The following is a 221,997-nucleotide window of genomic DNA, read 5'->3' as shown; positions in this document are numbered from 1 at the left end:
CTAAATGACCTCCTATAAAAAAGTTAATATTCTGTTCTCAGCAGAGAAATATAAGAAATCCCTGTTTCTCCCTTTTCCTTAACCCTTCTGAGTCTGAGAGGTAAATACTGACATTCATAATTATATCAATTTGTATATCACTGTCAGTAATGTTAAACATTTTTCCCATTTTTACCAGCCATCTGTATTCTCTCACCAACCCAGTCTATTGCTTGTCTCTCTCTAGGAATATCAAGAAAAAAAAATGGAGAAGAAGGAGTCTTAACGGAATGTGTCCCCCTTAATTATCATTATATCAGTCTCTTTTCCCTATAGGTAAGTAGTTTACTACAAATGTGAGCACTTAAAAGTGATAAAATAATTATGTCTCATGAGTCAAGAGACCAGGTCTGGTGGGGAAGGGAAGGGGAGGGGAGGAGAGGGGAGGGGAGAAAAGGGGAGGGGAGGGGAGGAAAGGAAAGTAAAGGGGAGAAGCAGAGAGAGAAGAAAGGGGAAAAAAGATATGTGCTCAAGAGAAGGTACACAGAGGTGAAGAAAAAAAAGTTAGAATTAATTTAATGAACAGAGATGGATCAGAGAGGTTTAGAAAATCAATATTGGCTGGATGTCAGTGTAGAACTAAATGAGGAGAACATGGGGTATAAGAACCAGGGAGATTGGGCAACCCATTACTGCATTTGGGATATGCCAGGGTTGACCCTTTTCCACCAAAACTCAGTGGTTATCCTTAAAAAATTAACAAAAGATCCTGAACCCTCACGACATATTTCAACAGCATGTTATATTTCAATAGCCCAAGAGACTCTAGTTTGGTCCTCAACTTGAAGTGAAATAGAACCACATAAAAAGGTAGAATAAATTTGTAGGCCAACATTCATCCATTCATTTATTCAACCAGCCAACAAACAACCATTAACATCTGCCATGTGCCAGATACTGTTTGGGCACCGAAGATATAGAGAAGCATTAAGTAATGATTCTTGCTCCCAAGCAACTTAAAATCTAGTAAGGCATCAAATGTTAGGGAAGAGAAACAACTTGGAAGGGAAGAGACACCTAATGATATTTAATTATTTAGACTATGAACTTATGATGTATCCACAGTGAGAGCCTTACACTTTAACATTTGTGTCATTAAGCTTGTCTCACCACTAAGAATAAGCCAGAAAACATGGCTTTTTTCTCAAAGCTAAAGGATTGCTTAAGTCCTGAAATCTCATTCTAAACACAAGACTCTAAGGAGTTTGAACTTCAAAGTCAGTGTGTTGGAGTCTCAATACTTTCAGGAGCCTCTTTGTCCCCTTTATAAATTTCCTTTCCTTCTCCCAGTGACGAGTTCAAATTCCAGAAATCTCAAAAGTAGAGTGGATCAGTAAATAACCAGATGTTTCCCAATCCCATGTTCAATTCCTGGGTACAGGAAGATGATTTACCAGTCAGACTTAATTTAGAGATTATGATAGGAATTAGACAGAGCCTGGTATCAGGAAATGCTCTCAATATAGACATTTATTATAGGTGGCCAAATGAATAGAATGCAAAAACCAGAAACCTGGTAAGGCTCTGGAAAGCCATATTTATTGTGTATGTCATGTCTGTCAGCTGCTTACCATATATCACCAATTACCATGCAGCACAACCATAATCATGTCATTAAAATATATGTAAATCTATTTTTAATAAGATTTTATCTGTCTATCTACATACACATGTATATAGAGAGAGACATGCTCAGGCTTCTCAGTTTGTCCTGGATCAGCTCAGCGACCCTCTTACAACTTTAAAAAATTAAAGAGTACATGGTTCCTAAACTTCAGGAGTTATGGTGGATCTTGCCTCACCCTACACGCCATTTCACCAACAGACAATCTGAGGTTCTTTCACAAAAGCATTGATTGGAGAGTCAAATGGCTGAGCATGTACTCTTAGAATTATAGCAGGAGTGATACTACCAAGAGATCTTTCTTTTTTAAAAAAATTTTTAAATTTTATTTATTTATTTATTTTGAGAGAGAGAGAGAGAGAGAGAGCAGGGAAGAGACAGAGAGAGAATCCCAAGCAGGCTCCACACTGTCAGCACAGAGTCGCTGATGCAAGGCTTGAACTCACCAACTAGGAGATCATGACCTGAGCAGAAAACAAGAGTCAGATGCTTAACCAACTGAGCCACCCAGGCACCCCACCAAAAGACTTTTCAATAGCCCTCTACCTTTTACTGCCTCCTCTTGGGTGGTTGGCAGTTTCTACAGGTCTCTTTTCTTTTACAGGGGCTCCTGTCAGTCTCCCCCTGGACCCACCCCCTTCCTGAATCAAAACGCTGGAATCTTCTATTGCTTCTCTTTAGCTAGCATGCAGAGACAGAGAAATAAAATAACAAGTGGAGAAGAGAGCAAACTAGGATAGCCTCCATGACAGGTGATCCCAGGGTGAATCTAATAATGCAGACTTGACCTTGACCTATGTCACCTTTAAACAACTTCACCAAAACTCTGTCTACTTCCAGGTCTGTGCCTCCTCTAATTTCCACCATGCTTACCTTCTTTCTTTTCATTACCTCTTCTCTATTCTCTCCTCCAGATCCTCTTCTTTTATTATCTCCTCCCCAGTGTCCCTTTCTGCAGTCATCTCCACCTCGTGTTTCTCACCTCTGCTGTTGTCCATACCCAACAGTTAAGTCCGTTAGCCTAGCATTACCGCAAATAACTTAACAACAAATGCCAACAACATGCTATTGTCTATTAGACATTTCCAGCATCCAAAGGACCTGGATGGCCCAATTATTGGTCCTTTGGACAAATAAATTCAGTAAGCCACTCTGGGATACTCTTTTTGGACACTGGAATGCAAATTTTTTTCTTATTACTGACTTGAACCTGATTAGAACCTTGATTAGTGAAGAGACTTTATGCTTTCACAGCTAATTGAAAGAATTAAATCATCAAGTTTTATAGAACCAGTTTTTTTCTCTGATTGATGGTGCAGAACTCTACAGTCTAATCAGGTACCTATGTAACATGTGAGCAGATTCCGAAGATAATTTTTGAGGGATGTATTGCCCTATCTCCAAGCAAACCCATCACTAATCTCTATTCAGGGTGGGTCAGCCTCTCAATTTTTTAAAGTTTTTATTTAAACTCCAGTTACTTAACATACAGTCAAATATTAGTTTCAAGTGTACAATTTAGTGATTCAACACATACAATATCCGGTGCTCATCACAACCAATGCACTCTTTAATCTCTATCGCCTATTTAACCCATCCCCCCAACAACCTCGCCTCTGGTGACCATCAGTTTGTTCTCTATAGTTAAGAGTCTGTTTCTTGTTTTGCCTCTCATTTTTCCCTACGCTCATTTGTTTTGTTTCTTAAATTCCACATATAAGTGAAATCATATGGTATTTGTCTTTCTCTGATTGATTTATTTCACTTAGTATTATGCTCTCCAGCTCCATCCATGTTGTTGCAAATGGCAAGATTTCATTTTTTTTTTATGGCTGGATAATATATATTCTTTATCTATTCATCTGTCTATGGATGCTTGGGTGGACTCTGTAATTTGGCTATTGTGGATAATGCTGCTATAAATATTGGGGTGCATATATCCCTCTGAATTAGTGTATTTGTATTCTTGGGGTGAATATCTAGTAATGCAATTGCTGGATCATAGGGTAGTTCTATTTCTAACTTTTTGAGGAACCTCCATACTGTTTTCCAGAGTCAGCCTCTCGATTTTTATCCACATTTCAGTTTTTACATCTAAAATCAACCTGAATGGTTTTTCATGTACTGTCTAAAGTATATGAATCCATAAGATGAAATAGCAACACTTCCATGCCTCATCAGAGAACCAACTCTAGCCAAAAATAGAGCTAGAAACTTGTGTTTGAGAGACCTGCAGACTTCCTGTGGTTATTGGTTTTTCTGGTCTCCTACTATTTTATTCAGATGCACCGTGAGTTTTTAAAAGTTAAACATACATTCAAATGCAATTTATAAACTGTAAACGTGTCCAAGTAAGTTTATTATAAATCACTAAAAACAGAAAATGTTAAAGAATGAGAAAAACTTAAAAAGAGAAGCTCTATTATTTATTTCTTATTAATTTATTCTCCTCTTTCATTTCTAATTATATTTATTTAGGTCTTCTCTCTCTCTCTCTCTCTCTCTCTCTCTCTCTCTCTGATGTGTCAAGCTTATCAGTATTGTTTATTTTTTCAAAAAATCAGCTCTTAATTTCATCAATCATTTTTTTAAATTTTTTTTGTCTCTATTTCATTTATTTCTATTCTTATCTTTGTTCTTCCTTCTACTAACCTAGGGGTTTGTTATATGTCTTCATTTCAATTTTTAAAATAAGTTCATAACACTTCAGAAACATTCAAATTTGCCTTTGTATTTAAAACTCCTATCTTGCTCTGTATTCCTGCAGTTAAACAGTATAATTTAAGTAAGCAATGATAGCCCAGTGATTGTAAAGAAAAATTAGCAGATTTATGGGGCGCCTGGGTGGCTCAGTCGGTTAAGTGTCCGACTTCTGCTCAGGTCATGATCTCGCGGTCCGTGAGTTTGAGCCCCGCGTCGGGCTATGTGCTGACAGCTCAGAGCCTGGAGCCTGTTTCAGATTCTGTGTCTCCCTCTCTCTGACCCTCCCCCGTTCATGCTCTGTCTCTCTCTGTCTCAAAAATAAATAAACGTTAAAAAAAATTAAAAAAAAAAAGAAAAAGAAAAATTAGCAGATTTAAATTACATCTATTTGGTCACTCTATATGATTATATGGGGTTTAATTGCATTTAAAATTTTAAATTCAGGGCACCTGGGTGGCTTAGTCAGCTGAGTGTCCAACAGGTCCTGATCTCATGATTTGTGAGTTTGAGGGCATGCATTAAGGCTCTTTCTGCCCCTTCCCTGCTCATTCCCTTTCCCTCTCTCTGTCTCTCTCTCTCAAAAATAATAAACATTAAAATTTTTTTAAATTTAAAAAGTGAATACAAACTGAGTGGTATAATATTTTTTGTCTGATAGTGCACAAAAATACTATGCTGAATATAAACAGTAGCTTTAAAATTGACATTTGGTCTTTTTCATAGTTTTTGTTGGTTTTAAAACCAAAGAATGAATCAAGAAATAATGATTATTACTGATCATTACATAGTTGTTACTAGAAATAATTTTGTTATGTAGAGAAGAGGAGTGTTAGAGTGATCCCCTCCAGGTGTCAAATATGCTAGGCTTGCCACTAACTACAAGTGTTGCCCAAAGGGCACGGTCACTGTCTCTGTTGCCCAGGCTCACTGTAAACCAATCACATTCTCTTGTGATCCTGTTCTCTTTTCTTTCCTTGCCATTCTTAACAAACCCAGTAGTCAATGCAGTTCAACTCATCTTTAATCCATGTTCTTCTGGTCATCTACTTCCCAGTCTATCACTTTCTTTACCTGGCTCCTTTAAAAAAGTTTTCACTTCTCTTCTTAAATTGTCTATGCTGTTATTTTCATCTGTGGATTGATAAGTCTCAAATTTATATCTTCAACTCTTACCTTTCCCCCAGACCCCAGAAGTATATACCCAACTCCCATGCCACCGCTCCACCTGGATGTCTAATAGGCATATTAAATTGACCATGATCAAATATGATTTAATGTTCTTGCCATTATCCATGCTTTCCCCAGGGGTCCCCATTTTAGTAAATGGCATCACTCTTCAACAAGTCATTCAGAATATAACCTTGACCTTTCACTACTCTATTCCTCCTTTGCCCCACACCCAGTGCATCAGTAAACCCTAAGAGGCTCCACCTGCTATATATAACCAAAGTCTACCCAGCTCTCACTCCTTCCTTTACTGCCATCTGAGATCTGGAACTCTACAAGAGCTTGCTATTTGGTTTCCTTGCTTACTTATTTTCTTCCACAGCAGTGGCCTTAGTAAGATTTATAAAATATAAGTGATCTTATATAAATAAGTCATATCATCCCTAAGCAAAATGCTCCAGTAATTTCTCATCAAATTTGCAATAAACCCAGAGCCCTTATGTTGGTTGATAAGTGCTCTATAACCAGCCTGGCGCCAGTTGTGTTTTTGACCACTTTTCTCACTTCTCTTGCCTTTACTCACTTTGCTCTCTTCAGCACACTGCTTTTGTTGTATTCCTTCAACACACCAACCACCCACGCCCCTGCCTTAGGCTCTTTATACTTGCTGGCCCTTAGCCCAAAACATTTGTCCCAGCTTTTTCTATGGCTTACCCCACACGTCTGCAGCTCATTGCTTATAAGTCATCTTTTCTGAGGTGTCTTTCCTGAACACATTGCATTATATACAACACAGAAGCACATCCAATTGCCTTGCCTTCATTTCTTTCCTTCAGGGAATTTTTCAATATCTGACATATTGTATAGTTATCTTACACCTTAGAGTGTAGTCTCAAGAGGGCAAAAACCTTGCCTGCATTGCCCACTGCTGAGTCACCAGAACTAGAATTAGTATAGAGAAGCTCTATAGTTGTTGAATTAACAAATGAACTAATCTACCCAACTTTTATACCAAATCCAAGCCTGTGCTCTTTTGTGTTCTGTATTATTCCTTTATTTCCTCAACTCTTATCAGTTAATTAAGGAAGCATCCTTGCCTTTTTGCTGGCACCATTGAGCCCCATCCTCAAAGTTTTCTGAGAGAGATATGTAGAAGTAGCTGTTCCTCAGGGGGCATCTTTAGGAAAAGGGACAGTGAGGCTGGTCACAGTAGAAGTAGATCCAGGCTTTCCCACCTGACAGCCTCCAATAGTGGTCATCCAACAGCCATTCTCTGCTACTTCATCTAGCTTTTGAATCATGGGATTCAATCCTGGTGACCATGTGCTCCACTGTGGAGACTGTATCATATATAGGTCCAATGGTCTAAAATAAGGGATTGTAGACATCTACTTAATTTCTCAGCCACTAATGATGTAAAAGGAAGTCATATGACCCAGAACTGAACAATGAAATACAAGGGGAAATCTGCTTGAGTTTCTAGGGGAAAATTTGCTTCTAAAACAGAAAGGCAAAGCCTCCCAAAGAGAATGGTTTTACCCCGACCTCCCTTCCTGTGGGGAATAAGCTTAGGAATTCCCTGAGCTTGCACCAATGGGTTAACAAGGCATAAAGAAATAGAAAGCCACAGGATGAATGCGTCCAAGATTAGGTAAACAAGATTAGGTAAACAGGGCAAAGGCCCTCAGTATAGGACAAAGGTATAGGAATAGGAAATCTCAGGATGAAAACATCCAAGATTAGGTAAACAAGATTAGGTTTTCAGGGCAGAAGTGCCACCCAATTTAGTACAATAGCAGAAAGTTGCTTTCACAGGAAGGAAGGAAGGAAGGAAGGAAGGAAGGAAGGAAGGAAGGACAAAAACAGGTAAACAGGACTCCCCTTGGCAGAGAACCAGAACAAAGGCAGCTGTTGCTTATCATGGATGCACTGAAGTTTATCACAGTTGTGTGTCACACTCAAGCAAGCAGTTCTTTGAAAGTGTACTGGGGAGTGTGTTTGTTTGTCTGTGCTTTCTTATGTGTTGAGGGGTGCCTAAGTCAGTTACCATAAGGTATAAAACATCCTTTCCTGGCCAGTCTTTGTAGACCTCTTCTGAACTCATCTGTGAGTTAATTTGCTCTGCAGCCACCCTCCCTGGTTCTTCAAACAGCTTGGAGAGATCCAGAGTCTTCCATACTGGCACTGATTTTCTCCTATCTGTTCTCTCTTGAGACTGTTCACGTGTTCCCTTCCTTCTCGACCATACTGGAGCTCAGAGATCTCAGCTTTCTATCTTTCCTCCCAGCCCCAGGACATTGCTGTTCTACAGGATGAAGCTTACGTCTTACTTCCTTCTCATTCTCATCCTCCTTCTCCAGCTGATGATCCCAAGGTATGCTCAGTGTTCCTTGGACTCCATCATGGATACAAAGATAAAGGAAGCTCTCACTGGCTTAGGTAACTGACTGAGGGCAGAGAGTGGGAGAGAACCCCTGATCATGCCACCTATTCCTAAACCTAACTTCTTCTTGGTCCCATCCCTAGATCCCAGCTTCTATTAAGTCCACTCAAGCTTAATCTTCCTGCCCATGGCTTTTTCTACTCCCATATCATTTTTGGACTGCTAGCTAAAATTTGAGGTTTCTCTGATGATAATGAGCTTGATGATGATGGTAATGAGGAGGAATATAATTATAATTTATGGACACTCATTACAAACGAGGTATAGTGCAAAAATTTACATAGATAACCTCAATTTTCACTTTATGAAATAAGTACAACTATTACTTTCATTTTATAAATGAGAAAACTGAACTTTAAAACCTAGTGAGTAGCATGATTATGGACACAGTGACACTTCTGAGGTAAAAGGAGATTTGGAAGGGGACTATTGGAGACAGCTATCATGGGCAGTACCCCTTCTTCTCTCCTGTTCAGAATTAAATCCTACCCCAGTAGGGGCGCCTGGGTGGCTCAGTCGGTTAAGTGTCCGACTTAGGCTCAGGTCATGATCTCGGGGTCCATGAGTTCGAGCCCCGCGTCGGGCTGTGTGCTGACCACTCAGAGCCTGGAGCCTGTTTCAGATTCTGTGTCTCCCTCTCTCTGACCCTCTCCCGTTCATGCTCTGTCTCTCTCTGTCTCAAAAATAAATAAACATTAAAAAAATTTAAAAAAATAAATAAATCCTGCCCCAGCAAAGAAGATTTCATGTACCAGTATCTTTAACTCAGGCAGACTGTCTTCCTGCCCTGCAGGTAAGTAACTTCATGAGAAGGAATGGTGAGTAAGATGCCCTGTGCCCACCCCATCCATCCCCCAGCACCTATACCTTTCCTTGCCTCATGATTGTATTAACCTGGAGGTGAGTTGTAACCTCTGGTTCCCAGTGATCTCTTACCCATTCTTATTTCCCTTAATGATGCTACTGAGGGCTCTTGGGTTTATGTCTCTCCCCTTCCCACCTCCCTTTCGTGAGCTCACATATCAGCGCTCCCTCCCCTCCTTGTCCTGTTATGATCTGTTACCTACCATTCCCCCTGTCCTTCATCTCCCTTTCCCAATCTATTCCCTTGTCTTGTGAGTAGGGCCAGCATAGAGGTAAATATATCATGAATCTAAGGAAAGAAATGCCCAGGCCCCTCATTTTCACAGGCCTCTTCCATGGCCATATACCTAAGTTTGTTTTAGTGATTTTTTAATTTTTTTCCTTAAAGAGGGCTCTCAAAATCAAATTAGTTTGCAGTCCCACAAAACTTAGATCTACCCCTGGGCTGCACAGATATGAAAAATGGTAGGTGTCCACCTCCTTCCTCTCAAAATCCAAGGGTTCTGACATCTGTGTCTCATGTGTCCATATAGGAATGGTTGTCACCAGCTGTGCTTGTGGCTATGGCTGTGGTTCCTGGGATATCCAGGGAGAAACCACATGCCAATGCCAGTGCAGCACTATAGACTGGACCACTTCCCGCTGCTGCCACCTGACCTGAGGGGGAGGAGGATGAGAACCCAACTGTGTGACCATCACAGTAATGAAACTACACATCAAACAGGAAACCTGACTCAAACTGTCCCTTTCATTTGTTACAGCCTGCTTCTTGGGTAGTAAAGACAACTCTTTGCATCTCTCTGTGTTTGTATTTTTGATATTACTGCCCTGGGCTTAGAATTCCTCTAGCCAGAAAATTTCTCCAGCGTCCCAATTACTCCATCTCAGCAAGGATTAGTAAAAATATGGGGAGACTGGGGAAATTTGAGATTAATATTCCAGCCTCCTAGTTCCCTCATTGTTTAACAAAAGGACAATGATTATGCCAGACATTTTGCTTGGCACAGAGAAAGTAAATAACATGCATGCTCCTATGAGGCTCACTGAATAAAAGAGTGTGGGTTCCAAACTAAGTGCAGGCAGATTTTCCAAGGTGGAGGCAGGTAAGAATGGTTTTAAAAGAATAAATTTCTAGATTTCTGGCTTGTGTATATACTGTTTCCTAAACTTATGTGTCAGAGATCTATTTTGATCAAAGTGATGAATTTGCCATTATCTTTCTCCCCCATAACAAAACAAAAATACAGCATTTATCTGCCATTGAACCTTACCATAATTCATCATCCTGGGATATAAATATCTGCAGAATGGAATGGTCCAAAATACTGGCACCAATGTTGAGTGATCCAGTGACTGGGTAACAAGTCCTTTCACAAGTTGCAGGACTTTCAGTGTTTGACACAATATTGAACGAGGGTATCATCCAGTTATCGATTGGTAGACCACCGAAAATAATTTTAATAATAAACTTCAGTATGACTTTTAACAAGTAACTCAAAAGAATTCAAAAAAATTGAATGATATTACTACAATAAAAATTTTCCCTTCCTACATACTTAATTATGAAGAAATTATCTCAAAGCTTATAAATATGAAAAGAAAAAGAAATATATTGGCTCTAAATTTCATCTCTCTAGGATTATTTATTCATGGATAAATAAATTACTGAAAGAAAAATCAGCTCCATTTCTCTCATTTAAGAAATACATTTCTAAAATATACCATTGGTGTTTATTACTTTTCAAAATTTGTTATAAATGTTTGTTCAATTGTGTGCTATTAATCAGTGTAATAATAACTTAATGCCCCTACTTATGGCAAGTAGAATGAGTCTTTTAAAATATAAATGAAAATTATGTCAAATTTTTGCCCAAATTACACATTCTAGTGACTTCTCATTACACAGAAAATAAAATCCCAAATGTTTATCATGGCCAACATTATCTGCATCTAGCCATTGGCTATATTTCCAACTTCATTTTGGATCCTTCACCCTGGCCACATCTGAGTTCTTGGTGTTCCTATAAGCAATGGTCACCCTCCCTCCTTAGGCCTTTCCACTTCATGTCCCTCCTTTGCCATAGTTACATGGTTCTTCACACACAAGGTCAATCTATTTCAGAGAAGCTTTCCAGAATGCTCTATATCTTGTCCTTTATTTTTTGTTGTTGTTTTTTAAATATTTTTTAATGTTTATTTATTTTTGAGACAGAGAGACAGAGCATGAATGGGGGAGGGTCAGAGAGAGAGGGAGATACAGAATCCAAAGCAGGCTCCAGGCTCCGAGCTGTCAGCACAGAGCCTGACATGGGGCTTGAACTCACATCCCGTGAGATCATGACCTGAGCCGAAGTCAGAAGCTTAACCAACTGAGCCACCCAGGCACCCCTGTCCTTTATTTTTTTTTAATGCTTTCTAGTCCTGGCTTAAAAATATGTATTCATCTGTTAGTATATTATCTTCCCCCTTGAAACATGTAATCCATGAAAGATGACATTTTGTCTAACTTGGATATCATTGAATCCACATTGCTTAGAACAGAACCTGGCCCATGGAGGAGTTGCAATGGACAAACAAATTAGCCTACTATCAAGTTTGAGTCAGCTCCCTTTCTTGCTTTCTATCCAGCTTCCTGTACCTCAGCATTGGTCACTGAGGGACAGACATTGTTTCATTGGCCCCTGGGTCTCATGCTCAAGGTGCCTGTAGAAGAAATATCAGAGGGTATGTCTTCTAAAGAAAAAGTCAGAGAATGAAGGTGGAAGTCAGAGAGGTTAGCAACAGTAGAAGCAGAAGTGGATTTTGTTGTACTGGCTGATATGGTTGCCCACTGAGTGGCCAATTTCCCCTTCATCTGTGTGAACATCATCCTGGTTTCATTCAGAATGGTAATGTTCCCAGTCCTGAAGGATAAATTATTATTTAAGTCAATAATGAAACTTCTCCTCTTGGCCAAGTATTCTCTTTCCTAGACACCTTTGCATGGGGTGGAGTTGGGGAATGTGACCCATATCCGTCCAAGAAGACAGAAAAGAACTCTTCTTGGGTCTTTTGAAAAAGAGTTTGCTTCCTAGATGAAAAACAGAGACTCAAAAGTGTCCATGACAATTTTGTTGCTTTGGATTTGGGTGTGAGGTGAGATCTGGAGCTGTGACCATGAAGTTAGTCAACCATCTTGTGATCTTTGAGGAGAAACCACAAGGATGGTAAAGAAGAAAGAGGGAAATAATCTGAAGCTGCCAGAACAGAGAATCTGAACAAAGTGTAGAATCTCACTTCTTCATAAGTAAATAATCAACGTTTGTATTCATTCATTTTTATGAGAATTTATTGAGTTCTGCTGTGTGATTGGCAGTGGGATTCAGTGGTGGCTAAAATAGGCAAAAATTACTGCATTCATGGAGGTTCCATTCCAATTCTAAGCTTCTACCAGTTGGGATTTTTGTTAGTGTCCCACGGATGGAATTAGTCAAGGATAATGTAATAGTGTCTGAGTAGATGACAACTAGAGTCCTAAGATCACATCTTTCTGTCTCTTCCTGTTGAAGGAATGAACAAAAGGTCTATAATGAGAGATGTCAACAAACTTGGCAATTCCTGACAAGCCAGTGGCCAGGCTTGTGGGACTGCCAAAAAGAGTGGGGTAGGGAAAAGAGAAAGATGGAAAGACTTCCCCAGCAGAGAATCAGAGAAAAGGCAGCTGGTTGTTCTCCGGACACAATGGAGATTTTTTCAGCTTCTTCCTGAAAGCTTGACCCTTTCCAGCTGCCTTTACTGCCTCTGTTTGTTGGTGGAGGGGAGGGAATACCCTCATCACATGCTGCCATGTTGAAAAACATTCTTGCCCTCCCAACCTTGGCAGCCCTTCCTTAAACCTGGCTGTGTGGGCCTGATGTATAGCTCTCTTCCCTGACATCTCTGCCTCTCCCTAGTCCAGCTGCTTCCCTACAGTACTTTCCCACCTCTCCCCTCTAGACCCCCAAATTTTTTTCATCTTCTCTCCAATTTTTTCTCATGGCAGGATGCTGTCTTCCGTCAGGATGAAGCCTTCTGCTCACCTGCTCCTCATTCCGCCTTCCAACTCATGAGCTCAGGTGTTCTCAGTGCTGCTGATGCTTCAGCATATGAAAAGGTAAGAGCAGCTCTGGGCGAGCTGGCTGACTTATAATGGAGGTAGCAATGGGGGTGGGGGCAGTTATATCCCAAATTCTCAATCCTGCTATTTGACTCTACTCCATTTCCTAGCCCATCTCCAGATGGCAACTTCTAACTGGAAGATTCATCCCCAAACTCCCTACCTTCTCCATGCCTAATGGGTTCTTAGAGCTGCTAGTGAATCAGTGATGAAGCCTACATCTAACATTCTTTAGCACTTAGCATGTGCTAGGCACTGTTAGGCATTCTGTTATTATTTTATTAACTGCTCACTACAACTTTATGAGGTAATAGTGCTATTTCCATTATACAGAAGAGAAAACGGAGGCTTAGACAAGCTCTGTAATTTATCCAGCAGTACACAACTATTAAGTGGCTCAATCCTGGATACACTGACTCTTTTGCATAAACAGAAGGGTGATGTGGGATTGGGGGCAGGGGGCTAGCCAGTGTGCATCCTGTCCTAGCTCTTTGTCTCTCCTACATAATGTAAACCCCCAGACTGCATGAAATAGCTCTTTTGTAGCAGCATCACTAATGAAAAAACCTGTCCTCCTGCCTCTCATGTAAGTAATTATATGAAGATGGGAGTGCTTGCTCATCCCATGCCCTTTCTCATACCTGCACTCAGGCTGCCAACACATTACTGTACCAGCAGATTATCTCCAAACTCAGGATTATAATGTCACTGGGTTGGATCATAACGCCTATATCCATCATTTTCATCCATCCCTCCCAAGGGATGATTTCTTTCCACTTCTTTCCGTCTTCTTTAACTGCCCCACTCCAATCTTTTCTTTCATCCAGTACCCTGCCATATCACCTCCTTCCTCTTCTGTGTCTTCCATTTCCCCCTTCCAATCTAACCCCATGATGTTTCTGCCCCACCCAAAGGGAGGAGGCAAAAGATAATTGGGGAAGGCTTGCTCCTGTGCCCAAGCCTGTGGCTCCTGGGATGTCTGCTCCAGCAGTGCAATCCTGTAGGGTGTACACTGCCCATTGCTGCCTCCTCATCTAAGTGAAGGAGGTGAGATCTGAGTCTGGGGACCATGAAGACAATAAAACCATGACCCCCACCAGGAAACCTCCACCTCCTTTCCTTCAAGCCATGACTTCTCAAGTCCCCTTTACCTGTAACATCCCTGCTTTACCAATAGTAAAGATAGTCCCTTCCTCTCTCTGTGTTTGTGTCTTTGGCGTTATTAGCCCCTGCTGAGGTTCTGTGAGAGGGCAGAGACCATGGAATGGGTAGTGGAGGAAAGACGCTGTAGCTGTCAACCACAGCCTGTGACCTAGCTACAGAGGCAGAGAAATTAGAAGTTATGTTTTACATTAGTTAATTGTTTCTTGTCTTCCTTTTTTCTCCTCGTTAAGTTTTATGGAGAGCCCTGGATGGTAGCTAATGTTTTTGGTTTTAGTTTCCATTGGGGAAAAGAATGTATAGCTAGGTTCCTTCCACACTGGGTCATTGTGTTTTACCAAAGCCAGAGTTACTGTCAGGGGGTTAATTTCTATGTTGTTCTCTCTCCTGGTTTCATGATCTGTTCCTTCTCCTGACATTTCATTGGATTCTCCTCAGTTACTCAGCTTGGGTGTGCATCTATCTCCTGTTACAATTCTGACAGATATAATTACCAGTAGTAAATCTGTCCCTCCTCCACCCTTTTATACCTAAGGGAGTACAAGGCATTTAGAACCTTCATAGAACTTACATATTCTAGATAATCATATATTTTAGCCCTGACTGCTCTCTCTGTTGATGAAAGCTCATGCTGATGGCTTCATTTATATTGCATTGCCACAAACTAAGCCCAGGCCCTTAGATTTTTGAGGAGAGTTAGCACATACTGACATGCCACTATTTACAAAGCACTATGACAGGAGTTTTACACACAGTATATCGTTTAAATGTCACAAGAATGGCAGATGCACTGTACTCATTACTCAGGCCAAATATGTTGGGATGATCCCTGATACCTCTCTATTCCTTATCTGACACATGGGGGTCTCAGCAAATGTTTTGAGTGGGTCAATAAACATTTCTGTGGTAAAAGTATTATCTACATTTTTCAGTAGCAACTGAGGCTGAGGGCACTGAGAAATCTGCCCAAAGTAACACAGCTGGGAAGTCAGAGTTGAGAGACTCTAATCCTGTTCTGTGTGATTCTGAAGCTGCCTCTCCCCTACGCCAGGATGTGTCCCAACATGGACCTCCATATTAGCCTCTGCTCTTTCTAATCCTGCCCTACCTGCTGCAACCCACTGTGCCCATCTGCACAATGTTCTCTCCTGAAATCATCTCTTTTCAAATCACTCAAAAAAATTTCACTGCCCCCCACCCATTCCATTGCCTGTGTACCAAGCTTACCATCCTCAGCTTTGCTCCAGTGTCCCCCACAAGCAACTCCTGTCTACTCTTCCAACCTTATTTGCTGCTGCTGATCCTCTGAGGACCTTCATTCTACTCAAATGTGTCTATTCCTGGTAGCCCTAATCCACTCTCTGTACTTCTTTTTCCTCTATACCTTTGTATAATCCATTTCCTCTACCCCAACTACCACCCCACTGCCACAGCCCACTTTTCCATCCCCCCAAACCCAACCCCAGTCTATAGAAAGCCTACCTGCCCTTGAAGGCCAGGAGCAAAAACCTCATCCCTACTGAAGCTGTTTATGACCAACCTCAGCCCACAATGACCACGACTTCCTCTTGTTTCCAATATCTGTCTACACCTTCATTTTGCACTTGTGGATTGCCTCCTATAATTGTTGACTATCTCTTTGTGTATTATATCTCATTTCTCCTACTATATTTTGAGTTTTATGCACAGCAAATACCATGTCATATCCATCTTTCCGAGTGCTTAGGATAGAATTTTACACAGTATAGGAGTTTCATATCTGTCCTTATATATCATTGCATGCTCTTGAATTTGAATGAAGTACAAACAAGATCCTAGACTGACTACTCTATTTTAGTGTTTTATTTCAGAGATAGGAAGCACATACTGTGTACAGAGCATTGGCTTTAATTAGACAGATGGACCTTCACATCTCGTCTTTTTTTCAAAACCTACTCTAGGAATCTGAGTTCCCTTTTCTATAAAATGGAGAAAATATTACCTTCCTCATAGGGTTGTCTTAATGATTAAATGAGGTTCCTGTGCTAAATACCTAGCACAGTGATTGGCACGTAGAAAACACTCATTAAGTGGTACTACCTTGGAGCTATCAGAAGCACGTGAGCTATTATCATGGAAAACTGTGTACCCAGGAAGCCTCCCAGCCACCATCCAGTCCATCCTGTATCTTTTTTTCAGGTGATAATTGAAGGGTGAGGGGTTTGATCAAGGTCAAAGAGAATGTTAGTGGGACAGCAAACACCAGCAGTCAGATCTTTGATTTCCCAATCCAGTACTCTTTCCACTTTACACCGTTTCTCATGATAAAAGCATATAGCAGTCAGAAAGTATTTAAATCTCTTTTACTTTTTTTCTAAATAAGAAATGGCTCTCCTAAACTCTTGTATAAGTTGAAAATTACACCCTAGAGGCTAATCTTTTTCTTATAAAAAGAAGAAAGGATATAGCATTCTGGTTTTGACTTATACAGAACTAGAATGAACATCACTCTCACACCTACAATAAGACAAAAAGTGGACAAATGGCAAGTTCATGACTTTTTTTGGAACCCACTGGAGGGCAGAACAGAAAAACTAGCCCAAATCCAAGGAGCAACATCTTCTGAGGGAGAAATGGAATTTAAGCTGTTGTTTACCTGAGGCAGGTACAGCCATAAGAAGAAGCTGGACTGTTTCTGTAGTCTCAAAGTATTTCCCCTCAAATACTATTAGTTACCAAGGGAAAAATCATGACTGTACAGCAGATAAACCTGGAAGACATCACCTTAACTCAGTGATTAAAGTGAACATCACCAGTACACCCTGACAAGATATAGTGACGTGTACATTACTTCTGTGGTATTCTTGCCAAAAATGCATAACCTCCGTCTAATCATGAGAAAGCATCAGAAAACCCCAAATTGAGGGATGGTGATCAAAAGAATTGGCCTGTAGTCTTAGCAATGTCAAAGTAAAAAAGGGCTGAGGAATTGTCACAAACTGAAGGATACTAAGGTGGCATGACAAATATAGTATGGGATTCTAGACTGGATCCTGAGAAAAACAGGATATTAACAACAACAACAAATAAACAAACAAACAAAACTGGAAAAATCTGAGGAAAAATAATCTGTAGTTTATTTAATAGTATTATATCAATGTTTATTTCTTAGTTTTCATAATTCTGATTATACAAGATGTTAACATTTGAGGAACCTGAGTGAAGGGTGTAGGAGAACTTTATTATTTTTGTAACTTTTCTGTAAGTCCAAACTGTTTCAAAATAGAAGTTTTTTAATGTTTATTTATTTATTTTGAGAGAGAGAGGGAGAGGGCACATGCCCACCAGTCTGCAAATGGGGGAGGGGCAGAAAGAGAAGGAGAAAGAATCCCAAGGAGGCTCCATGCTGTCAGCGCAGAGCCCAAGGTGGGGTTCAATCCCACAACCCTGGGATCATGACCTGAGCCAAAATCAAGAGTTGGATGTTCAACTGACTGGGCTACCCAGGTCCCCCTACATCTGCTAACATCTATAGGCAGTCTGTTTTCAATTTGTCTGCTTCAGAAGGAAGCAAAGTATCTGTGAAATATCAGGCATCAAAATTTCATTTTAGGTGGACAGAGGGAGAAGTCCAGAATGGACACTTAAGTCAGGTAGCCATCTTCTTTCTTTCTCATGCTGGGAGGGATATCAGTCAGACTACTTAAGAATAAGCTACTTCCTTATCTGGACAGAGTATAAATATATTCAACTATATTAATGTCATAGTTAGACAAACTAAAGAATAAAACACCAAATTTTCAAGATGCTTATACAAACATGTATCTTGGCCCTGAACATCCTACTAGAGCTAATCTATGTAACTAAATTTAAAAAAAAGGTATATAAAGAGTTGATTGTCTTTGCTTTTTCGTCCCCAGTGAGAGGGGGTGGTCTTATACGGTAGGAACACAGTCCCTATAAAATTTTAAATGTAAGGAGTGGTCAGGAGGACGGTGGAACAGGAAGTTTCAGCCCTCATTTCTCCACAGAGACACCAGTTTGAGAATGATATACACACCACAATATCTTTGTGAGAAGTCTAAAATCCAGTTAAGAAGTTGCAGTACTCCAGATGAGCATGGAACCTTTAATACCTGCATTGAAACACATAAGAGCAACTTCACTTTTTGCACATCAGCCCCTCTCCCAAGCCAGCACAGCCTCAGCATCAAGAGAGATGGCCTTAGCCTGCAATTTCTCCCTGCAGGCCAGGGAGAGAAGTGTGCATCCAATGTCTTGGACTTTCAGCATGCCGCCCAAAGGGCTGGTTTCTGTCTCACCTCACCCAGAGCACTGATGAAACCAGCAGCTAAGAACAAAGGAAAAGAGAAGGATGGCTTGCTGTGCCCAGCACAGTGCCACAAGCTTGAGGAAAAAAAATAAACCACAAGAACTTGAGATTTCTCTATAGGAAAAAAGAAAGAGGAATGGACACCAGAAGGAGCAAGAAATTATGGGCTCCTGAAAAGAAACCAATAAATCCCTAAAATTAGGAATTTACATGCATAAGTCCAGAGAAGACATATCCATAGAAAAGGTTTGAGAAACACGCAGAATCTCTATCAGCGCTGATTGGTGAAGGTCTTCTGAACCTGTCAAAACCAGTCCATAAAAACTGGGAGAGGTGGCTGTTTCTTCCAATGCACAGGCACCAACACAAAACTACAAAGAACATGAAGACTCAGAAACATCACCTCAAAGGAACAAAATAAATCTGCAGCAACTGATCCTAAATAAATGGAGATCTGTGAATAGCCTGACAAATAATTCAAAGTGATCCTCTTAAAGAATATCAGTGAATCAAAGGCTTGAAATTTCCCCATTGTTACGAATAATGCAAGCAACTGTGAGTCAGGCTATGCCTGGATATTTCTGCCAAATATCTCCCAAATAATTCTTCCTGATCAAGGCTGGAGTCTTGCTGGTAGCAGCAAGGCATGTACTTACACAAATTCCCAGGATGGAGGAAGAAATAAACTGCACCTTAAAAGATAATGAGTTGAATAGGAACCTCATGGGGGAATCCAGCTCTTCAGCTCTTCAGCTGAATAGCAAATAGCACAGCTCTTTAGCCATGAGTTAGGTAATATGTGGGGGGCAAAAGTCTGACCAAATCCTCTCCCTTTTTATAATCTAAAACACCATAGGCATTAGAGCACATTTAAGGTGGATGGGATCTTTTCACAAGGATCTTGCCCTTACCTTTACAGGAATTCGGAGAGACCTCCTATACCCCAGCCTCCAGTAAGTCTGGTTCTTTGGTAGGGTAGATCTCTGTGATCACTTAAAAACCCATCAACTTATGTTTAAAGGGAACAACTGGAAGATGGCCATATGATGACAGAACAGTCTGTAACCAACAGAGTTGGAAAGTTTCACCCTGCGTTGTTTCTCTTCATTGACCCCCAAAAGTAGGCTGATGAGCACCAAGGGCTGGACTATGGTTTCGAGTGCCTTCTAAATAAATTTATGATTTGAGTCCCCCAAAATGCCAAGTATTCTTGACTCAGATAAATGCAGACTGTCAGAGTGTATGGTGGATTGGGCCTGATTAGAATGACAATGAACCATTACCCAGACCTAAAAATGTTTATCAGGGCCCAATGTATATTGCACCTAGCATATCCACTGACATATCCTATATCACTCTTCACCATACCCATTAGCCCTCTTGCACAGAGGGATGATTGAAGTATAGAGCTGGGGTTGTACATCTTCTGGACACAGCAAAGGAAAGCACACCTGAACATATGAGCTTGAAAGGTCACCTGGGCTCAAGTATGTTTAAAGCATATTCTTGAGTTTGGAAATGTCAATACTTATTGGGTATTGACCTAATGTCTTAAAATGGTGACTAATCAGAAATTAGACTGGCTAAGTTGCCATGACAATTAAAAAACTGAAACAAAATTTAAGAAAGCACCTGCCATCTGATGGCCTGAATGCTTATCTTTAAGGGTATAAAAGCATTAATATAATGTTCCTTTTGTGCATGGGAGTAATAAGTGCCACAGAGAATAAAATATTACCAACCCCATCAATAAGGATGTTTAGGTAAAATAATAGTGTTTAGGTCTCTTTGTCTATTATGAACTTGTTGTGACAGGTAAATTTTTGACTGGCTTCTAGCCTAATTGCTTTGGAATAATGATTGTATATGAGGTAATTGAGCAGTAATAAGTAATAAGCTCCCAGATATTGAGCCTCTGAAACCACCACCTGGTTGTAAATCATAACCATAGCTAGCCTTTCAGATAAAAATGGGCTCTGGTGCAAAAATTTGTCTGTTTGGGATTCACCTCATACCTAAAAATGTCTGAGGCCGATGAAAACATTACCACTATGAAACTGAACATTAAGTCTCCATCCCTTGGGTAATTCTGAGTTCAGTGACCAGACCATGGTTTAGATGGGAGCAGCCAAAATGACCATAGGACGTAATTAGAACCATCTGACAATAACAAAGCATGTCAGTGAACAAAAAGCACTGGGCTTGAGGGAAGCCTTGGTAAAAAGTCTTGTAGTACACTGTCTTAGATGGATGCTTTTTGCTTCATGTTTTGTTATAAATGCTTTATCATATGGTTTAATTCTTTGTGATGCTACAGGTCTTTGTCTTCAAGCCTTGTTGAAATAATTGTATAGCTGTATCATAGTTGAGGTTTTCCTGCAGACTGACCAAGGGATCACTTTCCGTTGACTACTGTGAAATGAAAAATAAGCAAAATTATAAGCTAGAGATAGTTGGAGTATTACAGACTTGAAGGAAAGATATGAAAGACAACCAAAACGAACTGTAATCATATACTTATGCTTGAGACAAGGGATGCTCTGTGCTTCATAGTTAGATATGCCAAGCTCCTATGTAAGTAAAATTTGAACAGGCTAAACAATAGACTCTGCCTAGCAATTTAGGCTCCACATAGATTCACATTTGTGTCAAAGCAGAGAACAGTGAGCTGCCCATGGCATATATGCAAGTCAAATGATATCCAAGGTAGTGATCCCAGAAGATGACCTTACTCAACCTGGAGCATTAGCTTAGCTTGATAACTCAGACCATAGGGAGACCAATGGACAAGTTGTTCCTGCCCTGAATTATAGAAGAGTCTTGAGGGGGTTGTGCAAGCTGTGTCGAAAGACAGGGCTGGCTTGAGTAGGAATTTCTGAAAACATTAGGAATGAGCTTGGGAGAAAAGGGAACTGCTCTGCCTGAAGGGGAACTTTAGAGCCAATGTTCATCTTTTGGCTATTCAGAAGTGGCTTCCACCAACCATCACATCAGAATGAGGATCCCTCTAACAGGCCAGCCCAAATGCTGTACCTCTTTACCAATGCCTGGTCAGTGACATTGTACTTTTTTCCCACTGTTTTTTTCTTCTTCCAGCTGTCTCCTGAGACCTCAACCTGCTATAACCTGGCTGCAAGGCTTTTCAGTCCCTATTTTTTCAGGAGTATCCATATCCCCAATCCTAAGGCATCTTCTTATTTTTTACTCTTCATTTCCTGTTCTATTCCAGGATATAAAAGATGAAACTCTTTCTTCGAGTACTCATTTTCATCTTCCTTGAGCTGGTGGCCCTAGAAGGGGCCCAGAACATCTCAGGAATGGCTGTGGGTGAGAGTATAGTACAGTAAATGATTCCCATAGTAAGTGACCTGGGATCTCCCACCCATATTCAGCTCCCTAGACTCTACCACAAATCCATGCCCAGATCCCAGACACCAGCAAGTCTAGCATGGATTGTTCTCACTCTTCATGGAATTCATGACCCAGATGTCTCTAGAATAACCTTGGACACAGTGACCTCTTGTAGGGACTGAAGTAGGTGAGGTCTCTGAAAAATTGTCTTAAAGACTCCCCTGCCTCCAGCTCAGGCTACTACCCCAAATCCCAAGCACCTGTTTCCCCTCCCACCATCTCATTGCACCAGACCAGTGAGTCTGAGTCACTATCCCCAAATCCCCTTATGTTATCCTTGTTTCCATGGAGCGTGATGTAGATAGATCTCTAGTTTCTGTCCTTTTCTTCTCCTTCTGTCTATTAATGTCTGTTTTGTCTCTTTTTTTCAAAGATATTTTGCCACCTGTTTATCTGAAAGTCTATCTCTCTGTCCTCTGGCTTCTTGCCCCCTTCTTACATGATACTTTTTTAAAAAAATTTTTAATGTTTATTTATTTTGAGAGAGAGCAAGAGAGAGCACACAAGCAGGGGAGCATCAGAGAGGGAGGGAGACACAGAATCCAACGCAGGTTCCAGGCTCTGAGCTCTCAGGACAGAGCCTGACACAGGGCTCAAACCCAAGAACTGTGAGATCATGACTTGAGCCAAAGTCAGATACTTAAATGACTGAGCCACCCAGGTGCCCCTTACATTATACTTTTTGAACTCCCAAAGGTAGAGATAGGATAGCCACAAGTGAAAAGGGGTTAGCAGGACTTGAGGTAGGGTAGGCAGTTAAGAATTCCTCTCTTCCCAAATTTAAAAGGTCTATTGTCTCTGCCCCATACTCCATGCAGTATAACCTCATCATTGGTTTTACTTATGGCTATGGCTATTTCTCCTCAATGTCCTATGGGAAACGATCTGCACTACCAATGTGCCATTAGACTGGACCACTGCTTGTTGCTGCCACCTACTCTAGAATAAGACAGCTAAGACATTGCTCTTGTGATGCTTAAATAAATCTCAACTCCAATCAGGAAACCCTAACTAACCCTCATTTTATGTCTTCTCAATCCCAATTCCCTCTGCCTGGTGCCCAGGTAATACATATGGTCTCTGCATTTTTCTGCCTCTATGTCTTTCCTTGCTCTAAGAAATGGTAATTAAGAACTAAAATAATTACTTCTTTTTATTTTCTCCATGTTTTCCCTTTCTCCCTCATTTCAAGCTGTTGGACAGGTTTTGTTAATCCTTGCTTCAAGGCCTTTGGCTAGACAGAAGTATGCAGTGCCAAGTACATGAATCTTCCAGCACCCACTAAAGAACCCATGGCTCTTCCAATGTGAGCCAGTCAAGGTGTTATTGAGTGGGCAGGAAGAGAAGGACATTTTCTCATACTAAGGACAAGGAGAATACACTTCCCTGGTCTAACAATTGGAAAGAGGCCTAAGGTCGTTCCTAGTAGTAGGACTGTCCTTACTTCCCCTTCCTCATTCCACCTGAATGAGGTGAAAACACCTCAAAAAATAAAGACCCCACATTTATCAAGGAGACTAGCATCTAGAGAGCTTTGTACCCTGAACATGAAACAGCAGAATTGGTGTCCCCAATGGGACCATAGATTTGGGACAGCTCTGGTCTCTGGTAAATGATTGATGATCAAAGGGGATTTCTCCATTTGTTGGCTTCAGATGTTTACTCCATTATAAAGTGGATAGCTCCAATAAAGAGTGAAGTTGAATTTCCTACAAGCCTGGAAGAATGAGGGCTATGAGTCAAAATTAAGTTGACTTAGAGAACATAAAGAAATATAGAACTTCTTGCACACCCCAGTTTGTGATCATGGAGGATGCCCCCAGCCACATCTCCTGGATCCCAAGTGTTCTCAATTCAACTCAAGAGACTTATGCTCTGGGAACCAAGATAGAAACCCCATAAGCCCAGCCCCCTCATTATTCCAAAAGCCTTTATTGAACTTTGTTCTGAGCAAAGTTCTAGGCTTCAGGGATGCAAAGAGGAATATGAACCAGCAGTTCCCCTGAGGATGGTGAGGTTCGGGGCACCAGGGTTGCTTCGGTCACAGCTCACACCCTTATTTCTGTTTGCTGCTGGTCACACCTCACCTGAGGCAAGTAGGTTGTTTCTCCTTTTCATGCAGAGACCTGGCCACAACCTGGTTCATATTCTTCAGCATAAGCCATTAGCTTGTCACCAGTTCAGTCAGACCTTTGGAAGGCCCACCATCTCACATAATGAGGATTTGAAAGTGCTAAGCAAGCGGTAGGAAATCAGCTCTCCCAGCCCCAGTGATCAGAGTCCTTCCCATCTGAGGGAGGAACAAAAGCAATGAGAGGACACCGGAAAGAGGATTGGTTGGAGTTTTACATCCTAGACAAGGAAAAGTTTGGCCCAAAAGAGATTGTTTCCTCAACTTCACTTTTTCTTTTGTGGGGAATAATTGAAAGTTCAAATCAAAAAGCCATTGTGAGTTTTTAAAATATTTGTTGATTACAATCAAACTTGTTAAAAAATGTTTATTTTTGAGAAAGAGTGCGAGCTGGGGAGGGGTAGAGAGAGGGAGACACAAAATCCGAAGCAGACTCCAGGCTCTGAGCTGTCAGCACAGAGCTTGACACGGGGCTCGAACTCATGAACCATGAGATCGTGACCTGAGCTGAAGTCGGATGCTTAACCGACTGAGCCACCCAGGCACCCCAAAATCAAATATTTTTTACCAAACACTTATTTAGTGTCTGTGGTGTACCAGACATTGTGGCAAGTATTAGGTACACAACAATGATGGTGATACGGCTGCTGCTCTTGGTTATTCATGGAGTAATCAGGGTGATAAAAATATAATTTCAAAATAATGCAGTAAACGCTAGGTGGAAGGGCTGCCCCAGATACAAGAGAAGCGCTGATTTAACCACCTGAAACATGCTGAGAGGGTGAGAAACCGTTGAGGTTAGGCGACCGGTAAAACCTCTCACATAGTAAGTTCTCAATCAGCAGCAGCTCTTATTGTTTACTCACCAATTAGAAGGACCTCATGGGCACATGGGCCCAGGTCTCATGTGGTGAGTGAAGGTGACATTCATGCTTCTACTTTCAGTGCCTCTATTACTCTTTTAAAACATTTTGCAAAATACTTGTGAAAGATTTTCCATTTATTAGTAAAAACCTAAATGGTCTGTATGACTCCTGTTTCAAAGGAAGTGAGACATTTTGCCTCTTCTTGGACATTTTGTGGTTTGTTTTGTGTTGTGTTTTGTTTTGTTTTGTTTTGTTTTGTTTTGTTTTGTGATGGGGCTGTACACAGGCAAGCCAGAGAGAAGAACCATTTTTTGCCTTAGTGACCTGGAACTAACCATAGTCCTGTTTTTTCTCATGTGTCTCTGCTCAGAATCACTACTAAAATGTCCTCGATAGCTAATAAGGATTGAAAAGCAAACACCTAAATGTTAAGAAAAAGCATGAACTTGAGATAGTTGTATAATCTCTCTATGCCCGTTTCCTCATGCATGAAATGGGAATAATACATACCTCATAAGGATGTTGAAAGATTGAATAGATGACATATATAAAAACATTACATAAATACTAGCTTCAATTGTTTATGCAGCTAAAATACTTGTAAACTGGTGGCACCTGGGTGGCTCAGTTGGTTGAGCGTCTGAGTTCGGCTCAGGTCACGATTTCATGGTTTGTGGGTTCAAGCCCCACATCAGGCTCTGTGCTGACAGCTAGCCTGGAGGCTGCTTCGGAAATCTGTGTTTCCCTCTCTCTCTGCTTCTCCCTGGCTCATGCTCTGTCTCTCTCTCAAAAATAAACATTAAAAGAATTAATATTTATAAAGTGACTTTTCCAAAGTACCATTTCAGAGCCTAGTACATAGTAAGTGCTCTAGAGTATTATTATCTTGCTAAAGGTACCACTTCAGTAACGTTACTATCTGCCATTGACATTAATCACTTTCTTGTCTATACCAAATCATCACTTTTTATACTGCAAACAGTAGTGAATCTGGCAGAATAAGGCCTTCATCAAAAGCAAAGTGATTAAGCAAGGAGATGGGGAGCTTGGCCAGGGATCCATCCATTTATCATTCCAGAAAAGATAAAGAAGACATTTCTGAAGCATTAACTTACGAGCCTAGAATTCTAAATTACATCACCTATAAATCTAAGTGCTCCATGAGTGAGACTTACACCTGAGCTGAGAGCTAAGAATAATGGTGTTATTTATCTGCTGGGGCCTCGTGGATAGCAGAGGTCCCAGAATTAACGCTGATAATCATGTCTGTTGAAGAAGTGCTGACCACTCTAAATCAGCCCAGGTATTTTATCTGGCAACAACCTCTGTCAAATAATTCAGCCAATTCTAATTATCGTATAATTCTCAGGAAATAAGAGAGCCATCAACAGGAAATTCTCTGGTCATAGTTTGTTTTGCTGGCTTTGGGTGGTTTTAAAGGGGATAGTATTTCTTTTTCTTCCCTCATGAAAATCAATTGTAATTAGCAGGATTAAAAAAAAAGAAAACTTGGGGTGCCTGGGTGGCTCAGTCAGTTGGGCATCCGACTTTGGCTCAGGTCACGATCTCGCCGTCCGTGAGTTTGAGCCCTGCGTCGGGCTCTGTGCTGACAGCTCAGAGCCTGGAGCCTGTTTCAGATTCTGTGTCTCCCTCTCTCTCTGACCTTCCCCCATTCATGCTCTGTCTCTCTCTGTCTCAAAAATGAATAAACGTTAAAAAAAAAAAAGAAAACTTTTCATTGGTAGTTTTAGCCTTCTCTTTTCTCCTTCTTCAAGAATTTAACATTCCATGGTGGTTTAAATGTAGGCTTTACATTTTAGAAGAAAATTGGAATTGTTCATTAGTGTTGGTTATAGCAAAAAAAATTCTTTTTCATTTTAGATTAAGCTGTCTAGTTAGTGGCTGGAAAAGAATGAGGAATTTAAAAACATTGCTTGCTCTCTAAGGACAAATACTATAGGCTTTAATGATGTTTTAAAAAATTTTTTTAGATCACCAAATGAAGCTCAGACCAAATTGAGCACACTCCAAATCACCTAGTGACTATTAAAGAAATGCCCCAGCAGAAGGAGAAAGGCTGTTTTCCTTTGAATTCAAAATAAACTAACAACATATAACAAATAATTTCCTAATGTTTTGATTAAAAAGTGTTTTATACAGTCAACGAAGGCACACCATTTCTGAGACAAGATAACTGGAAATGTGCCTTGATTTTTGATATTCTAAAAAGCAAGCTGCTGGGAGATTTGTGAGGGATTTCAGTCTGGAAAAGATAGAACTGTAGCAGAACTGCTGACATAGACAAGGCTTCCCCCAAGCAGGTGTTTACTGAAGGTTACTAGCCCTGGCCACACAACGTTAGGCACAGCTCTGCAAGGATCTTTCTGCAAGTGTTAAAAATTGACTTGGAGAGCTATCATCAACCCAAGGGCAGTAATTAAAGTGGAAAACTGAGAACAAGTTCAGAAACAAAAGGCATCATTTCGGTCCAGATCTGAGGTGACGTAAGTCACAGGAGACAATGTTACAGTGACAAGAAGAAAGAAGAAGGCACAAGAGCTAGTCCTGGCTCTGCCACTAAATCATTTTTTGGCTTTGAACAAGCTACTGAAACTCCCTGCACTTCTGGTCCCTATTGTTGAGGGGTAAAATGTGGGGCTGAAGCTTGGGCTCACCATAGGAAAGCACCTGTTGGGTGCCAGTCAGCCCTCTTTTGATGCAAGACATCCCTAAGTGACTGTATCTGTGTTAGAATCCAAAGAAAATGGGACTTTCTGGAAGTGATGAAGAAAGGAAAATCTCTCCTGTCTAGATTTTCACTTGTGGAGAAGAAAACCTTTTAACATTAAGCCCGTAAAAGGCACATAATAAATGTCTAAGTGAACAGTTTGTTGTGATTCATGCTACTTCATTCACCGTGATTCCTTATCATTGAGGGACATACAAGGATGCTGCATTTATTTCCTATAAAATGGGAAAATACCTGCCTTGACAGTCGCTTTCAGCCTCACTGGTAATTAAATGCAAATTAAAGTAAGATAACATTTTCATTTATCAGACTGGCAGAGATTAAAAGAATAGTGTTACCCAGTGTTCATGTGAATGTGTAAGGAAAAGGGCACTTTCACATGCTGCTGTTGGGAGTGGAACTGATTCTGTCCTTTCCAGAATGACAATTGGACAATATAATTTTCAAAAGTCCTTTCAAAAAGAGTGCATTTTATAGAAAATTTTCCTGAGGAAACAAGAGCCCCAAAATATATATAAGATTGTTCCTTTAACATTATTTAAAATAGTGAGAATCAGACGCACCCACCTTTGATCCTGGCTAACTGGCTGTTTCCAACTAAACAGTTAGTCTTCTTGCAGATTGGCATGGCTGGGCCTCAAGCCTGCCAGCATTCAAACTGGAATTACATCATTGGCTCTCCCAGGTCGCCAGTTTACCAACAGCAGCTTCTGGGGACTGTCAGCCTTTGTAATCATGCCACATTGGAATACTGCAGTGGTGGCTGAGGAGGGATCTTCATGGGGCATCACAGGCATCCACAGTGACTGCAGAAGCTTGCAGGCTTCATGAGGGAAGTATAGCAGCCAGTTTCGCAACCTCAGGATGAAAAACACACTCCAAGCATGGTGAGGAGGAAGGAAGAAGTTCTCCTTAAGTAACCGCATCATCCTTGAATTTCCACCCATCCTTGGCCAGCTTTTTTTAATAAGAGAAGCAATGCCCTCATGCTGTGAGTGGTCAAACCCTAAGAAGCAGGTTTCTGTTACATGCAACTTATCTTATATGTTAATAGAATGTATATGTTAATGCACCATCTTACATGTAAGTCCTTGTAACTAAAGTCTATTTCCAACTTGTTTATCATGCTCTATTGAGGCGTCTTGTCAAATACAGTAACAATGGCACTCTTTTAAAATTATTGAACCATGCAGTAAGCTTTGTTATTGGATGGGGCCAGTGCCCCCTTATTACCTCACTTTTTTTCAAGATAGCTACACTCAAAAATTTTGTGTTTTTTTATTTTTAATTTTTTTAATGTTCATTTATTTTTGAGAGAAAGACAGAGAGAGAGCACAAGCAAAGGAGAGGCAGAGAGAGAGGGACACAGAATCCTAAGCGAGCTCCAGTCTCTGAGCCATCAGCACAGAGCCCCACACGGGGCCCGAACCCATGAACCATTAAATCATGACAGAGGATCAACCGAGTGAGCCACCCAGGTGCCTTATACTCAAAGATTTATTCTTCCTGATGAACTCTAGAATTACTTCTCAAGTTGGTCCAACCCATTTTATCTTTTGAATGAAACTGTATTAAACCTATAAAGTAATTTGGGGAGAATTCATGCCTTGCCAAGATTTCATCTTTTCATTCTTGAGCATGGTATACCTTTCCGTTTTTTCCAAGCCTCTATATCTCTGAATGAAAGTTTGTAGCATTCTTCACATACAATTTCTGCACAATTCTTTTTATGGTTAGTGCTAAATATTTTGTTTTATTGCTATTAGAAATAGAATTTATTTTCTATTATATCATATAACTGGTTATGACTAACAGATAGAAAAAATCGTTGATTTTCAAATATTTATCTTGTATATCTTTGCTCACTTATCCTAAGAGTTTTTCAGCTGACGCTTTTATGTTTCCTAGATATGTAATTGTATCATCTGTAAATAATGATGATCTCACCTGCTTTTTAATGGACCACTTTTCTGTTTATATATTTTATTGCATTAAGCAGAAAAATATTGAATAACAATGGAATAGTCATGTTTGTTTTGCTCTTGATTTTACAAGAAATCTATTGTGTCCCCATAAATACATTCTAATGTTTTAAGATAAGTATTCTTTACTACGTTAACAAATATTCTCCTATTCCTGGTTTTGAAAGAGTATATAAAAATTTTAAAAAACTAAACTAGTGAGAAATATAAACCTAAATGTCCATTAATAAATTAGCTGAATACATTTAAAACATACATAAAATGGAATACCACATACTCATTAAAAATAAAGCTCAACGTTAAATTGTTTATAAACCAATCTGGGTCTGTGGGTGATAAAATTTGTGGTGAGAGTAGATTTATTTTTACCTTTATCCACTTTTGAAATTTTCTCCAGTGATGACTGATCAATCATTGATTTCACAACCTGAAAGATGTTGAGAGGATGAGACACAGTTGAGGTAAGGTGACTCGTAAATCCTTTCACATAGTAGGGTTTCAATTAAGCAGCAGCTCTTACTATTTTCTCAACAATTAGATGGACTTATGGGCACATGGGCCCAGGTCTCACGTGATGAATGAAGGTGGAATTCATACTTCTACTCTCAGTGCTTCTATTACTTTTTAAACACTTTTCAAAATATTTGTAGAAGTTTTTCTATTTATTAATGATAGTTTATATGAATGGCCTGTATGACTCTTGTTTCAAAGGAAATGACTGTGTTTGCCTCTTCTTGGACTTTTTTTTTTCCTTTGCAGTGGGGTTAGAGGCAAGCAAATGAGAAGAACCACCATTTGCCTTAGTGACCCAGAACTAACCATTCTCCTTTGTGTTTGTTCTCACGTCTCTGCTCAAAATCACCACCAAAACATGCTCTATAGCCAATGAGAGAATTAAATAGCAAACACCTAAATGTTAGGAAAAAGCATGGTTTTGAAAGTTATTTCCCCTGGTTTCAGAATTTTAATTAAGAAATACTGAGAAACCACAAGTTTCTATATGATGTGTGAATCACATTCTAGAACTGCAGGATCTTTTGATAAAAAATTGACTTGTGCTACTTAACAAGGCCAGTATGTCATAGGACATGGTCACCCTGCCTTTAGCTCACTTTATTTAATGATGTAAAGACGAATTAAACAGGACTATCATCTCTGTAACCATTAAGAATTACTAAGAAGAGTTGACTCTGTCCCTTGGTTATTTATGTTTTCAAAGGACTGGATTCCTCCCTCCCTCATTGACCCTTTCCCTCTTTTCATTCTATTACCTCCTTTTCTTTGTCCTCACTCCTTTCCAGCATCTTCCTAACCTGCCCGGTGCTTAGCCTGCTGCCTTCTCTGAGACTCATGTGGACAGGGGTCCGATCAGTGGTGCTGTGTGGCTTACCTGTCATTCAGTCTTCACATTGGAAGCAGTCTTGGTCCTCCTCTGTAGAGTCTAAAAACAGTCTATTATTGATATTTTCCTTCTGCATAAGTAAAACATGGCAATCACTAAAAACAAAAAACTACAGTCAAGCAAAAAGAAAGAAAGAAAGAAAGAAAGAAAGAAAGAAAGAAAGAAAGAAAGAAAGAAAGAAAATGAAAGCATCTGTAATCTACCATCCAGAAAACCGCTGTTATATTTAGAATGTACATTTCCAGTGTGTTGCTATGCATATAAAACATTTTTTTACAAAAACTAGATCATAATCTCACACAATTTCCTAACCTATTACCTTTTCTCTTAATGATTATACAAATTTTTCCACAAAAAATTTTGTGGAATTTTATTTTGGTGCATATATGCACCCAGAGATGTTATCTGCTCCTATCTGAAGCTTTCTCACCTAGGTTGTTCTACCAGGTTTTCCTGTATATTTTAACATTATGCTTCATAACTCCTATTAGCCATCTGTGTGTAGATAGGCTTGTTTCTTCACCCTTGCCAATCAAGAGGGTATTTGCTATCAAACAGGTGTCTACTAGGACTGTGAATTAAAAAAAAAAAAAAAGGTTTATATAGAGAAAATAGTAACTGAGTATTTCTCCAGTCTGGCTCCAACCTCAGAACTGCCTGTTTAATGTACTAGGTTCAAGCTCCAGGCAAGAGACAATGGGGAAATTTCCCTCCTTCTCTAAACTTCTTTCCTCATCTGTAAAATGGGGATAATTATCCCACTTCACAAATATGTCATGGGGATCAGGCTAGCATTATTATTTATATTATTAGTGGTAGCTGTATTAATTCATCCATTTGGCCAACAATGAATGGCAAGGGGAGAGAGGAATGGAAGCCTAGTGTCTCATACAACAGCATATTCCCAAATGACTGGTGGTTTCCAGTCACAAAAATGGCTTCCAGATTGCTCCTAGTAACTCTGGAATGAAGTTCCTCACCAAGACCACCTAGGGACGCCATAGGGTCACGCTCCTGCCATGCTCCAGACCACTTTACTGCCTGAAGCGTTTTTCTTCTTTCTTGTCTACTTTGCATTATTTCTTCAGATTATTGCCCTACTCTCTATACAACTGGAACTCACTCCCTTTAAGAAGTACTCTGAGGGGGAACACTTGGGATAAAAGCACCAAATACCCTTGACATCAAGGAAGTCCCAGTATCTTTTCCCTAAGCCAGTCCTCTCAGCTATATATCCTATTTTGTCCCTCCCTTTTTTGCAGCAGAATCTGGACCCATGATCTCTCTCCTCCATTTCTCCTGTGTTTTGTGGGGTATCTTATTCACTTTATATATATTCTTTGACTAAATTTGGAGATCAGATGCCTCTGTTTTTTTCTGTGTAGTAAAGATCCACCTTTAGTTTTATATTTAGAGAGAAAGAATGGAATGAAGAAAACAGATATTTGAAATACGAATTCAGGATAATATTCAGGACATCAAATTATGCAGGAATTACCCAGTTAAATATTTAGGTCAACAAATTTCTCACTTCTCCAAAAGGGAAAGAATATATTTATAACTATAATCATTGCAGTAAATGTTTCTCTGCTTTGATATGGAGACTTGGGAAAGCAGAAGAGTAGATTACTGCGTTGTGACTATTTTTGAGGGTAGTATCTTAATTTATGGGTCTTGGAGCCTTGATGTCCCCATCTAAAAATGGATCAAATAATACCTGCCAACATCACAGAAATGTCATGAGGCTCACACCGTGTTTGTGACTTACAAATGTCGAAAGTTTTATAGACTTAATTATTATTTTTTTAAATGAGCTGGCTCTTTCATAGGTATAATATTTTAAGAAGTCTGTGGAGGCGATGTTGCAAGTAAACTTCCAACAAATTTCACAGATATTCAAGAAATAAAATATATTACTTCCAAATTCATTCCATGTATTTCTGTTGCCGGTTATTTCTAGGAAGTTTTAAATTTGGTTTCAATATCATTTCACACAAGCAGCTAAGAATATTTAACAGATTTGATTTCATCCATCAATTAAAGAGAACTTTTTTGGTGTTTCATATTTTAATCATTTTATGCTACAGCATTAGCACTTCTGATATGGTTTCTCTACAGATTCAAAGCTGGACACAGGAAGCAGATGACAGGTACACTTGCTGAGAACTGACTTCTGGTCTCAGCAAAGCTGGTATCGCAGTGATATCATTCGCTTCTGCTGACCTGCAGGTGCCTCTCTTGCTCTGTGACAAACTTGTAGAGAGAGGAGCAGAAGGGGCATGGCTTTTGAGTCACATGGACCTGGCTTCAAGTTTTAGATAGGTCTTTTCATTCTAGTTTTTTTTTTTAATCTTTAAGCTGTAGATAATAAGTCCTACCTTGCAGCATATTTGAGGACTAAATAAGGTGGAGACGATTAACAAACCTGGAACATAGAAATTTTAAAAAAAATGTTTCCTTTCTTCTTCCACCTCCAAGCTGATGCTCTCATACCTCCAGCTGAACCCTTGGCCACTTTCCTCCAGCAATATGAGGGGCAAGTTAGCATCAAGCTCAGTTGCTGTATTTCCCCCATTTGGAAAGATTCTGCCGAACAAGACTATTTCCTAGGTAGGGTGCTAATTGGTTGGTCATATGGAATACAAGTGAATTCAAATCTGTGTCTTGATGAATGCCTGCTCATTGAATATGCACCTATTTATCATAAGATAGCAATGACAATTTTTCTCAGAAACAAATGTTTCTGATTTACATATATGTGGCTGATGCATGAAGTGGGTTTTATAAATCACTATGTCATCACCACCAAAAAATGCCCTCTAGCCATATTAAAAAGAGCGCGTGACAAGGGGCCTATCAAATTGAATGGAAAGGCCATAAAACCATCAGTTCATTTGACATAAAACTGATATATTATGTGATAATGCTTCAAGTAGAACCCGGGACCCCATTCATCACACAGGCTGCTCGTTGGCTAGGTTCTGAGCTGTGTGTTAATGAAATCGTCACGCTCCGGACAAGCTGCAGATTGCAGACCCCAATCAGTACTGGGGGCCTACACACAACTGGGGAAAATGTTCCCGTTGAAAATATGTTTTGTTCACTAATGAACTTTCCTGGGAGAAAGCTGTATTAGGACAGAGGTCACACAGATTCTTGGGGATAGTGTCTTCACGTGTAAAGGGTGAGACTAGATCCATGGTTCTCTGTAAGAGAAGTGCATCAGACTCATCTGGTTAATCTATAGAAGTGCAGGACCTGGGCAACCCCAGCTTTAAAAAGAGCTCTTAGGTGATTCTGATGCTCACCCTGGGTTTAGCCTTTTTACTCAAAGTGTCATTCCACCACTAAAAGCATCAACATTTGCTAGGAGCTTATTAGAAATGCAGAATCTTAGACTATGAAATTAGAATCTGAATTTAAACAAATCGCCAATAACTCTATGCAAGTTAAACTTTAAGCAGCAATGGGGCACCTGGGTGGCTCAGCCCTTTAAGCAACCAACTCTTGATTTTGGCTTAGGTCATGATCTAACAGTCATGATGTCACTGTCGTGAGATCGAGCCCTGCATCTGGCTCTGCACTGAGTATGGACCCTGCTTGAGATTCTCTCCCTCTCTCTCAGTCCTCCCCCACTCATGTGCCCCCATCCCTCCCTCACTCTTTGCCCCTCCCCGACTCATGTGCACCCTTTCTTTCCTTCTCTCTGTCTTCCTTTCTCTCTCTCTCTGAAAATAAACATTTAAAATCTGAGCAGCATTAGAGAAGCCTTGACCCCATATTAACATCTCTTGGGAAGCTTTCAAAATACCAGTGCTCAGGGGCACCTGGGTGGCTCAGTTGGTTAAGCATCTGACTTCGGCTAAGGTCATGACCTCTTCGGCTCATGAGTTTGGGCCCCTGTCAGCTGTGCTGACAGCTCAGAGCCTGGACCCTGCTTCTGATTCTGTGTCTCCCTCTTTCTCTCTGCCTCTCCCCCACTCAAACTCTCTGTCTCTCTCTCAAAAATAAATAAACATTAAAAAAAATAAAATAAAATCCCAGTGCTCAGCTGTTCCACAGACTCTCATCAAAGCCTGTAGGAGTGGAATCCAGGCATCAGGGTTTTATCTCCCCAGGTGATTCTAATGCATAGCCATGCTTGAGAACTACTAGCTTAGACCCTCATTTATAGTTTACACCTGCGGCTTAAGCTGGCCCTGAATGCATGAAGATGATGATGGAATACGCAGAATCACTGATTTAAGGAGGCAGGTCCAAGTAACAGCAGAAAGGAGAGAAGCATTCTTTGAGTTCCTCCTTCAGCCAGGTATTGTTTCATTCTTTTATATATACCTTCAAGACAACACTGCCAGGTAGGAATTGTTAAACATTTTTAAAATGAAAAAATTGTGGCTCAGAGAGGTAAAGTGGTTTGCCCAAGGTTGTGTAGCTAGTGGACATTGTGCATCTTTAGAATGCATAGAATGCAAAAGTCATTCTATGTTGCATTACCCTCTCCTCTCTGGTTTCCATTGCTCCTCTCCCACTGGCTTCCAAGGATATATTAGATTTTTTTAAGTAGCAGCAAAATTTCCAAAGTGGTAGGTAGAAATAAGGTGATTGCCGTATCCAGGATCATTCCACAGGTATCATCAGAATGGAATGTAGAGAAATATCCAAACTCAAAGCTACCTGGATAGGTTGAGTAGAAACCTGGAGGAGCCAAGAGTCGCCCACCTGGGTGGTGGTGTCAGGTAAGACCTTATTTTAGTGTCTTTACTCCAGTTGACAAATGCAATCTCTTTTGAATGTAATGACCATACTTCTATGTGAAATTTAGTGCTCACTTAAAAAAAAGAAAAACACAGCTTGAGATATAATTGGCAACCAGCTGTACATATTTAAAGCCTACAATTTGATGAATATTGATATATTTGTATATTTGTGAAACTATCACTACAGTCAAGGTAATGAACTTATCTGCCACCCCCAAAATATTTCTTTGTGCTTCATTGTAGTAACTCTTTCCTGTCACTCCCCACTTCCAGGTAACCACTGATCTGCTATCAGTATAGATAAGTTTGCCTTTTCTAGAATTTTGTGCAAATGGAATCATATAAGGTATAGTCCTTTATTAGTCTGCCTTCTTTCAATAATTATTTTGAGATTCATCCAAATTGTCGCATGTATTTAATGTTTGTTCTTTTTGTTATTTACCCATTTATCTGGTGAGGGGTTGTGATATAGGAAGAAATATATATTTGGTTTTTGTCCCTGGTTCTTGACACAGAGACCCTAAAATCCTTGGAATTCTCTGAGGGATAAGTATCTTTGGGATGTTAATGAGATGACTCTTGGCTAAAAGGTCCTTAAATGGAAGCTGGTCACCAGAGAGACCAAGGCATTTTGGAACATTCAGCCCCACCCACTCCTATCTCCAGGGAATGGAGAGGGACTAGAGATTGAACTAATTACCAATCACCAAATCAATCATGCCTGTGTAAGGGAACCTCCATAAAACCTCCTAAACGATGAAGTTCAGAAAGCTTCCAAGTTAGTAAGCATATCAAGATCTTTGAAAGGTTATATACCCAGAAAAGTCATGGAAGCTTCATGTCCCTTCCCTCATACCTTGCCCTATTCATCTCTTCCATTTAGCTGTTTTTGAGTTGTTTATAATAAACTGATAACAGTAAGTAAAGTGCTTTTCCCAGTTCTGTGAGCAATTCTAGCTAATTATCAATCCTGAGGAGATGGACATGAGAACCCCTTTGGTACAGTCAGTCAGAAATAGTAACAGGGACTTGTGACTGGAATCTGAAGTTTGTGAAGTCTTGTGAGCCTGAGCCCTAACCTGTGAGGTCTGTGCTAACTCTAGATAGTTTCAGAATTGAACCAAATTGTAGGATACCCAGTTGGTATCCAGAGGGTTGGCAAACTCATTGTTGATGTGGGGAAAAAACAACAACAACAACATTATTGGTGTTGTGAGTAAAAACAGCTCAGACAGGTGTGTTTGTATTACCTCTAAGCTGGAAAACCCAAACAAAGTTTCTATGAATTTTACGTATAAGCCTTCATATGGCCATAAGTCTTCATTTCTCTTGGATAAATATGCTGGGTCGTATAGAAGATGTGTGTTTAACTTTATAAGAAAATTCCAAAGTGTTTTACAAAGTGGCATTTTATATTCTGAAAAGAAGTATATGAGAGTTTCATATACTCCACACATGTCAACATTTGATATGCTCAATATTTTAAATTTTAGACACTCTAATTAATGTATACTGGAATCTCCTAGTGGTTTTACTACCATTTCCCTAATGACTAATGAGCATCTTTTCATATATTTACGTGGAATGTGTCTGTGTGTGTGTATGATCTGTTCTAATTTTTTTGCCCTTTTTGTGGAGCTCTTTTCCTATTGCATTTTGAGGGTTCACTATACATACCGGATAAATGTAATTTATGTGACTTAAAAATATTTTCTTGTGGGGCACCTGGGTGGCTCAGTTGGTTGAGCATCCAACTCTTGATTTTGGCTCAGGTTATGATCCCAGGGTTATAGGATCAAGCCCCATGTCAGGCTTGTGAGGCATGTGGAGCCTGGTTGAGATTCTCTCTCTCTCTCTCTCTCTCTCTCTCTCTCTGTCTCTCTCTCTCTCTCTCTGCTTCTCCCCTGCTTGCATGTTCTCTCTCTCTCAAAACATACATAATGAGGTCTGTGCTATATATATATGTATATATATATATATATATATATATATATATATATATATATATTCCTATCTATGGCTTACCTTTTTATTCTCTTAACATCATCTTTCAAAGAGCATCTTTCTTTCCATTGAAGTCCAATTAATTTCTCCTTTTGTGGATTGTGCTTTTGGCATTCCATCTAAGAAAACTTTGTCTAACCCAAGGGCACAAAAGTTTTCTTTTATATTTTCTTCTCGAATTTTTACAGTTTTATATTTTACATTGAGCTCTATAATCCAGGCATAAGGTATGGATCAAAGTTTATTTTTAATATGGATATTTGTTTCAATACCATTTGTTGAAAACACTATCCTTTGTCTACTGAATTGAATTTTTGTCAAAAAACAGTTGTCCTATATGTATGGGTTTATTTCTGTACTCTATTATTTTCCCACTGAAATATTTTTCTGTATTGACTGATGCTTCTCTGTCTTGATTACTATAGCTTTAAAATTAGTGTAGAGTTCAGGTGGTGGAGGTTCTCCAGCTTTGTTCTTCTTTTTTCAATGTTGTTTTGGCTATTTTAAATCCTTTAAAATTCTCAAAGGCTTTTTTTTTTGGTAGAAATTTACAAGCTGATTGTAAACTTTATTTGGAAATTCAGTCAAGATTGTGTTGAGTTTATAGATTAATTTGGAAAAAATTGGTATCTTAACAATATGGAGTGTTCCAATCCATGAAGATGGTATTTCTCTTCATATTTTTAGGTGTTCTTAGTTTCTCTCAGCAGTGTCTGTAGCTTTTAGTGTAAAGATCTTGCACATCTTTTGTCAGATTTACTCCTAAGTATTTAATATATTTTGATTTTATTATAAAGATACTGCTTTTTAAATTTGACTTGTAATTGTTCATTGCTATTGCATAGAAATATAATGAATCTTTATTTACTTTACATTCTGCAACCTTTTTAAACTCCTAGATTCGTATATTTGTAGATTCCTTCAGATTTTCTATACAGAAAATGTCAGGGCGCCTGGGTGGCTCAGCTGGGTAAGGATTCCACTGAAGCTCAGGCCATGATCTCATGTTTCGTGGGTTTGAGCTCCGTGTTGGGCTCTGTGCTGACAGCTCAGAGCCTGAAGTCTGCTTCAGATTCTGCTTCTCCCCCCCCCCCCTCTCTCTCTGCCCCTTCTCTGCTCACGCTTTCTCTCTCTCAAAAAAAAAAAAAAATTGGAAAATGTCATCTGTATATAAAGAAAATTTTACTTCTACTTTTCCAAATTGAACGCCTTTCTTTTTTTCATACCTTATTTCACTGCTAGAACATCCAATACAATGTTGAATAGGTGTGACTGCAGATATCTTTACCTTTCTCCTGAGCATAGTGGGAAAACATTTAGTCTTTCAAACAGTGTCAGCTATAGGTGTTTGTTTGTTTGTTTTTTAACAGATGGTCTTTATCAAATTGAGTATGTCTCTTTCTATTCCTAGTTGAGTTTTTTTTTAATAAGGAATGGATGTCGGCTTTTGTCAAATGCTTTTTGTGCATTAAGGTGATAATGACTTTTCTTCTTGTCTGCTATTAAGATGAATTACACTGACTTTTAAAATGCTAACTCAACATTGCATTCCTATAATAAACCCCATTTGATCATGATACATTATCCTTTTTATATACTGTTGCATTAAATTTCTTAAAATGTTAAGACTTTTGCATTAAGGGATATTTGTCTATAATTTCTTGGAGTGTCTTCATCTGACTTTAGTATCAAAGTAATTCTTGCCTTACCGGAAAAGTTCAGAAGGACTCATTCCTCTTCAGTTTTATGGAAGCTATTGTGTACAAATGGTACCATTTCTTAAATGTTTGGTAAAATTCCCAAGTGAAATCATCTGGACCTGGACTTCTCTTGGTGGGAAAGTTTTTAACTATAAATTCACTGTATGTTCTTGCCTCCTTTGTTGTAGATTGACCATATAAGCATGAATTTATTTCTAGGATCTCTATTTTGTTCCATTTATCTATGTGTCTGTTCTAATTCCAGTACCATACACACTGTTTTATTATAGCATTGTAGTATATCTTGAAATCTGGGATTGTGATATCTCCAGCTTTGTTCTTCTTTCTCAAGATTGCTTTGGTTATTTGAGTTTTTTTTAAAGGTTCCATACAAATTTTATTTTTTATTTTTTAATGTTTATTTATTTTTGTGAGAGAAAGCACAAGTGGGGAAGGGCAGGGAGAGAGAGGGAGATGCAGAATCCAAAGCAGACTCCAGGCTCTGAGCTGTCAGCATGGAACCCAGTGTGGAACTCACAAGCTTTGAAGTCATGGCATGGACTGAAGTTGGACACTCAACCGACTGAGTCACCCAGGTGCTCTTCCATACAAATTTTAGTAGTTATTTGTTCTAAATATGTGAAAAATACTATTGGTATTTTGCTAGGGAATTCATTGAATCTGCAGATTGCTTTTAGCAGTATGGACATTTTAACAATATTAATTCTTCCAGTCTATGAGCATAGACTATCTTTCCATTTGTTTGTGTCCTCTTCGGTTTCTTTCATCAATGTTTTACAGTTTTCAGAGTAGTCTTTCACCTCCTTCATTAAGTTTATCCTAAGAATTTTGTTCTTGTGTAATTATAAAGTGGGATTTTTAAAAACTTCTCTTTCTGTTACTTTATTATTGGTGTATATAAACAAAACACATTACTGTATATTAATTTTGTATCTTGCAAATTTACTGAATTATTATTTCTAAGTTTTTTTGGCAGTCTTTAGGCTTTTTTATTTATGTATAGTATCATGTCATCTGCAAATAGTAACAGTGTTACATATTCCTTACCAATTAAGATGCCTTTGTCTTGTCCGATTGCTGTCACTATGACTTCCAGTACCATGTTGAATAAAAGTAGTGAGAGTGGACCTCCTTGTATTTTTTCTTATCTTAGAGGAAAAGCTGTTTTTAACCACTGAATATGATATTAGCTGTGGGTTTGTCTTTATTTTGTTGAGGTATGTTTCCTCTAAACCCATTATAATTTTTATGAAGCAATGTTAAATTTTATCAAATGCTTTTTTTGAATCTATTGAGATGATTATGATTTTTACCTTTCATTTTGTTAATGTGGTGTATCACATTAATTGATTCACACATATTGAACTATCCTTTGATCTCTAGAATAAGTCACACTTGATTGTGAATTTTCCTTTTAATGTATTGTTGAATTCAGTTTGCTAATATTTTGTGCAGAATTTTGCATCTATGTTCAACAGGGATATTGGCCTAGAGTTTTTTTGTTTTTTTTTTTTTTAGTTTTGTTTGGTTTTGTAATGTCTTTGTCTGTTTTTGGAATCAGTGTAATGCTGGTCTTGTAGAATGTATTTGGAGGCTTTCTTTTTCTATTTTTGGACAGTTTGAGAAAATATGTATTAACTTTTTGTAACTCACCTATGAATCCATCTGGTCCTGGACTTTTGTTTGTTGCTTTTTTGATTCCTGATTTTATTTTGTTACTAGTAATCAGTCTGTTCAGATTTTCTATTTCTTTATGATCAGTTTGGGAAAATAGTATGTTTCTAGGACTTTATCCATTTCTTTTCAGTTTCTTTTCAGTCCGATTTGTTGGCATATAATTTTTCATAGTAATCTCTTATAATCCTTTGTATTTCTGTAGTATTGATGGTTACTACTACTCTTTCATTTCTGATTTTATTATTTCCCCCCTCCCTCAGTTCATCCATTTTTTTTTTTTTATCTTCTCAAATAACCAGCTCCTGGTTTCACTACTTTTTCTACTGTTAGTCTATATTTTATTTATTTATATTCCGGTCTGTATTATTTCCTTTCTTCTACTAACTCTGGGCTTTGTTCTTCTTATTTTTTTTTTTTCCAGTTTATTTATTTATTTTGAGAGAGACTGAGACAGGGTGGGTGGGGGGGAGGCAGAGAGAGAGGAAGACAGAGAATCCCAAGCAGACTCTGCACTGTCAGCAGGGAGCTCAATGCAGACTCAAACTCACAAAACTGAGAGATCATGACCTGAGCTGAAACCAAGAGTTGGACATTTAACTGAGCCACCCAGGAGCCTATGTTCTTCTTTTTCAAGTTCCTTTAGGTGTAATATTAGATTCTTCATTTGAGATTTTTCTTATTTCTTGAGGTAGGCATGTATCACTATAAATTTCCTTGTTAGAACTGCTTTTGTTGCATCCCAAATATTTTTTGCCATTGTGTTTCCATCTTCATTTGTCTTCGTATATTTTTTTACTTTGTGTATTTATTTTGATGACTTCATTGATCAACTTGTTGTTTAGTAGTATGTTTGGCCTTTACACGTTAGTGTTTTTCCAATATTTTTCCTTGTAGTTGATTTCTGGTTTCATATCATTGTGGTCAGAAAAGATGCTCGATATGATTTCAGTGTTCTTAAATTTATTATGATTTGTTTTGTAGCCCAACATGTGATCTGTCCTGGAGAATGTTTCACATGCACTTGAAAATAATGTGTATTCCGCAGTTTGGGGATGGAATCTTCTGTATACATTTGTTAAGTCCATTTGGTCTAAGGTGTCCTTCAAAGAAACTGGTTTTCTTATTGATTTTCTGCCTAGATGATCTATCCACTGATGTAAAAGTGAGGTGTTAAAGTCCTCTACTATTATTGTCTTACTATCAATTTTCCCTTCATGTCTGTTAATATTTGTTTTATGTATTACAGTACCCCAATGTTGAGTACATAGATATTTACAACGGCTATATCCTCTTGTTGGATCGATCCCTTTATCGTTATATAATACCCTTCTTTGTTTCTTTTGACTCTTTTTTTATTTAAAAAAAATTCTTTTAATGTTTTATTTATTTTTGAGACAGAGACAGAGCGTGAGCAGGGGAGAGGCAGAAAGAGAGTGAGACACAGAATCCAAAGCAGGCTCCAGGCTCTGAGCTGTCAGCACAGAACCCAACACGGGGCTCGAACCCATAAACTGCGAGATCATGACCTGAGCTGAAGTCGGACGCTTAACCAACTGAGCCACCCAGGAGCCCCTACAGTCTTTTTTTAAAAACGAAGTCAATTTGTCTTATATAAGTATTGCCATCCCAGCTTCTTTTTTTTTTCACTTCCATTTGTATGGAATATGTTTTTCCATCCTTTCACTTTCAGTCTATATATGACTTTAAATCTGAAGTGAGTCTCTTATAGGCAGCATATAGGTGGATCCTTTAAAAAAAAAAAAAATTCCACCACACAATGTCTTTTGATTTAGTCCTTTTACATTGAAAGTAATTATTGATGGGTATATACTTTTTGCCATTTTGTTAATTGCTTTCTGCTTGTTTTTGTATGTCTCTTCTACTCTTCCTCACTATTCTTGTGATTGATGGCTTTCTTTAGTGTTATGCTTGGCTTTCTTTCTCTTTATTTTTTGTGTATCTATTATAGGTTTTGGGTTTGTAGTTATCTTAAGCTTCATGTATAACATCCTAAGTATATGGCAGTCTATACTGAGTTGAGGGTCACTTAAGTTCAAATATATTATACAGGAAATTCTTTTTTTACTCCCCCACTCCACCTTTTACATATATGTTGTCATATTTTATATCATTTTACTCATAGTTTTCTTTAATTATTGCCTTTTCCACTTAAAGGAGTCCCATTAATATTCCTTGTAAGGTTTGTTTCTTGGTGATGAACTCCTTTAACTTTTGTTAGTGTGGGAAACTCTTTGTTTCTCCTTCAATTCTGAATGATAATGTTGTCAGATAGAGTATCCTGGTTGCAGGTTGTTTTTCTTTAAGCACTTTGAATGTATCTTGCCAAGCTCTTCTGGCCTTCAAATTTTCTTCTGAAAAATCAACATATAGCCCAAGGGGTTTCTCTTTTATGTAACTAATTGCTTATCTCTTGCTGCTTTTAAAATCCTCTCTTTATCTTTAATCTTTAAAATTTTAATTATTATGTGTTTTGGTGTGGGCTTCCTTGGGTTCATCTTGTTTGGAACTGTTTTCTCAACCTGGATGTCTATATCCTTCCACAGGTTAGGGAAGATTTCTGCTATTTCTACAAAATTTTCTGCCCCTTTCTTTTATTTCTTTCTCTGGGACCCCTATAATGCAAAATGTGTGTTTACTTGATGTTGTCCCAGAGAACCTTTATTGTATTCTCATTTAATTTTATCATTTTTTTCTTTTTGCTGTTTAGCTTGAGTGCTTGCTCTCCATTACCCCATCTTTCAGACTGCTGATCTGGTTTTCTGCATCCTCTAACTATTGTTGATTCCCTTTAGTGTATTTTTCAATTTCAGTTATTGTGTTTTTCAACTCTAATTGGTTCTTTTAAAAATTTTCTCTTTGTTGAAGTTTTCACTAAGTTCATCCTCTCTTTTCTCCAGTCCAGTGAACGTCTTCAGGACCATTACTTTGCACTCTTTATCAGGTTGATTGATTACCTCCATTTCATTTAGCTCTTTTTCTGAGGTTTCATCTTGTTCTTTCATCTGGAGCATATTTCTGTCTCCTCGTTTTGCTTAACTTTCAGTGCTTGTTTCTATGAATTAGGTAGAGCAGCTACTTTTCCTAAACTTGAAGGAATGGTATTATCTATGGTAATCCCCTGTGTAGACTGTGTGTGCCTGGTGACTTTGGCTGGCTGGAGCTGTAACTGGTGTGGGCTGGGGATCTTAGGGAACTCTGTGCTGGGGTTGCTCTGGTGGGATGGCCAGAGCTGCATTGGGTTTGGGCCAAGGCAGCCCTGGGGCTATCTGCATGGGGAGTGCTGTGGCAGGATAGCTTAAACTGAAGTGGGCATAGGCTAGGGTGGTCTCACTGCTCTCCACACAAAGGGTGCCCTAATAGGACACTTAAAGCTAAAGTGGGTTATATCCTAGTTCCTCTTTTAAACTGTGGCTTTATTTTCTATGCCCCAGATTATTTTGGGCTTCTGTAGACTAGGGTTCTGGGGCTTACTGAGGTAGTAGGCCAGCTACAGCATCTAAATCATGCTCTTGTTTGCACTATCGAGGTTGAGAAGGAGTGTAAACCATGGTGCTCACCAGCCCCTTCCACTGGAGGCAGTTCTAGCAGCTCCCCTGCTGTTTCAAAGAGTTCTAGTGCTGGATCTTATATATTCTATATTCTTTTAAACTGTGGCTTTTTTCTGTGCCTCAGAGCAGATGAATCTTCTCACCATCCCTCAGTACTATTCCTCCCTACTGCAATTTGTAGCATCAGGAGTGGTGGTTACCTTTGTTACCATGTCTCCATCTCTCTTGCTGTTCTCTCTCTGGTCTATCTTTTGCTGTGCAGAATCTGTTCAGTCAAACCTCAGTTCTTCTTCAGGGGGAGCTCCTCTATAAATAAATGTAAATTTGATGTGTCTGTGGAGAGGTAAGTCCGGGTCTTCCTATGTTGCCATTTGAACTACTGTCTGTTGTTATTAAAATATGACATAAATATGGCAAAGTACATACATCTTAAATGTAAGTTCAAGATACATAGAACATTGCATAAATTCTAGACTCTTTCCTCATGTCCATCCCTGCACTTGTCCTTTTCATCAAGTGTTAGTTTATCTCATCTTCTTAAATTTTCTATAAAGGGAATCATATAGTATGTATGCATTTTTATCTGTATTACTTCATTAAAATTTATGTCTGCATTATTTATCCATATTGTTATGAGGAAAAACAGTCCTCTCTTCTCCCCTTCTTTATAGTACTCTATTGTAAGAATTTACAATAATTTACCCATTCTCTTATTGGTAAGGTTATTTCCAGTTCAGAGCTACTATGAATATTACTGTTGAACTTTCATTTACATGTATTTTGGTGTACATACATACACAATTTATGTTGTGCGGATTACTAGAATGAACATGATGATAGTAGAGCAGGTCTATTCTTAGCTTAGGGAGATCTTGCAAATCAGTTTTCTAAAAGGCTTATGTCAATTTATATTCCTATAGGCAAACTCAATGAGAGGTCCGTTTGTTTGACATTCTTGTTAAAATCTGGTAATTTAGGTTTTTGCTTATTTTCATTTGTAGTTCTATTTTTTAGCTTTCTGAGAATTAATGATGACCATTTTTCATGTGCTTTTGGCTATTTAGATACCCTCACTTATGAGGTATCTGTTTTTCTCTTTTGTTTATATTAAAGTTTACTTCTCTTATTTATAGAAGTTCTTTATGTTATATGAGTAGGAGTCCTTGTCTTATACATGTATTTCAAATAACTTATCCCAGATCATGACTTCCCTTTTTGTTCTCTTAATAGGTCTTAAAAAATTTTTTCTTGAGGTATAATTTACATGCCATTAAATTCATCCACTGTAAGTTTATGGTTTGAAATATTTAGTGAATTTGTTCAAACACTACAACCTAGTCTTAGATTTGTTTTAATTTCCAGAGACAAAAATTGGAGGGGTAAAATTTAGTATATTCTATACTTTGGTTTTGTAGAGAGGATTCACTCCACAAAGAGGATTCATGTCATTGTAGCCAGATGTCCCACAAGTCAATGTTTTTATAGTAAACATTAAAAAAATCTTAATTGTAATGAAATATGGTTTATTAATCTATTCCTACATGGTTAGACCTTCTGGTGTCCTAAGAGAAAAATCCCCTTGTACTTCTTATCTTCACCCTGATAACTCGGTAGGGGTCTTGGAGATAAACCTCACAAAATTCACAGGGGGGCTCTCTGTTATGCTGGGGCCCCAGTAATGTTAATTTCTGAAGCTCGTTCGCATAGTCTTCAACAATTAGCCATTTGTCCTGTTAGTGATTTACTCTCTCTGGTTCCGGTAGTGTCGTCTTCTAATAAGCTGTGATTCTCTCTATTCTCCTGTCTCCCATTTTTAGAAAAGTTTTCCCATGACTTCAATTCTCTGATGGATCTAGGAAGAGTTGTTGATTTTCGGTTTATTCAGGTTTTCCTTGTTATCAGGCTGGGAGTGATAATTTCCAGGCTCTTTACATGTTGGACCAGAAACTGGAAGTCCTTATGTTTACTTTTGATATTTATTTCTAACTCAATATTATGGTCAGAGAATATACTCTACATTATTACAACTTTTTGAAAGTTGTTGACAGTTGCTTTGTGGCACAGCATATGGTCCGCTTTGGTCAGCCTTTCATGTGTAGCTAAAGAGAAAATGTATTCTGCAGTTGATGGCAGTAGTATTCCATATAGGTCAATAAGGTCTGCTTATTCTGTTACTTATTGAGACAGGTATAGGAAATATCCCAATAGGATTATGGATTTATCTATTTCTACTTTTAGTTATGTTAGTTACACAAAGGCTTTGTTATTAGATCTACCCAAATTGAGGATTGTTATATTTCCCTTGAAATGAGCCTTTTATCATTGTATCTTATCTCTAACCCTAGTAATATTTCTTAAGGTCTATTTTATATTCATCATGCCAAACATATTTAAGTTAGTGTTTGCATATGATTTTTAATATATTTTTAATTTCTACATTTCTATGTTCTTACATTTAAAGTAATTCCTTTCAAAATAGAAAATCGTTATTGTTTTTCTTTGTTTCTTTTGTCTTATGTTTATAATCTCAGCCTGCAATCCTTGCCTCTCAGAAAATTAAGGTTACTGCTAGTTAATGTAACTACTAATATATTTGCCATTTAAATCTACGATATTTCTATGTGTTTTATATTTGTCTTTTTTGCTTTGTTCCTCTTTTGTTCCTTCCTCTTAATCAAGTATTTTTTATTCCATTTTCTTTTCTATTGGGTTGACGGTAATATGTTCTTTCTTTTAAATAATTTTAGGCAGTTACCCTGGAGATAACATGCATCCTGACTAGTTTGTATCTAGCTAGTACTTTACTACTTTCTGAGTAATGCAAGAGTCTTATAATATTTAACTCATTAACAAACTCGGCATTTTTGTTGTATTTACATTGTATTTTGTATTGTATCTATTTTATTATCAGTCTGAGTTTATAGCTGACCCTTGAACAACATGGGTTTGAACTACACGGGTCCACTCACATTTATTTTTGATAAATACAGTCTAATACTGCATATGTATTTTCTCTTTCTTTTGATTTTCTTGAATATTTCTCTAGCTTACTTTATTGTAATAATACAGTATGTAATACAATACAACATGCCAAATATGTGTTAATTGGCTGTTTATGTTATTGGGAAATTTTCTGGTAAAAAGTAGATTATTAGTTAAGTTTTGGGAAGTCAAATGTTACATGTGGATTTTTGACTGCATCAATGTTCTTAACTACCCATTATCCAAGGGTCAACTGTATTTGTTTGTTTTCTCCTGTGGGTGCTCTTTATTCCTTCCTGCATTAACAGTCTTCCATTTAGGAATATTTTTCTTCTGCCTCAATAAGTTTCTTTAGAGGGGTACCTAGGTGGCTCAGTGGGCTGAGTGTATGACTCTTGATTTCAGCTCAGGTCATGATCTCAGGGCCACGGGATCGAGTCTGTTTCGGGCTCTGCACTATGTGGAGCCTACATAAGATTCTCTCTCTCTCACTCTCCCTCTCCCTCTTCCCCCCTCTCTCTTTCCTTCCCTCTCCCTCTCCTCCTCTCTCTCTCTCCTTCCCTCTCACTCTCCCTCTCTCTCTCCTTTCCCCCCTCCTTCCTTCTCCTTCTCCCCCCCTTCCCTCTGCCACTCTCCCCTACTCATGCTCTTTCTCTATATAAAATTAAAAAAAAAACAAACTTCTCTTTAGTAAATGAACATCTTAGGCAATAAATTCAGTTTACATTTGCCTCAGAGATAATGATTCATCCTCAGTTTTAAAGGATATGTTAACTGGAAATGGAATTTGGAATTGGTAGTTACTATCTTTCAACATTTAAACATATTAGTGCTTTATCTTCTGGCTTCCAGTGTTTCTGTATCAAATTAGCTCTCAGTTTTATTGTCTTTTTAAAATCCCTTAATATTTTAAGATGTCTTATTTTTCCAGCAGTTTTTCTATGATGTACCTGAAATGTGGCAGCAGCAATTTTTTCGTTCCCCTCCCTCTCCTTTTCCCTCCCCCTTTCTTCCTTTTTCTTCATCTTCTATTTTTTTTTCATGTTTATTTATTTTTGAGAGTGAGAGTGAGCAAGCATGAGTGGGGGAAGGGGAAGAAAGAGAGGGAGACAAAGAATCTGAATCAGGCTCCAGGATCTGAACTGTCCCCACAGAACCCAACACAGGGCTCAAACCCACGGACTGTGAGATCATGACCTGAGACGAAGTTGGACGCTTAACCAGCTGAGCCATCCAGGTACCCCCTTCTTCATCTTCTAAATGTTACGTGGGGTTTGAATAGCTGCCTCAACCTAGGACTTTTGTGTGTGTGTGTGTGATTTTAGAAAATTCTTAGTTAAAATCTCTTTAAATGAGATTTATGACCCATTCTCACTCTTTTTTCCTTTTTTAAATCCAATTACATATATGTTAGATTTTTTCACTTTTATACTTTTCTGCATTTTCTATGTTTTTTTTGCTTTCTAAGCTTCAGCCTAGATATTTTGTACTGTTGTATCTTCCTATTCACCAGTCCTCTCCTCTGCTGTTCTATTAAATTAAACCCTTTAATAGTAGATTAAACTTAATTTTTTTTTAGTTTTGAAATTTTACTTAAATTCTAATTTATCTTCTTTTCATCTGTCTTCCTGAATATACTAGTCATAGTTATTTTAAAGTTTTGTCTCATAATGACATCTGGAATACTTGTGGGTCTGTTTCTGTTGCCTGTTGTTTTTCTAGTTTTCCAGTCATTTAGTTCTGTTTCTTAGCATGGTTGGTAATTTTTGTGTGTGTATGGAATGGCAGTTATTATGTATAAAAAAAAAATTAAGGATACTCCAAATTATGGTTATCTTCTAGAGATTTTATTTTCTAGAAGACAGAACATAAGCAGATCGCTTTGATCCAATCAAGTCTGATCTATTTCTGGTTTGTCCTTACGCTGTATTCTTAGGATTCTCAAGGGAATGCCTAGATTGTTTGTGAGCCCTGAACTTCAGTTTTGAGATATTGTGATTTATCATATAAATTATATACTTGGTCTTTATCCTAATTCCTAGCACAGAGCCCTTAAAACCCTTAGAATTTCTTAAGTGATAAGAATGATAAAGGTGTCTTTTTATTCATAACAAGCCTCTTTCAACTATACCTTGCTTTATATTAATGAGATAACTTTTGGAAAGCCCCTAAAGATAAGAATGAGGACTAGTTGCCAGGGGTACCAACCATTTGATTAGAGAGTTGGACCATTCAAGGAGTGAGAAGGGCTGGAGTTTGACATAGTCACTAATGACCAATTTTAATCAATCATGTCTATGTATTGAAGCCTCCATGAGAGTCCTGAACCACAAGGTTAACAGAGCTCCTCAGTTGGTGAGCATATGGAAGTTCTGAGAGGGTAACTCACCTAGAGAGGGCATGGAAGTTCTGTCCCCTTTTCTACTACCTTGCCCTATGCATCTTTTCCATCAGGCTGTTCCTGGGTATTATCCTTTTATAATAAACCAACAACCTAGTAAGCAAACTGTTTTCCTTAGTTCTGTGAGTTATTTTAGCATAGAATCAAACCCCAGGGTAATGGAAACCTCTGATTTATACCTGGCTGGTTGAAGCTCAGGTGACTAACTGGACCTGTGACTGACACTTTAAGTGGGAAGGCAGTCTTGTGGAACTGAGCCCTTAACCTGTAGGATCTGATGTTATCTCCAGGTAATTATCTCCGGGTAGATAGTATCAGATTAAATTAACTTTGTAGGACACCAAATGTGTGTCCACCAGAAAATGGAAAAATTGCTTGGTGTGTGTTTGTGTATGGGAGAGGAACAATCCCACAATTTGGGTGGCTAGAGTATTCCGTGAATGGACAGAAAAAAGATTCCCCCTCCCCCCCTACTTTTAAAAAAAGGCAGACTGCCACCTGCAGTGCCTCATTTGGATGTGTCTGGAGTCTTGGAAGCTTGACTACCCTATATTCTCCTACAAATGGACCCCAAGAGCTTGTTTGGAGATTCTAGCAGGGGAGTGCAGTTACTTGTACATCTTTAACCAAAGAAAGGTCCTTCTTTATCAGAGAAGGCCATCGTCTTTGACCAAGTATACATCTTCTGGAGGGATGCACATGGAGCAGTGAGGGAGAAAGGGAACACCTGCCTACCCAGCCTGATCAGCCAGATCAACCCTGATGATCAATAGGGTGGCAGATGTTGCAGCCAGATTGCCCTCACATCTAAGAGGTGTTTTTGCCTTATACATTTTCTCCAATGCATAAAGTCTCAGCAACTCCTTTCTTTTTGATTTCTGGATTCTTGTCTGGCACATGTACAGCTAAGGAATTGGCCATTGCTTCAAGGGGGGGAAATGCAATAACGTCAGTCTCACCTCTCTACAGTTTTGCCTGTAAGACACTGGTATGGTTTCTTAGGTTCTGGTTGTCATTAGCCATGAACTCCACTTTATTGTTTGTCTCCCTTATCTGATACTTTCTTGAGCGATATGTAGTTAGTTACTTCTCAGTTATCTATGCATACAAATTCCTCCAGGAAAAAATACAGCTTTGCTTTCTCCCTGGAATCATGGCTCCTCAACTCCTAACTATCCTCATTATTCTCCAATGCTTTTAATTAGATGTCTTGAAAACATTTTTTATCCAGATTTTATGGTTTTTCAAAACTAAACCGTTAGTGATACCAACTTCTCCAGCAAAACCAGATGTAGAAGATTTAAAATGCATTTTTATTTCATTTTAAAGAAATTTCTAATTTTATAAACATTAAATTCTAAATATATGAAAAATGTCACTCCTGCTTCTCTAAGGATTTTTTGTCTGGTATGTTGAGTTCTTTAAGTTGTTGTTATTTATTAATTCCAATCCCCACCATTAACTAACATGCAGTTATAACATTTTAAAATAATTATTTCTGAGGAAAAAATACTTTGAATTTATACTCTGTCAAATATAGACATTTGATAATGCCTTAGAAATGAAACACCAATTTTAGAAGGAGTAAATTTCATTACTTTTTCTAAATTAAAAGTAACAAAGAATTTTGGCAAGATGCATAAATGAAATTTATTAAATACAAAGAAAAATCCAAACCTTGCTTATATCGTATTTTAATTCATTTTAAATCAATTCCAGAAGGAAAAAGAAGGCTTGCTTATGTCCAAAAGATACTAAAATTGATGAATCACTGAATTCTACTCCTGAAACCAATATTGCACTATATGTTAACTAACTGGAATTTAAATAAGAATTTGAAAAGATACTAAAAAAGGGAAATGAGAAGATAAGAAACTTTATAAGACAAAGAGCAAACCCCATTATTATAAAACCATTAGACTGAATATATTTAGATCTGGGAAACATCAATTTCTTGCCAATAACCATTTACCTTAAGAAAATTGAAAAAATATTTTCCCCATGTCAAAGACTAAAATCGGAGGTCTAAGGATGATTCTCCAAGGCACAAGAATTATAAATCTGGATTTATTGGTTTCATCCTTGTGTTTATACAGTAACAAAGATTCTTCTTCCTATGGAAAATGATAAAAATAACATTTGCATATAGATCAGGACTAGAAAAAATTAGTTCAATAACAGATTTACTAAAGCAAGGAATTGAAAGTGATCATTAACATTTTTATTACTGTTATGTTCACATACTGATATTTTGCAGATTTAAAAGCATATACACATAAAAGTTAGAATAGAAAATATGCTAGGGGCTGGAACTATGGGTGGCATTTTTTCTCTTACATTTCTATAGTTTAATATTTGTGATTCAGCATGCATTACTTTATTAATAAAAAAATACTATTGAGGTGCTTGGGGTAGCTCAGTTGGTTAAGCTTCTGACTCTTGATTTAGGCTCTGGTCATGATCTCATGGTTTATGGGATCGAGCCCCACGTCGGACACTGTGCTGGCAGTGTGGAGCCTGCTTGGGATTTTCTCTCTCCTCTCTCTCTCTTCCCCTCCCCTGTTAGCATTCTCTTTCTCTCAAAAATAAATAAACATTTAAAAAATACTATTAAAAAAATTTTTAGTAGAATTCTGTGAAAGCTGTAATATGTTGGTGTTTAGCCTTACTCTCTGGTGGCCACCCCTTATCATCATAAATCAGCCTTTGATGAGGCTTAACCATTCAGAACACTAAGTTAGAACATCCTGTCTGCTTCCTATCTCAAAGGAAAAAATGGAGACACTTGCTAACCTAGACTAAACCAGGAATGATCTCATGACATAGACTGGGCAGCATTGATGCTGACAATTAATAAAGAGCAGTCAGGTTTGTAATTCATTCAGTGTATTTTTGACAGTTCTGTGGGATTTTATCTACTCAGGCCTGGTAGGGAAGAGAAGACTGGCAGATACCTACTTGTTAAGCAGTAATTGAGGAGAAATCTGAGCAAACTGTTTGTCAAACTGTGGTTTTGAAAAAAAGTTTTAACTAAAGATGCAAAAACAGTGCATGCAACACACAAAAAACACTTCCTGAAGTGCCAGGCCCTGGACAGTGTATGACATCTTTTAATATAGTAGCACTTGTAGGTGCAGGAAACAAAACAAGCTATTAAAACACATAAAGGACAGAAAATGAGCCAAAATGATGAAATGGAAGGATTCTCCTCAAAAGAAATTCCAGGAAGAAGTGACAGCCAGAGGATTGCTCAAAACAGATATAAACAATATATCTGAGCAAGAATTTAGAACAGTAGTCCTAAGACTAATAGCTGGGCTTGAAAAAAGCATAGAATACAGCAGAGAATCTATTGCTGCAGAGGTCAAGGACCTCAGAAATAGTCATGATGAATTAAGAAATGATGTGAATGAGATGTAAAATAAACTAGATGCAGTGGCAGCAAAGATAGAGAAGCAGAGGTCAGAATAGGTGAAATAGAAAATAAAATTATGGAAAATGATGAAGCTCAGAAAAAGAGAGAAAGGAAATTACTAGACCATGAGGGGAGAATTAGAGACCTAAGTTATTCAATGAAATGAAATAATATCTATATTCTAGGAGTTCCAGAAGAAGAAGAGAGAGAAAGCACTGCAGGTTTATTTGAAAAAACTATAGCTGAGAACGTCCCTAATCTGGGAAAGGACACAGACATCCAAGTCAAGAAAGTACAGAGAACTTCCTTCAAAATCAACATAAACAGGTAAACACCATGACATATCACAGTAAAACTGACAAAATACAAAGATAATGAGAGAATTCTGAAAGCAGCTAGGGGCAAACAGGCCTTAACCTACAAGGGTAGACAGATAAGGGTAGCAACAGATCTGTCCACTGAAACTTGGCAGGCCAGAAGGGAGTAGCAGGAAATATTCAATGTGCTGAATAGGAAATATATGCAGCTAAGAATCCTTTATCCAGCACAGCTGTCATTCAGAATAGAAGGAGAGATAAAGGCCTCCCAGACAAACAAAAGCTAAAGGAACTCATGACCACAAAACTAGTCTTATGGGAGATCCTAAGGGGGACTCTGTGAATAGAAAGCAGCAGACGACAAAGATCCAGAGATATCACCACAAGCATGGAACTGACAGATAACACAATGGCACTAAATCCATGTTTCAATAATCACTCTGAATATAAATGGATTAAATGCCCCAATCAAAAGACATAGGGTATCAGAATGGATTAAAAACAAAAACAAAAACAAGATCCATCTATATGCTACCTACAAGGGACTCATTTTAGACCTGAGGACACCTGCATATTGAAAGTGAGGAGATGGAGAATTATCTGTCATGCTACTGGATGTCAAAAGAAAGCTGAAGTAGCCATACTTATATCAGACAAACTAGATTTTAAAACAAAGATGGTAACAAGAGACAAAGAAGGGCATTATATCATAATTAAGGGGTCTATCCATCAAGAAGAGCTAACAATTATAAATGTTTATGCCCCCAATGTGAACACCCAAATATATAAACCAATCACAAACATAAATAAATGTATAGATAACAGTACTGTGATTGTAGGAGACTTTAATACTCCACTTACAACAATGAACAGATCATCTAGGCAGAAAATCAATAAGGAAACAATGGCTCTGAATGACATATTGGACCAGATGGACTTAACAGATATATTCAGAACTTTTCATACAAAAGCAGCAGAATACACATTCTTCTCAAGTGCACATGGAACATTCCCCAAAACAGATCACATGCTGGGTCACAAAACAGCCCTCAACAAATATAAAAGGATTGCGATCATACCATGCATATTTGAAACTTGAAAACAACGAAAAGAAAAAATTTGGAAAGTCTACAAATACATGGAGGTTAAAGAACATCTTAGTAAAGAATGAATGGGTCAACCAGGAAATTAAATAAGAAATTAAAAAAATATTTGGAAGCAATGAAAATGAAAACACAACAATCCAAACCCTTTGGGATGCAGCAAAGGCAGTCCTAAGAAGAAAATACATTGCAGTCCAGAACTATCTGAAGAAGCAAGAAACGTCCCAAATACAGAATCTATCCTCACATCTAAAGGAACTAGAAACACAGCAGCAAAGAAAGCCCAAAGCCAGCAGAAGAAGAGAAACAAAGATTAGAGCAGAAATAAGCAATATAGAACCCCAAAACCCACAGTAGAATAGATCAATGAATCTAAAAGCTGGTATTTTGAAAGAATAAACAAAATTGATAAACCCCTTGCCAGACTTCTCAAAAAGAAAAGAGAGCCCAAATAGATAAAATCATGAATGAAAGAGGAGAGATCACAACCAACACCACAGAAACAAAAACAATTATTAGATAATACTATGAAAAATTATATGCCAACAACCTGGACAATCTGGAAGAAATGGACAAATTCCTAGACACTCACACACTACCAAAACTCAAAAGGGAAGAAATAGAAATTTTGAGGAGACCCAGAACCAGTGAAGAAAACGAATCCATTATCAAAAATCTCCCAACAAATAAGAGTCCTGGGTCAGATGGCTTCACAAGGGAATTCTATTAGACATTTAAAGCAGAGTGAACACCTATTCTTCTCAAGATAGTCCAAAAGACAAAAATGGAAGGAAAGCTTTCAGACTTATTCTATGAAGGCAACATTACCTTGATTCCCAAACCAGACAAAGACCCCGCTAAAAAGGAGAATTACAGGCCAAATCCCTGATGAATATCGATGCAAAACTTCTCAATAAATACTAGCAAAACGAATTCAGCAGTATATTAAAAGAATTATTCACTATGATCAAGTGGGATTCATTCCTGGGATGCAGGGCTGATTCATTATTTGCAAATCAATGTGATACATCACATTAATAAAAGAAAGGATTAGTACCATATGATCCTGTCAATAGATGCAGAAAAAGCATTGGATAAAATACACCATCTTTTCTTGATAAAAACCTTTAAGAAAGTTGGGATAGAAGAACATATCTTATCATAAAAGCCATATATGAAAGGCCCATAGCTAATATCATCCTCAATAGGGAAAAACTGAGAGCTTTTTCCCGTGAGACCAGGAACACAACAGGGATGTCCACTCTCACCACTGTTATTTAACATAGTGTTGGAAGTCCTAGCTTTAGCAATCAGACAAAAAATAAAATAAAAGGCATCCAAATGGGCAAAGAAGAAATCAAACTTTCACTTTTTGCAGATGACATGATACTCTGCATGAAAAACCTGAATGACTCCACCAAAAAACTGCTAGAACTGATAAATGAATTCAGCAAAGTCACAGGATATAAAATCAATGTAAAGAAATCATTGCATTTCTATACATTAATAATGAAACAACAGAAAGAGGTATCAAGCAATTGATCCCATTTACAATTGCACCAAGAACCATAAAATACCTAGGAATAAACCTAATCAAACAGGTAAAAGATATGTACACTTAAAACTATAGAAAGCTTATGAAAGAAATTGAAAAGACACAAAGAAATGGAAAAAATTCCATGCTCATGGATTGGAAGAATAAATATTGTTAAAATGTCAATACCACCCAACACAATCTACACATTCAATGCAATCCCAATCAAAATTGCACAAGCATTCTTCTTGAAGCTAGAAAAGACAATCCTAAGATTTGTATAGAACCACAAAATAACCCAAATAGCCAAAGTAATGTTGAAAAAGAAAACCAAAGCAGGAGGCATCACAATCCCAGACTTAAGCCTGTACTACAAAGCTGTAATCATCAAGACAGTACGGTATTGGCACAAAAACAGATACATAGACAAATGGAATAGAATGGAGAACCCAGAAAGTGTCCCACAAATGTATGGCCAACTAATCTTGACAAAGCAGGAAAGGGTATCCAATGGAAAAAAAGACAGTCTCCATAGCAAATAGTGCTGGGAGAACTGGAGAGCAAGGTGCAGAAGAATGAACCTGGACCACTTTCTCACACCATACACAAAAATAAACTCAAAATGGATGAAAGACCTAAATGTGAGACAGGAAACCATCAAAATCCTAGAGCAGATAACAGGCAACAACCTCTCTGACCTTGGCCACAACTTCTTACTTGACATGTCTCTGAAGGCAAGGGAAATAAAAGCAAAAATGAACTATTGGGACCTCATCAAGATAAAAAGCTTTTGCACAGCAAAGGAAACAATCAATAAAACTAAAAGGCAACCAACAGAATGGGAGAAGACATTTTCAAATGACATATCAGATAAGGGGTAGTATTCAATATCTATAAAGAACTTACCAAACTCAACACCTGAAAAACATACAATCCAGTGAAGAAATGGGCAGAAGATGTGAATAGACACTTTTCCAAAGAAGACATCCAGAAGGCTAACAGACACATGAAAATATACTCAACATCGCTCATCATCAGGGAAATGCAAATCAAAACCACATTGAGATACCACTTCACACTGGTCAGAGTGGTTAAAATTAACAACTCAGGAAAAAAAAAAACATGTTAGGATGTAGAGAAATGGGAACTCTGTTATACTGTTGGTGGAAATGCAAACTGGTGCAGCCACTCTGGAAAACAGTGTGGAAGTGCCTCAAGAAAATGAAAATAGAACTACCTTATGACCCAGCAATAGCACTACTAGGAATTTATCCAAAGGATACAGGAATGCTGATTCATAGGGGCACATGTACCCCATTGTTTATAGCAGTACTATCAACAATAGCCAAATTATGGAATTATGAAAAGAGCCCAAATGTCCATCAACATGAATGGATAAAGATGTGTGTGTGTGTGTGTGTGCGTATACATACATATACATATATATGTGTATGTATATATACATATATATGTATATGTATATATACTTACCCACACATAATGGATACTACTCTGCGATGAAAAAAAATGAAATCTTTCCATTTGCAACCACATGGATAGAACTGGAGGGTATTATGCTAAGTGAAGTAAATCGGTCAGAGAAAGATAAGTTTCTCAAGTTCCACATATGAGTGAAAACATAACAGAAGACCATAGAGGAAGGAAAAGAAAAATAAGTTACAAACAGAGAGGGAAGCAAACCATAAGAGACTCATAAATACAGAGAACAAACTGAGGGTTGATGAGGGTGGGTGGTTGGGGAGGCAGGGAAAATGAGTGATGGGCATTGAGGAGGGCACTTGTTAGAATGAATACTGGGTTTTATATAAGTGATGAATCACGGAAATCTGCTCCTGAAGCCAAAACTACACTGTAGGTTAGCTAACTCGACAATAAATTATTAAGAAAAAGAAAAAGAAAAATGTTTTAATTGACCTTAATAAATTATCCCTTGATTTCACTTTCATCTTTCATAATTTTCAGCCTTTTTTGTTCATGGAAATCCTGAAAAATAAGCCAATCATTATGAACATCTCAGCAACACCTTTGTCTTATACCTTATAAAATTTTATTTCTAGGGATCTAACCAAGTCCTCTTTCACAAGTTTTATTCTGTGTACTCAGGGATAATTGAAGGACCCAGGAGAAGGCTCACTGGCTTCAAACTGACCAGGGATTATAAAAATAGTGGCAAGCCCAATCATTTGCAGTATCAATGATATTATAAGTATCCCATATTTTACTGAAATTTTTAGGCAGACTATATAAAATCACCTATAGACCATGATTGAAAGACTCTCTAGGTTGCACTTGTTTTTCAAGCCATTGTCTTTCCCTAGAATGGCTATTCTGTCCTATTTTAGAAGTTTCATTTGATTCACAAGGCCCATTTACTCAATATTTGCTGAATACCTATGTTATGGCAGATAATGATTTAGGCAAAAGACAAATAATAATAAACAAGATAGACACGAAGATTTCTGTTCTCATGAATCTTATATTATGAAAAAGATAATAAACAAGTAAACAACTGAGTTTTAGGTGAAAAGGCGAAAATGGTATCTGTGGTAGAGAAGAGGTCTGTTTTCATCATGGGAGTCCAAGAAAGCTACTCTGAGATCACACTGAAGCAGAGAACTGAAAGATGAGTGAAACATGTAGCCTAAAGAATATTCCATGTGTATAGTACCTAAGGTAAGGTCCTAATATGATTGAAAATCAGTAAGAGCTAATTCATTTCAACATTTACAACAAGAAACTCTGATTCTCCCAGCTCACAATGACCAAATTCTTATAATAGCGCTTGTCTGTGTCCTTCATTTGGCACCAAATGTGTGTTGCATTATAATACTAGCTATCTTTGAGAACTTGAGATGCTTGTTTTCCACTTAAGATTCATCTACTTCCTGCCAGGAACCTTGTCTTTTGCCTCTTGATATACTCAAAACCAAAAATAGTACTCTCATTCTATAGTCAATAAACACTCATGACCATAATCTGATGTAATGACCTGTGCTACTGTCGTGCCCTCAAAGAGCTTATTATCAACTCTTGACTTACAGAGTTGGGCTGAGAGCAGTGACAGGCACTGGCTATCTAAAAAAAAAAAAAGTATCCAATAAATGTATGTTGGCTTTGAACTTTTGTTTAGGTTTATTTTGTAATGATTTGATAATTTTATAAATGTGTTCATAATTAAAACAGTAGACTTAATTGAAATTACAGTTAAAGTGAATCACCTTTAGTTGCTGAAAAATGGCTTTGTGGTAGGCTTTTAGCATTAAAATGGTTTTTCTTGGACTAAAACAATACAAACTTCATAACTACAGCTTATAATTAGCCTTACTTTTTTGTCATATAATAGTGTTTCAAGACAGAAATCAAGGCATATGATGCTAGTTTTTTACACCCTTGCCATTTTATCTAAGCTGAGATAGCACATTGACAGAGAGATTATTCACAATGCAGAAGTGTGTTATTGCAATATTGGAATCCTAATAGTGGTTGTAAAATTTCATGGTTTAAGAAAATGATACAACCCATAGATACATGTTATAAAATGGAATATGATTTTTTTGAAATTAAAAGGTGAAGCATTTGTACATTGCCTTTTAAAAGTGCTGATCAAATACCATCAACTTTGAAGTAAAAATACTATAATTTTGACTTTATTCTGAGTTAGAATAACTCCCTGTGATAATATTATTCTAAAGTTGTTTTACTTCTGCATTTATCCAAAGAAACAACCTGGTGATTTTCAAGTCGTGTGTGTGTGTACTGATTGATATACAATATTGTATTAGTTTCAGGTATACAGCATAATGATTCAATATTTATATACATTAAGAAATGGTCACCACAATATGTCTAGTTATCCATTCACCACGTCCTCACCAACACTGGTCATTATCAAAAGGACAAGAAATAACAATTTTGACAGGTATGAGGTGATATCTCATGGTGACATTTGATTTGCATTTCCCTGATGGTTAGTGATGTTAAAGATTTTTCATGTGCCAGTTGGCCATCTACACATCTTTGGGAAAATGTCTATCCAGCTCCTTTGCCCATTTTTAATTGGATTTTTTATATTGAGTTTTAGGAGTTCTTTATATTTTTTGAATGTTAACCCCTTATCAGATATAGCATTTCCAAATATCTTCTGTCATTCATTTGGGAGAAGGCTGCCTTTTCATTTTGTTGATGATGGTTTCCTTCACTGTGGAAAAGCTTTTTAGTTTGATGTAGTTCTATTAGTTTATTTTTTCTTTTGTTGTCGTTGCCTGAAGAGACAGATCCAAAAATATTAAGACCAATGTCAAACTTAGTGTTTATGTTCTAGGAGTTTTGTGATTTCAGATCTTATATTTTAGTCTTTAATCTATTTTGAGTTTATATATATGATGTATGAAAGTGGTTCAGTTTTCCCAGCATCATTTATTGAACAGACTGTCTTTTCCCTCATTGTATGTCCTTGACTCCATTGTTATAATTGACCATATAAGCACGAATTCATTTCTGGGCTTTGTATTCTGTTCCATTAATCTATGTATTGGCTTTTGGGCCGGTACCAAATTGTTTTCAAATCCAAGAACAAGACGCTTTCAGCTTTGTTCTTCTTTCCCAACATTTCTCTGGCTACTCAAGGTCTTTTATGGTTCTATACAAATTTTAGGATTATTTGCCCTAGTTCTGTGAAAAATGTTATTGGTATTTTGACAGAGATTGCATTGAATCTGTAGATTGATTTAGGTAATATGGACATTTTAACCACATTATTTTAATCCATGAGCACAGTATATCTTACCATTCATTTGTGTCATCTTCAATTTATTTCATCAACGACTTACAGTTTCAGAGTCTAGGTTTTTCACCTTCTTAATTTAAATTTATTCCTAGGTGTTTTATTCCTTTTGATGCGATTGTTAATGGACTGTTTTCTTTCTTTTTCTGGTAGTTTATTGTTAGTGTGTAGAAATGTAACAGATTTCTGTATATTGCTTTTGTATCCTGTAGCTGTACTGTATTCATTTAATAGTTCTAATTGTGTGTGGGTGTGGGTGTGTAATCCTTAGGATTTTTTTTTATGTATAGTAACCTGTTATCTGCTGATAGTGACAGTTTCACTTTTTCCTTTCCAATTTGGATGCTATTTATTTATTTATTTATTTATCTATTATTGTTGGCTAATTGCTATGACTAGGACTTCCAATACTATGTTGAATAAAATAGGTGAGAGTGGACATCCTTGTCTTATTTTTGATCTTAGGGGAAAAGCTTTCAACTCTTCACCACTGAATATGATGTTAGCTGTGGGTTTGTCATACATAGCCTTTATTATGTTGAGGTATACTCCCCCATCTCCATTTTGTTGAGAATTTTATCATGAATGGATGTTGTACTTTGTCAAATGCTTTTTCTGCTTTTATTTAGATGATCATATGATTGTTATTCTTTATTTTGTTAAAAAGGTGTGTGTAGCACGTTCATTGATTTGCGGATATTGAACCAGGCTTGTATCCCTGGAATAAATCCCACTTGATCATGGAGTATAATTCTTTTACTGTATTGTTGGGTTCCATTTGCTAATATTTTGTGGCCAATTTTTGCATCCATGTTAATCAGGGATATTGGCCCATAATTGTTTTTTTGTATGGTCTTTGGTTTAGGTATCAGGGTACAGCTGGCTTCACAGAATAGGCTTGGAAACATTCTTTCCTCTTCAAATTTTTTGGAATAGTTTAAAGATAGGCATTAATTCTTCTTTAAATGTTCAGTAGTATTTACCTGTGTAGCTGTCTGGTCCTGGACTTTTGTTTCTGAGTTTTTTGATTACTGATTCAATTTCATTACTAGTAATTGGTCTGTTCAAAATTTCTAGTTCTTCCTGATTTAGTCTTAGAAGATTTTACGCTTTTAGGACTCTATCCATTTCTTCTCGGTTGTCCAACTTGTTAGCATATAATCGTTTCTAGTAGTTTTTTAATAATCTTTTGTATTTCTGTTATATTAGTTGTAACTTCTCTTTCATTTCTAACTTTATTTGCCACCCCCCCCTTTTGTTTTGACTCTGGCTAAATGTTTATCAATTTGTTTATCTTTTCAAAGAATCAGTTCTTAGTTTCATTAATCTTTTCTATTTTTTAAATCTCTGTTATTTATTTCTGCTTTTATCTTTATTATTTCCTTCCTTCTACTAACTTTGGTCTTTGTTCTTTTTCTACTTCCTTTAGATGTAAGATTAGATTGTTTATTTGAGATTTTTGTTGTTGTTGTTATTTAAGGTGGATCTGTATCACTAATCTTCTTAGAATTGCATTTGCTGTATCCCATAGGTTTTGGAGTATTGTTTTCATTTTCATTTGTCTCATGGTATGTTATTTCCTTTTTGATTTCTTCGCTGACCCAATGATTGTTCAGTAGCATTTTGTTTAGTCTCTGTGGGATTTTTTTGTTTTTTCAGTTTTTTTCTTAGAGTTGATTTCTAGTTTTATATTAGTTGTAGTCAGAAAAGGTGTTAAGATTTTAATCTTAAATTTATTGAGACTTGTTTTTGTGGCCTAATATGTGATTTTTCCTGGCCATTTGTTGTTTAAAAAGGTAGTTTGATGTTATAAAGAGGGAACACTTATTCTGATGTCAGGAATCTGGATTAGAATCATGGCCCTACTGCTTAATAGTTGTGCAAACTTGGGTAAACCACTTCCTCAGTGTTCTTGTCTCCTCAGTGGAAATGGCATCTTTCCTACAAACCTTCAAAACTTTCAGTTTCCTAGATCGTTGTCAGTTTTCAACCTTGCTAGGCAGTATTAAAAATTATTAAAGTTCATGTAGTTCAAATGGATCAATGAAATGTAATGGGGTTTAATATTTTATGTAATAAAATTACTTCTTAACAATCTATTGCTATGTGAAACTGGATGTAAAACTAATGGTCATATTTTCTTCTCCATCTTTTTTTAAGAGAATTTTTAAAATTTTCTATTGAAATATAATTGACATGTAACATTAGTTTCAGGCATATAATGTAATGATTTGCTATCTGTATATAATATGAAATCACAGTAAGTCTAGTTAACATCTGTCACCATTCATAGTTACCTTTTTTCTTGTGATGAGAACTTTCAAATTCTATTCTCTTAGCAATTTACAAATGGGAATGCAGTTTATTAACTATAGTAACCATGCTGTACATTTCACCCCTATGACTTATTTTGTAATGAAATTTGTACCTTTTGATGGCCTTCACCCATTTTGATACCCCTCCCCCACCACATACACATGCAACTACCAGTATGTTCTCTGTATCTATGAGCTTACTTCTTTATGTTTTTTTTTAATTTAATTTTTTTTTATAATTTATTGCCAAATTGGCTTCCATACAACACCCAGTGCTCATCCCAACAGGTGCCCTCCTCAATGTCCATCACCCACTTTCCCCTCTCGCCCCACCCCCATCAACCCTCAGTTTGTTCTCAGTATTTAAGAGTTTCTTATGGTTTGCCTCCTTCCCTCTCTAACTTTTTTTCCCTTCCTCTCCCCCACGGTCTTCTGTTAAGTTTCTCAGGAACCACATATGAGTGAAAACATATGGTATCTGTCTTTCTTTGCCGGACTTATTTCACTTAGCACAATACCCTCCAGTTCCATCCATGTTGTTACACATGGCCAGATTTCATGCTTTCTCATTGCCACGTAATATTCCATTGTATATATAAACCACATCTTCTTTATCCATTCATCAGTTAATGGACATTTAGGCTCTTTCCATAATTTGGCTATTATTGAAAGTGCTGCTATAAACATTGGGGTACAAGTGCCCCTATGCATCAGCATTCGTATATCCCTTGGGTAAATTCCTAGCGGTGATATTGCTGGGTCATAGGGTAGATCCATTTTTAATTTTTTGAGGAACCTCCACACTGTTTTCCAGAGTGGCTGTACCAGTTTGCATTCCCACCAACAGTGCAAGAGGGTTCCCATTTCTCCACATCCTCTCCAGCATCTATAGTCTCCTGATTTGTTCATTTTAGCCACTCTGACCAGCGTGAGGTTTTAATTTGTATAACCACATCTTAGTGTGGTTTTGACTTGTATTTCCCTGATGAGTAGTGATGTGAGCATCTTTTCATGTGCCTGTTGGCCATCTGGATGTCTTCTTTAGAAAAGTGTCTATTCATGTCTTCTGCCCATTTCTTCACTGGATTATTTGTTTTTTGGGTGTGGAGTTTGGTGAGTTCTTTATAGATTTTGGATACTAGCCCTTTATCCGATATGTCATTTGCAGATATTTTCCCATTCCATCGGTTGCCTTTTGGTTTCATTGATTGTTTCCTTTGCAGTGCAGAAGCTTTTTATCTTGATGAGGTCCCAATAGTTCATTTTTGCTTTTAATTCTCTTGCCTTTGGAGATGTGTCCTGTAAGAAATTGCTGCGGCTGAAGTCAAAGAGGTTTTTCCCTGCTTTCTCCTCTAGGGTTTTGATGGTTTCGTGTCTCACATTCAGGTCCTTTGTCCATTTTGAGTTTATTCTTGTGAATTGTGTAAGAAGGTGGTCTAGTTTCATTTTTCTGCATGTTGCTGTCCAGTTCTCCCAGCACCATTTGTTAAAGACTTTTTTTCCCATTGGATATTATTTCCTGCTCTGTCAAAGATTAGTTGGCCATACATTTGTGGGTCCAATTCTGGAGTCTCTATTCTATTCCATTGGTCTATGTGTCTGTTTTTGAGCCAATACCATATTGTCTTGATGATTACAGCTTTGTAGTAGAGGCTAAAGTCTGGGATTGTGATGCCTCCCACTTTGGTTTTCTTCTTCAATATTACTTTAGCTATTTGGGGTCTTTTGTGGTTCCATACAAATTTTAGGATTGTTTTTTCTAGCTTCAAGAAGAATGCTTATGCAATTTTGATTGGGATTGCATTGAATGTGTAGATTGCTTTGGGTAGTATTGACATTTTAACAATATTTATTCCAATCCATGAGCATGGAATATTTTTTCATTTCTTTGTATTTTCTTCAATTTCCTTCATAACCTTTCTATAGTTTTCAGCATACAGATCTTTTACGTCTTTGGTTAGGTTTATTCCTAGGTAGTTTATGATTCTTGGTGCAGTTGTGAATGGGATCAGTTTCTTTATTTCTCTTTCTGTTGTTTCATTATTGGTGTATAAAAATGCAACTGATTTCTGTACATTGATTTTGTATCCTGCGACTTTGCTGAATTCATGTATCAGTTCTAGCAGACTTTTGGTGGAGTCTATCAGGTTTTCCATGCAGAGTATCATGTCATCTGCAAAAAGTGAAAGCTTGACTTCATCTTTGCCAATTTTGATGCCTTTGATTTCCTTTTGTTGTCTGACTGCCGATGCTAGAACTTCCAACACTATGTTAAACAACAGCAGTGAGAGTGAACATCCCTGTCGTTTTCCTGATCTCAGGGAGAAAGCTCTGTTTTTCCCCATTTAGGATGATATTAGCTGTGGGCTTTTCACAGATGGCTTTTATGATGTTTATGAATGTTCCTTCTATCCCAACTTTCTCAAGGGTTTTTATTAAGAAAGGATGCTTTATTATGCAGCAAAGGCAGTCCTGAGAGGAAAATACATTGCAGTTCAAGCCTATCTCAATAAACAAGTAAAATCCCAAATACAAAATCTAACAGCACACCTAAAGTAACTAGAAGCATAACAGCAAAGACACCACAAACCTAGCAGAAGAAGAGAAATAATAAAGATCAGAGCAGAAATAATATAGAATCTAAAAAACAAACAAAAAAACAGTAGAGCAGATCAATGAGTTGGTTTTTTTGAAAAAATAAACAAAATTGATAAACCTCTAGCCAGGCTTCTCAAGAAGAAAAGAGAGGAGCCAAATAGATAAAATCACAAATGAAAATGTAATTATTACAACCAGTCCCTCAGAAATACAAGCAATTATCAGGGAATACTATGAAAAATTATATGCCAACAAACTGGACAACCTGGAAGAAATGGACAAATTCCTAAACACCCACACACTTCCAAAACTCAAACGGGAAGAAATAGAAAATTTGAACAGACCCATAACTAGTGAAGAAATTGAATCAGTTATCAAAAATCTCCCAAGAAAAGAGTCCAGGACCAGATGGCTTCCCTGGGGAATTCTACCAGACATTTAAAGCAGAGATAATACCTATCCTTCTCAAGCTGTTCCAAAAAAAGAAAGGGAAGGAAAACTTCCAGACTCATTCTATGAGGCCAGCATTATTTTAATTCCCAAACCAGAGACCCAGAAGAAAAAGAGAACTACAGGCCAATATCCCTGATGAATACGGATGCAAAAATTCTCAACAAGATACTAGTAAATCAAATTCAACAGCATATAAAAAGAATTATTCACCATGATCAAGTGGGAATCATTCCTGAGCTTCAGGGCTGGTTCAATATTTGCAAATCAATCAATGTGATACATCACATTAATAAGAGAAAAGATAAGAACCATATGACCCTGTCAATAGATGCAGAAAAAGCATTTGAGCTTACTTTTGTTAAGATTCCACATGAAAGAGATCATATGGTATTTGCCTTTCTCTAATTGCATGAAGCATTATGCCTTCAACGTCCATTCATTGAGTCACAAGTGCCAAGATTTCATTCTTTTTTATAGCTGAATAATATTTCACTGTGTGTGCGCACGCATGTGCACATGTGCGCACGTGTGCATGAATCCCTTCTTATTCATTCATTCATTGGTGGACACTTAGGTTTTTTCCATGTCTTGGCTATTGTAAATAATGATTCAATAAACATGAGATGCATATATTTTTTCAAATCAGTGTTTTCATTTTTTTTAAGACAAAACCCAGGAGTGGAATTGCTGGATCATATGGTAGTTCTACTTTGAATTTTTTGAAGAAATTCCACACTGTTTTCCATAGTGGTTGCATCAATTTACATTCCTACCAACAGTGCACAAGTGTTCTCTTTTCTCTATATGAATGCCTGCACTTGTTATTTCTTGTCTTTTTGATACCAGCCATTCCTATATGTATGAACTACCTCACTGTGGTTTTGATTTGCATTTCCCTGATAATTAGCGATGTTGAGCATAACTTTATGTACCTGTTGGCTATCTGTATGTCTTGTTTGGAAAAATGTCTATTCAGATATATTGTTTAGTTTGTTTATAGTTGTTGAGTTGTAGAATTTCTTTGTTTTGAATAGTTCTTTATCAGATACATGATTTGCAAGTGATCTTCTCCCCTTCGGTTTGTTGCCTTTTCATTTTGTTGTGCAGTACCTTTTTTTTTTTTTTTTTAATATACTTTGCTTCCTTTGCTGTACAGTAGCTTTTTAGTTTGATGTAGTCCCACTTGTTTTTACTTTTGGTGTCAGATCAAAAAACTCATTGACAAAACTGATGTCAAGGACATTACTGCCTTTGTTTTCTTAGAGTTTTATGGTTTCAGGTCTTCAAGTGTTTAATCATTTTGAGTAAATTTTTTGTGTGATGTAAGAAGTGTTTTTGTGTGTGTGAATGAAAACCTAATTTTTTAAAGTGGGCTCTGGGTACTGAGGGTAAGTCCCTTTCAGTGTTGTGGTGGTGATTTTGTCCTTTTCAATGACGTGAACAATGACTCCTATGTCTGACACTGCATCCTGGTCCATAGCTTTAAGCATGGCTTGTTATATGAATTCAAACAGGTGCTCTAGATTCATGTTTGGCTCCCACAGGGACTCATATATCCCATACATTTGTTTATCGCATATGCTGATGATGACCAGAAAGTCGTCAGTCACCGTGGGGTAGCTGATGAGGTCTAAAGGGCAATGAAGGGCTTAAAGATTTTGGGAACTAATTGGGCAATTACTAGGTCAGTGTAGTACTGGCCAAACTATTTCTCAGAAAGGAGGTTGGCCACTATGCTCATGAAGGTTTAAGGCTTTATCTGCCAGCCATACTATAGCTCATACACGTTCATCCAGAACTTGAGGTGCAGAGCAGTAGTCTGGACATTGGTGGTGAGTCCAGCCAATCTGATGTACAGCCAGTCAGCCGTGGAAAAATCTTCTGGAAGTCTGTGGTTATCACCTGGGCCTGGAAGTAGGACTAATTGTATTATCTTCTCCCTTTGTTTTATTTTTTATTGAGGTGTAATTAGCATACAATTTTGTATTAGTTTCAGGTGTATAACACTGGTTCAAGAATTCTATACATTACTCACAACTTACCATGATCATTGTCATCACTATCTGTCACCATACAATGTTATTACAATATTATTGGCTATATTCCCTATGCTCTACTTTTCATCTCCATGACTTACTTATTTTATAACTGGAAATTTGTACCTCTTAATCTCCTTTATATCACCCACCCCTTCTTCTCTGGCAGCCACCAGTTTGTTCCCTGTTTTTAAGAGTCTTTTTGTTTGTTTGTTCATTCATTTGTTTTGTTTTTTAGGTCCCACATGTAAGTGAAATCATATAGCATTTGTCTTTTTCTATATGACTTGTTGCACATAGTGTAATACCCTCTAGGTCTATCTATGTTGTCACAAATGACAAGGTTTCACCTTTTTTATGGCTGAGCAATATTCCAGCTCGCGCATGCACATGCACGCGCGTACACATACACACACACACACACACACACACACACACCCCACACTGAATCTTTATTCATTCATCTATTTATAGACATAGGTTGCTTCCATAACTTGTTATTATAAATAATGCTGCCATAAACACAGGGATGCACATATCTTTTCAAATTAGTGTTTTTGTATTCTTTGGGTAAATACCCAGTAGAGAAATTACTGAATCATGTAACATTTCTGTTTTTAATATTTTGATAAATCTCCATACTGTTTTCCACAGTGGCTGTACCAATTTGCATTCCCACCAAGTGTGCACAAGATTTTCTTTTTCTCCACCTCCTCACTAACATGTATTATTTCTTGTCTTTTTGACAATAGCCATTCTGACAGTATAAGGTGATATCTCATTGTGGTTTTGATTTGCATTTTGCTGATAATCAGCAATGTTGAGCATCTTTCTTCTTGTGGGTCTGTTGGCCATCTGTATTTCTGTGGAAAAATATCTATTAAGATCTTCTGCCCATTTTTTGATAAAATTACTTTTTTGATATCAAATTTTGTGTTCTTTATACATTTTGGTTATTAACCCCTTATCAGATAAATCATTTGTGAAGATCTTCTCTCATTCAGTAGGTTGTCTTTTCATTTTGTTGACGGTTTCCTTAGCTATGCAAAAGAGTTTTATTTTGTGGTAGTCACAATAGTTTGTTGTTGCTTTTGTTTCCTTTACCTGGAGACATATCTAGAAAAACGTTGCTAAGGCAATGAGAGATTATTGCATATATTTGTATCTAGAAGTTTTATGGTTTCAGATCTCACATTTAGGTCTTTAAACCATTTTGAATTTATTTTTGTGTAGGGTATTAAAGCATATGGTCCAGTTTTCCCAGTACCGTTTATTGAAGGGACTTTCTCCCACTGTATATTCTTGCCTACTTTATTGTAGATTGACCATATAAACATGGGTTTATATCTGGGATCTCTATTCTGTTGATCTTTGTGTCTATTTTTGTACCATACTGCTTTTTTATAGCTTTGTAGTTTATATCTTGAAACCTGGGATTGTGGTACCTCTAGCTTTGTTCTTTAATGACATTGTTTTAGCTATTTGAGTAGCTTTTTTTGGCTTCATACAAATTTCAGTATAATTTTAGTTCTGTGAAAAGTGTTGTTGGTGTTTTAATCAAGATTGCACTGAATTTGCAGATAGCTTTGGACATTGTGGACACGTTAACAATATTAATTCTTCTTAAATCCATTGGCATGGAATATATTTCCATTTGTTTATATCATCTTCAATTTTTCATGAGTATTTTATGGTTTTCAGAGTATGGGTTTTCACCTCCTTGATTAAGTTTATTCCTCGGTATTTTATATTTTGTGGTGCAATTGCAAATGGGATTGCTTTTTTAAAAATTTCTTTTTCTGCTACTTTGTTATTAGTGTATAGAAATGTAACAGATTCTGTATGTTTATTTTGTATTCTGCAAATTTACTGACTACTTTATTTCTAATAGCTTTTAGGTGGAGTCTTTAGGGTTTTATAGAGAGATTATCAAGTCAGTTACAAATAGTGACAGTTTCACTTTTTAATTTGGATGCCTTTTATTTTTCTTGTCTGATTTCCACAGCTAGGACTTCTAGTGCTATGTAGAATAAAGTGGTGGGAGTGAATAGACATCCTTTTCTTGTTCCTGATCTTGGAGGAAAAGTTTTTAGTTTTTCTCCATTGGGTATGATGTTAGCTGTTTTTCATATATGACCTTTATTATGTGGAGCTATGTTCCCTTTAAATCCACTTTGTTCAGAAACTTCATCATAAATGAATGTATTTTTCAAATGTTTTTTCTGCATCTATGGAAATGATCATACAGTTTTTATCTTTTCTTAATGTGATACATCACATCAATTGATTTGTGAATACTGAACTACCCTTGAATCCCTAGAATAAATCCTACTTGATTGTGGTGAATGATTTAAAAAATGTATTGCTGAATTTAGTTGATATATTTTGTTAAGGATTTTTGCATCTATGTTCATCAGAGATATTGATATTGGCCTGTAAGTTTTTTTTAAGTTCATTTATTTATTTTGAGAGAGAGAGAGCGTGCAAACATGAGTAGGGGAGGGAAAGAGAAAGAGGGAGAGAGAGAATCCCTGTTAGCACAGAGCCCAATGTGGGGCTCGATCTCATGAACCATGAGATCATGACCTGAGCCAAAATCAAGAGTTGGACACTTAACTGACTGAGCCACTTAGGCGCCCCAGCCTGTAGGGTTTGTTTGTTTGTTTGTTTTTTAATAGTTGCCTTTGTCAGGTTTTGGTATTAGGATGATGTTGATTTTATAAGAATAAATTTGGAAATTTTCCTTCTTCTTTTAGGAATAGCTTGAGAAGAATAGGTATTAACTCTTCTTTAAATGTTTGGTAGAATTCACCTATGAAGTGATCTGGTCCAGGACTTTGTTGGGAGTTTTTTGAGCACTGTTCAGTTTTATCATAGGTAATTAGTCTGTTCAAATTTTTTGTTTCTTCCTGATTTAGTTTTGGAAGATTCTATACTTCTAAGAATTTACCCCCCCCCCCTTTTTTTGTAGGTTGTCCAATTTGTTGACATATAAATTTTATGATATTCTCTTATAATTAATTCCTTGTATTTCTGTGGTGTTGGTTATTTTCTCTTCTTTGTTTCTGATTCTGAGTCCTCCTTTTTAATTTTTTTTAATGTTTATTTATTTACTTTTAATTTTTTAAAAGATCTTTTAAAGTTTATTTTGAGAGACAGAAAAAGTGTGAACAGGGGAGGAGCAGAGGGAGAGGAGAGAGTGAGAATCCCAAGCAGGTTTCAGCACTGCTGGCAAGAAGCTCAGTGCAGGGCTCTAACTCATGAACTGTGAGATGATCACCTGAGGCAAAGTCAGACGCTTAACCAACTGAGCCACCCAGGCACCCCAAATGTTTATTTTTGAGAGAGAGTGAGCACATGTGAGCAGAGGAGGGGCAGAGAGAGAGGAAGACACAGAATCTGAAGCTGGTTCCAGGATCTGAGCTGTCAGCACAGAGCCCAACATGGGCCTTGAACTCACAAACCATGAGATATGACCTGAGCTGAAGTCAGACACTTAACCAACTGAGCCGCCCACATGCCTCAAGTCCTCTTTTTCCCTTGATGAGTTTGATGAAGGTTTATCATTTAGTTTATCTCCTCAAAGAACCAGCTCCTGGTTTCATTGTCTTATCTATATATTGTTTTTAGTCTCTATTTCATTTATTTCAACTCTAATCTTAATTTTCCTTCCTTGTAATAGCTTTGGTCTTTGTTCATTGTTCTTTTCCTAATGCTTCAGGTGTAAGATTAGGTGTTTGAGGTTTTTTGTTTTTTATTTTATTTTTTTAAGGTAGGCCCATATCACGATAAGCTTTCCTCTTAGAATTGCTTTTGCTGCATCTCCAAGATTTCAGACCATTTTGTTTTATTTCTTTTTTTAAATTTTTTAAATGTTTATTTATTATTGAGAGACAGAGCAAGAGCATAGGAGGGGTAGAGAGAGGGGGAGAGACAGAATCTTAAACAAGCTTCAGGCTCTGAGCTGTCAGCACAGAGCCCGATGAGGGACTCGAATTCATGAACCAAGAGATCAAGACCTGAGCCAAAGTCAGTAGCTTAACCAACTGAGCCAACCAGGTGCCCAAGACCATTGTGTTTTCATTTGCACTGGTCTCCATGTATTTTTTTCTAAATTTCCTTTTTTATTCGTGGTTAACCCATTCATTGTTTAGTAGCTTGTTTAGCCTCCATGTCCTTTTATGTTTTCCAGATATTCTTCTTGTAATTGATTTGTTTCATACCATTGTGGTTGGAAAAGTTGCTTAATATGATTGCAATCTTCTTAAATTTATTGACTTTTTTGTGGTCTAAAGTGATCTATCCTGGATAACGTTCCATATACACGTGGAAAGAATGTGTATTCTGCTATTTTTGGATGGGCTATTCTGTATATATTTGTTAGGTCCATCTGGTCTAATATGCCATTCAAAGACACTTTCCTTGTTAATTTTCTGTCTGAATGATCTATTAATGTAAATGGGTTGTTAAAGTCCCCTACTAATATTGTATTATTGTCAATTTCTCCCTTTATGTCTGTTAATATTTGGTTTATGTATTTAGGTGCTCCTATGTTAGATACATAGATATTTATAACTGTTATATCCTCTTATTGTATTGATCCCTTATTATATAGTGTTCTTTGTCTCTTACTAGTCTTTGTTTTAAAGTATGTTATGTCTAAGTATTGCTCCCCTTTCTTCCTTATTTTTCCTTCTATTTGTATGGTATGTTTTTTCAGCCCTTCATTTCCAGCCTACATGTCTTTAGGTCTTAAGTGAGTCTCTTCTAGGCAGCATAAAAACACATCTAATTTTTTAAATCTAGTCAGCCCCCCTAGGTCTTTTGATTGGAGCATTTAGCCCATTTAAAGTAATTATTAATAAGTATGTACATATTGCCATTTTGTTAATTGTTTCCTTGTTGTTTGTGTAGTTCTCCTCTGTTCCCTCCTTCTTCTATTGCTCTCTTCTCTTGTGTCTTGATGGATTTCTTTAGTGTTATGCTTGGATTCATTTCTCTTTATTTTTGTGTATCTATTATAGGTTTTTGATTTGGGGTTACCATTAGATTTGTATATAACATCTTATGTGTACAGCAGTCTATGTTAAGTTGGTGGTTGCTTAAGTTTGAACACACTCTAAAGGCATAAATTTTTAGTCCCCCCTCCATGTTTCATGTTATTTGTTGTAATAGTTTATAACTTTTTGTGTATCATATCCCTCAACTGGTTTTTTTTTTTTTTTCAGGATATAGATTTTACTGCTTTTGGGTTTTAAATCCATACTACCTTTATAAGTGATTAAACTACTTCCTTTACTACATGTTTGCTTTTAGTCATGAATTTTCCTTTCATAATTTTTGTTTTAGTCCTGATTATGGCCTTTATTTTCTACTGAAAGAATTGTCTTTCACATTTCTTGTAAGGCTAGTTTAGTGATGATGAACTCTTTTGTTTGGGAAAGTCTTTATCTCTCCTATTCTGAATGATAACCTTGCTGGGTAAAGTATTCTTTTTATTTTTTTTTAATTTATTTTTTTTAAATTTAGATCTAAATTAGCATATAGTACAACAATGATTTTAGGAGTAGATTCCTTAATGTCCTTTACCCATTTAGCCCATCCCCCCTCCACAAGCCCTCTAGTAACCCTCTGTTTGTTCTCCATATTTAAAGTCTCCTATGTTTTGTCCCCCTCCCTGTTTTTATATTTTTTGTTTCCCTTATGTTCATCTGTTCTGTGTCTTAAAGTCCTCATATGAGTGAAGTCACATGATATTTGTTTTTCTCTGATTAATTTCGCTTAGCATAATACCCTCTAGTTCCATCCATGTAGCTGAAAATGGCAAGATTTCATTCTTTTTGATTGCCGAGTAATACTCCATTGTATATATATGCCATATCTTCTTTATCCATTCATCCATCGATGAACATTCGGGCTGTTTCCATACTTTGGTTACTGTTGATAGTGCTGCTATAAACATTGGGGTGCATGTGTCCCTTCAAAACAGCACACCTGTATCCCTTGGACAAATACCTAGTAGTGCAATTGCTGGGTCATAGGGTAATTCCATTTTTAATTTTATTGAGAAACCCCCATACAGTTTTCCAGAGTGGCTGCACCAGTTTGCATTCACACCAGTAGGGCAAAAGAGATCCTCTTTCTCCACATCCTTGCCAACATCTGTTGTTGCCTGATTTGTTAATGTTAGCCATTCTGACAGGTGTGAGGTGGTATCTAATTCTGGTTTTGAGTTCTATTTCCCTGATGATGAGTGATGTTGGGCATTTTTTCATGTGTTGGTTGGCCATCTGGGTGTCTTCTTTGGTGAAATGTCTATTCATGTCTTTTGCCCATTTCTTCACTGGATTATTTGTTTTTGGGGTGTTGAGTTTGATAATTCTTTATAGATTTTGGATACTAACCCTTTACTTGTTAGGTTGTTTGCAAATATCTTCTCCCATTCTGTCGGTTGCCTTTTAGTTTTGCTGATTGTTTCCTTTGCTGTGCGGAAGATTTTTTTTTGATGAGGTCCCAGTATTTCATTTTTGCTTTTGTTTCCCTTGCTTCTGGAGATGTGTTGTGTAAGAAGTTGCTGTGGCCAAGGTCAAAGAGATTTTTGCCTGCTTTCTCCTCAAGGATTTTGTTGGCATTCTGTCTTACATTTAGGTCTTTCATCCATTTTGAGTTTATTTTTGTGCCTGGTGTAAGAAAGTGGTCCAGGTTCATTTTTCTGCATGTTGCTGTCCAGTTTTCCCAGCACCACTTGCTGAGGAGACTGTCTTTATTCCATTGGATATTCTTTCCTGCTTTGTCAAAGACTGGCCATACATTTGTGGGTCCATTTCTGGATTCTCCATTCTGTCCCAATGATCTGAGTGTCTGTTCTTGTGCCAGTATCATGCTGTCTTGATGATTACAACTTTGTAGCATAGGTTGAAGTCCAGGATTGTGATGCCTCCTGCTTTGGTTTTCTTTTTCAATATTGCTTTGGCTATTCAGGGTCTTTTCTGGTTCCATACAAATTTTAGGTATTCTTTGTTCTAGCACTGTGAAGAATGCTCATGTTATTTGGATAGGGATTGTACTGAATATGTAGATTGCTTTGGGTAGTATTGACATTTTAACAATATTTGTTCTTCCTATCCAGGAGCATGGAATCTTTTTCCATTTTTTGGTGTCTTCTTCAATTTCTTTCATAAGCTTTTAATAGTTTTCAGTGTATAGATTTTTCACCTCTTTGGTTAGATTTATTCCTAGGTATTTTAAGGTTTTTGGTGAATTATAAATGGGATCAATCCTTGATCTCTTTCTGTTGCTTCATTGTTGGTGAATAGGAATGAAACTGATTTCTGTGCATTGATTTTATATCCTGCAACTTTGCTGAATTCATGAATCAGATCTAGCAGTTTTTTGATGAAATCTTTTGGGTTTTCCACATAGAGTATCATGTCATCTGCAAAGAGTGAAAGTTTGACCTCCTCCTGGCTGATCTGGATGCCTTTTATTTCTTTGTGTTGTCTGATTGCTGAGGCTAAGACTTCCAATATTATGTTGAATAACAGTGGTGAGAGTGGACATCCCTGTCTTGTTCCTGACCTTATGAGAAAATCTGTTTTTCCCCATTGAGGATGATATTAGCGTTGGGTCATTAATATATGGCTTTTATGATCTCGAGGTATGATCCTTCTATCCCTACTTTCTTGAGGGCTTTTATCAAGAAAGGATGCTGTATTTTGTCAAATTTCTTTTATTGATGTGATGAATCACATTAATTGTTTTGTAGATATTGAATCAGCCCTGCATCCCAGGTATAAATCCCACTTGGTCATGGTGAATAATTTTTTTTAATATATTGTTTGATCCGGTTGGCTAATATCTTGTTGAGGGTTTTTGCATCCATGTTTATCAGGGAAATTGGTCTATAGTTCTCCTTTTTAGTGGGGTCTCTGTCTGGTTTTAGAATCAAGGTAATGCTGGCCTCATAGAAAGAGTTTGGAAGTTTTCCTTCCATTTCTATTTTTTTGGAACAGCTTCAAGAGAATAGGTGTTAACTCTTCCTTAAATGGTAGAATTGCCCCAGGAAGCCATCTGGCCCTAGACTCTTGTTTTTTGGGAAATTTTTATTACTCATTCGATTTCTTTGCTGGTTATGGGTCTGTTCAAATTTTCTATTTATTCTTGTTTCAGTAGTGTATATGTTTCTAGGAATTTGTCCATTTCTTCCAGATTGCCCATTTTATTGGCATATAATTCCTCATAATATTCTCTTATTGTTTTTATTACTGCTGTGTTGGTTGTGATCTCTCCTCTTTTGTTCTTGATTTTATTTATTTGGGTCCTTTCCTTTTTCTTTTCGATCAAACTGGCTAGGGGTTTATCAATTTTGTTAATTCTTTCAAAGAGCTAGCTTCTGGTTTCACTGATCTGTTCTACTGTTTTTGTTTTGCTTTTGTTTTTTGTTTTTTTTTAATTCGGGTTTATTCGCATTAATTTCTGCTCTAATCTTTATTATTTCCTGTCTTCTGCTGGTTTTGGGTTTTATTTGCTGTTCTTTTTCCAGCTCTTTAAGGCTTAAGGTTAGGTTGTGTATCTGAGATCTTTCTTCCTTCTTTAGGAAGGCCTGCATTGCCATATACATTCCTCCTATGACCGCCTTTGCTGTGTCCCATACGTTTTGGGTTGTGGTGTTATCATTTTCATTGGCTTCCATATACTTTTTAATCTCCTCTTTAACTTCTTAGTTGGCCCATTCACTCTTTAGTAGGATGTTCTTAGTCTTCAAGTATTTGTTACCTTTCCAAATTTTTTCTTGTGGTAGATTTCGAGTTTCATAGTGTTGTGGTCTGAAAATATGCACGGTATAATCTTGATCTTTTTGTACTTGCTGAGGACTGATTTGTGTCCCAGTATGTGGTCTATTCTGGAGAATGTTCCATGTGCACTGGAGAGGTGCTTTAGGATGAAATGTTCTGAATATATCCATTAAGTCCATCTGGTCCAGTGTGTCAGTCAAAGCCATGGTTTCCTTGTTGATTATTTGATTAGATTATCTGTTGATTGCTGTGAGTGGGGTGTTGAAGTCTCCTACTATTATGGTATTACTATCAGTGAGTTTATGTTTGTGATTAATGGATTTATATATTTGGGTGCCTCCACATTTGGTGCATAAATGTTTACAATTGTTAGGTCTTCTTGGAGGATAGACCCTTAATTATGATATAATGCCCTTCTTCATCTCTTGATACAGACTTTATTGTAAAGTCTCGATTGTCTGATAGAAGTATGGCTACTCTGGCTTTCTTTTGTTGAAAGATGATAGATGGTTCTCCATCCCCTTACTTTCAATCTGAAGGTGTCTTTAGGTCTAAAGTGGGTCTCTTGTAAATAGCATAAAGATGGATCTTGTTTTCTTATCCATTCTATTACCCTATGTCTTTTGATTGGAGCATTGAGTCCATTGACATTTAGAGTGAGTACTGAAAGATAACAATTTATTGCCATTATGTTGCTTGTAGAGTTGGAGTTCCTGGTGGTGTTCTCGGATCCTTTCTAATCTTTGTTGCTTTTGGTATCTATCTATCTATCATCTATTTTTTTTTTCATCTTTTCTCCCCTCAGAGAGTCCCCCCTAAAATTTCTTGTAGGGCTGGTTTAGTGTCACAAACTCCTTTAACTTTTGTTTGTCTGGGAAACTTTATCTCTGCTTCTATTTTGAATGACAGTCTTGATGGATAACGAATTCTTGGTTGCATATTTTTCTGATTCAGCACGTTGAATATATCTTGCCACTCCTTTCTGGCCTGCCAAGTTTCTATGGATAGGTCTGCTGCAAGCCTGATCTGTCTTCCCTTGTAGGTTAAGGACTTTTTTTCTCTTGCTGCTTTCATGATTCTCTCCTTGCCTGAGTGTTTTGTGAATTTGACTCTGCTATGCCTTGTCGATGGTCAGTTTCTGTTGAATGTAATGGGGATCCTCTGTGTTTCCTGGATTTTGAGGTCTGTGTCTTTCCCCAGGTTAGGAAAGTTTTCTGCTATGATTTGCTCATATAACCCTTCTACCCCTATTTCTCTTCCTTTTCTGGGATGCCTATGATCCTGATGTTGTTCTTTTTTAATGAGTCATTGATTTAATTCTTAAATCATGCTCTTTTGCCTTAATCTCCCTCTTTTTTTCTGTTTCATTATTCTCCATAAGTTTGTCCTCTATATCGCTGATTCTCTGTTCTGCCTCCTCCATCCTTGCCTCTGCAGCATCCATTTGAGATTGCAGCTCAGTTATCGCATTTTTTATTTCATCCTGACTAGCTTTTACTTCTTTTTTCTCTGCAGAAAGCGATTCTAATCTATTGTCAACTCCAGCTAGTATTCTTATTATCATGATTCTAAATTCTGGTTCAGACACCTTGCTTATATCTGTATTGGTTAAGCCCCTGGCTGTCATTTCTTCCTGCTCTTTCTTTTGGGGTGAATTCCTTCGTTTCATCATTTTGAACGTAGAAAAGGAATTAAGGAGGTAGAAAAAATTAAAATTAAAATTATAAAAATATTAAAATATTAAAATTAAAAACAAATACACACACACAAAAAAATGAATAAATGATGCTAGGTCCTAGGTGTGTTTTGGTCTGGGTATTGAAAGTGGCTTGATATATTAGAGAAAAAAGGAAAAAAAAGGAAATCATTTGAAAATTTGAAAAAATGAATACAATGAAGTAGACTAAAATAAAATGATGGAAGTAAAATAGAATTTGAAAAAATTTACATAGAAGTAAAAAATATAGTAGAAAAAATAAAAATATTTTTAATAAAAATTGAAAATAAAAATGAACTTTTTCTTTCTGTATTCAAGAAAAGAAATGAAAGAGAGGAGAGAAAGAAAGAAAATCGAATAGATGGACCTAACAGATTGAAATACAACTGAAATTACTTTGTTTTCCTCTAGAAGTCAAACTGTGAAGTGCTTTACAGTCCGTAAAATAAGCAGGTGGTGAGACTTGTGTTCTTGAAGAGCGAGGTTGGCCCAGTTGGGCAGGGCTTAGTGTAATGGCTTCCTTCTCCACTAGATGGCACTGATAGCCTACTGGGATGGATTGCTGTGGTGCTTGTAGGTGAGTATACGCATGCGTGGAAGTGGTGAAAATGGCGTCACCCAGCTACTCAGTCTCTAGTACTGGAACTCTCTTTTCCCTGATCAGTAATTGTGCACCCGTCCTTCATCTTCAGATTCTGTCCACTCCTCACTTCCACACTGTCCATGACGAAGCCCCAGGCAGCACCTCCCTCCCGAGTTTTGTCTCAGATGCGGCTGCCTTCCCTGGACCCCCACTTCTGAGGGACTGTGGCTTTGACCCATTCCGCCCCTCTGCAGAGGGTCTCATCGAGCAATGGCCAGGTGCTGGCCACACCCAGGAACGCTTGGAGAACCATGCTGCTGCCGATGCCCAGAGACTGCAGCCAGGTGCCAGACAGCCCCCCAAAAAGTTCACGAAACAGTGTAGCAGCAGCTCCTCAGGGATTATGGAAAATCACAACACACATCTGGCACCAGGCTTCATCCCCAATGACCTTGTTCCAGCACCAGTGAATGTGGCCGTTCTCTGAGGTCTGCTGCGCTCAGGTGGCCTCACAGCTTCTACTAAATGTCCTTCCAGCAGTGGAACCACTTCTCCTCGTGTGGCCCAAGAATCTCCCGGACCCCACTCTGCTCCTGGGGATTCGCCCTTCCCACCAGAGCACCGCCAGGTATCGAGCTGTGGAGTTTTAGACTCTGCACTCACCCTGTTTAGTCTTAATGGAATCTAAACCCTCTCTTTTCTCCTTTCTCCCTTTTTAGTTCAGTCCCTGCAGCTGTTTCCAATTTTCCTCTTTCTCTCCAGCTACTTTTGGGGAAGGGTGCTTTTCCCATATTCTTCCCCCCACCCCCATCTCCGTCCTCTCTCCACATGCAAAAGCGGCTCCCCGCCCTCCACAGCTTTTCTCTCCCTAAGTTCACCTCTCCATGCTGCATTCTGAATTCTATGGTTCAAGTTGTGCAGATTGTTGTATTAATCCTCAGATCAGTTTTCTAGGTGTGCAGGATGGTTTAGTGTTGGTCTGGCTGTATTTCATGGACATGAGACACACAAAAAACTTCTATGCTGTTCTGCCATCTTGGCTCCTCCCCAGGGTAAAGTATTATTAGTTTCAGGCAATTTCTTCCTTGCAGTACTTTGAATATATCATGCCACTCCATTCTGGCCTGCAAAGCTGCTGAGAATCAGCTAGAAGCCTTATGGGTTTTCCTTTGTGCGTAACTATTTACTCTTCCTAATCTAAAAATTCCCTCTTTATGATTGCTTTTTGCCATTTTGATTACTTTGTGTCTTGGTGTGGATCTCCTTGGGTTCATTTTGTTAGGAACTCTCTGTGATTCCTGGATCTGCATATCTGTTTCCTTCCCCAGATTAGGTAAGTTTTCAGTATTTCTTCAAATTTTCTGCCTCCTGCTCTTTCTTCTTCTGGGATCCCTATAAATGTTATTATGCTTAATGATGTTGCAGAGTTCCCCTTAAGCTATTCTCATTTCTTAATTTTTTCCCTTTCTGCTATTAGCTTGGTTACTTTCAATCATCCTCTTTCAGATTGCTGATTCATTCCTCTGCATCCTCTAATCTGCTGTTATTCCCTCTAGTGCATTTTTAATTTATTATTGAATTTTTCACCTGTTACTTTTTTGTTTTCTACTTGAAGTTCTCGTTGAGTTCATCCATTCTTTCCTCAAGTCCAGGGAGTAGCTTTATGACCATTACTTTCAATTCTTTATCAGGCATATTGCTTATCACAGTTTAATTTAGCTCTTTTTTTCTGATACTGTTTTATTCTTTCATTTGGTACATATTCCTCTATCTCATTTGCTTAACTTTGTTTCCATGTATTAGGTAAGTCAGCTACATCTCCTTGTCTTGAAAGTGGTGGCCTTGTGTAGAAGAGGTCCTGTGGTGCCCTGTAGCACAATCCCTGGTGACAATCCCTAGTCACCAGAACTGAGAGCTGCAGTGGTGTCTCTTCTGTGGGCTGCTTGTGCCCTGTTGTTGTGGCTAAGCCACTTGTTATCTCAGACTGCTGTAATGACCCACTGCCTGCTATAAGCACACTGGGCAGGGTTTGGTCCCTCTGCTAACAGGACTGTCTAGGCCATTGTGGTGGGCAAGACTGGCAGTCAAGGTAACTGAAATTAGCCTCTCTGCCAGTTGCAGGCACACCAAAAGGTAAGGCTTGCTTCCTACAAGGCCAACTGAAAGGCTTTCATTGGTAGGCTGCAATCAGACTAAGCATCTGCAGTTACCCTCTTTGCCACAGCAGGTGCAAAAGCAGTTGAGCTTGCTCCCTGTGCAGCCAGCTAAGAGGCTCAATTGGTGAAACTGCAGGCACACTGGTGTGTGGGGTTATCCCCCTTCTCCTCACTTTGGAGTGGTGCTGGTCAGACTTGCAGGGGGCTGGATGCCTACCGAGGAGGGTGGGTCTGTGGGGCAATCCAGGGGCAGGGCATGTAGTGCTAGCAAGATAGGTGGAGAGTGTTAACAATGACTCACACAAGTATCTGGTTTTCCTGTCTGGAGAAGAGAAGTGGTGCCTGCTGGTTCTCCACCCCACCCCCCCCCCCCCACCGCACCCCCCAGAGAAATCTAAAGATCCCTGGCCTTCTAGTGCACATTCTGAAATTAGTAAATCAATCTCCTTCACATATACCCCAGGCACTTTTCAAATTGCTGCTTCTGTGCTGTCTTGAGTTACTAAGCTGATTCTTTAAGGGCAGGGACTCATTTTCCTATTGCCCTCCTGCTCTCCTAGACTTAAGGTGGCTGATCTTTAAAGTATGTTTTTAAAGCCCTGCTTATTTTAAATGCTCCTGAAGTTAAACACCACTGGTTTGCAAGGCCACATAAGGGGACTGGTCTTCCCAGTGTGGGTCCCCTGTGCCTGGAGTGCCTGGTATGAGGTCTCGTCCTTTTCGCTTCTCCATTCTGGTGGTATCCCTCCCATTTGTGGTTACTCTCACCAGGGTTTTGGTTTCCACTCTTCATACCTTTTTCAATGTGATCTCCTCTCTACAATGGACTGTGGGAGATCTGTTCTACCAGTCTTCAGGATGTTTTCAGAGTTAGCTATATAAATACAGCTGCTATGTTGGTGGCCTGTGGGATGAGGTGAGCTCAGGTTCCTCCTACTCTGCCATCTTCTCTCTTCCCTGAACTTTCTCTCTTCCATTCACTCAATAAGGGTAGTTGAAGATTAAAAAAAATCTTTAAGAATTTTATCAAGGAGCAAATTCCAACAGGTTGAATGACTAATGGAAAGTTTGCTACTTTAGAACACTAACTCTGTCAGGCAAGTAGTCTTTTCCCCATTTGACATAAGTTTTGGTTGAGAAAAGCAATTTTTTCATGATTATATAACATGCCAAAGATGAGAGTTCAATTCAAACATAGATCTGCCTGAGAAAGCCACTTTCTACTATTCCAATAGTAGACAAATTTTAGCATGCTTTAGAATATCTAAATATTGCAGTGCTCAATCCAAATACAGATTCCCAGATGGCCTCTTGGAATATGTATCTTTTATAAACACACCAGGTAAATGCGATGTGGTCCAGGATCCATACTTAACTAGAGTCCATTAACTCTGAAAACTGCCTACTCAAGAAAATCAGAAATCAGGTATCTTTAAATTAGTATTTGTTATTATTATCTGGCTATACACCAGCTATTCCTTAGCTACTAGAGTCCTAGAAGTCTTACCCAAGAGGCTATATGATAGAATATCCCAGGAACATTTTATAAGTATAGAGGATTCTTGTTAAATTTGAATCTGGTAAAAATAATAAACCTACCTTCCCTGAATTAACCATAAGATATAATTCATCATGATTGGGGCACTATTAATTATGTCAAAACAGTAGGAATTAATTAATTGGAACCATCCCGAGCAAACCAAGGTACCTGAAGGAAAAATCAAACTAACTTTTTCTCACCATGTCCTACAACTATTATATATTTTTATAAACTCAATACCATGTTCCTAGTCCAAAAAAAATTAGTAGGTTTACCATTTGTTTCATTTTATTTTGATGAATATTATTTACAAAGAAGAAAAAACCACTTTTCTTGTTTGTACAAAGTCAATCCAAAGTGGAGATGTATTTGTGAAGTACTAAAAGAGAACACCAAGGGACAGAAGATCTGCATTCAAATTAAAATGTCATTTTGTAGCTATGACCTTGGATTATTTTTCTTACTTGGGCCTCAGTTTCATCATCTGTAAAATAAGGAATATCTACTAAACAACCACTTTAGAATTATCAGTGGATCAAATGAGGTAACAGGCATTTTGAAAGTATCTCAAAATAGCTGGAAAATGTTATAATTATAGACAAAATAAATTTGAAGGGAAACATTACAAGACATATCTTCTGACAGCAGCTGTAATGATATTACTAGATGTTTACAGATTGTTTTTGATGTAAATGTTGCCACTTCCCTCATTGTATTCCCCGAGAAGGATGGGATTCTAGATCTCTCAGGAGCCACAGGATTGACAGTGAGTATTGTTTACATAGAAAGTCCCTGACAGTTGTCTTCATTGTTTGATTATACTTATCAAAAAGAAAAAAATACCATTACCTTCAGCACCTGTAGAATTGGACATGACTCTCAAAAGTACAATCCTACTACATTCTCACTACATAACAGCTACTGTGGTGAGTTCTCTGGCCCCATCCTTAGACCCAAGGATGGCCGAGTCAGCACCAAGAAATTCTTACAGACTGATTTTGTGAAGAATGCCTGTGACCAAGTGCCAGCACCTTCAAGAATTAGGACTGGCCCAGATGCTACTTATCCATATGATCTTAGGCAAGATGTACTTATAAAATGAGGTGATAGTCTTAGAGGATCATTCTGACATTCTATAAGTCTCAATGACTACCATCTTGGGTATTTTCCTATTCTTTCTCATAACAGAAAAAAAAAAATCACAGTTAAGCAGATATAGATGTTTTAAATAGATTTAAAAGTTTCAGGATACATTGGGACTGATTAAAAGATAAACTCTTTTCCACATGCAGTGAAATCGTAGTTGTAAACAAACTAAGAAACATTTTTTACAAGATAATTTGCCATATGACCTCAAGGTGTTAGACAATTTTTAAAGGCCTTATAATTTCTGAATTTTTCAATTGAGAGATTCTTGGCATTTTAAGTGTCTAGAAGACTGCCTTCATTTTTGGATATTTTCTTCTACATTTTCCAGTCTATTATCATTACAGAAGAAAACATTTAGCATACAATTACAGAAATAGATAATTAACCAGATTTAAAGTAACTTCAAGATACATTTACACTGAAATATACAGAGAAAATAGCTGAGTCAAAACACACATTCACAGTCTCAATTTCATTAATTTATGGAAACTATTTAAATATGAACCAGGTAACATCTTACATGGTAACTGAATTCTTTATATTTAACTAGAGACATGTATAACACTTACAACATTTACACAATACTATTTTCAAAATAGGGTTTTGACCTCTAAGAATAAAAGTTCTTAGTGACAAACTTTAGGCAGCAGCTTAGCCCAGTGGATATTAACTTTGTTCTAAGAAGCAGCTACATATAAACAGTCCCTCATACCCTGCAGCAAGACAAAAGTGATATTAAGAAACTTTTAAGGCAGAAAAAAAGAATCCTACAAGTGTAAGGTCCAATGACAATGTTTACAAATGAACGTAAGATCTCAATTATTTAACTGAGCAAGTGACTTAATTTACACATTAACTCCTTTCCTGTTTCAGATTCTGGGAATATTTATGCTTACCCTACTGTGCAAGGCATTGAGAACACAGAGGAGGATCGGACATGGTTTCAGTGGTGGGCTGGTACACGTTTAACAAACCCCTTCTTGGGAAGAGAATCCTTTACTTATAATATTTATGGATCCCTATGGTATAAATACTCCTATGTCCCATTTCAAGCTACCAACAATTTGGTAACTGGCTCACAAAATTCCTAACAATTCAACACTCATCTCTTACAAACTATTATTAGCTAAGCTCCAATACACTACTGTATGGTCCCCACCCTCAAGTAGCTCGTAATCTCTTTGTGGGTACACACTTAAGAGGCTAGACAAGAACAGGGAAGATAGGGATAAAATTTAAATAATTCAGTTACAGAATTTGTAAGCAGTTTTAAAACTCAAAAGGAACAAAATCTGTGGAATTTTTGTACTTGTTTTCTATTCCACTTTTCCTTTTAATTTCAGAAAATTAAAATGCAGCATATTTTCAGTAAAGGGTAAGTGGAATAAGAAGGAAAAAGACAAGAAAAAACATCCCAAGATTTATGTTAACAGTGATGTTTCCATCAGAAGAAAATGCTTACTAAGATAAGGGCAAATATAACTTTTAAAATTTAAGCCCTTTCAGTTCAGTTCCAAGTCCTGAAGATTTATCCTGTCCTCTTTGGCTGCAGCTTTGATGAGATTAGTATCGTGCAAAAGAAGCTAGCTAAAGAACACACTTCTTCACACCACTCACACTATCAGCTCATAATAAAAAGGCAAAACTAAATTCTGGAATATGATAACTGAACTTCTTTTGCATAGTCACCTTCTTGGATCAGATCTTGGGTAAGTGCCGGCTGGGGTGACCAGGAAATTCTTCTGGTAACAAAACATGGAGTCTACAGGTTGGGCACGTCCCCTGTTGCATCAGCCAAGGTCTAATGCACTAAAGGAGCAAAAATATTCATGTCAGACTCTCAGAGTTAGACTAACAGAGGTAACTGCTACACTATATAATCAGTTACCAGCCAACCTGTCTTCTGGTGGATCTTAAAACCTTATCTAGTAGATTGCCAAGCCAATTGCTGCAATAATGGCACCTTCTCTGATTCACTAAGCAATATAGCTGGTACACTTTTCAGCCAGTTTATTAGGATCCTTTCTCCAAACCCAATTTTCAGGATGAGTACCAATTCTTCCTAACAAAGAGGCTGAGGAAACCTGCCACATATTTTTCCTCTAGTTAATTATATATTGTTCTCCTTTATAATCCAGAAAAAAATACAAAAGTGACTAATACCTTGTACCAAGTGCTAATGGTGTTTTGAATTTAAAATCCCTAGATGATGGATATACTTTTCAGATGTCTTTTTGGTGAAAATGAAGTATTCTTTAGCTATGAACTATCTGTTAAGTCATTCGCTTGAGTAAAAACTCTCCAAAAACAAATCAATTTTACCTGTATAAATAATGAGAGCCAGGTCAGATGAGAGAAGATTAAGAATAGGCACTATACCATTTGCAACTACGTGGATGGAGCTGGAGGGTTTTATGCTCAGTGAAATTAGTCAGAGAAAGACAAATATCATATGACTTTGCTCATACGAGGACTTTAAGACACAGAACAGATGAACATAAGGGAAGGGAAGCAAAAATAATATAAAAACAGGGAGGGGGACAAAACATAAGAGACTCTTAAATGTGGAGAACAAACAGAGGGTTACTGGAGGGGTTGTGGGAGGGGGGATGGGCTAAATGTGTAAGGGGCATTAAGGAATCTACCCCTGAAATCATTGTTGCACCATATGCTAACTAACTTGGATGTAAATTAAAAACAAACAGGAAAAAGAATAGGCACTATATATTAGGCTCACTAATTGTAATAACCCTAGAAAAGTAACCTCAGTGGGTCACCTGCTTTCTACTCTACAGACAATGGCAAAGAATAAGAAGTTTCATTAAACATTTATTTTCTAAATGGAAGCTTCAAATGGCTCAGTATCTTTCCTGGTCTTTTGGGAGTAGCCATTCTGTGTCCACTTCTTCATATCAGAGTAGATACAAACTATGTGTCACGTTATACATATACGGCTTGAATGAGCCGGCTACTTACTGTTCACTTCCCTGAGAAGACTGTATGTAAGATTATCTTTTCCTGGGTCAAATTACATCTTTGCACCATTAGACTTGGATCATAAATTGTATATCGATAGCATTTGCACAGCAACACCAGAAACTAATCTATACAAATGCCAAGAATCAACAAGATATGCCAGTCTCAGATTTTTCTAATATCAAAACTGAAACTTGAGCACCTAAAAAGCAAATACAAGGCCCGGAAAGACGGTTAAGGTGAGTCTTTTGCTTTCTAAGGGAAGGGGTCATCAGTAAATGGGAACAAAGGACACTATATGTTATTTATAGCAAATTGAGATGAAGTGACACAGTTGCTGTGTCAATCAACATTCCCTCCAGTTCTATTTGAAACTACTCTGTATTATTTCAATTTCATCACTGTCTGTCTTTTCGTGTAAGGTATGTAGAGATCTGAGAAAGCACGGTGCAAAGTGGGGCTAGGTATGGGGAAAACAGGCATCAATGTTTCTGTGTGGTTCTCCAAAGCCTGGAGTTCTTTCCCATGGAATTCGTAACACAGCTATAGCCATGATACATATAAATGACTTCAAGTAAGGCAGTATGAATCTTGCTTAGTTGATTAAATGGCAAAATATTTAAAAAGATAAGTTTAAAGGGTTACCTGAGAATGGAATTTGTGAGCACAAGGCAAAACTGAGAGGTTTTCTGGAGAGAGATTCTCATGACAAATCACACAAGGCTCCTTTTCTTCCTCCTCTTCATCCTAGGGAAAATACACACAGAAGGCCCAATTCAGCTCCTTTCTTTCTCCCAAATTTAAATGTATTTAGAATCAACAGTCTCATTCTCACCAAATTATTGTCTCCTTCCCATGTGGCAGGCCCTTGTGAACTAAGGGGCCTCCAGGCTGGTTTGGGGGGCTGGGCGGCATTAGACTGTGGAGGAGTGTGGCTGGGTGAAACACAGTTACCATTTGGCACAGATTTTCCTTGACTCTGAAAGTAAGAATATTATACTTTTTTTTTCAGAAGTGTTCAAAAACAGGAAGAATTGGTAGGATAGCATAGAAAATAGGGTACAGTGAGAATTAGCAAAAGGATAAAGGTCAATTAGATTTGTGAAAAATCCTGAAATAAAATGTTAGTAATATTACTTGTATACTCAAAGCCAAGTTAAAAACAACTCTATATGCCCTTTTAATTAAAACAAGTCTTTACAAAAATTAGAAATAATGTCTTCCTTTAGAGTCAAAGTAACCTAGAATCAATTCCAAGAGGATCATTTTTATTCGAGAATGATCAGGTAGTATTTCAAAAAGACTTCCTATACCATTTAAGTTGAAGTTCAATTTTTAATAGATGTTTAATGTGATTACAGGTTATTGGAACAGACATGAAGATAATTAAGACTGCTAACTACCTGATACAGGTTTGTTTTTGTTTTTGTTTTTTACCTGTGATCTCTTGGGGTCAATAAATTGGGAAATCTTGTACACAATTTCATCAAATGTCAGTCCAGATAAGGATTTCCCATGAATGTCCTTCAATTTCCGTAAGAAATCCGTAAGCTCCTTTCTGGAAGAGGTCAAATAAAGAGCAGTGGTGATTTTTCCTACTGCCTTGAGGGCATGCCCTCCATACAAGTTACAAAATCCTATCGTATGATGGGTATGTAGAATAGAGATGTGGCCCTTTAGGTCTCTGATCTAAAGTCTACCTAAATTTATCTTAAACCAAAATGAAAACTCAAGTTTATTTAATATTTATTCTTTCCAAAAAAGAACTTTAACTGTTTTTGAAAACTTACTGTATGAAAATTGAGGTTGTTATCTACTTACTTATGTACTAAGCTCTTTATATCATGTCTCTAACTGCTCTTACTCAGGACTAAAGTACTCCTTTTAACTTGGGTTACTATAGGTCTCTTTTCTGTGTTAATATTTAATCTTTGTTTTGTTTCTGAGTTTTACAAAATTAAAACTGAACAGAGAAGCTAGAAGACACATTAAAATAATGTAGGTTTCTTTATCACACAATCAATACATTCCTTTTCAAATCCCATATTCCATTGACTCAAAGTCTGTATACATTTTTGGTAGGATAGAATAGGATGACATATTTTCTTTCCCAAATGAAGTGTCAGGTCATCAGCCTGGTAAACTACCTTGGATTACTATTCATTTTATACATTTTATATGTACATATACTTATAACTGTATTACAGTTCTATTTTCATTGTCTGTTCACTATATTTAGAAAACCATAATCCTGAAGCATAACAATATGTTCATTAAATAAAAGTGTTAGCCTTCAAATGAAAATACTGGTTAAAAACTGGAATTATTTCCTTAAATACAAAAGGATAAAAAACTTCATTTCTGGAGAAGAAAAATATCTTTCTGCTAAAGTCAGAACTGTGAAAACCACAGCAAAATAATTATTTCTTGCATTTAACTGTGTTCCCTAACAAAAACTAAGAGCCCTAAATAAAATTAAGGAAATAGGAAAGTAAAACCTGATGTTTGGGCTTATATATAAGCATACAATCAAAATTCATTTTGGAAAGAGGTTATTAATTATTGTAACTGGTGGCATTAAAATTGGATAGGCTTATGACTAGTTATACTTTTTAGTAAATGAGCAAACCTAAATTTAAAAATCTATTCTGTCATAATTTAAGACTAATATATTTAGTGAAGAGGCTTAGCATTTATATTGAACACTATCCCTTTAAATTTCATTTTCCTTACCAAGGCAATGGAAAAGAAATATATTTGTGTGTATGTTTGTTTCATTCCCCTAATTATGGTGGTGGAAAACATAGAGTATGATCTGTACTCACAACTAAATAAAAATTAAGGTACCTGGTTTGTTGTGGAAAAGCAGTTTTCAGCCTGTCTATAATCCTCTCCCAATTCATCATGGGGGGGTCACTTCCCAGACCTGCACTGGGAGGAGGCCCAGCGTCTCCCACAGGCGCCGGTACAGTCCAGGCTATACCAGTCATCTGAAAGGAACACAGAGTTATAACCCATCAGCTTTAGTTATTAGGAAGTAACATTCCATGACAACATGGTATTTCCATACCTCAGAAAATGGGTAGAATGAAGAGGAAGAATATCGACCTATACATTCCCTTTTTAGAATTTTTTAAAAAATTTAACTAGCACAATAATACTTCTTGTTTTTAATTACCCTTATTTTGAAAAGGAGACATGTGTGTCTCCGTAATTGAAGAAATTACAGAAATACAGAGTATTTACTGCTGTATTTTAGAATAGTAAAGAAACAACTAGTGTGCTAACAGGGGAATGAGTGAATTATAGCATATTTAATCAGGTCCTTAGAAACATATCTATATATCTGAGAAGAAGACATGCCCATGAAAGGTTTTTGTTTTGTTTCATTTGGTTTTGGTTTTTTTGAGAGAGAGGGGGAACATGCACATGCATGCATGAGCAGGGGAGAGGAAGAGGGAGAGAGAAAGAATCCTAAGCAGACTCCATGCCCAGTGCGGAGTCTGATGCAGGGCTCGATCTCACAATTGTGAGATCATGACCCGAGCCGAAATCAAGAGTCGGACACTTAACCAACTAAGCCACCCAAGTGCCCCATTATGTTTCATTTTTTTAAAAAGTCTGTGGTATAGTATTTATGGTAGGGCTCATTTTTATATTAAATTAAAAAAATACATATGCATAGAAAAGGGCTCAAGTTATAAACAATCTGTAAACTGATTATTTCCTAGGATTTAACTGCAAAATAATTTTACTTTCTACTTTGTATATTTCTGTTATTTGCTTTATGATTTAAAAAAAATTTTTTTTTACTTACATCCAAATTAGTTAGCATATAGTACAACAATGATTTCAGGAGTAGATTCCTTAGTGCCCCTTACCCATTTAGCCCATCCCCCCTCCCACACCCCCTGCAGTAACCCTCTGTTTGTTCTCCATATTTATGAGTCTCTTATGCTTTGTCCCTCCCTGCTTTTATATTCTTTTTGTTCCCTTATGTTCATCTGTTTTGTCTCTTAAAGTCCTCATATGAGTGAAGTCATATGATATTTGTCTTTCTCTGACTAATTTCACTGAGCATAATACCTTCCAGTTCCATCCACATAGTTGCAAATGGCAAGATTTCATTCTTTTTGATTGCTGAGTAATACTCCATTGTGTGTGTGTGTGTGTGTGTGTATACACACACACACACACACCCCACATCTTCTTTATCCATTCATCCATCGATGGACATTTGGGCTCTTTCCATACTTTGTCTATTGTTGATAGTGCTGCTATAAACATGGGGGTGCATGTGTCCCTTCAAAACAGCACACCTGTATCCCGTGGATAAATGCCTAGTAGTGCAATTAGTGGGTCATAGGGTAGTTCTATTTTTAGTTTTTTGAGGAACCTGCATACTATTTTCCAGAGTGGCTGCACTAGCTTGCATTTCCATTTTTTATGATTTTTCTAATTATAAAAGTAGTTTATGCTATAGTTGAATTTTCAAAGAAATAAAGATGAGACCACTACTAGAATGTCTGCCCCATGTCTCATGAATGTTACAGACAAAGGTGGTATGCAAGTTGTAGTGACACCTCTGAGCCATGAAACCATCAGTTTTGCCATATGTTATGGCATTTCTTCTTAGAAACTTTAAGATTCTAATTAATATCAGGAAGTGAACACTTTTAGCTGATTACTAGGATAATTATAAACATGACAACTTTTACCTAAGGCTTTACAGGTTATTTTCAAATATAAGATTACTCATGAAAGATTAGCAATTACTAACAGCTACTGAAGTAACTCCTACAAAGCCTACTTAGAGGAGAAAACTGCCCAGACATCTGGGTTTGCCTTAGTGTCAACCTTTTCCCCAGGAATCAGAAAATAATCTTATTAGGTTGAGGTACTTCAAAGTTTTCAATAAGGGTGTGGGTGTGTGTGTGTGTATGTACACACACACAAAACTATCTTTAATATAATGATGGGGGAGCAAACCACATGAACAACACTGTGATATCATGGGGAATAAAGAGATGTGGTACTCAGTTAACATGTTAAGGTCTATGTACATATTTATTAGCAGAGTCAGCCTCTGCAAAAATAAAGAGTCCATCTGACTATATATTTCAAAGGGAGACTATTTATAGGTATAAAAAACTGATAAGAATGTGCTTATGGAAAGTCAAGATTAGAGAATTTTCCTTAGTTAATTAACATCAATCTTCTGGGACAAGATTTTTTTTTATTAAAAAACATTTACCTTTGCCAAGATTACAACTAATAATCCTGGTCATTTAAATTTTCTCTATTGCCTCTTCAGGTTTGGATAAGGCTTATCTGGCTAGTTGTAGCTAGGAGGACGATTCATCACTTTATAGTATATTCCAAGGTGATGCAAATTATATTCTGTTTGTGTGCTACTATACATATGTGTGTGTATGTTTGTGTAAATAAAGTTTTTCTTTAGCTTTGTGGCATAACTTTGTTATGAATTGGCTTCTTTGCTTTCTAATTACCCATCAAACATGCTAAATATAAATTATCTATTAAAAATATTAATCTACCCTATATTGTTGCTATTATAGAAGCAAAACTATAAAATCCTATAAGGACTGTCTACTATAAAAAGGTATTTATCTTTGTCTCCAGAAGCTAAACCAGTATCAGCTAACAAAATAATATATGGAATGCTCTTAGCACAACACTTCAAATGGAACTATTCATTCACCTGTCATTCAGCTATCCTCCCCTCCACTACTACCACCACCATCACCACCTATCAAATAAACAGAACACATTCATTCACGAAGTCTACTGTGGTGATAACAACTATTCCACCAAAAAGGGATCTGTACCAGCGGAGCTCTAGGTTGGCCAGGTGCAGAGATGACTCCAGGGCAAACAGCAGGCATCTGAGGAACAGTGAGTATGGGTCTAAAGAAAGAATCTTTCATAAGAGGTCTTCCCAAGAACTGCTGCATCTAAAATAGAAAAGGTTAAAAAAAACAAAAACCCAATACATTTATATATTAAATAGGCAATGATCTAAATTCATAGAGCAATGTTTGGGGGAAAACAATTTGAAATCTAGATACAAAGCACTAGCATTAGAATTGGTGTTGTCATAACAGTTAAATGTACGCATTTTTGGAAAAGCTAAGGGTAGTGAATATACAAAAGAGCAGAGAGAGAAGAGAAGTGAGTTCTAGTCTCTCTTTCTACCTGGCTGGGTAACCAGGGATGCCAAGTTACTAATCTATAAAGCAGAGGGTTATTAGGTTAAGTAATTTTTAAAGTTCCCTCCCAACTATAATAATATAGGACTATGCTAAGAGGCTCCTCAATGAGTACTGTCCACATTGATGAATAATACTGATACTCAGAAATTATAAAGGACCAAAGCTGACTATAGAAAATATTACTTTCCTTGGTTACGCATTGCAGGGAACTTGTATCACCTGATGGATTTTGACTTTATGGTTAGCTCCAATGAGAGCAGAAAGCTGAAGTGCAGTGGGCCTGGGGCATAAACCCCCTTACAATGACTTGTAGACACGCTTATAGGTGTTACTGCACCTTCCAGGGGGCTGTGGAAAGCTAGCCCTTCTTAGCATCTAGCAATGGGATGGATACCTTACTGACTAGACTACAGAAGAGGACAGATTAAGTTTCTACTATGTGCCAAGTCTAGCACTGGCATAAACAGAAATTCAAATATTTTTTGAATTGGAAAAAAAAATGAACATCAACACAGATCATAGATTAATAGGGAACAATAAAATGAATACATGAGGTTTACACCAGATTCTTATTTAATAGCACTAAAGGAAAGACATTGTGTATATCATTGTCTATAAGGTACTCTTGCTAAAAATACTGAACCTGATTTTAAGCAACCGTCTAGATCTAATCAACAGTTTATAGAAAACAGAACATGTACAATGACATCACAAGGATGCAATCAATTAAATCAATAATGTGGGAATTTGAACTTTTTTAACAAATAAATGACATGAGTAAAAGAGAGGGGGGAGGGTAGCTGCTAGAGATTTAAAGAACAATGAGCCACATGCGAAGTTTAAACTTTATTTGAATTGTTTTTAAAAATAAGTTATTAAAAGAGTAATTATAATCAAATTGGAAATATTGCAAATTAGGTAAGAAAAAGACATTTTTAAGGCAATTGGGAAATATAAATTTTAACTGGATTTTAGATATTAAAATTTTTAATTTTCTTAGGTAAAAAAATGGTGATACAATTATATCTAATAATAATATCTAATGGATATTAGGTATTAAATTTTTTAATTTTCTTAGGTAAAAAAATGGTGTTATCATTATATCCAATAATAATAATATCCTCATCTTTTAGGATGAAGTATACATGGATGAGATTATATGATATGTACTTTAAAATATCCCAGTAGGAAGAAGAGGATGACATGAAACAAGATTAACAAAATGTTGGCTCTCTTAGTTCACAGAGGTTCATTATACTATTCTATTTTTGTGTTTCAATTTTCATAATGTAAAGTTTTTAAAGAATGAACGGATGGTGGGTATGAGTCAGTATTCCTGCTCTCTTTGCAGACAGCCACTACCTAATACTACTTGGGAGAATTAGATAGCCAGGGTACAAAACCCAAGATATAATAAAAACATATAAAAAATACTGGGTTAAACTGGGAAGAGTACCCCTTATTTCAGATTTTTCAGGTTAGACTACTATACATTTAAAGCCTGTTGACTATTCTTTATAATACTAGGATCTCAGAGATAGATGAACTCTTTGTATGTATGTATGTATGTATGTATATTTCAAGTTTTTATTTAAATTCTAGTTAACATATAGTGTGATATTAGTTTAAGGAATATAATCTAGTGATTCATCACTTACATACATACCCATAGATGTATTTTAGTAACCAGGTCATCTAGTATAATTTCCTGGTGTTATACATGGAAAAAACAAAGTCCAGCATAGCTGATTTTTCCAAGAATAACATAGTTATTCAGAGAGTTAGGACTTAAACCCAGATCTCTAGTATGTTTCCATTGAATAATCTTAACTTACGGCAAATAGCATCGTTACATTTCTAGCATTTGCACTCTCAAACTGTTCCACTAATGTTTAGTGGTCGCTGATGCTTGCACTTGAACACAACTGTTAGTTTTGATCAAACACAGCGGTGATGCTAGTTAGGAAGCACAAAAGATACACATGTACCTTTCAGATGTTAGCAGAAGGACGCACAGAGCTTAACTGCCAGTGGGGTTTTCCCTTGACTAAACCTGGGTTAAGCCCCATCAGACATAAGAAAGCCTTCAAAGTGATGAGGATCTAGAGGTCAAAGTTTAACTACATATGTCAGCTATGGAGTTATCACTGGTATCAGACAGCTTGTGTTGATCTGGTTTCAAGAAACTTCAAAGAAAACTCTGTATGTGGCTTCGGAGTCTCTGGAGCCATTTTATATTTAGAGTTATCGGAGAGTTTAACTACAACCTATAGGTGGTAGTTTGAAAACGGGCAGAAAGCAGTTTCTAGAAATCATACAAGCATATGTGCTACTTCCTGTAGAACTACAAGGACTCTTTGGATTTCTCCATCATTTGCATATAATATTTCTTATCGGGGTAATTGAGTATGATGAAGTTCCAAGCCTAGAATAATAATGTTCATAATGTAGTGCTCCTATAAAAACTGAACTAAAAATATAAAAGGCAATACTGCATTCTAAAGACCATGGTGTACACCATATAATGCTTTTAGCTTTGGATTCTGCTTTTGAAACACAGTGTAACTCCACACAATTCACATAATTTTCAAGTTCTCTGATACACTCAACTATTTACAGAAATAACATTTTCAAAGTTCTACTACAAGCAGAAGTGCTGGGGTTAAAAGTGACTGGCCACTAAATATCTCACACCTTACTCCTTTTCCTATTCCCAGATGTGTTTTGATAATAAAAATGATCACCTAATGGTTCTTTCCTGAAAGGTCTTTTGAAAAGCTGTGTGAATTTATTGGGTTAAGGTACTATGTTTCCCAGAAGGATAATATAAATAGTCCAACAGAGAGATAGCTGATTGAGACTCACTGATTCCCAGCAATAAGCAGGAAAGGGGCATAAATGGAAGCTACTAAAGGTAGAATAGGGATAAAAGTTAAGGAACAGAAAGTTCAAAGTAGAAGTGGAGGGGTGAAGTCTAAACTGCTAGGGTACTATACTGAGATGGTTTAGTCATCTAGGGGTAACCTGAGAGCATTGGGAATTCTGCCCATCCATCAGTTTTTTCTTACCTTACAGGTGAGATTGACAGGATGAATGAGAATACATTACCTCTTTAGCTACCAAATACATCACTAAAATCCAGTGATACACCTATGTATTGGCGTGGCTAAGCCAGTCAACTAGTTATATCATCTGGAAATAATATAGCAGGAATAGACATAATTACAAACAATATGCACAGTATGTGCCTATTCTAGTTTGAACACACATTAAACATATAGCCCTTAGCACTTCATCAAGATGAAGATGGCAATTTTTCAAAATGTCCCATTTCTTACCAGTATGTCAGGATTAGGTGGTGGTGGAGGAAGCTGGATTGGAGGTAGGGTACTCAAGGCAAACCCTTGCTTCACCTTGTTAATTTGTTCATTGTACTGTGTCTAGTAGAACAAGAGAAACAATATTTTAGCGCAAAATAAACCTCAAAGAAATAGCATATGGGAATACTCGATGCAGTTTTGAATAATAAAACACACAACAGTGATTCTCAACCAATTATGTCAGAAATAACATAAAAACGATTTTTGACATAAAGTAATTCTATAACACACTATCCCCAAATGTACTGGCAAGATACAAAGACACATAATTCACAGATCCTATGATAATTCTTCAGTATTTCCATAACTTTCAGCCCCAAAATGGGAATCACTGATATAAAGTGAATAGTGTCTAAAGATTTAAGAAGCTGTAAGTAATATCGGGCTGATAAATATGGGAAAACAGTATTTGTAACGAAGAGTTGAGCTACTTGGCAAATGTTCACTTTAAAAACTGGAGGGGAAATTTTATGGAATACTCATTAAATATCCACATTTTGTTTATCTCAGAGTTATACCTCTAGTTTTCTCTAGTATTATATATACCTTTGTTTTATCGTCATGGATTTTGCCAAAACTAAGACTCCAATCTCTGAAGCTTAACTACATACTCTCAAAAGTTTTTGGCATTGTTACTTCACAGTATTATTTTGTAAACAACCCACAGAGACCAGAAAAGAAATAAAACATTAGAAACTTCACACAGAAGACCTGTGCATGAAAGAAGACAAAGATGTAGCTGCTCTTGTGAGGCCAGTGAGTAAACCCAACAGAAATGCTAAGCATCACTGAAGACCTCATAACAAGAGTCTTGGAAAGAAACAGTCAAGACGGCCACCGGAAAAGCTGGACAAATAGGTAATGCTCTGAGGCAGTTGTCACAATTAAATGTCATTGTTTTGCTAGCAGTGTTGTGAAATCACAAAACACTGAACATTATATATTTACCTGAAGATATAAATACAAAAATATCCTAAGGCCAAATGAAGAAATTATTAAATATTCAGTAGGTTACCTCTTTAGATTACGTTAAGCATAGTCCTAATTCTATTAAATAATGAATAAATATTTCGCATTATGGAATAAGAACATAAAATCTAAGACTGAAAACCAAGACAGGTCTGCTTGATTGTCCTTTTAATTATATAAACACAGAATTACTCAGACCAAGTTATGACAATTATTTTTGATTAGAGCAGAATCAGCTTTGGAATTCTAGGAAAATTAGGTGTGAAGCACAATTTTTGAGTTCCTTTATTGTACGAAGGACTTGAAAGACCTGAAAAACCCACATGTATTAGCCTACGATTCTGTCTACAATCAACTACATGGAAATATCGATCTTAAACCTTAAAAAGGCATAAATTGTAATAACTGAAAAAAAACATGTTCTTCCTTAAATTTCTCCAGTAATTGTTGTTAATGTTACATGTTTTCTTTATGTATATACCTCCTACAACATTCAATTTACTCTAAAGATACTTCAGCACTTACCCTGAGGAATGCAATCTTATTTCTAACGTCTGTTACAATGGCATTCCAACTCTCTACTGCAGCCTTTAATTGAAGTGATTCCAGGTTACTGATGTAGGAAAGGAGACACAAGAGAAAATTCTTTCTTTTTATATACCACATAGGTCTCTAAAAATTTCCATTATATTCTTTAGCATGTATGTAAATAATATAAAACAGCAACAAAATTACCTCCGACACCAACAATTACCTCAAATGGGCACAAAGTTGTATGGAAGGGTTTGGTTATTAAAAATAAAACAAAGACGGGGAATATATTTTCTTTTTCAAGAGCAAATACAACTTCTGCTTCCACAACACCAAGTGTTTTTCTATCGTGGCAATATTTTTTAGGACATATGAAATCTTTACGCAGGAATCCCTCTGTTGAAGTAAGGAAGCAGAGAAGGCCGAACAGGGAAATGCCCTAGCCATCAAAAGCAAGAGCATCCTTCCAGATGCTGAGTCCTCTTGGAAGCAGGTTTTAGACTATCTTCACAGTAGCCCTGACATCCCAGGGCCATATGTGGCCTATCAGCTCTTGTGCAAATTCCTAAAAGATACCCTTATGGGAGGGCAAATCAGAAAGAACTACCTCTTCTGCGAGGATGAATTAGACTGCTGCCTCGATGCAGTGCATAAACTACACAAACACAGCAGCTCTGCCAAACATGCCCACCAGATGACTTAAGTAGGAACAGCTTTGAGGTGTGGAAGGTCTGCCATCTCTAGAAGAGATTTCATGAGGCCTTTCAAAAGGCTCTATTAAAATATCCCCACCCCAGTGTCACCCAGCACACCAGTTTTAAAAGCAGAATAAGTTATCACTGAGATCATCTTATACAAAGAGGCTTGATAATATTTTAGTTTATAGAGTGCCCCTTCTCCCTCTAGCAAGCAAAGATAGACTGATCACTTACAACAGTGCTTCCCGGACCCGAATGCACATCAGTATATCCTGGGAATCTTGCTAAACATCAGAGATTCTGATTCTTTAGAATTGGAGAATAATGATGATCATTAAAATGATCATCATTAAAAAAATAATGATGCCTTGGTCCCAGAAATTCTAATTTAGTTAATTCTTTAAGCATGAAGGTATACTCCATAAAATTATAAATTTAAGGACAGTCTCATGCAACCTGCCCCAAATTTAAAAAATCACTTATTATCACACAGCAAGAAATTGGCTTTAACTTAGGATTTCAGGTGTTAATACTGATCTTTCCCTCAATGTATTCCAAAAGTATATAAAATCAAGCATTAGAAGAGAAATCTATTAGAAAAAAGGTTTTCCACTTAGAATCCACCCCGTTTTGTAAATATCTAGTCTGGATGCATGTTTCTGAGATTTTTCATCTACTTCACTTCAGGGGAAGGGAAAAATTTGTCCACAGCTATTACTGTCCTCAGATTTCTCAGTGCTTCGGGAAAAGCAACCAAGCAAAAGTATCAAAGTGACTAAATGAATTTTGAGGTTTAAAAAAAATAAGGGTTAGTTTACTCCAAAGACTCTGGTGTCTTACATGTAAAACACAGATTATGTTTGACCTCAAAGCCTCTTGTTAGTATCTCTGAGATAAAGAAGCATTAAGGAAGAGTAAAATGTTACCTTGCCGCCATGTGAGTCACCCTGGCAAGCTGACTGAGGCATTCCTTTTCAGTCTGCTCTAGGTGGAGCAGACCAAAATCTCTACGACACTGTAAGAAGTACACCTACAGATTTTTGAGAGAAAGACAAAGAAGTTGAAGGTGTCCTTGTAAATGAACACGTTGTTTTCTAAATCATTTCTAGTAAAGGTGAAGCTATTTTTCAATCTCTTCCAGCACCTGAGCCTCTTGACCATCCATAATACATTAGAAAAACTCTAATTCTGCAACTCTAACTTTTTTAGTCAATGGTTACTGAGTTGGTAACCATTCCAGAACATTAGTTTTTCAAGCTTGAACATACCCTGGTATCATCTGAGAAACTTTAAAAAAAAAATGGTGCCTTGGTCCCAGAAATTCTAATTTAATTGATACCAGGTAGAGCCTGAGTGCTAGGATTTTTTAAAGTTCTCAGGTAACTCTACTATGCAGCAAAGTTTAAGAAAACTCAAAAGAATCCTGCTATTTGTTTTGTTTTGTTAATTGAGGAAGGGATCAGAAAATAATAAGACCACACAGGAGGAGCATGCAGTCCAAATGGACTTTGGGAGGTCAATGGGTCCAATGTCTCCCCCACAGCAGGAATTCCTTCGGCACCATTATTGTTGCATGGTTACTTGGCCTCTGTTTTTTCTCAGTAATCACTCAATATTCACTGAAAGTAGATTATATTCTTGGACAGCATTAAGGGTTTATAAAATTAATCATGCAAGCAGAAAGAAACTTTCTGAGTAAAAGTAGTGAGAAACAAAATATACAAACTTGAGCTCTTAAAGTAATCTGAGGGTTTGGTTTTTCAGTTATAGCTAGCATTTTACTCTCCAGATTATTTTTGGTTCAGGTATCATTCCTTGATTGTTGACCTCCAGATTCCCAATTATTCTGCTAAAGAATAGAGCTCACCCATGACAGAGGTAGGAAGATATATAATCCTTTTAATGTTAGTGAACTCTCTAAAAATTTTTAGAGCGTTTGATATAAAACATTTTATATCAAGTTTGAATATCTATAAATAAAAATTACATCCATACAGATAATCAATCACATATCTTTTAGAAGAGACCCTAGTTGTGGTGTTCTAAGTTAACTTAGAACAAACTGTGAGTGACATTCTGGGGGTCTAGAAGGTAAGTTGGTTTTGAAATTGGGAGTGTATGATGTATATGTGTTTTGGGAAGATCTACATAGGAGCTAACAAAGAAAGGAGATATTATCTCCAGCAGCAGTAAAATGTTATTCTTATAAACTTGGCTTAGTGACCTGGCTTCATGAGAATTTTCCCAAAATGTGTGTATTTCCTATATATACTGAAGCAGACCAATCTTCTGAAGTCATCTGGGGGAGGAAAACAACATAAAGTCATCAACAATGAAGTAATCATGTATAAAATTGCAATGAGTCAAAGAGCACAAAAGTTGGAGTTATGTTTTCTGGCTGGTCCTAAGATGACTTATTTGTTTATTCAGAAATAAGGTTTTTTTTTTTCAATTCTTTAGTATACTAGTATACAAGGAAAACTTCCCTCCCCAACCCCATCTCTCTCTCTCTCCTTATTTATGTATTTATGTATTTATGTATTACCTCAGCTGTTAAAGCTCTGCTAGTTTCTGCATTCAGTTTGTTTAAGTATGTTTTAATTGTGCTTTCCAGATTATGCTTCTCCATTTCCCACTGAGATCTGAAATATATGACCATTAAAGAATTAACAACACTGCAGCAAGGATAGACTTTTCTACCTTATTCAGGAGGGAGAAAGATACAAAACTATTCAATGAGTAAGAAATAATTTCTTGTAAACTTTTACAGCATATAAAACTAAGAGAAGAGGGGCGCCTCGGTGGCTCAGTGGTTAAGCGTCTGACTTCAGCTCGGGTCATGATCTCAAGGTTCGTGAGTTCGAGCCCTTCGGCTCAGGTCATGATCTCAAGGGTCGTGAGTTCAAGCCCTGCGTCGGGCTCTGTGCTGACCACTCAGAGCCTGGAGCCTGCCTCGGATTCTGTGTCTTCCTCTCTCTCTGCCCCTCCCCTGCACATGCTCTGTGTCTCTCATAATAAGTAAATGTTAAAAATTTTTTTTTTTTAAAGCAAGAGAAGACATTTACTTAACCCTTACTGTTATCCTTTACTATTAAGAGTGCAGAAGTTTTAAAGTTGTCAATATAGGGGCTATGATTTAAAACTTGGCTCTGAGAGGCACCTGAGTGGCTCAGTTGGTTAAGCATCCGACTTTGGCTCCGGTAATGATCTTGCGGTTAGTGGGTTTGAGCCCCCGTTCATGCTATGTGCTGACAGTTCAAAGCCTGGAGCCTGTTTCGGATTCTGTGTCTCCCTCTCTCTCTGCTATTCCTCTGCTCACACTTTCTCTCTCTCTCTCTCTTAAAAATAAATAAACATTAAAAACTTTTTTTTAATGATAAAAAAAATAAAACTTGGCTCTGAAATAAAGTTGTCCGACGATGAATCTGATTTCTGAAACTTAATAAATGTGAAACCTTGGGCAAGTTACTTAACTTCTCTATACCTCAGTTTCTTTGCATGTGAAAATGGAGAATACTGTAGTAATTACCTCAAAGACCTGTTGTGAAAATTCATTCAGATAACATACATAAAAATATTTTGTGTTTAATACACATTAAGTACTAAATGAATGTAAGCTATTATGATTTATAAATTTCACATAAAGTTTCTATAACCTTTCTGTATCCCCAAATAGCAACTACAAAAGGTTTTTATTATCCCTGCCATCACTGCATTAAAATATTGTACTGGTTGCCTCAGTGCTCACATTCAACACCTTAGAATGAAAACAAATCCTACAGCTTGAGAGGGAGAGAGGGAGATGATGAGGACATTATTTATGAAGGACATTATGGAGAAAGACTACCTATAAGGTTTGACTTTTTCCCATCCCATTTCAGATTCCTACACCTGAGCCCCAAATTCTAAAATTTTTGTTTAATGTTTATTTCTTTCTGAGACAGAGAGAGACAGAGCATGAGTGGGGGAGGGGCACAGAGAGAGGGAGACACAGAACCAGAAGCAGACTCTAGGCTCTGAGCTGTCAGCACAGATACCGACACGGGGCTCAAACTCACAAACCATGAGATATGACCTGAGCCGAAGTCAGTCGCTCAACCGACTGAGCCACCCAGGCGCCCCACCTGAGCCCCAAACTCTAGAGCACACAAACTAAATTATGACTTTAAAGGAAACAAATGGAATTTGTAATAGGGATGTTTCCAAAGGCTATCCTCATTGTTTAATTATTAGAAACACTTGGATACTTGCATACTTAACAAACATTAATGAGAAGCTTGATAAAACAATACACTGTATTGTTAATACCACTAAGGCTACAGTGTTTTCAGGGAAAAAAAATATTCAAGGACATATATTAATTCAACCAAAGTGAATTATTATGCCATTGAATATTGTACAAAATTGCCTACAAAAACAAGAGAAAAAATTAAAAACTTTTGTGTTTTAAAGCACATTATCAAGAACGTAAAAAGACAACTCACAGGATGGGAGAAAATATTTGCAAATCATGTATCTGATTAAGGACTTATATCCAGAACATGTGTAGAACTCTGAAAACTCAACAAAAGACAACCCAATTTAATGCATAGGGGCACTTGTACCCCAATGTTTATAGCAGCACTTTCAACAATAGCCAAATTATGGAAAGAGCCTAAATGTCCATCAAATGATGAATGGATAAAGAAATTGGGGTTTATATACACAATGGAATACTACGTGGCAATGAGAAAGAATGAAATATGGCCTTTTGTAGCAACGTGGATGGAACTGGAGAGTGTGATGCTAAGTGAAATAAGCCATACAGAGAAAGACAGATACCATATGTTTTCACTCTTATGTGGATCCTGAGAAACTTAACAGAAACCCATGGGGGAGGGGAAGGGAAAAAAAAAAAAGAGGTTAGAGTGGGAGAGAGCCAAAGCATAAGAGACTCTTAAAAACTGAGAACAAACTGAGGGTTGATGGGGGGTGGGAGGGTGGGGAGGTGATGGGCATTGAAGAGGGCATCTTTTGGGAAGAGCACTGGGTGTTGTATGGAAGCCAATTTGACAATTTCATATATTAAAAAATAATAAATAAATAAATAAATAAATAAATAAATAAATAAATAAAATTTAAAAAATGGCCTAAGGATTTGAATAGACATTTCTCCAAGTAGATACACAAATAGCCAACAGGCACATGAGAAATATTCAACATATTTAATCATTAAGAAAATGCAAATAAAAAACCACCATGATCAACTACTTCACATCCACTACAATGAGTAAAATGAAGACAGATAATCTAACAAGTATCTGTGAGGATGTGGAGAAAGCAGAACTCACATGCATTGCTGGTGGGATTGTAAAATGTGCAGTTACTTGGAAAATAGTTTGGTAGTTCCTCAAAAATTTAACCAGAGTTTACTACATGTCTCGGCAATTCCACTCTTAGGTATACACCCAAGGGAACTGAAAACCTTATGTTCATACAAAAATTCACTTACAGATGTTCATAACAGTATTATTCATAATAGTGAAAAAAAGGAAACAAATGTTCATCTGCTGATGAAAAGGTCAACAAATTTTAGTATATCCCTACAATAGAATATTATTTACCCATAAAAAAGAATGAGTACTGATAACATGCTACAATATGGATGAACCTGGAGAACATTAAGTTAAAGAAGTTAATCATAAGAGGGTATTTATTATACAATTATATGAAATGTCCAGAATAAGGCAAATCCAGAGCAACAAATGATAGATTAATGACTGCCAGAAGCTGGGGGAGGGGAAGAGGAGTGATTTCTAATGTATCCAGAATTTCTTTAGGGGGATAAGAATGTTCTGAAATCATACAAAGGTGATGGTTGTATACCTCTGTGAACATCCTAAAAGTCAATGAATTGTATAACTTAGCACAGTGAATTTTATGCTATGTTTACTGAATCTAAGTTCCCAAAAAGTTACCTATAGGCAAAAATATGTCAATGAGAATAAAACTCAGCCAGTTTCATAAAACAGTCACACCTAGCACTATTAAGCGATAAGAACACATAAGCTCTAGTCCCTGGCAAGCTTATTGCGGCACTACAACTTTGCTCATCTAATCTCCCTCAGCAGTTTTCTAGGGCCAGAACTAAGGCAAATATATGTCCCAATTTGCCTAGGGCACTTCCAATTTATAACTGTTGACCCAGTGTAATTATTAATAATGCTAATGCTCAATTTTATGCTCTAAAGTGCCCCAGTTTGGATAATAAATTAATACGGCTACCCTGGCCAGAACATGCTGAGTGGAATACCTAAGAGTTTCATAGATGCACATACACTAAACCAAATCAACAACCAAGTTTGTACCTTTTCATGGAAAGTTGCTCCTTAAGATTCTTAATTTCATTATCTTTAGCGTGGCTCTGACGCTGTAATCTAAGAAAAAATGTAAGTCATAAATATTAGAAATTGTCATTAATACAGTCAGAACAGCTCTACTTGTAGCTGAGGAGGGACTAAATATGACCATTTTGAACCACAAATATTAAGCCTGAAAATAGACTCCTACAACTAGACCTTCTGCAATTTATCTTCCAATGTCTGATTTACTGACTTCCCAAAGAAAGTACTAAGGTCGAACCCCATCAATTAGAATAGCGCTAAAGAGAATTGTACCCCCACTTCAAAGACTCAGAAAAATGTCTTTAGCTCTTTGTACCTTAGTTTACCCACTAGAAAACACCAATGGTATGTTTTAATTTTCTAGGCCCGTGATAGAACTGGTAACTTTAACTTGATTACAAAGTTATTATGTCAAGTCATACAAATTCATACAAACTATTAAAGGGTTAAAGTCTGAAAGAAACCTGATATTAAATATAAAAATAAAGAGGCTGTGTGCAAATAAGAATTTTAATTAAAATAGTAAATTATAACAGGGGAGTCACCGACATCACCTAATCATGGGAAGACTGGGTAAAAATAAATCAGAAAACATCATTTGCAGTTAGCTTAAATATTAATATGCAAGAAGCTACTACGAGAAGTGAAAAGTAATACTTTTTCGTTGATGTATGTTCACAAACCATCTCTGATACTCCTTCATTTTGTTGCTGTATTTCTCCTCACAACTAAGTTTTTACACTAACCCATTAATTTGCTACAATATGAAGACATTTACAGCAAAAGTCCATTTCTCGTTAAGTCTCTGATATGTTGAGACACTTGAGATACATAGGAATTCTGGTTAATATAAATTATTGGAATGATAGCCTTAAAACAATGACTTTTTTATTATTTTTAAATATATATTTTAACGTTTATTTATTTTTGAGAGAGAAAGAGACAGCACGAGCCAGGGAGGAGTAGAGGGAGAGAGTAACACAGAATCCGAAGCAGGCTCCAGGCTCTGAGCTCTCAGTACAGAGCCCCACACAGGGCTAGAACTCATAGACCATGAGATCATGACCTGAGCTGAAGTCAGATGCTTAACCGCCTGAGCCACCCAGGTGCCCTAAAACAATGACTTTAAATGTTGGTTGCATTGCTGACTATTAAATTTCAGAGATTACCCACTCACCTTTACTTCAAGCTTGTTAGAAGCTATAGAGACTTATAATCAATGTTCTATTGAACTAAAAATGCAATGAAAAGAAATCAGGTCTGTTTCTATACAAAAAAGATCATGTTCTCAAGTAAAGAATGAGAAAGACAAGCTTTGTTACTCAAGCAAGGTATGCAGGAGTATGTAGAGAGTTGAAAAAGAGGTAATAAGATTTTTTAAATTGACATCCTCCTTTCCTTTGTACGCCTCCATTTTGTCAATATTTTACCTAACTATAGTTTAGAGGGCAATAAAGAGTTGACAGAGCTTGGTGGGGAATTCAGAAGACCTGGATTCTCAAATAATAGAGGATAAGGTAGGCATAGTTTCTATCATCCAGCTTGGATAGGAAACAGCTATCTATGTTCAAGCAGTCATAACTTCTTAGTCCTATTTTCTCATGAATAACATTAGAGCAGGATTAGATGTTCTTTTCTGACAGATCTCAAGTTACTCTGGCTGGCTATCATGTTTCTTATATGGGTTTTACTGACAGCGTTACTTAACATTTATTAAGTGCTTATTGTAATTTGTGCAAAATATGTTGCTATTATATAAATCTTTCTGCTAATTCTGCAATTATCATCAACAAACATTTACCAAACATTTAGTGTAGGACTGACATTGAATTAGGCCAAAGAAAAAAGATTTCTTTGCTTTCTAATAAGTATCATGTTCTAAAGTAAAAGAAATCAACATTTTATAATTTAAAAATACTTATACATTTATCATATACTTTTGGGACATGTTCAAGTGAATAAAGCAAAGGCTTAAAAGCTATATGAGAACACACACTGTGCTTGCTCATGTTTCCGCTCAGCCTACATGCCCTGTGTTTTCTCCCATCTCATTCTATGTAGTCGAGGTTCAATACTATCTTCAATGAAGTTCTTCCTTATCACAACAATCAAAAGTACTCTTTTTACCCTACAAAATCCCTACTAAGTATAGCTCCACTTGACAGTTATTTACATGTACAGCTGGCCCTTGAACAACATAGGAGTTAGGGATGCTGATAGCTATCTCTGACAAACGCAGTTGAAAATCTGTGTATATAACTTCTGACTCCCCAACAACTTTACTAATAGCTTACTGCTGACCAGCCTTACTGATAACATAGTCAATTAATACATATATTGTATGTTATATGTATTATATACTGTACTCTTACAATAAAAAGAAAATGTTACTAAGATCATAAAGACAAAATACATTTATAGTACTGTCCCATATTTAAAAATTTTGCATACAAGCAGACCCACATAGTTCAAATCCATGTTCAAGTGTCAACTGTACTTTTTTTTTTTTTAAATTAAGCCTTTTGAGATCATCATAGATTAATATACAGGTGCAAGAAATAATAGAGAGAGATCCCATGCACCCTTTACTCATGTTCTTCAAATGTTAATGTCTTGAAGAACTACAGTATAATAACCAGTATTCTGAATAGTGATACAGTCAAGACACTGAACAGTTTTATCACAAACCTCATTTTGCTCCCATTCCCATTTCCTCCTTATAACCTTGGATCACTAATGTTTTCCATTTTCATCATTGTGTCATTTCAAAAATTTTGAGGGGTACCTGGGTAGCTCAGTCAGTTAAGCATCTGAGTTCAACTCAGGTCATGATCTCATGCCTCGTGAGTCCTGGCCCCACGTCAGGCTCTGTGCTGACAGCTCAAAGCCTAGAGGCTACTTCAGATTCTGTGTCTCCTCCCTCTCTGCCCTTCCCTCACGCATGCTTGCTAGCTCTCTCTCAAAAAAATAAACATTTAGGGGCGCCTGGGTGGCTCAGTTTGTTAAGCGTCTGACTTTGGCTCAGGTCATGATCTCACGGTTCGTGGGTTCGAGCCCTGAGTCAGGCTCTGTGCTGACATCTCCAAGCCTGGAAACTGCTTCTGATTCTGTGTCTCCCTCTCTCTCTACCCCTCCCCTAGTCATGCTTTGTCTCTCAAAAATAAATAAATGTTAAAAAAAATTTTTTTTGGTAAATAAAAAAATAAACATTTAAAAAATTTTTAATTTGGAAATTTTGTCATTTCAAGAATGATATAGGAATGGAATCAAATAGTACATAAGCTTTGGGGATTTGCTTTTTCACTCAGCGTAATTCTGTCTGCAGAGTCTGTAGTGTTACCATGGTTTCATTCCTGATGGTGGTGATATGTGTCTTCTTTTCTTTGTCAGTTTTGGTAGAGGTCTATCAGTTTTGATATTTGCAGAGAAACAGATTTTTAATTCATGAATTTTCTTTATTGTTTTTCTGTTTGCAATTTCATTACTTCTAATATTTATTAATTTCATCTGCTTGTTTTGGGTTTTTTTTTCTTTCCTTCCTCCAGATTCTTCAGGAGGGAGCTTAGATTAGATTGAGACTTTTCCTTTTTTTCTAATGTGTACAGTTGGTACTATAAATCTTCCCAGAATTGCTTTAGCTGTTTCCCACAAATTTTGATCTATTGTATTTTGATGTTAATTCAGCTCAACATACTTTTATTTCCCTTAAGAACTCTTTTTTGACCCACGGATTAATTAGAAGTGTTTTGTGTAGTTTCCAGCAGATTTTCCTGTTATCTTTATATTTTTAATATGAAATTTATTGTCAAATTGATTTCCATACAACACCCAGTGCTCATCCCAACAGGTGCCCTCCTCAATGCCCATCACCCACCCTCCCCTCCTTCCCACCCCCCATCAACCCTCAGTTTATTCTCAGTTTTTTTTTTATATTTAAAAAAAATTTTTTTTAACGTTTATTTATTTTCGAGACAGAGACAGAGCATGAACGGGGGAGGGGCAGAGAGAGAGGGAGACACAGAATCTGAAACAGGCTCCAGGCTCTGAGCCATCAGCCCAGAGCCCGACGCGGGGCTCGAACTCACGGACCGCGAGATCGTGACCTGAGCTGAAGTCGGACGCCCAACCGAATGAGCCACCCAGGTGCCCCTATTCTCAGTATTTAAGAGTCTCTTATGCTTTGGCTTTCTCCCTAACTTTTCTTTTTCCCTTCCCTTCCCCCATGGTCTTCTGTTAAGTTTCTCAGGATCCACATAAGAGTGAAAACATACGGTATCAGTCTTTCTCTGTATGACTTATTTCACTTAGCATAACAGTCTCCAGCAGTTCCATCCACGTTGCTACAAAAGGCCGTATTTCATTCTTTCTCATTGCCAAGTAGTATTCCATTGTGTATATAAACCACATCTTCTTTATCCGTTCATCAGTTAATGGACATTTAGGTTCTTTCCATAATTTGGCTATTGTTGAAAGTGCTGCTATAAATATTGGGGTGTTTATAGTGCCCCTATGCATCAGCAATCAACAAAACTAAAAGGCAACCAACGGAGTGGGAAAAGATATTTGCAAATGACATATCGGACAAAGGGCTAGTATCCAAAATCCATAAAGAACTCACCAAACTCCACACCCGGAAAACAAGTAATCCAGTGAAGAAATGGGCAGAAAACATGAATAGACACTTCTGTAAAGAAGACATTCAGATGGCCAACAGGCACATGAAAAGATGCTCAACATCACTCCTCATCAGGGAAATACAAATCAAAACCACACTGTGATACCACCTCACGCCAGTCAGAGTAGCTAAAATGAACAAATCAGGAGACTACAGATGCTGGAGAGGATGTGGAGAAACGGGAACCCTCTTGCACTGTTGGTGGGAATGCAAACTGGTGCAGCCCTTCTGGAAAACAGTGTGGAGGTTCCTCAAAAAATTAAAAATAGATCTACCCTATGAACCAGCAATATCACCGCTAGGAATTTACCCAAGGGATACAGGAGTGCTGATGCACAGGGGCATTTGTTATTAATTTCTAGTTTGACTCCATTTTGATCTGAGTGCATGATTTGCATGATTTCAACTCTCTCAAATTTTTTGAGGTTTTATGGGCCAGCATATGTTCTATTATGGTATATTTTCCTATGGCCACTTGCAAACATATGTATTCTGCTATTGTCTAGTGAAGTGTCCTATAAATATTGATTAGATCCTATTTGGTTGATTGGGTTGTAGAAATTCTTTATCTTTGCTGATTCTATCTAGTTGTTCTATAAATTGCTTAGAGTAGGATGCTGAAATCAACAACTCTAATAGCAGGTTTTTCTATTTCTCCTTACAGTTCTATCAAATTTTGCCTCATGTATTTTGAGGCTCTGTTGTTTGGCACATACATCTTTAGGTTGTTATGTCTTCTTGGCAGATTGATCCTTTCATCATTATTTAATGTTCTTCTTTGTCTCCAGAACTTTCTTTGCTCTGAAGTCCATTTTGCTATTAATACAGCCATTCCTGCTTTCTTTTTTTATTGTTTACATTGTATATATTTTTTTTTAAATTTTTTTTTCAACGTTTTTTATTTATTTTTTTTGGGGACAGAGAGAGACAGAGCATGAACGGGGGAGGGGCAGAGAGAGAGGGAGACACAGAATCGGAAACAGGCTCCAGGCTCCGAGCCATCAGCCCAGAGCCTGACGCGGGGCTCGAACTCACGGACCGCGAGATCGTGACCTGGCTGAAGCCGGACGCTTAACCGACTGCGCCACCCAGGCGCCCCTACATTGTATATATTTTACCATCCTTTTATTCTCAATCTATTTCAGTTGCTGAAACTGAAGATTCTTGTAAACAATGTATTGTTGGATTAGTTTTATTTTAATTTTTTTTTCAATATATGAAATTTATTGTCAAATTGGTTTCCATACAACACCCAGTGCTCATCCCAAAAGGTCCCCTCCTCAATACCCATCACCCACCCTCCCCTCCCTCCTACCCGCCATCAACCCTCAGTTTGTTCTCAGTTTTTAACAGTCTCTTATGCTTTGGCTCTCTCCCACTCTAACCTCTTTTTTTTTTCCTTCCCCTCCCCCATGGGTTTCTGTTTAAGTTTCTCAGGATCCACATAAGAGTGAAAACATATGGTACCTTTCTCTGTATGGCTTATTTCACTTAGCATCACACTCTCCAGTCCCATCCACGTTGCTACAAAGGGCCATATTTCGTTCTTTCTCATTGCCATGTAGTACTCCATTGTGTATATAAACCCTAATTTCTTCATCCATTCATCAGTTGATGGACATTTAGGCTCTTTCCATAATTTGGCTATTGTTGAGAGTGCTGCTATAAACATTGGGGTACAAGTGCCCCTATGCATCAGTACTCCTGTATCCCTTGGGTAAATTCCTAGCAGTGCTATTGCTGGGTCATAGGGTAGGTCTATTTTTAATTTTCTGAGGAACCTCCACACTGTTTTCCAGAGTGGCTGCACCAATTTGCATTCCCACCAACAGTGCAAGAGGGTTCCCGTTTCTCCACATCCTCTCCAGCATCTATAGTCTCCTGATTTGTTCATTTTGGCCACTCTGACCAGTGTGAGGTGATATCTGAGTGTGGTTTTGATTTGTATTTTCCTGATAAGGAGCGATGTTGAGCATCTTTTCATGTGCCTGTTGGCCATCCAGATGTCTTCTTTAGAGAAGTGTCTATTCCTGTTTTCTGCCCATTTCTTCACTGGGTTATTTGTTTTTTGGGTGTGGAGTTTGGTGAGCTCTTTATAGATTTTGGTTACTAGCCCTTTGTCCGATATGTCATTTGCAAATATCTTTTCCCACTCCGTTGGTTGCCTTTTAGTTTTGTTGGTTGTTTCCTTTGCTGTGCAGAAGCTTTTTATCTTCATAAGGTCCCAGTAATTCATTTTTGCTTTTAATTCCCTTGCCTTTGGGGATGTGTCGAGTAAGAGATTGCTACGGCTGAGGTCAGAGAGGTCTTTTCCTGCTTTCTCCTCTAGGGTTTTGATGGTTTCCTGTCTCACATTCAGGTCCTTTATCCATTTTGAGTTTATTTTTGTGAATGGTGTGAGAAAGTGGTCTAGTTTCAACCTTCTGCATGTTGCTGTCCAGTTCTCCCAGCACCATTTGTTAAAGAGACTGTCTTTTTTCCATTGGATGTTCTTTCCTACTTTGTCAAAGATGAGTTGGCCATACGTTTGTGGGTCTAGTTCTGGGGTTTCTATTCTATTCCATTGGTCTATGTGTCTGTTTTTGTGCCAACAGTTTTGTTTTTAAAATACACTCTGCCATAGTCTTTTAATTGATGTATTTAGATCATTTACATGTAAGGTAATCAGTGATGTTAGGGCTTAAGTCTGCCATTATTTTTTGTTTGTTTCCTGTTTCTTTTTTCTTACCTTCTTGTGGGTTAACATTTTTTTTTTTTTTTTAGGATTCCATCTTGACTTATTTATAGTGTATCTGAATACATATATCTCTGTAGCTTTCTTTAGTGGTTGCACCTGGTATTACAATATGTATATGGTAATCTACTGGTATTGATATTTTCTTTACTTTCATATAGGTCTCTTTATCCTCTACAGTTTTAAAATATAATTGCTGTACTTCCTCTACATAAACTTCACCTAAGATGGTATTATAATTTTTGATTCAAACATCAAATATGATTTAAAAAATTAATGAAAATAGGATGGACTCTTATTATTTACCCCTCCCTTTACTCACTTGGATGTTCTTCTTTCCTTTTGGAAGTTCTAAGTTTCTATTATCATTTCCTTTATGATTATACACCTTCCTTTAGCTATTCCTTAATCATAGGTTTAGTAGCAATGGATTCTTCTAGTTTTTCTTTGAGACTTGTCTTTATTTCCCTTCAATCCTAAAGGATATTTTTGCTGGATACAGGATTCAAGATAGTTGTTTTCTTTCAGTTTTTTTTTTCTTCCAGTACTTAAATAATGTACCACTTCCTTCTGGCCTCCATGGTTTCAGATAAGAAATTTGATTCATTTGAATTAATGTTCCCATGTGTGTTTTCTCTGGTTGCTTTCAAGATTTTTGTCTTTAGTTTTTTTGCAGTTTAGTTATGATGTGTCTTGGCATGGATTTCTTTCAGTTTATACTACTTTGGGTTCATTCAGCTTCTTGAATTTGTAAATTTAGGTATTTCACCTCATTTCTTTTAATGCTTCTCCCTTCCCCCTGCCACACTCTCTTCTCTCCTTCTGAGATTCTGACAAGAACTTATTTTATTATTGTCCCACAAGTCACTGAGACTCTGTCCTCTTTTTATCTTTTCCCTAGTTTATCTCCTCTATGCTGTTAGATTGGGTAATGTCTTTTGTATTTCCTCAAGTTTACCAGTTCAATCCTCTGTCATCTTTACTAGTGATTATATCCAGCAAGGTTTTTTTTTTAATTTTTTTTTAGATCTTTATTTACTTTTGAGAGAGAGAAAGAGACAGAGCATGAACAGGGGAGGGGCAGAGAGAGAGGGAGACAGAGAATCTGAAGCAGGCTCCAGGTTCTAAGCTGTCAGCACAGAGCCCAACGCGGGGGTCGAACTCACATACAGTGAGATCATGACCTGAGCCAAAGTCGGAAGCTTATCTACTGAGCCACCCAGGTGTCCCCAGCAAGGTTTTGTTATTGTATTTTTTAGTTTTATAATTTCCATCCTTTATTATATATTTTTTGTAAGACTTTCTAGGTTCTCATCTGTTTAAAGAGATTTCAATTTTCTTGTTGAAGCATTGTTATGATGGTCACTTTAAAATCTTTGTCAGGTAATTCTCAAATCTGAATCGTCTTAATGTTATCATTTGTTGACTAGCTTTTCTTTTTCATGTTCTAATTGTCCTCATTCTTGGTATAATGAGGATTTTCTATTGTAGCCTAGATATTCTGGGTATTATGAGACTCTGGATTCTAGTTAATCTTTTTTTAGCAGGAAGATCCCCTGTTGCTGTGTACTGTGAGGGCTGAGTGGGTGTGTATGTTTAGCTTCTCATCTGGCCCTACTTACAACATCCCACCAAAATTGTGGACACTGACACACTGCCTCGATGCAGATGGGTGGTGTGGAAGTTCAGTCCCCTCAATCCATGACATTTCCCATGAAAGGGAGGCACCAACTTACTCTGCTCTTTGCCTCAGCAGGGTATAAGATCAGCTTCCTGCTGGGCCCTACTGACACTAAGGAAGGAGAAAGCAGAGGGATGACTCATATCACTTTGTTTCTACAGGATGGAGAGCAGGGGCTCCCTGTTGGGCCCCTCTGGCACCACCTGGGGTGAGGGGAGAGAATAGAGTGCCAGCTAGCACCAAGGGTGGAAACTCAGCTCCCCATGAGAGTAGAAGTAAAACCCATATTGAGTAGTCCCAAGTTAGATTACCTTAAGTTTCATTGATGCTGAGTAGAGGCAGAGGCTTAGATTGCTGCTAGATCACATTGACACTATCCTGGCAGAGGAACTGTAACACTACCTACTTCTGCCCCGTGGGGAATGGAAGACCAGCTGCGATACTACCTCAGTAAAGAAATCTGGTTTGTGCTATCTGCTATCACACTACCTGGTTCCAAGGGGTGGTATGGGACCATTGGTGCTTGACTAGAGTAAGTTGGATAGTGCCAAAAAAGTTTTCTGTTGTTGTATTTTCCTTTTCTTGATCCTTTGGCTAGAGCAAACAGGCTTTTCTTGGGCTTCCCCCCACCACCTCTGCCTGTTGGCTATTCGAGGTTGGTGATTTCTGCAAACTCTGTCTAGGATATACAGGAGGAAATAAGGAAAATTCATGTCATATCATTCCTCAAGTACCAAAGCTTCTTGACAGTCTGCTTTCTTCTACCTTTTAGAGCTTCCTATGCTTGTTTGTTGTATTATATCTTGGGTAGTTTAGTAGTAAAAAGGATGAATGGCAAGGAATAGAGCTACTTCTTAGTAGAACTAGAAGTCCCTCTGTTATAAGTAATTTTAAACCCTTCACATTAATCTCTACTCTCCATTAGCTAGCAATGTCTGACATGTGTTGGTATCTTCTACATGTGCCTTCCCGAATTCTTCTCACACAGTAGGCCCTTGATAAATGTTGAATATTCTACATGGAGGGTTCATTGTATGAAGATATATGCATCCCCTAAAATGGTCAAGCATACAAGGGCACCTGGGTCAGCTATCAGAGTTGAGGAAGGATATCCTCAGATGCTAAAGGAGAGAGATGGCTCATCTGCATGGATGACATTACTTTTCTGATCTCTGATACTATATAACACATATCTGGATTGGTCATTGCCTTCTAAGCTAAAATACAAAGTTTTGAACCCTGAAGTGTGGGTTCTTAAGTGACTGTAGCCAGTTTAGATTTGTCCAAGCTACCTTAGGTCTTCACCTCCTTAAACTTGAAGGATCTAACTCCAGCAGGGATAAGTTACAAAGTGTTTGTAACTGATACTATGTTGCCAATGCTAGGCATCCAGTTCTTCCTAAAAATTCCTTCAAGGATGAATGACATAATATGTGGGAGAAAATTTAAGACTTAAATCTGCCAAATATTTCTGCAACTCCATAATTAGTATTGTAGACTCCTTACTCTAAGATATTCCCTAGAACTTGTCTATTCTCCCTACTAGCTCTAGCAACTAATGGATTTCAAATTAGACTTCGTGGACAACTGGTATCTTTTGCATTACTATTTATTAAAATAATGTGTTATAAATCATGTTATTATTCCAAATGATACTGGTTGGATATAGTGATTAGTATAAAAAGAGTAAAGCAAGGCCACTCATTTTCTCCTATTAAGTCAGAATTATTAAGTCTTAGATATTTAATACTTAAGATTGTTAAGGGATGGGAATGCAAGCTGGTGCAGCCACTCTGGAAAACAGTATGGAGGTTCCTCAAAAAACTAAAAATAGAACTACCCTACAACCCAGCAATTGCACTACTGGGTATTTATCCAAGGGATACAGGTGTGCTGTTTCGAAGGAACACATGCACCCCAATGTTTACAGCAACACTATCAACAATAGCCAAAGTATGGAAAGAGCCCAAATGTCCATCGATGGATGAATGGATAAAGAAGATGTGCTATATATATACAATGGAGTATTACTCAGCAATCAAAAAGAATGAAATCTTGCCATTTTCAACTACATGGATGGAACTGGAGGGTATTATGCTAAGTGAAATCAGTCAGTCAGAGAAAGACAAATATCATATGACTTCACTCATATGAGGACTTTAAGAGACAAAACAGATGAACACAAGGGAAGGGGAAACAAAAAGAATATAAAAACAGGGAGGGGACAAAGCATAAGAGACTCATAAATATGGCGAACAAACAGAGGGTTACTGTAGGGGGTGTGGGAGGGGGGATGGGCTAAATGGGTAAGGACACTAAGGAATCTACTCCTGAAATCATTGTTGCACTATATGCTAACTAATTTGGATGTAAATTTAAAAAAAAAATTAAAATTAAAAAAAAAGTACATACAAATAAAAAAGATTGTTAAGGGAAATGAGATTGTTGGGAAGGAGCAATCTTCAGGAATTTGATTCATTTTCAATCTCTTGGTCTTGGAACACAAAATCTCTGAGAGACCAATATAAAAAAGGATTCAAGTGATTTCACAGTGTCTTTGAGGAATATATTCATCATATGCTATAAAGAAACAGCAAATCATTGGTCATATTTTTACAAATTAGAATCATGATCTGAAAGTTAATTATCTTTCTCATGTAATTCTATTATAATTATACTTGTTCAGCCAATACATGTAAAGCTTGATATACAGAGTGAGCCGTTGCTTATTTTTCAATCCAGCTGGCAAGACAAATATATAGTTGGTTTTTAAGCAAGTACAGAGCTGTAGTCAGCTATTCTTAATGTGTAGTCACAATGCCACCTAGTGGCTACGCAAGGATTATCTTTTAAAGATGGCATTCATTACGGAGCAAATCCAGAATTACCTGTGAACAACAGATTTGCACTTACTTGGAAACCTTATTGATTCCAAAAGCCACTTGTTGGTTAAGAGATGAAATGATTTTGTCTTTCTTCTTAATCTGCATTTGGTTTTCTTGCCACCGAAAAGTCACTGTTTTCAACTGTCTTTTGAAATCCTGATGAAAATGAAAATTATTTCATAGTTACTTCTGTTCAAATCACCAGATATTGAAAGAAAAAAGAAAATGTGTTCTTTAAAAAAAAAAGAAACTACCATTGAACTGAACAACTGAACTACCTCTGACTTGCTTCAGATATAATGGCAAAAGTACTTACTTCACACTGATAATGCAATTTATAAAGCTGCCTTTGCCGAGCAAGCTTCTCCTTCTCAGTTTCTCCATATTCTGTGGTTACTTTGCTGGTTGAGCCCTAATGAGCAAATGGAATACACATGACTTATTTTCCTCTAAAAAGTGCTCTAAGACTTTAAAGGAGATTTAAAGTTGCCATCTAACTCCTACTCATGCTTATGTCTCAATACAAACATCACTTCTGTGATTAGTTCAGATAAACCCACCTCTCCCCAATTACAGCATTCACTAAATAGTACCATGAGTATGCGTCTACTGCTGCTACTAGTGGATAACATTATCTGCATGCTTACCATATTTTTAAGGTTTTTTTTTTTTTTTTGGTAACTTTTTGGTTACTTTTGGTAACTTTTATTGTTGTAAAGATCATCTGAGGTAGACACTTACTCCCATTTTAGAGATGATAAAACTGTGAAGTACCTCATCCAAGGTTACACAGAAAGTAGAGAAGCCTGAATTCCAACTCAGGCAGTCTTTATTCCCAAACACTTAATTATTACTCAGTACTACCTTAGTTTAATATTCAACTTATCCACCAGATTGTAAACACTACAATCACAGGAACCATGTCTTAGCATAGCTCTGACAAAAAGCATGTGCTAAATGTTTTTTTGAATATATGAGGGCATTAACATTTTCCAAAATGTGTGTGACATTTTTATTATATTTTGGAGTTCTCATAGCTACTGAATGAAAACCAAAGGCCTCATATTTAAACTTTAGTCTGACATCCAAAGCTAAGAATAGGTCATTTCAAATAAAATATACTAATATTCTAATATTCTAATTGCAATGGGAAAAAGAAGATAATGACAATTATATGAATGTTGTACTATCAGTCAGAGAATCATTTTTACTAACTGTACCCTTAGACAATCAATATTCCTATGTACTATGGAACAGGTTATAAAATTACCTTAGTATAGAATTCTCATTTAAATCAAGTGACTAAAAAAAATCTGTCTTTTGCTTTGTCGGATTTAGTGTTCTGCTGAGCACTTAAATCATGTTCACATGTACCTTCATATATAGGAAGGTCATTCCCAGCAGTGACCGCTACAAGGAAAGGAACCAGAGGGGGGAAAAAACCTGTTGTATGTTAATATTTTTGTAGACATTTCATGTCTATAACCAGTTTAATTTTTTTAAAATGCAAGTACCTTTTTTTAAACAAAACTATTTTTCTCATGAATATTAATCCAAGTTTTTTTTTGCAAGGAATGCATTTATAATCAACACTGCCCAATAGTTAAATCCAGGAAATGGTTTCAGAGCCAAAGTGAAAAGCTTCAGCTCCTAAGGCTCTTTTTCCCTCTATCCCTCTGACCCTCCCTTCTTGTTTTTTATTGCCCCTCACAAGCACAGCATAAAACACTAGGCTAACAGTGGTTAACGATGGTTTCTAGAAGAAGGAAGGCAGATCTGTACCCTCTCCAGTCAGGCTTACCTGCTCTATCATGTCCAGAATATGTAATTCATCCAGACTATAGAACTTGTCTTCTGTTGCAGAATCCTCTTGAATATCACTTGCATCATCTTTCATAAATTTACTGACTGGGTGTAGATGTGCTTGCTCTTTCTTCAATGGCTCTTCCTTTCCTACCATATTTGGGCTACAGTGATGACAATCAATGTAATATTTTATAATGGTGTATAGGGTTTCTCATCTAAGCCATTGTTTCCCTAATTAATATTATATTAGTCTCATGAGAAAGGAGGGTTCATGGCCAAAGCAAGTTTAGACCGTGCTTATACTGTGTATTTCTCTTGATGATTCATAATGAATTTACTTATCATATATAAGACAGCACTCAATCAAGGTACCTATTCGGTTCATCCCAGTGTTTTCAAGAATTATGAGACCATAGAGTTCATATTTCAAATTATAATTATTAACATCAGTTACTTTGGGAAAGAATACTTTGGGAAATACTGACAAGCATTTCTACATCTGCTATATTATTTTATCATCACAGCATTCTTGAAAAGTAGGTTGGTTTAATCAATTTCATTGCTTAGGTCCAGTGTACATTTAAATAGTGGGCTGCAAATATCAACATAAAGTAGATTTAAAAATGGAGATTCTTTGGTAACAGGACTTAAAAAAAAACTGTAGTGGTAACATGGATTTCAGTAACTAGAAACCACTAAAAAAAAAGAATGAAAATGCTGTAAGTGCAATGATAATTAACTCATTTTTATACCTATGTCTAAAATGTAAATGCATGCTACTATCCTTTCAACTTGGTGTAGTGAGTGGCTATAAATTTCCTTCCCAATCTCATTAAATGGTAACAAGAAATAGTACTTTTACTTATAACACAATATAAATGACGTGATTAGTGAATAGAAAATCGGTAACTCGGGGCGCCTGGGTGGCGCAGTCGGTTAAGCGTCCGACTTCAGCCAGGTCACGATCTCGCGGTCCGTGAGTTCGAGCCCCGCGTCAGGCTCTGGGCTGATGGCTCGGAGCCTGGAGCCTGTTTCCGATTCTGTGTCTCCCTCTCTCTGTGACCCTCCCCCGTTCATGCTCTGTCTCTCTCTGTCTCAAAAATAAATAAACGTTAAAAAAAAAAAAAAAAAAAAAAAAAAAGAAAATCGGTAACTCTAGGATACGTTATTACTTCTTTTAGGCCACGGAGACCTAGAAAACAACATGGCATCTCATGCTTGTAGAGTAACTTGTAAAACACTATAAAACACTCATTAGGTATCACTGAGGTATTCTAGAATGACTCAAACATTTTGGAAAGTTCAATGAAATCAAATGCTTGTGTAGACCACTGGTTCCCAAACCCAATTTTCCAAATTACCTGAAGAGCTTTTTAAAATTATATTTTTCCAGGTATCCTGACAACTGTAAATACATAGATGAATCTGTATTTTTGAAAAGCTATAGAAGATTATTCCTAAATGTTTAAAGTTTAATAATGACACTGTAATAATATAGGAAAATGTTCTTATCAGTAAGAGATGCAAACTGAAGCATGTAGAGTTAAAATTACATGATATTTGGGACTGAAAACACCAACAAAGAACAAAATGTTAAGGGAAAAAAGTGAAGCAAATGTGGAAAAACAGTGTAATTGTTGAACTGGGATGATTAGGTACATATATTAACGTGATATATTATTTTTACCTTTGTGTATATGTGAAAATTCTCACACAAAAACAAAGCTTCCTGGGTGATCTGATGATCATTCAGTTTGTGCCTACACTATAGGTAAAATAAGCAAAATGATGGATAGCACTGTATGATTCTTTAGTAAGTTATTTTTATGGCTTCTAGACATGGTTTGAAAAAAGTAGAACAAACAAAAAAACTATCACTCTAGTGGCTCAACTCTTTGACAGAGAAAGTGAAAATTCATCCTTGGATGATGAACTATTAGCAAGTAGATCACATCCATTATCAATGAGAAAATATCAACTACAAGTGATGACTTTCAAGTTAAAATATGTTCTTGCTACCATTTTAAAGATATCTTAATAATTTATGTCCTCACAGTGAGTTCTCCAAAGTTACCAACTTTCAATTAAACTTTCTGTTGGGTATAATGAGCCTCTTCATTACTATCTCCCTTACTTCCATCCACTACTGCACTGTCATCAGTCACATAGTTGTATAACAGTGATCTTTAGACATTAAAAGGTTTCCAGTAGGTTCAAGATTCACGGTAAACAACTGGAATTAAAAACCACCATCACCTATGCGTTAATTAAACAAACCAAAACAAAACAAACTCTTTGGTAAAAGAGGTCATTAGGACAAACACTGATCTGTTCTTTAAGGTTAATTCTTACTTATATTTAGATTTGGCTAACCACAATCTAGACTATATTGTAGAAGATTTTATGCTGGATCCAAATTAGTCTTTGACTCTTGAGTAGCCTTATAGAAAAATGGTGAGAGATTCTATTCTCCCAAAGTAAATGATAATTTAACTTTTTGTTACTCTTAAGTGACAAGTTATTAAGAAAAGTAACTGTACTTTCTTCTTTCAGAACATTTCCCAAGGCAAGGCTGTGTCATACTGGCAAAACACACTTTGAGAATACTAGGAAAGATTTAAAAATTAAATAAATACTTACACTTGTTCTTCTTTTGATTCCTTATTCTGAAAAACAGCATCAAGAATTAGTAATCTATATCAACTATGCCAGTACAGCACAGTGATGTGACTGCATTTAGGTGTTTCTCAACCTTTTTTGACCACAACCAAAATAAGAAATATATTTTACATCATGATGTAAATGCACTTTGATTCAGAGATATTTATCCATGAGTATAAAACTGAAATTGAAGTCACACTAAATAATTTTTACCCAGATTATATATGTTATAGACTGCAAGTTTATGCTTCTCCCAAATTCATATGTAGAAACCCTAACCCCCAATTAAGGGGGAAATTAATTAGGAAAGTAATTAGGTTTAGATGATGCTATGAAGTCCTCATGATAGAATCAGTGCCCTTTTAAGAAGAGACCAGAGAGCTAGATCTCTTGCTCTTCTGTGTGCTCTCTCTCTCTCTACTTGCTGTGATGACACAGTAAGAAGTTAGCCATCTGCAAACTAAGAGGGCCCTCACCAGACACCGAATCTGTTGGCACCTTTATCTTTGACTTCCCAGACTTCAAACATGTGAAAAATGTTTCTTGCTTGCTTAAAGCACCCAGTCTATGGTAGTTTGTTATAGCAGCCCAAACTAAGACAATACATAATGAACTCTGAAACTTTTTTTACTCTTACTAATTCTATTTATTTTATAAAATGGTAGTTGTGACCTGCTACATTGATTTTGTAATCTACCATTGAATCATGAAATAACTTAAAAATCACTGATTCAGATATTGAAAGTAAATATTGGGGTTGAGTTTGTACCTACTGGTAATCTTGGGACAGGACATGTATAATTCTCCTTTATGGAATACTGTACTAACTATAAGAGTTCTTGAAAATCTACATACAAGGTGAAAGCAGATTGATATATTAAGAAATCTTATAGAAAAGGAAGTGTCAAGGAGATCACAATTGGAAGGAAATGTTAAAAAACCCTAAATTTTATGTTCATTAAAGTAAAACTATAAAAGCTACATAGTAGGTAAAGGTAATATCAATGACACTCAACACATATTAGTAGTATTAATTGCTCTTATACATTACCCTATTAACAGTATTAATTACTTTTATATAAATTACAGTATTAACTTCTACCACCACCTCTTGTTTACAAGAAACTTTTGGATCTCCTTCCCCATAGATTCCATGATGTATTTACAAATTTGTTCTGCTTTATTGCCTGTAAACTAAGAGAATTTTGCATTTCAGCATCTGATCAATGTCCTGTGCCAATTTGATTCTACAATTTAGAATTATCAACTCCTACCTTGGTTCCAGTATACCTGAATAGCTGAACTGAAAGACATTTATTTGGTTGTTCATAATGAACATCTAGTGTAGCTGCATAGTTTCTGAAACTTCTTTTTAGTTCTTCCCATGACAACTTTTTGTCAACACATGCAGCAACCTGTTTTACATGCATCTCAGCAACTTCCCTGCTATAGACAGCACATCCAATTTGAAGGGGTAGATTTATTTCCTGCCATGTTTCCTTCCTTCCCCAAGGCATCATCACAAAGCCTTCTATTCTTCTGCCATCTGCTTTACCTCCCTTTTCTATTCTTAACCCTTAATTCCCCTGGGTGGGAGGTAGGAGTGGGAAGGAGGAGCTAATTAACTCCCAAAAGAGTTATTTATAATTTGGATATATTAGAAACTAAATACTAAATTCCTAACTGAAGAAAAAGTAACTACAATGTCTCTATATATACTGGTTAGAAGTTATCTGTACTGTCTCCTCTATTTGCTATACAAATATTTCTTTTTCATCATCTTCTTCCAGAGTCCCTGAAAGATCTTTTCAGGACTTCAGCTAATGTTAGGCAGAGATATTACAAGACAAATAATTGACAGAGGACACAATTTCATTCATAGAAACTTTGTTGTTATTCTGTATAACACAAGATAATTTTTTGTATGCTAGAATTTTTCATGAGGAAAACTCATTGGAGGATGTGATGGACTTAGCTAGACAACTGGTTGCTTACACTGTAACTAGACAATTCTTTGTATCAACAATAATGAAGTATATTAATAGGACTACTATATATGAAATAGTCATACGCGAAAATTTCAGCATTTTTAGGTCCCATACTTTAAAATTTAGATAAAAGAGAGATCTCTCTTCTAATGTCCACATCTTATCTTCATAAAATTATCTTATTTTCACAGTATCTCAACTTCTTCTAAAAAAATAAATTAGAAAAAACTTAGGTCGGGTGCCTAGGTGGCTTAGTTGGTTAAATGGCTGATTTTGGCTCAGGTCATGATCTCACACTTCATGAGTTCGAGCTCCGCATTGGGCTCTGTGGTGACAGCTCAGAGTCCGGAGCCTGCTTCTGATTCTGTGCCTCTCTCTCTCTCTCTCTCTCTCTCTGCCCCTCCCCCACTCATGTTCTCCCTCTCTCTCTCTCTCAAAAATAAATAAGCATTAAAAAAAAATTTTAGGGGCGCCTGGGTGGCTCAGTCAGTTAAGCGTCTGACTTCCGCTCAGGTCATGATCTCACAGTTCGTGAGTTCGAGCCCCGCGTCGGGCTCTGTGCTGACAGCTCAGAGCCTGGAGCCTGCTTCACATTCTGTGTCTCCCTCTCTCTCTGCCCCTTCCCTGCTCATGGTCAGTCTCTCTCTGTCTCAAAAATAAACAAACATTAAAAAAAAAAAAATTTTTAAAACTTAGGTTGTTATAAACAATAACAAAAAACTTCTTGACATTTAATAAGACATTTTTATTTTTTAATTTTTTTTAATGTTTAGTTATTTTTGAGACAGAGAGAAACAGAGCATGAATGGGGGAGGGTGAGAGTGAGAGGGAGACACAGAATCTGAAATAGGCTCCAGGCTCTGAGCTGTCAGCACAGAGCCTGATGTGGGGCTTGAACTCACGGACCGTGAGACCATGACCTGAGCCGAAGTCGGATGCTTAACCGACTGAGCCACCCAGGCACCCCTAAGAAGACATTTTTAATATTATTAGCATATGAATTTTTGAGTCGTGTTTACATTTATTTTCCATTGTGTTTATTACCTGTTTCATTTCAATTTGACATAAAAGTTGGGTTTTCCATTTAACTAGAATTGAAAATCTGAACAATCATATTTTAATTTGTTGTAAGAGACAAACTACATACCTTTGGAACCAAGAGTTATAGTCTGACAGTTGCAGATTTATTTGCCCAGCTTTCTGTAGTATTAGACCTGGGATTTACTAATGTTTTGGTAAGAATTAAAAAGTATCAGTTAAACTAATAGATCAGTCTGTGTTTTATTATATAAGAACTGACCAGTAGTAAGTCTTCTTATTCATGTCTTTTAAAAACATATCTTAATTTTCAAAATAACTTTTGAGTGAAATTATAAATTATAATAAATGATTATGATAAACACGAAAATTATATTGATATTTTATTGATCACAGCATAAATAATCTGTATTCTGTTCTTCACCTAAGCATTTTGTAAATTTACCTTGTGTTAAATTTCATTTATGACTAAAATTTGTGTATACTTCCAATAAATAACATTGGCTTACCAGATTGTATAGTTGGTCAAATATTCTCATTGCATTAATTTATAACATAATCTACGGAATATATCTAGGTTTTAAGTGTATGTTTCAGGCCAGAAAAACAACCCTTTTTTTTTTCTTTTTTACCATAAAGTTTGCATAGCATAGTAGTTAGCTGTATAGTTGATTTAAAGGAAAAAAACCAACCAAGAAACAAACAAAAAACTCTTGAGTCCAAATCCATAGGAATCTACAAACATCAAGAGTGAATTAAAACATAAAGTATGAACTTTGGGTGATTATGATGTGTCAGTGTAGTTCCATCAATTGTAACAAATGTACCACTCTGATGGGGGATGTTGATAATGCAGGAGGTTATTCATATGTGGGGGTCAGAGATATATGGAAAATCTTTACCTTCCCCTCAATTTTGCTCTGAACAACAACAAAAATTGCCCTACAAATATAGCCTTAGTTAAAAAAAAAAATTAAAAAAAAACAAAACTAAAAAAGACTCAACTTGCCTTTGTAATTTTCCAAGCAATTAAGAGACTTTTTGCTAAAACTCTGCCATAGATAGTAACAGTAAGTTGTTCATTTGTAATTGGCAAAAAGCAAAGACAAAGCATGAAGGAAGCTTCTTGCATTTGTACCATTTTTGTACATTATTGCACTGTTGGCAGAATTTTGGATATCAGGAAGAAAATCAACACTTCTAAAGGCTTTGAAAAATGTTTCTGAATATATCACTGGAAATATGATGAGAAGCTTTTTATAAAAGACTGAGTAGGCATTTTTTAAATGAGAGTGGTATGCAGAAATTAATGAAATTTCCAAGTAACTCAGTTTCTTATTTGTACATTTAAATGTATAATTATGATTTAGGGAAGTGAAGCAGGACATACTAGGAGCTTAAATCATTCAGGATCTACCATATATAACCACATATTCAATAAGCTATTGACATTTTTTTAAAGTTTATTTATATATTTTATATTTATATTTATATTTATATTTATATTTATATTTATATTTATATTTATATTTATATTTATATTTATATTTATATTTATATTTATATTTATATTTATATTTATATCTATCTATTTAGAAAGACAGCACAAGCCGGGGAAGAACACAGAAAGGAGGAGAGAGAGAGAATCCCAAGTAGGCTCTGCGCTATCAGCACAGAGCCCAATGCGGGGCTGAAACCCATGAACCATGAGATCATGACCTGAGCTGAAATGAAGAGTCGGACACTTAACTGATTGAGCCACGCAGGCACCCCTAAGCTATTGACATTTATAAGTCATTTATGCTATATACCTACTTGAACTAAGTTCTAACAGCGAATCCATATGTAAACCTAAGTGTTCATAATCAGACATCTATTATAATGCTAATAGTCACTTACCTTTTTATTCTTAGTCTTTTTCTTTTTCTTTGGTTTACTCTTAACCTGACAAGAAATAAATAATTTAATTAATATGCAATTCAAATCACACAATAAGTTATTTTGCAAAATATATTTCCTCTAACCACTGAAATCTTTCATCTTCTAATATTATAGATTATTATTCTATTATTCTCATTATTCTAGATTCTATAGAAAACTATTTTCAGTTTCACTCTTATTTTAATCTCAGTCTTCTGCTCTTGAGATCATTGATCTCTAAAGGAATAACATAATATCAATGAGGAGGCTACAGAAAAAAGCTCACAGATCCTTACTTGCACATGTGCGTGCATGCATGAGCAACAAAGGAGGAAGGGAGGGACTTTCAAAAAATCAACACATTCAAGTCAATAAGATGAAAAATTAAGGCCAGGAGTAATTTAGTGACCATATAAAATTAACATTAAAGAAATACAGAGATTACATCCTGCATGACTTTAATTTTACTCCCATGCAAATGACACTGAAATATCACATTTTTCTCTTTTCTCTCTTCTTTCCCCACTATGTTTTCTTCTACTTTCTACTAACTTCCCACTTCTATTGCCATCACTCAGGACGAAGAAACATTCAGAAATCTAGCATAGTGCCTGACACATAACAAGTGTTTGGTAAATGCTGACAAAATAAAAGGTTAAGGCAGGAAAGATTTTTGGAAGAAGTACTGGAGAAAGAACCATTCCAATTCAAGCTCTGTGTGAACACTGATAAATGTAAACTAAGATTGTCTAGGATGCTGTAAATACAGCACATGTAACAAAGTAAAAGCCCTGATTAAGTTCTTTTAATTTAAATATTAATGAGAGCTTATACTTCCTGGAGATCTTTAGTAGATTCTGTTGAAGATTCACTGGGTATCGATGCTCCATCTTTATTCATTTCTGCTAACTGTATTTCAGGGTTTGATTTCACATTTATGTTGTACTCCATGAGAGGTGGACTTAGTTCTTCTTCCTCATTCTGTAACTCTTCTATTTCAATACCTAAATGTTAAATAACACTCAAAATCAGGACGCATTTAGTTTTAGCCTCATATCACTAAAAAACACCATCCCGGGAACAGAAAGACATCTTATTCTCTTTAATTACTAGGTGAAAATGAAATGCCCATTTATCAGTGACCAAATAGGTACTGATACTAGCTTAGAACCAATCAGTACAAACCCAAATGCTAAGATACTTTACTGTTAAGTAGACTCTAAATATTAGATATTGTACAACTTAAGTTGATTCTAAATACTAAGTCTTTTGAGGATCCTGACATTGACCCTGTTAATACTGCACCTAGTAAAATTTTAGGATAGTGATATCTTTTTTTATTTTTAACTTAAATATTTTTATTGTTTAAGTATAATTTTACTTCAAACAAAACCCATGGTGGTGTTTTCTAAAGTATAATTTTAATTGCAGAATACGAATTGCATTTAAAGAACCACAGCACAAAAATGGAAATTAAAAAGATTAGCAACTCACCACCTGGCAAAAAGTATACAGCCTAGCAGTGGATAATTAGATAAAAGCTAAATAAGCTGAAGAGTAGCATATATGAGCAGGTAGAGCAAGCAGGTAGGCATTTTTGCCTGTTGAAGTGTCCAGTGTGTCAAAAGTTAATAAACTATGCTCGGGTAAATCCTGGAGACATGCATTAAGACCAAAGTGGAGGAAAAAGGTTCATACTACATTCAGCTGACCAGTAGTAGTTTGGTCACATGATTTCCCAAGCTTGTAACAAATAATAGTTTATCATACAGTTATTTGACCAAGTAAAATTCCTATAAGTATCCCTTAGCTATTCCAAGTTGAAAGGTCACCGAGGCAATTTGTTTCTAAACATACTTACGTTGACTGCCCGTTATTGACTGTAGAGCAATTCCTATGATACATAAAGAAAAAATTTAGATGTACAATTGGAAATAGAACCAACAAATATCTCACTGGACTAAGAAAAGTCAGAAGAGTTTTACATTGTACCAATTACTTTTATAACTGTAAAAACAACCAGTTTCACTGATAAATCTAGTTTAAACAAGGCATAATCTTTAAATTGTAACATAAAGTTTATAAATTCATGTTTAGGCAAAGAAAACAAAACTTTGATAGTTCATAATAGATAATGCTTAGAATATAAGCACTTTAAAACAAGCAGCAGATTCTTAAAATTTTAAAAATCTAAGGTCATAAAGTAACAATAGTCAATTATGAAGCAAACCTCCATTGAAAGTGTCAGGATTTTTTTAGCAATATGAATTATCCTGATCAGCCCTCCCTCTCCCTTGTCCATTAATATTTATTAAGCACGTACAATGCATAAGGTTGTATTAAGCTCTAGATATTGAATGGTGAAGAAATAAGAACCTTCACAGTGATTCAGTGAGAACAATGGATATTAAACAAATGAAAACAACTGTAATAACTACTAGGAAAGAGAAGAGGATAGGAAAGCCTCTATTAAATTAGGACTAAAGCTTTTGGGTCTAAGTGAGAATTACTTGAAATGCTTTGAATTTATTTAGTGCTTAAATATTTCCCAAATATTACCTTTATTTTCATTTGTTAATACAAATCTTAATGAAGTGAGGAGCCTACGTGGCACAGTTAAGCCTCTGACTCTTGATTTTGGCTCAGGTCATGATCTTGTGGTTGTGAGATCAAGCTCCGAATCGGGCTCTGCACTGGGAGTGGAGCCTGCTTGCGATTCTCCCTCTCTCCCTCCCTCTTTTCCCCTCCCCTCCTCATGCTCTCTCAATAAATAAATAAATGAATAAATAATAAAGTATTCATAAAGTAAATGTAAAAAAAAAGCCTCTTATTTTAAGTCAAGGGTTCTTGCATGACTTTCTCATATTATCGAAGTCAGCATTCTCTCCTCTTACACTCAGAGAAGGCTCTTAAAGGTTAAGCAGGAAAACACGACAGTATCCCAGGACCTTAGTAAAAGGAATGTTATTGAGGCCTAGCAATTATCAACAATAGTAGCTCAACAATTACAAGAACCCTAAGTTGTATGCTTACAAAGCATCAGTGTGGTCATCAGTTGCTCACTAGGTAGTACGACTAATAACTTGGGACCAGGAAAAGTCACCCGGGATAGCAAAGTAAAGGTTTCAGTGATGCTGACATGCCTTGAACTCCACTCCCCATGATGACAACTGAGAAGCTATCCAGGAATGTGGGAGAGGAGGTCTGAAGTCTTTCCCACATGAAGAGACAATGTCCTTCATGGACATTTGGACAATGGCTACTGCTGACCTTAAACATTACCTGATTTTTTAAATTACTCATGGGCATGGCCAATGAATAGTTGCCAAACTTTTCAATTAATTGTCATGGTTCTGCTGGAAAGGAGGAGAAAACATATACCCATGTTATCTAGAAGGCCATACTTGAAACATACAGTACCTGTATTTCATGGTTTTAGGCATCCTTAATTTTATAGTAGTGATAAAACTCCTTTAGTTAAAAATCTTCAACAATTCCTTTCTGAAAACAAAAACTCCTCAACATGGCCAGGGAAATCCTCTTGAATGTATTCTCTTTGTTACCTCTCCCCTATTTTGATCTCAGTAAGGCCAAACTTTTTAGTTCCCTGTATTACAATATATTTTTATGTTTCTATACCTTTGTTCTTGTTTCCTTCTGAAACGTCCTTCTCCATCTTCTTCACTGGGCTAACTTTTACATGTCATTTAAGAACTCCTTAAATATTACACTCTCCAGAAAGCTTTTTTGGACTCTCAGGGTAGGATCTCCCATGGTATTCTGGAACATCTCTAGTACTATAATTTTTAGTAGTTTCTTGATGAGTCTATCCTCCCAAGATGTGAGCTCACTGAATCTCCTGCCCTTAGCACTGTGTCTGGCACATGGCAGACATTTAGTGAAGGTTTACCAGCTGAAGTAAATAATTATTTTGTACCTTGTTGATAGCAGGATAACATCCTCTGGATGATTTCTGGTACTGGTATGCCTAGGTAGATGGACAGTTGATGGTAATCAAGGGAGATATTCTCAATGGGATTCTCCTTCACTTTGTCAATATCCTCTTGCTTCATCCCAAGACGCAGAAGAATATCTGAAACTTTTTTCCAAATTGAATTGAATTGTGACTCAGTGAGACCATTCATCAAAATCTCACTAAGGAGGATATCCCTGTGTTTGCACAGCCTCAAGATGTCGGCAGACTTAGAGAGATCAGAAGATGGTGGTTCCATATTCCAGCCTTTTTTGGGTGCAGGGAATACATTCAAATGTTTTATGAGAGCTAATAGGAGATATAAGTCAAACTGTTTGGACTGTGGTAGCTCCTTGTTTGGGGGATAAAGCAGATGCCATGCTCCACCCAAAGGGTGATTGGTCCAAAGATGGTTGTAGTAAGGTTCCAGCACATTCTTGTGTATAAGAAGTTCTTTTTTCAAAAGAGGGGGTGGCATAGCCTCATCAAATATTTGCCGGACAATGTCAGTACCAGAAATGATAATTATATGAAGCAGATGATAGAAATAATTATAATCAAGTTTGAAGATAGGCATTTCATCTGAAAATGAATTTTGAGAAGTCAAAACATTCCACATTAATGCTTTTTTTCTATGTGGTCTGTCTCATTATATCCTAAGCTCCTGTAGGACAGGGACGATTCCAAAACAATGAAATACAGTATAGTGCTTTGCCACAGCCAGTGCTCAATAAGCATGCTGCTTCTACCTATCAAAAAAATCCCAACAAAAACAATATGTTCCCAAGCAAAAGTAATCACAAAGACTAATCACCACAGAAGCCTTTCAACCATCCAGGGTTTTGTTCAAGTAAACGAGCTTTGGCAACCAAATGGCATAAAACTTTAGGCCTTTGGAAATTCTGAAGACTTTCAAGAATGGTAACTGCCAGTGTTTAATTATATTTTATTCAGGCAACTTTATTTTAATCAGCACTGCCCAGTAGAACTTTCTGTGATAAAAATGTTTTAGATTTGTAGTGCCTATGAGCCACTGAAGACTGGAAATGCTGCTTTTCTAACAAATGAACTGAATTTGAAATTATATCCAAGTTTTATTAATTTAAATAGCTGCATATGGCTAGTGGCAACCATATCAGACAATAGAGAACTATATCAAAAAACATAAAGTGATCTAATGCCTTGATATCCCAGTGTAGTCCACAGACCAGCAGTGACATCCCCATGGGAGCCTGTTAGAAAGACAGAATCTTAACAACCACCTCCCCCCACCCCACCCAGAGCTACTGAATTGGCACCTACATTTTAACAATGTATAACAGATGATTTGAATATACATTAAAGTTTAAGGCACACTGGCCTGATGATGATATTCTTATCCTCTCAAAAGATAAATTAATGATTAAGTAGATAATTCATCAATGAAATGGAATAAGGCATGAGAATGAACTATTTGAGATTTTTCTGGTTTAATAGCACTTCCAAAGGAGGAAAGTAGACTGAGGTGAATTTAAAGTAGTAAGAACTTGATATACGATGGTATACTTTTTGTATGAATATCAAAATATGTATTTATCATAAAATGTAGCTTTATTATTTTATCCTTCACGATTCTGTGTTTCAAGAAATTTAGAAACTAATATTCTTGTTTGATATACTTGACCTATACCGTGGAAGCAAGCAAGGTTACAAAGCAAATGACCCAGGGAACTTTCTCTGGGTAGCCTAGTAAGAAGCTGGCTGGGATCAAGGACACTCATTCCCCCCAGCAAGGACTGATATCAAACTATTCTTCCATGGGACTACGAGCCCTAAAAGCCTCTAAGTGGCATTGCTGACCAGCTGGCATTCCTAAACAGCTGGCACTTAAGTTTAGACTACTTGGCCTTGAGTCCCAAATTGTCACGCCTTCCATTTCACTCTATTAACAGGGAATGCAACAAGAGAGGAGGGTTTGGTAGGGAACACCTGCTGGAGTCCAATCTCACTGTGTAGTCAACAGTTATACACAAGACCCAGCAAACTTCTCTATGATGCCAAGGTAATGGAAGACCCATACACCCGCTGATCTTTCCGTCCATGAATTTCAGCCCATGCCAAGTGATGCTTACTTAGTGTAAACATAAGCCCAGTGAATGACAAACATAAACACATGGTTGTCAGTGGTATGATACTGTACAGAGCAAGTCAAAACTTTTAATATACTTTTCAAGAGGAGACATATAAGAATAAAACAGTACCTTTTGCACTAAATTTTAAACTGATCTTCGGTCTTATATCAGTATCAGTAATTTTCAGAGACATCAACTTTTTATAACTGCAAGTAGAAAAAACTTAAGTTACAATTACTTAAGATTTCTGATATCAGCATGGCTAAATAAGTGAATATTGTCCTCTCCTCCTCCTTCTGGAAAAATTTAAAAGCAAAGGAAAAAAGGGAATGAACAAACAAAACCCACCAACAAGGATAACCCCACACTGTCAATTTTGTTGGAATTACCAGACAAATAGAACTGCTAAATGTCATACCAAAAAAAAAAAAGGCTGTGTGGCAACAGAAATACTGTAAAAAAGCAGCAAAACTATAACTCCCCCCAGACCTTCCTCCAACATAAGATCTTATCAATCACTAATCCAAGAAGAAAACTCATGTAAGGACTAGTGATTTTTAAAAAAAGGCAACAAAGAAATTAGCATAACAGCAATACAAATAACCAAAAAAAATGAGGGGTAAAAGTAGCAAAATTTATTAAACAGACTAAACACTAATGTTGTCATGAAAAACTTGAGACTTGGCACTGAGATAAACTCTCCCACAGAAAACAAAATAAAACAAAAATGGGGCAATACCAACCGGATGTTTTAAGTTTAATGAGGACAGAGATTTAGGTGTTGGAGGTTGTTGGAGGTGTTTTATCTCCAGCACCAAGACACTGCCCACCATAAACTACAATGGAAACATTTTAAACTCTAACAATATGAAGTATTGGCAAAGATACTGAATAAAAAATATTCTATACTGCTGGTGGGAGTGTAACCAGGTAAAACCACTGTGGGAAACAATTCAGCAAAATCTAGAAAAGTAGAAGATATGGTCAGATGGCCTACTGATTCTATTCCTAGGGATATATTCTGGAAAACTTTCTGTACATATACATCTGGAGACACATCCAGGCATGTTCATCATAGCACTGTTGTTATGGTCAGAATTCAGAAATAACCTGTATTTCTACCAGTGTAAACAGAAAAAAATTGAACTATACTTATAAATAACAATATATTATGGAATTTATATCCAAAAGTAAAACATGACAACAAATGCACAAAGGTGGAATGATATGGAAACATTATTGTAAGGTTCATACAATACCTATACTATACATACAATAGTATAGTATTGGAAAATGAACTTTGACAAGTTAAAAACATATATTATAAGTCTTAGAGCAATCATGAGAGAGAGAGGGTGAAAGACAGAAAGACAGAAAGAACAAACAAACCCAGGAAATAAAACACAAGGAACAGATGGGAAAAACTGAAAACAACCAGGAAGATGGTAGATTTAAATCCAGACATATCAATAACTACAGCAAATCTACATGGAATAAACACCCAAATTTAACAGATAGGCATTGTCAGGTTGGATATAAAGAAGCAAGACCTATGCTGTCCATAAGAAACTCTCTTTAAATACAGATGTATTTAGGTTGAGGTAAAAAGATGCAAAAAGATATATACCATGCGAATATTAATCCAAAGAAGACACAAAATGACTAATAGGTACATGAAAAGATGCTAACGTTAGTAATCATCCAGAAAATGCAAATCAAAACTACAATGAGAGATCATCTCACACTTGTTAGATTGTCTGTTACCGAAAACACAATAAGTGTTGGCCAGATATGGAGAAAAAGGAACCCTGTGCACTGCTGGTGGGAACGCAAAGTGATACAGTCACCAGGAGAAACAGTATGGAGGTTCCTCAAAAAATTAAAAGTAGGGGCACCTTGGTGGCTCAGACAGTTGAGCATCCAACTTTGGCTCAGGTCATGATCTCTTTCATGAGTTCCAGCTCCACATCAGGCTCTGTGCTGACAGCTCAGAGCCTGGAGCCTGCTAGGGATTCTCTCTCTCCCTCTCTGTCTGCTCCTCCCCCGCCTGCGCATGCTCCTTCCCCCCTCCCTCCTTCTCTCTTTCTCGCTCTCAAAAATAAACATTAAATGGGGCACCTAGGTGGCTCAGTCAGTGTCCGACTTGGGCTCAGGTCATGATCTCACAGTTTGTAGGTTCAAGCCCCACATCAGAGTCTGTGCTGACAGCTCAGTGCCTGGAGCCTGCTTCGGATTCTGTGTCTCCCTCTCTCTCTGCCCCTCCCCTGCTTGCACTTTGTCTTTCTCTCAAAAAATAAACCTTAAAATAAATTAATAAATTAATAAATTTTAAAAAATATTTAAAAAAATTAAAAATACAATTAATCCAGCAACCCCACTTTTGGGTATATATTGTATACCCAAAGGATATGAAATCTCTGTCTTGAAGAGATATCTACATGTCCATATTCACTGCAGTATTATTTACAATAGCCAGGATATGAAAACAACTAAATGTCTATAAGTAGATGCATGGATAAACAAAATATGATTTTTATACACACACACACACACACGCATGCACTAGAACACTATTTAGCCATAAAAAAAAGGAAATCCTGCCATTTGTGACCACATGGGTGAACCTGGAGAGCATTATACTAAGTGAAGTAAGCCAGACGGAGAAAGACAAATACTGTATGATCCCACATAAATGTAGGAGCTAAAAAACCCCAAACTCACAAAAACAGAAAGTGGAATGGTGGTTGCCAAGGATAAGGGTGTGGGGAAAATGAATAAGGGGTCAAATTCCAGTGTACAGCATGGTGACTACAGTTAATATTTTTTGTATACTCGAAAGTTGCTAAGAAAGATCTTCAAAGTTCTCATCACACACACACACACAAGAAAAAAGTTAACATATTCATCACCTCATACAGTTAATTAACCTTACTGTGGGAATCTTTTTATAATACATACATAAATCAAATCATCACTTTCTATACCTTAAACTTATACAATGTTCTATGTCAGTTATATCTTTTAAAAGCTAGGAAGAAAATAGCAGCAATATAGAAAAAAATAAATAGATCACGAACAACTGTTCTTTACCCCAGGAAAATAAGGCTGATTCAGCATGTGAAAATACATTAATGTATTCAGCATATTAACAGATTAAAGAATAAGAAGAAAACCATATGATCATCTCAATGCATGCAGAGAAGCACTAATTCAATACTCATTCATGATAAAAAAAAATTTAAGAGAACTAGGAAAACAAAAGAATTTATTCAACCAGAAAAAGGGCAACTACAGTTGATAGCTAACAACACACTAAATGGAGAAAAACTGAAGTCTTCTCCCTAAGATCTAGAAAAGGCAACGATGTCTACTCTCACCACTTGTATTTAACATTGTACCAGAAGACCTAGCCAGTGCAGTAAGAGAAATAAGCAAAAAGTATATAAACTGGAAAAAAGAAATAGAGTTGTTTTTAGCCACAAATGACATGATCATCTGTTGAAAACCTCAAAGAATCTATAAGATGATATTAGAATTATTAAATACCAAGTCACAGGATACATGTCCAATATATACAAACCAATTCCACATAATACAAATAACTAGAAGTTAAAATTTCAAAAGTATTATTTGCAACAGCATAAAAAAACAAATACACAGAAAACTACAAACATTCCTGTGAGACATCAAAGAAGTTATAATTAAATGTAATTACACTCCACATTCATGGATAGGAAGCCTCAATACTGTTAAGACACAAATCATCCCCAAACTGGACTACAGATTCAACATAATCCCACTCAAAATCCCAGCAAAAAGTTTGCAAACATTATAAGATGTTTCTTAGCTTTAATAAAGAACAGCAAAGGATCTAGAACAAAGTAGTTTTGAAAAATAAGAATAAAGTTGAAATCACACCACCTAATTTCAAAAGATAATAAAAAGCTATAGTATTGAAGATAGTATGCTATTGTTAAATGGACAAACATACAAATGAATGGAATACAAAAATGACTATATATAGTCTATAGATTTTAGATAGATAGATCTATATCTATCTATGGGACAGAGTGAACCTTGACCCTTATTGTCATACCACATGCAAAAATTAACTTGAAATGGATTATAAATCCGAGGCACCTGGGTGGCTCAGTCGGATAAGTGTCCAACTCTTGATTTCAGCTCACAGTTTGTGAGTCCAAGCCCTATGTCAGGCTCCTAGCTGACAGCACAGAGCTTCTATCTCTCCCTTACTCTCTGCCTCTCTCTACCTCTCAAAAATGAATAAATTTTTAAAAAAGAAGTGGATTATAAATCTAAATGTAAAACTGTTTTTAGTTTTATTAAAAAAACTGTTAGAAAAAATATAGGAGAAAATCTTTGTGATTTTGGGGCAGAAAAAATTTTCTTAAAACACAGAAAGCATTAAGCATAAAAGAAATGTTAAGACTTCACTGAAATTACTTAATTTTTGATTTTTGAAAGATACCTTTTAGAAAATAAAAAGGCAAGTCATGGCCTGGGATAAAATATTTTAAAAATACATATTAGGTAATTTGTACCTGGAATACACAATGAAATTTTATAACTCAAAGATAAACAATCCAATGTAAAAATGGGCAAAAAATTAGACTAGACAATTCATCAAAGAAGATATATAGGTGAAATAACACATGTATAAACATGTGGAAAGATATTCAACTTCATTAGTTATTAGGCAAATGCAAATTAAAACCACAATATACTATTACACACCTGCAGAGAAACTAGAACTCTCCTCCACTGTTGGTGAGAATGAAAATGTATAGCAACTTTGAAAAACATTTGGCAGTATTTTATAATATTAAACATATACCATAAGACTCATCACTCTTGCTCCTAGGAATTTATACAAGAGAAAGGAAAGAATATGTCTATACAAAAAGTATGTAAGTGAAATTTACAGTAGTTTTAATCATAATAGCCAAGCCAGAAACAACTCAAATGTCCTCAACTGTTGAATGAATAAATAAGTTGTGGTACATTTATACAATGGAAGACTACTTAGCAATAAACAAAAATAAACTAGTGTTGGGGTGCCTGGGTGGCTCAGTCAGTTAAATGTCCGTCTTTAGCTCAGTCATGATCTCATGGTTTGTGGGTTTGAGCCCTGTGTTGGGCTCTGTGCTGACAGCTCAGAGCCTGGAACCTACTTTGAACTCTGCGTCTCCCTCTCTCTCTGCCCCTCTCTGGTTCGTTCATTCATTCATTCTCTCTCTCTCTCTCAAAAATGAATAAACATTTTAATAAAAAAAAACTAGTGATACATGCAATAACATGGATGAATCTCAAAAATATTATGCTAAGTGAAAAAGTTCAAATGCAAAAGGCTTCCCTATTAAAGGACAGTCAGTAAAAAGCAGTACCATCAGGACAGAAATCACATGAGTGGTTACCAGCATCTAGAGGCTGGGCACGGGGAATGACTACAAAGACATTTGGGGGGAACTTTTTGGGAAGATAAAAATATTCTGTATCTTGATCATGGTAGTGGTTACCCAAATGTATACAAAGAAACTCATTTAAATGTATAGTTCTAAAGAGTGGATTTTACTGTATATAAACTACAGCTTGAAAAACTGACCTAAAAAAAAGAACTTCAGTGTTTAGAAATGCATTTATAATTGGCACTTTCATAAAAAAGAGCAAGGAAATGATTACTGTGAAGGTCAGGATAGGTTACCTAGGGAGAAGATGAGGAGTCAGGGAGAGAGGGCCCAAGTGAGTGCTTCTGGAGTACGGGCAAAATCCCATCTTGGGTAGGGCTATGACAGTGTTTGCTTTATGATATTCCTTAAATTCTGCATTTATACTTTGTGAGCTTTTCCTTATACTTTAATAACCATAAAACATTTTAAAGTTTAAAAAAGAATGATTCTGTTATTCATTCGTAAAACTCCATAAAGTAGCTCTTCCAATTTTGGTATTGTGATCGAGTTACCAGAGGATTCTCCCACAGATAACAACTAAAAAAACCTGGGCAAATTACAAAAAGTACTCCCTGTGGCACTGGATAGTAGAAGTAAAAGACCAATTCTGCTGAGAGGGTACGTGCTCAGAGGAGAGGAGGTAAGGGCTGGGTGAAATGTTAGTAAATTCACCAATCCTAGAGCTTTTAACCTGGGGCTAACTATACCCTGGCAGAAAACAAGTCTCCTAGGCTGTAGGAACCAGAAAATTGAAGCCAGGGAACCATGGCTATTGAAGAGGGTGGGGGAATCCCAGAAGAGAAAGAGATCCCCAAATATTTCTACCCACACCTCTGACTGCTGAACCACATGTTTGGAACAGACTCAAAGCAGCTCAGGTGAAGGCAAAAGAACTGAATGGAGACTGGGGCCACTACCTGCCTCCCCCAAAAAAGAGTTCACAGTCCATATACAAGTTAATTGACTGTCAAAACAAAAGTACATTACCTATTGCAGAATAACGGAATTCGGAACCTCTACATCTGTCATGTATTCATTGGGTACCAGCTATATGTCAGGTACCCATGTGCCATTACGCTATGCACTAGAAATATGCTAGTAATAAGCAAGATAAAGTTCTTGCCTTCAGTGAGGTTATAGTCAAATGGAGAAGACAGACAAGAAAGTATAATAAAACTTAGTACATAGAGTTGACCTTTGAATTGAACATGGGTTTAAACTTCTACGTGGATCTTTCTCATACAATGCAGTACTGTAAATGTATTTTCTCTTTCTTACGATTTTCTTAATAACATTTTCTTTTCTCTAGCTTAGAAATTTCAATATACTTCTCTGTAACTTTTTTTAAATCCAGTCAATTCAGTATATAAAACATATACAAAATATGTGTTAATTGCCTATTTAAGCTATCAGTAAGTCTTCCAGTCAAAAACAGGCTATTAGTAGCCTGTTAAGTTTTGGGGGAGTCAAAAGTTACATGAAAATTTTTGGCGGATGGTGGGGGTGGGGTTGGTACTTCTAGCCCCTATGCTGTTCAAGGGTCAATATTAAATTTTTTGATAGAAGTAAAGGGAACACGTGATAGAAACACCTAATGTCTAATGTCTTTCCAAAACTTTTAACCAGGCAAAACCAAAGGAGTAGAGTATTCCAAGCAAGGCCTGAAGGTAAAATAGATGGTATACTCAAGAACTAAAAGAAGCTCAGTATACTTGGTGCATATACACTAAGAAAAGAATGACAAGAGATGACACTAGTGAGTGCAGCAGGGACAGAGTGTCTGAAAAGTCAACCTAAGAAGTCCGAACTAAATTAAGAGCAATGAGAAGCCTCTGAAAGATTTTTAAACAGAGAAGTGATACAGTTCAATTTTCATTTTTGATAAGTATTCTTGATGGCTATGTAAACAACCGACTGAAGGAAGGTAAGGCTAGGGACAAAAAGACCAGTTTAGAAGCCGTTTCAGAATTCCAAGTGAGAAATAATAATGTGATTTAGTTTAGTGCAAATGTAGGGGTGGAAGTAAGGAGGCATTTACAATATTTTTAAGAAGCTGAATTGACTGGACTTAAAAATTACACAGCAGTGCTGGGAAGGAAGATTCTAAGTCCAGTTATGGACATGCTGAACTACAGTTATTTCTGGAAATAAAAGTGGAGCTTTTTGAGGGTGCCTGGGTGGCTTAATCTGATTCTTGATTTTGGTTCAGGTCATGATCTCACAGTTTGTGAGTTTGAGTCCCGCATCAGGCTTCATTCACGCTGGCAGTGTGGAGCCTGCTTGGGACTCTCTCTCTCCTCTCTTTCTCTCAAAATAAACTTTAAAAAAAAATTTAAAAAATAAAACTAAAAGTGGAACTATTTAGTATGCCGGTGGATAGATCTAAATTTTAGGAGTGGAACCTATGCCAGAGATAAAGACTTGGGTTTCATTATCTTATAAAGGAAAACTGATGCCTTAGATATCAATGCCATATTCCTGGTAGTCTGAAAAATGGTAGACGTTTACACTTTCAACAGAAGAAAACAGAATCAATGAATTAGGAGAACTTTTCCTATTGAAATTTCTAATTTTAATAGCAATAATGCTCTCTACCTCTATGAGTTCCCAACTAACACTAGATCTTCCTCTGCATTACAGTTTTCTCATCCAAGAAATAAGATGATTCTAATCATTCCAGCAAGCTTGGAGGCCTGGATAAGTTTTGAAAGCTAGGAGAAAGTTTTTACATCATAACAACTTAATTTAAATGACTTTAAGAAAAATATGTTTTGTTTTCAGGAAAAGATTATCTTTATACCTAGAGGAAAAGCATTCACATAATTAACCCTTACTTGCTTTAGAATTTAATTGTCTACAGCATAGGGAGAGAGGAGAAGACAAACGTCAATCAAATTCAATTTTTTTCATACAACTAATACTCTTTTAAACTTAATAGAGCTCCAAAAAAGAAATTAATACACAAACTTAATGGAGCTCCAACAATTGACAGAAAAAGAAAAAAAGCAGCAACTGAAAAATATGTACATGCTCAGGAAAAAGAAGAGTTTATTTCAAGCTTACCTTGCTCCTAAATTTTCAATGGTTATATATTCATCCTTTCTCACAACTTCAAACTGCAAGTGATGGAAAAAGAAAAAAATAGCCCTAAAGTAGTTCAATTTTCAAAATTCTTTAATGTTACTTCTTAGCCTTACCATTTGAAAAAAGACAATGAGAATGAAGCTAAACAGACTTTAAAACAAGTAAAACAGAAGTAACAAGGTGAACCATACGCAATCCTAATCAAACAACAAACGAGTGGATCTTAAAAAGCAGTCCAACTTTATATCAGTATAGGATTTAAATGCCAAATCTAAAACACAAAAAAATATATATGCAAAAAAAGAAATAATACATATTTATTAGTTTGGTCCATTAGCTTATAAACTGAAGATGTGACAAGACACTTCCATAACTAGAAAAAATTAAGTAGATACAATTTGACTATGTTGTATGTAATAGGAACAATATGTGATGTTCTACAGATATTTTCATGGGAAAATGTTTACAAACTAAAAAAAGTTCAGAAAGTCTAAAATTATTTCAATCTTAGGTGGCACAGAATTAGATTATCATCTTTGATTTATGACAGACTTTCCCTCTTGGTACAGTCATTGCCTGCTTTGTTTCTCTCCCTCCCTCCCCCTGTGTGCATCTTTATTTTTAAATATTTTTGTTGTTCTTAAGGTCCAAATCTATTGCTTTGGAGAAATCAAAGCAATAGAAAGGTCAGGGAGCTTGTCATCATCAAAAGAAAAAATATGACTAGAATACTATTATGATTCCCAAGTCTGTTTGCAGTAAAAAATATCAGTGAAGGGAAGAAAAATAAGAAAAAAGATACTTACCAAAATTTTAACAATTCCAGGTACATCACATTGCAGCATCCTTACCATATCACCTGTACATCCTTCCTTCAAACATTTTCTCCCACTAAAACTCTAAAGTTATCAATAGAAAAAACAATAAATTATTAACAGAAAAAATACAAATAAAAATTTAAAAAATCACTAATGTACAAAATTGATTAAAGTTCAATGCAGATGTTGCTAGATGATAAAAGATGTGAACAAACACTGGAGAGTTAGCTGTTTAAAGAGAGTCCATAGAGCACGTGGGTGGCTTAGTAGGTTGGGCATCTGGCTTTTGGTATCTGCTCAGGGCTTTATCTCATGGTTCATGGGTTCGAGCCCCACATCAGGTTCCATGCTGACGGTGCAGGGTGGGATTCCCTCTCCATCTCTGCCCCTCTCCCACTCACACTGTCTCTCTCTCTCAAATAAATAAAAACTTTAAAAAAATAAAGATAGTCCAATTTGTGTATTAATTGATTTCCTATTTAAAATGCATGATCACACTTTTCTCTCTCATCATTTCTACTTCAAAATCTTCAAGCAGCTATATTACAGCCTAAAACGTATTTGCTGCCCCGCAGGGAAAGCAACTTCAAGTAAAATGTACTGATTAAACAAGTATAAAAAGGAATACTGAATTTTTATCAGATATATGAGGATTCCAGGGAAAGGAATAAAAATGTTGAGTCCTTTCTCTGGCTCTGACCTTACTATTTCCCTTGGTTAAGTTACTTAGTGTTCTTTTACTTCTCCTTCTTGAAGTTGAGCTATATTGATTGCCCTAACAATCAAAGAAGGTGAAAATTATTCACATGTTGCTTTAAATAAATAAATAAATAAATAAGCATAAAACTTCATACAATAATGTTTAGTGTACGATGCAAGTTCATATTTTTTTATCTGTCAATCCTCACAACAATCTTAAGAGGTAGGTATTACTATTCTCACTTCAAATGGTTTAGAAAACTGGGTCTGAGAGTCGTTAAATCACCAGCCTAATGAAAAAAAAAAAAAATAGTGGTGGCTCAATCTGCACATGAACCCAGATCACTCAACACTATATACAATATTCTTTGTACTATACCACAATTCCTTTATAAGGGGTTTTCTGCTGTTTGCACAATATAGACACTCTAGAATGAAACAGTACAGACCCAACCTATGGCCATTAGCTCACTAAAGAGTAACCAATATAGAACTGAGCTTTGGAATTCTACTTTCTTAAGAATTTAATTTAATTATATTACCTTAGGTAAAAACAAATAATACAGATAGGGGTGCTCAGTTGGTTGAGCATCCAACTCTTGATTTCGGCTCAGATCATGGGATCAAGCCCACATCAGGCTCTGTGCTGACCATGGAGCCTGTTTGAGATTCTCTTTTCTCTCTCCCTCTGCCCCCTTCCCCCACTTGCGCTCTCTATAAATAAACAAATAAACAAATAAATAAAAAATTGAAGGCTATAACATTTATTATTGTCCCCCGCTCCTTAAAATAGAAACTATCCTTAAAATTGTATGTACCCTTTCCTTTTTTTTGGTTTACCAAATATATATATCCTTTGAATCTATGTTCTTTATGTGAATACACGCAACAATATTTCTATTTTTAGGACTGTAAACTTCTAAAAGGAAGGAAACAAACTGATAAAAATCACTAAACAAAGCAATTAGCAGAGTATCCCCAACAAAGATGTGTTTAATAAATGGTGATAATGAACAAAGAATAATGAGGAGAAAAGCACAAGACAACAGGCAAAGAAAAATAGAGGGGAAAGAAAAAGGTGAAAAGGATATGAACAGGAAGAAATGAAGAGAAATGGATAAGGAAGAAATGCTGTGAAGCTTTGAAGGAAAAACAAATACCTGGTCATTTTCACCTGGATATTTTAAATTTTTGAACTTTTTCCAACAAATTTTATGGAAATAAACACAGCAGCTTTTACTGCACATTAACTGAAAAAATCCCTGGAAAAGATAAAAGTAAGCAGTTGACATGAAAATAGTAGTTCATACAGATATAGAAAATACTACCATAAGTCTCATTCATTCATTTCATTCATTCATTTATTTATTTATACATGAATACCTTAAGTCACTTTCCAAACTATTCTATAACTAAATGAATTTTACATGGCATTCAAAATTTATCAACAGATCACTGGTCATCAAAGAACTTTATAGGTCATTTTTCATAGGTCCATTTTCCCATCACTAAAGACAGTGCATTAGGATAGAAAGAAAAGTCAGTCAATTTGAAGTCAATGTAATCATCTTCCATATACCGCATACAACAAAATATCCGAAATTTGATGTGTGATCTTTTCAGAGGAACGTGCTCTCTGCCCCTCTTCTTCACCTCCATTTTTACATTTCTCTTTTCCTCCAGCCCCAATTTCATACCATTTTCTCCTGCATCTCTGCTAATAATCACCAGACCTGATTTGTTCTCTTAGTGATAGCTACTGCATTATCCCAGTGTTTAAATTTCTTGTCCTCCCCAGTGTGAGCTCCCTGGGAACTACAGCCCTGCATCCTTTAAATAGGTAAACTGCATGAATGGCATAAATTTTTTGGCCAGGAGGTTCTGCTGCTACATGCTGTCCATGTGATTGGAACCCTGGAAGCCTCCCTGGCAAACCTTAGATTTTTATCACCATATCACCTAAACCAAGACCAACTTGCCCCACGTTGAGCACTCCACTTCCCCAGGTCCACTTCCCAAAACTTGTATTACTCTAATGACTAGATCTTGGATTTCTCCCCCATCACTCGCTGTATACATCATGCCTTGCAACTGGAATTCCACTATATGCCAGACGTGGTGTCAGATTGGCACTGACGGTCACATCTTATCCTATCTTGTGATTTCCCACAGCCTCATTCTGATATATCCAGAGAGAACTAGACTTGAAGTACTTTGTTAAATTTCTTCAAATCCAGGTTGGTTTCATTTTGTTTGACCAAGACCCATACAACAGATAATGATCACTCACTTAGTAACATAATTCTTGAGGAGTAACAACCTTTCTCCTTAGTAAAATGCTAGTATTTTCAACCTATAACATTTCTAACTATAAAGAATATTTCACATATTTTTCATGTATGATTACAGGCATTTGAATATTACAAAATCCTTAGCAAAATCGATTATTTTTTTATTGACTCACAGGATTTAAATAATTCCTGCTCACTATGAATCTAAGTACTCAGAGATACTCAACTTCTTAACTGCATGAATTACTACTGTAATTAAACTAAGTACTCTTTTTAAACAATATTTTGATGCATGATAAAAATAATTTTTATCAAAGTTTAATTTTTAATTATATTAATTTAAAATCAGTTAATAATTATATTACCTTGTAATTGGTGTTCTTTAAAATGTCAGCTTCACAAGATCGCTCACAATCTAGATAACTGCAAATGGTCTGCTTCATTATATTACTTTCAGTTGTCTTGATAAAATCATTAAGAAGATCCTAGATTAAAAGGTTTTTTTAATTTTATGAATTATTAGTAACAAGACTGCAACACTTCCAATATTTTACCTTAAATAATATGTCCGTTTTATTATCTCCCTTTTTGAAGGCATTGTATGTTTTCTTAAAAAACAGTATAGAACATATTTCCCTCATTCAAAGTAAACAATACATGAGAAGGCCCTAAATTAGAAATACTGGGTTTTTTACTGAACATAAACATGGAGAAAGGAAAAAGTCTTTATTTGAGTCTATACCTCTGTTCACCATCCTAACTCATGGCACAACACCCAGCATGTTCCTGTTAAAAATTACTTGCTCTGATATACATACAGAGAGACAACAAATCACTGGGAGCCCAGGAGGGTCTGCTAGAACTGGTCTCCAGAACACCATATTGGCAGTGGGACTCCTGGAGTGGTGTAATATGCCACTCGGGGCCATTATGGGCAGAAGTAGCGTACAGAAATATGCTTCCAATGTTGAGTTACAACTTGGAATGAAATTTCCTATTTTAAAAATGCTGATTAAATGTAGATGAAACACATTACCAGGTCTATGTTAAACAGGTCCTTTGACCAGGTCCTTAATCCTTATCCCTTAGAGAGACAGTATTACGAGATTTCAAATAGCAGTATTTCTAATATACTGAGAGTATACAACATGACTAATAAGCTTCCATAGACTATTTGATAAATCTAGTCACCATAACATTCTTTTGATGCCATTCAGAATTTTAAATTGATGGCTGATATTGAAGAATAAAGATATTTTGACCAAATTAAAACATTTTAGTATCAAGAAGAGAGAGAAAGAAATGAGAGGCGTTTAAGGACCTTTCAGTATGAGGGTAGTATATCCTGTCAGCATAGCCAATGGCCAAGTGGAAATGCTAAAAACAACAACAGCAGCAACAAAGGACTCACAGAAAATATATAACTACTGCAGTTTCACAGATCTTAAACTTAGTACTTCAATATTGATCTACTGATACTCCCACCAAATATATGCCACACATGCCTATAGGCATATATACATACGGATATACGCAGCTAGCTACAGGGGTGTGTATCTCTGTGTTTTCCATCTTCTCTACGCCAGCCCCTTGCCTTCTTTAGAACACTAACTACAATTTGTAACTATTTTATTAGGTTTTTTTCCCTTTTTAATCCTTTTGTTCCTTATTCTTTATTCCTTATCTCTTGCCTCCCATCTTAGGCATTCATTCATTCAACATATTTACAAAATGCCTGTTTTAAGCCAGCTTGCTATGGAAGTTATGTATGTTAATGGTAACAGTAGTAAACTTAGCAGGCTAAGACTTAGCCCTCATAGGACTCACATCAATGTCATCTACCTCTATCTGTTCAGCTTCAAGCCAGAAATCTTGAACTCAGCCACTGCATAATAGATTCCATCACCTTTTGCATGTAATATATCAACAAGTAACTACTGAGTCTTCTTCCAAAATACATTGCAAATTTTTCCATTTCTATCTCCATTTTTACCACTGGAGCTGCCTAACAGTTAGGCAGCTGTTACCTAGATTATTAACTGTAACAGCTGCCTAACTGCCCCCCTCTTCCCCACCTACTCTGCTCCAAGGTACTCTCTACACAGAAGCAAAAGATGTCAGTTACTTGCTTAAAACTCATCAATGGCTTCCCACTGTACCTAAAACAAAGTGGGGAACCCTTACCAAGGACTGCAAGGTTCTGCAGAACGTGCTGCTGAACCCAGTATATCTAGCCATCTCTTGAAATTCATCTCCAGCCTTGCTCATTATAAAATTTACACAGTTTTATCTTTTTCAGTTCCTCAGACTTGCTTGTGAAAGCCACACTATATTCCATTTACCTAGAATTGTTCTTCCCCCAGTCTTCACAGAGCTAGTTCTAGTCTCAATCTGCTGGTTCCAACTTGAGTATCACCTCCCAGAGAGACCACATATACATACGCATATATACGTATAAATACAGATACATACAGTATACAAGTGTATATGTGCATGTTCTCCATTTTCTCATTTTATTATAATTTGATTATATCATTCTACTGTTTAAAAGTCTTCAGGGGTTTCACATTAAACTCAAGATAGGGTCTGAACCCCATACTTGGCTTATTAAGGCCTTCCATGATGTGGCTGACATTTACCTCTGTTATATTATGCATTTATGAAACAAGAACAGATGGTCATTTAAAAAAAACCAAAGAACATAATACGTAACAACAAAAACTCTTAGTAGATAATAGCTGAAATAGTCATTGAAATTAAAATTTCAATAGAAGGATAGGAACAATGGTAATGTTAAAAAATAACAAGCATTTCAAAGGACACCACCCTGGCTAGGGTGCCAGCATCTCTAAGGGTGCTATATTGCCCCACCAGGATGAGTTTATCTAAAGGGATATATGAGGACAGGAACAACTGGGGCAGGGAAGGCCTCTGGTGGAACTCACCCAGGATAAAGGGGTACAGGTCGCCCTCTAATTGCCCTAAAAATAAACTAATCATAATGTCTGAGAAGCAAGATTTTCAGTGGGTTGCCAGGCATCAATCTTAACAAATTAAGAACATACTGGCCTACAGCCAGAACAGGGTCATTGAAGCATTCTGTTCTGTCAGACATTAAACCTTTATTGGATTTTAAAGAAGTAAGGGAGTGAGGGCTGGTAGAAAGTCCAAAGCAGCTGGAATGGTGGCTGGGTGCCCAAAAAACTCATGGCAGCAAATATTTTTGGAAGCTGTATATAAATATTTTAACATTATAATAACTAATATAATAGCACTAGTGTGCACTGGCTGAATATCAGCCCTACACAGAAAGCTAAAGCTGAGGAAAATATCCTAGAAAATAGTACAAAAAAATAAAATGTAAGAAATAAGGAAAAAAATAATAAAATCAGAGATTCAGTTCAGGATGTCAAGTATCTGAATAATAAACATTTCAGAAAGAAAAAATGGAAATGAAGAAATTATCAAATAAGTAAATTTTTAGAATGTACCAGAACATTTTCAAAATATAATCTCAGAACACTAGAGAACACAGAATATCCTAAAAATTCCCAGAAAGAAAAAAACAAAACAGGTTACCAGCAAAAGATTGAGAACCAGAGCATCAGATTTCTGAAAAGTACTATTGGAAGCAAAGAAGGTAACAGAAACACACTGAAAATATAAAGGAAAATAATTTGCACCCTACAATTGGATGCCCAGGCAAGATACAAATAAAGTGTACAAAAAAGAAATTATTTCGAAGACTTGAAAGATCTCAAAAAATTTACCTCCCAATCAAGTACCCTTTTCTAGGAAGCTGCTGAAGGAGCTGTACCACCAAAACAAGGGAGTAAACCTAAAAAGAAAGCTTGAGATCAAAGAAACAGACGATTCTACATAGAAGTGAAGGATATTCCAAGGAATAAAAGAAAAACCTAAGGCACATTTAATAAAAACATATGACTGACTATTGGTAGGTTGGGGAAAGGGAAATGTATGTGTAAAGGGGAGGTATAAGAGCTAATAAACCCTCCTCATCTGCCATCATGGGTAGTCAAAGATAATATCTACCATGGAGAAATATTTAAAAAGCAGCACATCTTTTCAAAAAATATAGGTAAATATCAAAGAAAAATGTCTAGAGAGTTGGAAGAAGGTTTCTCTAGTTAGGAACTACAATTAAAGCTGATGTACCACAGACTGTTAATGTTTAAGTCTTCTAATATTTGACAAACTACATGTATGTATTATTTTGCATGAAATAAAAAAATTCACTAAAAAAAGTTTGAATAACAAAAAATATTTTAAAAGGAGGAGGAAAAAGAGAAAAGTAAGACCAAGTAGGGCCTGCTTTAGGCAAGCAGCGAAGTTCAATGTTAAAAATAATATATAAAATCATTACTAAGTCTAGGTTTAAGGTCATGTGATTATCCTGATAAATGCCAAAAACTGCTTATTCTATTGATTACTGTGAGAGCTACATTAAAATAGTACTCTGAGAGTGGAGAGTTTTCTCTCTCTCCTTCTAGTTATATTAGCTTTTGTCCCATACATCTCGAGGCTCTATTATTAGCTATATACAATTTGACCTATTACAGCTTACTAGAAAGTTGCATTTTGTATCTTTACAAACATCTGCTTTGAGGAATGCATTTGGCTTTAAAGTCAGCCCAAACATAAAGATCCCGAAAGGTTTAAAGTAAAAGTCTGAAAAGACGTATGTCATTCAAACACTAACCAAAAGAAACTCAGTGTAGCTATTTTCATATTAAACAAATTAAAAAGTGACTGTAATATGACTTAAAAGATGGATGAAAGTTACCCCAAAAGTAAAGAATACCCAGAAAGTATGAGGAAATGGTAACCCTCATACTTTGCCTTAAGAATACAAACTGGTACAAACTTTCTAAGAGGATATATGAAGACAAATACCAACATGTTTACAAGTGTTTTAAAGACTTACTTCACAATTCCACCTTTAGAAATGTGTCCTATGGGAATTATGTGGGAGATGCACAAAGATGACTTTACATAATAATGAAAAACTGGAATGTTTAGGATAAACTGAATATTCAACAGCAGGAAACTGGTTATGCAAATTAAAGCATGATTTTATGATGAACCATGAAAACAAATCATACTGTAGAATAATCTAATTACTGGGAAACTCAGAGTATATATTTCTAAACTATATATCAATGTATATAACATACCAATTTACTAAAAATAAAGGGTACAAGTGTTTATACATGTGTGTCTGGAAAAACATAAATAAAAATACTAGTATTAGTTTCTCCTTTTGAGGAAATATGGATAAATTTTATCTTTCAGTACTTAAACATTTTTCAAATTTTCTGAAATAATTTTTTTAAGTTTTCTTAGTACTTTTTAAATTTAAATCAACAACAAAATAACGGTAAGTATAATTAGAAAAAAAAGTAAGTTAATTAACTACCACATTTAGCTATAGCCGCATGAAGTACCGGACCTGCATAGCTTTTAATCTTCTTGTTTCTAAATAACAAATCTTGTTATTTGCTAACACAGCTACCTCACTTCTACGTGTTGAATCATACATTCTGCACAAAGTAATGGGATTAATGTTGTTTCTTATACAAAAAGCTAATTTCCAATAAAAGAACATGCTGCTATAGAATACTACAAAATTAACACAGACCACACTTCATCGAAGAGGATTCTGATTAGTCACAGATGAAATGCTGTTCTTAATTTCTTACTTTAAAAGTTGTAGGTAAATCTTCATCTTCTGCAGGATCTATGTCAAACCAATGATCATTTGTATCTCCTATTTCTTGTAAGCTTTTATGAAATTCTAGCAGTCCTCCATTATATCTGTAAGGCATTTATTTTAAAATAAGGTTAGTTTGAATGGGACTTTAGATAGTTTACCAATAAGACAATAAGCAACTCTTTTTTTTTTTTTTTTTTTTTTGGTGGTAAGTAGGGTGATGATAACCTCTGGCATGCTATAGAAATACAAATACTAGGACTCTCACCTGTGGTAGATTGGGATGAAATACAGGTGGAAGGGGAGGCAATAGATTATGTAGTAGCTCAAGCTTGAACAGTATGGGGGCCTTGGTAATTAAAGGGATTGTAGAGTTGGTTGGCTTTTGTCTACTGTCTTGGAAGCCTTGAAGAAAGAGAATGACAGTCACAGGTCAGCCAACTATTGACTCAGGGCACACTGTGAAAGACAGAGGACTCTATGGCAGCATTTAAAGAGACTCTCTCCTGCAGCCATAAAGATAATATGTGCTGAAAATCAGGCCAGATTTAGTCACAAGGTGAAACAAACTGCAAAAGAGACCAAATGTACCTCCTTGACAGGACTATTACCAATTCAGGACACCCTGTGAAAGCTAAAAGGCCTCTACGGTAACATTTAAAGAACCCTTACCAACTCTAATAAGGGCAAACTGTGCTGAAAATGAGGCCCAGTATTTAATCATAAGGTTAAAACAGCAGCAAAAACTAAAAACACTGCCTCAGTGGATTATGCTAAAATCAGGGCTCTGATCGGGAAAAAGTAGACCCTGAGGTCTGAAATGGAGACATTTAAGTAAAACCCTTAAATTGCCTTCAACCCTCTGGCTGACAAGGAGTATCAGAATCCCTTTACTGACCAAGTATCATCTGAGGTTCATATCTCAAAAGATGATGCCCTTCCTTCTCAAGATCCTCTCCCATCTGTGCTTACTGCCCATAGAGCAATAACTCTAGGGTCAGGTATAAACAGAGCCCATGTAAGAAAACAGAGTTCCTGCCCTGAAAGAAAAAGCTTATTCACCCTAAGAATTGCAGAACTTGACCAGTATGTACTGGCAGAAACATATGTGGGAGTGGATCTTAAGAGTGTTGACCCAATAGACAAATATACAACTGGATAGAGAAGTGTATGTTGATATGGGAGGACTCTTCCACAATTCAAGATTTACTTTCCTAGCTAGGACACCTGAGACACCATGCTGCTGAGAAGGCTACTTGAAGCTTGGATCCAACATTGACCTATAGTAATTAAGGTGGAAATGCAGGAAATTTGAAGGCAGAGTATTAAAGAAAGTTCAAGGAGGTAAGGATATTATAATGGACTTACTACCTAAGACCAGAGAAGCCACCACTAAACACAGTTCCCTGGAAAGGCCCAGAGGACACTCTAACTATTAAAGCAGTGTTTTCAGGCAGTTCAGTGGTGGTTGTTTTCTATAGGCCAGGGATGAAAGTCAATGATGCTGTCATGTGACTGGGGTTTCTAGTTATCTGTGATATGGAAAACAGATTCTCTCCAACACCCATCAGTAAAGAGACTAAAGAATAGTTCACACATCTGGGGAAACGACAGCAATACACATTCTCTGTCTTGTCTCACAGCTATGAGAATTCTCTCTACAATATAAAGAGATTTTGATCATCCTAAAATTCTGCAAAACATCACACCAGTCCACTATATTGATGACATCATGTTAGTAAATGGGAAGCAGGAAGTCTTCTGGGTACCCCAGTGAAAAACAAGCATGCCAGAGGATAGACGATAAACCTTACAAAAGAATCAGGTAACTACCATAGAGATGACTCTTCTGGGAATCCCATGGTTGGACATAGCAGTAATACTGCATAAGGATTTAAACTGCCTAATTCATCTTTCAAATCTCAAACATTATTTCCTCAAGAAGACTTCTCATTCCCATAACTAGACTGGGGGCCCAGTAAAAACTTTAATTATTCACTGTATTTTCCTTCATAGCTCTTTATTATATTTCCAAATTAATTAGTTGTATAACTGATTATTTGATTAAGGTCTACAAGATTCACTATAGTGTCAGTTACATGAAGATAGGAACTGTTTTGCACATCATTGTATCCCCAATGCTATCTAGAGATGCTAGCACAGTCTCTAGAATATGATACATTCTTAGCAAATAAAATTAATGAATTATGCTACAAATGGCTAAGGGTACAAATAAGGAAACAATCCATATCAGTTCCCCCGTACAATTTCACTAAACATATAATCCCCAATGTTCCCCAAACATAGCATCTGGACTCTTTCAATGCTTTAAAAGCTCATTTATACCTTAAACACCTATTCAACTGGTGATAGTATTAATAACTACAACCAGCATTTATTTATTAAGCCTACCATTTTTGTGTTCTTAGCACTAATTTTTTTTAAAGTTTATTTATTTATTTTGAAAGAGAGAGAGAGAGAAAGAGAGAGAGTGAGAGAGAGAGAGAGAAAGTGAGAGAGAGAATCCCAAGCAGGCTCCATGCTGTTACCATGGAGCCCAATGCAGGGCTTGATCTCACAAACTGTGAAATCATAACCTGATCTGAAATCAAGAATCTAACGCTTAACCGACTGAGCCACCCAGATGCCCGAGCACTTAATCATTTGCAACATCCCTATAAGGTTGGCACTATTATTAGTTCCATTTTATAGATAAAAAACATAAGGCTGGAAAAAAAAAAAAAAAAAAGATAAGGCTGAGCAACACTACATTCCTTAGAGTCATTGATTAGATACATAGTACAAAATGGATTTAAACCCAGGTCTGTCAGATTCCAAAGCCTATGGTCCCTAATGTCTTTGCTACACTGACTTTTACTGCCATGATCTGTTAGATTTGATATTTAATATTCTCAAATACATTAAAGAAATTATTTCTATAGGAACAGGTGAAGAAGACCCAGAAGAGCACAAATGTCATCATACCTAGTATAGTGCAAAAACTATCCATGTCACAATGCTAAAAGTTGAAAGACAAGATTTACCCATTTATTAAAACCCTTACCTCTTCTGGGCACATCGAAGCAAACCACGTCCAAAATAAACTAAAGACATAAAGTTTTCACAAATTTCATTTTCTTGGATCACCATCTTCATCACTAGAAATTTATTCTCTGCTTCTGTATAATCCTGTAGTAACATAAAACTAGGTTTGGCTGATGTAAAAAGCATTTTTTTTTTCTATTACAAGAATTATTTTCCAAACTGGAGAAATTAGGGCAGCTTTAATATTGATCCAGTCATGCAGTCATTTATTCACATCTCTAATCCTAGCATCTCTGTATGTGATCATATAGATAATATACTCAGTGATTAAAATACCTATTCACAAAAGAACTTAAGATCTTCCCTAGCCAACATTTCAAAATGAACATTTAGAGAATTTCTTTTTTTTTAATATATGAAATTTATTGTCAAATTGGTTTCCATACAACACCCAGTGCTCATCCCAAAAGATGCCCTCTTCAATGCCCATCACCTACCCTTCCCTCCCTCCCACCCCCCCCGCCATCAACCCTCAGTTTGTTCTCAGTTTTTAAGAGTTAGAGAATTTCTAAAATCAACATTTTGTTAAAATCAAGTCATCGTATGTGAAAACACTTACAATGGGCAATAATACATACTACATACCTCTTTCTTTCCTCTTTCAGTGAGTGCTACTCCATACAAAAATAATAATGTCAGATAATAACCAATATTAATCTGATGTGCCTAAAAAGAAAAAAATTAATTGGCTCTTTAGACGAAAATAGTTTTTAGTATAGTAAGTTTAATTAAATATCCTAGGCTACTCAGTAGTTATTAAAAAGAGTAAAAATTATCATATTATCGATCATCTAATAAGAGAAATAGTAAATACATTAGATGTATTTGATAATTCAACCCTGAAGAAGAAAGAGGATAATTGATAATCTCAAAATAAAACACTAGAGTGTGATTAAAGAAAATGAAAGCCATCAGGATTTATTGTCTCCTTCCCCCTCCTGCCCCCACATGCTACAAATGGCTAAGGATCTCCATACAGATGTAGCAGTGAGTACAACTACATTCTGAGTCCCTGAAGTCCTTCAAAACAGGAGGGTGGTCTTAGAGACTCCGGACACAACACCCACTGTACCAACGCCAACTTCCTGGTTTTGATAATATATACTGTTATGTAACATCTAACTATTGGGGAAAACTGAATGAAAGGTATTCAAAAACCTTTCTGCACTTCTGTATTGTACAGCTATATTTTTGCAACTTCTGTGCATCTAAAGTTACCTCAAATAAAAAGTTTAAACATTGTCCATGGAGAACAATATTGTACATTCTGTTCGTAAGCTCTCTATTGACTTAAGATCATAACCCTGTCTTTTGTCACATTAGCTTTTTACAAGACTGTCCCATAAACAAGATCTTTTGCAGGTACATAGGGATGATAAGCATCTGCAGGACAGAAGTCTTTTTCTTTACTGATCTAACTGTATTCTCTTACTTAGCATACTTCTCATGGCCAACAGTACACATTTATGAGGTAATTGGCTAGTGTTAGAAGTTTGGCTTCAAATTAATCTCAGGGCAAATAGACGTGCATGTTTGCGCTCAATGGACCAAGTGAGTTTGTGTTCACATACCGGTTTCCATCTTAAAATTTCCATTTCTGCAGAGGAGGTAAAATGCAGTTCAGAGAATGGACTCTAAAGCCAAGACTACATGGATTTGTATCCTGACTCTACTACTTACTACCTGCTGAATTAAGCAAGTTGTTTAACCTCTTTGCTTCAGTTTCTAATCTATAAAATGGGAATAATGGTGGAGGGATGGTGGTTATGAAGAGCAAATGAGCTAATCCTTACAAAAAGTGCTTAGAACAGTGTCTGTCATATAGCAAACACTAAATAAGTGTAAGCTATTATTTTATAACTTTAAAAAAATTGGTTTCACAAATAAATACAACAGAGCCTTTGGCTCACACAAGTCTAAAAAGAACATTTTGAGAACAGGATAAGATGTGGAATTGTGGTAATGCTATAATCATAAATAAAAGGTAAAGAACTCAGGAATTTACAGATGTAAGTGGTAGGTTTCTGACCTACATGACTCTGCCCTTCCCTTCCTACCATCCCCCCCACTACTAGCAGGGATTATTCTAAGTACTGGAACTCAATGGATATAGAGATATTATTGGCAACTGTCCCCTGCCCTCACCCCACTGCCACCTCCTACCAAATTGTTCCACCTATCCTTGGTGGCCTTGGTGGCCTTGAGGAACAGTGAGAGCTATAGGATACAGCAGTAGGCTGCTCTGATCATGACGATTCCAATTCTGCTCAACAATGCTACCAGGAGAGGGATCTCTTCCATTTCTTAACGTAAGACTCATCATTGAAATAATGCCTAAGTACAGTAGGCTAAGCAATCAGCATCTGTTAATGCTCATTTATTTCACTTCCTGGTAACCTGGTCAGTGGGAGAAACAGCACATCTTCAGCATCCCAGAAGTTCTTGCTGAATACTTGTTAATACATACTCCCTTTTGTTGGCTCTTTTGACTCCATGTACAATTCCTTTAGGGTGGTATATATCACCACTTAGAACCCCCATCCCGAGAGTCCTAAATAAAGATGATTTCTCCACATCTTTATAATATGGGATTTGGTGTCTTTGGGTACCTTGGTTGGTACCTGGGTGGTCCTTTCTTGACAGTAACTCTAATCCATCTTCTACATGTGTACAAAATTTAGTTTACTGATCCAAATTATTCAAGCAACTGACTTTTCCTTTTACTGTCTTATACTATTGGTTCTGATTTTTTTTTTTAAGGTTTATTCATTTTTCAGAGACAGAGAGAGAGAGTGTGAGCAGGGCATGGGCAGAGAGGGAGACACAGAATCTGAAACAGGCTCCAGGCTCTGAGCTGTCAGCACAGAGCCTGACGCAGGGCCTGAACTCACAGACGGCGAGATCATGACCTGCACTAAAGTTGGACACTTAACAGAGTGAGCCACCCAGGCGCCCCATATTGGTTCTGATTTTTGATGCCAGGTTTATTCTTCCTCAGATTTTCTATTTATTTCTAACATACAAATATATCTTGTTAATTTTATCTCTCATGAGTACTCAATAACAAATGACAGAAGTTCCAATTTTTACAAATATAGTTATCAGAAGAGGAGCTGATTAATAACTAGGAGGAAAGCAAGTAGTAGTTTCTCAAGTTTATAACTATTTCAATTGGGAAAGTCCAATTTTACTATTTATTGAGTTTCTCTTTATTGAATGAAGATAAACAATTTTATAGTAAGGAAGGGACTAGATTAGGCTTATTATGGACATGCAGTCATCAAAAAGTACAAGACACAGGAAGGAAATAAATTTATGCATACTTTTTCTCTAGAGGTAAAAGGAAAATACAAACTGGTCTACACCTTAAAACAAGCATGCATTGGCTACCCTCTCATTGAGAAATGTTGTCCAAACCCATTATTTCAAACTTTCAAAAGAAAACACTTACAGTATAATTAGTAGCCTGAACATTCCTAAGTGCTGCTTCCAGTTGTGTTATCAAGAAACGTAAAGTTAAAACAGGAACAATTTCCTCCCCATTCTGACTGTTAGCTGCAACTTCTCTCTGTGGAAAATAATTTGGTCCAAAATTTAAGTTAAAGCAAATATCTACACTTATTTTTATTATACAAATAATACATGCTTGTTGTAGAAAATCTGGAGAGGATTTAAAGAAAAAATCCACACCAGCAAGATACAATTGTTTTCTTGTTTATTTTTCAGTCTGACAAATGTTCTCTGTAACTATTTCCTCAAAACACTTAAAAAGCATTCCTAAGCCTGCTGAGGGGTTGGCCACAACCACTTCTATTAGTAATCCCAGTTTATTCTCATACCTTCTATCCTCTAAGCATAGCTAAAATCTTCCTTCCAGCCCTGACCCTGCAGGAAGCAGGAATGCTTGGCATTAATACCAACATGAGGGCAAGGCATCTTAAGCTACGATCTGATTGGAACCAAGCTAATATACGACTTATATCACAGTTTGTTACTGCCATGGATGAAATGAAAAGGAGGACTGTGTGTTATCTTTGCATCCATTTCCCAAGCCTTGTACCTACAAGTGCTTGGCTTAAATTCCATTATCTGTTTAATGATATATTATCTGTGTGGAAAGTTTAACCTACACTTTCTTAACTTGGTTTCTAGTATACGATACTGCTCTGTTTTTCTCCTAGATAACTAGAGACTTTATTTCCGTCTCTCTAGCACTCAATTTAATGAACGTCTTCCCCATCATCACATACATTCCCTAAAGTAACCCACTGTCATGTTTTTAAGTAGTGTCTACGTACTGACAGTTTGCAAGCTTATATTTCCAGCTCAGAACCATCCCCTTAATTCCAGACTCATATATCCAACCAGTCACTCAACAGTAGCTCTTGAATTTGAGTAGACATATAAAACCTAACACTGAAGTTCCACCTCCTTTAGAACTAAAAAAGCTGGACAAAATGTAAAAGCCATTTTTTGAAAGCAACAGAAAGCTACGAAGGCATTGAAAATCTCTGGAGCCAACATTCAGACATGAGACTGACTTTTGGAGCCACTTTTCTCCTTAAGGCAATTGACATTTTCAGTTGTGGCTAAGATGTTAGGCGTAGCTTTTAGCCAACTTACAAAGCTGGGGGAAAAAACAGAGTGTATGACCTATCAAGGATGAGGGACCCTGGTAAACACATCATCCTTTGGTGCAGACCCTGAAGAAATATACCCTTAAAGTAAGAGTGTCTGTTTTGGTTCCAGTTTGAATGCAAGTAGTTTATTTGGGAGGTTCAGAGAACAATGGTGGAGAATAGAGATGTGATTCAGGGAAGGAAAAACAAGCTTTAAATTAATGGGTAAGTTATTAAGTTAGTTACCCACAGTGGGCAGCTGGGGTTAATAGAACAGAGAGACTCTGTAAACCAGTGAAAAATACAAGCTGCAGTATTATTCAACTCAAGGGGAGAGAAAACTGGAATTTTTGCAGAACTCCCAAGGCTTATTGAGTGGTGATGGGATGACATGAGAATATTAATTCCTTGGGATTTCTGAACTGCCATGAGTACAGCCTTCTGTAGTTTCAGGGAAAAAAAAAAAAAAGCCTTGAGGCATAGACACATGGAAAACTGGAGATTGTCCAGAGCATACTGAAATAAGAGTCCAAGGGGCCAGGAGTTATGTGCAGGACACTCACAGTATCTACTACAAAAGGGAAAACATAAATAGACCCTTCTTCACAGAACAGAAGCTTGGAAACATCTCAATCCCTAGTTGAATGAAGTGATCTGCCAGAAAAGCACAAAGAAGCATTACTAAGGGAAGATTTTGTCCAGTTCTTCTAGTACTTCTCAAAGCAAGGTTGCTCTAAATCAACTCTAGCAGCCACTGCAGGTAGCAGAATTCTCTATCATCCTTTAGATGACTGTGGAATTAATTTTGATGTTTTCATGTTCATTCATGATTTAAGTTATTTTTGCCTTTTTCTTAAGATTTTTAGCAGGGGGCTATCAATTTTACTGATCTTTAAAAAAAACAAGTTTTGGCTTTATTGACTTTCTTTTTTATTCTATTTCAATAAACTTAGATATCTTTATTACTTCCTTCTTTTGACTTTGTTTTTAATTTACCGTTCTTCCATTAATCTCCTGAATTTTATGTTTAGATGACTGATATTCAACCTTGCTTCATTGTCTAATACATGTATTTCAAATTATAAATATTCCTTGAAACACATATTTTACTTATAACACAAGTTTTGATATACATTTTTTATTCAGTTCAAAAATTTACCTAATTTCCATTGTGATTTCTGACCCATGGGTTACTCTTAAGAACAATGATTTTTTAGTTAATCTTTCTGTATTGATTTATAAATGAATTGTACAGTAGTTTGAGAATATGCTCTATATATTGTGATTCTTTGATGAGACTTGCTTTGTGACTAACACATGGTCAATTTTTGTAAATGCACTTAAAAAGTATGTATATTCTGCCACTGTTGGGTATCGTGTTTCATGTTTTGTGTGTGTGTGTGTGCGTCAATTAGATCAACTTTGCTATCATTCTACCTATTTTGTGTCCATGTTCTATCAGTTATTAAGAGAGTCATGTTAAAATCTACTGGGATTATTAATTTGTCCAGTTTCCATTCAATATTATCAATTTACTCACCTTCTCATATGTAACAGTTCTGTATGTATTTGAGTCTACTCTGGAATTTCTCTTCTATTTTCTAGACTTGCCAACTGAATCAGGAGCAAGTAATACAATCTTATACTTATGAGAGCTTCACATTAAGTTTCAATATCTAAGTGGGCAAATTCCCAGCCTGTCTCCCCTACACTTTTCTAATTTTCTTGGCTATTTTTCCTTTTATTTCCCATCTGAACTTTAGAATTAGCTTTCAGTAATAACAAAACCAAAAACAACATACTTGGTCATTTTTATTGGAATTATGGGAGATACAGACAGCTTTATCACATTGTGTCTTCTTACATGTATTGCTTTTCATTTGGTCTTTTTTTCTTACCTTTATTAGAATTTTATAAATCTCTATTTAGTTTTAATATAAAGTATTGATTTCTAAACTTAATGTGAAAAAAATCAACGTGTAGATACTTGCTAAAATGCAGATTCCCAGACCTACCCCCAGAGATTTTGATTCTTTAGGACTTTAGTATGGGGTTCAGATAGTCTCATGTAGGTGGTATAGGAAAAATTTTGAGAAATACTAGTTTATATCTTATATATTTCTTGAGTGTTTTCCTAGGTATTTTCCCTTTTTTATTGCTATTATAAATAAGTACTCTTTCATCTATATCTTCTAATTGGCTGTTGTTTGCATATAGAAAAGCTACTGATTGTTGTTTCTGGGTGATTTCCAACAGATAAGAGGAAAATAGTGGCATAATTCCATCAGTTTCAAACCAGAATTCATACTGGAAAATTATCTCAGTTAAGGTTATAATTGTATGTAGTCTTTGGATATTTGTAGAGCTTGTTTGAATTGTTAATCATAACAGTATTGATTTGTTTCATGGAAATAATTAATAATGTATTCTTCCACAGAAAAGGCAACCATGGAATTGCCCCAATTAAAAGCTACAAAGAAATGAGTAGAACATTTTCTTTAACTTTGAAAAACTCCATTCATTTAGGAACTGATATCCATCTTATGCTGAAAGTTTCACAAATTATCTAAAAAAACTATTTCCAAAATGAAAATCTACAGTATATTCTCTATAGTATTTATTTTATTCATAAATAAAAAAGTTTAGGACATTATTTTTCTTCATCTTACATTCTTGAAAAAGTTGTTAACGTTCTACAAATTAGGAAAACTGAAAGCAATTCCCTGTCCCAGGGTGGCATGTTATGGGTTACTGGTAGAATAAAAATAAACACTAGACCTCACAGTCAATGGCTTACTGGCTACTAACCCATATTCCCACCATTATTCTTGAAAGGCTAGCACCAACTAACTTATTTCATTAATAAAAGTCTGTAAGTCAAGGCCCTTCGCAAAAAGTAAGATGAAGATTTCAAGACTTTAGCTACACTATTGTGAGAAAGAAAGGAGGGAGGAAAAGAGTCACTGTGAAGTAATAAGAAATACATACATGATTTCTGCTCCTAGTTCCTGATAATTTCTGGTCTTTGACTCTGGGTCCTGACACAGAGCTCCTAAAGCCCTGGGAATTTCCTAGGTGATAGGCGTATCTTTTGTTCTAATGAGATGACACTCAGCAGGCTCCTGGATAGGGCTGGTCACCAGAAACACCAAGCCATGATTAGAAGCTTGAAGCTTTTAGCCCTATCCCCCATTCCCAGAGGGAGAGGGGCTGGGCACTGAATTAGTAATTATCAATGATGATATGATATGATAAAGCCTCCATAAAAAATCCTGGAAGTATACAGTTCAAAGAACTTCCAGCTTGGCGAACACATCCACATGCCAGGGGAGCAGTGGCACATCCCAACTCCACAGAGGTAGATGCTCCTCTACTTGGAACCCTTCCAGACCTTGCCGTATATATCTCTTCATTTGGCTCATCTAAATCCTTTATCATAGCCTTTATTATATAATAAATTGATAAACATTAAGTGTTTGCTAGCTATACTAGCAAATTGTGGGACCCAAAAGGGGTCATGGGAGCCCCAATCTATAGCCAGTTGGTCAGAAGTATTAGAGACAACCTAGGACTTGTGACTGGTGTCTGAATTGGGGCAGATTTGTGGGACTGGGACTGAGCCCTTAACTTGTGGGATCTGATACTAACTCTAGGTAGATAGTGTTAGAATTGAATTGACTTGTAGGATGACTAGTTAGTATAGGAGAATTGGTGTGTGAATAAATCCACACATCTAGTGTCAAAAGTGCTGTGAGGGTAGTAGCAGTGTGAGAGTAAAGGAAAATAGTATGTTTTCCCTGGAGAGTCCTATACAAAGAGTTGCACTTCTGTCTCAAAGAACAAATTATAATCTTACCTGCATGATTTGGAAGGAAAAATTTTCTTGTAAGAACTTCTTAATGTGAGGGACCACACCTTTTGGTAGAGTATTAATTGCATTCAATAACTTCTTCATCTCTACTAGTAGGTTAACAGAGACAAGATCGGTAGGTGTGTCCTTTTCCTGTTTATCCTAGAAGACATTATTAATTAAAACTTTCCACAATTATACATGTTCATATTACTCTAATATTAAGACCAAATATTTTTAAAAAGTGCCTTTACATACTATATGTAGATCACTGTGACAGACCTATAGAAAATCCAAGTAAGAATAAGACATTCTCTCTGCTTTCAAGGAACTTAAAACATAACAGGAAATCTAAGACCAAAACTAAGGAAGCTTTAATATATTCATTTAATACATTAATTTAATACATTCATCATAAATTCATTTGAAAGTTATAAATGAAAGTAGATATTTTAAGATGTGAAACTTATACCATTTTTTATAGAGTAGTGAATTAGAAAACATCATACTTATAAACAAAGTAGTAAAATAGAATGACTCTTAATTTGGTCAGAACTGAGTAAGTCATAATAATCTTGGGTCTACAGGAACTCATTCTTACAAACTTAATGAAGCCATAATTAATGGTTAATCAATAGCTATACAGTCAAGTCCTGCTGGATTATTTATTAACATTAGTTGTGAGGAATGAGCGGGCGATAGAAAGGGAGATGTGCCTGGATGATGGCCTTCCTTCAAATCTTAACATGATACCTCAGTTCCTATACACTGTTTAAACTTATGGAATATGAATATGTTGTTGCTGACCTCTGATAATCAGAACTGACAGTTTCTTACTAAGGAGCCATGCAAAACTTGAGTCACTGAAATGCCCTGGTGGGGGTGATTCCTTGACCATCAGGTCTCCAACAGACTAGAATTACCCAGGAAAGTGACTAGGAATCAGTAAAGTCCACAATAGAGTCCCATCTGCCTACTCTCCCCTTCTGGATTTGAGTCTTAAATTAGGATTCCTCCATTCCCATCAATACCCAACAAATAATCTTACATTTTATAATATTTCATTGTATGAAAATTATATCCAAAAATGAAGGAAAATGTTAACAGTTTGCTACATCTCAGTGAAGGGTATATAAGTATCCTTTGTATTATTCTTGCAACTTTTCTGTAGGTTTAATATTTTTCAAAAAGTTCAAAAAAACAAAAACAAAACTTCCACAATAGGTAGACCCTTAAAAAGAATAACCACTGTTAGTACTGCACACATTTCAAACTAAAGGTCAATTCTGCAGTCAAAAAACACCACAAACTCATCTTATACTAATTACCAAATTGATAAGCAAGATTATGGCATGAATAAAAATTTTTAATAGAGCATACTAAGCTTCACGCTTATTAAGTATTTTTATCTATAAATATGATTTCAGTTAGTTGTTATTAATTATATAAATTCCATCTTTTAAGTCAGATATCAAAATATTTGATGCTCAAATCATTTTTGTAAAATTAATTTAGCCTCTAAACCAAATTCAGGTCAAAGTTTCTACTGCATTTGATTTCTGTATTTCCAGTTCTGTAGTTAGAAAAATATATTCTGGATCTAATCTCCCTGGTTCAAGTATATTTCCCTATGTACATCTGCATATATTGTATTTTGTATTTGTATTGTATTTTTCTGCAACAGCTTTGGTAGCGATAACCTCATGCAGGTGAATATGATTATTTTATGTTTATATTTTCTCTTCCTATATTACTTGATAATCTTATAAGCTTTGTTAACAGTGCACATCAATAATCATATATAACTATGTATATGGTTAAAATTGCACTAAAAGGAACCAAATAGCTCTTCATCCAACCTTAGTTAAATATAAGCACATGTGATATTTATGTATGTGTGTGGATGTGTGCTTTCATATATATATATATGTGTGTATACATATATATGTCTTTTTTAAGCTACGACAAAATTTATTGTCATTGCCAATATAAGCCTTATATTAACGTACACTTCAGTTATTCTCTTTCATTTTGAACTGGAAGTTCTAACAGTAAAGATAAAAACAGGAAAGAGAATTTCAAAACAACTCTGAAATGCCTTACTAAATAAAATTCTGTGTGTGTGTTTTCTCTTCATGTGTATAGTTTTTATTTTGTTTGGATTTTGCTTTTAAAAGACAAATAAGAGATTCTTAAAATTGATTGTTGGGATGTTCTGGGAAAGTCAATTCAATCACCTACTAATTTTAACTTCTAGTGAGAATTGGTGCTTCTAATAACTTTGAGACACACATATCAATTATCAGAGAGCTTTCATTATGACCATACTTTTACTTGTAAAGGAAGGAAAGTAGACTCACCCCCAAATTTTAACAAATATTTTAACTGACTAGATTTAGAATTATGTTGTCATACCTAATTAATCATTACTAATTAACAATGAAAATTAAATCTTCTCTTACCAGTTGATCAGTTGATTTTTCTACCTTATTCTTGATGTCCTCCTTAATCTGCCCCTCCACAGGAGGATCCCTACTTTAAATGAAAAATAAAGGTGTATTCAGAGGGTCTCCTTACAAAGAACACAATTAAACTGCAGTAGTAAAGAATCTAACAAGTGAATTTGTCTGAAAGTTCAAAAGTATAAACAATGTATAGCAAAGACTGATAACTCAAGCTAAAGAAAAAAATTATGCTGTCCCTTACTAAATGGTGATAAACAGAACTGAAGGCTGATGTAAAAAGCTTTACTTGAATAGACACACAATAGACCAAAATAATGGGGAAATTTAAACTTTATAGCACTGCTTCAGTATAAAGAAAAAAGGATCTTAAGAAGCCTCATGTTGTGTGTGTGTATATGTGCATGCATTTATTAAGATAATAAAGGTTTGGAAAGGATCTATCTTATGTAGATCCTTTTATATTTTGTTTCAAGTTCCTGGTATTATAGTCATCCAGTTTTCCAAAATAATTTTTTAAAATTGAGGGAGAATATCATATTTAAAAACCAACTATTTTTGTAAAAATGAATAACTTGACAAGTTTTGCTTCTGGCATTGGTTTAAAATGCAAACATATATGGTGTTACATACAGAACTGAAAAAATTTATTGCTTTTGCCTACATACAGAACCATGATATTAGGCCCATAAGAATTCTATACACTAGCAGAGATAAAACTGAGGTGAGAAACATATCAATTCATTTACTCAGCATTATACTTTATAAAAATTATCCCATTTTACTTCACATTTATGTATTCATCTCATAGACAATCATTTATCATCTTCCGCTATGCCAACAGATTTTGTCAGGGGAAACTGGGACAGATAAACAGTACAGTATTATCCACATAGTGACAGTTTCAATGAAAGATGATTTATACACACAAACAATACTTCACAAGATGGTTCTCAGTGCTCTTTAAAATGTCATTGCAAAGAAAAACCTCTTAACTATCTTTTTATCCACTTCTAAGCTCCACTCCAAAAAGGAACATAAGGAATTTTCTTGTGTTGTCAAGGAATAAGAAATAGTGCACCAGTATTCTGAAGCCTCTCAATTTTTGTAGAAGAGTACATAAAGTTCTCAAATGCATACCCTACTTGCTAACTCCATTTCATGGAGTTCAAGCCAACAGTTCTCAGTCTCAGATGCTTATTAAAATCACCTGTGAAGCTTTTGAACAACCTACTTCAGAGCTTCTTAATCCAAAGTGTAGGATGTGGGCTGCTATATTCACCAGTTTTCCTAACAAATTTGGTATGTAAGCTTAACTAATCCTCACTCCCTCCCCAATATTAAAATGGCTCTATTAAAGGTTACTAATGAAATCCTCCTTGTTATGTCAACAGATTTGTCTTAGTTCTTCATTCTACCTAGCCTTTCTGCATTATTTAACATTGCCCATCATACCCTCCAACCTCCTGTGGAAACTTCTGCATTCTTTGTGGCTGCTGGTTCTCCTCCTAGCTCTCTACTCCTCAGTTTGTACCACTGACTACCCCTCTTCCTCTCATTCATCTTATTCGTTTATTATTAATACTTAATACAGAACAATATACATTAACAGAATCAAACCATGCTCCTGATATATTAGAAAAGGAAGGTACATCAACAGTCACTATGGCAGTCACTTTAAGATGGGTAAACTGATGTCCAGAGAGGTTATATACCTAGAAAGTAGCAAAGCTGGAACTAGAGTTTAGCCAGAGTATAGTACTTAAGAGAAATTTCCTGAAATTAGATTTCCCCCCATCTACATCCCCCACTAATCAAAGTTGCTAAACTGTCTTGAAGCATAAACGTGTCTCATCTATACTAGCTTCCCAAGGTTATATGGAAAGGACAAATGTTGTGTCTTCAAATGCAACAAACATGGTTGGTTTTTGTCAACCTATCCCTTACCTCATAAAAAACTGTTCTGGTAGAGAATCCATGCTGCAGAATGTGTTTTGCAAAAGTCTTATTCAAATGTTTACAGACTTTTACTACTGATGTTTAAAGCTGCAAGAAAAGTAATATTTTTAATGGTCAAGTAGAAGGATTACATTCTTTTCCCCCACTATAAAAATATATATGATCATTAAAGAAATAGTTGTAATAGTTGAAATAGTTGTAAAAGAAAATGAAAATTACATAGTTTGACCATCCAAAGATAAGTCACTACCTACATTTTAATATTTTACTTTTTCCAGCATACGTATATTTTACCAACTTGTAATCATACTGGATAAATGATGTTCTACATTATGGTTTTCACCACTGAGCACTATATCAAAAGCATCTTTCATGTGATATTATACTCCTAGTATGTATTCTCAATGGTTACATAAGAATTGGCTGACTGGGGTTTCCTAGACCATTAATTTATAGATGGACATTTAGATTGTTTCCTATTTTACCTTTATGATTATTCTAAGAAATTCTCATAAGTAGAATTTCTCAGTCAAAAGACAAATATTTTAAGCCTCTTGGTGCATACTGCTAAATGGCTTCCCCAGAAGTTTATGCTAATTTATTTTCCACAGAGTACATGAGTTTCTGTTTAATGCAATCTTCATTAACACTAATTGTTTTGTTTTCCTTATTCTAAAGGTAACATTTAGCCACCTTCCCCCAAAATCATGATTCTATGTCTTCATAAAATAGGAGAGGTGAGATGTACACTCTCTGGTTCAAATATCAATGAATGTCGTGGATGTTACCTGAAAGAAAAAAAAAACTGCCGCCACACAAATGAAAATAAAAAGAATATCCATTTGTACATCTATTTATATAACTCTCTATTCAATTATTCCAAGAGTAACTCTTCTAAAATTAGTCACATTTACACCCTGATGTTTATAGCAGCACTACCTACAATAGCCAAATTATGGAAGCAGCCTAAGTGTCCATTGATAGATGAATGGATAAAGAAGAGGTGGTATTTGTATACAAGGGAATATTATTCATCCATAAAAGAGAATGAAATCCTACCATCTGCAATGACATGGATGGAGCTGGAGAGTATTATGCCAAGAGAAAGGCAAATACCACATGACTTCACTCAAATGTGGAATTTAAGAAATAGATGAGCAAAGGGAAAAAAAGAGAGACAAACCAAGAAACAGACTCTTAATTACAGAGAACTGATGGTTACCAGAGGGGAGGTAGGTGGGGTTACGTAGGTGATGAGGATTAAGGAGTGCACGTGTTGTGATGAGCACCAGGTGATGTATGGAATTGCTGAATCACTATACTGTACACCTGAAATTAATAGAACACTATATATTAACTAGAACTAAAATAAAACAAAACAAACCCCACTAATAGCATGTATAATATACAGCCGTAAGTTAGATCAGCAGAACTTTTGAAGGCCCATTATTAAAATGCAGTTCAGCATAGGTAATTCCCAAATAAAGAAAACATGTTCCACAAGATCATTTGCAAGTCACCTATTCATTCAGATTGTATTTACTCAAAGAAACACTATTTTACATGATACTGACTCTCCCTTAAAAGCCAGAAAAAGCCAACCAAACATGTAGAAAAGAAGTAACGGCTGGACCTGAACCTTCATAAGCCTTGAGGCCTGAGTATCCTGTCATTAGTGAGCTGAATAGGGAAGGGGGCAATTTGGTGCCTGACTAAAAGAAGTCCTGGGAGATCATCTGCAAAACTAATATTCCTAATTATGATACTGCCTGTAGATATTTTCTATATTTGACTCACACCAGCTCTAAGTTACAAAGGTAAGGGTAATTCTCTCAACAATCCAATGGATACTTTCTAATCAAAACACAAATGCAAACATTTACACACACACACACACCCCCATCTAATTTCTTCGTTTACTAACAAGTGTTGGCAAGGATGTGGACGCAAGGAACCCTCATACACTGTTGGTGGGAGTGTAAATTGGTGTAGCCATTGTGGAAAACAGTATGCAGGTTCTTCAAAAAATTAAAATTAGAAATACCATATGACCCAATAATTCTAAGTATTTACTCAAAGAAATTAAAAACATTAATTTGAAAAGATCTTTGCACCCCTGCAGCATTATTTACAATAGCCAAGAAATGGAATCAATCCAAGTGTCCACCAATAGATGAATGGATACAGATGTGATATATATACATAAACACATACACTGAAATATTATTCAATATTTGAAAAGGACGAGATCTTGCTGTTTGTGACAACATGGGTGGATCTAGAGGGTATTAGCTAAATGAAATAAGTCATTATTTCATTCAAACAAATGAATAAACAAAAAACAGAATCAGACCTATAAATACAGACAACTGATGGTTGCCAGAGGGAAGGGGATAAGACACATGGGCAAAACGCATGAAGAGGAGTAGGAGATACAGGCTTCCAGTTATGGAATAAGTCACAGGAATAAAAGGCACAGCATAGAAATATAGTGAATTATACTATAATAACATATCATGACAGATGGCAGCTACATTTGTGATGAGCATAGCATAACCTATAGACATAATGAATCATTATGTTATACACCTGAAACTAACATAACATTAAATGCAAACTATACTTTAAAAAAAAGGTTAAAAAATAAATTTCCTCATTTAAAAGACAGTTTTCTAACACCTCTTAGTTTCTTGCCCATCCCTAACAAAAATGTCTTACTGTCAGTATATCTCACCTATGCAGAATCCAGTTCTCCTATTTTATAGTTTTACTCTTATTTTTAAAAACTCAATAAGCAAATATGTCAATTTAAATTTGCATTCTTCGTTCAATACCAATGAAAGATCTAACCTAACACTAATGATGAAGAGGTTTTTATTCTCTCACACTAGATCAGATCTGTTTCATCTCTTCAATAAAGCTGTATAAAAAAGGACGTGGCTTTGGGAATTCTAGGACTGTGATCAAACTGCTTTTCTTTTATAGCTTCTATAACCTCCCTGCTTATTTTAATAAAAAGTTAGGCATTATCTCACAGATTATACAAAAGCACACCTTTTCTAGACAAAGCAGTCCCCCTCATTTCCAGAATTTAAAAGCCCAGACACAGATACCTCCCCCTCTGATAAGCTCTCCTTCAGGCAGTTGTTTGCACAGATCACAAGGCTGAAAAGGGAAGAAAGTCCTCTGGCAACAAGGTAGAGAAGATGGAAGGCCTCTGCTAAGCTATTCAGTGCTCAGCTTGAAAAAGAAAAGGATATAGTATTAATTAATAAATCAGAAGGTATTTGGAGCCTGAATTAAGAATTAAGAAAAGCTAATGGCTTTTTTAGTCTGCTTAGAAATACAACCTGAGATGAATCTCTGTGGTGAAAGGTTTTCCAGGAGAATATCATCAACCCCATCATTTCCCCAGGAGCTAAGCAGATCATGTGTGGCAAACCCTACTGCAATAGCAGCAGCCGCGGTGACGGTGGCACTTTACAGCCTCTGCTGGGAAGGAAGGCGTAAGTGCCTAGCAACAGAAAGGAAGTAGCCAGCCCGAAACATTAACACACTGCTTCTAAAATAATCCAGAGGTTCTTACCATTCTAGAAGAGGCTGAAGGAAACCTTCAAAATCAGGGTTAACATGGGATAAAGGATGAATCTGGTTTCCCCTGGTGTGTTCATCTCAACAGGCTTTCCCTGTCAGCAGGAAACTAAAAATTTACCTCCCTTCCTGGAACTGAGGGATTGCTTGTCCACAGGAACCTATTCAGGTGCTAGCTAATTGATCAGAGGGCAAGTTAAAGGTCAGTGTCAATTTCTAGCACACCTTTATCCACCAAGCAAAATGATCTTATCCACAGGCTGTTTTACTGGTAAAAAACAAAGTCCTGCCATCTTTATCCTTATCCAACAGTAAAATGCCTTTCTTACTGCTCCCTCTGAGCTCCCAGCTCCCTCCTTCCCTCTTATCTACTGAAATTGTATCAAACTTTTTTTAATCGCAAAAGTATTCCACCTCCCCCTACTTTTAAAGGTGGCTTATTCACAAAAAAGCAGGCACAGTTTTGTTTCTAATTGTTTAATCATTCATTCAAATGTTTACCTTACAGCACTTGTCACCTCAACATTATAAAAGCACACTGTTTTTTAAATCTACTCGAGTGCTCATCGTAAGTCATCTGACCAAGTTAGAGGCTCTAACTAGCCAAAAAGTTCACATTTCAGTGTGTGGGTAGATAGATGTCCCATGGATTTACTACTCTTGTCAGTTCTGGCCCTTACAGATCACACAATGCCAGATGGAAAAAGGGAGTTATCGTGTGCAAAAACATTAAAATTCAACTCATTTTTCTCAATGCTATTAATTTGAAAACAAAATAATATATTTTTCAAGAGAGAAATTCAGTTGTGAGAACTTCTCTTGTGCCCACTAAATCTGGGTTCCTCTATCTTGACACTATGGACATTTTAGGCTAGATGAAGCTTTGTTATGGAAGATACACTCTGCATTTTAAGGATGTTTTGGAGCACCGCTAACTTCTACCTCATAGGTGCCAAAAGCAACTCTCTCCCACCTCTCAGGTCCATTGTGAAAACCAAAAGTGTTTCCAAGCACTGCCAAATGTCCCCTGGGGGACAAAATGCCCCAGTTGAGAACCACCTAAATGATTTAAAATGAAAAGAGCCTGGGTGGCTCGGTTGGTTAAGCGTCTGACTATTGATTTCGGCTCAGGTCATGATCCAACGGTTTGCGAGATAGAGCCCTGCGTCTGGCTCTGTGCTGACAGTGTGGAGCCTGCTTGGGATTCCTGGTCTCCCTTTCTCTCTGCCCCTCTCCCACTCTCTCTCTCAAAAATAAACAAACATTAAAAAAAATACAAAGGTTAATTAAGTAAACACATAACAGATTGTTCTGAGGAAGAACACTTAAGACTATCCTGGTATTATGTAATATTTACAATCATTTGTCTACAAGAAAGAAAAATGACATAAAGTACCTCATTTAGATTTCATATCAATGTCAAAAGTTGAGAGATTGCATAGCATTGGTAGTTAAGAGCGCAAAAATATTGGAATACTCCTGCAAGGGTATACAGAACTGCTTTGATACACATTAGCTATGCAACCTTGCTTGAAACTAATTAACATCTGTGCTTCAGTTTCCTCATCTGGAAAATAAAGATGGTACCCACTTTAGGTTCCTCAAAAAATTAATAGAACTACCCTATGACCCAGCAATTACACTACTAGACATTTATCCAAGGGATATAGGCATGCTGTTTCGAAGGGACACGTGCACCCCAACGTTTACAGCAGCACTATCAACAATAGCCAAAGTATGGAAAGAGCCCAAATGTCCATCGATGGATGAATGGACAAAGATGTGGTGTATATGCACAATGGAGTATTACTCGGCAATCAAAAAGAATGAAATCTTGCCATTTTCAACTACATGGATGGAACTAGAGGGTATTATGCTAAGCGAAATTAGTCAGAGAAAGACAAGTATCATATGACTTCACTCATGAGGACTTTAAGACACAAGACAGATGAACATAAAGGAAGTGAAGCAAAAATAATACGAAAACAGGGAAGGGGACAAAACATAAGAGACTCTTAAATATGGAGAACAGAGGGTTACTGGAGGGGTGGTGGGAGGGAGGATGGGCTAAATGGGTAAGGAGCATCAAGGAATTTACTCCTGAAATCATTGTTGCACTATATGCCAACTTGGATGTAAATTTAAAAATAAATAAAAAACAAAACAAAACAAAAAAGATGGTACTTGCTTCACAGGGTCATCAAGATTAAATGTTTAAAATATGTAATAGAACAAGACCTAGCACAAGTAATTACTATGTAAGTGTTACTATCATCCCTTCATTATCATCAACAAATTTTGTTTAAATTTGTAGCAAAATCAGTTTTTTCTTCCAATTCTCTACCTTGATGGAGAATTGCTACCATATGGAAAGGAAAGGTAATAATGAGCTTGAGAGCTGGGACAAAAAACACATTTTTCAAATATATCCCACATGGCACAAATGCAGCTTAGTTTGCACATTTGGCATCTTGGGTTTTTCACATCAGCACATATGACACATGTCATATTCCTTAAACAGTATGATATACCATTGTATAAATGTATCATTTCACCAGACAACTATTGATAAACACTTCCTCTCTGGTCTTCCCTTTTTTTCTTTTGCTATTACTAACAATGCTGCAATAAACAACCTGAACATGCAACTTGGTAAAATCTTGATAGCTATTTTAAAAAGCTGGATTTACAGTACACCTGGGTGGCTCAGTAGGCTGAGTGTTCAACTATTAATTTCGGCTCAAGTCATGATCCCAGGTCATGAGATAAAGCCCTATGTCTGGCTCTGCACTAAGTGGAGCCTGCCTGAGATTCTCTCTCTCTCTCTCTCTCTCTCTCTCTCTGCCCCTCTCCCCCACTCACACTCGCTCGCTCTCTCAAAACAAGAACAAAAAAGTTGGTTTATGACATCAGCACTGAATTACAGAAGTATTTCAGAAGTTCAGGGGTCTGTTAGCAAAGCAGATCTCTGACACTGCTTGTTAACACTTCTGCTAGATTTTCCCAAAAGAATTCCAAAAAATTCCTTACAGATGTGAGATGTTTTGCTCCATATGAGTAGTAATTACTTCAAGGCTTAAAACATTACGAAGAGGATGCTTTCTAGGAATAAGGCAAGACATTAGTACTGGAAGTTTCCTTATAACCAAAATTTTAAATATTATTGATCTGATTATGTTTACTATGCAAGCAGCAACAGCCATTCTTGGTGGCTTTTAAAGTAGAGGCTCTATGACTCTAGCACTCTGAAAGTCTTTATTACTCAAGTGTGAGCTCCAGGTAGACAAGAATGGCTAGGACCATCAGGTTAGACTCACACAGGTTATACCATTATTTTGTTACTGTTGTAAGAGTGAACAAAATATATTGATTATTTGGTTTTCTAATTTTCCATTAATTTCTTCCATTTTTTTATCTGACTTCCTGGCAAGGCCACAAAATGAACATACCTAGCTAGACACAAGTAGCCAAAACATTATTTTACCCCAAAGAAAAAATAGTTTGTTTAAGGCAAATTCCAGGACTCATGGATAATGGTTGGAAAATCGTTGCAAAAGTTATCATAAACTGAAGAGCATTCTTGCCCTAAAAGATCAGGGAATTCACTGTCATACCTCAGCTCTTGTCATCTTGAAAAAAATCATTATTAGCACTGTCTGGCAGCTTATATCAGAAAGGAAGAACCCTGCAATGTACACCCAGCACCCTTCCTTATAAATCTGCCAAAACAGGAAATATCCTTGTCACAACCAGCATCTTGTCAGGAGTAGGTTTGTTTTTTGTTTGTTTGGAGAAGGTTTTTAATTTTCCTCAGACCCTCAGACCTATCCAGTTACTTCAAGACTTAGCAAACCTAAAGAACATATATTAATTTGTTTTTAATATTTGGAATGTACCTATAATGAACCTATAATGAATACGCACAGGTTAGGATCTACCTGGGGAAAAAAATCCAGATATTAAAATACCCATCAGTTTCCTTTTATTTACAGGTAACACTGCGAAAATCACTGTTCAGAAACACAGCTAGAAACCCTTGGAAGGAGCATGTTACCACTAAGCAAATTTTCCAAAGCAGAATATTTTCAGCAATGTTATCATTACTGTTATTAGACAATGATGAGAAAAAGGAAACAAGACAGAATGTTGACACATGACACATGTAGAGATGATAATCAAGCAGGAAGTAGAGTATATAATATGCACTTGACTCTCTCACCACCAATGACAAGGCCTACAATACCCAAATCCAGACTGATCCACCAATGTAAGAAGACTCATTATCTCAGAAAGACATATATTTGTAAGAAGAGTTTAGCTGAGAAGGTAGGTCAAGGTTTTGGTTATGAAGAATTTTCTCTCATAAAATTAATTGGGTGTAATTAACTGTGGTTTCATCAAAAATAAGATTAATTTTCATCAGCTCCTATGTGTCTGGCTCTGGGCTGAGTACCTATGTACAGTGAATACACATCTGATCCTCACACAACTGTGAAATAAACATTACTGTAATTCATTTTAAAAAGCAAGCAACTGAGGGATTTAGAGTTCATATTGCTAACAAATTAATAAAAGCAGAAATTCAGGCCCAAGTGTCACTAACTGCAAATTCCATATTCTTTCCACTAGGTCCCATTAAGTGCAATATTTAACTATTTAAGCGTGGTGTTCAATTTTGAGCTAAACCGAGTAATATGCATAAAGACAAACACTTAGAAACAAAACTATTTATGTGACCTTACTGACTAGTAATGATACTGTAAAGATAATCATGACATCTGATAATTTCATAATATACTATTCTCATTAGTTTTTGCTAAGAAAATCCATTTGTTCAAGAAAACAATTCAGAAAAATGCCAGTACTACACGTGCTACTAAAATGAACAATAATTAATATGTGTTTAAATGCTCTGTTAAGGTTAACAATTTTGGAGAAGTCTCCAAATTTTTTTTGATCACCATGTATCTAAAGCAATAAGTCTGAGAATACACTGACAATACATGAATAGCAATTCATTTATGAATTATATACAGATATTACTATAATATAAAATAAAAAAGAATGATATCAAAATAAGTAAAAATTTCTAATTGTTCCCACACCCTGATAGCTTCACATATCCCAAGGTGTGCATATTCCACTTTGGATGCCACTATCTTAGAAAATAGTTCCAAATTTAATTCAAGAAACAGAACATAATAATATCTTTCATGAACATAGTAATATCTACTTTCTGAAAGACTGGAAATTTAAAAATGAGATATGCAAAGGACTTGGCTCTGTATAAAGTAGGTCTTCAATAAATACTATAGTTAAAAATGATTATTGTACCTTAATTTAAAATAAAATTATGTCACTTACCTTTATCTGCAAAATTGGGATTCAGAAACAATGGATAATATTTATGTTTTAAAAAAAGGCAACCTTCTGATACTGAGATATGAAATTAGATGTGAAATTGGGGTAAAAAACATTTACCCAAATTACCCAAACCATGTACTTAAACTAAAGTTGAATTCTGTGAAATGTGCAGGGAAAAAAAACAAAACAAAACAAAACAAAACAAAACAGGAATTGTTTGAAAAGTGAAAAAGTTAATTTTATGGTTTGGCAAATCATTTAGAGGTAAGTTGAATTTTAACACTTGACTGGGAAAAGAAACAGGAAGAATAATTGAAAAGAGAGCAATTTTGGCTTAACAGGTTTTTTGCCTTTGTGTTGAGGGTAACATTTCTCAAAAATCAAAGTTGACATTAATTCTACAGACTTAGTTTTCTGGCTCTGCATAAAGGGCAAAATCAATTTAATATTAATATTTGAATATTTGAATATTTAATATTGTTTTAACTACAGTAGAGACAAGGTATCCAAATGAGTCCATGCCTAGACCTCTGCCAATTTTCTACCACTAGATTTCTTTGCCTTGAATCTTTGGAACCCGGGCCAATAGAACTTTTGTTCTACCTGCTATTTATGCATACTTAATAATCTCCTAATTTACATCTGGCCTCACATCTCCACTGAATAGAAGCCCCACAAAGTCAGGAATTTTTTTTTAATCCCTCTGCTATATATCTGCAGGGCCTACAACAGCACCTGGTACACTTCAAGCACTCAATATTGATTTAAAGAATGAAGCCACCTTTCCTCTGAATACCGCAAGTCCTCAGAAGGCAGAAGACGGAGTTTGTGTGTAAATTAAGACTGCCTTCTCTGCCAACCTGAGCCCTTCTTTACAGGTCAAAAGTAGCCCATATACTACTGTAAAACTATCCCTGCAGATAACCATGGAATCAAGACAGGGCCTCTGTCTTCTGGCAACTACTCAGTGTTCTTTGCTGTTTCCTCTAAATATTTAAGTACCCTGTGGTTTAGTTTTTCTATCCATACTCACCTTTTATCATTTAGGTTCAAGGCTTTAAATTTTTACCTTTAGCCTTGACCTCTCCCTTAACTACAAATAATATATTCGACAGCCCATTCAGCATCTCCTGGACGTCTAGTAGATATCGAAACATAACTGAAACTGAGCTCTAGATACTGCCTTCTCCCCACAAAATGGCTGAAGCAGAGCCACTCAGCCAAGCCAGGTCTAGATCAGACTAACTGCAGTCAACTCAAAGACTGGTGAGCAAGAAATAAATGCTCATGATTTATAACCACTGAGTTTTAAGGTGATTTGCTATGCAGAAAATACTGAACAATATGCCACACTGTCTAAAATTCCAACACTCCATCTTGACTGATACTTCCTTTCCCTCTTCCCTTTATTTTCCTCCATAGCACTTACTACATTCGTATATTTTATTCATAGTTCTTATTTGTTGTCTATGTCTCCCGTTAAAATAAAAGCTCCACCTGGATAGAAATTTTTTATCTATCTGATTCACTGCCATAACCCCAGTACCTGGAAATGTAGTTACCACTCAAGCACTCATTAAATGTATGATGGGTGAATGAACAATTAGCTCTGTGTTCACACTGTTGGTATAATTCTCATACTACAACATTCAGTATTCTATAACCTCTGCACTTCTGTCACAAATTTATATCTTTATTCAGTCTGATTTATCTAACAGGACTTAAGCTCTGGTCATGAGACGTTAAAAATTTTCAGGAGGGCCTAGGTGGCTCAGTTAAGCATCCAACTCTTGATCTCAGCTGAGGTCATGATCTTACAGTCGTGAAATCAAGCCCCCCATAAGGCTCTATGCTGGGCATGGATCCTGCTTAAGAATCTCTCTCTCCCTCTCTACTACTCCCCTGCTTGTGCATGCTCTCTCTCGCTCTCACAAAAATAAACGTTTTTAAAAATTCCACTTTATGGGGTGCCTGGATGGTTCAGTCAGTTGAGTGTTCCAACTCTTGGTTTCGGCTCCAGTCACGATCCCAGGGTCATGGGATCTGTGCTGAGCATGGAGCCTGCTTGAGATCCTCTCTCTCTCCCTCCCTCTGCCCCTCTTCCCAGCTAGCACTCTCTCTCTAAAAAAATCTATTTTACTCTTAATTAAAGGTATGCTAAGTTTTTCTAAAAGAAATAAAGGAGCTAGACAGCCCTAATACTGAGTTCTAAGATCCTAAGCAATTTTTTTTAACTCCCTTTAATATGTTTCTGGAACTATAAATTAGGGAAAATGTCTGTGCAAATACAAAGGATGTCAATAAAAAAATCTATGGAGAAAAGGGATTTTAAGCCAAACGTTGAAGATATTAATATTTTGCCCTAAAAAATGTGTTCCTATAGTACTCTCCATTTCTCTTAACACTTACTCTGATTTGTGTAACAGAATCTAAGCTCTTTGAGAATGAAGGAATATTCATATTTAAAAATCTTTTTACCTGTGTTGGTTAAACTAATTTAACTGGATTTTTTTTTTAAGTAAAATACAGGAGCACCTAGGTGGCTCAGTGGGTTAAGTGTCTGACTCTTGATTTTAGCTCAGATTATGATCTCATGGTTGTGAGATCCAAGCCCCACATCAGGCTCCTCACTGAGTGTGGAGCCTGCCTGGGATTCTAGATACCTCTCCCTCTATCTTTCTCTGTCTCAATATAAATAAACAAACAAATATTAAAAAAAAATAAAAGTGAAATACAGATGCTCACTTTAGCTACTATCCTTTTAAAATCTGTGGGCATAAATGTCCTTTATAAAGAATATATATGTAAATCTGCTAAGCCTTGAACCTTAAAAAAAAATAAAAATAAGGGAAAATATGTATATGGATGGAATTAATAAACCTAAATATAAAATTAGTGATTCTGACAAAAAAGGAAAAGAGTAAAGTTGGTTCTTGAAAAGCTGAATGAAGTAGATAAACCCCTAGAAAGTTCCAGTAAGGAACTTTCCATAAGGAAAAATATAGGTAACATTTAAATGAAAAAGGAAATTTAAAACTACAATGAAGAGATTAAGAAAATTACTAGAATACTGATGCAACTTCATATCAAAATTTCTTTAAATCTAGGGCACCTGGGTGGCTCAGTCGGTTAAGCGGGTTAAGCGTCCAACTTTGGCTCAGGTCATGATCTCACCGTTTGTGAGTTCGAGCCCTGCATGGCGCTCTGTGCTGACAGTTCAGAGCCTGGAGCCTGCCTCAAATTCTGTGCCTCCCACTCTCTCTGCCCCTCCCCTGCTCGCACGTGCACTTTGTCTCTCAAAATAAATAAACATTAAAAAAATTTTTTTAAATTCTTTAAATTTAAAGAAATAGTTGCTATATTAGAATATTTTTATTTCCAAACCTAAGGAAAGGTGGAAAAAATGATCAGATCTATAACCATATTACCAATTCAAATATTTTCAAAAGATCTACCACTAAATCAGCTACTTGATTTTATAGGCCAGTGGTATACAATCTACAAGGACCACCTGATTCCTATGTGATTCTCATTCTGTAGCACAGAAAAAAAGATTAGAAAGCATCCAATTCATTTTTCAAAAGTTCACAAATTCCAAAAGAAAAAATTAATGAAAAAATTTTAAATACAAAATCCTGAATAAAATATTTGCATCATAGCAAATACAAGTTTTGTTACTATAATCTGTATGACCTTGGGCAAATTATTTCACTCTCCTTAGTTTTTTCACCTGTAAAATGGAGATAATAGTACCTAAAGTATGAAGTTGTTATGAAGATTAATTAGTAAGTATAAAATTCTTAGAATAGTGCCTGGCTTCTAACAAATGCTCACTAAGTGTTAGCTATTATTATCCCAACAACAAAAAAGCAACACAATACATTGCATTATCATGTCAAAGTGGAAAATGTGATCTATAAACATAGGTATTTGATAATTTTTTTAAGTAGACGCTTTGGCAAGTCTTTAAGTACAACAGGTATAAAGGGCAATCTAAACATTTGAAAGACTACTACAAGCCAATAGCACAAATTATACTAAGTGTTAAAATACTGGTCATTCCCATTCAATTAAATCATAAGACAAAGATGTTCTGTATCACCATGATTATTCCAATTTGTTTTTGCACTAATGAAATAAAGACAACATATACTGGACAAGATGAAATTATTATTTATAGATGATATATAGTGAGAAAGTCTAAGAGAGTAAACAAAATTCTATAAAAACTAATAAGAGATTTTAGTCAGGGTCTGGATAAAAGATGTAACAAAATCAGCATCTTTTTTTTTTTTACAGTAGCAATAACAAAATTTTAAAGGAGAAAAAGAGAACCCGCTCACATTAACAAAAATTATACAATGCCCTGGAACAAACTTAATACAAGACTAGAAGATAAACTACATAAAATTTCACTGAACATGAAATACAACCTGAATAGTATTAACTATCTCAGCAGTATCTATCTTCTCAGTCACCCCAACTAGAAACTTGGAGTCCCTTCTAGTTTCATGCTTCTCTTCACATCTGAAATAAGTCATTAAATCCTGCCTATTTCACCTACTTATTTCTCCAATTTTTCACCTCTTTGTTATCTCCACTTCAATTACCCCTGGTAATCCTTTGCAAAGACTCAGCAAATTAAATATTCTCCTTACTCCTACCCTTATCCTTATCAAAATCACAAGCTGCCCAGTTGCCAGAGTAATCAACCTAAAACACAAACCTAAATAGATCAGGCCCCAGTTAAAAGCCAAAGATCACCACTGAATTCAGTATCAAGAATAAGGTCTTCAGTCATCTGGACCGAGCTTCATCACCATCATCACCACCATTTCCTCCTCCTCCCCATTTTTTGGTGCCTAAAATAAGACTGTTTCTCATATTAGGATGTGCAAGTATCTCTGCCTAAATGTGTTAGGGCTTCTCACAGTTACCATCATGGTACATCCTACTATACTTCCAACATCAATTTTTGAAAAAGATTTTTTAAGAAAGACATATTAAAATGAGTATCTTACAGACGAGAATGCAAAATTTGTATCATTACTTATGTTAAAATGAAAGATTGTAAAGAAAGATGGATAATTACTTATGTTAAAATGAAAGAGTGTAAAGAAAGATGGCATTTACAGACAGCAGCTTTGACCTCTTCCCTTGGCTGAGAATGAGTATGAAGATGAGACACTTGTCATTATTAGTGAAAAGTCTAACACCAACCAAAAGGTTATCACTGCATTTGCTAATGAACTAAGATGTAACTAACACCTGCTGAGAAAGTAATTATGCCAGGCAACTGCTCTAAATTCTTGTAAGTTGATTAGCTCATTTTATAATGGTTTGCACCACCTGAAATGACCTCATCTTTACTGCTACTCTCACCCTTGCTGTCTACCCTAGTCATAGTGGCATCCTTGGTGTTCCTGACACACATCATGGTCCCACTTCAGGATCTCTGCCCTTGCTTTTCTATCTACTTTTCCCCCTAGAGAGCAGGGCTGTCTCCTTCAACTCCTTGAAGCACTTCCTCAAATATTGCTTGCTCTATCTTGACCTCCCAACTCCCTTCTTCCCAACCACCATTATTCTCCAAGAATAATTCTGCTAAATTTTTTCTCCATCTCACCTCTTACAAACTGTTTTTTTCCTATCAGACCGTAATTTCCATAACATAGGTTTTATTCACTTAAATCGCTAGTGCTTAGACAAGTACCTGTTACACTGTAGGCTCTCAATGATTTCTGATTTATTTAACTTATTGAACAGGTACTACCGTTAGCCGGATTTTAAGAAACTGAAGCAGAGAGAATCTGCCTTATGGTCACAGAGTAAAAGGTGGAACCAGAGTTCGTAAACATAAAGCCTGGCTTCACTGGTCAACATAACTGCATGGTGCCTCTAACTTATATGAATTCCATATGTACTACCTATTTAGTACATTTCCCCAATTAGACAGTTGCTTCGCAGCAGGGATACTTCATCATCTTTGTTCTCCTGCGACTTCTAACCCACGTTATACAATCGATAACTGTTTACAGAATGAATGAATATGTACATTAATTACCTAATTATTTTTACATGTATGTCTCAATTGGCTGGATTATTGTAAGCTTTCAAACTAAAAACTTTTAATATAAAAAATCCTTTTTAAAAATGTAATGTAAAAACACTTTTTTTTGAACTGACAAAACATGATCCATGACGAATGATTTAATTAAAACGACATGCGCCTTGCTCTTCCAATTGTTTCCAAACTGGTTTTTAAAGCTTAATTCAATATTAGCATACTTCAAGCAAAAAAAGCTCCAAAGCCAGCAACTCATTTCATTATATACACACGCACAATATTATCTCTTACAAAAAACGCAAAGGGCGGTGCCGTGTTTCATAGAAGACACCGAGGCTTAGAAAGCAATTGATCATGCCAAATAAAAATAGATACCTTCACTTACAAAAACTGACGCTAATGAGAACACTCTCCGCAGCAATACCTGGCCCAGAAGTCACCAGGAGCTAGCTTTCTGGAATAAGTTTGACGACTACCTTAAGGGCATGACTACCTCGCCACAGAATCCCAATGGCCCCAGGCTTACTCTGAAAAACAAACATTTCTGGGTAGAAAGGGTGGACGCAGGAAAAATATTTAAAAAGAGGTCCCTCCCAGGCCCCCTCAAAATCTAGAGGCCAAGATTCTCCTCAGAGCTCCTCACCGTGTCTAGACTACGGGGAAGCGACCATTTCTCAGGCAGAGGTTCATGCACAAAGAAAAACCGGCCATCCAGCGTGAAGGCCGAAGAAGCAAACGAAAACTGAGAGCTCTAATGAACACGGACCCCCCTGCGCCTAACCGCCCCTTCGCAAATTGAGTCGCAATCGCATTTCTCGCGAGATTTATCGTCTCCGCGGGATCTCGAAGTTCAAAGCTCGCGGCTTTTCGAAGCGACGGTGGGTTGAGGGAGTGGGAAAAGAAGTTCGGGAAAGGACAGCTTCCAACCCCCTTGAAGAACCCACAGACCCACTAGACCCTCCCGCTTCTCCTTTCTTCATTGACAGCAGCTCTCCCAGGGTACACAGGCACTTCCGGAGCGCTACCGGAACCGGAAGCATCGGGACTTGGGGGGGGTGGGGCTGAAAAATCAAAAAAAGGGCCGCGAAAGTTGGAGGCCGGTGCCGGCAGGGTGGTAGTGGCTCCCAGGTGGGGTTGTGGCGAGTGCCAATGGACTCCACCGCCTGCCTGAAGTCCTTGCTCCTGACCATCAGTCAGTATAAAGCCGTTAAGTCGGAGGCGAATGCCACCCAGCTTTTGCGGCACTTGGAGGTGAGGGACTACGGGATGGGGACTCGATAAGCTTCCCTGTAGAAACCCTTAGTTCACGGTGCGGCCGGGGTGTAGCGGCCCCAGCCTGCAAAGTAAGGTCTGCCCATCGCTCCCTTAGGTCTCTTTTTGTATTAGTAAGGAAGGCGAAAGTCAGCCTTGAATTCCCACTCTTAACTCCGCCCAAGTCCATCCGCGTTCAGCTGGCTGCAGCTAGAGGGAAGAGTGACTGATACTCGAAGTCCTAGGAAGAGGGAGGGTGGGACAAAATGTTGGGGGATTTAGGCTCTTTTGGGGATTGGTAGAGGAGAAAGTTCGGAGCTATTTCTTTTCCTTCGTTTCTTTGGTTTTTCCATCGCAACAGAGCTCTTGCAGAATACACAGCAATTCTCGAGAGTGAAGGTGATGGGGAGTGATGATTAAAACTTGTTTTATTCCTGTCCCTTAGGCAGTTTACAATCTGAACCAATTGCTTGCTGCTTCTCTTATAACTCATGTTGAACTCGAATTTGAAAAAGAAAAAAAATTTTTAACTTTCCTTGGGTTAAAAAGCAATCACAATACTAATCATAATTTTTTTAACCAAAATATATTGTTCCCAGTTTTCAAACCTGAATTGCTAAATTGCTTTCACTTTTTCTGTTAGTTCCCACTAATTTATGGCTAGGTCACTTATTCACAGCTTTCTCTGTTCCTATTTGTTTTTAGGCTTTTAATCTCATTTCTTGCACATTCACAGAATTCCAACTAACAATAACCTCAGTTTAATAAAAAAAAAAAAATTAAGCTCAGCCAAAGCTTATTTTTTTTTTTTTCAACGTTTTTTTTTTTTTTTTTATTTATTTTTGGGACAGAGAGAGACAGAGCATGAACGGGGGAGGGGCAGAGAGAGAGGGAGACACAGAATCAGAAACAGGCTCCAGGCTCCGAGCCATCAGCCCAGAGCCCGACGCGGGGCTCGAACCCACGGACCGCGAGATCGTGACCTGGCTGAAGTCGGACGCTTAACCGACTGCGCCACCCAGGCGCCCCAGCCAAAGCTTATTTTAATTCCATCTGTCACAGGTTCTGTTAACATAGAACTGAACATAATTTTAAAATATATTCTATTATATTTATGAGATAAAGTCTAAATTACAAAGATTAGCAAATTACTACTGGAGAGAAAAGACTATTGTGAATAGTACAGCAACATCAATCTGGATAACTGTTGTGATACTGGAATTCATTAAATGTGCCTGTTTCCTCCAGCTTCACTGATGCTCCTTCTTATCGCTTCAGGTGCCCATCTCCTAAGTACATTTTCTTTTTTCATTCATTACCTCAACAAATCTCTGCAAAACGAATAAAGTGTTAGCTGTTAAATGCTAAAGCTTTGCTTCTCAATTAGAATATAAAAATGTGATAGTGGGCTCCAGAAGCCACAGAGTAAGCAGTTTTATTTAAGAAGTAGGAGTACATCATTTTAAATACTAATCAGAAACATGCCTTGAATCTGAGAGCCATGTTGCAGTGAATTGAAGGAGACTCAAAGAAATTTGAGGCTTAGAAACTGCTTGATACTGCATTCTGGAACTTTTAAGGGGTTTACTGAAAACTCTTTTGCCATTTAGAGAGATAACATACATACAGCATATAATATGCACTGATCTTAAGTGAAGAGCTTGAGTTTTTATCATACATATATAGTCAAGTAGGTACACTTGTTTCATGACACAGAACATTTCCAGTCCCCTATAAGGTTTCTTCAGTGGTCCCGTTTCATAAGGTTCAGATAAGTGGACTCCTATAATATGTGCTTTTGTGTCTGGCTTCTACTCTACAAATCTGTAAAATCTATTCATGTTGCACATGTGCCAGTACTTTCATTCTTTTTTATTACTATGTAGGAATTCCACTGTATAAATGGGCAAGAGCTTACTTACATTCTGATGATGGGCAGTTGGGTTGTTTCCAGTTCTGGGTAGGATTCAGGGCAAATATGTTATAAACATTTTTATATTTTTTTGAGATACATGCACTCATTTAGATACCTAGGAGTGGAATTGTTAGGTCTTTTGGTGGATCTTTGTTCATTTTTTGTTGAAACTGCCAAGCAGTTTTCCACCGGTTGCACCATTTTTACCCTCCTACCAGCAATATGTGAAATTTGCTGTCACTCATCCACACAGATCCTTAGTGTTTTCAGATTTCTAAATTTTAACCATTTTGATGGGTGATACTAATGGTGAATATCTTTGTGCATACTTCATGAGAGCAACATCTGAGGATACAAAGAAGTGGCTATCATGTGAAAGGAGATGATTGATTCTGCTATTTTGTACTTCTATATTTTTTCTTTGTAGCCCCATGCAGGACCTGAGCTTTGAATTTTTTTATGATTGGCAGAGCTGGGCTGGTCTCACTTTTGGTGGTTTTTTATAGTGCTAATGTTACATAATGATTATGAGCATGGATTCAGGAACAATGCATTTCAGTTATGCTGCGTCTTGGTGTATGCCTCAGTTTACTCATCTGCAAAACAGCACCTAACAGAGTTCTTATGAAGATGAAAAGAATTAACATATGTACATAGAACAATGCTTAGGCCAAAGTAAGTGCTGAAATTAGTTATTACTAAAATCTGTTTGCATGAAAACATCCAAGTAAAGAAAATTTGTAAAGTGGTTTTTACGTTTTACCTTGTAATAAATATTACATGTTGGAGTACTTATGCTGTTGAAATACAGGTCTTGTCCTGAGGCAAATAGTTTTTAAACCAGAAAATGTCTTCATCTTCTAAAGGACTAGCTTTATATAAGTAAGCAAAAGGGCAATAAGAAGATTCCTTACCCCCAAATATCTACCAAATTTTTTTGTCTTTTTAAATTTACTTTAATGTTTTTTGTTTTTTGTTTTTTACTTTAATGTTGAAACTCTTCAGGGGCACCTGGGTGGCTTAGTCAGTTAAGCAACCAACTTCATCTCAGATCATGATCTCACGGGTTCGTGGGTCTGAGCCCTGCATTGGGCTCTGCACTGACAGTGGGCATCCTGCTTGGGATTCTCTCTCCCTCTCTCTGTCTCTCTCCTACTTGTGCACTCTCTCTCCCTCAAATAAATAAATAAACAACAACAAAAATATTCCTTAGGAATAAATATCCTGAAGCTTTCTTATCAGCAAAGCTTTAGAAGAAAAACTGACATCTGGGTGAGGAAATAAAAGAGAGATATAGAAAGGAAGGATTCCTGCTTAGACCTTTTAAAAAACAGATTTTATCTAATTCTAAAATAACTTTTTCCATCTTTATAGAAAAGATACTTATTTTTACAATAGGCTTTTTTTTTTTTTTTTTTTTTTAACGTTTATTTATTTTTGAGACACAGAGAGACAGAGCATGAACGGGGGAGGGTCAGAGAGAGGGAGACACAGAATCTGAAATAGGCTCCAGGCTCTGAGCTGTCAGCACAGAGCCCGATGCGGGGCTCGAACTCACTGACCGCGAGATCATGACCTGAGCTGAAGTCGGCCGTTCAACCGACTGAGCCACCCAGGCGCCCCAATACAATAGGCTTTTAATAACATTCAAAAAGCATTTTGAAAATACATGGCTGACAACTGTTTTTGGCCTTCAATCTCAGCTTTACCTTTTCAGGGGGAAAAGGAGAGGGTGGTTTATAGAGTTTTAAGAGGGGAGTAAAAACGTTGAATAACCAAAAATAAAATTTGTGCCTGACCTGACTACTTGAAATAATTTTCTAAATTTTTTTTAAATTTATTTTTGAGAGTGAGAGCATGCTCGCAAGTGGGGAGGGTCAGAGAGAGAGGGAGACGCAGAATCCCAAGCAGGCTCCAGGGTCTGAGCTGTTAGCAAAGAGCCCCACGTGGGCTCAAATTCGTGAACTGTGAGATCATGACCTGAGCCGAAGTCGGACGCTTAACCGACTGAGCCACCCAGGTGCCCCTAAAATAATTTTTTTTAACTTCGTTTTTTGTCATCTCTAACTTCTGGGCTCAGCAACTGTCTTTGGAGGGAACAAAAGGAGTGATCACATAGTTAATCCCATGGGTAAGCCTTTGGATTTAGCTAGTTTTCACTTTGCATTGCCTCCCTTAAAAATAGGTGGAGTGCATATACTGGAACTTACTCAATAAATATGTTGGTAGTAGAGTGTTGATTTAAACCCTATGACTTAATAGAGTGTTCTGTGTAGTAAGGATAAGTATTGCTGGGTTGTCAAAGTTTGCCAGCTTGTGAAATAAAAGTATAAAAGACAATAGGATAGTGTAATAGGCAAACCTAACCTAGTTGGTGGAAGAGGGTTAGCTTCAGGCAGAAACGGATTAAAACTCAGATCTGAATGATCATATTAGCCAGTGAGAGAAGAGATGGGTAATTTTCCAGGCAGAGGGAACAGCATTTATGACTTTTCTAAATTGGGAAAAAGTGAGGCAGTGGTACTTTGGAAGAACTGAGTTCTTGTTTGAAGTGGAGAAGAGATGCAAATTGCCAAATCTTAAATAACACATTTTAATGACTGTTTTGTAGGTAATTTCTGGGCAGAAGCTCACACGATTGTTTACACCAAATCAGATACTACCAAGTGAATGCTTGAGCTGCCTTGTGGAGCTACTTGAAGACCCAAGCATAAGTGCGCCACTGGTCTTAAGTATCATCAGCTTGCTGTCTCAACTAGGTAATGTGTTTAGTTTCTCTTTTCCAGTTTTAAGAAGATGTTGAATTTAATATTTTTAAAAGGTGGATTTAGTTAGAGTAGTTTTTGGAGAATGATTCGCATTCAAAAGATTTATTCCTTGTGGGACCTTTCAAAACTATTTTGCATTATGGATCCCTTGTAAAGAGAATATTGTATGCATCCATTCTTAAAATTATTGGAACAAAGAATCTGAAGTATATCAAAGGTTCAGTGGTCTACAGAAGGAATACCTTGAGAAATGCTGGCCTACTTTTGAATTAAAAAAAAAAATACATGCACATATTACCTCGGCTAACTACATCACTCAGAAAAGTCATAGCTAGCGATAAAAAAAATCACTCTTTTTCGATAGGCTACACTGAACTCAGAGCTAAGGGTAAAAATGCAGGTGTTGCTTTTTCTACTTCTATCTTTAGTTTTTAAATTTTCATTTAATGGGTACTTTTTTTTTTAAATGTGTGCTTGCGAGTGGAGGGGAGATAATTCTGAGTGTGATTATAAAATTAATACATGCTTATTATGAAAAAAAATCTCAGTGATCCAAAAATATTAACATAGACCAACATGCCCAGTAGGACTTTCTGTGATGATAGAAATATTCTATATGTATATCGTTTGTTATAGTAGCCATTAGCCACATTAAGGCTATTGAGCGTTTGTAGTGTGAGTAGTACACTGAAGAACTAAATCTTTAATTTCAATTAATCTAAATTTAAATAGCCACTGTGGCCCAGTATCTCTCAAGTTAGTACAGATACAGAGTAAAATAGAATGAGTCTTTATTCATCACCACCTCCTCATCATTTCTAGGTTGGTGGCTAACATTCTTAAGAGTTTGACAGGTGTCTTTCTAGATATTTTCTTTTTTTTTTTTTAATTTTTTTTTTTTAACATGTATTTATTTTCGAGAGAGAGAGGGACAAATTGTGAGCCGAGAAGGGGCAGAGGGAGAAAGGGAGACACAGAATCCGAAGCAGGCTCCAGGTTCTGAGCTGTTAGCACAGAGCCAGACACGGGGCTCGAACTCACAAACCATGAGATCATGACCTGAGGCGAAGTCCGGCACTTAACCGATTGAGCCAGGTGTCCCTTTCTAGATCTTTTCTATTCTATAACAGATAATTTTGGTTATTTTTTTTTAAAATGGTGTTGTAGAGCATCAGATTTTTCTTTTTTTTCACTTAACATATCTTAGCTATCTTTCCATGTTGTTATCTAATAGCTGCCTTGTGCCACACTGTGGAGTACTATAATTTATTCAGCTACGCTCCTAATGGTGGGAACTCATGTATGCTCTTTTTCAAGTTTTTTTTGCTATCAGAATCAATAGTGTAATGAACATTTTATGGATTTTTTGCTCAAATATTAGTATATTTCTGTTGAGTTAATTCTCAGAATTTTCAGGTCATTTTTCAATTTGATCGTTACTAAATTACTTTCCAAAAAAGCTATGCTAATTCTAATATCCACCAACCTTTTGTGTGAGAATGGCAGTCATTTTCAACATTTAAATATATTAGAAATTTTTAAAGTTACAGTCTTTTTATTTTTTAAGTTTTACTTTTTAGTTAATAGACTTTTATTCCTTAGAGCAGCTTTAAGTTACAGAAAAATTGAGATGATAATCTTTTAACTGCAAAATTTCTGCAAGTATGTAAAGCAAGTTTTTCCCTTAAATTAGTCTACATAGAAAAATCATTTGTTTATTGACAGAAAAGGAAAAGCTTATACCCCCTTCCCTTTTACAGCTCATACTATTTCTTTGATTAAACTTTTGAATTGGAAAGTAATTATAAGTAAAATAGCCATATCATACTTGATAAGTAACTTTAATACAAAATAAACTTAAAGATTATTTCTCTTTTATTCATGAGAACCATGAATAAAAATATTTGGTGCCATTTTGGGGCACCTGGGTGGCTCAGTTGGTTAAGCGTCTGACTTTGGTTCAGGTCATGATCTCATGGTTTGTGAGTTCGAGCCCCGCATCAGGTTCTGTGCTGACAGCTAGCTCAGAGCCTGGAGTCTGCTTCAGATTCTGTGTCTCCCTCTTGAGAGAGGGAGCCCCTCCCCTGCTCGCTCGCTCGCTCTCTCTCTCTCTCAAAAAAAAAAATTAAAAAACATAAAAAAAAATTTTTTTTAAATATTTGGTGCCATTTTATCTTCACTTACAGCTGTAGACAATGAAACCAGAGACTGTCTTCAGAACACATACAACCTGAATAGCGTGCTGGCAGGAATGGTTTGTCGGGGCAGCACTTGCCATGGTGATTCAGTGTTTTTGCAGGTACATACACCCACACAGTACTTTTCACTTAATACTTCTTTTTTCCTTCCTTATTTGCAGATCAAAATTCACAGTATCTATTGTAAATTGCTAGCTTATAGCGTATGTGCTGGCATAATACTGCATGAATAGGCCCAGTTCTCCCCATTAATAAATTTAAGAGCTGGTTGATTACACATGTACTACTAATTTAAAAGTTTCTAGAGGAGGGAAGCTTATCCACATCCACCATTATTTTGAAGAGAAACAAATCTACATTATAACTGCTTTGACAGACTTATAAACACAGATGTCAGCATTTTGAGATGTAAGCTATTCGTATTAAAATTGCAAAATGAGTTGGCATCTAGTCTCAGTCTGTTGAGGAAACATTCTACAAAAAAATTGAAGATATAGATTTAGTTTTATTTAGCATAGACTCGAAGTTCTCATACAGATAATATTTTATTGAACCTAAAGTGCCATCAGTTGCAAGAAAGGAAAACATTACCAATTACACTGACATGCAGTTTTAAAAGTGGCAAAAATATGAAAAAATATATCTTAGAATTGATGGAATATATATGTTTCAGCTTGCATATTTGTTTAAGATGGTTAAGTGAACCAGGTTGATGACAAGATGCTCTGTTTAAAATAGATTATGTGGAAATGTGTGGAATCAGGAAATGAACCCTAAAATTCTTAGTAGTCTCACTACTTTATGTTTAAAAATAAAAATGAACCATTTAAGAAATCGAAAAGTTCTTGCTCTAAACTCTGCTTCCTAAAATGGTGACACACTCAGAATATGATTAGGAGTCCATATGAAATGTTTTTATGTTTATATTTATTACTATTTTTTTTTTTTTATTCTCAGTGCATTCAACTTCTACAAAGATTAACATATAACATCAAAATTCTCCATTCTGGTGCCAATATAGATGAGTTAATTACATTCCTGATAGATCATATGTGAGTATGCGACCAAACATGTAACCAAATAATTTGTTGATTTATTTTCAAACTAAAACTGTGGAATAGTTCAGTTTTTCTTAGATAATTTTTTCCAGCTTTTTAAATTGAGTGAGACTCTGATTCTTGTTTACTCCTTTTAGATAGTTTCAAGGATCAAGTGCATAAAGCAGCTTTAGTCTTCATAACAGAAATTTATAAAATGAATTGATTTGGTCAGAAAACTATCAAACCTGACAATTGTATGCTTATATTTAATCTTGATAGGAGAATATACTGATGAGATAGCACCTGGTCATTCTGTTATTTCCATATTTCTGTGCTACAATTGAATAAGATCATTTAGTTTCAAAACATGAAATAAATGGTCCAAATACTACTCAAAGCTTGACTGTGTTCACATTGTTTTTGCATATAAAAAGGAGTTTAAATGTGAATTACTATAAAAGAGTAATTTAAAATGAACTTAATGCTTTTATCTTTTATTATTTTCCTTAAAACAACAGTCAGTCTCCTGAAGATGAGTTAACAATGCCTTGTCTAGGATTATTGGCAAATCTTTGTCGACACAATCTTTCTGTTCAAACATACATAAAGACTTTGGTAAGAAGTTTTGCGTAAAATCTTTCTTGTTTGTGGTGGGTTCTAAACTTAAAATTGTATCCATCTTTTTCATTAAAAATAGATTAACAAGAATTCTCATGTCTCATCCAGCTGACTCATCAGAATTAAGGAACAATCACATTGACACATAATTAACTTGAAGTATTCCACCCTTTGCACATGTTGTATTTAAGATGATAAGTATTGGGGCGCCTGGGTGGCTTGGTCGGTTGAGCATCCGACTTCGGCTCAGGTCATGATCTCACGGTCTGTGAGTTTGAGCCCCGCGTCAGGCTCTGTGCTGACAGCTCAGAGCCTGGAGCCTGTTTCAGATTCTGTGTCTCCCTCTCTCTCTGCCCCTCCCCCGTTCATGCTCTGTCTCTCTCTGTCTCAAAAATAAATAAACGTTAAAAAAAAAAAAATTAAAAAAAAAAATGATAAGTATTAATAAACGAGTACTAAAAGTTTTCCTTCTCTATAGCATCCCACTATTTCTTGTATTAAGTAATAAGAGAAATTCTAAATTATTTTGTGCTAATAGGAAGGATGCACATCACTGGCAATTCCGTTTACCTCAGTCTTCTATTTCCACAAAATTAGTGGCAACTCCGCTAGAAAGATCCATGAATAAATGACTAGCAGTAATCACCAGCCCTTGTGATCACTGAAGGTGAACAAATGAGGTTAACTGAACCACTGTTAGAAATATGTTAAATCAAGAAAGTTCTTTGATTCTTAGTTTGTGAACAGTTTCCTGCTGTGCAGTACTCAGTATCACCTGTTTCCTGTTGTTAAATTAAACAGTATCTCATTTGTTCATGTACTGGAGGTGCTTTGGAGACAGAAGGTTATCTTGAGCCATGGAAGTGTTTGGGAAAGATAAACATTTCCTCATAGTTCCATATCTTAACATGGGACTCAACTTTCCACTGAGATTGTACCTGTTTTTATTACTGTAAGCAATATGGAAAATGTGCCACCTCACTTTTTGAATGATCTATCAAGTTTGATAATGTTTAATAAAAGATTACTACTCTGTTCAAGATAGACATCCTAAACCAAAATATAATACTAATTTTTGTTTTAATATATTTTTGAACTTTTTTCTTTCTCAGAATAATGTGAAATCTTTTTATCGAACTCTTATAAGCTTCCTGGCCCATAGTAGTTTAACTGTGGTTGTGTTTGCACTTTCAATATTGTCCAGTTTGACATTAAATGAAGAGGTTGGGGAAAAGGTAAATATGATTTTTTTATTATTTGTGAAATAGTTCTGGAATTTGTATTCTCTGATACTTTAAGTCATTGAGACTCTGTGTTAAACTTTAGAATGGTGTCAACTTAAATTTTTTTGTATAATATAGTTTTCCTAATTTGTTTTTAAGCTGTTCCATGCTCGAAACATTCATCAGACTTTTCAGCTAATATTTAATATTCTCATAAACGGTGATGGCACACTTACTAGGAAGTATTCAGTTGATCTATTGATGGATCTCCTTAAGAATCCCAAAATTGCTGATTATCTTACCAGGTATGGCTCTCTGACAAATTTTAAGACTTATTGGTATTTCTTTTTTTTCTTTTCAACCAACATATGTTTGTTATTAATAAAACTGCCTTTTCATATTTAGTGAACTTGGATTCTACTGATGAACAAGGAATAAAATTGAAATATTTTGATGTGCTTTATTCCCAGTCATTTTGCTTTTCGGGCCTGAAATGTAAAAGTGTAAGAACAGGGCAGGTGTGTGTGTTGCTTAGATGAATAAAGTTGTCTCATTCTCTTAAATATACACATCTTGATTAATCTTTTCCAACACCAGTTTTAAATATTGACATTAGAATTCTTTGAAAGAATACTGTTACCATAAGAACATTCATGTCAGTGTGTTTGTCTTTTCTTTTCTGCATAAAAATGGATAACATTATTGTTTGCCTCTGTTGTGTCTTAAGGTAAAATGAGAACCCATTTTTTATGCCCATTCTATCTCAGTGACATTTCATGTAATCATTTATCTTTTGAGATCAGTTAGCAACTGTTTTCCAAAGAGCTCATGGCCTTTTTATATCTTTTTTCTTAAATAAACATCTCAAATAACTGCTAGTCAGACCCATCTTTTTGTTACATGTTGATTCTGTCATTAATATTTTTTAAATATTTATTTATTTATTTTTGAGAGAGGGAGAGAGAAAGTGAGAGCACTTGCATGTACACAGCTGGGTAGGGGCAGAAGAGAGAGACAGAGAGAGAGGAGAGAGGGAGAGAGAGAATCCCAGGCCAGCTCCACACTGTCAGCACAGAGCCCAAAGCAGGGCTGGATCACACAACTGTGAGATCCTAACCTGAGCCAAATCCAGAGTCCATTGCTTAACCAACTGAGCCACCCAGGCACCCTGGCCTTTTAATTTCTGAAGTTAAATTTTCCCAATGCCTTAGCTACTTTGTAATCATGAATTAGGAAGTTGTAGGGATTGCTTCAGAGTTCATTTAGTCGTTCACAAATGAGAAAACCAATTATTGAGCCCCTCCTGTGGTTAAGTATTGGGGGAGGAGGGATTATTAGCAGAGGCAGGGATTTGAAGACCTAGTCTCTAATCTTTGAGGAATGTAGAATCCAGAAGTTGTATAAAGACATAGTCCCTAACTTTAAGGAACATAGAACCTAGAAGTTGAAAAAACAAAAGCTAGGTCGCCTGGGTGGCTCAGTCAGTTATGCATCTGACTTCAGCTCAGGTCATGATCTCATGGTTCTTGAGTTCAAGCCCCGCATCTGGCTCTGTACTGACAGCTCAGAGCCTGGAGCCTACTTAGGCTTCTGTGTCTCCCTCTCTCTCTGCCTCTCTGTTCTCACTCTCTTTCTCTCTCAAAAATAAATAAAAACATTTAAATTAAAAAAAAATTTAAAAAGCTAACCACTAGGGCAAGGTTGATTACTATCCATGTGATTAACTGATGTTTTTCAGAACCAAGAAGCATTCATGTTAGCATTTCATTTTTTTTTTCTTAAGCATAGGTGGATAAGAAAACCTTCCAGAGTGCCCTTCCTTTACCTGTTCTCTCTTTATCTAAGAGTCCTCCCAGTATACCCATTCTGACCATCAAATAGTGCTTATTTAACAACTTCTAAGTAAACAGGATATACCTCTGCAGGAGGACCAAAAGAAAATCTGATTTAGCATTAGTAAGTGGTTGCTTAATCTCTTCTTCCATAAATCTCTCAGTTTCACTATCTATTTTCTGTCTAGCCTAGAACTCCAGAATCACCTCTGGAAAGGAAATTGTATTTAATTGTGTTGTCTTGTTCATTTGCTATACCATTTAGCAAACTATTCCTGAATCTGTCCCAAAGTCTAATGGCCGGGTTCCCAATCAAAACCTGGGAAAATCACACTTTATGAGTTTGTATCCCATATACTCACTATCTCTATCTGGACAGCACCTCTCATATTTATATTTATTCCCAGCTTTGTTTTACATTTCCTACAGTGGACTTTTCTTTCTTTCTTTCTTTTTTTCTTTCTTTCTTTCTTTCTTTTCTTTCTTTCTTTCTTTTCTTTCTTAATGTTTATTTTTGAGAGAGAGAGACAGACAGACAGAATATGAGCAGGGAGGCGCAGAGAGAGAGGGAGACATAGAATCTGAAGCAGGCTCCAGGCTCTGAGCTGTGAGCACAGAGCCTGACATGGGGACTTGAACCCACAAACTGCAAGATCACGACCTGAGCAGAAGTCAGATGTGTAACCACCTGAGCCACCCATGCACCCCATCTACAGTGGTCTTTCAAATATTTACTACTTTCCTCTTGACACTTTTCACTCAGAAGATGACCTTATCTTTGTTTCACAGAACAATAGCAACAACAACCTGAATCCTACCTGATTGGAATTGTTTCAAATTTTTGCTCCTGAACCAATTTACTTGTGTTTATACCAATTCTTATTTGGTGTCATTCTGTTTCGCTCATAAACACACATCTTGTTATTCTGTGCATTAACTCTCATTCTGTCTTGTTTCTCAAGTGTCTTGTCTCTTCAGTGTGTCCCATTCTATTGCCTCCCTTTACTTAGATTCAACTTTCCTTCAACCGTATGTTCCCTTTAAAGTCTGTGTTCTTGGGGCGCCTGGGTGGCTCAGTCGGTTAAGCATCTGACTTCGGCTCAGGTCATGATCTCACGGTTCGTGAGTTTGAGCCCCGCGTCGAGCCTGCTTCAGATTCTGTGTCTCCCTTTCTCTCTGCCCGTCCCCTACGCTTGCTCACTTGCTCTCTCAAAAATGAATAAACATTAAAAAAAATAAAATGCTAAAGTGTGTGATCTTCCATTGCATTCAAGGTAAATATCCAGGTTCCCAGCATAGCCATCAAAAATCTGGTCTCTGGTAACGTCTTATCCCTGTGTCTTTACGTTTTTGTAGGTACTTTTGTCTAAGCATTTCAGACGATAAATAGAATCCCCAACTTGCTAGAAATGCCTTTTGTGTAACCATGTGCTATTCCCTCTGAAGTACTTCTGCTAGAAGGCTGGAATACTTTCCCCTTCTGATGTCTAATTCCTGTTTGTTTTTTGAGACTCAAGTCTGGGAAACCTCAGCTGATCTGGCCTACCACAGCAAGTATGGGTTTGATACTCATCCTCCCAGCATCCTATACATTTCTCCATTATAATGTTGCATTTTACATTACATAATATGTTCTGTCTGCCTTTATTCTTTTGAATATTTAAACTTTTGAAAACTGTAACGTGCAGAAAAATCTTAACTGCACAGCTCTGAAGTTTTACAAAGTGAACAGTCATATAACCATTGTGAAGGACTAATTGAACTCTTTGCAGCAGTCATATAACCATTGCTCTCTGACAGAGTCATTCTCCCAAATACAGGATGTATCATTCAAGTATAAATTTTGCAAAGATTGTTCTATATTAGAAGCTCAAAATAAATAAATGAAAGAAATCACTTAAATTTTATATTTGTCTTGTATATAAATCCTTTTTGATGTATCAATTTCATATTTATCATTTGATGTATATTTTAAACTAGGTATGAGCACTTTTCTTCATGTCTCAATCAAGTATTAGGTCTTCTTAATGGAAAGGATCCTGATTCTTCTTCAAAGGTGTGTAAAAACATAACTTTTTTGTTTTAAATTTTTGAAAACTGTAATGTGCAGAAAAATCTTAAATGTGCAGCTCTGAAGTTTTACAAACTGAACACAGTCATATAACTATTACCTAGATCAGAAAATAGAGCATTACCAATACCCTAGAACCCTCAAATCTTCATTCACTGGTACATTCCCCTTGGAAAATTGTTTCACGGTGCCTAGTGAATATGCATACACCCTGTGACACCGCATTTCCACTCCTAAGCTACATAGCTAAGAGAGACATATCCATAAGCTCATCAAAAGACATGTACAAAACATTACATAGAAAATGCAGCTTTAAAAATGACACGATTTCCTGGTTTTGTTTTTTTTTTAATGTTTATTTGTTTTGGGAGAGAGAGCGCACACACTTGTGTGTGAGCCAGGGAGGGGCAGAGAGAAGGAGAGCGAAAGAATCCCAAGCAGGCTCCATGCTGTCAGCACAGATCCTGACATGAGGCTCAATCTCACAAACAGATCATCACCTGAGCTGAAATCAGGAGTGGAACACTTAACTGAGCCACCCATGCACTCCTATTTTCTGATTTTTTAAAACATCAGATGCTTAGGGGATAAATTCAACACAACGCACACAAGGTCTCTACTCTGAAATTATAACACATTGAGAGATAGGAGCGCGTGGGTGGCTTACTAGGTTAAGCGTCTGACTTCGACTCAGGTCATGAACTCATGGTTTGTGGGTTCAAGCCCTGTGTTGGGCTCTGTGCTGGCAGCTCAGAGCCTGGAGCCTGCATTAGATTCTGTCTCCATCTCTCTCTGCCCCTCCCCCACTTGTGCTCTGTCTGTCTCTCTCAAAAATAAATAAATATTTTTAAAAAATTCAAAACATTGAATAAAAGACCTAAATAATACAGATATACTAAGTTCATAGATTAGAACACTTGCAAAATCATAGCAGGCTTTAGTGGGTTTTTTTGTTTTTATATTTCTTTTGTCTTTGGTGTATATGGAAATCGGGAAGCTAATTATAAAATTCACATGGATATACAAAAGTCCAAAAATAACCAGGGCCATCCTGGAAAAAGTGAATACAGTTGGAGGATTTCTAACACTACCAGATATTAAGACTTAACGTAAAGCTGTAATAGTTAAAACAGTGCAATACTGTCATAAGGATGGACTGGAACACAGTACAGTGTCAAACCAAACCATAGCATATGGTCTCCTGATTAATACAGTGCTGTCTTAAAAGTATGGTCATTTCAGGGAGCTTGGGTGGCTCAGTCAATTAAGTGTCTGGCTCTAGGTTTCGGTTCAGGTAATGATCTCACTCCCAGTATGGAGCCTGCTTAGGATTCTTTCTCTCCCCTCTCCCTCTGTCCCTCCCCTGCTTGCACACATGTCCCCCTGCTTTAATAAAATCACCTTTTTGCACCAAAGAATAAAAAAGAAAGAAAGAAAAAGAATAGTAAAAAAAATTGGAAGCTGTTTTTAATTTTTGTTTTAGAATATTTTCTTTAAAAATATGTCATTTTCAGCTTCATCATTTGGTTGCTTTGTGCATTACAGGCCAATGAAATTGACATTTAACGAAGACTTTATATTGCACAGGTTTTAGAATTACTTCTTGCCTTCTGTTCAGTGACTCAGCTGCGCCATGTGCTCACTCAGATGATATTTGAGCAGTCTCCATCTGGCAACACCATTCTGGGAAGCCGTTCTAAATGTTTAGAACCTACTGTGGCTCTACTTCGTTGGTCAAGCCAACCTCTGGACGGATCAGAAAACTGTTCTATTTTAGCTTTGGAGTTGTTCAAGGAAATATTTGAGGTAATATAATGATAACCAAAATGCCTCTTCATTTTTATGATTCTCAGTGAACAGTTTACTTTCGAAAATATTCACAGTAAATTTCAAAATGTTTATATACTTTATGAAAACTTTTCAATTAACAAGCTCCCTACCATTGACCTACTAAATTTCCTTTTTTTGGGCAAAGTCAGGGACATTAGTGTTTTCTTTTCTCACACTGAATAACTTATATGTATTCCTTTCAGTGTAATAAGTAAAGGTATTAGCTGAGATTTGTATGGTTTATTGTTGTATGACTATGTCTTTTGCAGTAGTCACATTCAGCTTCTCCGTCTCAGTGGATACTGTTGACCATCTTTATTATCCTTTGAGTGGATTAATATAAGAACATTGGATTCAGTCACTCAGATGGAGTGGAACATGCCAGACAATGCGAGGCACTTAGGATACAGACAAAAATTCTTTCTGTAGAGGCTATTACATTCTGGTAGTTTCTACTATCTAGGTCATTTAGCATTCTCTACTGTTTTCCCTGTTTTTATACCATTCTGCCTAACACAGTATCTTCCTGGAGTGTTTCCCTTCATGACTGGATCCTAGGCACAAACAAAAATGTATATGAGTGATTAAATATATTTGTCAAAGATTATGCACAAATTATTCTTTCTGTTTTATGTTGGTCTTGACTTAATCAGTTTTAGCGTTTTAAAAAGCCTTTCAAGATCCTTGATGGGAATTATTTATGGTTGTAAAGTATTAAGACCAGTGATTGTTATTTAATTATGTAATTTCACTTGGCAAATTCAGGATTCTTGTTTTGAAATCACAGATACAGTCTAGTTAAAAGTCTTCTTTGCAGTTGAAGGGCACCTGGGTGGCTCAGTTGGTTAAGCATCCGACTTTAGCTCAGGTCATGATCTTGTGGTTCATGAGTTCAAGCCCCTCATCAGGGTCTATGCTGACAGCTCAAAGCCTGGAGCCTGCTTGGGATTCTCTCTCTCCCAGTCCCTCCCCCACTCATTCTTTCTCTCAAGAATAAACATTTAAAAAAAAAAAAATTTTTTTTAAGTCTTGTTTGCAGTTGAATAACCCCAAACCTTACTGTTCCATTTAAGAAAAAAGTCATCATTGCCATCAAAACTGGGTAGATTTTAAATAGGAGACACAGGTCAATCAACTATTGAAGTAATTATAAGAAATGTGATGAGAGTGTTGCAGCTCAGTGATGACTAGTTCTGTGTTCTTTATTCCATCTTTATTTTGATTTTTAATCATTGGTGGTGGTTAATTCTCCAGGATGTTGTAGATACTGCTAACTGCTCCTCAGCTGACCGATTTGTGACCCTTCTGCTGCCTACAATCCTTGATCAACTTCAATTCACAGAACAAAATCTAAATGAAGCTTTACTAAGAAAAAAATGCGAAAGGATGGTCAAGGCCACTGAAGTTTTGTTAAATATCCTTTGCTGTTAAAACATGGAAACTAACCGCTCATTTTTTTCTAGCATCACATTTACTGCATTTTTGTCTTTATTTGTAATTTTGTCACTTCTCACGCTTACATCTATTCAGAATTACTGAAGTTTAAACTCTAGAACTAATCCTCAATAAGGAGTGTGAAAAAAGTTATCCAGACTTTATTTTTTCCTTATTTTTCTTTGTAAAACTTTTGAACTAAATAATATTTTTAGAATACTTTTTAAACTGAATTTGGACATTTTTATCATAATTTGAGATTAGGAGATATATTCTAAAGTAACAGAACCGCTCTGTTACTCTAGTGCTAATTGCTGTCCCTGGGTGATTTGTGGTGCCACCGTTGGTAGCAGCAAATCAGAGAATAAACAAACATCAGTAGAGTCATTAGTAGTTTAGTTTATATTATAATTTTTACTGAAAATTAAAGTCTGTAGGAATGTTTTAATAAAGATGACATCACACTTGGTTATAAAAAAGACAAATGTTGTCAAGACAAATTCATTTATTTCTAAAGAAGAAAAGCTTGAGTTCAGTTAATGTCACTGCCTAACTTCCATATTGCATGCATTTTTCTTAGGTCTTTCCTTGTGCTAGCTGTTTTCTTTTAGATCAGCTGATTCTACGTCCATATGAAGCCGAAGTTCCATTTTTAAAATATTTCATTAATGCTTTTTATTATCAATAAGGAGCCATTATATCTAAACCATATCTCTTATATTATACCTGGTCAGGTTTTCTTTTTTATATCTCAGAGCAACAAGAATTTGCTCAACTTTGTCCTGCCCTAGAGCAAATTCCACATCTGTTTACTCTCTTCTCTGAGCTGCTGCTTCTTAATTTTTCTTTACCGCAGTAATTCCCAGCCCTGGCTATGTGTTAGAATTACCTGGAGAATGTTTTAAAAATACACCTGAACCTTACTTCCTTCCAGCAATTCTAATTTAATTGGAGTAATGTGAAACCCTGGGGGGGGGGGGGGGGGGGGGGAGGGGGAGGTGTTGTGATTGATTGTTCAAACTGCCCAGGTGATTCTAACATGCAGCCAAAGTTGAAAACCACTGCTGTAGAGACACATAATTATGTTGCTTGATCCTAGAGATAGCTGTTATATGCAAACCTCAAAACTGGTACTATTCTGAGCCAAAGCCGACCCCTTTTTAATATAGATATTCAAATTAACTTGTAGTATACAAAATAGGAAAAAATAACTTCCCTTGGTTCAGCAAATATTGAACCATTGTGATAACCTGCTAATACTAACATCCAGCAGAGTAACAGACTTTTGGTCTCAGTCCCATCTCTTGCCACTTACCAGTCACTTAAATTCTCTGAGGTCTAGTTTCCTAATCTGCCATTGAGCTAATAATAATTGTATGGAAGTGGAGTGACAAGATACTTTGTATGAAATCACTCTAGATACTATAAAGTGCTATACAAATATAAACGGTTTTTTGAAAATTTTTTGTTTGTATTCCTTAACAAAACTTACCTCTGTGTGGAGATGATACTCTAAAAATGCATGTTGCAAAAATTCTGACTACTGTCAAATGTACCACTCTGATAGAACAACAATTTACATATGGCAAGATTGATCTGGGGTTTGGAACAAAGGTAGCAGATTCTGATTTGTGGTGCGTATATGAAATCCAAATGGGACAGAATTAAAAGTTTTTTAATAATTTTAAAAACATTCAATTCATAGTTTATATGCTTCTAAAGAAAGGATAATCTTAACATGTGATTTGTTTTTCATTGTTCATTTTGTGTTGTTTTAATTTGTTATTATCTAAGGGTCTTTTATACTCCTTTTTAGGAGGTTTTTTTGACATTGCCTCAGGAATTATTTTTATGTTCATTTTAACCAAAAAGCATGGAAAAAGAGTCATTTTTTTATTATGAGGAAATTAGTAGTTTTTGTACTAACAAAGGTTGTTCTTTTCACTGGCATGTCAGGACTTTCATTTAAAGGTGGATTTTCTCTGATAGTGATGAGATTATTTTATCCCCCTCCTCCCTCATGAATTAAGTCCATTAACAAGTCTTTAGTGAGGACCTGCTAAATGCTACATACTGATTTGTTCTGATTTCCATAAATGTCACAATTGTCAATAATTTGTGATCCTCAAGAACAAGGATTACCTTTTTTTACTTTTTTATACTGCCTTGTGGTACAAGGCTGAAAACATGGTTTAGTGTATTGGTATTTAGTGTATTAGGTATTCTACACCACTTAAGGTTGTCCTTTATTGTTGATATTCCAATGACAGAGCTAAGAATTAAATAGGTCATGTTGTCAATGCTGCTAGTAATTTGGAGCAGAAAATTGAAGCATGCTGGTATTTGAGTTTAGAAAAACAAACACTGTCTAAACTTAGACTATTAATGCCAATTTGTTTTTTTGGACTTGGGTTATAAGGATGCTGGTCTCTATTGTATTTTTACTTCCCAAAAGAAACAATACTTTGGTACGCCTAGGTGGCTTAGTTGGTTAAGCGTCCAACTCTTGATTTCGGCTCAAGTTATGATCTTGCAGTTCATGAGATCAAGCCTATGTCGGACTCAGCGTGCAGAGCCTCCTTGGGTTCTCTCTCTCTCAAAATAAATAAAATACTTCATCTTCCTGAGGTTTAGAAACAAAAGTGTTGGTTTTTCAGAATTTTCTTAGAATTATGACAGAAATAAATCTCTAAGCAGTTTTTTAGTTATCGAATTGAAATATGACTTATTTTTAAAGCAAACTTGCTGCTGATGTAGTTTTGAAAACTCTTGATTTGATGAACAAGCTTAAACCATTGGTTCCTGGCATGGAAGTAAGCTTCTACAAAATCCTGCAGGTGAGTTTAAACTCTTCAAATATTGAAGTTTATTCATACATAAATGCTTCCTAATGTGTGATTTTCTGTTTTAATATTCTTAATCTTTAGAAAATGTTTCTCTTAGAATTGGCCATCAGAAGACAATTGTTAGTTGTCTTAAGTAGCTGTAATGTTCCCAGTATATGGTGATTTTACATAGTTTTGCAGAAATTGAACATAAATGCTTCTGATTCTAATGTATGGGCTGTTTATGATAGTAGTGCTTCCTCAGCCTTTTTCCTTTCTTGTGTCCTACTTCAGGTTTGTTTATTTCTACTAGTATTGCAGTGAAGAGGGGGTGGTACTTGTTTTGGAGTTTTTGGTTTTGGTTGGGGTTGATGAGGTAGGATATTAAGAGGATAAAGGACACATCTGGAAGAAAAGGACTTGATTGTGAATGATAACAGGACGAGAGAGGGTGTGCAGAAAATAGCTAACTCGCAAATTTTGATGATAGTAGTAGCTGAATAAGAGCTCTAAATGTTTACCTTGATAGCCACAAAACCTGACTTACATGTGTGAGTTAAGTTACTATAATGATTTAACAAAGATGGCTCCGGGCCTGTATGGAAGCCAAAACTGAAACCTTACACAGGTGCCACTTACACACTCTGAGAGCATAATGCTTAAGAGATGGAGTTCAGATGTTGACTCCACCATTTATTAGTGTGGACTTGAGGACTTGAGCAGTTATTTCACTTCTCTGAACCTCAGTTTCCGTAACTACAGAATGAAAATAATGATCCCTCTCCATAGGAGCAGTTACAAAGAGTTACCATGAAGGTTATGGAGATAAAGCCCAGCTCTTAACATGGTTCTGTGGCCTTCAATTGTAACTGAGTACTTACAAGACACTCAACATAGTAAAATGTGGATAATTATAAAGGATTCATATTTTAGTATTTTTCTCTGTTAACACCTTAAAAGTTGAATCAAACTGATTTTTATGTCCTTTAGGAGATGTTTTTCAGAATAAATTATTTGGGGCTTACAGTACTAATAAAAAATATTTGCTGACATGAAAGACTTATGCTTTAAGTATAATTATTTCAGTTACTAAATTGGAATTTTTTTAGTTAATTTGAATTTTATTCTTTTGACTTTAATTGGAAATGATTAGTTATTATTTCTTATAGCCAGATTTTGTTTTTAAGGGTAGCTGGACAAACAAAATTCAAAAATCAGTCAGCTATGGATATTTTAAATTCATCCAAATATTGAAAATAAGATTTTCATAGGCACAACAAAACCATTCAAAACTTTTGCCAGAAATTTTTAAAGCTAGTGTTCATATTGACTGTGTAGATAACTATAACTAGGTAAAGGCTAATGAATACATTCGAACATCACGTAGAAACTGTTCACAATTTGCCTAGAATTATTTTATGATTTAGCTCTATTTACTCATCTTGCTCTAAAAAGCCTGACATTATTCTTTCTGCTTCTTGTTTTCTGGTTTCTGATTTACTTAGGATCCACGCCTGATTACACCCTTGGCTTTTGCTTTAACATCAGATAATAGAGAACAAGTACAGTGTGGATTGGGAATACTATTGGAAGCTGCTCCACTGCCAGATTTTCCTGCCTTAGTGTGAGTTGTAGTCATTTGCGGTATATCTCTCGTGGTTCTGGAATATCCTGCTATGTTTCTTTGGTAGTCCTCAATACAGATAGATTAGAAAATTTGTGAATTAAAGACATTGTAACAGTCAGTAATTTTTCAAGTGATTAAAAGAAAACTTGATTCCAGTAACTGAAAAGACCAGGTGTATACTCAGAGAAAAACTACATTTAGGTGGTTAAATATTTTATCCAGGCACTATGCCTCTCTGTCTCTCAGTTGCTCTATTAACATAGCAGCTTCTGAACCATGCTTTACATCCTATCAGTTTATTTCTTACAAGATAGAACAAGTTTCCCTGTGTTAGCTGTACTTAAAAAAAAAAAAGGTAAAAAGACATTTAGGTTAGATTTGAGGAAAAACTTCCTCAGCTTAAGGGTTGTAGGTAACCACAGAATTGCCAGAGGATATGATGAGAACCTGCTCTAAAGGATTAAACACTTAATAAAGAACATAGCTTTTAGGACTAAAAAACTACCAACAAAAACAAAACAGAAAAGAAAACAAAGAACTTTCCCAGTTGTATAAATGATAAGTCTAAGCATCACTCTCATTGACCAGATCTGGATCGTTTTACAGATACCAAGGGTTCAGCCGTAAAGAACTATGTGGACTGAAAGGTTGGGTGTGGTGGTAGTGTTCCTAAAGAAAAATCCTGTGCTTTTTTTCAGAAAGTGGAATAGATAATGGCCAGGCAGAATTGTCCGCTATACTCATTAATTTCAAACATTAAGAGAGTATTTGCTGTTATGTTTGAAAAAAATTGAGATTTTCCGGCTCTCTGTAAACTAAATGGTTAACCAAATGTCCAGTTGTGTTCTACTTTAATTTTAAAAAATTTAAGGGGCTTGGGGCACCTTGGTGGCTCAGTCGGTTAAGCATATGACTCTTGGTCTCAGCTCAGGTCATGATCTTCCAGTTCATTAGTTCAAGCCCCACATCTGCACTGTCAGTGCAGCGCCTGCTTGGGATCTTCTCTTTCCCTCTCTGCCTCTCTCCTGCCCACTCACTTTCTCTCTTTCAAAAATAAATAAACTTAAAAAAAAACATTTAAGTGGCTAGTATAAATGAATTTGCAAAAGTGGTTTGAATAAACTGAAGCAAGTTGATAAGCAGGTAAGACACTCCTGTATGCTGGCGTTCTGAAAACTATAGCCAGCAGGCAGGCTGTAGATAAAGTTCTATTGCAACAAGAACATAACCCATTCATTTTCATATTGTCTGCATTTTCTGTGTCTACATTCATGCTATGACATCAGGATTAGGTAGTTGTAACTATTAAGCCTAAGATACTTACTGCATTGTCTTTTAAAAAGTTTGCTAACCTCAGCTATTTTCTTTAACTGACTTAGCAAACTCATTTTCAGAATTAATAATTTAAGTAATCCTAAATTAAGAGATTAAGAACTATGGAGAACAAGACCACATAATCAAAATTGTCTTCATTTTATAGTGAATATTTTTAAACAAATAAATGGACAAATAGAGAGCTTCTCAATTTAAAGATAGAAGTGGTCTGGGGGCGCCTGGGTGGCTCAGTTGGTTAAGCGTCTGACTTTGGCTCAGGTCATGATCTCGCGGTTCGTGAGTTCGAGCCCCACATCAGGCTCTGGGCTGACAGCTCAGAGCCTGGAGCCTGCTTCACATTCTGTTGTCTCCCACTCTCTCTGGCCCTTCCCCTCTCAAGCGCTCGCTCTCTCTCTCGCTCTCTCTTTCTCTGAAAAATAAATGTTAAAAAAAAAATTTTTTAAAAGTGGTCTGTGAAGCTGCTTCATTTTGTGGTGGGTTGGTTGCTCCAGCTTTGGTAATCTGATATAAAGGAAAGCCCCTGTGTTTCAGAATGGAAAGCTTCAGCTTCACTGAAAGTGGGAGTCTTATCCTCTGTCTCTGTATGTGAAATCTACCACTTTATATCTTGGCTGCCCCATTCTTACTGGTGTTGTCTATGTTTCTCTTTTGACACTGTTTAAGGTATTCATTTGTTTTATTTATGTCTGTTTTTGCCTCTCTTTACATCATCTTAGTTTAATAAGGTGAATTCATATGCTGGGTGGGTGGGTACATAAGTAGGTTTTTGGTGTATGTTTGTTTTATTTAAACATTTAACAAACATCTGGTGAGGGCCAGCAATGTGCAGGCCCTCTAATAGGCATTTTTTTTTAATTTTTTTTTTTTAACGTTTTATTTATTTTTGAGACAGGGAGAGACAGAGCATGAACAGGGGAGGGTCAGAGAGAGGGAGACACAGAATCTGAAACAGGCTCCAGGCTCTGAGCTGTCAGCACAGAGCCCGACGCGGGGCTTGAATTCACGGACCGCGAGATCATGACCTGAGCTGAAGTCAGCCGCTTAACCGACTGAGCCACCCAGGCACCCCTCTAATAGGCATTTTTGATACTGCAGTAAATTAGACCAGGAGCCACTGTCATGTGGTTTACATTCTAGTTGGGATACAAGTTTAAAAAATTAAGTTTCATAATGTGCACTTCACTGTGGACGGAGGGACCTTTCTGAGGAAGTGAATTTGAACTGAGACCTGATGATAAGAAGGAGCCAAGTCTATGCAGATCTGGTAAAGGAACAGCTCATACAAAGGCCGTGAGGCAGGAACAAGATATGGTAAATAGAAGGGGCAGAATAGTCAGGTTCGTGAGAAAGTACTGACGAGAAAGGGCAAGACTGAAGGACATAGGTAAAGGATGGGTGATGTTGTCCATGGTAAGAAAGATGTTCTTACCAATAGCAATATCACTGTACTTAATTTTTACAATTAATCCACACTCAAAGACCAGTTCCGGTGCCTCCAAACCAGAGGTGGAATTGTCATTATAAGGGGTTGTAACTAGAAAAGAGTTTCTTCTGGCAAATTTTTAGGATATTTTCCAAAATTTGGCTTCATCATAAACTCCAAGATTATTTCAAAAACATGTGAAGGCTTATATTCCCAAAAAGATCCATTCTAGAGATTCCCTAATTCTATACTAACTTTGCCTTTTGCTCTATTTTTTGTAATCATTTGTTTTTCTTTTTGATTCCAATTCAGACTTGGAGAAAGCATAGCAGCAAACAATGCCTATAGACAACAGGAAACAGAACACATGCCCAGGAGAATGCCCTTGCAATCATTAAATCACAGTGTTCCAAGATCGGTAAAATGTTTAACTCCTCCACTTTTGAAAGCTAGAGTTCCTGGATTGAACATTGAGGAATTAATAGAGAAACTACAGGCTGGAATGGTGGTGAGTGGCAAATAGGCGTTATAAATGGGATTCTGCGTGGTACATAACAACTAAATATCAGCTCTGATTATAATATTTATTTAAGCAACTTTAGATGCAAATTTGAGCAATGAAACCTTATCTTTTAATTTTTTTTTTTTAACGTTTATTTATTTTTGAGACAGAGAGAAATAGAGCATGAGCAGGGAAGGGGCAGAGAGAGAGAGGGAGACACAGAATCTGAAGCAGGCTCCAGGCTCTAAGCTGTCAGCACAGAGCCCCATGCGGGGCTCGGAACCACGAACCATGAGATCATGACCTGAGCCGAAGTCAGACGCTTAACTGATTGAGCCACCCAGGCATCCCGAAACCTTTCTTTTAATATGAAAATAACAATATTCTAGAAAGTTTGGAAAGAAAGAAAAACATTAGCCATAAAATTATAACATTTTAGCACAGCAATCATTTTTCCCCCTAGTCTTCCCCAGGCAGCCCACCCTTACCCCTCTATTACCTCCCATCTAAGAAATATATCCCACAAGCATATCAAATCCTACCCAGATACTCTTCTGCTATAACCAGGTTAGTGAAATGTTTGTGAACCACCTGATAAGACATTCGTATTTTTTTACATTGTTACTCATTAAATTTTAATGATTTAGTTTCACATTAGACGTTTATTTTTTTTATTTTGTTGAATGTGAAAGCTTTCTGATTTTTGACTGTTAAAACTTAGGTAAAGGATCAGATTAATGATGTGAGAATATCTGACATAATGGATGTATATGAAATGAAACTGTCCACATTAGCTGTGAGTACAAGCTCGTTTTAACTATATGTAACTGTTAAGCTTTATTAAAGGTGTTTTCTGGGAAGTGATAAAGATTGATGGTATGTTTTCTTATAGTCCAAAGAAAGTAGGCTACAAGATCTTTTGGAAGCAAAAGCTCTAGCCTTGGCCCAGGCTGATCGGCTGATTGCTCAGTACCGCTGCCAGAGAACTCAAGCTGAGACCGAGGTGTGGACAATACAAAGATCTAGCTGATAAGTAGAAAAATAAATGAAGTAGTACATGTACAAAACTGTGGTTCTATTTTTGTTCCTGTATTTGAAGTAAACCGTTCTCAGCATTTGACACGACTGTTCCCTCCATCTTGAAACCCTCCCCTGTTTAATTTTGGTCACAACGTCAACTTCTGGTTTTCTTTCTGAATTAATGGCTATTCTTTTTCTGTATCCTTTATGAGTTTCTTTTTCTCCACTCAACCCTAAAATACTGGCTTTTCCCCATGATATGTTCTAAGCCCTTTGCTGTTATTAGGTAGTCTATGGTTCCAGTCATTACCAGAATGTTAATGCCACCAATTTTATGTGCTGAGCCAAGATCCTTTTTGCTCAGTAGTAAATGCTTCCTATATAGCTCTGTTTAAAAAATAGCAAATACTTCCCATTCTGTATAACCAGTCCTGAACTCAGCAACCTTTTTAAAAATTTATTCTTTTTTGTATGTTGTTCTGAAGGGTTTTCCAGACAAGAAACCTGGAAGTCACACAGTTACCTTCTGTAAGGAGTCCTTTACCAAATCCAGTTGATTCTACCTTCTAAATATTACTTTTTTCTGCCTTCTCTCTGTTCTTGCCACTATTTGCTAAGGTCAAATCCTTCATTTTTTTATATGAAAACATAGCAGAGCCTATACTTCCTACCTTCAGGCTGGAGCCCTCTTCTCAACCACCCTCCCCATGCATCCCAAGTCATCTGTCTTGTATTTTGTTCCACTCTCCCTTCTTCCTCCACAGTGAGCCCTGAGGCTGTAATCTGATTTTATTGCTTCTGTGTTAAATACTCTGCAGTGGCTATCCATTTTACTCAGAAGAAAGTTTAAATTCCTTAGTTTGGCACACAAGGATTCTAACTCATTCCGCATCTCCTGGCATTTCTGTGCATTCTCTGCAGTCAGCTATATTAGATTACTTTGCAGTTTCTTACGCAGTTCTGTTACTTTGCAGTTACTTGGCATACTCTTAGGTCTCCCTGTCTTTTTACTTGCTCTGCCATGTCTGGAACACTTTTCCTCTTTCTCTGCCTAACTCCTAATAATCCTTCAGGTTTTAGTTTACCTCCATTTCTTAGGAAGCTTTCTCTGGTCCTCTTCTTCCCACACTTGTGAAAATTGTGTAACCCCACCTCGATCCTTGATGTCAGAGACTATTTATCTCCCGGCCCCAGCAAGCACCATACTCAGGTGCTCAGGAAGTTCGATATTGTGCTGTGTGCATCATTAGGAGTAAGAACTTACTGCAGTAGTATGAAATTTCCTAACAGACACAAATGGAATCTCAACAGTTTGATATCATTTGTAATGAATTATAATAAAGTCATTTGACTTTTGAGAGAAGCATTAAAATCAATGATACATAGAATACCTTTAGAGTCTTAAGTACAGATATTTTTAAAAATATGAATAAATATAACCATATGCTTTCCTTTTCTTTTGACAGAGATTCATTTGTCTTGACTAATAGCATGTTGAATTTATCATAAATTCCAACAAAAAAATTAGTGATATTAAAATCGTTTTGTCCTCTCCCTTCCCATAGCGCATTCTTATATTCTATATCTGTTGAACATGTCTTGCATTTTATTGGAGAATTTAATGTTTTACTCATTTTACTGGAAAGACTTATAAAAATAATAATGGGGTATTAACTGTTTTATAGACTGTCATAAAAATATAGAAGGGCTTAGGTTTTTATCTGGCATTTCAAAATAAGAGTATTTCTCAGGCTAATGAATGGTGGGGAGAGTTCACTTCTCATTCTAGTTTTCTGTTTCTTTAATGTTTCATGTCACAAATACTTTCATATTAAATTTAGATTGTATTCTCTGTGTTGATTTTAAGCGTTTTCTTAAACATCTGTGATATGGTTAAGATCTTATTCTTAATTCCTACCTAAAATGGAGAAAACTGATTTGTATAAATTTTATGGTTTGGAGTTGATGGCTAGCCCCAAGGAGCACACTTACCCTTTTAATTGAGTGATGTATGTAGAGCTACCTTCATGCTGTTATAATTGTGTTCATTTTTGTGAATCTGACCATACCAAGATTGTTCTGGTCAGAACAATCTATTAAGTAAAAAACTGTAACAGTGTCAGATTTGTTAGAACTAGTTAAATAATAAGTATGTGTGACTAATAAAACTTTATATAACCCAATAGATGCTAGCCTATTAGATATTTGGTAAACCTTTTAAATTGTAGAAACTGAGCATATTATATACATGGTAGAAAAGCCTCTGTTCTGTTTTGTTTGTTTTTAGGCACGGACACTTGCTGGTATGTTGAGAGAAGTTGAGAGAAAAAATGAAGAGCTTGGTGTGTTGCTGAAGGCACAACAGGTTGAATCAGAAAGAGCCCAGAGTGATATTGAGCATCTCTTCCAACATAATAGAAAATTAGAGTCTGTGGCTGAAGAACATGAAATACTCACAAAATCCTACATGGAACTTGTTCAGAGGTAAATGAATAAAGTAAATATTTCTGTGTAAAGTTAGAATCTAGAATGAACACACAGCGTTTTTTTTTTTTTTTCCTGTGGTCCTAAAATCCTTTTGTAAGCATTCCTATGTTCTGATAATTCCGTAAGTTAAGTAGTTGGCAGGAAACTTACATCACAGGTAAATGAAGTATTGCTTACTCAAACTCCGGGTCCAAGTCAGAAACAATTCAGGTCTCTTTGTTTTTTTTTTCCAGTTGACTGTACTTTTTTCATGTATTCATGCAGTCATTAGTCATCTGAGATGTTAGCACCACAAGAACAAGTTGAGTCTGCTTTGTCTGACAAAGTCGAGTCTGACAAATCCCTAGGGTCTGAAACAGTACATAGTTACCACAGTTTGTAATAAGTTGAACCATTTAATGGGCCATTTCTGCAGATCGAATGTGTTGAATATTGCATAGTATTCAGCCTAATAGCATGGAAACTCGGATGTTAGTGTTTAAATCATCGCTTAATTTGTTGTCAGCATTTCTCCTTAATGTCATTGAATATGGTTTACTTATATGTATGACTATATATGTGGAATAAATTCTTATAGGTGAATTGTTGGTTAAAGGGTATGTGTCTTCAAATTTTTGATGGATTGCCAAGTTTCCTTCCAAAAAGGCTACAGTAACTTACATGCCCACTAACAAAATGTGAGATTGTGTTTTACTCCTTTGTTGAAATTTTCTATCTTTTAGGTCAGTTTTAAAACTTCTGAAATATAAAGAAGACCAGGAACAGTTATGTGTTTTCTACCAAACAATAAAAATTAAAACATTCTGGTTAACGTGTTCTTTGTTTTAACTTACATTTTAAGATTGGTAAGATTTGAAAAAATGTTTTGTCTACGCTATTAATACAGAGATACAGAAAATTTTAACTCTGCAAGGTCCATGTGCTCATTTGCCCATCAGCTAAAATGAAGTGTAGAAAATGTATAGCATCTAGAAAATTTGTGATGCTAAAATATCCCAAATGGGATATTTTCTCCCAACAACTTGCTCCAAAGTTTGATTGTTTTAGGCAGCCCTGACAGAGTGGACTATTGTTGTTAAGTCAGGGTGTGAGAAAAAGTAAGCAGTGGTCCCAGAGAAATACGTGGTTTCCAGGAACTGCTGATGTTCAGATAGTGAGTAAGGGGCCAAGAGGTAAAACTCCTGCCTTAAAGGGCCATGTGGGTAACAAATAATGAAGCTGGCTGGGGAAAGATCATTTATAATGGTAGAGACTACCTAAAGGCATTCAAATTTAGAATTTTATTTTTTTTAAGTTTACTTATTTTGGGAGAGAAATGGAGTGTGTGAGCAGGGGATGGGCAGAGAGAGAGGGGGAGAGAGAAAATCCCGAGCAGGCTCTGTGCTATGAGTGCAGAGCCTGAAGCAAGGCTGGACCTCAAGAAGTGTGAGATAATGATGTGAGCCAAAACCAGGAGTCAGACACTTAATTGACTTAGTCACCCAGGTGCCCCCAAATTCAAAATTTTAAAACTGTGTGGGACAAATAAAATACTTCTGGCCAGATTTGCCCAGTGCCACTAGTTTGTACTTAATGACGTGAAAAGGACATTTTATACTTAAGATACTTGGGTGTCAAAGTATCACTTTAGAAAGTATTTCTGTGTTTACTTTGCAGGCAAAATAAGCAGGACTATTAGATGCAGAGCTCTAAAGAGACCAGAGAAGTTTTGTGTCCTCAACCACTTTGTTAATTTGACATTTTTAATTAAACATATATTATGCCCAAGAGGCTAATGATGGCAGACTTAAGTTCTATGTTTTAATAGACTTCATCGTTTTAGAGAAGTTTTTAAAAAATTTCTGGACCTAACTATAAAGATAACTATATAGCAAATTATGTAAGGCAATGTTATCTGTAAAATAAAGCTCTATATCCATAAATATGAGGTAAATGCCCTGCATATTTTCTTTTCATAGTAAATATTACCTCCAACATCGCCCAAAACATATCTTTAATATCTTTTTGAGTTACTATTCTTTCTTCTTGGCTTGCTTGTTCATAACATTCCTCTTCTTTCCTTCAGTGTATGCAGTTTGATTTGAAGAAATAATAAAAGGACACACAGTGTTTTCCTCATCATATGTTTGCCTCCATAAAAATATCAACTCATCTTGTCTTTTCAGGAATGAAACCACCGAAAAGAAGAATAAAGATTTACAGATCACATGTGATTCTCTAAATAAACAAATTGAGACAGTGAAAAAGTTGAATGAGTCATTCAAGCAACAAAATGAAAAGTAAAATCCCTAGTTCTTAATTCTAATTATTTTGGATTTTTCAAAAACAATGATTCCCTTTATATAGAACATTATTTTTACAGATAAATTAATGGAATTATAACTTATTTTAGATATAAAATACATTTTTGGCAAAATGTGAAGGTGATTGTTATTCTTATTAACTGTCTCATAAAATACTTTTTGGAGAGAAAAAAATATTTCCTTGATGTTTTCTTCTATATTTTTATAACTTCAGGACTATTGCCCAATTAATAGAGAAAGAAGAACAGAGAAAAGAAGTACAGAACCAACTAGTAGACAGAGAATGTAAGCTAGCAAGTAAGTAGCTTCTTATTTAATAAATTGTCTATATTTTAACATATCTTGTGTTGGAAGAAAAATCAAAGCATGAATGGTTTTTATTTTGCTTTTTCATTATTTTCTACTTCTCTCATTGTTTTAAACATTAAATCACATTTTAAACAGCTCCCCTTTTCTTGCCATAACATTTTACAGAGCAGTTTAGTTAGACTGATTAAATTGAAAAAGCAATATATATATTTTTTTAATCTGGGAGTTAAGGAAAGGATTCTTTTTAAAATGAGTTTTAAAAGAATGTAACAGCAGGTGGCAGTGCTAGGTAATTTTTAGTTACCAGCTTCTCAATAGTAGTAGCTCTGAAATCCACAAAAAAACATTTTTGTTCTAACTCACTTGCCTTAGAATACAGACATCTGCCTATATAATTTTCATACTTTTCTCCATCTCTCTTCTAACCTTTGAGCTCTAAGGTTTGTCTTTCCCCTCATTACTATATGTGTGTGTGTGTGTGTGTGTATATATATATATATACTATATGTGTGTGTGTGTGTGTGTGTATATATATATAATAGGAACAGAGGAAAAGGGAAAGACATGGAGATTTGGCATTTTTTGTTTAATACTGGCATAGGGGATGAGTTAGGTGGTGTTTTTTATTAATCAAATACTGTAAAACTTTTATTTCCAGCAAGATATTTCCTCATGTTCCTAGTTGTCGTTTTTTTGCCCTAATTACGTACTGCCTAATAAACTTTTTCAGGGTAACATCAGTTATAGGACTTCTGGGCATATAGCTGACTCTGTTTGTTTTTAAGATATGCAACAAAAAACAAAAGTACAAGAAGAAAAGATTAAAGCTTTGCAAAAAGAAAGGGAAGATAAGGAAGAAACCATTGATATCCTTAGAAAAGAATTAAACAGAACAGAACAGATAAGAAAAGAATTGAGCATTAAGGTAAGAATCTGTTGAGTTCTCATTTATAGTAAGTCTGATTTTGTGAAAAAGATGAATTTGGGTAAATTAAAGTTCTACTTAGTAATTGCATTTAGAAGATACTATAATCTCAAAATTGACAATTGTTTTATTATAAAGACTCTCTTCACAATGTGAAAGGTGATTTCCTAAAATCACCAAAACTTTATTAAATATATATTCTGTGCCAGCACTTAACTCCTTTTAAGTAGGCAAAGAATACCTAAAGGGATTCCCAGTTCTGGATGCCAAATACATCCACATGTATAATTGTATATGGCTGCATCTCCCTTCTTTTAGGAGTAGTTCATATTTGTTCAGAACTTTATAATTTGCAAAGGACCCCTTGAAACATTTTTCTTAATCCTGCTAACACATATATTAATATATAATTATCAATAAGTATTTTAAACCTACCAATGAAAGTGAGTCTTGAGTTACTTGCTCAAGGTCAGTCACAAAGCTAAGTGGAACAGTAGACATATGCAGTATTCTGAATCTGGTCTAGTCTCATTCCACCTGTCCTGGTTGTTTATGTGTGGTAGCTGTGAATAGTGCTTTCTGGCCCATCTGCTACCAGGAAGATGAGGACTAGGATTGAATGACCATTTGAACAACCACAGAGCACAAATGACAGAAGAGGCATAAAATTTAATGCCACATTTACCAATTTCCTGGTTCTCCTTTAATGTGGTTATCTTAATAGTGATTCCAAATTGTAATGTGTAATATTTTCTGCAAAATTTCAGCTGCTAATATTGACTTAAAAAGATACATTGAATGTGTTTTTCCAATCTGTATTATTTATAATTCCTTACCTTAAACTTACTATATAATTTAACTAAATGTAGTACATATTTGTAATGTGTCCTTTGACATGGTTGTTTTACAAATGAAAATTAGAACATCTTAAGATACCTGTGAAGGGAAGACATGCTAAGTTGTTTTCCTCAAATCTTCCCCTTTTCCCCAATTCTTTAGGCTTCCTCCCTAGAGGTTCAAAAGGCCCAATTAGAAGGTCGTTTGGAAGAGAAGGAGTCACTGGTGAAACTTCAGCAAGAGGAGTTGAACAAACACTCTCATATGATCGCAATGATCCACAGTTTAAGTGGTGGGAAAATAAGTCCAGAAACTGTGAATCTCAGCATATAGAAGTTATGTATTTATCTTCCTGGGGAGGTGTGGTAGAGAAGGTAATTTGTGACCCCAGAACAGTAGTAGATTATTGTCTAATTATTAATTTAGTAAAGAACGTGATCTGATAAATATTTTTATTTGGTCTTAAAAGTTTTACTTTCTGTTTCTGGCTTTTATTGCTTAAAGCTATCTTTCATTCTTATATTAGAATATTTTTCCTGACCTCCATTATTGTTTTTGTAAAGTTTTTCCATTTTCCTTCTGATTTTTAATTTATTCTCATTTGTAATTAGATTTTAAATCAAACTTTCTTGATTTAACAATCCTAAAGATTAATAAATTGAAAATACAATTACTAGTATAAAAAGAGAAGGCATATTATTGCCAGGGAAATTTTTTTCTAAATAGCACAAAAGAAAATTCAGTGAATTTAAAATAATTTTGTTACTGCATTTAAAATACAGTACGATATATGGTATTAGTTCTAAATTTGAAAAAATATAATGAATAGTTACAAAAATAATGTATGAAAATTAGAAAATATCTGATGTGTTAAATGAATACATTGTCACATAAAAAACACTATAGTTTGTACAATTATGAATAGCCTTAATTTTTAATCTTTTTAAAATGTACTATGTTGGTATACCCATATCATTTCCAATCAATTATGAATTTCTTTTGATTTACATAAGGATAACTTGGATTCCACCCTTGCTACATATTCAGAAATCTGTTATATGTTGTTGATTCTAATGTCAGTTGCATTTAATATATTGCCTTTCATTGAAATAGTTTTTAATTTGGCCATTTAATTTTAAGGCATAGTTTAAATATCCTTATACATGTATTTCTTTAATACAAAGGGATTTTTTCAGTACTCTTCATTTGAATCAAATGTTCTAAGTGGTGTTTAAAACAGAAGAGTTTTTATATCGATATTTGGTTGATTTTTATTGCTACTTTTTATAACCATTAATTTTGCTTAGTGTTTTCTTCCCTATTTATATCTTCCTGTGACTTAAGTTAACTTATGTTTACTTCTATTTTTCAACCATAATATACCTGAAATTATCTTTAGAAATTAAATATATTTTCATAATTTGCTAATTACATTGTCAAACTATAATAGTTTCACATACTTGGATACATTTTGTATAGTTCTGCAGATTTTAAAAACATCATTGTACAGAGTAACACGTTTTAGATTGTTGTTTTATAAGGGGTACATTCTGTTTCTCTCTTGAAATTGCATGCAGTTTCAATTTTACATGAAAAAGTGTTTAAATGGATAAATATGACTGAAGAATAAAAGGCTTTGTAAAATAAAAGAGAAAATTCTATAAATAAACCAGGGGTGCCTGGGTGGCTCAGTCAGTTAAGCATCTGACTTTAGCTGATGTCATGATCTCACAGTTCGTGAGTTTGAGCCCTGTGTCAGGCTCTGTGCTGACAGCTCAGAGCCTGGAGCCTGCCTCTCTGCCCCTCCCCCACTCACGCTCTGTCTCTCTCTGCCTCTCAAAAATAAAAGAAACATAATAAAAAAATAAATAAAATAAATAAGCCAAACCTCTAGGGAAAATCAAACTATCTTCACACTTTAGACACTTTTAAGACACTGAGCCTAGCCCAGAACTGCCCAATAGAACTTTTTATAATGATGTAAATGTTCTATACACTGTCCAGTATCATAGCCTTTAGGCACATGTGATTGTTTTTAAATTTTTTTTAATGTTTATTTTTGAGAGAGAGAGACAGACCACAAATGGAGGAGTGGCAGAGACAGAGGGAGAAAGAATCTGAAGCAGGCTCCAGGCTCTGAGCTGTCAGCACAGAGCCCGACACGGGGCTCAAACTCCCAAACCATGAGATCATGACCTGAGCCTAAGTTGGAAGCTTAACTGACTGAGCCACCCAAGTGCCCCTGCCACATGTGATTTTTTGAGCCCTTAAAATATAAGGGTAGTGCAACTGAAGAATTAAAATTTTAACTGCCATACTGCTGGATGGTTCAGATCTAGTCCATTTTTCCAAGTATGCATTTACTTAAGCCACTCAATTTGCCTATTCTTAAAGATCTATATAGACAGAGTCCATGTATTTTTTAGTAACCTTTTTTTAACACAACAATTTTAATGAGTTATTCCTTATCTTTTTTCTCTAAAGAGAAAAAATTGTACTTCAGCTTTAAAGGTGAATACTAATCATCACCCACTTCATTTCTTCTGTTTATCCTAGTCTTTCTCTCTCTTGTAGCATCTTTCATATTGTTGCTATTATTTTTCTTAACCTTAGTATGTTAAGTACTTTTTCTCTTTTTTTTTTTTCTTTTTAGGTCCATACCTCAGATTAAAATAGTGTGTGTGTGTGTGTGTGTGTGTGTGTGTTTTAAAAAATTTTAGTTTAAGCAAGTTTGAGCCACTACCAAAGAGTTTTACAAATGATTTCTGTGTATATATGACCACTTCCTAGTAGAGAAAATAAAACTAAATAAATGCATCATTATAATAGAATTACTCACATTCTCTTAAAAAAATTTGCTATGAGGAGTTTGTCCAAGTGTACATTACACAGTTCTTTTTGCCATTTACATTTGCCACTTGAACAGATACGAGCTTCTCTTAAAATTTGGCTGATTGAAATTTATACTAAACTGCCTAATGTCAGGGCAAAACCAAACACTCATTAAAACTTAATCCTGTGTTTTGAGAGTAGTTTGTCAGATTAATGTCCTTTTAGTTGTTTCTACTTGTTATAAAGACTAGTTATTTATGTTAAGGATGTAATGAGACTGTCTTAAGACTGTTGGTTAAATGAAAATGTTTGACTTTCAACTTCTACCCAAGGCTCATGCACAGGTGTTAAAGTACGTCTAATCAAGGTATATTCTCTAAATCTCATAACCTTATTTTAACTTCTTTTCCTCTTTTCAAATAGTTATGAATTGTGTTTACAGCCTTGCTTCTGATTTACCTACTGATGAATCAAACACATACCTTGTTTGTGACTTAATTACTTTATAGGAGTCAGCAAACATTTTCTGTAAAGGACCAGATAGTATTTTAGGCTTTGTGAGACATATGGTCTCTATCACAACTACCCAGTTCTGTGACTGTAGCAAGAAAGCAGCCATAGACAGCAGGTAAATAAATAGGCATTTAGAATAGGCATATAGAACTGTGTTCTAATAAAACTTTACTTACAAAACTGTCAAAACTTTGCTATTGTGTCTCTTTATCTTTGGTAAACTTTGGCTTAAGGTCTGAGGTCTATTTTATTTGATATGAATATAGCCACTCCAGCCTTTTAATGTTTTCTGTTGGTCTGGTATATGTTTTTGTATCCATTTACTTTTAACCTGTATCATTATATATAAAACTTATGATTGTAGACAATACATAGTTGAGTCTTGCTTTTTTTTTTTAATCTATCTTGACAATTAAGTCCTTAACTTTCACAGTCTGCTTGGAGTTAATATTGTACTACTTAGTATAAAATTGGAGAAAACCTGCAACTGCATTGGTCTTCTTATCCTCTCCTCTTCTTTTATGCTATAGATGACATATATCTGTATCATTAACACCCAAAACAATGTTATAATTTTTCCTCTAAATGACTATATGGAAATATATCTGGCTCTCAACATCATAATATATTTACCTGTTTACCCACAAGTAGTATCTTCATTATAACATTATTTTACTCTTTTGAAATAATTAGTAATTTGTGGGGAGATACTGCAAGTACCCTGTTTCTTATACCTTTCACCTACAAATCTCAGCATCCACTGATAATTCTTGCCTGGAATACGTTGTCAGTTACTCTGATGGTTGCCACATTTTTTAACTTGTTTTACTTTCTAATAGAAAAAAATTGGACATTTTGGTAATATTGTGATATACTGGGAAAAGCAATCAAAATTACATCATCTATTACATCACTGACAAAACTAAAATATAGTACTTACAGGTTTACACTTAACAGAGTGTGTACTTTTTGTGTGTGCATCTTCTCACAAGCCAAGAATTTGAGATTTGCTTTCTGTAGTTTAAGAAAATAAATAATAGGTATGTTAGGCATGTGGAATTTTTTTTTTTTTTTTTTTTTTTTTAACCACAGGGCCCTTTGGATAGTATTTTCCTTCCCAAACCCCCTAATCTTGTTCACTCGCCTTGGTTCTCTCCATGATCACCAGTAAATACTCAATGCATATTACCCATAATGATAAGTCTTTTGGATTAAGAAACAAATTGTATATTTTCTGCATTCACTTTAACATTCAAAATAACTAATTTTTAAAAATGAACACATGAAAATGTGACCTATGCCTTTAAAAGGTAAATGGTTAATTTTTTTATAATGTACATAATGAACCTGATAAGTACTTGAAATTGTATGCTTCGTAATCCGTACATTTAGGGGAAACAAAAATTATGGGTTTCTTTGAATCTGCAAATCACTTTGAAATCTTAAAAAAATCTTGCTCTATTCAGCACTTTGTAGCTAATTGACTTTCTTCCTGTCATGCCTGTCATGAGGCTTGTTTTGTTTATGCTTTTGTTCATCTAACCATTTGAAAATACCCCAAGAAAACTTAATTATCACCAGGAATGAGAGGTACCATACTTCTCAGAAACCAGCTTTTCTTCACGTTAAAATAGCCCGTCGTAAAGGTCATTAGATGTGAGGCAAAGTAACTTTCCTTTCAAGTAAACGCACATTTTTAGTTAATTCCCCAAGGACCCAGTGTTTATATGCTCTTGGTATCTTTAAAGACGATGGATAATTCTTAGAATATACAGCAAAGGGCTTTTTATGTAAGGTCTAGCCAGTGCTGCACAGAAAGTGACATTTTCAAAGTCAATAGAGTAGGTTGGGTTACAGTTTCATTATGTTATTAAAAACTAATTTTCCACTAAGTAGCTGAGCATTTGGCAGGGATTTAGTAGTGAACATGATTCTGCCTCTCCATTACATTATCTGCACTATTCCAAGAATTATATTTCATCTCACTAATCTCAAAGAGCCAAAAGATACAATGTATTAGAGTGGCCTTATGCTTTTCTCAAACTTCAAATAAAAGGGCTTATGATTAGCCCTAGGAAAAGACAACACTGTTCACGTTCAATTAGGCAGGATTTCATTTACCCACAAATAAAAACAAGTATTAACTACAACAAACTAATTTGTATAAAACTCACAGTTAATCAGAGCATGTTAGACCTGAAAGGATTCTTAAAGAACAGTAAACCCAGAGCCCTTGTGTTTCAAAAAGATTTAAACTTTATATTACATTTTCAAAACAGAAGCCCGGAGAGTCAAACACAAACAGATAAGTGATTAAAAAATAAACATGGGGGCGCCTGGGTGGCGCAGTCGGTTAAGCGTCCGACTTCAGCCAGGTCACGATCTCGCGGTCCGTGAGTTCGAGCCCCGCGTCAGGCTCCGGGCTGATGGCTCGGAGCCTGGAGCCTGTTTCCGATTCTGTGTCTCCCTCTCTCTCTGCCCCTCCCCCGTTCATGCTCTGTCTCTCTCTGTCCC

The 221,997-nt window shown here is 36.4% G+C and overlaps 3 protein-coding genes and 1 pseudogene across 14 annotated transcripts; 2 read left to right on the top strand and 2 right to left on the bottom strand.

Annotated features, from left to right (window-relative positions):
- The first annotated feature begins 7,628 nt into the window (after positions 1-7,628).
- On the top strand, positions 7,629-9,501 carry RETNLB (resistin like beta). The gene is made up of 3 exons (XM_019448104.2): positions 7,629-7,972; positions 8,692-8,769; positions 9,374-9,501. The coding sequence occupies exons 1-3, from the start codon at positions 7,846-7,848 to the stop codon at positions 9,499-9,501; spliced, it is 333 nt and encodes a 110-aa protein (XP_019303649.1). The 5' UTR covers positions 7,629-7,845.
- A 58,487-nt stretch (positions 9,502-67,988) lies between these two features.
- On the bottom strand, positions 67,989-68,690 carry LOC109266225 (proteasome subunit beta type-3-like; annotated as a pseudogene).
- Positions 68,691-84,923: 16,233 nt separating this feature from the next.
- On the bottom strand, positions 84,924-183,218 carry DZIP3 (DAZ interacting zinc finger protein 3). 11 transcript variants are annotated; one of them, XM_019448276.2, is made up of 33 exons: positions 183,009-183,218; positions 182,751-182,892; positions 167,332-167,430; positions 165,385-165,457; positions 162,929-163,084; positions 157,905-158,021; positions 155,039-155,119; positions 154,413-154,537; positions 151,338-151,452; positions 145,983-146,102; positions 144,487-144,588; positions 142,616-142,708; positions 141,789-141,841; positions 133,387-133,463; positions 131,111-131,728; positions 129,035-129,067; positions 128,008-128,177; positions 127,153-127,197; positions 122,207-122,232; positions 119,562-119,727; positions 118,077-118,172; positions 117,789-117,916; positions 105,750-105,818; positions 101,948-102,044; positions 100,329-100,432; positions 98,699-98,786; positions 97,163-97,264; positions 93,441-93,566; positions 90,439-90,581; positions 89,029-89,149; positions 88,427-88,570; positions 88,237-88,338; positions 84,924-86,424 (listed from the first exon to the last, which is right to left on the bottom strand). In XM_019448276.2, exons 3-33 carry the CDS (start codon positions 167,361-167,363, stop codon positions 86,314-86,316), a joined length of 3,633 nt encoding a protein of 1,210 aa, XP_019303821.1. In that variant the 5' UTR covers positions 167,364-167,430; positions 182,751-182,892; positions 183,009-183,218; the 3' UTR covers positions 84,924-86,313. The 11 variants fall into 11 exon arrangements, with proteins under 11 accessions (XP_019303821.1, XP_019303825.1, XP_053759294.1 ...); XM_019448280.2 differs by having other exon boundaries at positions 165,385-165,454; XM_053903319.1 differs by lacking the exons at positions 182,751-182,892; positions 183,009-183,218 and adding exons at positions 170,457-170,583; positions 170,694-170,920 and having other exon boundaries at positions 165,385-165,454.
- Positions 183,219-183,349: 131 nt separating this feature from the next.
- Positions 183,350-216,589, top strand: CIP2A (cellular inhibitor of PP2A). Of its 2 annotated transcripts, XM_019448285.2 has the most exons (21): positions 183,350-183,616; positions 188,143-188,290; positions 190,486-190,598; positions 191,455-191,549; positions 192,056-192,152; positions 193,268-193,390; positions 193,538-193,683; positions 197,191-197,266; positions 198,869-199,087; positions 200,366-200,525; positions 202,038-202,179; positions 203,283-203,382; positions 204,876-204,994; positions 208,068-208,263; positions 208,979-209,053; positions 209,150-209,260; positions 211,565-211,761; positions 213,930-214,043; positions 214,282-214,364; positions 215,162-215,301; positions 216,301-216,589. In XM_019448285.2, the coding sequence occupies exons 1-21, from the start codon at positions 183,515-183,517 to the stop codon at positions 216,469-216,471; spliced, it is 2,727 nt and encodes a 908-aa protein (XP_019303830.2). In that variant the 5' UTR covers positions 183,350-183,514; the 3' UTR covers positions 216,472-216,589. The 2 variants fall into 2 exon arrangements, with proteins under 2 accessions (XP_019303830.2, XP_019303831.2); XM_019448286.2 differs by lacking the exons at positions 183,350-183,616; positions 190,486-190,598 and having other exon boundaries at positions 188,185-188,290.
- The last annotated feature ends 5,408 nt before the right edge of the window (positions 216,590-221,997 follow it).

The sequence above is a fragment of the Panthera pardus genome, unplaced genomic scaffold (assembly GCF_024362965.1).
Source record: "Panthera pardus isolate Hobbes unplaced genomic scaffold, ASM2436296v1 HiC_scaffold_16, whole genome shotgun sequence".
Classification (NCBI taxonomy): domain Eukaryota; kingdom Metazoa; phylum Chordata; class Mammalia; order Carnivora; family Felidae; genus Panthera; species Panthera pardus.
The sequence above is the reverse complement of the archived record's forward strand: the minus strand, read 5'-3'. Positions and strand labels throughout refer to the sequence as shown.

Coding starts and splice junctions, on each gene's coding strand:
- RETNLB (XM_019448104.2), top strand. CDS start 7,846: ATGAAGCTTACGTCTTACTTCCTTCTCATTCTCATCCTCCTTCTCCAG. Junction 7,973..8,691: donor GGAAGCTCTCACTGGCTTAG/GTAACTGACTGA, acceptor ATTTAAAAAAAT/AAATAAATCCTGCCCCAGCA. Junction 8,770..9,373: donor ACTGTCTTCCTGCCCTGCAG/GTAAGTAACTTC, acceptor GTGTCCATATAG/GAATGGTTGTCACCAGCTGT.
- DZIP3 (XM_019448276.2), bottom strand. CDS start 167,363: ATGGATTCTCTACCAGAACAGTTTTTTATGAG. Junction 144,589..145,982: donor TAAAGAACACCAATTACAAG/GTAATATAATTA, acceptor TATCTTTTCCAG/GGATTTTTTCAGTTAATGTG. Junction 117,917..118,076: donor AATTGCATTATCAGTGTGAA/GTAAGTACTTTT, acceptor CATTTTCATCAG/GATTTCAAAAGACAGTTGAA.
- CIP2A (XM_019448285.2), top strand. CDS start 183,515: ATGGACTCCACCGCCTGCCTGAAGTCCTTGCTCCTGACCATCAGTCAG. Junction 199,088..200,365: donor TGTTCAAGGAAATATTTGAG/GTAATATAATGA, acceptor TTAATTCTCCAG/GATGTTGTAGATACTGCTAA. Junction 215,302..216,300: donor GAAAAGAATTGAGCATTAAG/GTAAGAATCTGT, acceptor CCAATTCTTTAG/GCTTCCTCCCTAGAGGTTCA.